The sequence below is a fragment of the Vicugna pacos genome, chromosome 2, assembly GCF_048564905.1.
Source record: "Vicugna pacos chromosome 2, VicPac4, whole genome shotgun sequence".
Classification (NCBI taxonomy): Eukaryota; Metazoa; Chordata; class Mammalia; order Artiodactyla; family Camelidae; genus Vicugna; species Vicugna pacos.
The window spans coordinates 36862676-37118729 of record NC_132988.1 but is presented as its reverse complement, the minus strand read 5'-3'; the positions used below and the strand labels follow the sequence as shown (position 1 = coordinate 37118729).

General features: G+C 35.8%; 2 long non-coding RNA genes across 4 annotated transcripts; one reads left to right on the top strand and one right to left on the bottom strand.

Moving 5' to 3' along the window:
- Positions 1-56217: 56217 nt before the first annotated feature.
- LOC140700098 (uncharacterized) lies at positions 56218-62007 on the bottom strand. Its single transcript, XR_012078308.1, has 3 exons — positions 61948-62007; positions 60377-60463; positions 56218-56307 (listed from the first exon to the last, which is right to left on the bottom strand). It is a non-coding gene; the product is annotated as an uncharacterized lncRNA (long non-coding RNA).
- An 84-nt stretch (positions 62008-62091) lies between these two features.
- Positions 62092-217513, top strand: LOC140700090 (uncharacterized). Of its 3 annotated transcripts, none has more exons than XR_012078291.1 (3): positions 62092-62395; positions 63649-63938; positions 217383-217513. It is a non-coding gene; the product is annotated as an uncharacterized lncRNA (long non-coding RNA). The 3 variants fall into 3 exon arrangements; XR_012078299.1 differs by lacking the exon at positions 217383-217513 and adding an exon at positions 206445-206497; XR_012078304.1 differs by lacking the exon at positions 217383-217513 and adding an exon at positions 187616-187704.
- The last annotated feature ends 38541 nt before the right edge of the window (positions 217514-256054 follow it).

The following is a 256054-nucleotide window of genomic DNA, read 5'->3' as shown; positions in this document are numbered from 1 at the left end:
TGTCCTGCAGTCTCAGACATCTCCAGCTGTTCAAACCACCCCAGCAGAGGCTCCAGGCATTGTGAAGCAAAAATAATCCATCTCTGCTGTGCCCTGCCAGAATCTGTGACCCACAAAATTGTGAGCACAATATGTGATTACTGTTTCACAGCAATAAATAAACACCTGGTAACTTCCCAGCTGGGTCAGCCCTGGTCGGCTGTGTCCCTCTGCCAAAGTCTCTTCGAGACAGCCCTCTCCATACAACTACTCTGCCTCACAGCCTAGGGGAGGTAATGGCTCCCTGCCATCACAAGCTGTACTATCCTTTGTTATTGGCTTCTCAAAATCTTGTCCACCTTTCAAAAACAGTCCCTTATTTGAACTCTCCTGAACTACACAGTTTGAGAATGTCATCTGTTCCCTGTCAGGATCTTGGCTTATATACCAGACCTGATATACATGTCTCAAGATTTATTAAAGAGCAAGGGGGAAAGCTACAGGCTACATAAGTTCAAATCTCGTGCTTAGAAAGCCACAGACAAATGAGCAAAACAGTATGTCCATATACTTATATCAGATAATTAGCACGTCACCCTTAATGAAACACTTCAGAATGCTTTAGAAGAGACAAGGTTTTAAAGACTATCCTTAAGGTTTTCTGGATTCAGTGAGTCTTACACATTTTTACCTTTGTTTGTAAGGAAAATGGTCATTTTCTGGCACACTGCATTATTTTATTTAAAAAAAAAACATTTAGTCACACTTTCTATATTCCAGGCACTCTTCTAAGACCTTTACAAAAAAAATGCATTTAATTCTCCTAATAACCCCATCAGTCACGTGCCATTATTGTCACTGTCTTGCAGATGAAGACACTAGAGCGTGAAGACTGTATTAGTGGAGCAAGGGCACACAGCTAGTAAGCGGCAGAGCTAAAAATTGAAGCCACACAGTTCGGCTAGAGGGTGTACACCCTTTACCACTGTGTTATGCTGTGAAGTCTTGCCAGGAAAGATTTAGAAAACAGGACAAATGAGTCACCCTGGTCTGCTGTGTGATTAGGCTCAGTGAGTGCTGGTGCCACCTCTTCTCACAGGAGTCAGAGGTGATGGAGAGTGAGGAAGAGAAAGAGGTTGGAAGCTCCTCAGAGGACAGATACCAGAGACGACAAGTGTCAAAGTTATCTGCTGCTGTGTACAAGTTACCTCAGAATGTAGTGGCTTAAAGCAACTATAATAAGTTTTTATCTCTCATGGTTTCTGGGGATCAGGAATTCAGAGGGTACAGCAGGGTTTCTAACCCACTATACCTGGAGTCTCAGGTGGAAGATGTGGAGGCTGGGGTTGGAAGCATCTGAAGGCTCATTCACTCCTATCTGGGCCTAGATGGGTCTGTAGCCTGGAATACCCTTCACAGCCTCCCACCCTCTATCTGGTCCAGGGGTGCTTAGAGGAAGTGCTACCCACAAAATGAAATGTGGTTTTATGTGTGGGAGTTACTAGTTTGGAGAACCTGGCTTGGGTGATTATTTAACTGTTTCAGTCAGAATTTCTGAAGAAAATAGAAGGTAAGTTCAAACTGAGTAAAAGGACTATCTTTAAAAGTGTGGGAGTGTTTAAAGAAACAAAAAAAATAAGGATTACGTAGAACTCGAGAACTAGCAACAGCAGAGAGCCATTTCAGCCTCTCCCCAACTGAAAGAAAGGAAGAAGTTACCAGAGCTCTGAGGGTAGTTATTTGTAGAGTGAGGCCGTTAGGGAGGGATGCAGATAACCAAGGATGACCCAGTGGAGTGGAGGAGGGTGAATTAACACTCTCATCTCATTGTCTGCCTGCCCACTTATCTTCTGCTTATCAAGCTACCTGAATGCCACATGGCCAGATCGGCCCATACGAGTCAGCCTCCCAGGACTCCAGAATAGGGTGGTAGTGAGAATGGTAGAGCTTAAGTCTAGACAGGCAAACAGAAGATATCCATCACACCAAAATATTACTGAGGGTCAGGCTGAGGTGGGGGGCAGTGAGGAGGGTGTTTTGGAGAGTCACCAATTGTACCACATAGAGCGTTAGGTGAGTACCGCTGGAGTTTGGAATACCACCATTTACAGACTTTATGTTATGGTGTGTCATCTGAAATTACCATTTTTGTAGATTAAAAAAACTGGAAAAATTGGCAATTTCATATCATTCAACCTAATAGTCTAGACTTTCCAACAAAGTTGCTAATAGATAAACTGCTCATATTAGATGACTAAAAATGTTGCTTCTCATTGTTTTATTGTTGAGTATTTTCAAAGTTAGGATTCCCTAAAATACTTAAGTGGAATGGGTTACTGGACTACATTAAACTTTTTTTTTTTTTGGTTGTTCAGGGATGAATCAACATAAAAAATCAGCAAAACTTTTAAAGCTGGCAAGTTTCTTGCTTCAGCACATGACAGCCTGAACCTGGGTGCCCAACTGAAATAGTTCAACCTACCTAACATTTTGTCTTTCAAAGGTGGACAGACTTGAACCCAAGCAGAGAATTGTAAGAGGTAGCATGATGCTTAGGTTTCAGGGAGGACCAGCAGCAAATAGAGGACTCAGGATAGACAATGAGAAGTTTTAAATTTCATGTTCAAATCATGCTGTTGACTATACTGCCCTCTAACCACATATTATTTAGTAACCTACTGGATAAAGAAATGCTGGGGTTTTGATGTGGTTTCTCACTCTACAATACAACTAAGAAGATGTAAGTCAAATGCTAGTTAATATGAATTTTAAAGGGAATGTCCACTGAGACTATATTTACAAATATTGCTACTTTCCACTAAGCATAGTGGAAGAGCCCCTGAAGCAGATCTCTGTTGTCTAAGCAATTACTTGAGTAATGTGGCAGACAGATAATGCGACCCCAAAGATATTCATGTTCTAATCCCCAAGAACTGTGAAAATGTTAACCTCACATGGTAAAAGGGACTTTACAGATGAGATTAAATTAAGCATTTTGAGATAAGGAGAGTATCTTGGATTATCCAGTTGGTTCCATTGTAATCACAAGGGTCCTTATAAGAGGAAAGCAAGAGAGTTAAAGTTAGGATAAGACCGTGTAACAACAGAGTAGAGATTGGAGCCATATGGCCACAAGTCAAGGAATACTAGCAGCATCGAAAAGTTGGAAGAGGCATGGATGGATTCTCTTCCAAAATGATATAGTCCTGCAGACAAATTGATTTTAGCCCCGTAAGACTTAAATCAGATCTCTGACCTCTTGAAGTGTAAAAAAAATATTCAATTTGTGTTATTTTAAGCCACTAAATTTGTGATAATTTGTTACAGCAGCCACAGGAAACTAATAAAAGTAGTTTTACTAGTTATGTGAATATAGTGGGGCATCTTTGAGGACAGATTTCTTTTGACACTCACTCCCCATTGTTACTCCTTAAAAACCCACATAAGAAATTTGCATAAAGAGCCTAGACATTTCAGAGAGATTGGGACCAAGACACACATCCAGAAATTTGGAGTTAGAGTGATCTGTCAGGATAGACTAGGGTGGTTCTGGCCAAGACACTCTAACAGAGAAGGATAAGGGTTGCCTGGGAAAAAAATTTCCTTAGGAAAGGAGGGGGTCTTGGCTGATCCAGTCTTGACATAAGATCCCAACTGTTGTTGCAGGGAGAGCTAGCCTGGCACAGCTTGTGATTTATGCTACAAGGCCCTTAAGAACCAGCTTCCCAGATGTGGTCTTGTGTTTTTCAGAGACAATGGCTGAGCAAGGCACTGTGGACAAACAATGAGAACTCCACCCACCAGATACAACAATGTGGAAGACTAGGACATGGGGTCACACTTATCTGTGTTCCTATGGAAACTATTTGAAGATTTGTTTTAGATGGATTTTTATTCACTTTTCAAACATGCTACTAAAGCATGCCCCTCAACTGCTGAGCAAGGGTTTGTAGCTTGTACATTGGGTGATAGTGCCAGCCACTTAGGGTTGTGACCTGTTTTAAAAAAAAATTGTGAAATTAAAATAAAAAAGTTGCATCTGTGGGGTGAAATTTAATACTTGGTTACCTTCTGGTAGCTTTTGTTTTGACTGACTGGATTAATTGGAACAAAATAAGAGATTTGCGTAAGTTTTTTCACTCTCGGTTTGTGGAGCAAGTCTTACTAAATACATACGTTTGTATTCTGTTAGAAAATTTTTAAAAGGTTTCTACCTTCCTCTTCATGTACTTTTGGGCATTTGAAATGAAACTATACCAATTTCTAAATTCTTTCCTTTTACCCCTCGTTAAAACAAACAAAGAATCTAGCAATACTATAAAATAAAAGGATTCGTACTTATATGCTTCATCTCCTTTAAATGATAACTTCTTTAATTAGGAGCATCCGTCAACAGGCATTTTCCAAAAGTTGCTTAATTTTACTGAGGGCCTACTTTATGTCAGACATTGCTTTATGATCTCACATAGTTCACCTCATTTAAATCATCCCACAATTCAGTGAGGTAGATTTCTTTCTATTTTATAAATGAGGAAATAGATTCATAAGGCTCAGGAATTTTCTTCTAGGTGGTTCTAAGAGATGGGTCTCTAACCATATTATTGCTTTTATAAGCATCAATTACCATCACACTTAAAATCAAATGGCAAGAAAAGCATGAATATTAGTAGGATATTTGACTGCAACCAGTCTAGAAACATAATCAAGATTTAATATAAATATAAGATGTAATATGAAAACGAATATATGTATGTGTATGCATGACTGGGACTTTGCGCTGTACACCAGAAATTGACACATTGTAACTGACTGTACTTAAATTAAAAAAATTGAATGTGGCATTTGGTAGGTTTTAATATAAATCAATAGAAGTAGTTAAAGTTAAAAAGAAGATGTAATATAACAACAGTTTGCACAGCTCTTGTTTTGTTCCAATTAACTCCTCACTCCAAATAAATCCTATTATCAAATAGCCCAGCATATGCTCCTTAAACTCTACCTCCTCCACCAAATTCCTGAACTATGTATGTGCCAATAATGTATGAAAGAGGAGTAAAAAGCACCTAGCACTGTATCATGATGTTAGTGCTTGCTAAAGTTTGGTTGAATAAAAGTTAACAAAAACATAATCTGAAATGCAAGTCTGATACCATTTCCAAAGTTACAGCCTGACTTAAAAAACATTAGCTACCGACTGACCAAGCTGGTATACAACTCCTTTTTGCAAAAAGGATGAAAACACATCATGAATTTGAAACACAAAACAGCAAAAAACTCCTGACTGAAAAATTTTAAAGCTACAGAATAAAAATTATTTATATATGGAAGAGTGTTGTGCTCTCAATTTTTTAATTTGCTTTTGATACTTGGAGGGCTATATTTTATATATGACCCCCAATCACCATTTGAAATAGACATTTCTGCTGCCTACGAGCAGTCATTTCTCCGTTTCTTCCAATAATACCCAGACTTTATTCAAGTATCTCCCACTTCCCTACACATCTCATGGGCCTCAGGAGAACCTGACCTCATCACTCCAGGTGAGCTCTGGTGGATGACTCGAGTGTATCTAAAGCTAACCCCATCTCTAGAGCAAATGATGGGTGCAGGAGATGACATGTGACCCAACTGATGTGAAAAGAGGTTTTCAAGGGGCATCTGAGAAAGACTTTATCAACACAATGAGACAGATTCTCAGAGTAACACTCTCTCTCTAGAGATGGTCATGATTCTTCTGCTATTATTTTGCTATTAACCTGAAAACGAAGCTTCTATTTAGAGAAGGTAAAAGAACTCTAGCAGGTGTCCGGATTGTCAACTTTTGGGCCTTTCCTCCTTCTCTTCTTCCAGCTAACTAGGCCAATACATATCTGCCTGTTTAAGCTAGTTTAAGTACAGTTTTCTGTTATTTGTTGTTAAAAGTATTCTAACCTATGCAATATCAACATATAATTCTAGTGTTGTGACAATAAAACAAGTAAAATATATAGTTCTTGCTCATAGTATGAAAATGGTAAGACTTATGCAAACCCAGAGTTCTATACTTAGGAGCCTGCCAAGGCAAATAAACACCTGCTAAAGACTACAATAGTTTAAAAACTTGCCAATTCAAATATACCTGTTCATCTGAAGTTATCAAGTTTCAGTTCCCTAACATTGTACATTGTGTGTTTTGTGAAATTACATTTCCTGTGATAGCAAGAAGCCCAAGAAATAGTCTACCTGGCAAAGGAAAATGAAAAGTGAAGATGGGTATATCAGACAATACTACAGAGCTACAGTAATCAAAACAGTATGGTACTGGCATAAAAACAGATATATGGATCAATGGAACAGAATAGAGAGCCCAGAAATAAATCCACAAACCTATGTTCAATTAATCTTTAACAAAGGAGGCAAAAAGTATACAATGGAGAAAAGACAGTCTCTTCAGCAAGTGGTGTTGGGAAAACTGGACAGCTGCATGTAAATCAGTGAAGTTAGAACACTCCCTCACCCCATACACAAAAATAAACTCAAAATGGCTTAAAGACTTAGATATAAGACAAGACATAATAAATTTCCTAGAATAAAACATAGGCCAATCTCTGACATAAATCTTAGCAATGTTCTCCTAGGGCAGTCTACCCAGGCAATAGAAATAAGAGCAAAAATAAACAAATATGATCTAATTAAACTTATAAGCTTCTGCACAGCAAAGGAAACCATAAGCAAAAAAAAAAAAAACCAACAACCAGAAAAACAAAAAACAGCAACCTATGGAATGGGAGAAAATATTTGTAAATGATGCAACTGACAAAGGCTTAATCTCCAGAACATATACAGCTCATATAACTTAATTAAAAAAAAAAACCAACACCCCAATCCAAAAATGGGCAGAGGACCTAAACAAGCAATTCTCCAATGAAGACATATGAAAGGCCAATAGGCACAAGAAAAAGTGCTCAATATCACTAATTATCAGAGAAATGCAAATAAAAACTACAATGAGATATCACTTCACACCAGTCAGAATGGCCATCATTCAAAAGTCTATGAACAATAAACATTGGAGAGAGTGTGGAGAGAAGGGAACCCTCCTACACTGCTGGTGGGGATTTGTTTGGTGTAGCCACTATGGAAAACAGTATGGAGTTTCCTCAAAAAACTAAAAATAGACCTACTGTATGATCCAGCAATCCCACTTCTGGGTATATATCTGGAGGGAACTCTAATTTGAAAAGACACTTGCACCCCAATATTCACAGCAGCACTATATACAATAGCCAAGACATGGAAAAAACCTAAATGTCCATCGACAGATGATTGGATAAAGAAGTTGTGGTATATTTATACAATAGAATACTATTTATCCTTAAAAAATAAAATAATGCCATTTGCAGCAATATGGATGGACCTAGAGATCATCATTCTAAGTAAAGTAAACCAGAAAGAGAAAGAAAAATACTATATGATATCACTCATATGTGGAATCTGAAAAAAAATAAAAGGACACTAATGAACTCATCTACAAAACAGAAACAGACTTGCATACATAGTAAACAATCTCATGGTTACCAGGGAAAGGGAGTGGGAAGAGATAAATCTGGGAATTTGAGATTTACAAATGTTAGCCACTATATATAAAAGCAGATTTTAAAAAAGTTTTTTTGGTATAGCACAGGGAACTATGTTCAGTATCTTGTAACAACCTTTAATGAAAAAGAACATGAAAATGCATATATGTATGTATATGCATGACTGCGACATTGTGCTGCACACTAGAAACAGACAAATTGTAACTGTACTTCAGTTAAAAAAAAGAGTGAAGATGGACATTTAATTTATGTATGAATTGCTGTAGAACCTTTGCATATTTTAACACCACATGAAATGATTAGAATAAAAAACAACTGACTTTTAAACTTCAACAAATTAAGAAAAGGCTATAAATTACTTTTTAGGCACAGTTAAAGAGAATCACTAAAATCAGGATCATTAAAATTTGTTTCAAGTTGTAATGATATTTTTTTACCTTAAAAAGAACATTTGACCCTTGAATAAATGACAGCAATACATATAATTTTTAGAAAGCATTCTAAATTTAAATGATCACAGAACTATCAATATGGGATTTAAAATTGAGACTATCTCAAGCAATTAATCTAAAATAATGTGTCCATTTTGTTTACAGATCTAGCAGGGAAGCTTAATTGGCATTTATGAAACACCACTTCACTTACACTCAAATCTAAAAGTATGCTCGTGACTTGAATAAATATACTCACAAGTATAAAACAGGACCCAAATTTATCTTTAAGATTTAAATGATTTTATTAAGTGACTATTTATGGCCCATAATCAAATTATTAACTATTTTAAAAAAACATTTGTTTTTTACATAAAAAATATTGTAAAGTTTGCTTATTTTCCTTCCCAACTAGCATTTATAGAACATTTATTTGGCATAAAGGAGTAAAAACGATCCAGCTCTTATGTAAACTGGAAGATTGACTGTGGAGTCCCAGCGAGTTCTTCATTTACTTTGTATTGATGTATTTTGCAAAAATCAATAATTCTACTGTTTTTTCAAAATTAACTAGCAAGATACTTGTTCTGTTGGTCAGAACTTGTTCATATATAATCACAGTATTGTCCCCATTTGATCTTATAGTAACTATTTTCCAATCTGTTCTTGGACTGGTGGTTTATTATGTTAAATATTTATTACTTTGTGTGAAATAGGTACAGTCTTTAAAAGAAATTAACAAATATTTATTGAATATAACTATGTGCAAAGTGTTATATTTAAATACTATTATTTTCCCTGTTGGACATAAAAATCCAGATTAAGTCATATCACCTCATAAAGTGAAGACAGTATTCCAATTGCCTTATTTACAGTAAAGAAACTCTAATCACTGACTGTAAAGAAACTCTAGCTGCAAAACAAGTTAGTTAAAACGTGAATGATGATAATCATATCCCACATTCACTGAATGTTGAATTTAGAAAATAAAATGTTTCCTAATGCCATTTGAAATCTCTATTACCCTGCCTGCTCAAGTCTTTTGCCATTATCTGATAAAAATGTCTCTAGTCAGACAAACACATCCCTTGTATTAGTTCTTCTACAAAAGCTAACTGATTTAGAGCTTATAAAACTTGTTTTGTTGTTGTTTTAGGACTTGGGTCCAGGCAATGTTCTATATGAGAAGGTAACTCATGTTTCAAAGAATAATTCTACTATTCATAGGCTCCAGAAAGCTCCTCAACATTTCTTCAAAATGTATTCATCCATCCATGTAATCATTAACAAAGGATTTTTTAATGCCCCCTATGTAAAATAAATTCTAATTATTTTAAAGTGCTTTGTGAAAATATACTACTGCTGGGAAGACAGCTATTAGGGCATTTATTTTCTGTTTATTTTTCAAGGAAATGCACCCTTTTGAGTTTGATTGGGATATGTATTCCTAAAGTAAATATTGCTATTGATGGCTTCCTGTTTAATGTCAGGCTAGTTAAGTGACCCTAGATATCTTACAGTTGTATTAAAATTTCTTTAACATGGATTCCAATGTAATTGTTGTCATATTATTTGATATATAAAACCCAGCTAACTTCTATATTCAAACTCTTACATTTTATTCTTACATTTATTAAGAAACAAATTACTTTACAAAAATAATAAAATTATTATTAAAAATAATATTATTTTAAATTAACAACAGTATGTCCATTTAGGACAACATTTAACAAAGGTCACAATTTTTAGACAAAAATTAAATTCACTATCCTGGCTTCCTGATTCTTGGGAAGTTATGTATTACTATTTTTTTTTCTTATCTACAAAATTAAATTCTACCAAATCTGTGGAATTTCCTACATCTGGACCCACATCCTCTGATTTTCCTGAAGAAGCATGGCTCCTATCACCCCCCCAACTGTGTACTGGATACTGTTCCTCCATAACTTCTATGAGGCTAGGCTGATCTCTCTTCTGCATCATCCTGTCTTTCTGCACTAAATTATTCCCATCAGCTAAAAGCATGGGGAATATCTCCTGTCTCATTAGAAAGAATCCCTCTCTTGACTCCACATCCCATGCTAGCTCTGCTAGTTTCTCTGCTCCCTTTTATAGTAGAATCCCATACCTGTTTCTATTTTCTTCACTTCCTCATTCTCTGCCTGGATCTTTTACTTGAACCCACATATCTGACTCCATCACGCACTCTTTCTTGAACCCGCTGCAGTTAGGCTTTCTCCCATTTCAGCTTAAGAGACCAGCACTTGTTGAGGTCACAGATGACCTCTGTTTTGCCACATTCAATATAAAATTCTCAGTCCTCATCTAATTTGACTTGTCAGCAGCATTTGGAGCAGTGACCACCCCTTCTCCACTTTTTTCACTTGGTTTCCAAGACACCACTCTGATCTCCCTTTATCTGCATCTCACTGGCTGCTTGTCTCTCTTAGTTGCTGGATCTGCCTCCTCTTCCTGCCTAGAATCCAGTCTTCAGCCCCCCTTTTTATTTCTTACTCATTTCCTCTGCAATCTTATCTCTGCACTGAAAACTTCCAAAATTATATGCCCAGCCAATGTAGAAGACTGAGTTTCATTTCTCATTGTGACCTACTGACAACTAGGAAAGATGATTCTGTGGCATCCCCCTTTTGTGATTCCACATTCATTGCCTCATCCTTTCTACTATCCTTGGGACCAACTATGATGTTCACTTGTCCATTTGTATTTGACAAATACTTATTGAGCAATATGTGCCAGGTTCTATGCTATCTCATCCATAATCCAGGCTTCTGATGGTTTCTGGTCTTTGCCCTCTTTTCTTTTTTGATCAGTTCTTCTTGCTCAATCATATCCATTCCCATTAGTTCAAGAATATTCTAATGATCCATCAAATATTTATCTCCAGCCCAGACATTCTCCCATATGCTGAAAACTCAAAATTCTACCAACTACATTTCTATACCTGGAACAAACACTTCAAATTCAACATTACAATTTAAATGCAATTTTGTTAGTAATGCAAACAACACAAACAAATGCCTTCCTGCCCAAATAAGAGATGAGTCATACTCAATTCCTCTTTTCCCCTCAGTTCACAGTGCCTTTCTAAGTATTTCTAAGGTCATCTTATCTCTATTCCTACTAATAGTGCTGCATTATTTACTTGCCTTAACCATTTATTCTTATAAGGGTCTCTTGACCTCTAGTCTTGTAGCCCTCCAATCCTTGACCCACATTACTGGAAGCGTGGTCTGCTTAAATTGAAATCTAAATATTTCACTTCTTTGAATAATATCTTTGATGGCTCTCCATCTCCTAAGGAATAAAGCTCATACCTTCATTCCTCATCAAGAACAGAACCTTTTGAGTCTCATCAGGTCTTCTTCTGTAAAAACTCTATAGTTCTGGCCCCACAGAATGACTTGCAGACCCATGAAGCCAACATGCTCTTTAAGACCTCTTGGTGGCTGCGTGTGTTCCCACATTTTGTGTGTCTGGGGAAGATGCACTCTTCCATCAAGATTCAGATCTATTTATACTATCTTTGAAGCTCCTTAAGCCTTAATGCCACTCAGAGATAGACCTTCCCTCTTTTGAGTTATATTATCTTGTATAGATCTCTTCATTTTTTGCCATGTACTTCATGTAGTATAGTTATTTGTCTGTCTGTCTATTCCACTGTACACAGAAGTCTATGCAGTTAGAGACCTTATATAATTAATCTTATAATTTCAGCCTTTTTATTACATGTTTTCTGAAGAAGAGGGAACAGCTGATGTGTACTATCCTTTTAATGAATATTTTTAAACTGCAAAAGTTTAGACAAGACATTTTTTCTAAAACATAATAGCTATTTCCCTAATATTAGTTACCCACTAAGGTTTTTTTAATTGAAATATAATTCATGTATCATAAAACTCACCCTTTTAAGGGGTATGATTCAGTGTTTTTTACTATATTCACAAAGTTGTGCAACCATCACCATCATATGATTCCAAAATATTTCTAATTCTAGAATATTTTCATTACCCCAAAAAGAAACTCTGATACCATTCCCTGTTACTCTCTAACCCCATCCCCTCTCCAGACTAACTAATCTATTTTCCACTTCTGTTCTGGCCATTTAATATAAATTGAATTATATAATATGTGGCCTTTTATGTCTGGCTTCTTTCACTTAGCACAATGTTTTCAAGTTTCATCCAGGTTATAGCATGTATCATTCCTTTTTTATGAGTGAATAATATTCCACCATATGTATACACCATATTTTGTTTACCCATTCTTCAATTGATGGACAGTTGGGTTTTTCTATTTTTGGCTAGTGCTTCTGTTAACACTAATGTACAAGTGTTTGTGTGGGTGTATGTTTTCAATTCTCTGAGGTATATATAAGAAATGGGAATTGTTGAGTCACATGATAACTCTGTTTAACTGTTTAAGGAACTGACAAATTGTCTTCCAAAGTGACTGCACAATTTTACATTCCCATTATCTATGTATGAGGGTTCCAATTTCCCTACATCCTCATTAATACTTGTTATTGTCCATCTCTTTTTATTATAGCCTTCTTTAATCAGTATGGAGTGGTAGTTCATTGTGGTTATAAGGGTTTGATATCATCCTCTTGTAAAAGAGTTATAAAGAGTTTTATTCTATCTCAAATCAGTAAACAAATATTTTGTTTTATACTACTCTGAAATAAATGTGAGGTAAGCTTCTCAGAAGACAGAGCTATCTTTTTCTTACCTAAACATCTTTAACATTTCACAGGACTTAGCATATTTTAAATTATTTATTATTCTTAAGATTCTTCCAAGATTTTCTCCTGTTTCCCAATTTTTACGGCAATATAAGGCCCCCAAGTAGAAAGCTCTTAATTAAGATTTGACATATGTTAATTTTGAGGGAAAAATACTTTCCATTTTCCTATTTATCTTACATGTAAACATTATATGACAGTGTAGGGCTAAGGACTGAGATAACATATTTAATCTGGTGTCCTTTGTGACTCTTTAGATTTTTTTTCCTTGTTAGTTCTTAACTAGTCTTTCAGTCTTTCCTGATAACTAGCTAGTACCTTGTTTTTGTCTGTAATTAACCCACCTATCTTAGTATTACTTGAAAACTTTCATAAACATACTATAAATTTCTTTCTGTTGCCTAACATGGTATTTAATATAGATGGTGGGTTTTAGAAATTGGATGCTTTATTTGAACATGTGGTAGGTGAAGTGACATTTGTTATAGTGGCTGTTTGTACTTTCACACACACATTCCCTTGTTTGAGTCTTTCAAATGAGGTGACTGTGACTGTGGTCAGGATTCCAGTCTATATTTGAGGAGAGGATTATTTTAGTTTACACAAAAAAGTGGTGACAATGATTTGCCCAGATGGATTCTCCAAGCTGATAAGATAGGGCCAGATGCTGCAGGCCATTTTCTGCAGTGTTAGGGCTTTTGAGAGACGTCTGTTGACATGTCCAAATACATTCTGATGGGGTAGTTGCTCTGTTTTTCCCGTGCTTATATAAATATTCATCCAATGATCTTATGTTCAGACACTAAGCATTTCTTAGTTTGTCTGTAGGCTTTTAGCTTAGTCACTGACTAAATGCTTCATTTGTTCATTCATTCACAATTTATTCACCCTGGATCCACAGTGGTGTGTCTATCATTTTCATTATTATTAAAACATATGTCCTCAAAGACCTCTCTGACCTTTCTTTCAAGCTACCATGTGTTTATGTAGTTGTACATGGCCTAATCCACCCATTCTATACAACTTTACCTTCTAAGCTTCTATCCTAGCTTAAATATTTTAACTTTACCCTCATCTGAGTGCACATTGGACATTCAGCTTAGTGTCACTTCACCTTTGCAAATATGCACAACTAAACATTAATCACCATGTTATTCATCTTACCAATTATACACAATTATTTTATTTTGTCCTTGAAGTCTAAAGTAATAAGCATTCATGTTTCTGTCTCTTAATATACAATGAGTAAAGAAAGGAAAGCAAATTATGCATGTAGAAGAATAATTTATACAACATGATAAATGCTTGGGAGTTACATTAGCTTAAATATATTTCATCAGTGATGGATAGTCAGGCTACATTTTTGTCCACTAATGCATTTCGATTATAAAACATTTTATTTTGTGTCCTGCAATTTCTTTGTTACAATGACTTTTCCTAAAAGGGTAATATTTTTAGTTGATTCTCAAGTTAAGATTGATATTGGCAAGCAGCCAGCTTCCCCAGTTCAAGTACATCTTTCTCACCAGTAAACTTTCTTGCTTTTGTTGTTTACATCTTTAAAGAAAATGCATTTAATTTGTGCCAGTGGGAGATCTGATGAGCCATAAAAATTTGTTCTCTCTCTCCCTCCTCCCCCAAGGATAGTATGCTTATCTAACTAAAAATTTGAGGCAGATTATCTTTCCTCAAATATATGAAAAGGAGAAACAGTGAATGCTATGTGTTCTAGCAAGTGGAACAAAAAGATGTGATGCCAGGCAGATATCCCTTTTATCATGCAGCTCATGTCATGAGGGGGTTTGTCACCACTGTAATTAGCATGTACCCTGTGGAGTCTGGAGCCTACAGGTATGTCTGTAAATGGACGGATAAGATAAAACCTTATCTAGAGTTCCCATAGATACTGCATCATTGGATGTGCAATCAATCACATGCTCACAGTCCATAAACTTGAGCAGAGTGTAGCACTGGGTTTGGATGAGATGGTTTTATGATTCCAGATGTTCTGTAATATTTCAAATTTGCTTTTTACTAAATGATTCACCAAATACCATATTTTTAGAAAACTTTTTCTTTCTGTACAAGTTGCATTTACTTTCTCTAAGGAAGAAGAGACATCTTCACTCCCAAGTAATAAATTTCAGTGCATTCCCAGATCTTAGTCTATGTCTTATATCATCATATGACTTTCAACAACTTCTGAATTCATAGATTTAAAGTTGTTCTGTCCTATTTTGTTGGCGTCATTGGTCAAATTCTTATTAGAATGGCCTTAGAATCCTAACTTTAGTAGCAGTACCGTGTAGGACAAGCCTGGATCTTGCAGACTGGATGCCTGGCTATGCTCTTACTCAGGCTATACAGCCATGTAAAGCTTCAGTTTTCCTGTATATAAAATGGATAATAATAAAATGGGAGAGTCTCCTTATCTGAGCAGGATTGATACTAAAAGAAAAACTTACTTAAAATGAATTGACTTCAAATATTCTATATCACTTATAGCAAATTGTAAGAAGTTTGAAAATTCATCTTTATAAATTTAAGCTAAACTATATGAAAATGAATTCATCTTAATTCATAGTTAATATTGCAAAGATAAGTTATTTCTTGGCATAATAACGAATCAGGTAGTAATTTCTGACATAATTTTTTGGGATAAAATTATATGATAGCATGATATTAATTCTTAACTTTAGATTTGGCTTTTATAACAGGATCATGATCTTTTGATAAATCATAGTTTTCTGAAGAACATAACCTGTTAAAAGTTTGCTGATTTTCTCATTTTCAGTTCACTCTTCTAAATTCTGCCAGATCCTCATTTGTTAATGTCTTTGCGATTTGAACAGTGTTCTAACATTTTTTTTATCAACTTCCTCTTTTCTAAAATCTATAATTATACAGTGTTGTTGGTTTTTACCATGGTGCTGGATGTTTGATACAATTAAGAAACCGAGGGACAAAAACTTTGGCTCCTGTACTGTACCGATGGTATTTAGAAGTGATGCTTGTCTGAGTGGGAATTCATTCTATAAGTGGTCAACTTATTAGTGAATATTTTGTATTATTGTGACTTACTTTCCTCTTACCTGGGACTCAGTAAATGAATACTGATATAAAATCTCCCCAACTCACCTGTATTATTGAGAAAACTAAATGTGGGACTGTATCTAAAACCCCTAGCAAAGTGTCTTGCATATATTAATCAAACCATACATATTAGTGATTGTTACTTTTATCATTACTTTACCAACAGTCTCTAACAAAGACAGTTAACCATAAGCAGTAAGTCTTCTGGGTCCCACTAGGAGAATGGATGTAACCATCCAGCAACTTATAAACTTTAGGTTCATAGACACTACAGTGATCTAGGCCACCCACTTCACTTTTTTAATTCACCAGTTTAATAACTTCTACAAACCAACTAACAGAAAATACTTTTTTAGAAACTCTGTAGCCCACTCCATTCATGTTGTTTTTCTCTTCAAAGAGAAGACATAGAAAATACAGATAAAGAGTTTAGGACTCTCAGTCAGAGACTGAAAAGGAGAACAGTATTGGCTGAATCAGGGACTGAATGAGAGACCAGGACAGTATGTCAGCTGCAATTTCTTTTAGAAAGTTTGCCTCCTTACTTTCCTCCATTTCTTTTTCCTTCAATTTGCCTGCAGTCCTTTTTAAGCTAAGATAGAAATCAAAAGTAAAAGTAAGATCCAATCATTATGATTTTTTTTGAGACTGTGGAGAAAAGAGCCAAAAATGAAGATAAATGGAGAGAGAACCCTGGTTGAGAGCACGCAGTGCCCAATTCCTGGGGCTTGCGGTCAAAATGACCTTGCTAACAAATTAACCTTATATAGGATAGTTACCGTTTCTTCAGCTCGGCCCCCACATCCTTTCAATCCATGCTTCCACTCCTAGTTTTATTTTTTAAATGTAGGTTATCAGATCGGTAGATGCTTTACTGTCTGGTCAGATGTTTCTCAAAATTAAAGTACTTAAAAATCCCCTGGGGATTTTGCTAAAATGCAGGTTCTGACTCAGGAGGTCTGGGGAAGGGGCCAGGAGTTCAAGATTAGCAGATACTAACTACTATATAAAAAACAGATAAACAACAAGTTCATACTGTATAGCACAGGGAACTATATTCAATATCTTGTAGAAATTTACAGTGAAAAAGAATATGAAAACAAGTATATGTATGCTCATGTGTGACTGAAGCATTATGCTGTACACCAGAAATTGACACATTATAAACTGACTATATTTCAATTAAAAAAATATATATATACAAGAAAAAATAGAAAACATATTAGAAAATGTTGCAAAAGACTTACATGGATGGGCACTTGACCAAAAAGAGTACCCAAAGTGCCAGTAATATATGAATTTGCCATCAGGGAAATACAAATTAAAACTATACTAAGCTATCACCCCACACCTTCCGAATGTCTAAAATTAAAAAGATTGACAATACCAAACTCAGGCAATGATTTGGAGCAACTGGAACTCTCATACATCGTTAGTAGGAGTGTAAATGGATATGGCAACTTTAGAAAAACTTTTGGTGATAAATATTAAAACTGAACAAATGTATAGCCAATGACTCAGCAATTCTACTTATAGATACATATGCAACAGACATGTGAATTACAGAAAGTCATGTACATGAATATGCACATTCTTAAGCATTCATAATAGCCACACCTGGGAACAATTCAAATATCTAATGGATAAATAAATTGCATTTTATTCATTCAATGACATACTATTTAGTGATGAACATGAATAATTGCTACATATAAAAATAAGGGTGGAATCTCATAAAATAGCATCCAGTAAAAGAAGCCAGACACAAAGAAGTACACATTGCTTGATTCTATTTTCATGAAGGTCAAAAACAGGTAAAACTGATCTATAGTGTTAGAAGTCAGGAGAGTTACTTTTGCAAGGGAGGGAGTAGCAACTGGCAGGGGCTTGGGGAAGACTTTTGGAGTCCTTTGGTGGTTACCTAGGTATGTTCCTCTTATGAAAATTCACTGAGATGTATACCTATGTAAATGTAGGCTAATGCATATACTTTCCTGTATCTATGTTACTTTTTTCACTAAAAATAAAATATATAGAGTTAAAGTGTTTTAAGTCTCTGTGTTTTTAATATCATCTGTTAATAGTTTTTTCCCCTCTATAAAAAAAAGAATTTTCTTCATTTCATTCTTTTGCCTTGCAAAACTGAAATCTATTTTATAAACAAACTTTTATGATACTTATAAAATACATTTCAATTACTGCTTTTTTGTCCCCAGGTTTTGCCTTTTCGACATCAAATTCATTCTGTGTGCTTTTTTTTTCCCCGGTCTGACCCAACCACCCTGTTTCTTGTCACTTTTCCATTTGCCTTTTATGTTTCAGTAGAGCTCCAGTAATAATCCTATTTGACCTTAAGACAAATACATTATCAAACATTAAACAAAGATCAGTTACCACGGACTTGATGTGTGATCTCATTCCATCTAACATTTAAGAAAATAACAGTCCTCTAAGAATGATGGGACAATTGCTTCCTGAGTATGTGAAGCTTATGACTGAATGGATGTTCTTTGGAAAAAAGCACAGATGATGGGACTATAAAGGGAATTCATCCTGTCAAAAATGAAGAACCACCTCCGTCATCATAGCTTTGCACATTTTCCACTGCCAACACCCAGGATAGGCCATACCAGCACATGGTGAGAATCGTTTGGAAAAGACTTGGGTTCTGGGGCCATCAGATAGAGATTCAAACTCTAGATTTTGCTAAGTGTGTTCTTGAGCACCTGTTCAATCTCTCTGAACTTCAATTGACTTCTCTATAAAAATGGGGATAAAAATAACTACATCACAAAACTGTTGCAGGGGTTTCAAGTACATAGACAAAAGTCATGACAAAATACATACACAAAAGTCTCTAACATAATATTTATTACATCTAGATGTTCAAAAGATGAAACTTTCTTCTCTTTTCTATCCTTTTCCTTTTTGAGGCAAAAATATGTCATTGCAATTGTGTGCAATCATATTTGAGTTTTTTAAACATCTTTATTGTGTTATAATTTCTATACAGTAAACTACACATATTTCAGATGTACAATTTGATGAATTCTGACAGATGTATGAAACCATCTATAAAACCACCCTCACAATCAAGATACCTAACATTTCCATCACTCCCCAAGAGGTGCAAATTTCGAATTGCTAATTTATCCTTTCCCACACCCTTTACCCCTGGTAACCCTAAGTTTGTTCTCTATGTTTGTGAGTATGTTTCTGTTTTGTAGATAAGTTCATGTGTGTCCTTTTTCACAGATTCCACATATAAGCCATATCATATGGTATTTTTCTTTCTTTTATTCTTTTTTAGGGCTAAGTGGTATTCCACTGTGTGTGTTTGTTGGGGGGGTGTTCTATATGGGTTTCCATACAAATTTTAACACTTTTTGTTCCAGCTCCATGAAAAATGTCATTGGTAATTTGATAAGGATTGCATTCAATCTATATATTGCCTTGGGTAGTATGGCCATTTTAACAATATTGATTCTTCCAATCCAAGAACACAGTATATCTTTCCATCTGTTTATGTCATCTTCAATTTCTTTCATCAGTGTCTTATAGTTTTTCCTAGTATACATCTTTTACCTCCTTAGGTTGGTTTATTCCTAGGTATTTTATTCTTTTTGATGTGATGGTAAACAGGATTATATTCTTAATTTCTCTTTCTGATATTTCATTGTTAGTGTGTAGAACAGCAACAGATTTCTGTATATTAATTTTGTATCCTGCAACTTTATTGAATTCATTGATGAACTCCAGTGGTTTTCTGGTAGCAACTTTAGGATTTTATATGTATCAGTATCACATCATCTGCAGTAACAGTTTTACTTCTTTTTTTCCAGTTCGGATTCCTTTTACTTCTTTTTCTTCTCTGACTGCTGTGGCTAGGACTTCCAAAACTATGTTGAATAAAAGTGGTAATGGACATCCTTGTCTTGTTCCTGATCTTAGAGGAAATGCTCTCAGCTTTTCATCATTGAGTATGATGTTAGCTGTGGGTTTGTCATATATGGCTTTTATTATGTTGAGGTATGTTCCACCTATGCCCACTTTCTGGAGAGTTTTTATTATAAATGGATGTTGAGTTTTATCAAAAGCTTTTTCTGCATCTACTGAGATGATTATACGGTTTTTATTCTTCAATTTGTTAATGTGATGTATCACATTAATTGACTGTGGATATTGAAAAATCCTTGCATCCCTGGAATAAATCCAACTTGATCCTTTTAATGTATTTTGGATTTAGTTTGCTAGTATTTTGTTAAAATCTTTTCAGCAACTGAAAATTATATATATATATAACTTCTATACTAAAACCTCATGGTAACCACAAACCAAAAATCTGTAATAGGTATACACACAAAAAAGAAAGGAATCCCAAACTACAATTAGGTATCACTTCACATCGGTCAGAACGGCCATCATTAAAAAGTCTACAAATGATAAATGTTGGAGAGGGTGTGGAGAAAAAGGAACCCTTCTACACTGTTTGTGGGAATGTAAATTGGTGCATTCACTATAGAGAATGATATGGAGGTTCCTTAAAAAACTAAAAATAGATTTACCATCTGATCTTGCAATCCCACTCCTGGGCATATTATCTGGAGGAAACTCTAATTCAAAAAGATACATACACCCAGTCAGTGTTCACAGCAGCACTATTTACAATAGCCAAGATATGGAAGCAACCTAAATGTCCATCAACAGATTAATGGATAAAGAGGATATAGTATATACATATACCATGTAACATTACTCAGCCATAAAAACAATGAAATAATGCCATTTGCAGCAACATGGATGGACCTAGAGATTATCATATTAAATGAAGTTAAGTAAGACAGAGAAAGACAAATATCGTACGATATCACTTATGTGTGGAATCTAAAAAAAATGATACAAATGAATTTATTTATAAACCAGAAATAGACTTACAGCCATAGAAAACAAACTACAGTTACTAAAGGGGAAAGGAGGGGAAAGGATAAATTAGGAGTTTGGGATTAACATATATACACTACGATATATAAAACAGATAAACAACAAGGACCTACTGTATAGCACAGGGAATTATATTCAATATCTTACAATTACCTATAATGGAAAAGAATCTGAGAAAAGAATGGAAAAGAATCTGTGTAACTAAATCACTTTGCTGTGCACCTGAAACTAATACAACATTGTAAATCAACTATACTTCAATTAAAAAAAATATGTAGTGAGGTGAAGCAACTTGCCTAAGGTGGCCATTGAAAGGTAGGAGTCAAAAAAAAAAAAGATTCCACATATAAGCGATCTCATATGGTATTTTTCTTTCTCTTTCTGGTTTACTTCACTTAGAATGACATTCTCCAGTAACATCCATATTGCTGCAAATGGTGTTATGTTGTCGGTTTTTATGGCTGAATAGTATTCCATTGTATAAATATACCACATCTTCTTTAAAAAGTTAGGCGTCAATGAATTATCTCTCCTCTACTCTGAGTTCCAAATGGTAGAAACAAATGTTGAGAAAAGGAGCAAAGACAGTGTATTAATGGCTGGTAAAGCTGAAATAGAAAATGTAGCTGAGATCTGAGTTTGAAATGGCAGCGTTCTATAACTTTGACTCAAAATGGAGACCTTAGAACTCTTCTGCAGGTGGAGCTGGCTTTGCAAAGCTGGCTCCACATACACTTACCACACCAGTCCCACAAAGGAGACCGGGTCTGCCTGGTAAGCATAGACACTGCAGAGTGCAGTGTAAGACAGAAAGATGAACCCTCATGATGTGTGTACAATAACCCTCCTCGGGCAATACTCCTCCATTAGAGAATGCCCTATAGACCAGCAGATGCTTTTAACGTGCTAGAAAACATTTATTTAAAATACTATTTGCTCTGTAATCTTACCTAGAGTATTATTTTGTTTAGTCTGCCTTTTCAAACTACTTAATCAGGGAAAATGACAACCTAGAACCTGCCCAAATGATCATTAATAACAGGTTATTATTATTACTATTATTATTTTGTTTATCACTTTTCTTATTGTTTGGTAGGTTTTTCCCCTTAGCATCAAACAACTTAGTATGATATCTTGTAAATAAAAGTCTTTGGAGAATATACAGAAAGTTGTCCCTTTGCTTATTCAAATTGAATAAGTCCTCCAAATTCTTGAGGAGCTCTTTTACAGTTTCAAACTGTAAAACTGATTCATAAAACTATAAACACTGAAGAAAAAGAAAGAAAAAAATCAGCCACATAAAGGTTATAGACTATTTGCCACATGGCAGTCAAGACAAAATTAAGTAAAAGAATAAGTTTCTGGGCACAAATAGCGGTTTGTTCCCTAAAGTTAAGAACCTCATAGTGAAATACAAGTAGAAAAATATAACTACCATTTTATTGTTACCTCATTAGCAAATCAGTTTGATATTAGTGCAGGAATAAATATGGGCAGCCTTTGAGAATGTATAATATTGATTTATTTCTTTATACTCCCACCATGCCACAAAGGATTTGAAGTATGTAAACCATTATTAAGAAAAGAACAATTTTTTTTCAGGAATTTGGCACCTAAAACAATTGCATTTAGCAGTGTGGATATGAATGGAATACATAAAAAAGCCCAATGAATAATTCACATCTATAGTCTCTGTAATTTGTTAAATCCTCTGTGCATCTGGAAACTCCAAGAACTAAAGTAACTGAGAGGGTTGGGAGGATTGGTATTAAAAGACAGCGCATCATATGTCTCCATGCAGAATCAACAACTCTCAGGCGAAACACAAATTATTTTTAATTTATTACTTGGTAATGCTTTACTTGCCTCTTTCACTTAATGTCTTTCTTATTCCTTTACTCTTGCTTCCTTTCTCCCAAATAAAGTCTTATTTTTGAGTACAGAGTAAATGAACTCAGTAAATTAACCTTCAGTCTCTGCTATCTCTTATCACAAATTAAAATGGTTAAAAATATTTCAGTTTTGACCATAAAACATACAGGTTAAAAAGGACATCCTTTTTCATGTAGTAAAAATGGAGTATGCAGCTGTATTTTTAGCTCAATGGGTGGCTAACTTACAGTGGTACTTCTTTCATTTCTATTAATGGAAAGTGTAACCTACATGTGCTGTAAAAGATGTATTGCTTGGCCTGCCTGCCTTTACCTCTGGACTTACACTTCTGTACTCTCTTGAATATAGAATCTAACTTTCTACAGCTACAAATGTGGTGTCTTTTGATGACAGCTTGGGACCTCTATGCATATGGCTTGACTTCTTTGGGTCATGCTTATTCTCATAACTGTTTTATCACTATGACACTGGACTCATTTTAATCATGCTTATATCCCAAAGATTTTGAAAGCCTGTTCAGAATATAGACTATCCCTTGAAAGTCCTTGCTGCTCTTTAGTTTATGAACTGAAATGGATGGTTCATCTATTTCAGTAGTTCTTAACATAGGGTGCAAGAATAGAGTCACCTGTAGGCATTTTAGAAAATATATATAATGATTTCTCAGTGGGTCCCAGATATCAAAATGTGTCTTAATCTTTTTTCCTCCCCGCTCCCCAGGATGATGTGGTTGAGCCTTCAGGGCTGAGAATCACACAGCTATTGACACAACTGTCTTCAGCTGTCTGGAGTGATGCTGCCTAATGGTGTAATAGACCCTGTGGCCAGTCTGCCTAGCTTCAAATCTTGGCTGCCACTTTTTACCAGTGTGACTTTAGGCGAGGTACTTAGCCATTCTGATCCTTAATTTCCTCATTTGTAAAATGCAGATGGTGGTAATAATAGAACATGCATCATCTATGTAAAACCACCAGATAGTATCTGGCAAATAGCATGTAGTATAAAAATGTATTAAAAAATATTTAATTCACACTTTCAGCATTTTTTATTTTAAAATTTTTCCCAAATGTTAAAGAGAGTCTTATGTGTATATGGTTTATGCATTTTAAGTGGTTAACAAGCTGGTGTTCCTATAAGATTTTCTACTGTTTCCTTGTTTCATCATCTCCATAGTCACCCAGCATGTGCTCAAGAAAATTCAACTAAATGATTATATTTTTTCATTAAAGTTTGATTATTTATATCCTTACTTTATTCCAAAAGGGTTTAGTCAGGTATCTTATAAAATACAAGCTAAAAGAGCTGAGCAGTAAAAATCATAGTAAAGGATAAACAAGGGTAGGAAGACAAATTAGCCTTTTAAGTTTGGATCCCAAGAAGGCACCCTATAAGGTCCTGTACTCTTTTAGCTCAGCCCTACATCATTCTTTCTGGACTAAACTCATACCAGAAGGGATATTTTACATTATCTGTGCAATAGCTTTCCTGGTAACAGAAGAAACTGAAAGGTGACTTTTATTATTGCTAGTTTCGTAAGTGGGGAAAATTAGGCTCTAAAAATGAAGCAAATTATTCCAGATGATTTTACAGGTTAGAGACAGTGAAATATCAATATTCAGATGCTATTTGTTTTATCAAAAATGGCCTAAGTTATGTAACAATGTTGAATAAAATATAAAGCCTTTAAAAATACCTGTTAGACATTACTATCCCCCAAAAAGCAATGGTTTACATTCAACTGTCCAAAGAAATGAGCCTAAAATGTGTGGCAGATATGGCATTTATTTCCATTTCTCTGATCCACTTTTATCAAAGCATGCAACTGCTTGTGGTCAGTTCTTAAGTCTATAAAAGGAAACTAATGAGAAGCTGAGAAGTTTGGCCTAGCAGTCACCCACAATCTCCTTTGGACATCCTTCCCCTATGCTGTCAAACAGCTGTCACAAATACACCGCACAGCCCGATCTGGAGGGCATCCATCCTGGACGGCTGCCTGTAGGCAGATAGGTTAGCGTGTATTTCCCTCAGCAGCCAGAAAATGTGCCATGCTCTTGTGGACTAATCCACCAAAACAAAGTAACTGTCAAGTCTAAATTTGTTAGAAAGCCACTTAGTGCTTCAGCATTGTTACCATCAGGCTTGATTGTGGCAGCATTTCATTCTCAGTGTCAGAGGAGGCAGGTTTGGCATGGTACACATTAGCCACTGACAACATTAAACTCTTTAGGACTGTTTGTTTGGTGAATCTATTCCAAGACTAAAAATTTCCAGGGATCTTAAAAGTTACAGTGCCTCCTGTACTGCCCAGGAGAACTTGAGTGTATTAGTGTATATATAACATCCCCCTTCCCATACAGCTAACACTTATCTTAATCTCACTGAAAGGCTGGCAGAAAAAGTGAGACTATGAGGTGAATGTCTCCTGGTTACTCTAATTTTAGTTTTGATCTTAAGTTCTGGTGTCTTATATTTCAGGCGATAGTTTTTTCTTCTCATATTCTTACCAATCCGTTCTAAATGGTGAAGGACATTACAGCATAGAAATGTAGAAACTCCACCTGTGTTTTGTATTCAAAACATAGACAATTATAGCTTTTAATTTCTGGTGGATTATACTTTAAGATATAATTACCCTTCTTTATATACCGCTTACTTCTTTAAAGGATGACTGTCATCGTCATAAGAATTGGTCATTCATGCACTGGTTACTTGAGTGAGTACTAGGTGCATGGTCCTGGGTAGGTATTTTGGAGAATATAGAGAACAACAACACAAATTAGGAGGTAGTGGGGAAAACATGGATTTTCATGTCTGACTTGGGTTTGAATCTCAGCTCCATCACTATCTTGGTGTAAAATTCTTCTCAGTTATTTTCCTTTAATCTATTTGTCTATGCTTACACTAGTTCCACACTTTAGCTTCATAGTATTGAAATATGGAAGTGTGAATTTTCTAGCTTTACTTAAAATTATTTTTGCTATTTTGGTTTCCATGAATCTCCATATGAATTTTAGAATCAGCCTGTCAAATTCTGGAAAAAGTGTCAACTGGTATTTTGATAGGGGTTGTGTTGAATCTGCAGATTAATTTGGCTGTAGTACTGCTGTCTTAACAACGTTGAGTCTTTCCATCTATAAACATGTATTTCCATTTATTTAGGTTTTCATTGGTTTCTTTTAATGATATTTTCTAGTTTTCAGTGTACTTATGTTGCACTTATTTTGTTAGATTTATCCCTAAGTATTCTTTTTGATACAACTATTAATGGAATTGTTTTCTTAAGTTCATTTCCAGTTTGTTCATTACTCGTATATAGTAACATAACTGAGTATTTTTGTATTTTTGTTTTGTATCCTGTAACCATGTGTGTTTGACATAAAAATCATGTAACCTGCAAATAGAGGTGGCTTTACTTCTTCCTTTCCAACCTGGACTTTTCTTTCTCTTGTCTGACATTCCTAACTAGTACTTCCAGTTTCATGTACGCAAAAGTGTTGAGTGGATATTCTTTTCTTATTCCTGATTATAGGGAGAAAACATTCAGTCTTTCACCAATCAGTATGACTTAAGCTGTGATTTTGTTTTTGTTTTTTGTAGATGCCCTTTATTAAGAAGAAGAAGTGAAACAGAGCAGGACCCTATGGGGTCTTCCCTGGTACAAATCCTTTCCATGTCCTCTGTTCTTATTTATAGGAAATAGGTTTCATTCAGCCTCCTTGTCCTTCCCTGAATTCTAAAGGCCAATTCAAACAGTAGCTAATGAGGGAAGGGAAAGAATGCAGAAACTACGGAGGAAGAGTCAAGAAACAATGATGCAGCCTTGGGGCAGGGTCCTGGTTCCACCTCAAGGAACATAGATAACAATATCTTTGAATTCCTAAGGTCTCCACCCAGGTGGAGGATGGCAACTTTAGGCTGAGCACAAGATTCCTGGAACACCACCCTGTTACATCTTCACCATCCAGTCACAAGATAGTCACAAATCTTACAGCCCTCACCCCAAATTTTGCCTATTAAAACTTCTCCCCCAAAACCATGGGGGAATTTGAGTTTTTCGAGAATGAGCCACCCATTCTCCTTGGTTGGCCCTGCAATAAACCTTTCTCTGCTCCAAACTTTGATGTTTCAGTTTGTTTGGCCTCACTGTGTTGGAGCAGGCAGATAGCCAGATATGAGCAGAGGAAGGAAGGGGTATCAGGTCAAATGCCAGGAATTGGGCAAAAAGGAGCGGCACAGGCCAAATGCAGGAAACTCTATATCATGTAAACAACAGGGGTCTCTGGGCAGAGAAAAAAAGCAGGAACCTCTGGGCTATAAGCAGTCAAACATTTTGGGTTTACAAGTGGCCTGGAGGACAACAAAGAAAGGTAGGAAAAGGCAGGAATCTCCAGTGTCCAAATGTAACAGTTTGCTCATTATGTCCTCATTTCAATAAAATTAGCCTTGCAGATTAGAAGTAAACATTATGTACCAATGCCACGACACTTCCTATCCAGACTAAATAAGGACAAAAATCCCTCCTCCCTTTGGGAAGGCGGAGTTTCGATAAAAACCAGTGAACACACCACCAAACCCTTCCCTCCCCAGTGAATATTCTGCCTATTCATTTTTACACACTACGTAACCAACTTGCCAAAGAAACACAGGGAAGCTGCTCGCCTGAGCCTGCCTGCTCTCTCCTTGAGAGTGTACTATCTATTCCTTAATAAATTCTCACTTTACTTTCTTAACCTCTGTGTCCCATTTCTGAATTCTTTCTAAGACGGCAAAGAACCTAGTCACCACCAGCAGCAAATGTGCATTACCCAAACTTTTGTTTGTTAACAGAAGTTCCCTTTTATTCCTTATTTGTTGAGAGTTTTTCATCATGAAAGAATTTTGGATTATGTCAAATGCTTTGTGTGCCTCTACTGAGATAATCATGTGGCTTTTATCTTTTATTTAGTTAATATACTGTATCATGATGATTGATTTTCATACATTGAGACCATCTTTCATTTCTGGGTTAAATCCCATCTGGATATTATTATTTTTAAACCACTGGTCTAGAAAAATATTTCCCCAGTGTAAGCTTCAGAGCAATAATTCTATTGGATGCTAATAGTTGCACCATAACAAAAGAGTTACATTAAGTAAACTTGAGAAATGCTCGATTACAGTTAAACAGGTTTCTTTACAGCAGACTATCTCAGAGACTATAATATACTGATAGAATTTGCAAATCCCCAAGAGGGAGGTACAGTATGCCATGTTTTAGAAACATATCTGACATGGGTATTTTGTGAAGTTAATTTTCCATCAAACACATCTTGAGAAATACTGTTTCCAAGAATTTTGATTAAACTTCTCTAGCATGTAATAGTGAACTAGAAAGGCTTAAAACTGATAGGATTATCAATTTTTAAATTATATTGCTGTCTAGAAAAATTCACTCAACATACAATAAATATTCATAGAGGGTCCGTTATATGCCATGTGCTCTTCCAGGCACTGGAAAGACAGCAATGGGAAAAAAAATGACAAGAGAAATCTCTGCTTTGTGGAGTTTACATTCTGGGAGAGAGGCAAACAATAAACATAAGAATCATGCAAGTTATAAAATATGTTAGAGAGTTATTACATAAAAAGGAAAATTCAAGGAAGCTCCTTGATGTCAGTTTTGATGATGACTTCTTGGATTTGACACCAAAAGCAAAGGCAAAAAAAGCAAAAATAAACAAGTGAGACTATATCAAGCTAAAAAGCTTCTACACAGCAAACAAAATCATCAGCAAAATGAAAAGACTGAATGAGAGAATATTTTTGCAAATCATATATCAGATAAAAGGTTAATAGCCAAATATATCTCACACAACAGCAAAAAAAAAATCTTATTTAAAAATGGGAGGAACTGAATAGACATTTTTCTGAGAAGACATACAGATGTCCAACAGGTAACTGAAAAGATGCTCAGCATTACAAATCATCAGAGAAATGCAAATCAAAACCACAATGGGATATCACTTTACACCTGTTAGGATAACTATTATTAAAAAGACAAGAATACATGAGCATATATCCAGAAGGAACCCTACTTCAAAATGACACCTGCACCCCAATGTTCATAGTAGCACTATTTACAATAGCCAAGACATGGAAACAGCCTAAATGTCCATCAACAGATGACTGGATAAAGAAGATGTGGTATATTTATACATTGGACTACCATTCAGCCATAAAAATGACAACATAATGCCACTTGCAGCAACATGGATGGCCCTGGACAATGTCATTCTAAGTGAAGTAAACCAGAAAGAGAAAGAAAAATACCATATGAGATCGCTCATATGTGGAATCTAAAAAAAATAGAACATAAATACAAAACAGAAACAGATTCATAGACATAGAATGCAAACTTGTGGTTGCCAAGGGGAAGAGGGATGGGAAGGGACACACTGGGAGTTCGAAATTTGTAGATACTGACAGGCATATGTAGAATAGATAAACAAGATTATGCTGTATAGCACAGGGAAATATATACAAGATCTTGTGGTAGCTCATAGCAAAAAAATGCGACAATGAATATATGTATCTTTACGTATAATTGAAAAATTGTGCTCTACACTGGAATTTGACATAACATTGTAAAATGACTATAACTCAATAAAAAATGTTTAAAAATTTTTAAAAAGACAAGAAATAATTGTTCTAGGTAATTTTGCTATGAGCATCTTTGTTACAAGCATTTCTGATGCATAACTAATTGGGTGTAAGGCAATTTTGCCATAAAAAATAAAACAAATGGTTGACAGTTTGGTTTGACATATACATACAAAAATCATGACAGATGATGACTGGTTGGTTTTTTATTTTGAAACACACTACATTGGAAAAGAAAGAGGCCAAATCCACATTTGCCATAGAACTTCGGAACGCCTATCAATAGACATGTGTGTGATACAATATTCCAAGAACAAACAACAGTGTGGAAGGCTTTTACAATGCAACACAAAGCTCAGTTATAAATATGCATCCTAGTATTTGGAAACTCTCTTAATGAAGAAAGAAATTTTGGTAAAAAAAGAAAAAGTGTGATGCTGAACAAGGAGAAGGATCAATAAACAAAAAAAAATTTTTTTTAATGTAAAATACTATGTAAAAAAGACTTGGAAGACAAGTGCTTATGCACAACCCATAAAGTAAAATAAATTATTTGTGCAGTATTGCCATAAATATACACATATTTTAAATGTATTCAAATATTTTGTATTTTGCAATGAAGTCTCTGTAATTTCATTATTAATTTCTCATGTTTCATGTTTATGTCTTTTTAATGTCCCTCTTTTATTTTTGTTACTTTATCTTTTATGGCAAAATTGCCTTATGGCTAAGTAGTTATGTGGCAAAAATATTTGCAGCAAAAAATTACTGTGGCAAAGATGTCTGTGGCAAAGATGCTTACAAAGGAGCTACCAGACATGGAAATTGTAAGCGTTGGCAAAGATGTGGAGAAAAGGCAACTGTTGTGCACTACTGATGGGAATGTAAGTTAATGCAGCAGTTACTATGGAAAACAGTATTGGAGGGGTCCTCAAAAACTTAAAAATAGAACTACCATATCATCTAGCAATTCCACTTTTTGGTATTTATCTGAAGAAAACAAAAACTCTAATTCAAAAAAAATATATGCACCCTCATGTTCACTGAATTATTTACAATGGTCAAAGACGTGGAAACAACCTAAATGTTAACTGAGAGATAAATAATGTGGTATATAGACATAACAGAATATTATTCAGTCATAAAAAATGAAATCTTGCCATTTGCCACAACATGGATGGAACTTGAGTGCATTCTGCAAAGTGAAATAAGTAAACCAGAGAAAGACAAACACTATATGATCATATTTATATGAGGAATCTTAAAAAAAACAAGCTCACAGATACAGAGAACAGGGGGAGAGTGGTGGACAAAATGGATAAAGGGGGTCAAAAGGCACAAGTACAAACTTTCAGTTATAAAATAAATATATCATAGGGATGTAATGTACAGCATGGTGACTATAGTTAAAAATTATGTGCTGCCTATTTGACAGTTGCTAAGAGAGTAGATCTTAAAAGTACTCTTCACAAGAAAAAAATTTTTTTGGTAGTTATATGTTGTAATAGATGTTACCAAATGTCTTGTAGTAATGATGCTGCAACATACACAAATATCAAATCACTATGCTGCACACTCGAAACTATATAATATAATGTTATATTATTTACATCTCAATTAAAAAAAGAAAAAGAAAAATCGGTTTAAAAAGTTTTGGAAATTCTGGGTAGGAGGATGGAAAACATTGAAATATTTAATAGGGCACTCAGGATAAGCCTTGTTGAGAAGGTGACATTAGAGAAAAAGGAGAGAGAATATCTAGTTTGTTCAAAAACAGCAATGAGGTCATTATGGCCGAAGTGGACTGACAGAGAGGGAAAGTGGTAGGAGCATTCATTGCCTCTTACCTAGATTATTGCAATAGATCCCTAACTGATTTCACTGCTTCAACTTTTGCTTCTTCCCCAACCCCGTAAGTTGAAAGTAGACTCTGTGTGTTGGAGGAGATGGGGAGCCGTGGTGGATGGAGGTGGTGCTTGGATAGGCAAAAGTAAAAGCAGTGAAATTAGTTAGGGGTCTGTTTCAGTAGTCCAAATGAGAGGATGGAGGCCCAATCCAGCAGTGAGGATCGGAGGAAGTGTTCATATTCTGGGTATTTTGAATATAGATCCAATAGGATTTTGTGGGTAAGAGAAGAGAGAGGCTTGGATAAGAGGTATGAGAGAAAGAGAGAAGTAAAAAATGACTCTAAAGTTTTGGTCTTGTGCAACTCTTACAATAGAGTTACATCAAGAGAGAAGGAAAAGAATGTAGGTAGAGCAAGTCTGTGAAAGAAAGTTAAGATTTTGGTTTTGCAACATGTTGCATTTAAGATTTCCACTTTTATACATGCTAACTCAGCATAGGAATTAAGACACATGGTCTCTGTTGTTGACTTGTTGAGGTACATCTTTTACTTAATACCAGTAGAGATAGCAATCTGCCCATAATTTACACTCTGAATAGCTAAAGACATGAGAAAAAAAGCCAGAATTGAATAATGCTATTTATACTCCCTATTCTTTAATTTGCATCCTCTCACCATTTGCCAAATAATTTATTGGTTTTTAGAATTTGCCTTTTTTTGTGGACTAAAGAGCTTGCTTAAAGTATTTTTCGATTCTGTTTTGTAAAACAAAAACAAAACCCCACAAAATAACAACAAAAACAAAACAAAGAAACAACAAAACTCCATTTGTCTTCTCATGGAGTGAGTAATCATTCTCCAGGTTTCTGCTTTTAAAATGCACACCCAGGGCTGACACATAACTGTGAATTAAATAAACTACTTTCCTCCAGAAATTGAAGAGGTGATGGAGGGAGCTGGGAGAGCACTAGCGATTGAGGAGAGGAACCTATATTCTGTAGGCTGTAGATTATCAAGAGGAGTGTAGCACTGTTGCCCATCATCCTGGGCATATCTTGGGCTATATCTTCCAGTTTCCTTTGCATTTTTTTTTTTTTTGGCGGGGGAAGAGGTAATTAGGTTTGTTTGTTTGTTTGTTTAAATGAAGGTCCTGAAGATTGAACCCAGGACCTCGTGCACACTAAGCACACATTCTACCTCTGAGTTATACCCTCCGAGCATCCAGCTCCCTTTGAAGTGAGGTGTGGCCGTGCAACTGAGTTCCAGCCAGTGGTATATGAGAGGAAGTGGCCTGGTCCACTTCCAGGCTTGGTCCAGGAAAACTTTCCACTTAATGATATTTATGCTTTCCCCTTTTGATTGGTAGAAGAGTAGCCTGTTATATTGGAAACCATATGCTGAAAATGATGGAGCCAAAACTGGAAGAAGCCTGGGTCTCTGAATTCTGCTCAGAAGAGACCATCCATCAACCAGGAATTCCCACTTTCGACTTAACATGAGTGGGAAATAAAAGTTTACTGCATTTGAGATATCATACTATAAATTTGTAAATTTATTCGTTATAGCAGCTAACGGTCTCAAAGCTAATACAAAGAGAGAAATAGGGATTCAAAAGCACACTTACTGCCCACATTTCCCTATTTAGCACTCCAATTTGGAGTCTGTTATTTCCTTCAAATCTCCTTATAAGCATATAGTTGAGGAGTGGAATTATAAGTACATATCTTTTAATGTAGGGTTTAAACAAAACTCATGGAACATTCCACACACTATAATACTGACTTAAGCATGAATTCAAAGATATAAATCTTTGCGGCTTGAGAAATTAGCAGCACTACTGAGATACTCAGTTTTCCCAATTTGATTTGCATTGCCAGCGAAATGTTTATGAGTGCATGGTGGCATTTAGACATCTAATTCAATACTCTACTTGAAAATTTCTGATCATGCCTTTGGATCATAGCTGTTCTCAAATACTACATCCTTTCTAGGGAAGTATTTAATATAAAAAAGTTTCCCATTTTTAATATATCCATTCCTTGGCTTTAGAGGGACACAGAGTAAAGCCTTTATTTTCAAATTTCATATACACATGTCCTTCAGAGGAAAATATATTTGTTTTCAACATGGGGGACATCTTCTGTAATGACTCCACATCAAATATATATTCTTTAAAATAAAGCACAAAATTACAAAACGGTGTGGATTTTCTAACCTTGTCCTGAGAGGAAAAAGATAAATAAATTTAACATTCTATAACGAAATAAAAATACCTGAAGATTTCATCTACAAATTTGGATACCAAGAGTAAAAATTTTCCAGTATTTAAAGTCCAGCTTAGTTTTTTGAAGATACCTGGTATACTATAATAATACATGAACATTGGCAAGCTCTGTCTCCTCAAATATCTCCTCTAAGTAGGTGATAAAGGGTCTGAAATGTATCTAGTTTACCCTGCAATATTCCCAATAGTAATGATAATAATAATTAATAATAATAATAATAATAATAATAATAATAATAATAATAATAATAATAATAATGTTTTATTGAGCACCACCATGTGTCAGGGACTATGTGAAGCACTTTTAATGATTATTTTAATGAAATTCTCATAATGATCCTATAAAGAGACAAATATTATTTTCTACTTTTCTAGTGAGGAAGTTGAAGCACAGATAAGTTTAATGATGAGGTTATATTTGGTATGTGAGAGAGCCAGGGGTTGAACAATTTGACAGTCTGGTTCTACAGCCCATGCTCAATATTCTTGGAAAGGCTAACATATTAAATCCCTTTCATTAAATGCAAATCAATTCATCATTTTTTATGATAGCAAATATTAGGTGTTAAAATAATAATGCAAGAAATTAAAAGAATAAATTAGTACTCTTTGTATACATATACTTATGGTTATTCTTACGGTTAAACTTACAGCACTTATAGCACTATGAGGAATATAGTACTTAGTACATTTGCACTATATACTATGTATAAATCTAAATCATGGTTTAAATGTTGGGAAAGTTTTAAACTTATTGTTACCTAAAAATGTAGCCCAAGCCTTAAATATTTGAGATAGATATATATATATATATAAAACACATATACACTATATACACCAATATATCATACTAAAGAAACTATAAATCATACAAATAATAATCAGTATAAAGCACAATTAAGTAAAATCTTAAAAACCATTATTTTATACTAATCTGGGAAAATTCACTATTATTTATGTGAAAAGTATGAAAACTGAAGTACATAAGATAAAATGCTGCTGACATCTTTAAAAATGAGCTTTTCTGGGGGACACTGTTTAATGTCCTTGCATGTCTTCAAGGTGTTAAGTATATTAATATTTATATTAATATTAAACTCGAATAATTCAAAGATACATATTTAATCTCTAGGACAAAAATGAGCTTCTTGAGGGCAAGTCTTTTAAAAAATCTCCAGCACTAGTCCAGTGTCTGGCACATAGTGCAAATAAATGAATAACTGCCTATTAAAGAGCTATATTAGGCAGGTTCTCCAGAAAAACGGAACCAATAGGATAGGACATATACAGATATACATATATGAGAGGAGATTTATTACTAGAATTAGCTTATATGGTTATGGAGAGACAGGAAAGCTGGTGGTATAATTCAGGATGAGTCCAAAGGCCTGAGAACTAGGGAAGCTGATAGTGTAAGTCTCAGAGTCACAAGGTCCAAGAACCAGGAGCTCTGATGTCCAAGGGCAGGAGAAAATGGACAGCCCAGCTCAGGAAGAGAGAGAGATGCCTTCCTTTTACTTTTAAGTTCTATTTAGGCCCTCAACTGATAGGATGATGCCCACCTGCATTGATGAGGGAGGATCTCTATTCTCAGTCTACTAATGCAAATGCTAACCTCTTTCAGAAACATCCTCATAGACACACCCAGAAATAATGTTTTACCAGCCATCTGGGCTTCCTTAGCCCAGTCAAGTTGACACATAAAATTAACCATCACAAGAGTGTTTCCAAGTAAAGGTCTATTTAGAACTTCTTCACATCAATAAATAATGAGTGATTTGTCATCTACAAATTTTATCTATCTATATTAATTTACAAATAGTTTTAATAGTTCTAAACTAGGTTTTGTAATGAGTTCCTGTCTCTATGAAAGTTAAACTTTTGATCTATAATTTTTTATTATTAATCTGATTATCAGCCATTTCCTTCATAGTTCAAAAAGTCAATGATAGAATAGCTCAATTCAAGTCAAATAATCATGGTTTCTAAATTGGTATGTTTGGCGTTAATGAAATGATTTTGTATAGCTGTGCATGATAACTAGAAAGGCATTTTTGAGAGCTCTGCTGATTAGTACAGTAACTATTAGCTACATGTGGCTATTTAAATTTAAAATGATTAAAATAAAATACAATAAAAATTCAGTTACTCAGTTGCACTAGTGGTAACTGCATTAAACAGCACACATACAGAACATTTCCATCATCACAGAAAGCTCTACCAGACAGTGGTATTCTAGAAAAAGAGAGAATTTGTAATATGAATCAATTATATTCATAGGTGATTTACAAACCTCACTTTTGCTAGTAATTTCTTATTTTTCCATACTTTTCTGAAAGTGTTCCTCTAATAACATAACTGGCTTGACTTTGAAGTGTTGCCTTCCCCTTGCTCTAGCTCTGGAGAAGGCACTACCCATGGAAAAAACATGCTTAAAGGAAGAAAGAAGGAAAGCAAAAGTAAGAAGCAGTATAATGTACAAATCATGCAATCAGCTTTTATGAGATCAAGAAACTTGTCTGTACTACACCATAGACAAGTCATTTAGTCTTATAGCTTTTGTGTGCAAAAATTTCTTTAAAGGAGGTATAACAGAATGATAGAGTGCTGACTCATCATTTGGGTGATTAGCCTAAAATCAAATAGTACAAATAGAAAAAGAAATTAGAAACAGCAAATATAAAAAGACATAGGTAAATTCCAAACCATTCAGTAACAATGTCATCCAACTGCTGCAGAGGATGGAATTATTCCTTGATATGTCCACACTTACAGGATTCCTGCTGCTTTCTTCCTTTCGGCAATCAGCCCTTTCAGTGGTCTCTTGACGTCTAGGTTTCCAAGCACAACCACTAGCTATTCTCTAGATACTACCCTCCTACTTTGAACTTTTCCACCTGGGATTCCTTTCTCAAACCTAATCTAAAAAATGACTGATTATATTCAAGGCAATGGCGCAGTACTAGCTATTTAAACGTTCCAGAAAAGTTCCTATTTCCATTACAAACAAATTCATTCCTAGCCTCTTGCTGACCCAATTATGGTGGGTCACTGTAATTAAATCTCTTACAGTTACCATCTTCTCTTTTTCAAGCTGCATTTTACCCTGTCTCTTTTTCAAACACAATATAATAAATATTAGATTTCAAATATTCACAAAGACAAGCCAAAAGAAAAAGGTGTTTGCACATGAGCGTGGATATAATTCACTGCAGTGTTTAATCTTTATCTTTTTAAAACAAACTCTAGCTTTGGGAGGAATACTGCAGGAAATAGAAAAAGGAAACAATGTCTCACATGCTTCTAAATGTAGTTGAGACACTAAATAAAATATTTAGCCAGTTAACCAAAACTTTCACTTTTCATCAGCAGGCAATCCTGAGTTTTATGACTTAATTATGAATTGTTCATACATTGCATTGTGTAAGATGCATCAATTTCATTTTGGGTAGAATTACTGGTGAATATTTATAGGAGTAATTTGGGAAGTCTTACTTTAGAGACTTTTTTTGAATCAAGTAAAAAATATTAAAAATTATAATTTCTAGTGTACTTTCTTAGGTTTCTGTATACAGTCACCTGCTGGTTATCCACCTGGCATAAGACATGTGCAAGCCTCACTGGGCATACTCTAAAGAACTCAGAGCCTCCTGGAGTTAATTTCTGGCACACTTTCCTCTAGCAGAAGAAAAGCTACAGCATTCTGTAGAGGTAAGACTGACCATGGTGTTAGGCTTGGGAGTATGATAATTTTTCCAGAAAGCCAAGAAGTTACAGATTTGACTCAGAGCTAGTACATCAATATTTTTACTAAAAATAGAGGAATGGATGAGATAATAAAATCACTGGATAAAGTGTAGTGGAAGTCCACATTTGGGGCTGAGCTATGCTTACTGCCAGAGTTCAGATATTTGCTGGAACATAGCTATAGATTGTCTGAAGTTTATTTATTATTTTCCCTGGCTGCTCAGCCCTCAGCCCTAGGCGGCTGGTAAACAGTCACTCGCACACCCCGCATCTGAAGTCTATCTGAATGAAGAGTTTAGAAATCTTCTTGGAAAGACATCATCTTTAAGGAAAGAGAAATTTAAGAATGACAAAAGTATCCCTATAATAAACTCTTCATTATTGGAGTTTCAATTTTGAGTACAGCCATGCTGGTCTGTCTCCAATTTGATTCCTGGGGGAATGAGGGATGTGCTCTCTGTACCTCCAGTATGCACTTTTTAAGAAATACTGAGAGTCTTTTTGAGGTACTTTGGTGCTTGATTAATTGAGGTACAAAGGGTCAGTGTTGTACATGATCAAAGGAGCAAAACAGACTGATATTTATATGTGGATAATCTTTCAGTTCCTTCTTTTTCATGCTAGATGACATCCTTCAATCAATTCAGACAACATTCAAAGTCCTTAATCTGTATATTAGGAACACAGTGGAGAGCATGACAGACACAGTCTCTTTCTTGAGAATAGTATGGTCTCATGGAGGAGGCAGATCTCAAAAATAAGTACAACACTAATTACACAATTACAAGAATGTGAGAATTTATGATGGGGGATCTAATCTAACAAGGAATACATAAGGAAAGCCTCTTACAGTGAGATTTATGTTTAAAGCTACAGAGGGGTCCAGTAAAGCAGGTCAGTGGAGTATGGTGAAAGCATTACAAATATAAAGAGAAGCACATGCAAAGACCTTGGGGCAAGAATGAATCCACTGTGTTTGAAGAAAAGAAAGATGCTAGTAGTGCAGCTGCTGCAAATAGATGGAAGAGAAAAAAGAAAGGTGAGGCTGCAGAGGCAGGCAGGGACCAGATCATAGAGGGCTCTGAGTAGGAAGTGACATGATTGGAATTGCTTCAGTACAAGTCCACTTTGGCTGTGTGTTGGTGAACGGATTACAAAATGGCCAGAATGAATGTGGGGAGCCTACTGCAATAACCAAACCAAGGGACATCTATGACTTTAGACTAGAGTGGTAGCTCCTAAAGTGTTGTCCATAGACCCGTAGGAGGCCCAGAGATGCTTTAAGGGGGGTTGCAAGGTAAAAATTATTCTCATAATAATGCTAAGATATTATGAGCCCTTTAAATTGTTTTGACATTTGCTCTGATGGTACAAAAGCAAGGGTGGGTCGGGTGGGTAAACTTCTGGAAATTTAGTTCTAATTAAGGCTTATAGTCATCGAACTCTTCGTCTTAACATATTCTCAGTGAAAACAGCAAGTTAGCAAGTTTTATTTAAGAATATCCTTGATGAAGCAGAAACATTTACTGATTTTATTAAATCTCATCCCTGAGTAGACATCTTTTTAATATTGTGTGAAAAAACGGTGAAACATGTTGCAGAAGTAGCTCAAAGTTATCGACAACTTCCCATATCAGAAGCTGTTTTTCTCTTTGTGGTAGCAGAGGTCAGTTGCTCAATGTAGCAGAAAGCTAAAGAAAGACAGCATATGAGAGTAGATGCTCTAAAAGAAGAGAGATAAAGACAATGCAGGAATATACAAATATATCCATCGGCAGTCATGAGCCACTCTACAAAGCTAATTAACCTCTCTCAGTTCTGCCTGTTACATAGTCATAATAGACAGGCTCTCAGGGTGACTCTGGCAAGCCATTGTCTGTTGGGTACTAATAATGATGTGTTAGAGTAAGCTCATAACGGATTAGGAGAACAGATTGTGTTTGTCTCTTTCCAACTCCACATTCAGTGATGTGATGTCAGGTTGGTAGACTGAAATTCAAACATGGTGGTGGTATATATACTACATTAATTAACAAACAGTACAAATGGGGCCTCTTTTTTTTCTTTAAACCTGGCAGAACCAGTTGTTAAACATTTGCTAGCACACCTCTAGTCCTAGCTAGGTCTCTAAACTCTTTCTCCCTCTCATGTTCCCAAGGCAAATAAATCATCAACGCTTTCCATTAATCCCCATTTATTTAATAATCTTTGTTTCAAAAGGGCATTTGAGGCAACAGTTGGCATTGTTAAAATGGAAACATCTAGCATACAATATGTGCTTAACAAATATTTGTTGAATGCTGATAATTGAATAAAATGTGTCAAATAAAATGGGTCAAAAAAGGCTAAGAATATATATATTAATTGCTATTCATATAATTTATTGTCTATCTTCCCATAGTACATATTTTGAATATAACACTTACATCATATTAGAATTATTTGTTTAAATATAAATGTCAAAAATCCAGCCACTGAGACAAGCAATTAAGTCTTTGAGTTCCTTTATTTCTAATTTACTTTGATGAAAATATATTTAGAGAAGAAATCAAATCTTGATTTCTTTTCTTAATGATATATGACTTATATAGTTGTAGTACTGACATCCATTTAGGGAAAAAAAATAAGAGACTTGAGCCTTTGAGATAGCTCTGTTCAATCACACTTTGCAGATGATGCTCTGCAAAGTCAGCCTTCTCTAGTCAATAACTGAAACAAAAAAACAGCTCAATAATAATCAATTCCCAGTCATTCAAAGATTAATGACATAGTTTGTGGAGTTGTTTGTTATCTCCCTCTTTGTTTTTCTTTATTCTCTCTTTGGCCTCCTGCCACTGAGTTTTTGCATTATTCATTAGACCTCATACTAGTGCATGATTGTGGAAATAAAGGCCTCTGAAATGCAAATCTTTCTTTTACTGTTTGTTAGCAGTTCTTCAGAATGTATTGTTGCAGGAGGAGAAGGTCAAAACCATTAAATGAAATTTGTTTGTATTTATAGGTTTCAAATATCCATTTAATATAAAAGTATATCTGCTTAACTTTATACATTAAAGAGGGGCTGGAAATAGTATTCAAAGTTAAGTTGTTTAAAATCTCTAAGAATCTTCCATCTTGTCCACTCCTACAAGGGATCAAAAATCTTAAAAAAATTAGATAATAACCGTTCTTCCTCAAAAAAAGCCTTTATGTCTCACAATTTTAAAATGTATTTCCACAGCAGGTACTTTGTCATGATGAGTACATTTGAGCATGTTCCTTGGAAGATAAACAGTGGAAGATAAACAAAATGTTGGGCTTCAGTTAAAGTAGAGCCTTCCAAAAGAAATAAAGTGACTAGTTAATCCTCAGAGTACTGGAATTTGCTGGACTCATAGCCAAATGAATATTTAGAAGATTGCTATGTGTTTCTGTGTACATATGCTCATATCTTGACACTCTGGTCTGAGGAAAGAGCAGAAGGAAGACAGATGTGGGAATGCTCACCTCAATACAGAAGGTGTTAAGGATTGCAGAGTAGTAGTTCCCATTCACGAATACATGTGTGGGTGTGATGGCAGGTGAGGGTGAGGCAGAAAGGAGGACAGCTAACTGTTGATTAAAATCACTATCCCTGTTGACATCTGGAGCTAAGCAGCCAAAGTATCTAAGAGACTTTCCCTGATTATCTCCAAGGCTGCCATGATGGAGACCTCAGGCCTAAGTGAGGATTCCGGTAGTCTGACTGTGAAGGTTTTATTGATGGTAATGCCTTCGTTCTACTTTGAAGATTAAACTAAGCTTTATTGCAGCTCAGTTGGTCTTTATGCCTCTCTACTAAGTGTGTGTGGATACATGTATGTGTATTTTTCAGCATTCTCCCAGGATATTGGAAAACACCTAGTCACATACAAACAAACACACAGTTATCATTAAATTTTCATTAAATTTAGCATGCAGCATCTAAGAGTGCAAAAATATATTTTTCTGGGCATAGAAGAAAACTCTATCTTCCCAAACCCTCTCACAAACCCAGTCCTGATTATCAGATTTTAATTGATCTCGATCTCTTACTTCTACAGTAGCCATATTGCTGGCTGTACTGGGACTAGTTTGCACTAGTTTGCAGGGCATAGAAAAATAGGAGCTTAAAGAAGCAAACCAAGTCATCATCAATTATATTATCGAGAGACTTATAAAAGATGTATGGTTCCCAGAAGAACTGGTCTCGCCAGGACAACTTTTGGGGGTGATGTTTGATTTCTTTTCCTGGGCCAACAAACAGTGAAGGTCAACCTCCTAATGTCGGGTGGAGGTCAGGAGATGAGAAGAGATGGATTTTCTACATTGGTATTAGTTGCAGGCATTTTAATTTTGCTTTTTAATCTATATACTTGTCTCTGGATAAAATGCTATTTCAAATATTTAATTCAAGGCACACATTGAAGCCAAACTGCAGTAAGTATAACTTTTGAACTTTTAGGCCCTTAGAAGTGGGAAGTCTTGAAATTTCCCTTGAGTCCTGAGCATATTTCTGTTCCTTTTGCCTGCTCTTCAGTTTCTTTTCTTACCAGTAGCTCCAGAGCTTGATTTGGTGAATCAAATAAATTCACAATAAGCCAATAGAGGTATGCATTTTGCAAACGTGCCTTTGAGCTGTTATTTTACCATGTTATTTTTCCTGCATCAACCAACATTCTCTAATGGAGAGTTATTTCCCTCAACCTCATTAGACACAAAAAATGTCTCAGAACGTTTTTCAGAAAAATATAAGTATTAGAGATCAAAACTAACATGAGGCAGAAACATCCTTTGTGAACACAAAAAGGAAGGATAATTAAGTAGTTTTTGTCAAAAAAGGACCCTATATGTACAATTAAAATCAGAACTGAGAATCCTGCAAATGGCTTTGCTGGAATTACATAATTACATAGGTTAAAAAAACCAAAAATTATATTGAGTTGCAGTAATTTTTTAACTCCTAAAAGGGCTAAGATAAGACTATTAAAGGAATCACCCCAAACTGCAACAAATCAGAAATTATTAATGCTTAATTAACAAATAATTTTGGTCTCTATCATATGTCAGTCAAAGTGCTCCATCCAAAGCTTTTACGAAACACTTTTATTCTTCTTATTGATTGGGATGAAGGTTTAAGCTTCATCGTCTCCAAAATCACCTATATGTAATTTTAATTGCAATTTAGTAGATATTTAATAATCATCCTGATATCTCTAGTTACTTATAAGTGTTAGTTTGAATAATATTTTAAGTCAATAAGAAGTCAGCAATTGTATCACTACTCCTACTAAAGCATTCTGAATAAAAAATCAAATCTACATATAGAATTTCATTTCGGTAGCTGTTACCATAATCACATAGTTAAGACTAACAAGACTTGATCTATTTTATCTGTCTTCCCTAACATGCACCTTTAAGTTCAACCTCCTATACATAAGTACCAGCTGACCCTTGAGGGCATACAACTCATACTCCAATTCCACACCCAGTAAGCCATGGACTTTGGATCCCATCCCATTCCAGCTGGATCTGTTTGCTGCCTCCTTGGATCAGCTTCTCATGTCAGCCTGGCTCCAGGCTGTGGTTCTATTATGCATACTTGGTTTTCCTAGCTATGAATCCTACTTCTTAAGAACAATGGTTTGCACCCTCCACGTCCTTTCTGGATTTTAGCTCCTTCTTGTTGAATTCCTATCCTGGCTTTAACACGTCAGCCTCAAGTTCCCAAGCTTTGTGTTGTCTGGCCAGTACCCTTATGGAACTTATTCACGTTATCATGTAGTTATATATTCAAAAGAGTGAACTAAATATGATAGATAGCAGTCATGGTATATACATTTTTATATTTAAATGAAAAACCATTTTTCTGACATATTTGTTCATAACCTATATGTATTTCTTCTGGTTAAATACTCTATTTGCTTATCAGTAAAATACTAATAAAAGTTATTTGAAATATAAATTTAGTTTTTTTCCTGCATTTTGACCAATCACAAAATTTTATTAAAGTCTGTAATTCTCTGTGATTAAATGATAAATGATAATGTATGTAAAAGCACTTTAAATAGTTTGAAGTGTTCTATAGGTGCTTATGGCTATTATTAACATTATGTACATCTGGTAGTCTCAAGATAAGCTGTGTCTTAGCATTAAATCTATAGTTGAGTCAGTTCTGCAGAAGGTAGCTTTTTCACTGTATGAATAGCTTATTTAGGAAATAATTTTATAAATGCTCTACAAAGAATTGTATCAAGATGAATTATAAGAATGAAAGTCACCTTCTACAGATTCAATGCAATCCCTATCAAATACCAATGGCATTTTTCATAGAGCTAGAAAAAATAATTTAAAATTTTATATGGAAACACAAAATACCCCAAATAGCCAAAACAATCTTGAGAAAGAAGAACAGAGCTGGAGGAATCATACTCCCTGACTTCAGACTATACTACAAAGCTACACTAATGAAAACAGTATAAACTGGCACAAAAACAGACACATAGATCAATGGAAAAAAGTAGAGAACCCAGAAATAAACCCACCCACTTATGATCAATTAATCTATGACAAAGGAGGCAAGAATATATGAAGAAGAAAAGATGATCCCTTCAATGAGTGGTATTCGGAAAACTGGACAGCTACGTGTAAAAGAATAAAATTAGAACATCCTCTAACACCATATACAAAAATAAACTCTAAATTGATTAAAGACCTAAATGTAAAACTGGATACTATAAAATTCCTAGAGGAAAACATTGGCAGAACACTCTCTGATATAAGTCACAGCAATATTTTTTTGGATCTGTCTCCTAAAGCAAAGGAAATAAATGTAAAAACAAACAACTGGTACATAATAACATTTAAAAGCTTTTGCAAAGCAAAGAAAACCATTGACAAAACGAAAAGACAATCTACTGAATAGGAGAAAATATTTGCAAATGATATAAATGATAAGGGATTAATATCAACCATATATAAACAGCTCTTACAACTCAGCATCAAAAAGCAACCCAATTAAAACATGGGCAGGACCTGAATAGACATTTTTCCAAAGAGGAAATACAGATGGCCAACAGGCACATGAAAAGATGCTCAACGTGGCTAACCACCAGGGAAATGCAAATCAAAACCACAATGAGATATCACCTCACATCTGTCAGAATGGCTATCATCAAAAGAACACAAATAACAAATTATGGTGAGGATGTAGAGAAAAGGGAACACTTGTACACTGTTAGTGGGAATGTAGATTGATGCAGCCACTGTGGAAAACAGTTGAAGATTTCTCAAAAAACTAAAAATAAAACTACCATATGAACCAGCAATTCTACTCCTGGGTATAAATGAAAAAACCGAAAACACTAATTCAAAACAATACCCATCCCAGTGTTCACAGAAGCATTATTTACAGTTGCCAAGGTGTGGAAGCAACCTAAGTTGCTCCATCAACAGATGACTGGATAAAGAAGAAGTGGTGTATATAAACAACATACTACTACTTAGCCATAAAAAAGAATGGAATTTTGCCATTTGCAGCAACATGGATGAACTTGGAGGGCATTATGCTAAGTGAAATAAGTCAGATAGAGAAAGACAAATACTGTATGGTATCACTTGCAGGTGGAATCCAAAAAATACAACAAACTAGTGAATAAAACAAAAAAGAAGCAGATTCATAGATATAGAGAACAAACTAGTGGTTATCAGTGGGGAGAGGAGTGGAGGGAAGGGCAATATAGGGGTAGGGAATTATAAAAAGGAGGTTATTTTGGGATTATATTAAATAATGTGTGTGAAACTTCTGAAGGCTGTAAAGCACTACAGAATTTAAAGAATCCTTCATTCAACTACAGAGATTAAATTAAAAAAAGGAATGAATGAATGTCAGTTTCAAATATGCTTACCTTGTATTTCGGTTTTCCTAATCTGCTGAAAAAACCTGATCAAATATTTAAAGATTTGGATAAGGATTTTGTATTTTCAGAACCCCCTCCCCCATACCTCATATTGAAACAACTTCTTTTCAAATAAAATTGTACCTTGGTGAGAATACAAGGTTAGCCAACTAAAGTAGTCACATAACAATTATCTTGAAGACTAACATGTAATTTACTTACCAAAGGAACCAGAGATTTTCTACATTTTAAAAGATAAAAATGTTAAGTAAATGTGGGCTTGTGTGTGATTCATATATTTCCTAGGGAGAAATTTGAATGCTCTTTAAAATATGGGTCAACTGAGTTCACTAAACATCTTGAAAATTATATAAATTTCTGACTTGCTTAGGATGTTAGGACCATGTCACTGTCTACAGAATTTAATTTATAGCCATGCAGGAATGTATTCAATCAATTTAGTTTTGTCCTAAACAGTATACTCTTAAAAGAAAATAGCTCACAATGGAAGAAAATTGCTCATAACTATGTATTTTCTAAACATAAGTGGACAAACATGCTGAAATCAAAGTCACATCAGAGAAACTGACCCAAAATAATTTGCTAGAGGGAAGTTCATGTACACTCAGAACTCATGGAACTCTAACTCTGGCTGAAGACTTTGTAAATAAATCTTGTACAGCATAGTGGTTTGGAGGTTAAAGGCTATTTAGTATAAATAAGCAAAAACAGAGCTTGTATTTGACATACTCTATTACAGAAGACTTTCCTCAAGGTTTTCAAGTATTGGAATTCATAATAGAAAGCCAAATATGTCCTTGGAAGTCTAATGGATGTCATCAATTATATGATATTTTTAAACATGTATACTGGGACCATGAGCTTTGAACTATTTGAAAAATCCTTATGATGTCCTGCAGATTTGCATGCAATTTTAATTTCCAAATTTGGGATATCATTGATCTTTATTAAGAGAAAAGATAACTGCCTACTCTGTGCCAAGCAGAGCATAAGGTTCTTCATTTATAACGCTCAGTTTCTTACAACAACCAACAATGTAGGCATTCTACCCACAATTTACATATGAAGACTCTGAGATTCAAGCTGTAAGAACCAACTTTGTGGGGAGCTCTCAAACTTCACTCATTCATTTATTTATTTATCTTAAGCAAATAAACTCATGCTTCATTCACTGAGAGAGATATGTTTATCTATTACAGATTGAAAAGGAAATGGTGTGATTCTCACGTCTGCGGAAATTCCAGGAAAGACTGAGTATGTGATGGGTCATTGATCCAAGGGGTCCCTTTCAAGAATAGGATGATGAAGGAGGAGTTTAGAATCTGGCAAAGAGGGTCAGGGAAAGAGCAGACCATAGACTTAGGTATTTTGAAGAATCTACTGTGTTGTATAGATAGATAGATAGATAGATAGATAGATAGATAGATAGATAGATAGATAGATTGATAGATAGATGGGTGTATGTTTCACATCTCCACGTTGAATCTCAAGGGCTGAGAAACACCATTTTTCTTCTATATTCTATATTTTTTATTCTCTATCCAGCTCCCTTGCCCGGTAGTTACTCCACACTTAGGAGTCAGCCCATTCACCAGCCACCATATACCTACAGGTTCAGAAGACATGAAATAGTTCTAGGAACCAGGGGAAATACTACAAATTTCTCACTCCCCAGTGTCTTGACCCTCAGATTCCTGTGGAGGAGATCCTGGGGTGGAGTGAAGTTGCGGGTTAAATTTAATTCAGTTCAATTCAATTCAATTAAAAAGCATAATCTTTCTCAGAAGACCACCTGCTATCCCTCTCTCTGACTGTTCCTTTCTCTCTTCTTCAGAGTTAACTTGAAAAATATGACCCATCACTTCTGGAAATTTGTTTCCCCTAACCCCTGCCCATCTGAGACAAAGATGAGATGAGTGGTGCCTCTATTAAATCCCTTATTTCAGTTTGTTTTAAGACTTGACTTATTTGAAGCTCTGACTCTACTCTTTTGACTCCCTAGCCTAAGCAATCCTGCAGCAACCTATGACCCAGAAGAAAGATGACAGAGCTGGAGCTGGCAAAGTGCAATATGTAGATAAGAGTGATTTTTATCATCTTTGACATAGCCTAGTATAAGTCATATCTGTGTCCATCTGGTTCAGTATTTTATTACCAATAGAAAAATCTCAAGAGTATAGCATCAAGTTTAAAATTTAGGTACACACCAGCTTCTTTTAATAACATACAATCATATGAATTTAGAGCTAGAGAGGACTTCTGTTTTTCTGTTTAGTCCAATGTCCTCAACTTACCTTTGAAATAAAAAAATAATAATAACTTCTGACATAGGCCAAGTCAAGTATAGGCTTTTTATATACATGTTATCTATACATATATTTTATATTCTCTCAAATTATTACAATAAACATCAGTGTAGAAATCATTATCCTCAATTTATAGTTGAAGACAGATATTTAGAGAATTTAGGAAGACTTAAAGATTTTTAATATAAAGGGAAGCAGACATTAAAAGAAATTATTCCAACTGTAACATAGAAAAATTTTCAGGCTACAAAAGTGGATGTGAGGAAGTCAGTTGTGGCTTATAGTATTAGTCTCATGATGTCAATCAAGTCTGGACTAAATGTGGTGAGGATGAAAAGAAGGTGACAACAGAATCAACAGATATTCAGAATATAGAACTAATGGAACTGGGTGATAGATTTGTTGTGGGAGGTTAGAGGAAGGAGCAGGAAGAGCCAGATTTGACAACTAGTTTTTAGCGTGAACAATTGACTGGATGGTGGAGACACTTGCAAAAATGAAAATTCCTGGCAAGAAGATTTGGGAAGTGGTAAGTGGGGCAGGAAACAGAGAAAGGGTGGTAGGGGATAGGAGAGCAGGAACTGATGACATGATATAGGCAAAGTTTTCTAATAGTTTTTAGGATTGGAGACCTGACAGTACATTTTCAACCCAATGCCCTCTCAACTCTTTCCTTTCCCCTTACCCATGGGGCAATCCAAAAGGCACTTGGGCCTTGGGTTTGAAAATGTGGATATTAACTACATTTTCTGGGTAAATACAGAGGTTGATGTTTAGCAACTCACTTGATCTAAATATGGTAGATTCATATGGTAGATCTCACAGACCTTGTGAACCCCTTGGACTTAGTTAGATTTTAGGTAACTTGAGACAAAGGGTATTGTCGTAGAAGAATTACTAGTATAATAGGGATCTCAGCTCAACCTAAACTCGGATTTGAAATTTTGGTGTGTGCTTGATGGAAAGGCACAGCTAAAGTTCAAAGAGGCTATTTGTGTGTAGTATACATAGTAGGAAAGTATCTTTAATGAGGATGGAGTCTGGAGACGGAAATGGTAAGGCATATGAGTGGACAGGAGGCTATCTCTTTTACTAATGGGTCCCATGCAGTTAGACTGAACTGATGGAGACATGGGCTGCAAGAAGAATCTGTTTCCATTGACACAGAAGTACCCATCTTGTGGCTTAAGGGCCAAGGAGATGAAGCAGAATATAGTTTAGGGAAGAACATCATTTTCTCTCAGCACCTTAAATATTTTGCTCCATGTTCTTTTTGCTTACATGGTTTCCAAGAAGTCAGATGTGATTCTTATCTTTGTTCCTCTGTAGATAAGGTGTTTTTTCCCTCCGACTTTTTCAGGATTTTTTTTCTTCTCCTATGGTTTTCCATAATTAGAAAATGACATGCCAGGGTATAGGGTTTTTGTGGGTTCTGGTTTTGGTTTTTGTTTATTTTTTTGCATTTATCCTGCTTAGTAGTCTCTGCTCTCCTGGATCTGTGGCTTGGCATATGACATTAATTTGGGGACATTCCCAGTCGCTACTATTTCAAATATTTCTTCTGTTCCTTTCTTTCTTTTTTTGGTACTCTCATTATGCATATGTTACACCTTTTGTAGTTGTTCCAGGTCCTTGGATTTTCTGTTCTGTTTCGTTCAGTCTTTGTTTTGGTTTTTGAGGATTGCTCGTCTGTTCTTGCACACTGCCTTCTTTAACCACTAAAGTCCTTAACATATTACTCATATGAGTTTTAAATTCCTGGTCTGATAATTCCAACATCCCTGTCATATCTGGCTCTAATGCTTGTTCTATATCTTCAAATTGTGTTTTTGCCTTTTTGTATGCCTTGTAATTTTTCATGATAGCCGAATATGATGTATTGCTAAAAGAAACTTCCATAAATAGGCCTTTACTAATGTGGTGGTAAGGTGTGCAGGGAGGGTAAGAGTTCTCTAGCCCTGTGATTAGACTGCAATCTCTTAGTGAGCCTGTGCCTCTGGACTGTGAAGGAGCATCCTTTTCACCATGTCTAGACATAACACAGCCTAGTTCTAAGATGACAAAGGCTGTTTGGGCTTGAGGGTTTTAATTTGGGAGAACCAGGATAGGAGCCAGCACTCTGAGCAGGGAGCCAGTGTCAAGTACCACTCTCAAGTGGCTCTGCTAGCCAGGACCTCAGCAAGGAATACCAAGAAGAAAAATCTGGGAGGAGTTCTCTCCAACTCTGTGCTATACATTTGGGGGCTATGGAAATGAGTGGATGAGACCTTGCAATTACATGTGGAGGGCCATGAGGTTTGAGACATTGCTGTTATTGTGACTTTGTTTGTAAGTACAGAGTGGTGAGGCTTGGGGTAAATGCAACTATGTGAGGAAAGTACTTCTTAAGCTGCAGTGTGCTTCAGAGTAACTGGTGGGACTTTTAAAAAGAGATCTCTGCCCATGTTCCGTTGCAGGGTTTCTGTTATAGAAAGGTTATGTCAGCATCTTGGCAACTGTGTTATGAAAAAGCTAAATAAGTAATTCTGATCCTTATGCCTGGTTAAAAATTACTGCCTTAAATTTATTAGAATTGAGTCATTTGACACTAGTCAACTAGCTTGCAAAAGAGAAAGAATTTACATATTTGGAGGTATTTCTCTTTTAGATTTCATTGTTTTATATTCTTATCCTCTTCTCCCCAGCTTTCCACATTCCCACTAAAACAGCTTCCTTTCCCTAATATTGGTTTTCTTAACTCCTCACTGAAGGCTTCTCTGAAAGAGAATTATTGGGAAACCCAGCCAGCCTTAGACTCTTAGATTCTCCATACTTGGACTTAGATGAAAAGAAAAATTAAGAATATAAACATCCTTTTTCTTCCTTAGGGAAAAAAAAGCTCACAATTTTGTTTGATCAGTTCAATGTTAAACAATTGTGTGAATATTTTTCTTGAAACATCCTCTCTCTTCCATAGCTCACTCTACTGTTATTTTTGCTTAAAAGTTATCAGTGGAATTTAGACATCAAAGCATCTTCACTTCATTTCTCCACTTTGGCTCCACAGGCACCAGAGTTGTGAGCCACAAATATGATCCCTCGCCATACATAATTTCATTCCTGTCTAAGCTGGAGGAGAATGGTTTTCTTTTTGTAGAATCTACCATATTTAAAATAAGCTAGAGAATACTATGAACAATTATATGGCAACAAATTGGACAACCCAGAAGAAACTGACAAGTTTCCAGAAACATATAGTTCACTAAAAGTGAATCTAGAAGAAATAGATAATTTGAATAGACTGATCACTAGGAGTGAGATAGAATAAGTAATAAAAAAAAGCCTCCCTACAAACAAAAGTCCAGGACCAGATGGCTTCACTGGGGAATTCTACCAAACATACAAAGAAGAACTCATACTGGTCCTTATCAAACTCTTCCAAAAGATTGAAGAGGAGGGAACACTCCCAAACTCATTCTATGAAGCCACCATCAACCTGATACCAAAAAACAGACAAAGACACCATCAAAAAGAAAATTATAGGCCAATATCTACGATAAATATAAGTGCAAAAATTCTCAGCAAAATATTAGCAAACAGAATTCAACACCATATATAAAAGATCATACACTATGATCAAGTTGGATTCATTCCACAGATACAAGGATGGTTCATCATATGCAAATCAATCAATGTGATACGCTATATCAACAAAAGAAAGGACAAAAATCACATGATCATCTCAACAGATGCAGAAAAGGCATTTGATAAAATTCAACACCCATTTATGACAAAAACTCTTACCAAACTGGGTAGGTTCCTTCTATAACATAATAAAAGTTACTTATGACAAACCCACAGCCAACATAATACTCAACGGTGAAAAGGTGAAAGCCTTCCCACTAAAATCTGGAACAAGACGAGGATGCTCACTCTAGCCACTTCTATTCGACATAGTATTGGAAGTTCTAGCCATAGCAACCAGACAAGAAAAAGAAATAAGAGGGATCTAAATTGGAAGAGAAGTAAAATTGTCACTACATGTGGATGACATGACACTATATACAGAAAACCTTAAAGACTCTACACAAAAACTACTAGATCTGATAAACGAATTTAACAAGATAGCAGGATAAAAGATTAACATATAGAACTCTGTTGCATTTCTTTACTCTAACAATGAAATATCAGAAAAGGAAAGTAAAAAAAAAAAATTCCTTTTAAAATCACATCAAAAAATAAAATACCTAGGAATAAACCTGACAAAGAAAGTGAAAAACTTATACATTGAGAACTATAAAACATTGATTAAGAAAATTAATGATTTAAAGAAATGGAAATATATCTCATGCTCCTGGATTGGAAAAATTTATATTGTTAAAATGGCCATACTACCCAAAGCAATCTGTATATTTAATGCAACCCCTATCAAATTACTCAGGACATTTTTCACAGAACTAGGACAAATAATCCTAAAATGTATATAAAATCACAAAAGACCCAGAAATGCCAAAGCAATACTAAAGAAAAAGAACAAATCTAGAGGAATAACCCTCCCAGACTTCAGATAATACTAGAGCTACAGTAATCAAACCAGCATGGTATTGGCACAAAAATAGACATACAGACCAATGGATCAGAACAGAACACACAGAAATAAACCCACACACATACAGTCAATTAATCTTTGACAAAGGAGAGAAGACTATGCAATGGAGAAAAGACAGTCTCTTTGGCAAACAGTGTTGGGGAATTGGACAATTGCATGTAAACCAACGAAGCTAGAACACTCCCTCACACCAAACACAAAAATAAACTTCAAATGGCTTAAAGACTTTAACATAAGATAAGACGCTATAAACCTCTTAGAAGAAAACATAGGCAAAACATTCTCTGACATTAATCTTAACAATGTTCTCCTAGGGTAGTCTACCCAAGAAATAGAAATAAAAGCAAAAATAAATAAATGGGATGTAATCAAACTTATAAGCTATTTCACAGCAAAGGAAACCATAAACAAAATGAATAGACAATCTAATGGAATGGGAGAAAATATTTGCAAAAAATGAGACTGACAAGGGCTTAATTTCTAGAATATACAAACAACTCACACAACTCAGTAACAAACCAAACAAACAAACAATCCAATCCAAAAATGGGCAGAAGACATAAACAAGCATTTCTCCAGTGGAGACATCAATTGGCCAATAGGCACAAGAAAAAAATGCTCAATATTGCTAATTATCAGAGAAATGCAAATCAAAACTACAATGAAGTATCACCTCACACCACTCAGAATGGCCATCATTCACAAGTCCACAAATGATAAATGCTGGAGAGGGTCTGGAGAAAACTCTCCTACACTGTAGGTGGGAATGTAGTTTGATGCAGCCATTATAGAAAACAGTATGGAGATTCCTGAAAAAGCTAAAAATAGACCTACCGTATGATCCCACAATCCCACTCCTGGGCATATATCCAGAGGGAACTCTAAACATATATTTGAAAAGATATATCCAGCCCAGTGCTCATAGTAGCACTATTTACAATAGCCAAGTCATGGAAGCAACCTAAATGTCCATTGACAGAGGACTGGCTAAAGCAGTTGTGGAATATATATACAATGGAATACTACTCAGCCATTAAAAAGTAATGCCATTTGTAGCAACATGGATGGACCTGGAGATTGTGACACTAAGTGAAGCAAGCCAGAAAGGCAAAGAAAAATACCATAGGATATCACTTATATGTGGAATCTGAAAAAAAAAAAAGACACAAATGAACTTATTTCAAAACAAACACACTCACAGACACAGAAAACAAACTTATGGTTACCAAGGGGGAAAGGGAGTGTGGAAGGATAAATTAGGAGTTTGGGATTTTCAGATAATAACTACTATATATAAAATAGATAAACAGCAAGGTCCTATTGTATAGCACAGGGAACAATGTTCAATATCTTGTAATAATCTATAATGAAAGAGAATATTAAAAGGAATATATATATATGTATAAGTGAAACACTATGCTGTACACCACAAATTAACACAACATTGTAAACCAACTATATGTCAATTAAAAAAAAACTAGATCACTGAACTAATTCCTGGTTAATGAATCCTTTTTTTCTCAGTTTTATCCATAATTCTTAACCCAACAGAACTTTAGTCTTCTTGACATAAAACTACAATATAAGTGTATGGCAATTTTTTTTTCAGTGCAAAAATTTCAAATGTCCATTCTATTAACTGAGAAAGTGGAGGTCAAAGTCACATCAGGAATTAAATATATTTTTCCATTTACTCTCCAGGAATTAAAGAAGAAAAAAAATAGATCAAGCTCCAGTTTTAAAGCGCCATAATTCAGCAGAATTTCTGCATTACTTTCTCAGAGGAAGAAGTCTGACTTTCTAAAGAGAGAAATGATGCATTAAGTGCAGGGGGGAAAAAAAGTACAGTCTTCAGTCTTGGGAATGTAATAACCTGTGGTCAGCTGAGTGCCCTGGGGCAGACTGACCCAATCAGCTGCTGGGAAAGTAACATCACTGTTTTGCTGTACAGAGAGACACATTCTAATAAGACGTGGTCCACCATGTGCAGAGCTCTTGGTATCATGAGAAAAGGAACCGCAGTTTCTTCAACTGAGAAACTGGAGAATGTCTTACCTATCCTTTTGTTTTTTTAAGGCTGTCTTCTCTTTTTAAATTAGCTTTGTGATAATATTTTAATTTAAAAGTTGATAATGTAAATTAGAAGTGCTTAATAATTTACTACTTGACATTGATAGATGACATTTCTCTCTTCACTTAAAAATTTTCAAAGAAAATATATCTAAATGAGAATTTAATGTTTATTGACCACAAGACAAAATGGAAACTGAAACTCTTTATCTCATTTTTTTCATTCTTTAATTTATTCACTTGATTTGGATTTACTATTCATAAGGTGAAAAGAAACTTCCGTTTTCCTCAAAACTTCTGTTCTTTACTGAGTGACTTTAGACAATTGATTTGCCCTATCCAAACCTCAGTGTTTTTACTTGGACATTAGGGAAAAAATGTGAGTACCTACGTTGCCTCCACAAATTTATTAATATTTTTACCAGCTAGACAATTGCCATTCTCTTAAACACATGAAAATCATCTTTAGAAAATGTTTTTATTTCCGTTGATTTGTCATTTTAATTTAAGCAAAAACATACAAATCTCCTATCTTTTTCCACCACCCCCACGTCCTGCTGCCCCTCAACCCCTTCATGTGAACATGCTGATTTCAGCGGATATGTAAGTGAATACGGATATATAGATTTGAGTGTTCATTGTCCTAGAACAGTGCTAGTATTCCATAAAGGCCCAAAGTGTCATGCAACTAAATTCCTTACTAACGGAAGATGGTTTTCTGGAAAACAGAAAGACTCAAATTAAGTGGCTATTAAGCACACGCTCCATGGATGACTGGGGTGAAGTCATATCATTTCAACAGCTTTTGTTATATAATTTTTATATAGGTGTGTTTTATAAGAAAGCTACCCTGAAAAATAGGGAAATGATAAGAGCTGTCTGTGGATTTCTTTATTTAATTCTTAAATTGACTTGGGCTTAATGTTTGAGGGTTTCTATCCACACTCCATGGCTACACATCTACACTGCATACACACAGAGGAAAAGAGGAATGCATTTTATAATTTCAGAGACCTGAGGATAGGAATAACTAAGTAGATACTTGCCTGGAGACACTTACTATAATGTTTAAAATGTTCTTTTACAGTTATTTTACAAGAACCCCAAGATTCCTCAGTTTTGGGGAACTCAAAGGAAGGAAAGGGCTGTAGCTGATTTTGAGTCTGATGTATGTGTAAAAATAAGGACACAATTGAGGTTGAAATGCCAGTCTGAGATTTCCCTTGAGGTATTGCTTTAACTTCTGTTTCATCAAAAACATATAAAGAAGTTTCTATGTGTAAAACACTGTGGTTTGGCAATGGATACAGAGGGGAATTAGACATGGTCCTTGCTTTCAAAGGAGATTTTAATCTGGTGAGAGTGACAGACTGGAGGGAGAACACAAAATAGATGTAGGGAGTGAACATGATGTAGGCTCGGAAAATGCTGAAGGTGAGCTGAGAAGAAAAGGCTACAGCCTTGTGTGTTTTGGGGAATGTCTTGAATCCCCATCCTGCAGAGTGACCAAAGTTACACAACCTAGGTTGGAAGGGGCACCTGTAAATCAATCTCACCTGACTCTGGATCTGATGGCACTCATTAGTCCACCCATAATATCTAGTATTTTAATAACACCTATAACCTCAGTAGTTCTTAAACTTTAGAAAAATGTGTATCTTAAGCTCTCTTGTTTCATTTTCGCAGGCTGTAAAAAGAGAATGACAAGGCCTACCCCACAAAGTAGTTGAGAGAATTAAATAAGATAATCATAAAAAGTACCTAGCATTGATCCCAAAGCAAAAACTCAATAAATGACAAGGATTGTGTTCTTCTTTCTGTCTTCCTTTTTCTAGGAGGCTGTGTTCTTTCTTTCATTGTGACTGATGAGGCAGTGACAAGGCTGGGGGATCAAATAAGGGACTGTTCACCAAGGAAGGTGGAGGTGATAAAGGGGGTAGATGAGTTTCATGCTCAGGCATAAAATATGACAGAATAAGGAAATCTAGGAACTTCACAGGCAGTTACCTGTGGGAGAATACTGGAAAAGGACTATGAAGATGCTGCTTTAGCTATAAATGTTGTGAATTTAATATAACAGAAATATTAACAGTATGAATTTCAATAACAGTGACAAACACACACTTACAGAGAACTTCTATGTTCCAGGCATTCTGCTTAACTTAGCTCACATAGATCACCTCATTTAATCCTCACAATACAAAGAACACATTCCATAGTACTTCATCTGAAGTCCTAAAATAAAAAACAAAATCTCTGAAAACTAAAATTTTGAAATCATTGATTTGACAGCAAAATCTGACATGAACTGACATGAGGCTATTTTTAGTTTTTATTTATCCCATTAAAAGTGAATATTTGTGTATTTTACTATAGAAGTCTTAATGTTCGGTCATGGGCTGTTTCCCAGATCCCACTAGGGTTCAGTTCCATATTGCCATTTTAAAAAATGTTTCCAAATTCCAAAATTTGCCTGGCTTCCAAGATTTCAGATAAGGTAAGGTGAGCCTTTAAAAAGAGCTAACATTTACTGAGAACTTGCTATGTGCCAGGCTTGGGTCCAAATATCTACTTATGTTAATTCATACTAGTCCTTAGAGGCAGATGTATTTTTCATTCTTTCTGTCTTATAGTTGGGGCAACTAAAGAACAGAAAGGTCAAGGAACCCAAGGGTACCAGCTGGTAACCCAGGGACACAGAATTTGAACCCAGGCAGTCTGGATCTGGGAAGCTTTTGCTTAACTGCTACACATCCTGCCTCATTTATATTATCACAATTGTTATTCTCATTCTACAGATGAAAATTTTGAAAATTAAAGGTTACATAATTTTATCCAAGATAAAGTGTCTATGTGATCTTGGGCAAGTTACTTAACCTCTTTGTGAATCAGCTTTCCTTTCTGTAAAACAGAGGTAATGATAATACACACCACATAGGATTGTTAAGAGGATTAGGTGAGGTTACAGCACCTAGCGAAGTGCCTGACAAACCATATGCAATAAATACATTTTAGCTCTTATTATTATTACAACTAGGCCATATGCATGCTGTAGGGAGGAGGAGGATATGATGAAAGTCAATCCTTATGCAAAGATTTACTATAAAGAAGTTAAAGGGATAATGTTTTTCACGTATTAAATCAGTGTTTTTCTTTATTTTTTCTTTCCTAGTCCCTAGGTGTTTAATGGTTGCCCCATCTGTTGAATTAATGGCATTTATTGCTTCAGAGAGTAGGTACAAAACAAAGAGGCCTTTCATTCCTCTTTGAGTCTACAAGCTGACATTTTTTAGTCCATTGAGAGACTTTAGTCATGAAGCCATGCTTTGTTAAAGAACAAGACTGTTTTATAAATCCCAAAGCTTCTCTTTACAATTAAAAGTCTGGGCTTCGTTCACTCAATTCCTATAGTATTGTATTCATAAGATGCCACAGCATAAAGAGAACAGTAACTGTATTTCAAGGAAAGTTCCCTTATAACAGGATGGGGAGTTCCTTTTCACTAAGAACAGGATTTGAAAACTAGTGAAAGAGAAGTGGGAGAGCTCAGAATGAGTGATGCGCTCACCTACCTGGGTGCAAATGCCCTGGGGAGAGGGAAGAGGGAATGTTGTAAACTCCTTGGCAAACCCTGCATTCAGCCTTGTGTTCATATTATAAAGTCTCTGGGCAGAAGAGCAACGTCTGAGGCAATGTTTGATGGCTGCCTCAAAGAATTCTGCATATTGTGGAATGGTAAGGAAAATCTACTGGGGGTTCTTCGGCCTCCCACAAAGGTCACAGATTTGAGACAATCAGAAAACAGAAAAGAGCCACTCTTGGGACCTTAAGACGAGGGAACATGATAAGATCCAGAGGCATCAATGGCAGATGACACCATGGAAAAACACCAGACCAGTCATACCCTAGCTGGCACTGTTTTGGTCTACACAGTGAAGAGAGAGGGAAATGGAAATTTTAGAAGATGACATGTGGACCAAGGATCCTTCCCTATACCACCATGTTGGCCTGGACCAACAAGCTAGCTGTAAAGGAAAGAGACTGAGAGAAATCTCCACGGAGGAAGAAACAGTTGTGACTAGCCTCTAATTGACCGATTTCCAACCCTCCCCCCAAATATTTTAGAATCAAAAGAAGCTGAGTTAATTTTACTCGTCCAATTTTATTTTATCTTTTCCTGCTTGCAAAAGGGACTGAACTCCAGAGGATGTATGAGATTAAATAATAAAGGCAGCTACCCTTTTCTTTTTTTAACAACCAAATGTATAATTTAATTCTACTATATTTCAAAGGTACTAAATCTCAGAATTTTCTAAAACCAAACCTCATTCTAAGTTACATCATGATTTGGCCATGAAAGATAAACTGGACAAATTTTAGGAAATAACTATTTTAAGATATTTGATGGTAGGCAACACAGGACAGTAATCCTGGATGAAAGAAAAACAAATGAGTTAGATGAGTCCTTCCTTTGCCCATGCTTTCTGCCTAGAAGTAATTTCCATTGAAGTACAGGAAGGAGGATACAGACAAAACCTGGGGATGTCAAGGAGTTAAAGAGACAGTACTTATCTTCTGGGAAAGCTGAAGCAACTAGAATTTGTGGAACACACGGCCTAAGAGGAAGGAGCTACACAGAGATGCCCCAGATACCATCCCAGGAGTCCCGCTGAATCTACAAATATATCACTGGAAATGAACAATATCAGAGGAAAGAACAATCACCAAGGAGCTGTAAGCCGAATAATTTCTGGAGCCCTTAAAGGTCTGAGAATCACTTAAGTTACATAATTCAAAGTAAAGAGACCTTCATGAATACATGATGTATTTAGTAGAGACTCCAGAAGAGCCTCATCTTAAAAGTGGGGCTAAATAAGCCCTACAGGTAATCTAGATCGATTGATCCTAAAAGATATAACAAAACGCAGCACTCAAAAATGCATAAAACCATGATGCCCAGCATCCAACCAAAATTACTGAGTATGTGAAGAGGCTGAAAAATGTGACCCATAGCTTAGGAAAAGTCAGTCAATAAAGTAGATCCAAAATGAGAAAGAGAGTAAAACTAATCAACAGACATGAACTTTAAAACAGCACAACTTCAACATACATATTGAATACTGATTAAAAAGTATTCAAAATGAAGCACAGAGTAAAACAGATTAAAAAAAGTTAGTTTCCAGTGACCCATGAGACAGTAACAAATGATTCAACATATACACAACTGAAATTCCAGAAGAGAAGGAAAGGAACAGAAAAATATTTGAAGAAATAATGGCCAAAAGTTTTCCAAATCTGATTTAAAGAAACTATAAACCCACAGATCCAAAAGGCAAAATGAAGCCCAAGTAAAATAAGCATAAATAAAACCTCTCCAAGTTTCATTATAATCAAACTGCTGAAAAAGTGTTAAAGCAAGAATCTTAAGAGCATCAAGAGAACAAAGACATGCATCTAGAGAAACAAAGACAAAAATAACAGCAGAGTTCTTGTCATAAATTATGCAATTCCAAAGATAATGGATTTAATTCTCTAAAATGCTGGCAGAAAAAGTGTCAACTTAAAATTCTCTATCTAGTAAGTATCTTTCATAAATTAGGGTAAGTAGAAATTGGTAAGCTTACTGTATAATTTATAGAGAAATTCAAACTAGCATTTCTAAACGATATTTTAAAATAAAGTTGACCCTCCACATCCATGGGTTCCACATCCACAGATTCAACCAACTGTGGATCGAAAATACAAAAAAAAAAAAAAAAATTCCAGAAAGTTTCAAAAAGTAAAACTTGAAATTGCCATGCACCAGCAACTATTTACATATTTACATTCCATTTATAATTATTTACATAATATTAGGTATTATAATTAATCTAGAAATTATTTAAAGTATACAGGAGTACTGCATAGGTTATATGCAAATACTATGCCATTTTATATAAGAGATTTGAGTTATACGTGAATTTTGGTATCTATGGAAGGGGTCCTGGAACCAGTTCCCTGTGGATACCTAGGTATGACAGTAATCTGACCTCCAGATTCAATAATTTATGTCAAAATAAAGTGTGAATAAATCTCATATCAAATGTCAAGCTTTTACATGTGAATGGTTTTCTCCAAAAACATTTAAAAGTCAGTAAAACTCCTCTTAATTTTCACACACACACACACCCACACAGGAGGATTTATATCATCTGATTTCAAGGTTTATAAAACTATTGTAATCAAGGCAATATAATAATGGTTAAGAATAGACACATGGATCAATGGAACAGAAATAACAATTCAGAAATAGATCAACACTTACAATCAACTGATTTTCAACAACGATGTCAAAAAATCAAGGGGGAAACGTATAGTCTTTTCAGTAAACTGTGCCAGAATAACTGGGTATCTGTATGGAAAAAAATGAATCTCAGCTCTTTCATTATGCCATACACAAAAAGTAATTCAAATTAGGTCACATGTGTAAATATAGGAGTTAAAACCGTAAGTCTTTTAGACTTGGACATAATAACCTTGGATGAGGCAAAGATTTCTTAGCTAAGATATAATCATAAGATGTAAATGAAAAATTTGATAAACTGGATTTCATCAAAATCAAAATTTTCACTTGTCAAAAGACAAATGTTTACAAAAAGGCAAGCTGCAAAATGAGAGAAAATATTTGCATATTTTTCTGACAAGGGGTGTATACACACATATACACACAGAATATATAAAGAACTCATAACTCAATAAGAAGACCACCCCAATTAAGAAAAAAACAAAACCAAAAGATTTGGACATTTCATGGCCAAAAAGCTCATGAAAACTACCCATATCATTAATCATCTGGAAAATGCAAATTAAAATCACCATTAAATATCACTATACACCCACTGAAATGGCTTACACTGAAAATACTAACATCTCCAAGTGTTGGCAGGGATGTAGAGAAACTGGAATCCTTGTTTGTGTCAGTCATTTTGGGTAACAGTTTGGCAATTTCTTAACAAGTTAAATATACAATTAACATAGGATCCACTGTGTCTTAATAAACAATAGCAAAACATTGTAGTGGTTTTTAGAACACACACGTAGATATAAATTGCACGAAAACTATGGCACAAAATGGAAGTATATTTTTAAAATTCGTATGTTATATTCGAATTAGTATAGGACTGTTTGAAAGAAGATTTAGAATTTTAAAACTACGGCTCCTAAGGGCCTGGGATAGAGGAAAGTATCCCAGGGCTTTTCCTTTCCAGCTCCAAAAGTAATCTGTTTTCTCGCCTCGCCTCTCTGGAAAAAGCTCTTCCTTTGCTGCTGCTAAGTCTCCTCCCTACACCCCAGGGCACTTCAGCAGCAACTCCAGCTGCGATGGAGTTACCGACATCTTCATCTCCCCCAGCCTGCAGGGCAGGACAGCACCGACTGTTTTCTGACCCCTGTCCTCCCAGGGCACGGGAGTTAGGGGGTACGAAGTTCTCCAGCCTCTTCCTCCTGTTCTCCCAAGGAGAGATTCCCATTTCCCCTCGGCCCTCGGCCCTGGCTGCGTTTCCGTGGACCACAGGTAGAGGGACTGAGGGTTAAGATTAAGAAGCTGCGCACGGAGGAGCGCAGGTGCTGTGAAAATCCTTCCCTCTGCTGGGCCCCACTGGGAGACGAGACTGGGTTTGGAACATGGGAAGCGCACAGTAAATTTTCTGTTCAGGGCACTGGCCTACACGCATGCTAATATATACATATTTATTCTATGAAGGTTCCAGTTTCTCTGCATCCCAGATAGGGCAGGGACGAGTCTGCCTCCAACTGTCCAGCCAGTTGCTCAAGTCAACGGGTAGAGAAGAAGAGGGTTTGAGGGTGAGGGGGGTCTGGCTCCTCCCTGACTCTCACCTGTGCCGAACCAGGCTCTGGTCCAACAGGCCCTGACGAGATCAGACTGGCGCAGGCCGGTTCTGGGGAGCAGACTGCACATGCGCAAGCCGAGAAGCTCCCAGAGGCTGCCGGGAGCCCCTGCGCGCCTCATGGCAGAGAGCCGGGCGGTAGGTCCTCACCTGTGCCTGCTGAGGAACAAGGTCTTGGCGACAGGAAGGCCACTGTTCCTTCCCAATATCAGTACATTTAAGGGTTGCGGGGCAGGAGGCCACCGGGATAGAGCCCTCCTGAAAATACCCGGCGCTGTCTGCTTTTACAGCCCTCTGGCTCCTGGCCCAGGTCACTGCTCTCCGTGTCCTTTTACCGCTTAACGGAGAACGGCTCCCTCCAAACACCACCCGTTCTTGTGCACTCGGAAACCACTGTCTCCGCCACCCTCACCTGCCCAGTGCCTCCCGTGGTCAAGGTAAGTCTGGTATTCTAGCCCTGCCTGCCCCGGAGCGGGGAGGTGGGAAGGTGGATATCAGATTTGTCTTGGGAGCAACGCACTGAGAAGATCGTAATAAAACTGGTGATGGAATCTTCTAGGGAAGGTGGTTAAGGATACAAGGATAGGGGATTGTAAATGCAAAAGACTGAAAAGTTCAAGCTAAAAGAATGAATTGAGATAAATTGTACATAATTTTTAGGAGTAAGTTTAGTAAGTTTTAAAGAAAATGTTAATGGTGTTTAGAATAGAAGGAAAAACTGAATTTATGGCAAAACACAAGTTGGCCATTACTGCTCAACTTTACCAACTATGCATTCTACTTCATTCTCACTTTCAGCGCCCCTAGACAGCCACAGGGACGGGGGTACTGTAACGCTGTCCATATTGCTGTCACTCTGTTGGAGTTCTGTCGTCTTCAAGGCCTTTCCCTTACATCTTTGAAGTCACTCATGAGGTGGGAAAGGGGCGTGGGGTGAGGAAGTCAGATTGGTATGGTTAAATACAAGGAAAATTCATAGAGACCAGGAGGATAAAAAGTACTGGGGCCCAGAGGTCATTTAAAAGAGCAGCAATCAGAGGAGTTTCAGGACTTGAAAGATGACTTGGTTGGGTGAAGGGTGGAGGGTAGTTGAAGGGACAGGCTCACTCTCAGGAACTAGGAGGATCACAGAGGGAACATAAGCCATACCTGGCCAAGCCAATGAGAAGAGTACCTGGGTCATTAGGAGCCTGCAGTCCTGGCTCAGCTCACTGTTACTTACATACCATATTGAGCTAGAGAACAAAGAAAGTGTCACTAAGGCAGAGTGCAATTGAGAAGTAATTGTAAGCTAGGGAAGATAAGGGGATATTTTAACAATGAATTTGGCCAAACTAGGACTTATGTGGACTAACTCTGGCTTGGTCCATAAATAAGTAAGCTGTTTATCAATAAACTATTATTTCCTATTATGCTTTCCATTCTTATCTGTTAGAAATCTTATCAGCAAACAAATGGGGATATGTTCTTATTGCTTTAGTGATGGCTTCATATTTGTGCTTTTCCCCCATCCACTGAGCTTAAAGTACCAGAATTAGATAGAATGGAAATAATTTCAGAAATATACATGAAGTAAGAGTATATGTTGATTTGTGTTTCACAATACAAATATTTGTTATTATTATTTTTCTCTACCACATGTTGATATTTAGAATAAAAAATAATACAGATTTTGTTTTCTCTCTTCTAGAACTCCACATGAATGGCTTACAGTGTTGGAAAAATTCTCTCTATAAACCACAAAATGTCTTAGTTTAGACCAACAAACTAAATGTTGATCAGTGAATTTGTTTCTTGGGTGACCTCTGTGGACAGGAGAGTCTGAGGCAGAATAACAAGGAGGACTTAAGAATGTTGGGATCTGTAAGGTGCTTTGTGAACACACAAGGCTGCTCATCTATAGCAGCATGACAGCGGTTGATATTGGTGAATGGGAAGTTTCACCTTTTCCTCAATCTAAGAAGAAAGATTTGAGTAAAGGTATGTGGAACCTTGGTTAGTAGTAATAGTAGACAGCAAATCTTAGAATGAGATCTTGGAAAATTTCATACCCTGCATTTTGTTTTGAGTAGAAGTCATATAGACTGCAAGAGTTACTATTTATCTGAAGGGCATTTTAATATGGGATAATTTGAATTTGCTGTGGTCAGGGTCTGTGCTAGTGTTCATGGAATCATGGACTCACAGGATTAGAAGGGCCTTCAAGAAGTAAGCTAGGTAAGATAGGGTCTGATATCCAGTAGGATCTGACCTTTCAAAAGTCAAAGTAGCAAAAGTAACAAATTAACACACACGTATGGAGTTTTGCCCCACTCTCCCTTCATTTTTGAAAGACCAAAATGATATTTCAGATTCCAAGGCCTCAATATTTTATATAAATGAAAATATACATACACCAACATCTTACCTGTCTGAAATAGGAAGTGCTGTTAAGTGCCTTTTAGAAAGGATAAAGGTCGATAGATACTTTCCCAATATCTAGTCTATCCCATCCAGGGAGAATCCAGAGCGATGTACTAAATCACGATGAGTAATTGATGGTTTTAAGCCAAACGGTAACTTGAAAGTTTAGAGTTTGACTCATATGGTTGTTGCGTATGTAAATGATGGGTTTTATGAACCTTGATGGTAGGTGATAAAGTCTCATAAACATCTATAGAAGCCCTCAAATCACCTTAGATTAGATAGTGAACTTTTAATTAAAAATTCCCCACATTTTCTCTTAGACTTCCTGGTTGATTTCTTGGAATCCTGGCAGGTTCTAAACAAGTTTTCACAAGGCTTTCAGGCAGTAGTTACACATTTAAGAATCCAATCAGTAATTTTATCCTTATTCTGAGTACGTTTCCTTTATAAACAGTTTATGCATGTACACGCAGAGGTCTATATATAAAAGACTCCATCCCTCATAAACTGTTTTTGTCTTATTCATAAACTGTTAAGGATCAGATAGTTCTTTAAAAAGCTATTAGGAAAAAACTTTGGATTTAAAGGGAAATAATTATTTGCTAAACCTTTAGAAAATTCTCAAGCTACAGTTCACCCTTAAGTTGATAGAAGGGCAAAATTTATTACCACCAATTATTATCTTATTTTTTCCTCTGTACTATGTTAAAAAAACAATAGAATTAATCTGGTATCATTTTGCTTATTCTAATACACTTACTTTAATAGCATCACTTGCATTCCTGTTCTCTACCACATTTCTGACTTGTTCATTTGTAATTATATCTATGTTTTGATTTCTCACAATTTCTTTAGGGAGTGTATTATTTTATTTCTAGATATCTGATCATATTTAAATACTTTAATCTTTTTTCAAGTAGTAACTTTTTTCCTTCAGTGTTCTGCAGAGGAAATAAGCAGATTCTTATAGGTTGAAATATTTAAATGTGTTTTCAAAATATTCATGAGAAAAAGAAAGAATAACCATGTCACATTTTTAGCAGCAAAATTCTTAAAATAAGTAGGTCAGTAATACTTGTGAAGTCCACTAAGAGATAAACCCATGCTAAATTAGTCAACATATAACTATATTCCTATTTTAAAAAAGCCAAAACATAACAGGAAGGTAAGGTAAATCTCTGAAACACATCAGGTCCTGATATATATTAACAAATATCAATTAGTTTCTAAATTAGACTTTTAAATTACAAGAGGAAATTTGTTTGAGAGCTTTCTATGTTATATTTGGAAATGGTAGTTTTACAATAGGTTATATTTAGAATAGGTTTTTGTTTCCTAGCTTGAGGAAACTGTTGGGAAAAATAAGTAGTAATTGTCTACATAGCTACCCCTTCACCAGCTGGGTCTCAGAAACAGTACTCTGTCCTCACCATGCTTTCTCTACTTCCTGCTGGTGGTAGACAGTAAGGGTGGGCTGTGAGAAACAGAAGGAAGAGAATGCATCAACTTCTCTTTGTCTCCGTCTTCTGTCACCCATCAGCCACTGAATGACCAAGCCTTCTTTTCTCCCACCTGCAGCACCCTGAAATGAAGCTGTAAGAAACAGCTCCGCCAATAGTCATGAACTGATAGCCTATAGATCACATTGGAATGTTTCCATTTTTATTTTATTAACTTAACTTTGCTTTATTTTGGCTTTTTGTTTCTGCTTATTTTAAAGTAAACTTTGTTTTCATGTTCATATTATACTTCAATACAGAATAATACAAATCAAAATGTACAGCTCAAGGAATTTTCACAAAATGAATACCTTTGTATAATATGTACCCAATAATTAATTGCCAACACTGGCAAATACATAAACATCTAGATTCCCAATTTCTCTTGAAAAATTGGAAAATCTCACCATATTGAGCCTGCATTTTCACTAGAATCAACTAAGCCAGATAAACTGAGAAGCAGCTGGTTCTCTAAGAGGAACGCATGCTCTCCATTTTTTCCACAGTCCCTAGCACTCCCTAATTTCCCCAATAACACTGTAAAAGCAAGTGTTGGTGTCTACTGACAAGTGCAAATAGTGAAAATTAGAATGACTGTACAGTTATGATCGAGAACCAACAAAAATATGAGAGGAATGCAGGAGCCAGTGGAATGTTAATAAAATGACAAGCATTTGATTGAGCTGGATGAAATGGGGTCTAAAAAGAATGCAGATTCTAACTGGTCAGTAATTATGTTAATTGGACTGATCATATCATGGAGAAAGTTGGCTGGAGCCAGAAAGGAGGTTCTAAATATCAACTGCCTGAATCATGGACATTGGTCTACTGAACAGTGTTAGGGTTAGGTTTTGCCAAACTCTGTAGCTATTCTCAGATTGTGGTATGTGCCATTAATTCTGTAATTACATTTTAGCTGCTTTAGATCTATATTACTCCAATATTCAGGTTGTGTAGTCACAGTCAGAATCTCCTAATAGTACCTGTTTCCTAAAAATTAATTAACTACCTGCAGTTTAGCTCCATCTATAATAATAGGATGCCCAACTTACTAAATACTAATTCTGGTTATATTATTGAGCATTGTTTGAGTACTCAATAATAATTCCTGCACCCCTCCTCCTTCCTCATTTCTAATACGGATTTTTATTCAGGTAATTTAATGTTTTTCACATGGCCATATGTTTTCCTAATCCAATTATGATAATTCCATTTTTCTTGGCTGTTAACATTTTAGTAATAGGCATGATGCATTTCTGGTCAGTCAGTGCAAGAAGTGAAATCTTCTGGGGAACTTAGGGAAAATTTTTGCCACAATTAAAAAGAGACACACGAAAGACCGTATTTTTACTGGATGTTACCCTGTCTGGTTATGATATAAGGTAGTTAGCCTAAGGGCAAGCCTACATCCTGAAGAGTGCAGTATGGAAAGATGGGAAGGATTGTTAGTCCTTGATGATGTTAGGGCATTGAATTGAGCAACCCTGAAGCTGCCTCACCTCAGAATTTCTTATATGAAATAATAAATTTCATAAGACTTCAGCTAGTTAGGCTGAGATTTTCTGTTTCTTGTGGAGGAAATCTTTCTGACTAATACACTGGAGAAATACTTCATTAGTGCATGATTTATAGTTAAGTAGAAAGGTCTTTATCTTAGTCTGTCCCACAAAACAAATTATCCTAGAAAGGAGAGAGAAACTGAATGATGATAGAAAGATAAAATAAAATCAAAAAGGTAAAAATAAAAGTATTTATAAATATGTGGAAGTAGCCTAGACCAGGAGTCAGAACCTATTCTAACAAATTCATTCAGGTTAAAAATTTTATATGTAAATGTTTCCTCTAAGATTGCTTAAATAGTTTGTGTAGATTGTGCTTCTGATGAACTTGAAGTAGTTTCATGTTTCTTAAATTGCTAAACCTAAATTATTAATGTTAATTCAACCAAGCCCTCTTACCTATCAGTCATTAGTGACAGATCTCTATCGAACTCAGCTTCAATAGAATTTGAACATTAATTAAAGGCTTCTATGGACTAAGTTCTTTTATGAAACTGATTTGTTTAAAATCTCAGTTTAGCATAAGGTTTGCATATCAAATAAAAAGACTTGAACCCTGACTGCATATTTAGAAATGTTTAACATGGTTGGCTCAGATTTAGGGCCAAAGAGTTCTTCATTGTGATCACTTTCTCAATCCTTCAGAGGCAGGTGTGTGTGTGTGTGTGCATATAATGTGTGTGTATATATATATATGTATAACCTATTGATAGGTACATAGATCTGTATATTTACCTACTTCAGCTTCTCTGTGCTACGTTCTATTCTGCTTATGAAAAAGGATGTAGTACACCATCACGTGATTTGACAGAAACTTCGTATTACAAGTTAGAAATTGTATAGGAGGAACAGAAATGTATTTTAGGATAAGTTAGATAAGTAAGGGGTAACTACTTTAAAGTTATATGTGCTAGAGAGATATAAATAGGTGTTTAGAGTCTTGGGGAGAGTTAGTAGGGAGGGGCAAAGTATCGGCTAAGCAGTGATGCCAGTAGCCTAGACCAAGACTGCAGAATGTGACTGGTTGGCCAGATCTAGCATGCTGCCTATTAATTTTCTATGGTCCATGAGCTAAGGTTTTAAATGTTTGAAAAAAATTACAAGGATATTTTGTGACATAAGAAAATTATGTGAAATTAAAATTTCAGTTTCCATAAATAGTTTTATTGGTATAGAATTGTGCCCATTTATTTCTGTATTATTTATGGGTGCACTCAAATTAGAAAGGCAGAGTTGAACAGGTGGAACAGAGATGTATGGCCACAAAGGTTAGCATATTTACTATTGGGCCCTTTGTGAAAGTTTCCTAACCCCTGGCCTAGACCAGTGCATCTCAGCCTTTAATGTGCATTGCATATGAATCACCTGGGGGCCTTGTAAACATGTGCAGATTATAGTTCAGTAGATCTGGGAAGGCTGAGTGTCTGCATTTCTAAGAAGCTGAGGGCCACACCTGAAGTAGCAAGGGCCTGTTGCTGGATCTGCAAATTTATTCTTTAAAGGGCCAAATAATAACTATTTTAGGATCTGTAGGCTATGCAGTATTTTACAGCTACTCAATCTTCAGGGGAAAGTAGACATAGACTAGATATAAAAGAACAGGAGTGACTGTGTTCTAATAAACGATTATTTACAGAAGCAGGCCCTGGACTGCATTTAGCCCACAGGCTTAGTTTGCCAGTCACTGGCCTAGAGTATTAGTATTGGGTAACCATTCAGAATAGGCATGTTTGTACCCTTAACTTGCTTACTAGTTCTAGTATCCACTCCAATAATAATGATGAAGATAACAACTAACTTTTATTGGGTGATTATTCTATGCCAGGCTCTATATTAAGCACTCTGAGCGTTGTCTCACTTAATCCTCACAACAAATCCCAGGAAGCAGATACTGTCTTTATCCTGGCTTACAAATGAAGAAACTGAGCTTCAGAGGAAAAATAACTTTCCTAAAGCTGCCATAGCAAACCAGTGGTGGGCCTGGGATAAAAACATAGCCCATGATTATTGTATGACTGTTGGATTATTGGATCACTGAACAGAACATGTACACTCACAGAAGTTTTACAAGCCAAAGAATTGGACTGTGACCATACTGGCTTCCTTCGTTGTGGGGGTCTTCTGCTCACAAACCTGAACTATAAAAATGAGATATCTATTTAGAGCTAACAGTAAATATAGGTGTCAGAAAACTGGATGTTTGGTTCAGGGAGGGCAGAGCTTTCTATTTTATGACAGATTTAGCACCTTCATACACGTTCTTGAAGTTAAGGCTCAGAGAGATTCAGAAAGCACACTTTCATAGTCTTGGATTTTCTATGCTCCAAGAATGAAATTGCTTTACTTTATAATAATGTGTTATTTTAGGCACCAAATAGTATGCCATTCTGCCTTCCTTGTATACTTTGGAATTTTCAATTATACAATGAATGTCCTTGGTAACCACAATGACTGAGATTACATTTCTCTTTCCAAATTCTTCTAGATTTTTTCCCTCTTTCTTAGCTGCAGTTTCTAAAGTAGAGAGTAGACCTTGATTCTGGCCTAGGGTATAAGATTAGCTTTATCTGTCTTTCCACTGCCATTTCTATGTAAATCAATATTTCTAAGTGTAAGGCACACATCACCATAACTACATTTTAATAGATTAATAGACCACTAAGAGCAAATATGCTGTAAATAAAAATGCTTTGAGAAAACTTTTCTAGGGTCTCAGACCCAATATCCTTAGACTACAGATAACATATGAAAATGAACAATTGTGTCATTTTTTAAATCATCTGTTGAAAAACTTGACATCACTGCCTTGATGGTTAATAATAATTTCTATTTTATGAAAAATCAATGTAGGTTATAGGGCAAGGAGGAATACAGCAAAGTTTTCTAAGGCCTAAGAATCTATCATCTTAAATTTTTAGGTGGAGAAGGAAGTTGAAATATGATATTAAAATATGAAATCATACAGAATTATAGATTCTTAGAGCCAGAACTTTTGCTGATCTAGTATAGCCATCTATATAAACCCCTGTATAAGTCCAAATTGATTAAGTGAAATTCTTAACACCATTTGCTTCTTCAACACAAATATTTTGGATTTTTTTCCCTGAATCTGGGAATATGTGTTAGTTTCCTAGGCCTGTTCTAACAAGTACCACAAACTAAGTGGCTTAAAACAATAGACATTTATTGTGTTATAGTTCTGGAGGCTGAAAGTATGAAATCAAGTTGTTGGCTAGAGGTCTGAGGCCCATAGGAAGAACATTTCCTTGCCTCTTCTTAACTTCTGGTGAAGGCTAGCAGTCCTTGGTATTCCTTAGCTTGTAGTTGTGTCATTCCAATCTATGCTTCCACCTTCACATGGTGTTTTCTCTCTTTGCGTCTTCACGTTGTTGTCTTCTTCTAAGGACACCAGTCACATTGGAGTGGGGCCAACACTACTCCAGTATGATCTCATCTTAACTAATTATACCTACAACAACCCTATTTCCAAATAAGGTCACATTTTGAGGTACTGGATATTAGGACTTCAGTATATCTTTTTGGGGGGACACAAATCAACCCATAATACAAGGATGCAAAGATATTATTGTTTCCCATGTAGATCTTACAGTATAGGGGAAAGGTGCATGTAGATCTTGGAAGATGCATGTTGTAATAGTGTAATATGCACAAAATTCTGTAAGATTACTCCAGTGGGGGCAACTGCCTTTTTCTAAGTGAAATGGTAGGGGGAGGCTTTCAAAGGGTATTGCCATTTGAGTCAGGCCTTGGGGGCTGATAGAAATTCATTGAGAATAGGTTGCCAGGTGGGAGGGACTCATCAAGCAAATAGCTTTGTGTAAAGGTGTAGAAGTAAGAGTGAATAAAGTGTTTATTTACTGTGGTTAATACTAACCACTCTTTCGTGAACATTAGTATGTGTCATTTAATATTAACAACAGTCCTTTGATACCCATTTTGCAGATGGTAAAACTGAAAATTTGAGAAATTAAGTACTTTGTTTCTAGCTCACACATCTAGACGATGGTACTACTGGGATTAGAACCGAGACAGTCTGATCATCAGTTTGTGTTTTAGCCATTGTGATAAAAATTACAGTTCAGGATATTTGGGAGTGCATAACGGATGGTTAAAGATAAGGCTAAAGAAATAGGTTAAAGATGAATTGTGAAGAAATTGGTTTATCACTTGGTTTACCTAATTGAAAAGGGATTTACTTAATAGAGTTTCAGCTTTAAGGACTATAGGTGATTGAATCATTGCCAAAGCTTTAAGAAAAGGTGTCAAATGTCCAGATTCCTGAAGAGAAGAGTGTAGATTGGGGAAGAGGAAGGTTGGAGACCCAGAGCCTAGAGAGGAGGCAATTGTTGCTGGCCATGTTAGAAATAATGAAGGTTGAAACTAGACAGAGATAGTGGGATGGGAACAGTGATGACTGAAAAGAGAGACTTGTCAATTAAAATCAGTCACGTGTTAATGCTGAAGTCAGTACACTCTCTGTTGCATCACCATTCTTGCTCCTTGGCCTCAAGTGCTGAAAGTAGAGCTGTCTCAACTCAAGTGATTAAAGCAATAATTTCAATCCATAACCGTAATGTTGGAAAGAGTTTAGTAAGTACAAATGCTGTTTGACTAATTATTAATGCTAATGCTATTTAAACAGTTATATTATAGGAGACATTAAAATATTTTTTAAAATTCCAAACTTAGAATGTTTTAAAACAAACCACATAAAAGTGGCAGAAAATATTCTGCCAAAATGCTTTGATGCAATCTCATATATCTTCATGAAGTTGTAACTCTTTTGGGTTAAATTCACCCATGTTACTGTAGATACAGCCACACTTTTACATCGCAGCTTATTGAACCTAAAGCCTGATTACTTAAAATCTATTATTTCTTAAAAATAGTTTTAATTTATTATCATGTTAATGTAGCAACACTTAGCATTAATTTGAAAGCAAAGTATTTATCAAAGGTCTCCGTTGCCTTTGTATGGGGCAAAGGAGACCAAGTCTGTGTTTCCTTGTGATTTATGGCCCTCATATGAGAAGCTGCCTAAACAATAATGAATATCCAGCAGGATATTTCTGGAATTTCAAAAGAAGATATTAGTTACCAAAGGAAAATTTATTAAAATAAGCTGCATTTCCCTTAAGTGAATTTCTTTTATTTTGAGGGATTATTTTATGCAGGTTTCTGGTGCCACCATAAACCATGCATTGTGACTTGCTTATCTTTAGTGACATTTGGTCTGTCTGTACTTGGCAGTCTTTGCCAAGCGTTGGCCAGGGCCGTGTGATACAACTGCCATTAGTCAGGTGAAAGCAAACATAAACAATATTTGTGAATTTTTTTTCTTAATCTTAGCCTGTAACTTGAAAGTATAACATCATGAATTTGGGGAAAATGAGACATTAGCTAACGTATTCATATACATAACATCTCATTAAATGAAAGTCTACTAAGTAATGAAAAGAATGCTAAATATCCTGTTTGAATTGGTTATATGTTGCACAGTGGAAACTGAAGTTACCTGAAAATGGGAAACATTGCTCTAGTGTTCTCCAGGTGCCTGAATGCAAAACAAAGCAAAACCTAAATTGTGTGGAAATTGTATGTCTTCTTGTGACTGACTCTCAACTTGAAATTTTGGGTCATTGCTAGGTAAAATAATTCTTAGAATGTTACTTTAGAGTACTGAACACTAGATTAGAATTCAGTGTTGTAAGATTTGAAGGAAACAGCAATTAAGGGGTTTAAAATTCTTGTACTTCATCACTTCTGAGAGACCATTCTTTTGTAAATTGGTGTTCTGTAAAACAGCAGCCCAAAGGACAAGGAGATGTAGAGGAAAATGAAAAAACTGGAAGAATTATCCTTCTTTGTTAGTTCAAAGGCATATTCAAAGACAAATATTAAGGATAAATAGTGATGAAAAATGTTGACAGTGCAAATTTATTGGCATTGACCAAGCAGCACAAACATATTAATATTGTGATTTTTAGATTACTAATAAATGAAATATGTACTACAACAGGAGGAAAAAACCCCAACCTTATTCTCAGTATCCAAACTTTTGTTGCCAATGTGAACAAAAACTCTGCATCATATAATGTTCTTATGGAATTACTGTAGCTTAGGTCTGTGGAGATATCTAGAACTAACGTGCCTGCATCAGAAGGTAAGACTGACTGTGAGGGGCTTCTTCCTTTGTGTAACAAAATTTCTGGAACCTGGCCAGGGACTGGACCTGGAATCAGTTGTATAAATAGAACCTGTGATGGCTTTTTCATAGTGAGGAATCCAAACACATGCAGAGAATGATCATATAAGTGTGTGGTCCCACATAAATATGCCATCTACCCGGAGCTTCCTAGCAGTTTAAGAATGAGTCTGTGAATGAGGGAGCCTAGAACTTTAGGGAAAGCTAGATCTAGAGTGATTTCTGAGACCCTCAGCTCTCAGATTCATGTAAAGGGGACACACAAGGTTTGTTTTGCTTGGCCCACTTGGAGGTTCACTTGTTTAGGCTTCTGTCTGGGCTAGACCTTCTGATACCTGGACACACTGGGGTTTTAGTATTATAAAACATGGCCTCAGATTATTTAGAATTAAGGGCACATGGGCAGGGAAGCTTTGCATTTCAATCCCCCTCTGGTCAATAGCCATTCACTCAGAGAGAATTCAGCAGTGATACTTGGCACTTGGCCACTGCCCTCACAGATGGTAAAAAGTGGTGGACACAGCCAGCTTCACACTAACCGGCTCATATTCTATCCTAATAGGTTCTTAAATGGTTATACATTGACCAAGTTCATAAACATCACTGGTGCACAGAAAGCAGCAATATTTCTGGTATTTTGTATGCTCTAAGAAAAAGCTGTTTGCCGTTTATAATTTTTCAGAGTTAAAGTCATTGAAGTAAGATTTTAACAAATAAAAGAAAATTAATAGCATTATAATGTCTACAGTTTTACAAAGATACTTGATTTATTTTAAAAGAAACCAATTTAGAGAAAAATCGTAAATAATGGTGATGATGCGAATCAGAGAAGAGAGAAGAGTTCACTGATCTGGAGGTCTTGCCCTGCCTGATCTGGGAAACTCTGTTCTTACATGTTATGTGGGATATAGATACCGGTGCTCTGGAGGGCTCAAGTCTGAATCTGCTGCCATAAATTTGGTTCTGAGCTTAGATCATTTGTGTAAAGCAGTTATCTAAAATGAGACATTTACAGATACTAGGACGGCTGGTTAAAGCTTCTGAGAAACCATGGAACAAGACAATTTATTGAGCAGAATAAATAGTGGGGATTTGGAATGATCCTTTTGAGTCTATAACAAGTAGCAGGAAAAAGAGAATGACCAATTTTCCAGCTGTTTGGGATGAAACAACACTTTCTGGGATTCACATTTCATATCAGAGTTGTTTAACCAGCGAAGTGCTGAAGTTATTAAATATGAAACCACAAAACTAAAGCCTGAGAAAACTGTTCGGTCAGAAATGCTTCTGGAATGAGGCGTTAGCTGTAGTAGTTATTTCTGTTCTGTTGGTCAGTGATGAAATGTGCTATAATCAGCCTGCTAAATTATCCAGAGGAAGATTTACTTTGCTGGTTTTAAGGTATCTTCTTTCAGAATTTTGATGTGGCAGCACATCCCTTAACAGCTCATTTCCTGAGGGATACTAAGCAAGAGCCAAACCCAGGAAAAAGAAAAGTTTAAGATCTCTCACCCCACTGTGAACCCTCTCCATGTTTAAACATAGAAGACACTCTTCTAATCTGGTTTATACAGAACACTGCAACAAAGGTGCTAAATATTTATTATGCAGAGACCCAGGGCCTATTTTTCACCAGAAAAATAAGAGAAGATGTCTTTACCAGCATTGTGCTTTCTCCAAATGTGAAACTGAAGCCAAAATGAATAAAACAACCTTATTTTTCCTATAAAAATTCAGTTGGAAAGAACGTTAGTAGGTTCACTTGCAAACGTATTGGTATCTATTATTGTCCATTAGGAATTTACAAGAGCTCATATCTCAGTCTCTATATTATAGTGTCTCTTCAGATCTCAATCTGGATTACTCCATCTAGGAAGTCCTCTGACCACAGCTGTCATCACGTAGTGTTGGGCCTGGGAAGCAGTCTCCTTCTCAGGGAATTTTACGTTTTACATTGACATTTACTCCAATTTCTATCGATTTGACTACAGTTGACCTTTAAACAATGCGGGTCCACTTATACCCAGATTTTTTCCCACTAATTATGTACTGCTGTACTACAAAATCTGCAGTTGGTTGAATCCTCGGTTGATTGAATCCAGGTGTGAAACCATAGATACAGAGGGCTGACTATGAAGTTATATATGGATTTTCAACTGCATGAGTGTTGGAGCCCCAAACCCTTGCTCAAGGATCAACTGTATTGTCTTCTGACATTTTTTTTTTTGGTCTTACTTCCACAGAATAATGCCAAGAGGCTAATAATGTAAATGCTGTTTTTTCACCTATAAAGTTACTCACAAGATAGAAGTATTCTGAGGACGTCAAATTGTTCAATCAATAGAGCTAAATCCTCAAAATAGAGGAGGGACAACTGGAGAGGACTGGAGTTTGTGAAAAGACTCACTAACTCAGTGTGTCAGTGTAAAGTGAATATATATCTCTGAAGGACATCATCGTCAACTTTAAAATAAATAAGATTATTTACAGATAAGTCTAATCTAATATGTGATTTGATTGGTCTATATACTTTAAATTTGATACCCATTCCTAAAATTCTGAAATTGTTGATATAAAAATAAACATAAAGTGTTTTAGACAGCTTTTTTTGTAAAAGCTGAGTAAAACCTTGGCATTTTATAAAAAAATCAAAGAATAACTCTGACCAATGGTGCACTGGTAGGTGCATATTAACCAGCTCTCGGGCTAGGGTTAAGGGAATCCTGATTCATAACATTTGACATTTAGCATGGTGTAAATACTCCCACATGGCCAATTTCAAACTACTAATGGGTTGCCAATTGACTCCAAAACCTCCTGAAAGTTTAATAATTGGCTCTTGAAGGTAGAATGAATTAGCTCCAACATACTGGCTAAGACTAAATTTGTGCTAACCATAAAACAATCCTCACAACTTGAGTGTGTCAAGTTAGTTACCAAATGTGGACATGGAATCTTAAACACTCTGCTTTATGACCCTCCATATACCTATAGAGGAAGGGAAAACATAGTAGGGATAAGTATGGGATAGTTTTATTATATTTGTTGTATCTAGAATTTTATATCAAATATTTTAAAAAGTATATTCCAACCAACATTGTAGGAGGATTCCCTTTTCTCTATACACTCTTCAGCATTTATCATATATGAACTTTTTAATAATGTTCATTCTGACTGGTGTGAAGTGGTAGCTCATTGTAGTTTTGATTTGCATGTCTCTGATAATTAATGATATTGAGCATTTTTTCATGTGTCTATTGGCCATTTGTATGTCTTCACCAGAGAATTGCTTATTTAGGTCTTCTGCCCATTTTTGGATTTAGATTTGTATTAGTTTGGTGCAGCCATTATGGAAAACAGTACTGAGATTCATCAAAAAACTAAAAATAGACTTACCATACGATCCAGCAATCCCACTCCTTGACATATATCCAGAGGGAACTGTAATTCAAAAAGTTACATGTACCCCAATGTTCATAGTATCATTGCTTACAATAGACAAGACATGGAAACAACCTAAATGTCCACTGACAGAGGACTGGATAAAGAAGTTGTGGTATAGTTCTACAGTGAAATATTATTCGGCCATGAAAAAGAATAAAATAATGCCATTTGCAGCAACATGGATGGACTTGGAGAGCATCATTCTAAGTGAGATAAACCAGAAAGAGAAAGAAAAATACCATATCAGATCACTCACATGCAGAATCTAAAAATAAAAGGATGCAAATGAACATATTCACAAAACAAGAACAGATTCACAGATATAGAAAACAAACTTGTTACCGGGGGGAAGGGATAAACTGAGAGTTCAAGATTTGCAGATACTAACTACTGTATATAAAATAGATAAAGAAAGAGTTTCTTCTGTAGAGCACAGGGAACTATAATCAATATCTGGTGGTAACTATACATATCTATATGAAAAATAATATGAAAAGGAATATATGTATGTATATGTATGACTGAAACATTATCCTGTACATCAGAAATTGATAAAACATTGTAAACTGACTATACTTCAATTTAAAAAAAAAACATTAAATTGGATAAACAGTTCCTTAAGACTTTGAGGAAAATATTAAATGTACCTCTAAAATATAAAGATTTTAGTATGACTTTTAGCATGTTGTTGGAAGTAGAATATCAATAAATGGCCATGACTAAACAATTTATTGCTAGTTACTAAACCTCTTCCTTTTATTACTTTAAAATTTATATTCCTCTATTGTTTCCTCTTTGGCATCCTTTCCCCTCAACTTAGTTTCTCTGCCAGTTTATTTCACCAAAACTAATATGCTTATGAAAGCTCTTTGTCAACTAGGCTGTTTACAATATATAACTAAAATGATTTTTCCCCCTTCAAAACCATTGTTTAAATGGAAGGAACATTATAGGGACATTGTCCAGAGCCTTGTGCCAGAGTTTTGGAAATTTTTGAAAAATAACCTCTGAATAATCCCACCCTACCTAGAAATGTTAATAATCTAGGGAAAAGAGATTTAGTTGTTTAATCTGCCAGAATTAAAAGTTACAAGTAAAAGTATCTTAACTTTATTTATTCCTTTCAGCAGCACAGGCCTGGGACTCAGAAGGTCTATGTTGACTAAATTCATTGCCTCCTGAGTTTTTTTTTCAATTGGCAGTTGATGAGGAGTGCTTTCACAATTAATATATTCTAACATGGTCCTTGGGTGTGATTTTTTTTTAATAGGTGTAGCCAAGAAATAGATTTACCAGAGAATACATAATAATACAAATAATTCTTAAATCTTCCTTTTTTTTTTTTCAAAGTGCTTGCTATTTTTAACTTGCCAAATCTTCTCTCATCTACTTTTGTTTGCTCTAACACAGGAGAGGCAAAATGGTGATAATCTAGAATAATGGAGAGGAAAGGTAATCCTAAAAAAATTATTGGATCAGAGAAAATGTAGAAAAATTGCACTTCTTTAGAAGGTCTTCAAAAGGTTCTCAGATAGGTAAAACAAGTTGAGTGCGCTGAATTTTTTAATTTTATTTTGTAAAGCACTGGGAACTCTCCCTTCCCCAAGGAACTTAATACTGGCACAAAGACTGCCTTTAAACAAGCATGAGTGATAATTTTCCTTTCAACCTACAAGGAAATTATTATCCATGTTCTTAATCCTTCTGTGTTGACTCTTTGTCAGCTGGAAATATTGACAGCTCTCATTAGTGAATGGGTGTTAAAATAGCACATTTGTTAAAAAGAAAAAACAAGCAGATATACATTTTACAGAGGTCAGCCAGTCACATAACACACTGTTGGGAAATTTCCATTCACTTATGTTTTTGTTTCTATGTATATTGAGATCACTCTGATTCTTCAGGGAACTGTTTTTCAAATTACTCTATTAAACAAAATAAAGCCCCTCCCTATCTGTAGCTACTTTGGTAAGAAAAGAAGAAAAACAAAACTCATTTCTTGGTATAACATAGACTTGTTTAAAAAGAGAGAAGTTAGGTGAGCTGGTACACTAAACTAGTGAGTACTACCCCCACCCAGAAACCTTTCATCCTGTGTTTTCTACAAGATACAAGCTTCCTGAAGTCTTTCTTGTCCTTAAAGTCACAAGGACAAGTGTTAAATGCTCAATGAGCTTTTCTTCTTTCCTTGAATTGAGTTATCTCAGGTTCTTAAAACTGAACCATCTCTACACTCTGACCCCTCCCCAATAAAACAACAGTAAACTAACTACCCATTTAGAGAGATTTTTAATCTGATTATGTATGTGATTTTGTTCCCCTTTAATTTTCTTCCAGATTTCCTTTAGTATCCCTCATTATTCTGTAAAGCCTTTTGAATTTCTGCTTCTCTCAGGAGTGTCATCAATTAGATAGATACTTTATCAGTTGACAATGATTTGATCCTTCTTACCCATATCTGCATTATGTGACAGGATTCCTGAAGATGAAAAGGCTCCTTCCTCCCCCTACCCACTGATAAAGTATATGAAACTAAAACTACCTGTGTCTTCCAATTCCCAACTCCCTGTTCACCATGAATGAGAGGAAAAAGACAAAAAAGGACACTTTCATTTCTAAGAGAGTGTTAGTTCTTGATCTAAACCTTTGCAGACTTTGAAAATAAAAAATATTATAATTGAGAATATTCTGTTACGGAAGAGGAATATCTGTTTTCCAGGTTTATCAATAATGGAAATTAAATAGTAGAGAAGAAAGGTAGTTCTAAGAGGAATGGTAGGATCATAGAAAATGAACAAAAGAAACACAAATAATTGCCTTCGTTCTCCTCTACATTTGCTTATTTTAAAATTCTGCACCTAGATTCATCTCTTTTGCTGTCAGGGCTATACAGTTACTTCAGATTCTCCTGAAGCCAAACCTCTAGGCAAATCAGCAGTTAAACTATATTGAAAAACCACAGAAAGTAACATTCAAAACCAATCCAAACCAAATTTACCCAAACAAAAGTGAAATTTTCTTGATTTCTGCTTTTCTGAGTAACTATGCCATTACTTAAACACCATGCTGCCTCGTATCATTAACGTGTCCTTGAATCGCTCCATGGACCTTAATCCTCAAATACGGTATTTCCTTTAATTTAAAAGGGTTTGAATATTCCTATCCCCTTATTTTCTAACAGACTTGCTGCTGGGAGAGATTAACTGTTGCCCTAGAAACATTCAAAACATCAATTTCCCTGGAGCAATATCTCACTAATCTCAGTATTTAAATCACAATGTTTAGTTAGAGCTAGTTCAATGAGTGCTTTAAGGTTGACTAAATGACCATTAAACATCCTAGAGCAACCAAAGTAAAAAGCTCAAAAGTAGCAGATCACCCATGTTGGAAGACACCTCCTTTTATTCAGAGAAGACCAATTTTGTCAAGACCACCTAGAAGACACACAGTTACCATTTAGTAACGGTAACTGCAGGCTTAGAATTATTCACAGTAATCCAATGCTTAACATGGATATAGCATATATAAATTTTTCTAATACTTCCTAAATGTGGCATTTGGTCAAAACATAGATAAACACCTGTGTATGTATGTATGTGTTTGTGTGCTCAGTGTGTAGACAATCTCCTTAATTTATTTCTCCTCTCACTTATTGAGGTCCCTTTCTTCTGTTCATTGTTTACCAGCTCTCCTGGGAGGGCTGGCAATTAAGTTTGTCTCCTGAGGAATGTGGAGAGAACAGATAATGGATTTGGGAGATATCTCCAAACTGTTTGATTCCACTAGGACAGAAATGAGATTGGGTACTTGTATTACAATTTGGATCAGGGGTTAGATAATCTGAGGGGAAGTGATACGAAAGATGCAGTTTCAAAACATGCTTACAGATTATCCCATTTGCTCTTAGAGTTCCTAGGGGAGGGAAAACCAAAACGAAAATAATACAAGAGAAATAATATCTTTGGAAGTTTGAGATTTGCAAATGTTAGCTACTATATATAAAAGTAGATTAAAAAAAACAAGTTTCTTCTGTATATCACAGGGAACTATATTCAATATCTTGTAATAACCTTTAATGAAAAAGAATATGAAAATGAATATATGTATGTATATGCATGACTGGGACATTGTGCTGTATGCCATAAATTTATGCATTGTAACTGACTTTACTTCAATTAGAATAATTAACTAATTAATTTAAAAAATCAACACAGCAACAAAAAACAAAAACTAGATTCATAAACTAGGAGTCAGAGATTTTGGAGGATGACAGTAAAATTCACATGAGTTGCCAAGGGAAATGCCTTTTCATCAGCTTTAAACTGACTTTCCACTAGCTGTTAGAAAGAACATTGATAAGCACTTCCAGTCCCTACTTCCAATCTACCTTGGTGGAATATACTACCCTTCTAGGAAGATTTTGGGAAATACAGTTTTACTGTATTCCCATTTTGTAGTAGAGAATAACCTTTGTTATGTTGGAGGTTTACAGGGACACCATGACCTGGCCCACGGGGATGGCTGCAAGAACAAAGAATGCCTGCAGCTAGAAAATTACAACAATCAGCCATACCCCCTCCCTTATTTTTTGTATAAAAGGAGCCTATATTCTGACTAGAGCAGGATAGTTCTCCAAGACATTAGTGTGCCATCCTCTCTGTTGCCGGCTTTCTGAATAATGTCATTATTCCTTGCCCCAACACCTAGTCTCCCAATTTATTGGCCTGTCGTGTGGCGAGCAGAATGAGTTTGGACTCGGCAACAATTTCATGTGTGAAACTGAGTCATAAAGGCTTTCTCTGGGCTTGTACTGCTCCCTGAGGCAAGAAATGAGTTACAGAAGTACAATTCTAGGAAGTCTAGTTTCAGAAATGCATAATGCTTAGTAATTCTCAGCCTATTTGCAGTGATTCAGATATATTAGTATTATACAAATACATATATAAATTCATTCAAAATTTTGGCTGTTATGAATTAAAATCCAACTTGAATGTTTGAAAGTAATTCATAGGAAGGCATTGCTTTCTATAATTGAAGTTTATATGTAAGATTAATTTTATTTACAATATACTGTGCTTTATTTTTTTACCTGATTACTAATCATGTACATTTAGAAATAATTATGATTTTTAATATGATAATCTTGAAAGTCCCATTTCTATGCCCAGGTAAATATTTGAATACTCTTCCTATGTTGCTTAATTTTGTCTTGACTCCAGATGCTAATTGCAGTCTATTTTCCTCCAGCCAGCGGCCATCAAGATGTCTTTCCATGAGGCCTTAAACCCATGTTTTATTTAAAGTGCTGCTCTCAAAGGTGCATCCACTTAAAAACTAAAACATACTAATAATACATAGAAGATACCAAGTCATTTATTCCATTGGCTATTAAAACTGGAAGGAACTTGTAGGGTCCTCCAGTCAGGCTCCCCTTCCTCTCATTTGTAAAGATAAGCCCAGAAGGTCGGTGGGGCTTGCCAAGGCCACACAGCTAGTTAAGGCAGAGCCAGCACTGGAGCCCACGTCTCTTGGCTCACAGTGGAGACCGTTCCCACTGTATTCCAAGGAGACCATATTTAGAAAAGATTAAAATGCTGAAATTTTCTCTCCACATCTGTATTTTTCAGTAAATCAATATCTGACATGAATTATACTCACCATTTCCAGTGTTTTTCTGAAAAGTCCTAGAGCTCTGAACATTTTGAGGTTTGCCCTTCATTAGCTACATCGAAAATAACGAAGGAACCAATTTGACCTCCTTTCCTGAACATACTGCTCACACTCTGATGTACTGGGTTTAAGGCTGCCCTGAGCCTCTGTCTTGAGAACACCATCCTCATCACCTTATTACAAAGTTATTGGGGATTTGGAAATCAGCTGAAACTTTTCTAAGTTTACAACAGTGCTATTTAAAGTTCACTGTTAAAAATCACAAACGTAAAATTACTCATGTGTAGTCCATTCTTCCTCTGGTTATTATAAATAATTTAGAAAGTATCATTATAGTAATGTTTCAAAGGGCATTTCAACTTTCAACATATCTGTCATTTATCATCCTAAAGCCTGGAAACGAATGCTTGACTCAAGAGGTATTTTGCTCTTTAACTGTAGGAAGTGCATTATCCTAAGTATGTGTACCTGTTTCAGCTCCCCTGAGGATCAGAATAATAGTAATCATATTGTTCTTTTTTAAAATTGAAGTATAATTGATGTACAATATTCAATACATTTCAGATGTACAACATAGTGATTCATAATTTTTAAGGTTATATTCTGTTTATAGTTATTATAAAATATTGGTTATATTCCCTGTATTGTACAGTGTATCCTTGGGTAGGTTATTTTACACATACTAGTTTGTACCTCTTAATTTCCTACCCCATCTTGCCCCTCCCCCTTCCCTCTCCCCACTGGTAGCCACCAGTTTGTTTTCTATATCTGTTAGTCTTTCTATTTTTGTTATATTCTCTAATTTAATTTTGAGATTCTGCATATATGTGATATCATACAGTATTTGTCTTTATCTGACTTATTTTACTTAGCATAATACTCTTCATGTCCATCGATGTTGTTGCAGTTGGCAAAATTTCATTCTTTTTGTGGCTGAGTAGTATTCTGTTGTGTTTATATACACCACTTTTTTTAACATTTTTTATTGATTTATAATCATTTTACAATGTTGTGTCAAATTCCAGTGTTCAGCACAATTTTTCAGTCATTCATGGACATATACACACTCATTGTCACATTTTTTTCTCTGTGAGTTATCATAACATTTTGTGTATATTTCCCTGTGCTATACAGTGTAATCTTTTTTTTTTGTTTATCTATTCTACAATTTTGAAATCCCAGTCTATCCCTTCCCACCCTCCACCCCCCTGGCAACCACAAGTCTGTATTCTCTGTCTATGAGTCTATTTCTGTCCTGTATTTACGCTTTGTTTTTGTTTGTTTGTTTTTTTGTTTTTTAGATTCCACATATGAGCGATCTCATATGGTATTTTTCTTTCTCTTTCTGTCTTACTTCACTTAGAATGACATTCTCCAGGAGCATCCATGTTGCTGCAAATGGCATTATGTTGTCGGTTTTTATGGCTGAGTAGTATTCCATTGTGTAAATATACCACTTCTTCTTTATCCAGTCACCTGTTGACGGACATTTAGGCTGTTTCCATGTTTTGGCTATTGTAAATAGTGCTGCTATGAACATTGGGGTACAGGTGATATCCTGAAGTAGGGTTCCTTCTGGATACAAGCCCAGGAGTGGGATTCCTGGGTCATATGGTAAGTCTATTCCTAGTCTTTTGAGGAATCTCCGCACTGTTTTCCATAGTGGCTGCACCAAACTGCATTCCCACCAGCAGTGTAGGAGGGTTCCCCTTTCTCCACAGCCTCTCCAGCATTTGTCATTTGTGGATTTTTGAATGATGGCCATTCTGACTGGTGTGAGGTGATACCTCATTGTAGTTTTGATTTGCATTTCTCTGATAATTAGTGATATTGAGCATTTTTTCATATGCCTTTTGATCATTTGTATGTCTTCCTTGGAGAATTGCTTGTTTAGGTCTTCTGCCCATTTTTGGATTGGGTTGTTTATTTTTTTCTTATTGAGTCGTATGAGCTGCTTATACATTCTGGAGATCAAGCCTTTGTCGGTTCCATTTGCAAAAATTTTGTCCCATTCCGTAGGTTGTCTTCTTGTTTTACTTCTGGTTTCCTTTGCTGTGCAGAAGCTTGTAAGTTTCATTAGGTCCCATTTGTTTATTCTTGCTTTTATTTCTTCTAGGAGGAAATTTTTGAAATGTATGTCAGATAATGTTTTGCCTATGTTTTCCTCTAGGAGGTTTATTGTATCTTGTCTTATGTTTAAGTCTTTGATCCATTTTGAGTTGATTTTTGTACATGGTGTAAGGGAGTGTTCTAGCTTCATTGTTTTACATGCTGCTGTCCAGTTTTCCCAACACCATTTGCTGAAGAGACTGTCTTTATTCCATTGTATATTCTTGCCTCCTTTGTCGAAGATTAGTTGACCAAAAGCTTGTGGGTTCATTTCTGGGCTCTCTATTCTGTTCCATTGGTCTATATGTCTGTTTTGGTACCAATACCATGCTGTGTTGATGACTGTAGCTCTATAGTATTGTCTGAAGTCTGGGAGAGTTATTCCTCCAGCTTCTTTCTCTCTCTTCAGTAATGCTTTGGCAATTCTAGGTCTTTGATGGTTCCATATAAATTTTATTATGATTTGTTCTAGTTCTGTGAAACATGTCCTGGGTAATTTTATAGGGATTGCATTAAATCTGTAGATTGCCTTGGGCAGTGTGACCATTTTAACAATATTGATTCTTCCAATCCAAGAGCATGGAATATCTTTCCATTTTTTAAAGTCTTCTTTAATTTCCTTCATCAATATGTACACCACTTCTTTATCCTTTCATCTGTTGATAGACACTTAGGTCGCTTCCATATCTCGGCATTGTAAATAATGCTGCTGTGAACATTGAGGTGCATGTATCTTTTTGAGTTAGTTTTTTTGTTTTTTTGGGATATATACCCAGGAGTGGAATTACTAGTAATTCTATTTTTAGTTTTTTCGAGAAACTGCTGTACTGTTTTCCACAGTGGCTGCATCAGTCTACATTCCCACCAACAAAGTAGGAGGGCTCCCTTTTCTCTACATCCTCACCAACATTTGTTATTTGTGTTCTCTTTGATATAGCCATTCTGGCAAATGTGAGGTGATATGTAATTGTGGTTTTAATTTTGCATTTCTCTTATGATTAATAATGTTGAGCACATTTTTTAAAACTTTTCTTTCTTTCTCTTTCTTTCTTTTTTTAACCTTTTTTTTAAATTGAGTTATAGTCAGTTTACAACGTTGTGTCAATTTCTGGTGTACAGAATAATGTTCCAGTCATACACACATGTACATATATTCCTTTTCATATTCTTTTTCATTATAGGTTACTACAAGGTATTGAATATAGTTCCCTTTGCTCTACAGAAGAAACTCTTTATCTATTTTATATATAGTAGTTAGTATCTGCAAATTCCAAACTCCTAATTTATCCCTTCACATCCCCTTCCCCACTCTGGTAGCCATAAATTTGTTTTCTATGTCTGTGAGTCTGTTTTGTTTTGCAAATAAGTCCATTTGTCTTTTTTTTTTTTAGATTCCACATATAAGTGATATTTTATGGTATTTTTCTTTCTCTTTCTGGCTTATTTCACTTAGAATGACAGTCTCCAAGTCCATCCATGTTGCTACAAATGGCATCATTGTATTCTTTTTTATGGCTGAGTAGTATTCTATTTTACACACACACACACATACACACACACACAGACATATATATATATATATACACACACACATGTATATATACCACAACTTCTTTATCTATTCCTCTGTCATTGGACATTTAGGTCGTTTCCATGTCTTGGCTATTGTAAATAGTGATACTATGAACATTGGTGTACATGTATCTTTTCAAATTAGAGTTCCCCCCAGACATGTCTAGGAGTGGGACTGCTGGATCAGATGGTTAGCCTATTTTTAGTTTTTTAAGGACTCTCCATACTGTTTTCTATATAGGCTGTAGCATACTATATTCCCACCAACATGTAGAAGGATTCCCTTTTCTCCACACCCTCTCCAGCAGTTATCATTTGTTGACTTTTGAATGATGGGCATTCTGACTGGTGTGAGGTGATACCTCATTATAGTTTTGATTCACATTTCTCTCATTATTAGTAATATTGAGCATTTTTTTCATGTGCCTATTAGCCTATCCTCTTCATTGGATAATTGCTTGTTTAAGTTTTCTGACCATTTTTGGATTGAGTTGTTTGTTTTTTTGTTATTAAGTTGTATGGGCTGTTTATATATTCTGGAAATTAAGCCCTTGACAGTCGCATCATTTGCAGATATTTTATCACATTCTGTATGTTGTCTTTTTGTTTTGTGTGTTGTTTCCTTTGCTGTACAGAGCTTATAAGTTTAATTAGGTTTCATTATTTTTTTTGCTTTTATTTCTTGCCTTGATAGACTGCCCTAGGAGAACACTGTTAAAATTAATGTTACAGAATGTTTTGCCTGTTTTCTTCTAGGAGGTTTATAGTGTTTTGTTTTATATTTAAGTCTTTAAGCCATTTTGAGTTTATTTATCTGTATGTTTTCTTTGGAAAAATGTCTATTTAGATCCTCTGCCCATTCTTTAATTGGGTTGTTTAAATTTTTTAAAATGCTGAATTGTATGAGCTGTTTATATATTTTGGATATTATCCCCTTATCAGTCATATCATTTGCAAATACTTTCTCCCGTCCAGTAGGTTGTCTTTTCATTTTGTTGATGGTTTCCTTTTCTGTGCAAAAGCTTTTAAGTTTAATTAGGGTTAGGGATAAGAGAGATCTCTTTCTACTTTGAATAGCTTAGATGTAATTAAGCCTTGCATGTAAGAAAATAAGTAGCCAGTAAGCAGGCATTTATGATATAATAAGAGAAACTAAAACAAGACAGACTATAAACTGGATGTGATCCTAGCTGTTGAGAAGCCAAGGAGCAGAGCTTCTCAATCATTACACAAATGCACTATTGGTGCTGAGGTGTGAGATTCTGGGTAGAGACTAAAAGGAAGTAGTTCAAGGTGGCATTCTGGAGATGATGAAACAGTTGTTATGTGAACCAGATAGGGAAGACCTATTGTGAGTTAAAGAAGATGTTCTCTGCACGGAGGATATTGTAAAATCTCTGATACAGGAGTTGCCGGGTACACAGAGCTTTCCTAACATAAGGGGAGGTTACTGGTGAAAGTATAGAGTGTGATGAGAGTGGTTGGATGGAGTAGAAGCATGGAGTGAATAATCTTAAAGTATATGGTTTAAGTATGGTTTGGAGGTTATTAGAAAATTACTGGAGACCTAATGAGAAGGATTTTTGTTGTCTGTGTTTCTCTCTCTCTCCCCCATACACACACACACTTCTTGGATTCTCTATCTGGAGTACCTCTTTATTCCTCCTTTTTCTGCTCCCCAACCCCCTTGCTTGACTAACCCTTGCAGAGTCTTCAGGTCTCAGTTTTCAGTCTTCTTTCAGAAAGTTGCCCCTGACCACAGGCTGAGTTAGGTCTTTTCCTATGTGTTCTAATATCCTCTGCTTACCCCTGTCAAATCTATTTTCTTTGTCTATTGCTATGTAATAAATTACCACAAACATAGTAGCTTGAAACAATAAAATTTATTTTCTCAGAGTTTCTGTGGGTCAAGATCTAGGACCAAGATCAAGATGTTGGCTGGCTATATCCTCATTTGGAGGCTTGACTAGGGAAAGTTAAGTTTCCAAGCTCCTTCATGTTGTTGGCAGAATTTATTTCCTTACAGCTGTAGAACTGAGGTCCCTGTTTTCTTAATAGCTATCGACTGGGCCCACTCTCAGCTCAAGTCGTTACCATGTGGTCCTGTCTACACACAGCAGTTTGCTTCTTCAGGACCAGCAGGAGAATCTTTCTTCTCAGTCTTCTAAGACTCAGTCTTATGTAACATTGTGTAATCACAGGATGACTACCCATCACCTCTGACGTATGTTGTAACCTAATCAATGGAATGACTACCCCCTTATATTCATAAATCATACTTAAGGGGAAGGAATTGTACATGGTGTGTACACCAGGGTTAGGGGATTGTAGGGAATCTTGAAATTCTGCCTACCAAAATATCCTTTATCATATTGCATTATAATTGCCAACTTACTGAGATTTCAGAGAGACTGTATCTTGGTGACCCTGTAGCTTCTTCTTTGCATACTGTTTGGCAGATGCTGGGCTCCCAATAGATACTTGCTCAGTTACTTAATAAATTTTGACAAGTCAGTTTGGATAGTTGACAGCATGGAGGCCCAAAGAGGTAAGATTTTAATAAGCTGCACATTTAGTGGAATCTAGGTGAAAAGATGCTATTGAATGGCAATAAAGAAAGAGAAACTGTGAACTAAATCCACAGTCTGCAGAATCAGTGAATGAAGATAGTATTGCTGTGGTGATGGAGAAATGGGATGCTGTGTTTTTGGAGCTGGTGATATGTGACACTCAGTTAGCAATGTTTGGTCAATTTTATTGCGTATGATGTTAAACAGGTAAGAATGAGCAGTTCCCAGTAATTGTGCTGCAGTTTGGAAGGCCATCATGATAGTCATTGCTTTTAAAAAATGAGCTTTTCCTCTGATTAAGGCACAAAGCTAAATACTACTAGAGAATGCATCAGGGCTGAATCAAGTAAATGTAGGGAATTTAAAGGAGATAATTGGTTTACTTAGATGATGGAGGAGCAGAGAAGCCAAAGGGGAGAGTAAAGCAAACCACAGATTAGCAACATCAGGAAACTACTACCATCTGGGTGTACACAGGGAAAGGGTGAGTGTAGAAGTTTGGGGGCTATGGTTTTAAAACTAGGATCATAGAGGAGAGTTAGCTGTCTCCAGAAACACTGGCTGACTCAAAAGGAGGAGGAATGCCCTGGCTTCCCCCTTCCTCCCATTCTTTAATCTCCACCTAGGAGATTAATTGAACCTATTAATTGAACCCAGCTGTATGCAATTGATAAGGGAGCAGGGAAATGCAAGCAAGCAGGCATTAGCCCTCTTCTCCCAGAGTCTCCTAGTCTGGGGATGGAGATGAGAAATGGACCTGAGGGCAAACAAGCTCAGAATCAGCACTGGGTCATAAAGATAAATGGCAAGAATCTGTCCTCAAGGGACTTACATTCCAGTAGAGGAAACAAGGCACACATAGAGATAACCATAATACAGGAGAGATCAACATTTTTCTGGCATAAAAATTGCTGACTTTGCCAATGGCAGTCTGAGGGGCATGATTAAAAAAGAAGTAAAACCAAACAAGTGAAAAATAAGATTTCTGGCACTCAAAATGGATAGTTTGTATAAAGAATTAAATCAGATGTTGACTGGACTTGTGTTTCACACTTTAATCAGCCAAAACCAAGAAGTAAATTTTAGAAGAAAATTTGGAATACATGTATGGCTAAGGTGAGATGATTTAAAGAAAGACAGGAAACCTAGAACCTATAAGGTGATAGAAATTGATTATGCAAAATATTTTTGAAGTGTGGCAAAACACCATAAACCATAAAGTAGGCATATGTATGATAAATCAAGAAAGAACGTTTGTAACACATGGCACAGAAAGAGTCAATACATACAGTGTGCCTTCGAAGTAAGAAAGAAGACAACCAAATAGAAAAGTTAGCAGAAATATTGGAAGTTCACACAGCAAAGTAAAATAATATGATTCAGTTTTTGTAAAGCAAGGCATTATAGAAAAGTCCTTCATGTGTGATTTGCGAAAATACAGATAAATTTGAAAGGTTGCATATCTAGCTGGCTTCTTATGTTAGTTACTAGAAGGAAGGAGCAGAGGGATATGGGCTAGAGATCAGGTAATGGGGGATAAACAGAAGAAAAATGAGTAAATAAGAAAAATTTGAACAACACCTAATGTATAAATATGGTCCCTTTTCTGTAAAATGATAGAAGTATGTGGCTATGCATGTTTATGTATACTATATGTATAATAAATACTATATAGTATATACTGCTACCACTGCCCCCACTGTAGTTCAAGCACCATCACCTCTCACCTTGATTCAGGCTGGTGTCTTCTGTTTTCCCTGTTCCACACTTGCCTTCTTACAGTCCATCCCCCAAGCAGCAGCTGGAGTGGGTCTTTGAAAAGTTAAGTCAGTTCTGATCAATACTGTCCCGAGGCTTTCCAATGAATGCACTCAGAGTAGAATCTAGGCCTGGTAGCTTTTCCAACATCATGTCATGCTACCCTCCCCATCCCTCAGGACACTCCAGCCACACTGATCCTCGCTGTTTTCTTAGACATCCTGAATGCCATCTCACTTCACACCTTTAATTCTTGCTGTCCACTCTGCCCAGATGTCCCCATCTTCTTATTCTCACCTCCACACCTCTGCTCAAATGTTACCACATCAGAAAGGATTTTCCTGATGACCCCCTCTAAAATAACATCTTTACTCTGTAACACTAGTAGTCTTTTAAAACTTTTCTTCAGAACTCCTACTGGTACCAGACATGTGCCTAGAATTAAAAAAAACTTGACGACATAGACTGTGAGTCATATGGCACACAGTAGGCACAAATGATTTGCGGAATGAAGGAATGAATGCAATGACTGGAGATGTTTGGGATAGAACAATCAGCAAAATATTGGTAATGATAGGTTTTATGTGCTATTTGCTGCTTCTTTATACTTTTCTAATTGCTTGAGTAAGTAACAATGTTTAAACATTTTTCCCTATTGACAAATCAGAATTTGGCTTACATTTTTCTAGGGAACTTCAAGATGTTACTTTAGCTTTGTCTCTGTATTTTCTAGACATGGGCAGAAAGTTGTATATCCAGGAATCTAGCTCTTACATCACATATATGTGCCCTGCATCTTACTGTTTACTGCAGTGGAGGGAGATAATGTGTCTTGTCCATGTCAGAAAACAAATCACTAATGTTTGCTGTAGTGCTAGAGAAGGTAGACCCATGTTTTGATTTACTTCAAAGTGATTAAAAAAAATAAGATAGATTAATGGGTGAATAGAGGGATGCATAGACATGTAATAAAACAAGATGGTAATATATTATTGATAGAATCTACATGGTAAGTATATGTCTTCACTGTAAAATTCCTTCAACTTAAAGTATTTGAAAAGTTTCACAAAATTTTTGAAAAAGTGAATAATTTAAGCACAATAGAATTTAAATAGTATAATACTTAAAACTACTTATTATTTTTTTTGATGAGAAAGGAAAAAGGAATTTAGCTAATTTGATGAAAGCACTAATAGTGTTCTTAGATATAGTAAAATATTTTAGCCTATTTAATGTTTTAGGATTTATGGTTGTTTAAACCACATTTGTTTGATAGGAAAAAAATCCATTTTGATCATTTGATAGTATGACTTCATCAAGCATCTTTTGTACTTTAAGCATTTATGAAAGAAGCAATTAGAGTCTGGTCTTTTTCGTTTAATTGGGGCTTTTGGAAGCTTACTGAAAAACACCCTTCTAAACATGACAAGCCATTAAGAGCTGTTGTGCTGTACTACAATTAGCTCTGTTAATAATAGCTTTTCCAGGAAAAGAATTTAATGACTGTGCAGAATCAAAAAATCTAAATAAAGTATCATTGTGTATATTACTTCAATGTTTTCTTTGTTTTTCATGTGATAAATAGGGAGAAAAATTTGTCTCAGTGTTAAATATCATTACCTTCTAAAACACTACTCTAAAAACACATTCCATTGTGCCTCACTGTTCATTACACAGAGGTTGTAGAGAGGAAGAGACAGAATTTTAACTCATGATATCTGTCTTTCTCCTCCTCCCACCTCCCTCCCTCCCTCTCATTATCTCACCCCTAACCTCCTTCTCTATCTTCTTGTAGTTCTTCATCCTCTTCCCTCTCTTTTCTTCTTTCTCTTCCTCCCTCCTTGTCCTCCTCCTCCTCCTCCTCCCCCTCCTATCTGTTTCTTTCTCTGTCCCTTCCCTCCCTTTTGCCTTAGGCTGCCAGAGAGAGGTGCCAGGTCATTTCTACATGGTCATTTCTCCTACTAATGAGATTATATTGAGGTTGAATGTAGAGGGATGTTAGATTCTCCATTTGAGTTGTATAAGGTATATATTTTCATTGTTGGTTATAATAATCAGTTTCTTTCCCTTTTTTTTTTGCTACTAGGTCTTTATCTGATTCAAAAAGAGATATATTAAAATTTTCTACTATGAATGTATTTTTAATCAAGTTCTCCTTCCATCATAATGGTTTTTGCTTTATGTAGTTAGCACCTTTGTGATTGGTGCATTCATACAATGCACGTTTTTCGTGCATTGTACCTTTTGTCATGGTATGACTTCCCTTCTTTCCTAGTTTAGTTTTTCCTCTGCTTATCAAGTTTAAGAGGATACCTTAAGTTCTGTATTGATATTAATATTGCTGTTCCTTTTTTTCTTTTTGCTTGCATTTGCCTGGTATTTTCTTGCCCATCTATTTTCAGTTTTTAAATTATTTTATTTTAAATAATTTTTACTTACACTTTCTTCTTTTTTAATTCAATATGACTAACTCTTTTAATAGAAGTATGTGGTCCATTGACATTGAACATACTAATTTTTTCTTATTTTTTCTCTTATTTTAAATTATTATTTGCAGTTTATTCTTATATCCCTGGTTTGTTCAAGTTACTATTCATTCTATTCCCCTTCACTCTGACTTTAAGCACCTGTCTTCTGATGCTCAACGTCAGATACATGTTTCTCTGCTACTGTTTAAAAACAAGATACCTAGGTTTGGGGGATTTTTTTCCCCAAACTTAAACACAGAGGAACTATATTGGCTCAAAGAACACAGAATTCCAAAAGGTAGAGCAAAATAAAGAAATTAATACTTCACTAGACTCTCATTTTCTTTCTCTCTCTCTCTCTTCTCTGCTTTCTCTCTTTTTTTCAGCTTTATTTATGTATAATTGACAAAGTTGTAATATATTTCAAGTGTACGATGTGTTGATTTGATATATGTACACATTGTGAAAAGAGATACCAACCTTTTCCCTACCAAAGCATTCTGCTCCTCCTCCTTATCTTTCCTCTCACTCCAATAAGATGAGCCTGTTAGCTTACTTTCACATGCTTATCTTTTCCTCTGTAGCCCATCAGATGAGAAGTTTGGAACATTTTTATTCCCCAGTCTCTTTGCCCCAATCCCACCTTGCCACTGTCCCTAACTTCTAGGTTAAAAGTTAAATACTTTTATTCTAAACTCATTAGACTTTCATCTCAAGAATTCTTATTTAGTACTTTTAAAGACAAATTCACAGTCTCCCATTATCTATTTAGATTTAAATATATATTTAGATCATACGTGTGTGTGCTGTATTAAAAACTCTTCAAGTTTTTTTTTTGTTCAGTTTGTCATAAGTCTCCCCAGAAGCTCTATTTAACCAAGTACCTACAGTCTTTGATCTTTCTCTTTCATGTTGTCATCGTAACAGGTTATATTTTTTTTTTGGTGTGGAGCTGGGTGCAGATCTTGGAGTGTCAGTGGTTTCGTTAGTAATACGCAAAGAATTCTGTGTCTAACTCCCTGGAGAATTGTGCATCAGGTAGACAGCCAGGCTCCATGTAAACAGCAGAGAGAATCTTCCTGCTCCTCTTTTCTTTTCACACTTCCCTGCCCTCTGAAATAGGGAAGCTTCAGCCTACTCCTTGGATTTCATAAATGTCAGTCATACTAAGAAACCCAACAAGAGACTAAATCAACCCTAGATGCTTGGGGTGCACAGAACTTTGAAGCTTTCCCCAGTATTCACCAAGCGTGAACTTCATCTTGAGGGTCTCAGAGTTTGGTTTGGGGCAAGACTCATGCTTGCCCCATGTTGGAAATGGTCCCACATTATTTCCTCTGCCAGGGCTTTTTCAGAACTCAGTATCTTACACTCAATGGCTCACCACCACCAACTGCTCCTTGGCTCAAAATAGGCAAATAGATTCAACATAGGAATAGATGGAAATAAGACATTCAGACTTGATCACTGTCTTCCCCAAATCCTCTCAGAACAGGATTCCAGTCTTTAAAAAAATCAGTTAATTTTGTAACCCTTTAGAATGTCTTTAAAATGGAGAAGTAAACAGAAATGAAGAAGAGCAGGATTTGGTCATGTCTAATATATAGATTGTGGTAGAAGTTATTTTCATTGTCCAAAAAGCTTCCAGTAATCACTGCCCTTCCCTTGACCCAGCTCATGTAATTTGATCCTTGATAAATTGCTCTGTTAGTTAGGAATATTTGTTCTGCAAGTAACAGAAAATCAAATATGGCTTATAAAAAAGTGGAATTTATTTGCTATTATAACTGTCTTCAGCCTTACAGACTTTGGGGAGGATAAGTAGAGGTACATTGAAAGTCAGATAACTAGTAGTTCAATTATGTCATTAGTGACTGGTTTTCTGCCTAACTTCTGTTCCTCTGTGGCAAAATGGTTTCCTCAAGATTGTAAGATGTCTGCCAATAATTTCCACTGATACTCATTTTCTCAGTCACATCTCTGTGGGAAAAATGTATCTCTCCATTAGCTTTCTGAGAAGAGCATGTAAACTTTGTTTCAAGAAACCCCGGCAAGCATCAACCACATTCCATTGTCCCTATTTGGATTCTATGCTGTAATAGACAGAAGTCTAGCCTAGTCAGTGACTTGCGCATAAGAGATCAAGGCCACACACATGTTAACCACACATGTTAATAAAGCACAGAAAGGTCCACCAACCCTCACTTGTTGAGGTCACCAAAGATTTTCACTTTGCTAAATCTAGTGATCAATTCTCAGTCCTCATTTTGACTTGTTAGTATCATTTGACTCAATTGATCATCCATCCATTCCTTGAAACAATTTCTTCCCTTTGCTTCCATGACTCTGCTCTCCTAGTTTTCCTCCTACTTCACTGGCTGCTCCAGTTTAGTCTCCTTTGCTGGTTCTTCTTCAAGATCCTAATATCTTATAGCCCTAGAGTAATCTTTAGACCTCTTCTTTTTTCTGCCTACACTCATTGCCTTCATAGTCTCATCCAGTTTTATGGCTTTAAATGAGATTGTAAAAACTGTGTATAATCAACATCATCATCATCTAGCAAAACATACCAAATCTACATCATTTTTATCACTTAAAGCCAGAGAAACGTTATCTCATTTACTCCTGGCAGAACTTTATTAAGTAGACAGAGTTATTGTCTCCACTTTACAGATGAGAAAACTGTGGCTGAAGACAATGTAATTGACTTGGGTAAGGTCACCAGTAACGGGCAAGGTCAGAGAGAGAAGGTGATAGAGCTAGGCTTTGAACCTGGGCAGATTATTCCAGAGCCATTCTTAACCACTGTGTTATTACCTCTACAGTATCAACAACTTCTTGATATGCAGCACCTCTGAAAGGCATTAATTTGCTGTTCATGCCAGTATGTGAAGTTTTCATGGTGCCCTGCTTTCATGTACCTGTTTTTCTGTTGCAGAGGATTTCCTAAAAAATTTTAGTTTCTGTCTCAGATGACTTCAAAATTTTCACCAGTGCGTTGTCCTACTACTAGGAAAACTTTAGAGGCCAATATGCCTGTGATTCTGTTTTCTTAAAAAAAAAAAAGAAAAAGACTGAACTGACATTAAAAACATTAAAAAGAAGCCTAAAACACTCTTTGAAACTTTTCTTTCCCTGCCTAATGCCTCTTTTATTTCTGACCTTCTTTACCATCTTACTGATAGAATGCCTTTATAGAATAAAACATTTAAGTTTGATAAAATGAATAAAATAATAAATAGATAAAATGAAATATTTTTGTTTCAGATGGCAAATTAAGGACAACCTTAATTTACTATCTGAATTTCAACTTCATTATTCTGCTGAGCTTACTACTGTATTACTTTTTACCTCATAATTGCCAAATCCAGTGTACATTTTTTTAGTCTCTATTTTACTCAGTTTTTCTCTGGCATTTGACAGTGTTGATTTGTCCCTCTTTGAAAGTATTTCCTCCCGTGAGTTCCATGACATCATGCTATTCTGTATTTTCTACTATTTCTGTAACATTTTTTTGGGAGCAGCCCTTACTTGAATTATGATTAAGTTTGATTTTCTCCAGGGTTATTAGTCCTCATCTCATTATTTTCTTTCCCTGGATATTGTTGTCCAGCTCTGAGCCTTAAATTATCATTAAAAAATGAATAACCCTAAATATGTATCTTCTGCTGGAGGTCTAATAAGTCCCTTAGTCAGCATATGTGGAACTGAGCAATGTGGCTCCCCTTTCTCCACTGTGAAACTATTCCACTTTTCTTTTCCCTGTCTGCATTAAGGATATGCCACTACCCCTATCCAAAGTCCAGGAAGCTCTAAGCTATCTGGTGCTTCCTCTATTCTCTACCTTCAGTACCCAAGTGGCCACTCATGTTGTATCTCAAGTCTGTCATCTCTACAGCATCACCAATGGCCTTATGTTAGTTCAAGCACTATTCATCTCTAGCCTGAACTGTAACAGTAGCTTGTTATTTGATCCTCCTAATTTTAGACATGCTCCTGCAATTGTTTTCCAATATTGTTACCAGAGTGAGCTTTCCAATTTTAGTCAGACCATATCATACCCCAGATGCTTGGAAGAGGCAGTTCAAGCTCAATAATGCCTTTTCTAATCTAGCCCCAGCTTGTTTCTCCAGCCTCATTTCCTGCTACTTCTTACTTCTTAACTTCTTCCTTTCCTCCTTCTCCTTTTTTTCATCCTCTTTTCTCTCCCCCTTTTTTCTTCTTTTTCTTTCCACACCCTCCTCTTCTTTCTCTTCCTTCAGTATTAAATGGTTGTTCTCTGAAAATGGCCTAGGCCATCTGAAACATCTTTCCCCACCTTATTCACCTGTTGAACTCCTGTTCATCCTAGTAAGGCCAATTCATGTACTATTCTTTCCAGTTTCTCCAGACGGAGCTCATTACTGCTTTCCTTGGACCACTTTGGTAATGTGGTCATTCTTTATTATGCGTAAGGCTATCTAGTTACAACTTGTTTGGATTCTGTGATTCTTACCAGATTGTGAGTTTCTTAAAGGTAGTAACTCTGTTTTTATCATCTTTTTCTCCCCTTTTACAATGTTCAGCATATAATAGAGGGTCAGTATTTGTTGAGCTGGGTTTAACTGAAACCATAAGTTAGACCATTTTCCTTGGGATATAATAATATTCCTAAAAATGATATCATACTTTTAATATCAGCTTACTGTGCAGTGTGCACTTCTGTGCATCTGTCTATTAAACCTAAGTAATTTTCACCAGAAGTTAAGCATATAAGGAATCACATTTACTATTCCATGTCGTTAAGATGGAATTACTAAATGGTAATTTAGTATTATTAACAAAATATGTATGTTATTTTGTGCTAAAAATCCTTAACATTTTCCATACGGAAAAATCATTTCTACTTTCTCATGAAAATGACAGCAAAGGCAGTGCCATCTGGGATAACATTAATAGCTGAATCTAAATAAATGTGGTTACATCATTCTCATAGAATCTTAAGTTTCATATTCTTGAGTCATCTATTTTTACAGTTTCAAGTTTATAGCATATATAGAGATAGATTATTTAATAATGACAAAAGAATTAATTCTGCTTGTTATCAGAAAGAGCTCAGCTATATTTAGCTTTTAAAAACAAATTTAAGAGCTGTGGAAAAATGAACCCTGCAAATTTGTCTAATCTGTTTTTATAGTCAGGGCATACCAAAAATTAATTGCTATCGACCTTTTCTCCCAATAGTTCTGTCTTTTCTGTCATCTCCCTCAAACTTTAAAACTTGAAAGAAGAAGAATATGCTCATGGAAATTTAGCTTTCCATTAGTGAATAAGACTTTTATCACATGTCAACTTCTCTCCCTTTGAATACTTGGTTTATGATGGGAAAGACTTATAAAATTAACTCTATGTAACTACTTCTGTCTTACTTCTAAGTCATAAGCAGGTGACATTTTTTTTTCACTGAAGTGAAAATTATGTAACAAAATTAACCTTGTTAAAATGAACAATTTAGTGGTATTTAGTACATGCACAATGTTGTGCAACCATGACCTCTGTCTAGTTCTAAAATAATTTTATCATGCATACTTTTTGTTTCCCTTCCTGCCCCATATTCTGGTGACTGCCAGTCTGCTTTCTGTTTTTATGGGTTTACCTATTTTAGATATTTCATTTAAATGGAGTAATACAATATGCGATATTCTGTATCTGGCTTCTTCCACTTAGAATAATATTTTGAGGTCCATCCAAGTTGTACCATGTATCAGTACTTCATTCCTTTTCATAGCTGAGTAACATTCCATTGTATGTACATACCACAATTTGTTTATCCATACATTCACATTTGGGTTTTGTCCACCTTTTGGCTATTGTGAATATGCTGCTATGAACATTCATGTACAAGTAATTGTTTGATTACCTGTTTTCAATGGGTTGGTGTATTTTTGACAAAGATATAAGAGCAAGTCTTTTGAATTTTGGAAAGCTGTTTGCAAGTTTAACTGAATATAGACAATTTTCTCATTTTGGGATGTAACTAAAAACTAAATTTCAGAGCTTTGAGCCCTTTTTTTTTTGTTTTATGAAACTGACCACTTCCATTCCTGGAACAAAGCACCAGGACTAACAGTCGTGGGGAGTTCAATTCAGTTGTTCATATTTGTTGAACTTCTAAAACAGAAAGGCAATTTCTATTATATGTCAGATACTGTATTTGATTGGGAGTGCAGAAATAAATTTCACTGTAAGAAGCTTATATGTAATGGGACAGATACTCAAGTAACATACTATAAAAATTTGTTGGGATACTGCTGTGCTCCAGAGTTTGTCCAGAATGCTGTGAAGTAGAAAGGAGGGGCACCTAACCCAGTCTGGGCAGGCCCAGTCAGACCTCCCAGAAGTGAATTGGGAACTCTCCCAAATATTCAGAAAGTGAAATAAAAATTCCCTGAACCAATCCTTCTTCTATCCCACTCCCCAGAGGTAGATAATGTACCCTTCTTGGATATGTGTGTATAAAAAGTATATGTTTGGATTAAACATACACAGAGACAAATGTATCTTGAGACAGAATTGAAGTATACATGCTGTTTGTGAAATGCCTTTTGCACTTGACTGTTGTGATGTCTTTCCTTAGACATACAATGAGCTGAGGCTGAAGATGTATGGGTTAAGCTGGTGAAGAAAAGTGTGAAGGTGATAGCAGCATGGGTAAAGTCATGGAGATGAGAGAGAGCATGACATGTGTTAAACCTCTGTTCAATTCAGTCTTTCTGTGCAGGGAGCCTGAAACTAGCATCAAAACTTTACAAAATTGAAATAGAAAAGATTAATGTGTCTGAACAATCTATAACTAGATTTGAATTATTTTAGAATTATCACACTTAACTTTGCTGCAACAATGCACGTAGTGTTGCACATAACATTGATTGTTTGGTGACTATAGCTGAAGCACTATGATAAGGTGCTGGGAATAGACAAAATTTTTTCTTTGTATAAGACAAAGTCCATGTGGGATTGTAGTCTAATGAAAGATCTATAGATACGGATATATAGATAAAGATACTGTACAGATACTATATGGAAGTATACATCAGGACCCTTAGCCTCCAGAATGAGTTCAGGGAAGGCTTCTTGGCATAGATGAATATGAATTATCTAAGATAAAAAGTGTGGGCTGAACAATTCAGGCAAAGGATCAAGCCAGGAAAGGACTGTATGCAGTTTCATCTTTTTGGAGCAAAATATGGCACATGTGTTGGAAGAGACAGAGGAGAGGGAATAGGAGTCCTGATGTGTGATGTTAAAGGGCTTATACTTGATCGTTTGCTGGATAAAAAGCCACTGAATAATATTTAGGGGAGATGGACACAGTCAGGGATTGTGAATTTGAGGAGGGCAGATTACAGTTGGGAGACCAGTTAACAAGCCATTACAAGTAGTCCAGTTGAGAGATTGTGGGGCCTGAAGAAGAGCAGTAGATGTGAAAGGAATGGGGAGGAGGAGGAGATTGAATTAAATTAAAATGTTTTAGAAGCAGTATGAGAAGGACTTAATGCTAAGAGGAAACAGTGCTGAGAGAAGAGGAGAAACAGTAGATGTATGCTTGATCTTTCCTTTTGGTGAGTGGAGACGCCTGTGTTACCAGCTAACGGAGTCAAGAGGAGTTAAGAAAATTCTGGGGGACAAAATGGTGAATGCATTTTGTCCATTAGGAGCATCCAGATCTACATCCTAGTGGATGTATGGTTCAGAGGTTTGAGGGCAAGTTAAAACTGGAAAAATAGACTTAGAAATGAGCCAAAGGAATTGTTGATACCTCACTTAGAATACACATGATAAGAAGAGTGATGAGCTGAGGATGGAAGAATGGGGTGATAGAATAGTTAGCTTATGAAAAAGAAAATATAATTATCTAAGAATTATATAATGATCAGGATTTTCAAAATAGAAACAGGAGTGAGTGTGATGGGAGTCAAGAAGGAGGACAGTCACGTGGCACAGAGAAGTCCACTTAAAGACAGAAGACTGAAAATGTTCTTTGGAAACTCCAGAGTTGCTAAGAATTCTTTGGTGAAGTCCAAATAGGCTAAGGCCACTGATAATGATGTAATAAAACATTAAATAAGGATGACTAGTATTTATGCGGATTTGCCTTATATCAGGCATGATTCTAAACACTTTTGTGATTTATCTCTATTTGGACTTGAGTTCATTTTAGACCTAGTTCTCCTATGTTATGTGGAACTCTTTATGGTCCTAAGTCCTCTATGTTTCCAAGTTACATTCTTACCTTCTAACACATTTTTGTCCTTTTTGGCTAGTCTGAAGCACACAGTGGTCAGTGCTGTTCTACTTCTTAAACTGTCTGCTTTCTCTTTTTGGGTGCAGGTTTAGAGGATATTTCTGATTCACTGAATAATAAACACACAATTTGGAAATACAGTGATGTACCGCAGTGGTCTTCAAACTTAATAAGCTCTTTTTTAACTGTTAGAATTTTTACATTGTTTCTTTTATCCTAAAATACATAGTTCTATTCCATTTACCCACATTATTTCATCCTAATGTAATACATGTTTTTGTTTGAGAATTTTTTATTGATCAGCCTATTATGCTTTACTTTAAAAAATATGCCTTTTAAATTGAAATTGAATTTAAAAATTTTCCATGGCCACAAGTCTTGAAACATTAATGTTTCCATTCTGGATTATGTTGCATTATAATCATTATTATTACACAATTGATTAGTGGAACATAATTATATTACAAATTTTGATAAATTATTTTTGAACATAGAAACATTTTATTGAGAATGTATATCTTAATAAATATTTAGGTCAGAAGTACTTTTTCAGTATAGATCAGAATTTGTCAAACTTGTTGAACTGAGGACATTTTTATACACTTAAAAATTATTGCGGCCTTATAGATGGGGACTGTGGAGGGCAATAGGAGGACCATCCAGTTACCTTCCATCTTTGAATGTCTTCCACAGCCCCTTCACCAGCCCCAGGGAACCAAGGTGGACCCTTCACTATGCTCAGTACTGCCCATTTTCCCAGCGACACCTTCCCCAAATGTGTGGCCCTCTGATTCTACCTCCCCACTTTCCCTATTTTTAAAGGCTACTTGAAATTTAAAAAATGAAGCAGCCCTAGCTAAGATTAGGGGGCCAGAAGGAACTTCTGATTTCCCAGAGGGCAGAGTAGGAATGAGGCTGGAGGTCATGTAATCTCCCTAACCCCACCTCACCCTGGGAATTCCTAAGAGTTTCCAGAACCCAAGTCAGAGGGATCCCTTCCACCCTTATCACCTCTGCATGAAAAATAAAGGAGGACAGAGGAATAAACGTGTTGCTTCATTGAAAAAATAAATGAGGATCCCAAAGAGCTTTTATGTCGGTTTTATTTATCAACATTTATTGCATTAGAAATTGAAATTGAGAAATTAAAACTATTTATTTATTCATTTATAAATAAAAGTAATAGACCCATTACATACAACCATAAATGATGTATTTTTAATGAAGAGTATCTATATTTTCAAAAAAACAGTGAATATCGGCATTGATTTATTTTTGCAGATCTCTTTAATGCCTGCCTTAAAAAAAAAAGCAACTGGATTCTCATATCTACTTATACATTTACTCTTTTATAATATGTTGTTTTGATTGAAATATATGAAGAAAATCTGGCTGCACACAAATGTGTAGCTGGAAAAAGGGGATTCGATGGATACCTAAAAGAGTCTCAGGGACCCCCAGGTGTTTTTGGACCACATTTTGAGAATGATTGATGTAGATGTAAGTGATAAAGAACAGCTTGTTCACATAAAAAGTCGGTGAGAATGGAAAGAATAATTACAACAATTATGTCCCTAAAATTTTTTTATATATGTTCCTCTTATCAAGTATTATTTTAAATTGTCTGTTAGCTAACAACCAAAGTCCTCATTCAATCTTGTTGAGAATAAATGATTTAAAATCATCTAAGTTACAAATGAAATTTATTACCTATTCTTAGACTTCATTTTCTCAATATTTGGGAAATACATCAAAAGTATCTTTTGAAGAGTTCACAAGTAAGAGTTATGATATGGCTACTACTCTTTCTCTTAGACACACCCTATTTTGATTTTTAACTCAGAAAGGGTTGGAAAAATTGAAATGTTGTCAATTTTTTTAAAATATTATTTTCAGTACAACTTTTTACAGTATAATGTTTTAATTTAAAATGTTTGTATGCATTTACAATACTGTGTATCTATGTGTATGTTCCTCCCTTGTAATAGTTGGAGTTCCAGTTCATTCAGTTCTTGGAAAATGTCAAGTCAATTCTATCAATCAGATTTACTCATTTAAAAAATAGTAATTCAAATAAATGTGTTAATATGCATTCTCATGATAAATATCTCATTTGGGAATTCTGATTCTTAACTAGGGAAATGAATAGTTGAGAGAGAGAGATAGGTCTTTGCAGGGGGCAGGATACATGAAAGGATGAGTTTATAACCTAGAAACAAGTTTGCCTTTAGTATTTCTCATCAAAGATCCTTTTGCTTCATTTTCACAAGACTTTCTTTTAAGAGTATGAATTCTTATAAAATAGTTAACAGATGGGTACAGCCTTTATGGAAAACAGTGTGGAGGTTCCTCCAAAAACTAAAAACAGAACTACCATTTGATCCAGCAATGCTACTTCTGGGCATATATCCAAAGGAAATGAAACCAGTACCTCTAAGAGATACCTGCACTCTCAAGTTCATTGCAGCATTACTCACAATAGCCAAGATAAGGAAACAACCTAAGTGGCCACCAGCAGATGCGTAGATAAAGAAAAAGTATACATACATACATGCATAGCTACATATATGTATATGAGTATATATATATGTGAATATTTTTCATCCACAAAATAAAGGAAAGCCTACTAACAATATGGATTAACCTGGGGGACATTATGCTGACTGAAATAAACTAGATATAGAAAGACAAATATTGTATGATTTCACTTATATGTGGCATCTCAGAAAGTTAAGCTCATAGAACCTGAGAATAGAACAGTGGTTGAGGAGGGCAGAGGTGGAGGTGGGAGACAAGGAGATGTTGGTCAATGACTACGAACTTTTGGTTATAACTGAAATAAGTTCTGGGGATCTAATGTACAGCACCATGAGTATAGTTAATAACACTGTATTGTCTACTAGAAACTTGCTAAGAGAGAGGCTCTGGTATTCTTACCACATATACACACACACACACATACACACATACACACACACACAATAACTCTGTGAGGTGATGGATGTGTTAATTGGCTTGATTGTGGTAATGCTTTTACGAAGTATATGTATGCCAAATCATCACATTGTATAGCCTAAATATATAAAATATTTGTTAGTCAATTATACCTCAATAAATGTGGGAAAAATAATTGGTGGATGGAATAAAAATGATCATTACAATGACTATGTCACTCCGGAATAAATTTGAATTCAGACTTATTGGCCAAATAGCATGAGTTCCCACCAACATTTTACATTAACAGAAATATCTAAAAGGGGGAAAACTCTTAAACTCCTACTGTGGGTTTAGGGTGACTCAAATCAAGGAGGCTATACAACACTAGTGTTTAATTTTGCTTTGAAGAGTTTGCCTTCCTGATGACTTTTGTATCCTGTGGAAATGCTCCATATTAAGATTTGGCATCTGTGAGAGGTAGGCTCTTCTTTAATAAATTGATAAAGGGTAATTTTGGGAAGGGAGGTGAGAAAGGAGGACTGACATTCATGCCCTAATCCTCGACAGGTCTTCAGGCAGGTCAGTATTGGTTAAGGAGTCATGTCGAAGTGAAAGGTTCAGTATCAGAGTCCCCTTTAAACTGTCTTTCCCATGTGCTTCTTAGAAACTTGTTGTATACGCCCAGGAATATACATCTGTCTGAGTTTGAAGAATGCTATCACACAGCACAGATACAGTCCTTGACCCCACTGAATTATAATGTTATGGGAAATGCAGAGAAATAAAACAGAGCAACCCAAACCTACAGTTACAACACTGTGTGTTATGGGGAAGTGTGAGAACCACAAGATCATCAGTGAAGGGCTCCCAAGCTGGGTTGGGGGTTCAAGAAAGTCTCCTGCGAGAAGATGACATTAAAACTTAGACTATGTGAGATGGAGAAGTTAGCCAGTTGAAGAGGGTGGAAAAGAGGGGTTCCAAACAGAAGGAAGAGTGTGCACAGCACAAAGGCTAGGGAGAACTGAGTACACTTGTGGAAAAGAGCTCAATGTGGCTGGAGTGGAGAGGGAGGGGACAGGAGCAGGTAGACAGAGAGGAGGAAGGCAAGGAGGAGGATGGAAGAGGAGGCAGAGGCCAGAGCCTGAGAGAGTCTGCAAGTCATCCGTAGAACTTGAAATTTTACCTTGGGTAAATGGGAGCCACTGGCAGCTTGGGCAGGTAAAGAAAGTCACCATATTTGTGTATTCTCACTTACTTGCTAAAAAGAGAGAGTGGCAGATCCTGAGACCAGCTCCTACTCAATACCTGCTTGTGTGACGTTTTCAGCTTTTCCCACTTCTTGAGAGTTTTCTTTAGCTCTCCCTAGCAGAATTTTTTTTTAATAGAAAGCATTTCAACCATAATAATTTCACAGTACCACACACTTTAAACACATAGCCCCCAGAAATCACCCATAGACTAAAAGTATCTACTGTGTGGGCTCTAGTTGGAATTTCCCTTTATTTTCCCTCCAAAAATCTTCCATTCTCTTTTGAAACATTGGTCTAGGGGAAAACTGAATATTCAATATATTTTACTGAACCTCAAGTCAGTCATAACATGGATTTAAATACTTTCAATTATGGATACTGGAGCTACAACACAATATGTGAAGCACCGTCCTAGGCACTGCAGTGACTTTTAATCCTGATATCACAGGAGTACTAACACTTTATACTGCCATCTAGACAACATTGATACTTTTACTAATGGCTCTTTAAAATTTATATTACTCTTACTTAAAATAATTTCCAGTAAAACTGTTTAAAAACTAAAACTGATAATGCTCTAGTCAATATTAGCTCATTTATGACATGCATATTGTAAAGGACTTTTAAAGATGGCCACTGAATATGCTAGAACAATTAAAGTGGGAAGTTTATGCTACTCCTTCCTAATTTACCCTCATGACCTCATTTAAAAAAGTACTTACTATTAGGCTTCAAAAATAAGGTCTGAGTCTTCTTATTGGGTGCAATGAAAAGAAGGAAAAATAAATGCACACCAAATCTCCTAATTTTGCACCTCTGGTCCTGGGGAGGATATTTTCATAAATTAAGCTTAATTTACCAGGATAGATGGAAATGGTAGTGGATGCAATATTAGTGATTGCAGCTGCATCCTTGCCAAGGATCTGTGTTCCAACAGAAGCCAAAAGGGTGAGATGAGTCTGCTGTGTCCTCTGAGTAAGCAGGACACACACTTGGGTAGGTCTTTGACCAGGCCTCAGTTCTCCTTCAGTGATTGCTTCTTTGCTTCTATAATCAGGAGTGGAGGCTTGCTCTTGGCTGGTCTGTCTTCTTCATGGCTGCTTCATTAAAAGAAGAAATTCCATTTCTCTCAAGACCTACCCTTCACAAGTTAGGTTTCTAATACTGTGGCTCAATTGGGAAATAAAGCTTAGAAACTGTTGGAACCAAAACATTCTTGGAGTCAGATCAGCTATCTTCAGCATAAAGTTGTTATTTTTTTATTATGAATTTATGAACACACTTGATATTTATTTCCCTATTCTTACTTCCAAAAGTGAGATAATTATAAAAGAAACCTTAAGTAGTTCTCTATACATTTGTTGTTTTTTTCTTAATTGCTTTTATCCTTGTAGCTGTGAGTTGAAACCACTTGAAATAGCATCAGTGACTATGTAGATCAAAACTTAGTAATCTCCATATCAAAGAGCAAATATGTAGGAATATTTTCCTTTGAATGGATACCAAAAAAGAGGGAACTTCCAAGCTTTTTAAGATGTCTAAAGGGTGTATGTGAAGAAATTGTAGCTGATGAGATAAAAATGGCTTTACCAAAGCCATCATTACAAGGATTTGGGGCCTGAAATAAATGCAGTAAATGGCCTTCTACTATCCTGCATGTACACACATGTGAAATCTGGATTAATAGCGAAATACAAGAAAAATGAAGAAGGATACTTTATAGGGTGGTAACAAATAGCTTGAAGGTATATCTAACCTGGTAGTCAGATCTAGTCCTGTCAGTGCTGATTTTGTTTATAGTATTTGTGTCTCAGGTCACTTTTGCCACCAGCTGGTTAAATCACCTCTTGTTAGTCCTCCCTATTGACTCCCTTAGTTTTTAATTCTTGGAGTCTACTTCCTTATAGTGGCAATGCATCCTTCAAAGTATGGGACAGAGCAATTACTCTCCTGCACCCTCTTGGAGATATGGCCCTGAGGTTTAGTTTGATGTTCCCCTAACTTGAGAGAAGGTATACAGTTTTGCTGTCTGTAATTGAATATGTGTCTCTCTATTCTGCAGTCTCATCTCTTACTTTGCTGATTATTAGATTGTCCCTATAGACTCCGGATCAGTTAGGGGCTTCTTTCCTGTATCCTGCTTTATATTGTAGATATTCAAATCAATACAGTTGCATAAATATTTACAGAGCTAAATTCAAGACACTATGTGGAGTGTCACAGAGATCCTAACTAAGATGGGTAAAACAAAATCATTTGACCTCAAAGATTTTGCAATTTGGTAAATGATTTTAATTTCAAGTAAAGTTAGAGGGTTGGAAGATGAAGAAAAGTTTAATGGAGTGAGAAAACAATGTGTGAAATTTGCCTACCTGAAGAAAGGAGGTAGGAACAGTAATATATACTGAGTTCCTCTGCTGGATTATCTCAGTTAAAGCTCAAACTATAACTTTGAGATAGTAATTATGTGCATTTTACAGACTGTGAAACAGAAGATTTGAAAAATTAAGTAATTTTTCAACAATTTCACAGCTGATGAGTAGGGATTTGAGTACAGTGTGTCCAAAGCTCATAGTTCTTTTACCATGTTGTGCTGCCTTTAAGTATCAGGAAGGAAAGAAAGCCTTAAAAGGGAGAAAGCTCAGATCTTCTTTGGAGAGATCAGCAAGTTTGGCTGGAACATGTAGAAGTGGAGGGAAAGTATAGGAAATAGGACTGAGAATGTGTGCCAGGCCTGCATATTTAGAAGGATCTCGAATACCAGCGAGAAAATGCTAAAGTGGTAGGCAGTGAGAACTTTTAAAACTCTTAGAGCCACAGAGTGAATTGAGAGCTGTGGATAAGGAACAATAATCTGACCGCAGTGCCAGGGTGGACAGGAGAAGAGAAGACGCTGTTCCTCTCTCTCTCCTGTTATGGAGCTTCAGTTAAAAATAAGAAGGGCATAAACAAGGCAGAGGAAGTGAGGATCAGAGGAAAGAGAAAGCAAGAAATATTTTGGAGGTAGAATCTGCATGGCTTGATGACTGCCAGAGTTTAAGGGATGAAGTACAAAGAAGACTTGAAAGTGACCCAGTTATTTTGAACATGAAGGTATGAAAAGAATTCCTACTACCTGCAAATCAGAAAAGGGTCTCCTCTGGAAGAGAAAGGTGTTAAATTTGTTTCAGACAAGCTGAATTTATGATTCAGATAGGTCACCTAGGAAATGACAGCTAATGAACACCTGAGAATGTAAGTCTGATGCTCCTAAAAGAGACCTGGGATAAGGATTCAGATTTAGGGTCATCTGCATGGAAAGGCTGGGAAGTGAATAGGGGAAGATGCTTAGAAGAAAGGAACCTGGAAACTGATGACGATTAGGAGACAATTGATTATTAACCTATCTCAAACAGTAGAGATGCTGCATCTGAATCAGTACTCTTCTCGATCCTGCAAAGGCAAAAATTTTCCTCCCATACTTGAGGTTGTCAGCCATTTTCTAAAATTATAGATTTCAAAGTGCACGTTTCAGTTGATATTTCTGCTTCATTATTTAGTCATCTTCTGAACCTCATCTTTTGCTGTCTCCTTTAATAAAAATTATTATGCCAAGCATAAAAATGAGTCCTTTTGAGAGTAAAGCATGTTTAATATATATTTAATATTGAAGTTCATCAGAGATAGTTAGACATTATGTTCTGATTTCTAGCTATTGACTTCAAAACATCTAAACTTGTTTCGGCTTCTTGTTAGATTAAAGACTTGAAAAAAGTATTTTTTACTCACTGACATTATGAGCAAAGTATGGGATAGAAGTGATAAAAGAACAGTAAGGAGCCATGGTAAAAACATCATAAGAATAATAAAAATATAGTCTACATAACCTTTTCTGTTTCTCCTTTTTATTTATTTTTTAAAACCTGCTTTTCTCCTAAATATTTGGAGTCAGTGGCATATGTTTTAAGAAATACAATTTTGTAAAAAGTTATCAGACATGTAATATAGAAGTGCTGATTTATATTTAAAGAGGAGTGTTTGATTTATAAATTTATTTAGCATTGCTGACTTGTGCATTTAAGCATTTATCAGCAGATTTTAAATTGTTTTATAGGGAGAGACAGGGTTCTAAGGCTTAAAACAGAAATACAGACCAGCTTTAATGGAAGATATTCTGGTTTACTGGTGCACAGCCTGATGGTTTTGAAGCTGTGCTAACTGTACCAAAGCTTCTGCCCTTTCCAGGTCTGTTCTCCAGCCTCTTCTCTCACCTTTGGCTTGCTTGGCTTGTCTGCTACATTCCTTTTAGCAACTCCTCCTATTTCCACAATGAACATCTTTCTGAATTGTAGCTTTCAAGTTTGGCTCTAGCTGTTGGAATCTAGGTTCTCTTTTAATTTAGGAATTTTATAGAATCCGAAAGTTGTAACCAGCTTTCTTCAGGGCTGGATCTTAGCTTTGGTTCAAGTTTTGCACCCCCATGTGGGGCTCATTCAGAATGACCCCGCAGAAGGAACTTAATTTCCTCATTCCGAATGTGGGGAAGGGAAAAAAATCTTTTTCCTCTACCAGTCTTGTGTTCTCTGACTTGGGCCCTAGACTAACAAAAGACAGGTTAACAAGAGAAAAGCAAATAGAAGTTTATTAACATGTGTGTTGTGCATATATACACAGGAGCACTCAGCAAAGAGTATCTTAAAGGGGTGGTTAGAACTTAGGCTGATAACAGCACCTTAAAAGAAGAATACGTCTTTAGAGAAGTGACAAGGCAAAGGAAGAGAACTTTGAGCTTCTAGGGGTAGCAAATTGTAGGAAGGGAAATATATGGGGAAACTAATGGTAGATAAGAGCCAATTTTAGCAAGATTTGTTAGGTGGATTCTTCTGGTGCCATCTCTAAGCTGATAAGGGTCGATAGTTGTCTCCAGTGATTAACTGCTCTCCCTTTTGGTAGAGAATTAATGTGCTGCTTTTAGACAAACAGTGGGAGGGCAGAGCTTCTCTTGCATTTGCTTTTTCTCAATTGCTTTCACCTCAAAATAATCCTATGCCAAAGTGGCATGTTTTGGGGGTGGCAGTCTGCTACCCTTCACGAACTTTCAGCTAGGACTTAAAAACTACTGCTAGTTGAACATACATCATAAAATAAAATGCATCAGAACTATCTGTGAGTTAATGGGAAGTTCAGATTTGATCACATTACTTTTATTCACATTCAGCTCCAAGAGTACAGTGATTCCTTGTCTTGAGAAGAATCACCTGTGGGTGTTTGGTCATGTAACCTAGGTCTCTCCTTGGAGATTCGAATTCAGTGGATTTGGAATGGGGCCTGTGATTTTATATTTTTAACTGGAACACCAGATCCTTGCTACTCAATATGTGGGCCATGTACCAACAATATTGGCATCATCTGAGAGCTTGTTAGAAATGCAGACTCTGGGAACCCACCCCAGACTTGCTAAATTAGAATTTGTATTTAATAAGAACCCCAGCTATTCATGAGTTTGAGAGGCACTGCTCTAAATCATTGGTTCTCAAAGGATAGTTCTAGACTAGCAGTAGTAACATCACCAGGGAACTTGTTGGAATTGCACATTCTCAGACCCTATCCCAGGTCTACTGAATGAGAAACTGTAAGGGTGGAGCCTAGGAATCTGTGAGCCCACCAGGTGATTCTAATGCATACTGAAGTTTGAGAACCATTGCTGAACATGATTCTTATCATTGGGGAATATGGGAACACGTGATCTAACCCCACAAGGGGTGTATGAATCAGGAGTCTCAACTTTGTACATTAGAATCACTTTTTAAAAATGGCAAACCATGTGACCACAAATTTAATTAGAATATCTAGGATGTGGATTTTAAAAATGTTTTTAAATGATTTTAATGTCCACCTTGGGGTGAAAGATGAGTGTTAATTCATTGACAAATCCACTGGCCAGTGCTAGAAATAAACAGGCTTCCAGCATCCTTTCACTTTGTATTGTCGTTAGTGCTAGGCTCTCGGTGGGATTGAGTCCAAAGATAAATATAACATGATTCCTACCCTCAGAAGAGACAGAAAAACACATGAACATTTAATTAAAACTAATTAATTAGAGTAGCATTTCTCAAAAAATTTTTGATATAAAGGCTTAACTCCTAAAAATTACCAAGGATCCCAAAGAATTGTATTTGTATAGCTAATATCTATTAGTATTTACCATATTAGAAATTAAAACTGAAAAAAATTAAAATACAAACATCCAATAATAATGCATTCCTTCAGCTTTCAGAATGATAATCTTATCCCATGTTCTCATATTGTGTAGCCTCTGGAAAACTCAGCTGTATGTACACTTGTTAGAAAATGAGAATGAAAAAAGCAAATAATGTCTTAGCATTATTTAAAAAACATTCTTGACTTTGTGAAGCCTCTGAAAGGGTCTTGAGGATACCCCAGAATGCCATGGAGATACAGAGAGGGAGAGCAATTTATATCAGCTAGTGCTAAAAATTATTAATTTTACCATACCACATTGTTAATATTAGTCTCCATTAGTTAATATTGAGTCTAGATTATAATAAAAAACAAATAAAAAAATAAATAGCAATACTAGTTTTTCCAGTCAGTTCAGTTCATGAAATGAAGGCATTCCCCTGCCACCTGGTGGCAATGTATTCTAATTAGTATTTGGAGAGGTTTTTGAATGGTGCACAATTACAGTATACCTTAATTGAGATTTAGAGTTTTTGAATGTGAAGTCTATCCTTCAAATGTTGTAAAATTATACTTGGAACCTCTGAAACCTGCCAACCTACACCAAACAGTTCCTCAATGCAATAAAAGCAACTAAGTTAAAATTCGACTATGTTTTAAAGAATCAGTAGTTATGCAGGATTTCACAGGGCTTTGAATATAGTTGGTGCTCAATATTTCAGGGTGACAAAAAGAGGAGCTTTCTTTGTTTTTCTCTAACACCTGCTCTCATTGCCTAGAAGAAAAGAGAGAGAGTAAGAAAGGTCAGTGACCCCAACACATTCAGGTTTTGTAGACTCAGTCTAGGAGAATAGGAATATACCTATAAAAGATCAATATAATGGGCTCACTGATTTACACTCCATTCAGGCAAGTTCCTGAGGAATGCATGTTGCTGTAGCAAGTGAATCATTTTGGCACATGGATGCCTGGGAGATAAGGGGGTGGTTGTTGGAAGGTCAAAAGAACTTCGATCCTGAGAAATAAGGTAGGTTGATAAGGATTTACCTAAGGCTACCCCCTTTTTTTTAGTTTAAAACATTATGTTCATTATATTTTATTTTTCAACAGGACAATAAGAATAGATTTTATCCTTTTATTGAGCAAAGTTTGAGCTTTTGTGAATCAGTAACTTAATAATTCATGATTTTCATAAGTTTTTAGCATCCCTCCCAATGCTTAGAAGTACAATATAGCATAGTACAACAGTTATCAACCTGGGAGTATTGGAAGACCTTCCAAGATACCTAAGCCTGGATAGCTTTAAAACAATAAATGTCCTGATACTTTCATGTGAAGTTTTCCACCAGAATTGATCCGTCAGAAAATGAACCTATGTTCACAGAAGCCCAAGTCTCATTTTAAAAAAGGATACACAAATTCCTCATCTTATTTCTTGCTAAGATGTATTGCCTGAAGAGTAAACCTTGTTGGGTATCCTACAAAGGGGTAGCCTCTGGCAGAGACTAATCATAGCACTATACACCTAGAGGGTTTTGAGTCTTTCCTGAATTTGCACATATTTCTGTTAGGATAGGGCCTAATGGTAGAAACTGGTATTTTTGCCACTTAAGAATGAGGTGAATTCAGATATGTGGTATAAAGCGTAAGGAAGTAATATCAATTTTTATTTATACAGAGGGGAGGGTATGGCTCAAGTGGTAGAGCACATGCTTAGCACACACAAGGTCCTGGGTTCAATCCCCAGTACCCCCTCTAAAAATAAATAAATAAGTAAACCCCTCCCCCCCAAAATAGACATTTAAAAAATTTATGTATACAACTTTGCTTCTTTCATTTCCTGACCATTTTCGAAGAATTCATGGCTTCCATGGAAGACTTCATTGAGGAAAGAACATTAGTAAAAAAAAATTAAATGCTTAAAAATGATCTTTTCTACATACTTAAATAATGGAAATCTTTTTCCACTCTTCTCAATATTATTCTCTGGTATCTGAAAGCACCTAACAACAGCCAAAAATATATAGAGAAGGAAAAGTTTTTAAACAATGTAATTAGATGTTTTCTGGAAATATTAAAAAAATTTTAAATATATTGGAAAAAAACTCCAAATAAAAATTTATAATGTTTCTTTCAGACAAAGTATATTATTAACTAAGGTAATTAAAATCTGTTTTTTCAAGTCATGTCATGTATGATTTATTCTAATTACCAGTAATCCTTATCTTGTTTGATAATAAAAACATTAGACATTTTCTATGTTCTGTAAACAAAAGATAAAACTGTAAACTAGCTGTTGGACCAATTTCCTCCTGAAAGAAGCCAACACTATGACAAAACCAGGGGGTGAGGGGCAGGGGAAAAATTATTCTGACCCCACTCCCCACCCTCAGACTAAACACAAATGAAGGTAAAAGGCCCTTGCAGGTCAACCTCCCAGGGTATAGAATAGAGTAAAAATTGGTAAAGTGGGGATGCAAACAGAAGAAGATTTGGGGAATATCCAGAAACTGAAAAAATGAATGACTCTAATGATTATATACCTTAGCATGGGTCCTTTAGAAAGTGAATCTGAAGGCAAAGAGTAAAAGACTTTGGGGGGGAGCAATTGTCCATGGTGTTTCTACACATCTGTGACAGCCTCTATCCCAGGTTATGTTTTGAAGGATGAAAGCTAGGAATACTGTCACAATAATAAAGATAATATTCCCCTGTGGGAGAGAAGGTTGGGCAGACTTGCTAGCAGCTCCTTCAAAATATTGAGGATTCCCAAGCTTGTAGTTTTTCAGCTGTAACACAAGTGTACTGTGTGCACAATACCCCTCTGTGATTTGCTTGGTAAGGGGAGACAGTATAACCATAAAGCTCACATTGCCTACTGTGCTGTAAGTAACAAATCCTTTGTGTCTGACCACAGAGCTCCTGTCTTCTCTCAGCATCTATGAAATTGCAGCAGGCTTACTTATTAGCTGGCAAGCAAGATAAACTCTCAGATATCTCACAGTTCTTGACAGGACTAACACTTTACTAGGGAGGTAGAAGCCTAAGACAGTGAAGATAAAAGAAAAGGAGAAATGGGGCAAAGAAATGTGTGTTGCTATACTGGTTACCATAAAGAACCACAAAGGAGACATTAGCAGTCACAGTTCACTCTGGAGTTTAGATTTTTCTGGAAAGAGTGAAAGAAGGAACTTCAACTCACAGTAGACCATAAGAAAAAGTGAAAGGTGGGGGACATTTTTTCCTTGACGTCCTCCCATATCCTCTTCCCCTTGATCAGGGTTTACTCACAGAATGATCTAACTTTTTGGCTGAATCTTGGCGGCTGCTCAGAAAACTGGGTCCCATGCCTTGAAGGGTAATATTTCATCCAAATATGAATGAGGATTAACTTTATGTAAGTAAAGTGCTGACATAGAAAGGAGAAGGTGGACAGAATTTGAGAAGGTATGTAAGATTTATATTTCAGTATAATAGGTAAAAATAAATTTGTGTATCAAACTTTATGCTTTCCATAAAACTGAATGGGAACCTAATTGAGTTTTTAGCTTATTACTTAAAAGAAAAGAGCCCATTACTTATAGATGATGTGATTTTTTAATTGAAGTATAGTCAGTTTACAATGTTGTGTCAATTTCTGGTGTACAGCATAATAGTTCAATCATACATATATATACATATATTTGTTTTCACATTCTCCCTCATTATAGGGTACTACAATACATTGAATATAGTTCCCTGTGCTGTACAGTATAAACTTATCTATTTTGTATATAGTAGTTAGTATCTCCAAATCTCAAACTCCCAATTTATCCCTTCCTACCCTTTTGCCCACCAGTAACCGTAAGTTTATTTTTTATGACTGTGAATGAGTCTGTTTCTGTTTTGTAAATAAGTTCATTTGTGTCCTTTTTTTTTTTTAAGGTTCCATATATAAGTGATATCATATGGTATTTTTTTTTCTCTTTCTGGCTTATTTAACTTAGAATGATGATCTATAGTTCCATCTGTGTTGTAGCAAATGGCACTATTTCATTCTTTTTTATTCTTGAGTATTATTCTGTTTTATACATATATAGTATATATATATAATATATATATAATCACAACTTCTTTATCCAGTCATCTGTCAATGAACATTTAATTGTTTCCGTGTCTTGACTATTGTAAATAGTGCTGCTGTGAACATTGGGGTGCATGTATCTTTTTTAATTAAGAGTTCTCTCCAGATATATGCCCAGGAGTGGGATTGCTGGATCATATGGTAAGTCTATTTTTAGTTTTTTGAGAAATCTCCATACTATTTTGCATAATGGCTGCACCAAACTACTTTCCCACCAGCAGTGTAGGAGGGTTCTCTGTTTTCCACTATGTGATTCTTTTTTCTTTTTTGATCGTGAAACTGGAAGGAGTTCAAAGAAATGTGAGTCAATGTTCTAACAAAAAACTTCCATTTCTATCTACTTATTTGTGTGAACTAAGTTATTTAGTACTTCCAATTATAAAAGGTATTTATGTATCCACCAGTAGTAGATGACTAGAAGGCATTTGTAAGAGTATGGAGAAGAGAAGCAACAAATGGGTTGAAGTCATTCACTTGGGAGTAATGTGATTCTTTTCTTAAAAATTATTTTGATAAGAACACTTATGAGATCTGCTTTACAAAATTTTAAGTGCATGATACAGCACTGTTAACTATAGCGCTATGTTGTACAGCAGCTCCCTAGAATTTAATCGTATTGAATAACTAAACTTTATATCCATTGAGTAACATCTCCCCATTTCCCTCTCCACCTAACCCCTGGCAACCACTATTCTACTCTCTGCTTCTTTAACTATTTTAGATCTCTCATTAAGTGGAATCATGATCTGTCCTTCTGGCTTATTTCACTTAGCATAATATTCTCGAGGTTTATCCATGTTGTTGCATCTGGCAGAATTTCTTTCTTTTTTAAGGCTGAAAAATAATTCATATATATATGTATATATACACCACTTTTCTTGATCTGTTGATCTGTTGATAAATATTTAGGTTGTTTCTATATCTTGGCTGTTATCTCTTCAGATTCTGATTTCAGTTCTTTTAAATATGTACCCAGGAGTGAGATTGCTGGATCATATGGTAGTTCTGTTTGTAATTTTTTTGAGCAGCCTCCATACTGTTTTCCATAGTGGCTGTACTATTTCATATTCCCACCAGTAGTGTACAAGGGTATCTATGTCTCCATATGCTCTCTGACACTTTTTGTTTGTTTGTTTTTGATAATAGCCATGGTAATAGGTGTGAAGTAGTATCTCACTGTGGTTTTGATTTGCATTTCCCTAATGATTAGTGATATTGAACATGTTTTCATATACCTGTTGGTCATTTGTATGTCTTTTTCTGAGAAATGTCTGTTCCAAGTACTTTGCCCATTCTTTGTTTAGATTATTTGTAATTTTGCTATCAAGTTGTAAGAGTGGTGTAATCTGATTCTGAGTAGTGGTTGAAGTTCCTTGGTGAAATCCCCAGGGAGTGCAAAAGAGAGGAGAGCCAAAGGCCGTATCCAAGAGGCACTCACATTTAAGGGGCAGATGAAGGAGGAAATCCAGTGAAGGACAGCGAGGCATTTCCCCTAATAGGGGAAAGTATTTTAATTTGAAATTTAGCAAGGAGACAATACCAGAATCAAGGAGTTGATATAAATTATTTTTTCGGTATTTCATATGTGTTGACCCCTTACAGGCAGTAGATAAAATATTCTTCAATTTCCTAATTCTAAAGTAAAAGATAATACTCATTTAAGATATCTTTAACTGTTTGTTTTGTGGAGGGTCTTTACTGTTTTTTTTTTCTTTAAGTCTTTAATTACTTCTCTGTTGAGAGCCAAATTGTGATTGTGATTTCCTCTCTTGCTTCTGGATCTGTATTTAATAACTGAATGTCTGTAAACAGTACCAGGCAGTATAGTAATTATGCAATTACTAAAGGTCATTGTTGGTATGAGCATATTTCATTTAGATGCAAACTTTTACTGCTGTGTTACAGACACTTCAGAAATATACTGATCCACACTAGAAATTACCGTAGATTTATCACATGTTGATACCAGTGATTTAAAACTTGTCTTAAAATGTTTCTCTGTCATTTGCTCCCAAGATGATAGTAATTACAGCATGTGGTGGATGCTTGATCTAGCTCTTCTGCCCCAACCTCTGTTTCAAGAAAGACTGTGCAGCCTAATCCTCTACTGCATAGACGTGTTTATTTTCAGATGTAACAGAGCATGGATACAGCCTCAGAAGACCTGAAGTTAAAGTCTTGCTTCTTCTGTTTCTTAAATTTATACTCGGGCAAGTTGATTTAGTTTATTTCAATAGATTCCTTACTGAATCTCTAGTATTACCAAGTACCAGAGGAATAAAGGTGAATGAAATATGGTCGCAGAGAAATACAGACATACATAGAACATTTCAAAATAATATGAGAGAAGCGGGGCACTGTGAGTTTGAAAGAGACTTTCCTTATTCAGCTTGAGGAACAAAGAGTGGGCACAATTTCTGGAGGAGGGGATGTCTGGGATGATTCTTAAGGGATGAACATGTGTGGCCATGTTTGGGGGTGAGAGAAGGTAGTGACTAAAAGTTGAGAAGATTGTTTCTGTCACAGAGAGCAGTGCTGAATGAACAACAGGATGAGTGGGGGGAACTCTGTGTAGTTTTGTATTAATAGAAAGCAAAATATGAGGTGTGGGTTTCTGGGAGGTCAGACAGGGCTGGCGAGGGAGGGCTACCTAGGCTGATGAAGGCTTGGCCTTTGGCATATATTTGAAGAGACCTGTTGAAGTATGCTAAGACCTGCATTCATAGTCAGATCTGCACTGCTGCTACTTACATAACTCTGGTGACAGTGTGGAGGGTGTATTTTAAGAAAGCAAATCCAGAGGTATTTTTAATGCTTCAGTGAGGCATGATAAGAACTTGAATTTGGCCAAAGATAAAGTCAGGGAGATGGAGGGCACAATTAAGAAAGAGTAAGGAGGCATCTTTTTAAGACAGCGCTAGTTGATCCGGAAAGAGCACAGCTTGAAGGGAGAGAGAGAGACCTGAACTTGAACCCCAGCTTCATCACTTAAGGGTTTGAGCCCTTTACAATTTTAAAATTTTTTATATCTCTGAAAGTGAGGGCAACACTTCTTTGTGTTACCATGAGAATTAGACATAACCTGAAGTGCCTGAAACAGTGCTTGAATGTAGTGTCAATAAATGGTTACTAGTATTACTATTAACATCTCTGAAACTCAGTCATCTTTCCTATATTATAGATTCATTGTGATGTTACAGCAAGACAGTGTGTGTTCATGGTCAGTAACCTTTTGGATAAAAAATCTTTTCAGAAAAACGTGTTTTATGCACTGCATTTTCCCCATTGGAAAAAAATAACTTTGAAACTCATTGAAAAATACTATTTTTATAACCAATGCAGTTTATTGTTTTATTGAATAAAAGCAAACTGGTGAGACTACTGGCCACTGAAGTGCTCATAATAAGCATTCTTGAGAAGTAGCTGAATGGAGTTACTACATTATAGTGATTAAGAGTATAGGAGCTGGGATCAGACTGGCGGTTGACTGTATGTCTCTGGGCAAGTTAGCTTACCTCTCTGTGCCTTAGTTTCTTTATTTCTAAATGGCGATACCTCCTAAGATATTCGTGAGAGTTATATGAGATAATCACTCATGTAAACTGTTCAGCTGTATGCTGGGTACATACTAAGAATTTATAAATAGTGACCATTATTTTTTGGAGAGCTTGTTCAAAAGAATGACTGTTCATGCATTAACTCATTTAATTAAAAAAGAAAAATAAAAGGAAAGGAAAAAAAAAACAGCCAAAGCTGGGTATTACTATCATGCCTTGCTTGCAGACATGAGAATGTAGACTGAGAGGTGAATTATGCTGTTAAAGATCACAGAGCAAGAAAGCAGTAGAGCTGAGGCTAGAATTAGTTCATTCTATTCAATGTTGCATTTCCCGAGTCTATTGTGTCTCCTACTATGTTAGTGACCCTCTCTCCCCACCCCATCCCAATTTAGGTCTTAGTCTCTCCGAGGTTGTAGGGTAATCTCTGCTTAAGCAAAATGCATCCACAAACTATAACGTGTTGTGGTTTCCTGGAAGGGCTGACCACTGCTCTACTGTGCACTGAGCTCTGGAGGGTGCAGTCTGCATAGGGTCTCAGCTCTAGTTTGGCTCCTCCTCCCATGAGTGAGGGATACTCCTGGCCAGTTCCCTGCCTCCCACTCACACCAAGACCTGCTGAATTTGAGTGTACATTTCCAGAGGCAAGAAACTTTAGTGATGCTCCTCTACGGAGGCCTAGATCGCTCCTTTCTTCCACTCCAACAGCCTCATTCTCTCTGTTTCGTGTGAGCCAATAGGCTATAGGCTTAACTACCACATGAGTAAGGTCATGGGTTTCTTAGTGATGGACACTGTGAAAACACTTTTCAGACCAAGCCATAGATAGATATATTATAAGCCATAATAGTAATAATAATAGTAAGCAGTGTAGAAGATAATGGCTAGAAGAAGCTCATCTGTCAGTGGACATGTTCACTTATAGGCAGGCTCTACTTATCATGTATCAACTATTCCCATTTTTGCATATAGGGACAGGTAGAGAAAAGCATGAAATTTGATTTGCTTTTCAGATAAATATATACACACCCACCTCATACTCAAAGATAAGACACCAGATAGCTGTTGAGGACTTCGATAGAAGTAGAAGTAGCAGTTTCCTGATCTCGACTTCTTCAGTGCATTTTGACCTCCTCCTCATGTTCCCACAATTATATAATAGGCCTTGTGCTCTGAAGTTTCTTAGCTTTGGCACACTCTTCTCTTTAGGTGAATCAACATTAAGATTTGCACAGTCACAATTGTCATTATGGTTTTATCTACATTCCCCTGCTTGTTTTTATGAAGACATTTTGATGAGACTATGAGTAAGTGTCTCTAATTGAAAAAGGAAAAAAGAAAAATTAAATTGACCCTGGAAGAAAATTGTTCTGTATATCCATTATCTACCTTCTCTTGTAGTGCCAAAGAGGTTGCTTATAGAGCACAGATGCCCCAGTAATGTTAATTATAGAAGTCACTCATCAGTTGAAATAAAAAGGGAAGTAGCTTTGAACTCCTTTAAATCTAGCCTAGAACTACACTAATTCATGAATAAATAATCTTTTTTGGAGAAACATCAACTATCATGTCCATATATGTTTGAAGGCTTTTATATGGTGGGTTTGATTTCTATCTCAGTGTCAGTTGCTGTGTTTCATCAAGTAACTGCCACAGGCTCCTGCCTAAGTATAGCATTTTTGGTGACTCTGTTACCAATAAGCAAGATTTTAAAGCATAACAAAACAAACACTAGCCATCAGTCAAAAGGTTGCCGTTTGTCTGCTTTTTGAAGGGGCAGCAAATGAGTTGCAGATGGACAACTATTTACAGTTCCCCATTGTGTCCTAAGGGCTTGGCGGATGTTGTCTGCAGTGTCACCACCACACAGTATTTAAAACTTCCACTTGAAAGGCGCTCTTGCTTAAGAGAGAGTAGGCAAAAGTGAATTATTCCTTCGTGGGCGGCCCATAGAATTGTAGGAGTGTGAGTGGACTATTACACTTTTCTCCAGGCCGGGATTGTTACTCTTGTTGTGAAGGATGGACTCAGAGAAAGAAAAAGGTCTGTGCATTTACATGTAGGAGTGATGCTGGGCAGACACACTGGCTTTCTTTTGGTTTCTCCTTTTCCTCCCCAGAGCACTGTCCTACTAGTGATACTCTGACAATGCGTCTTCAGGTGGCCACCATTCTCCCATTGCATAGGGCTTGGCCCAGATGTCACTTCCTTACAGACAGTTTTAAGTCCCCACAACTACTCTTTATTGTTGCACTCAGCTATTTTCTTCATATCATCTCCCACAAGTTTCATATATGTGTACTTAAAAAAAAAGATCATTTCTTTTGGACTATAACCTACAGAATTTACATCTCTTTCGCTCATCACTCTTTATCCACAATAAAATATTGAAGAGAGTAGGCACTCAGGAGAAGTTTAATTGAATAGATGTGGAATGAAGGGTTTTATAGAACGAACATATCCCCTAGGTTAGAACTAACATAACCCTTAGGTCTTTATCTGCCTTATTAATGTTGCTCATTATAACTTTTCAAAATTAATTACATTTAACAAAATTACTATGTTACTTTAGTGGGAAAAATGATTTTCTCAGCTTTTTTTTTTTTTTTTTTTTTTAGCAGCTAGCATAGAGCTCCTTTTGGAGAGAGAGCTTTTCCTCTAAAAAAATACCTATGTAGTTCACTTTGGAGCAAGGGAGACACTAAGGCATGGTTTATACTACTTAAGTGAAGAAAGTTGCTGAATAAAATGCTTTGTATAAGATGTTAATAGTAATCTGAAGTTGGAGAAGGGAGCCATGCAACGTGGTAGGACTCTGGAATCTTCAAAAAAAGTATGTAAGTTAAGCAGGTAAACAGTTTCTTGTGGCATGATAACCAAAGTCTTCAGAGTACACAACTCTCTAATTTCTGGTTTAAGACACTTGTTTTGACATTAATCACTTTTACAGCACTAAAATTTGGAAAAGTCTGCTACATACATACATTTTGGAGAGAAGTTTGGGAAAACCAATGAAAAGGGGCTATACCTACTTCTGGTTACTCTGTAACTTGAGCTGGAACAGCTGCAGCAGTGACTTGGTGGGTGTAACTTAAATGTCAGTGGCCTCATTCTATCATTTTAAGTTGTACCTTAAATGCACATCTTGAAAATACTTTTGGCTGGTTTCTTTTGGGCTTCCAGAAATATCTGACTGCATTGAATGATGCATGAAGTTTCAGAACCATGATATATACATAGAATATAATCAGTGGTTAAAAATAAAGTGTTTGGTATTTTTTTGTGGCATGTTAAAAAAAAAAAACAAACCCAAAGGTGTGAGTTACTAGTGATTTCTGTTTTAACGGTGGGAATTTGTGCTTTCTATTTCAATTCTCTGTAGAAATCTTTCATTATTACAACAGTTTCCCAGGGGAAGTCTGGGGAATCCTAGGCTGTGCACCCTGTGAGAGACATTTGCTTCCTGTCTTGGCTGGGAGAAGACGTTGAGGCCCTGAGAGGCTAGTAATTTCCCTCTTGCAGCCCAGCCCCTATCCAGGGGCTTCCTTCTGAAGAAGGAAGGCTCTTGGGTGATTCTGGGGCTCTTTTTTGATGCCTTAATCTCTGGAGTATTATTGGTTTTCCATTTTTGTTGTCATTGAGAGTGTGACTCATAGGTCTGCACCTTTTTCAAAACCAGCCAAGTCTCGGGAAACACCTGCTAAATACAAAATCCACATACTAGAAGACATTCACTTTCTCTCACTACACCAGACACACAGTTGAGGTGACGTTGTGTGATGGACATTTGAAAGAATTACTGATTTTCCTTTTTTGGGAATGAATAATAAAAACTCAATTTTTTTTTTACCTTTTTAGTTTAAAAATTATAGAATGTTAATACCTTGTTAAAATATATAAATCCATAAATTACCAGTTACTGCCAAGCCACAAGTAAAAGTATGCTTTTGTTTATACAAAATGAACCTGACTGTATTCTTACAGTTTTGTGCACTTCATGAGTTTCCCTCTTAAACCTCTGAGGAAAGAAAATTCCCCCCTGACTACTATTTTGCAGAAAGTCTCTTTCTTTGAGATGCCTTTAGTATATGGCTAAGGCATAGGTTCAGAGAGGCCTTTACAAATGGACTTAGAGCAGATTCTTATCTGATTCTTCAACTGAGTTTATATATTCTCATATCTTCTCTTAAATTACTCAGTGTTGCTTCAGTTGTACAGTGTCCTTAAATGCATTTCTGCACCAGGGTCATTTGTGTTCAGTTGAACTTCCAGGAAAAAAATGTACAGGAAGGTGGCAGTGCTTAGAGGTAAAAAACACAGGCTTTGTACTTTAGAATCAGATAGCGCTGGTTACCTTAGTCATGCCGCTTAATATCTATGATGAAAATCATTTTGCACAACTGTAGAATCATGCATTTAGGATGACTTCTGCTACATCAGGTGCTGTGGTTTAAATGGCAGTTATGGAGCCATATTGGAAGTTGAATAGCTACAATATGTAATTTAGCTTTTAGGGTATTAGCTTATTAATATTTGTTTATCTGCAGCTCTCTCTGCATAAAACATCTGTCTCTTCCTTGTTTATTTGCCTAGTTAATCTGTCATCTTTCAAGATGTATTTCAACATTGTGGCTTGCAAGGAGTCTTCCCTGACTTCTTGGTCTCTGTTATATGCCTGTTCTATCAGCTCCAGTTTCTTGCCCTAACATGTGGTGCTAAAATTGTTTCTTGATCTGCACATTTCCTTGACTTTTCTCTGAGCTTGTGAAAGCAGGAATCATCATCATCATCATTATTTTATTATATTGTATTTTTATTTTTATCATTGCATCCTCCTTGTGAATCACAGGTATCATTCTGGTACAGAGTCAGCTCGTGATAAGTATTGATTTAATGAATTACTCATTTATTGATCCTTCAGGTAATGTTTACATTTCCAAGGGGAATAATCACTTGTGTTAAAAAAAAAACTTAGCAGTGCAAATCACATGCTCTATTTCTAGCTTTATGGTATGCTTTTAGTAGAAGAATGATGAATGTTAGACAGGAAAGAGGACTTGAAATTCATGTAATTCAGTAAAAAATTTTACATGGGAAGAAACCAAGATCCAGAGAACTTAAGCACTTTATCTGACATCATAGAGCTTGTTAATGACAGAAGCAGTATTTCAGAGAGGGAGGCTCTGTTCAAAGGTGAATGTTTATGGGTTTGAGGTCACACCTGTGTTGAACTGCGGTTTAGCCCCTTGGCTCTGTTGCATTGGCTAAAACATTGACTTTTCTCACCCTTAGTTTCTTCACCTCTGATTTGAAGACGGTGTTCAGGAAAGAGAGTGAGGATAGAAAACTGTTCTTATGAGCATTTTAAGAGTTATTATGTGAGAAAGTGTTTCACAGTTGTATGGGCCCATATAATAACAGCCATGACTACTTAGTCTTTCATTCTTTTACAATCCTTGAGCCTGTCTCTGACCCCGAGGGAAAACACTTAACCAAGTCTCTGAATTACTATTTATTTCACAACAAATAAGTGTGGATAGTCTTTCTTGTTTTAATAAAGACCTTTGCTATTAAGTTATTAAGTGCTCCTCACAATCACCTAATAAGGAAACAGATATCAATTTGATTTGTATCTAGACTCTCTCTCCTTCCCATCAATTTAATTTTCTAAGACATGCTGTCTTGATTTTGCCCTGCAAATAATAAATTATTTATGAATTCCTTTCTAAATTAAAGATAATTAAAAGTATTCATTTTCTTGAGATTAATGTTTAGAAGTGAACTGGGACATAGAATATTTTTGGACTATTATTTTGCCGTACTAAAATAATGCTGACATTTGATCATCATGCTAAGCTATTCTGATCACTGCTTAGCCATCAGACCTCTAATGCCTGGGAGTTTGTGCTAATACATGAATATTTAGGACTGACACTCAGAGCTAAGGCTTCTACTTGCTCAGTGGTCAACATGATGATAAGGGGAAGGAAAAAGGAGGCATAAATGGAGTGGAAAGTCTGGCCTGAGGCAAAGTTGTGAGGCGAGTCAGTTTAATCTTTTTTCTCAGGTCTCTGTACCTTCTGTCCATGCTTTATTTTTGGACATCCTCTTTACAGAACTTTTCTCCTGGATCTCTAAAACCATGCTGCTACCCTTGTTATTGAGAGCTTGTTACAGCTGTGCCTTCCTCTTTCCTCTAGAAGGTCAAAGCAGCTGTTTCTTGTACCTGGCAAATGGAAGGCTGCCCTTCCATGCTGTGCTCACCTTCACTTTTCAGGTGAGATATTGACTGTAACAGTTTTCCATCTGTGTTCTTGCTGCTACTTCTGTTATCAAGTCCAAGGCAAAGCAGAGGCGTTAACAGTTCAATACACCTCTGACTGTTTACTCCCCAGAATGTCCAGTATTGTTTTTCAATTAATATATCTAATTTTAAGGAAACCCTAGAGAATATAAATTGGCTTCATTTTAGTTGACTCTTCAGTTTTAATTCTTTACTCCACAGGCAAAAATTTAGTCTAATCTTTCTGCTGTTTGATGAACTTTCACTTCTTTGCAGAGGGTTGTGGTTACTGTCCTTCATAAGGCCTTTTCAGCTCACATTTAAATATCAACTTGTCATTTTCCTTTAGCCAATATGGCCAGAAGTTCCTTAACTAGCCTGTTTGTTTCCTTTTGGAGTATTTTTCAGTTTTTCTAATAGTATGGTGTCTAGAGACACATTTTCTGACGCCCTTGACCGCAAACTATTTGTACAAGAAGTTAATGTTTCTCTTTCCCCTTTGCTGTCTATGGGTTCTTTTCTCTCTTGCCTTCTCCTTTGCTTTTCTTTCCTACAGAATCTTCTTTCAGTTTCTTCTTTTTGTCATTCTCATAGAACTGAGTAAAATTTTCATTAAATAGTTTTATTTGCATGTATTTTTTGTGCTTTGTGTTAATTGTTAATTATGCTTTTATAAAAATAATGCATATTTTTGAATAAATAATAAATTCCAAAAATATATGAACATTAAAGATAAACAACAAGTTTATATTTATAGCACAGGGAACTATATTCAATATCTTGTAGTAACTTACAGTGAAAAAGAATATGAAAATGAATATATGTGTGTTCCTATGTGACTGAAGCATTGTGCAGTACACCAGAAACTGACACAACATTGTAAACAGCCTATATTTCAATAAAAATATATTTCAAATAAATAAAATTAAAAAAACAAAAAGAAGAACTAATTAAAAAAATATATGAACATTACAAAAGTTTTTAAGGGAAAAGTTAAAGTTCGTGTTGTCCCTTATTGACTTCCTATTCTACTCCCTAATATAAACTCTGTTAACAGTTTCTTGTGTGTTCCTCCAGATCTTTTCTATGTAAATCAGGTAGATACATGCCAATTCTAAATTTCAAATAAGAGCCTCTGGTTGTGAAAATATCTCACTTTAATTTTTGTACCTGAACTTAGTTTATTTATGAAGCTCCCATTATCCAGATTAGCTCTGAGTTCTGGGAGACTGAATAGTGTTAAGAGGGCAGGAGCCTTTGATTTGGATCAGTCATCCTTCTGTACTAGTCCTTACCTTTTTATCCTTTTTTTTTCCTTTGGTTGTTATTATGGCCCTATTTGGTCATTTCTTCTCACAGATTTTTTGCCTTAAAATTGACCTTTTACTAGTATAAGTATTTGATTTAACAACCCTACCCTAAATGTCACTGTGTGAAGGTATTTGCTCAAAGTCAGTTTCTTTGAGAGGAGCCCTCTAATTATTTGCCAGGGGGCAGAAATCTGGCTCTTATATCTGTGTATATGGGCGAAGGGGGGTAGAGTTGGGAGTTAATTGTTCTGAATATGCAAATTTTCAGTGATTTGCTTATTTTCAGTGCCATGTCTCACTTCTGCCCTCTGTAGTACCTGACATTCCCAAGCTCTGTGTGGTTCTGTGACCTTGATAGGGTCCCATCTCAGCTAAGCCCCCCTCAATGCATCTTGTAGGCCCGAGCTTCTGAACCACTATGCCAGGTGGATTGCAAATAGTTAGCAAGACATTGATAATTACACACTTTTTATCGTGACAAGAATTTAAAAACATTTTTATTATCCTTTAAAAGATTTACAGCAGTTTTTAGTTAACATTTTTGACTTCTTGATTTTAGTAATTGTTATTTTAATGCACAGGACTCTGCTGAGCACCTCTTGTCAGAGAGCAACAGAGCATCCTGCTTTTTCTATTACTTCCGGAAGGATCTTTTTTAAACTCTTCAATGATATTCTTTGTTTTGAGTGTGAGTATGATATATTTAATGCTTCAGCAGACCACTCTGGTTACTATGGTGTATCATGCAGAACCTCCTGCAAACCAGGCTGCTTTTCCCTTCCTCAGTCAGCTGGCCCTGGGGAGCTCCCAAGGTGTCCATGAGTGGTATTCCTGAAAGGAGGAGTGACAGCACAGCAGCAGCAGGCGGGGGCCATATGTTCATCCAGTTTACTTGTGCCTTTAGATCCTGCTAGTCCAATCCTGTACATGCCACTTCCACATGGCAACTTTATGGCTTCCTAGAGCAGAAAACCCCCAGTTCATGATGAACAATCCTATTTCCTGTTACTTGGTACTCAGAGTTAAGTCTCAGTCTCCACCAAGGAGCCTGGTAGCAAGAGAACATCTGTTTTGTAAAAGAAGACTATTCACCCTCTAAAAGTGGGCCGGCATGTCTCCTAAATCCTAGAGGTCTGTCTGTAAATCTTCAGTCAGACCCAGATCCAGTTACTGTTGGGTCCTTACCACAGTCTGTTTGCTGCAGACCTTTTGATCAACAATAGTTCTTCTGGATCCCCACTTCAATTGCTGGATTACGAAGCTTCTTGTGCTGCAGACTGGGTTACCTAGAATATTGGCTTCTACTTAAGATTGGTAGCGTGCAAATTATTTATTTAATGAATTAGTGGAAGAAATATGTACAAATATTTTCTCCAAAGTTCAAAAAGCTCCCCCTAAAGTGTCATGCCTCTGTTTTTGTGATAAGGAAGCAAGGTCCAGCACCTTGCCTTTCACTTTGGAGGGGCTGTCCGTACCCTGATATGTCTTGGACTTGAGGACTTCCTAAAACTTCAGAGTTGGAAGGATACTGATTTTCCTAGGAGTCATCTCTCTCTGTGTGCAGAGTTCCTGTCACTACCTGCTCACCCTCTCGTGTTCCTGCTAACCAGATTCTATCAGAATTACATCATCAGTAGGGGGATCAGCACGGTGGCTTCTGGAATGATGAGATAATACAAGTATTTGCAGACCAAACTGTGACACAGCCAAGAGCTAAAGAAGAAGAATAATGATGACCCTAACCCTCTGACCCTGCTGGCTGAAGGAAAGTGTGTGTGTGTGTGTGTGTGTGTGTGTGTGACAGAGACAGAGAGAGAAAGAGAATTGGAGCATACAGTGTATCAGGGCCATGTTGCTTTGTTCTAGTAAAGAGCCTACGTATTGATCAGCACCTGACTAAGTTAATAGTAATCTGTTGATTTTTCTATGATCAGTCTGTTTTCTACATAGGCCAAACAGGCCAGTTAAGTGGAAATTGAATGGAATTTATAATCCCAGTATTTTTAAAGTATTCAGTAGATGTACTAGTATCTGAAATCCTCTTAGGAGTGCAGAATTGATTTTGACTCAGTATTTTGTGGGAGAGGATTTATCCCTGAGGCTCTCATTTTGCTATTTCTGCCATTATATCTTTTATTCTTAGTTCAGGGTTCCAGTGTTATGATTCTGTCAGTAGCTGAGTATGTCTATTCCAACTGAGCATTCAGAACTAAGGAAATAACCACAAACATGTTTTCAGATGTATGAGGCCTATACTGAGATGAAATTGAGCCAAAGCTCCAGTTATAAATCATCCCCTGAGTATACCCTTTCTGATTCTTAAAAAAAATGGCATTCTGGACTAGATCTTCAGGGGCTTATGTCATCTCAGTATCAGTATCCAATTATTACTGGAAGGTACGAGTAGTTCCTTTTCTCAGCGTATAGTTCCCCTGTGTATTAGTCAGGGTTCTCCAGAGAAACACAGCCAATTGGATATATATAGATATATATGAGAAGATTTATTTTGGGAATCAGCTCACATGATTATAGGGACTGAGATCTGCCATCTGCAAGCTGGAGAGCCTGGAAAACCAGGAGTATAACTCAGTCCATGTCCAGAGGCCGAAGAACTAGGGGAGATGTTAGTCTAACTTCTAGTTTAAGGCTGAAGGCTTAGGAACCAGGAGCTCCAATGTCTGAGAGCAGGAGAAGGTGGATGTCCCAGCTCAAGAAGAGAGAGGGAGAATTCACTCTTTCTCTGCTTTTTTCGTTCTATTTGGGCTTTCAATGGACTGGATGATACCAGCCCACAGTGGTGAGGGAAGATCTTTTTTACCTAGTGTGTGTGATTCAAATGCTAACCTCTTCCAGAAGCACCCTCACAGACACTCCCAGGTATAATATTTTACCAACTATCTGGTCATCTCTTAGCTCATTCATATTTACACATAAAATCAATCCTAACAAATGGCCCTAGTCTCTTTGGAATAGGCTTCTAGGAATATTCTAGGAAGATTTATACTTGTGGTATTATTGCAAAATCTCTCCTGAAATGTACCTGCTCTCACCCTCATTTAGGGATTTTGGGTATGTTTACTGACCCAGGCCTGGAAATTGATTGAGGAGCCTTAAATCTTTTATGGTGACTCAAGTCAGGCCTCTGTTGAACAGATGCACGTTTTTATTGATGTTATACAAATCAAGCTGAATCTTAGTAAAACTGCCCATTTTTCTCAGTCCTTCATGGACTAGCCCATACCAAAGATCCTTGCAGGTCAAATCATTTTGATAGTCACTCTGGCTCTACTGTCCATCATGGGCATCTTGCCCATTTTGCTTTTCCTGGTTAGGTAATGCTCTGTCTGCTCATTGAAATCAGGGAGGCCATTGAAATAGAAGCATCTTTCAATCTAGAAGGACAGCAACTCTGGAGCTATAGTGCTTTTCAGAGAAGGTGGTTTTCAATCTTCCTTGACTGACTAAAGCAATGTATTTCTCAGTGCTTTGGTGTGGGGGCAATATACTCTGAGCCCTCTCAGGGGATCTACTTGGGAGATCGTTATACCTGATTAATCTGTTCCAACACTTCTGTTCTTTTATCTTGGGATTGCTTCCTGAACAATATTCCAAGGAATTTTTTGGCATATCAAGTTCATTTAATTAAAGTGTAGCCATATCTATAAATTCATCCTGGTCTATAATTTTGTTCCTTTCTCCATAGTCTAATACTCTTAGAATCTATGTTCATGATATTCTCCAGATTAACCACAGTGTAAAAGTAAAAACAAAACATTTTATTTTGGGGTATAAGTTGTTCACTTTCTAAATTAGACTTTGTACCATCCTCACCATGAAATGTTTGGATTTGATTCTAGTTAACAATCTTGAGGCAATGAAAGATGGAAGGAATGGAACATAAGAAAACTTGTCATTAATTTCAAAAGTGTCCTGTTCAGATGAGGCCAGTAGAGGATCTTAGGTCTGGCAGGTCTCTGCTCATCAGACAGGGAAGGAGGAACTGCTTCTGCTGACCAGGGTGGCCCCCCAGGGACTTAGGGATCTGGGGAACTCAGAGCTATCTGAGTCTACTCAAATGCCTACATTCAAATTAATCAGGCTACCACTGTGTCCCAAACAATGTCCTGAATCTTCCAGAAACACTTGATGAGGTTGAGAATTGACGTATATTCACCATACCTTGAGCTGGAACTTAAAATCCTGCACTGGTTATTTCCTTTTTATTAGCCTCGATAATGTAGTTAGAAGACATTATTAACAACCCCGTGAACTTCACATTCTTTATTTTTACCATAATATTTTATGGTAGCAGCTACTTGGTCTGTCAAAACATTGACTCCCAAATGCACTTCATTCCAGGTTATTACAGGTGATAAACTATGTAACTGTTTTACCAATGGATACTGTGAATTTCCCTAAGTCCCACCATTCAGTTCTTGTAGGAGACTTTCTCTGTTGAAGCCTATCTAGATCAGATAGCAAATTCCAGATTTTCATTTCTTTGGTACTCTGTTGTGGAGATACACAGTTGCAGAGGGCAGAATGTAGCTTGCTTAATACAGGAATTTACTATAATGTATTATATGGGCTACAGAAATTTTAGAAGGGTTGAAGAAGCAAGTTTCAGGCTGAGCTTCCAGAAATGGTTCCCAGAGCTACAGAACAGAAGTGGTCACCAGTGCAGTTGGTATTCCTGCTGAAATGAGGATGCTGGGAAGCTGTCACTGTGGTTGCTAGCTGGAGAACCATGCTGCAGCTGGTATGACCCACACCAGTGGAAGATATGCTTCATTTTGTGATTGTTTTGTCACCTCCTCAGTTCTGAATTTGAGTCGTGTGTGCTCTCTCTCTCTGTCTCTCTCTCTCTCTCTCACACACACACGGAACCTAAATCATATTGGAACTTCATCTGCAAATTCATCTGGGAGATGTAGTTTTCATCTTTCCAGTATTTATAGTATACTAGGTGAATATCCCAATACAGGTTGAGAGAGAGGGTTAGTCTACTATGTTCTTCAGTGAATTTTTAATTGCTACATATTTTAATTTTTATTTCCCCCTTTTTTTTGTATCTATGTTTAGGTACTGTTCTGGTTTCTTTTGGCTATTACTTGGTTTGAATATATGAGCTATTTACTAAAATAGTGTGTGGAGAGAAACAGGGATCTAGGGCAGCTGCCAGTATCAATTTGTGAGCATTGTCTCAAAACATTTGTCACATACTCACTGTGTCTTCTTTTGGGGCACATTCTCCTTCACTTAGATACATAGACAGTGAAGTGCTATATATCAGTGGCTTTTCAAATGGTGGATTTGTCTTTCCGTAGTTCTTTTATTAACTGACTCTGGTATCTACCACAAATATGACTATACTTTTTGCCTCATCCCCATTTCAACTGCTGAGTTAGGAGGCTATGTCTCAGGAAGTAAAAGCGGCAATTATAAACAGTTTCTCCTTTGGTCCTTTTTATTCTCCAATCCTGTGTGGGCATAAAACCTATAAAACTCACTGATGCAAATAAACAGTAGTTGCTGAGGCTTCCTGGGCTCTGTCACTTAATTTTGTAGAACTCCATTCTCTGCAAGAACTCTGGAGAGGTATAAGTTAGCTTGAGGCATTGTCTCTGGATTTGGTAGGTAGCCTTCATAATTTGTGGTTTGGGATTATGACTATTCCTAGTTTATTAAAGTTTCTTTTCTACCTTTTGTTCTTTGTTATTTTGTAGGCTCAGCTAGTGTAGTGTAATAAACACAGCTTTATCATGATATATTTTGCTAGAAATATGGAAATAGGAAAGAAAGTGAAAGGAATATTTTAGATTTTTCTCTCTCTCAGAATAGTTAAAAGAAATGTCAAGTCCCTTTTTACACGTGTGGCTTTTAATCTCTTTTGCACATCAGTGGAGCTTCATAGCAACAACATGAAGAGAATGACTTTAATAAATTTAAATGGAGGATGAAAATGACAAATTAAACCTCCACATTGTTTATTAAACGTAATAAATATAGTTTTTCCCCTGTACAGTTCTTCTGAAGAAACTTCTTATCTGGGAACCCATTGAAAATTATGAAATTTTGCCTCTTCCTTAACCAATCTTTCCTTCAAAGAACGCTTGGATGCTTAATAGGCTCAGAAGTATATTAAGAATAAATGGCTTCCCTAGAGCTGTGGAGGGGAAATGAAAGTATTTACGGGTATTAGGACCAGAGTAAAACTAGTAATATTTAGGTCATAAGTGGAAATGTCACTGTGTTCTGGCATGGTTTGCTTTGCATATTTACAATGTTAGTTATTTATACCCTGCTTTGTTTTCAAAAGGATTTCAGGCAACTTACAAAAATACACAAAATAAAAACAAATAAGTGGGGAAACTGAGGTAAAGGGAAAATATTATGGAAAAATATGATGAAGCAAAGGGTAAAAGAATTAAACAAATGCTTGCTGTAGGATCTCTCTGCTTGCTTAAAGTGAGCTGGCTATTTGGCTCAGATTTCTAGCAGCCAATGTGAAGAGGAAAATGTAATTAGCTGTAAGATTCACAAACTCATTAAGATATAAATAAAGCCACTGCTCAGGAGACTTGTATAATATTTCTGGTACTAAAAAACCTGAGTAAAATGTAATGATTTGTTTTCTTAAGAAAATTTATTAGATAGATAAAGCAACAAATTTCCCAGAGAAAATTTTTTGTAACTTTGATAAAATTCAGCAGCCTAACACCTAAAAGTAATTCATGTAAAATTTACTCCACTGGGGATTGGGATGAAACAATAGTTAAGGTGCAGGATCCTGCTGGTTTGTAGAATTTGAGTATTCAGAGAAGTGCATTCATTGCAAAAATTATATTTCCTTCAATTTTAATCATTGTTTTAAATTTAAATATACAGATGTATATTTACATAAATTCAAGTAATATGAATAAATGAGTTAAAAAAAAAGCCCACTTCTGCTTTCCAAGAGTACTCATTGTTAAACATTTGGATTTTTCAAAAGTGTATAAACAAATGTATCACTGTACTTGTGTGTGCTCACATGAACACACTTACACACACATGAGTAGAGTTACATTCTGACGTCTACCACTCATAAATCAAGGGTCAGCATTTTTAAGTCATTTGCTTTGGTGAAGGATCCAGCTGCTGTTCCACATGGATTAATGGAATAATTTCATTTGGAGAAAGTGCTCATCATGCTGCCAGAAACAGAAGCCAAGAGCAGATGTTTCCTAAAGGACATCTGCCAGTACATTTACTCAGGGATGTGCAGTGGAGCAGTCATGCAGGCAAGCTTTGAGTCTCTGCCCCGCATCACCCATTCCTTCTAGTCAGGCAGCAGACATAATACACCTGCTTCCAGGCCAGAGAAGTGTGAGTGAAAACTCAAGTAGGAAAGAAAAGCTGTTGTCCTTGGTTGCTGCAAATGCACTGGTGACATAGAGACAGCCAGGTCCAAAAGACCACTGGCCACATGAAAGAGAGGTTACAAACTCAATGAAAGAAAATGGACTTAATAGAAATATCAGTTTAGGGAATTAAATATCACATATGTCCTGAGAGTTATAAACAAAGCTATCACAACCAAGGAAAATGATTAGGGATTTATGAAATAAGAGTAGATAGTAATAATAATGTTATATGTCAGTTACATCTAATAATGACAAAAAGTAGTAAATGTGACTATGAGGAATATGGTATAATTGTTAACACTAAAATCTCACTTTGGTTCCAGAAGAACACAAAAACAAGTAAAGAAGAAATTAATGCCCTGGAAATGTGAGAAATGACATAAAATGGTATACAGCAAAAAGAGTTAAAAAAGCAAAAATATGTAAGTTAAGACATAGATGATAGCATTAAATAATTCAGCATCCATCAAAATGAGTGCCAGATGGAGAAGATAGAGAGAGTAGAAATGATATTTAAGGAAGGAAAAGATAGAGAATTTCCAGACAGGAAGACATAACTATATCTCAGATAAAGAAAACCCCCAAATCCTGAGCAGAATGTATTTAAATCACACACACACACACTCTTAGCAACATGGTGGAGAGATTTTAGATTATGAAAGATGAAGAGAAAAGTCCTAAAACTTTCTATAAATAAAACAAATTATTTACAAAAGAATGAGAGTCTGATATGAATCTTCTTAACAGCAATATCAGGTTGTAGAGGTTGATAAAATCAAAGATTAAGAATGGAGACTGGAAAAAAAGTTGAAGGTAAAAATAAATAGATATCAAATTCTACAGGTAAAATATTTTCAAAGGAAGTGAGTAAGAAAATTAAGGTTAAACAGGTAAACTAACAGTTTAGTAGCAGGTTACTAAGGTAATAATAATAATATAACCCACAAGGAAAAATGATACAAAAACATCAGCTGAACAATCTTGAGTTATGGGAACCAAAACTGAATTTTTTTCCGGGATAGAAAAAAATCTTCAGGCAAGAAAGGAAAGCGGAAGAGGAAAGAGAAGACAGGCAGATAGGTAACTGTAGGTAGGCAACTCATGTCTTAATGAAATCTTGAGGTGGCTCTCCTGTTATCTCTTCACGGGGAGAAAACTAGATGGCCCACTCTAATATGATGGCCTTAAACTCTGGCCTTTTACTTTAAACCTACAGGAAATATGTCTGTATTTAAAATCTCAGTGGTAGTGTTTTTTTAATTTCGGACAGGTGGTAACTGGGTGTGGTGTTCTTGGGTGACCCATGCACCTGTTAACATCATCTGTAAACACTTTCCAAACAACATGAGTATTGGCATTTTACAGGAAGTTGAAGAAAATCACAAGTACCCATAGAATTTTGTCCATAATTCAGGACTAAAGGTGCCACTTCCTCACTGAGTGTAACTGTTTTAGTTGGAGTTGTCTCTAAAGCAAACACTAGGGCAACCTGCTTTGAATTTCTCATTGTAAAAATGGTTTATCTTTTTTTTTTCATGTATAAGAAAAAGAAGATAAAGGAAATGAAGAAGGGAAAGGGAGCATTGGGAAATACCTCATTAAGGCTTTGGTCAAACCTGTACATCTCTATAGATAGTAAATTCCATTCTTTCATCATTGATCTTTGTATTTGGAGACAACATTCTTGAAGGGATCATTGCAATAGTAAGCAACTGTTACTGCAAAATTCAGTAAGCAACTGAAACCCCTTTCTGTGCTTGCCTGTCTGAGACTGCTTCTTTTGTCTTAAGAACTGCACAAAATACCACATGATGTAATACTACACAAAAACCACTCCTTCTGAACTTGAATGCCATAAAACTAGATGGATAAACTGTTTTAGTGAAATTTGTCATAAGCTGGGCAAAGCTAATTAAATTACATCTCCAGTTCAAAAATGACACTTGATCATACATGTGTTTGGAGCTCCCACCTGGGTATGCTCATGTTTTATGGTCTTTTGTACTTTCAGCAGCAAATGTTATATCTTTCCCATAGCTTTCCCCTCCTGTTATTGGAGTGGGAAATAAAATGTGCTTTCTAAACTTTACTTAATGTCTTGGGCCCAAGGCTTTAAGTAAAGTTAGACCATGACTAGGCAACCAGCAATGGGAAACAATGACAAATGAATGGCAAATTCTTGCAAATCAAGTCTTTCCATAAGGTCAGCTATGAACATACATTGATCACACTGCAGCTAATAGTAATACAGAAGAAATAAACAAAGACTTGTAACCTTATTGCTCTTTATTCCTCTTTTGCTACTACACCTGGGAGATGGGTGGCTGTCAATATTAACTTTATTTAGTAGGTGAAAACATGAAAACTAACATCAGCATAAATTGTACTTAACTGTGAGCTCCTTAAGGACAGGGATTGCATCCTCTTGGTACTTTAAATCCCCAGAGAACAATACCTAGCTTATGTTAGTTGCCCAAGAACAACATACTGTCACTTCACATATATTTGTAGCACACCCACAAACAGTTCTGCCAACCCCTATCATGGAAAAGCTAAAAGTAGTGCCATGAACACAGAACTCTGGACCCTCCACAAAACATGTAACTCTGCTGGGATTGTCTCTTCTCTGGTTGTTCTAAGTTGATCTTTTATAGAGGGTAGATAAGCACTCACTTTATCACTGGGGGTGTTGAAACATCTTGATTTTCAAGTGGTGCAAGAAACCAGAAAGATTTGTATGAAAACAGTAATATGTAACTATTAAGTATCCAATTGGGACATTTTATTTTTATTATTTTATCTTTAACATTTTTTATTTTGGGAGTTAATGAACAGAACAGTGTTTTTCAATGCAATTAATGGTCCATGAGAGGCAATGTAGTGAGTGAAAAAAGCTGGGAGTCATCTAATCAACTATTATTGACTGAATTGTCTATTATATGTAAAATCATGGCTATCCAAAGTGAGTAAGAGAGATACGGTCCCTATTCTCATTGAGTTGACATTTTAGAGGAGGTGATAGGCAAAAAACTAACCAACTAAACAGACAACCAAGTAAATATGCTTCTTAGGAAAGAAAGAAGGTGCTGAGGTAGGATAAGATGGTGGAATATAGGGTACAGAGGGAACTGGCTTGGGAAAGGGCGCAGATTAGGTAACATAGGCCAAGGTCGGAAGGAGAGCCCAGACCCAGACCTGTGAGCAGAATATACCAGACCGATAACCACAGAAGCAAAAGCTTTGAGGGGGTAAAGAATTTGCGTGTTAAATCTAGGTTTGAATATAAACACGTTCCTCTATGAGCTTACTTGGGCAAATTCTTTTACTGAGGACTCTTAGTTTCCCATTTGTTAAATCAAAGTCATAATGCCTATGCTGAATATCAGTGTGAAAGTTAAAGCTCTCTGTGGCAAAGTGCCCAAGACTTTGTAGACCTTAAGAAAATGCTTCTTCCCTTTTCTGCCAACATTTTGTAGCTTTAGGTGAACTACTTAACAGAAGTCACAGCAATAATAGTAACAACAAAATGTTAACACTTCCCAAGGATAAATGTCATTTTGTTCCAAGTAGCACTTAGAGTTAAAAATCTCCTGGAAGCTTTAAACAGGATTCAGCTGTACCCTAACAACTGTGACGGTCACAGATTACCATACCTACTTCTTAATCCAAGTGTATTTAAGTGACTGCAAAAAAAAATCAAGATTGAAATGTAACAGATTGAAGCCCTTGGTGAGTTTTCAGTAATAGATTAGTGTGTATTTAATCGCTTTTTCAGCATAAATTAATTTAATCTCTTTTACATTAAACAGACTCTTAAGCAGGCCTTCTCAATGCTGCTGTATCACCACCAGGATTATTTTACTATCTATAGACATTTTCTATGCAAAAGTCCTGCAAAAGCATCTGTCTGTTTAGATGACCTTTCATAACTAATTCCAGTTGGGTTGGGTTTTGTCAGCCAATTGTAATGCTTATTTTCTTAACAGACAAATAACCTTCCCTTTCTTGAAGAACCCTTGATGTATTAAATGATTAGAGCAATTTAAGTCCTTAGCGAACTCTGTTCACTAAAGTGTTCCTCTGAGACCAAACCACAGCCATACATGAGCTACAGTAAAGTAATCCCTGGGATTAGTATCTGTATAACCTCTGCGTTCTGATGAACACAGTGGCTGTGCATAAACCATTTGTGGAACGCCACACACACATACACACAGCACACACACTCCTCTAAGGTAGAGTAAACCAGAACCTGTTTGGTGGCTGCATGATTGCATAAAGGCCTGAGGTTGGAAGCCAGGTCTGCATTCACAGTGGCCTAGGTCCCTTTGGCTTTTACCCTAGATTTCTGAGACGTGGGGAAAGCTATGCTTTTTCGCAGATATGGTCCACCTGCCCTGAATGTGAATAGCAGGTGACTTCATTTGCTCTGCTGCCACTGAGACCTCCAAGTAGCAAGGCTGAGGTTGCTAGGTAGAGCTAACAGGGGAAGATGTTTCTACTCCTTACAGGTTTTCAGAGAGGTGGAAGGAGCCATTTGGAACTTATGGTGATGCTGCTGAGGGAAAAAGAGAAAAACAAGTTTGCCTGAGTTAGGAGGGTGGTATGTGGCAGAAACTCAACAGAAAACAAAAGTTTGACATAAATGAAGTGGAGGAAAGTGAAATTACTCATTGTAGACAAAGCCAGTATGAGTCATTTGTGTTAAAAACTTAAAAGAATTCATCTTTTAAGACAATGGGAAAGGAGATTAATATATATATATATATATATTAATCTAAATCATTCCCAGGAATGTACATGTTATTTCTGAAAATAGGAGACAGTGAAAGGAGATTTCTGTGGGTTGAATAAAAGATGATTTCTTCTACTGGATATCTCTGAAGAATCATGAGTGAAATGACTCTTACCGTTGTCTTTGTTCAGCCAAATTCATCTCCCCATTTTCTCTTTACTAGCAGCCTAGAATGCCTTCCATTTTTCCATTTATTTAAATCCCACAGTTTCCTGTCAAAATCATATATTCTCTGTTAAGTTTGACCTTTTTCTCAGTCAGCTCTCCCTTCTCTGATTTTCCTAAGCTACACTTTTATTAAGCAGCTGGAAATCCTAGCTGAACCCAGAACGGGAAATAGAGGGAGGCTGTTTGTGGGATTGGTAGACTGATGATCCCTGTAGGGTCTACATGCAGGAATTGTTAATCATTTTGGGTGGAAGTAGGAGGCAAGTGTTTTTGTCAAAGTTAGGTGGCGAAGATATGATGCCATTATAGGGGATGAGATTGAATTTTTCCTCTCCTAACCTTTAGGGTAGATTTTGAGCTCCAGGGGAGAGAGAGGTGTGAAGGCTGGCGAAATTGTAGTTATGAAAGACTTGATGAAACGGATACAAGCAGTGCTGCTTTAGGGCCCATGAGAGCACTAGCATAGATTTGGTTAGAGGGCCGTCTCTAACCCTGTCTCTACCTTCTCCCCCAGCCACAAAGCCCAGTGTTGCATTATCACCTTAAGATTCCAGAGGCCACTGATGCGGGACTGTTGAACATACCAGATTGTGTTCCCACAGATGATACCAGGAGCAGAAGCAATGGAGGGTACCTAGATTAAGAAGTCAGAAGAGAGAGACACAAACAAAGTGGACACAAGAAAATGCAAGATCCCAAACAAGACTCTTAGAAATACATAGGGAAGATTCTGAGATGGAGAAGGTGTCTGGGGAGAGGCTTAATTTCTGCATGAGCAAATGTAGGTCAGGAATCCTAACAATTTGGCATAAATGTCAATATGATTTTACTTCTGCTCCTAGCCTCACATAATCCCTTCCAGCTATTTTATTTACAGTCGTCCTAGGTGATACATTTTTTTAAAAACCACTGGATATAACCAAAAGTTGCCAGTGTGCATTTCTTTAAAAACATTGTAATTACACCCAGGTTTTCACCAGAGGTTTATCCAAATTAATTAGTGTATTTGTTTGCTAGGGTTGCCATTACAGAATACCACAAATTGGGTCACTTAACAACAGAAATTTATTGTCTTATAGTTCTGTAGGCTAAAAGACCAAGATCAAGGTGTTGGCAGAGTTGGTTCCTCCTAAGTGCTGTAAGGGAGAATCTGTTCCATGTGTCTCTCTAGTTTCTGGTGTTTTGCTGGCAGTCCTTGACATTCCTTGGTTTGTAGATCTCTGCCCTCATCTTCACATGGTATTCTTCCTGTGTATGTGTCTCTGTCCAAATTTCTCCTTTTTATAAGTATACCAGTCATATTGGAGTAGGAACTCACTCTACTATATTGGGGTATATAGTCCCTACTCCAGTATGACCTCATTGTAATTAATTATGTATACAGTGACACTGTTTTCAGATAAGGCCACATTCTGAGGGACTGGCAATTAGGACTTCAGCGTAAGAACTTTGAGGGGACACAATTCAATCCATAATAGTTGGACTTCAGACTTACAGATGAATTAGAATTCTTGGTCTGAGAATCTGGTGCTACTGAGGAGGGTAGTGGAGGGCTGTCTTTGAAGACGAAGTGCTCTAGGGTTATTAAATTAATGGTTACTCTCTCTTCTGCTCTAGGTATTTTTTTAGATAGTAGTGAGGAGATAGAGTGATCATGAAGTAAACAGATAATCCCCAGTTATAGCCATCATATATTGTAAAAACCCAAATGAGAACACCTGGTATATAAAACACAAGATGATAATTGATAAAATATACAAAATTGGAGCCAATCTGGGCCTTATGACTATGACTATCAAATTTGAGGTAGGCTCTTCATAGGAAAGGATTGGTTGTGATCCATGGTATGGTAGGTGATCAGCACCCCAAAATGTCCACACTCTAATCCTTTGAATTTGTGAATATGTTATATTTCGTGGCAAAGGGATTTTTCTGATGTATTTAGGGTTAGGAACCTTAAAATAGGAGAATTATCCTGGATTATCCAGGTGGCCCAGCAGAGAACTTTCTCTGGCTGGAGGTAGTAGAGATGAACCAGAGGGTAAAGTCAGAGAAATTCAGATAATGAGAAGTGTTTAACCCACTATAGCTGACTTTGAAGATGAAGGGAACCAAGGAATGTAGGTGGCCTCTGAACACTGAGAGTGACCACTAGCTGACAGACAGCAAGGGCATGGGACCTCAGTCCTAAAACCACAAGGAACTGGATTCTGCTAATAATCTGAATGAACTTAAAAGGGAATTTTTCCTGGAGCAGTCTACAAACCAGCTAGTCAACATTTTGATTTTGACCTTGTGAAACCAGAACAGAAAGCAGTAGAGCAAACCCAGATTTCTGACCTAATATATTTGTGTTTGTTTTTTAAGCTCCTCAGTTCATGGTAATTTATTATAGCAGCAACAGAAGACTAATACACTAGATGTTAGCTGGGATTCTTTGTCTCTAAGGTCAAGATAAGATTGGCTTCATTCAGCACGTCTTCTTTGGAGAAATATCTATTACATCTGGTCATCTGCCTATCTTGGATTGGATTTTGTTTTTTTGATGTTAAACTGTATGAACTGTTTGTATACTTTGGAAATGAATCCCTTGCAGGTTGCATCATTTGCAAATATTTTTTCATTGAGTAGGTTATCTTTCTTGTTTCGTTTATGGCTTCCTTTGCGGTGCAAAAGCTCTTTAAGTTTAGTTAGGCCTCATTTGTTCATTTTGTTTTTATTTCCAGTAATCTAGGAGATCGATCCCCCCAAAATATTGCTGTGATTTATGTCAAAGAGTATTCTGCCTAAGTTTTCCTCTAGGAGTTTCAAAGTATTTGGTCTTACATTAAGGTCTTAATCCATTTTTTAGTTTACTTTTGTATATGGTGTAGGAGATGTTCTAATTTCATTCTTCTGCATTTAGCTGTCCAGTTTTCCTAGCACCACTTATTAAACAGACTCTCTTTTCTCCATTGTGTATTCTTAACTCCTTTGTAGTAAATTAATTGACCATAAGTGTATGGGTTTATTTTTGGGCTTTCTATCCTGTTCCATAGATCTTTATGTCTGCTTCTGTGCCAGTACTATACTATTTTGATTACTATAGCTTTGTAGTATAGTCTGAAGTCAGAGAGTGTGATTCCTCCAGCTCTCTTCTTTCTCAAGATTGTTTTGACTATTTGGGGTCTTTTGTGTTTACTTAGTAAAGAAATGCAAATTAAAACTACAATGAAGTATCAACTCACATCAGTCAGTATGCGTATCATTAAAAAGTCTACAAATAATAAATGCTGGAGAGGGTGTGGAGGAAAGAGAACCCTCCCACACTGTTGGTGGGAATGTAAATTGGTGCAGCCACTATAGAGAATAATTTGAAGATTCCTTAAAAAACTAAAAGTAGAGTTACCATATGCTCCAGCAATTCCACTCCTGGGTGTGTATCCAGAGAAAACTCTAATTTGAAAAAGTACATGCACTCCAATATTTATAGCAGCACTATTTACGATAGCCAAGACATGGAAGCAACCTAAATGTCCCTTGACAGATGACTGGATATATACATATATACATGTATATGTGTACACACACACACACACACACACACACACACACACACAATGGAATACTACTCAGTATAGAAAAGAATGAAATAATGCCATTTGCAGCAATATGGATGGACCTAGAGGTGATCATATTAAGAAGTAAGTCAGACAAAGACAAATATCATATGGTATCACTTGTATGGGATCTAAAACATGATGCAAATGAACTTATTTGCAAAACAGAAAGTGACTCACAGACATTGAAAACAAATTTACGGTTACCAAAGGGGAAAGGCAGGAGGGGAAGGGATAAATTAGGAGTTTGGGATTAACGTATAGACGCTACTATATATAAAATACATAAACAGCAATGACCTACTACTGTATAGCACAGGGAAGTATATTCAGTATCTTGTAATAACCTATAATGGAAAAGAATCTGAAAAGAATTATAATATGTACATATACATATATATACACATATATATGTATACATACATATATATATATATCACCTAGCTGTACACCTGAAGCTAACACGACATTGTAAATCAACTATACTTCAATTAAAAAAATTTTTTTTAAAAAGATTGGCTTCAGTATCCCAGTGTCCTCACCAAGATTCCTGCAAGACCTTAGGTCATGTAAGATAATGCATACTATCATGATCTTCTCTGGCTCTGACCTTCTGTTTCTGCTGGAGAGTCTTGTAAAACGCTTATGCAATTAGGTTTGCTCATCTTTGCCTTTCCTGTTGCCAGGAAAAGAACATGCTAGTCTGGCCTGCTGGAAAATGAGCAACATTAGTGCAATCCAAGTTGCCCCAGCTGAGTCATCCAAGGTCATTCTATGTCAGCTGACAGGCAGCCTATCCCCAGATAATTTGTGAGCAAGTCTAGGCAAGATTGAGAGAACTGCCTGATCACCCTATTTGTGCAAGCAGTAAACACTCATTATATGTCACTAAGTTTTTGTGATTATTTGTTACACATTATTGTGGTTTTATTAGATAACTCACATTGACCTGAAGGAAACTTTTGCTTCCTTAATAGTACATCCTTTTTCACTCTTCTTTCCTTCTCATGCCTGAGTGACACCATTTCTAGCCTTATTTTAGTATGTTTTATCTCTTTGTTTTTCTAGCTTCCATTTATTTCTATTGATATTAACTTCTTAGTTTTAAAATAATAGTTTCTTTCAATAGCCTGTTTATCAGTGGCAAATTCTTTGTATGGTAGTATTTTGAGGAGTCAGACAAGAGGACTCTTCAGTAAAGAGTGAATCATAGCAGGATGTTAATTCTAAAGATGTCATGAATTATGTGCTTGGGAGTCTGGGTGACCAGAGAATTGTCAGGGTAACTGAATAGTCTCTAAAAGGGAGGAGTAATGTCTCTGGTCATAGTATCTTAGATTAGAGAACACGATTCAATTTCAGGAATATTCAAGGGGCCCCACACCTATCCATCTGACATCTAGTTCCAAATTACCTTATATTGTTATATATATGTCACATATCCTCAACAAAATTGTAAACCTTTTGAATGTAGGCTTTGTTTTCTATATGTTTTTGAAATCATAATATGTTGTCCACTATACTCTGCATATAGTGGGCCATAAATTAGTGTTTATTAATAATGATGATAAAGAAAAATAAGACGCTAAAGGAAGAAGAAAGATTATGTGAGGGATATCTCTAATTAGTTTCACCCTCTCGTAATTTTTTTTGTTTATCTTAATCTGGGAAGATGCACTTTAAATTTAAAAAGGAATAAATTCAAATAAAATTTCTTTAAAAAAATCATTAGAAGAGAGAAACAAGTGTGGAATGTACAACTCAAAACTAATAATAGATTGGAAACTGGAGACTTTGAAACTTCCATAGTCAAGAAGTGCAGATCCAATAGCCATCTAGTGATTATTAAATTGGTAAAGATTATAACTCATTGAAATAAGCACTGGCTCCATATGCCTAGGACAGAAAGCTTGCTAGAAGGCAGCTGGTGATGTGAAAATCATTGCTTAATGTTAAATTTGCTTCTAGTAACTCCTTGGCAGAATCCTACTAGCAATTATAACACAAAGCAAAATGTGTTGCAACAACATGTGTGAAAATACCAAGTCTGAAATTTGTCTTATTTAGAAAACTCATCTTTTGCCTTATACTTGGAATTTCCACTGATTCCCATATTCATTTAGAATTTACATCATTTCCCCAAACTGTTAATAAAGATTAGCGATAGATTCAGAGAATCTTATTTTTTAAATCACTTAAAGAAATACAGCAGTAATACATATTTACAGTAGTAGTCCACGAAACCTGTTTTAAATTTCTGACACCTACATACACAAGTTTGATGTTTGCCATTTTTAGATGATTAGCATAACACCCTGACCTTAATGTAATGGCCATTGAAACAAAAACAAACAAACAAAAAAACCATTTGATTAAAGTCCAAATAGCTGTTGAGGAGTTTATCTCAACCTAAAGATAAAGAAGAGGGATGCACTTTTTCCTTTAAACTCTCAATCTTGTCATCTTAACTACTTGTGCTCTTGTATGGTTTTTGTGATACCAAGTATGGAAGATTCAACATGGCTGCAAATTGGTTGCTACTCTTCCCTTTGAGGGGTAGATTCCATTTCCTCTCTCTAGGAATTTGGATTGGCTTTAGTGACTTGCTTAACTGTTAGAACATGGTGGAGTACACTTTCCGGGACTTTTGAGGCTGGGTAGGTCCTAAGGAACCTTGCAACTTTCACACAGGCCTACCAGAACACTCTCTGAAAGCTCTGAGCAACCACTAATAAGTCTACCACCTGTAAGTTGAATCTGCCTAACCTGAGCCTGCCATGCCGGACAAGTGCTTCAACAGTCCCAGTAAGCCCCAGTTTCAAATCATAGCTTCCAGGATGCCAAACATGTTGAGTGATGCTGTCTTGGACTTTCCAAAGCAACCTATTGGCCAGCTGACTACCGCTGAGAAGCTTCAGGCAATGCTATGAGAAACAGAACCCTTACCCAGCCAAAGTGGACCTGAGATATTAGTGCATAAAATTGAGTTATATTAAAGTGGGTTTTTTTTTAAGTCACCAAGTTTGGGGAAGTTTGTCGTTTACCTATTTCTGAATAGCAAATCATCCCCTACTTAGTGACTTAAAATAGTAACAGCCATTATCTTTTAGTGTCTGCATGCATCAGGAAGTTGGACCCACAAGAGCACAGCAGGGCTGCCTTTTTTCTGCTCCATAATGTCTGAACTGGAAACACTTGAAAGCTGGGAGTGACTTGATGGCTGAGGTCTTGAGTTATGTGGAGACTTCCATGTCTGGTGGCTGTTAGCTAGGATCTCAGCTGTACTGTTGGCTGAAACACCGAGTAGCTTTGTGACCTTTCCATATGGTCTCTTCATATGGGCTAGGTTGAGCTTCCTCAGAGCTTGATGCCAGGTTCAAGGTGAATTGGGTGAGTGCTCTATTCCCTAAGACTTAGTCTTGGAAGTCACATACATTCTTTTTGATGTAGTCATAAGCCACCTAGATTAAGGCGAGGGAAGATAAATCTCAGGTGACCAAGTCCCAGGGTGTTTTGCCTGGGATTAAGAGGTGTCCTGGGACACAGGACTTTCAGTGATAAAACCAGAAGAGTTCCAGGCAACTCAGGGTGAGTTGGTCACCCTACTAAAGCCCCTGTTCTGGAGGAGTGTCAAAGTCACATTCTATTAAGAACATGTTGGGTAGGAGATAGTGCTGGAGCCATCTTTGAAAAATGAATTCCCCCACAGGTGTTTTATTTATTATGGGGTGTATAACTGGCACCACCAACTGATGTTGCCAGGGCAATGAATAATTCATAGGAGTGTAAATTCTTAGAGGACAGAGATTTTTATTTTTTGTTTATCATTGAGTCTCAGGGTTTAGGGCAGTGACTGGCACATAGTTAATATTAATATTTATAGAATGAGTGAGTGAATAAATGTTAAGTCCTATAACATTCCATTATGTAAAATCCAGCTAATGCCACATACCACATTTAATAATAACATACCACATTTTTCTTGCTTGCTAGCAACCAGAGGAGAAATTGTTTAAAATGAAATGGCCCTTCCAGGGCAGAAGAAAGTAGAAAAATAATCAAAACCAATAAACTTCAGAGACTATCACTTTACCCTACGAGACCAGCCTCTGAATTCTCTCCCTTAGGTGCACTTCACAGGCAGGGCCTTAGATGACTGCAGCAGGGACAAGAAGAAGGTGCTCAGAGGTCCTTATATTTATGTGACATCTAGGGTGTCCCTGTTATGACAGGGTTCTTTTGGTAATAAGTCATAACCCTCCTCTCATTTGCTTAAATTTGTGGTGGTTAAGAATACTGCTTCTGCTTCAGAATACACGTCTTTTTTCCCTTCTACATGTGGTAGCTATTATTTTTGTCTGCCCAGCACAAAACATGCCCTACCCTCACATGATAGAAGTGGAAAAATGATCTCAGCAATGCCAAAATGATTCTCTATTTTATAAATATGAGTATCTAGTAAATATACACAAGAGCAAAAAGCAGTTAAAACAGAGTAACTTATGACAACGTGACTCCGATAAAGAGTTCATGATCACTTTCTACTAAGGTCCCCTCTTCTTGAAGTTTGATTGTTGAGCTCTACATGAGGCGCAGTGAGATACTAAGGTTCTCTCTCTCTTTCTCTCTCTCTCTCTTTTTTTTTTTTGGTAGCACAATTTTTTTGTTTGTTTGTTGTTAACAACAACAACAAAAGATATAGAAAATCTTTTTTGGGATTGCTATAAATATTAGGCTCTTGAATACAAGAAAATATCATAATTGGAATAATTCTTGATTCTGCACTTGAAGAAACATCCTGTTCTTCTTTACCTCTGTTCCATTTCTTGTTCCTGACAGTGAACTTAAGCCAGTTGCTCAAAGACCATCATAGAAAAGGCTTTTTACTATCACTGTTCTAGAACAGAGAAAACCAAAAAAGAATGAGGACCAGAGAGAAATCAGTCTGGATATCAGGTGAAACTGGGAGCTTGGAAGAAAATGTTCAGGCATTTTGTCAGGAAGCCAAATGCTCATTGTAGGCCTTCTGTGAATAAATGCTCTGAAAACAGATGTGACTAAGCACATAATGTGTATTTCTGAAAGCGAAATGATTTGAGGAAAAATCTGATTGCTTCTGAAGAAATCAACATGTGGTTTCTTTTAATGACTTATCAAGCTATTTATAAGGTATTAATTATCCATTGTGTGAGGAAGAATGTTTCTATATAGATATTCTGCCCTTAACTTACAACATTCGAAGATCCCAAACAGCTTGTAATGCAAAGATCTGCTTCTCTCTTTTTCTGTCTTCACTATCCCCTACTACATTATTTGTGATATCTTCATTCATAGTTTATGTGCAAAATTAAGGCTATGGAGTCCCCTGAACTCATCTTTAATACATTGTCTTTACTGTTGAAAGTTTTTACACCTTCATAAGAGATGCTTAGTTGCTGGAGCCTCTCTGTATACTAATTGTTAGCTTCTCATAGAAGCTTAAGTAATGAGTCTTAGAAAAGCTTCCACTGCCAAAACCCTGGATGGGACTCTAAGCTTACAGACTGACATTGATGCAAACACTATTGAGACAGTTCAACTGTTAGGATCCTTTTGGAACACTGGTAGCTGTCAAAAAGTTTTCAGTGAAGTGCAGTTCAGCTATTTCCTCACAACCTTATAACTAAATTATAATGAATGCAATTTTTTAACTAAATTATTAAACAGATTACCAGGTATGAACTTAACTATTTGTATAGCTTCTTGTGAAAGTTTGATTATGTTCCAGCTCTCTTTTTTAGGTGCCCTTAAGACATCTTACATAAAACATTTTCTTGAAACAATTGCAACAATGTTCTTAAGGCAGGATTTGGTTGATTTTATTATATCTGGCTTCAGGAAAACAGAATTATTCACTCCAGTGTCTGGATCCCAGAGCAATTAAGATCCAAGCCTAAAAACATTCTCTGACATAAATCGTAGCAATGATATCCTAGATCAGTTTCCCAAGGCAATAGAAATAAAAGCAAAAATAAACTAATGGGACCTAACCAAACAATCAAGTTTTTGTACAACAAAGGAAATCATAAACATAATGAAAAGATAACCTATGGAGAAAATATTTGCAAACAAAGCAACTGACAAGGGTTTAACTTCCAGAATATACAAACAGCTCATACAACTCAATAACAAAAAAACCCCAAACAAGTCAATCAAAAATGGGAAGAAGATCTAACAGATATTTCTCCAATGAATACATACAGATATCCAATACACATGAAAAAAAGCTCAATATCGCTAATTATTAGAGAAATACAGATCAAAACTGCAATGGGGTATTACCTTACATCATTGAGTATGGCCATAATTAAAAAGTCCACAAATGATAAATGCTTGAGAGGGTGTGAAGAAAAAGGAACCCTCTTACATTGCTGGTAGGAATGTAAATTGGTGCAACCACTATGGAGACTGTATGAAGATTCCTTAAAAACCTAAAAATAGATTTACAATATGACCCAGAAATCCTACTCCTGGGTGTATATCTGGAAAAAACTCTAATTCAAATAAATAATACACCCCAATATTTATCGCAGCACTATTTACAATAGCCAAGACATGCAAGCAACCTAAATATCCATCAATAGATGACTAGATAAAGAAGTTATGGTATATATATATATGTATACACACACACACACTATGGAATATATACTTCAGACATAAAAAATAATGAAATAATGCCCTTTATAGCAACATGGATGGACTTAAAAATGATCATACTAAGTGAAGTAAGTCGGACAGAGAAAGACAAATATCATATGGTATCACTTATATGTGGAATCTTAAAAAAATGATACACATGAACTTACTTGCAAAATAGAAAGAAACTCACAGACAGAAAATAAACTTACGATTACCCAAGGGGAAAAAGGGGGAGGAATAAATGAGGAGTTCGGGATTAGCAGATACAAACTATTATATATAAATAAATAAACAAGGTCCTACTGTATAGTATAGGGAACTACATTCAATATTTTATACTAACCTATAAGGAAATAGAATATGAAAAATAATATATATTTTATATATAGTGTATATATATATATATATATATATATATATATATATATAAAGCTGAATTACGGTGTTGTTCACCAGAAACTAACACAGCATTGTAAATCAACTAAACTTCAATTTAAAAACAAGTAAACAAAACAAAAAACCCAACCCTCAAGCTCTGTGCCCAAAGATTCATGTAACAGGCCTTCCTAGATTGCTATATATTTCATGCAAGGACAAGAGTGTCTCTAACATTTTAGGCAATCCACATATCTGGAATACTACTAATGTGGCCATTGAGAGACCATTTTTAATATTTATCATTCTGACAAACAAGCATTAATTTTACAATTGAAACCTCATTTTATTACTCATTATCTTAATTATTAAAAATCTAATATTGATCAGAAATAAAACTGAAGCCTTTGGAGTAGCTGTTTCTGGAGTGTGGCCTTTCTGATATAATGCTAGGCGACCATCCCTGGAATGTGAATTTTCCATTAAGATAATTGATCAAATCTAGGGTATAACCTAAGCTAAATAACACATGTGTAATATACTATTTATGCTGAGGTATTTTAATGCAAATTTAAGATGTGTGTTTGTTATTCTGAAAATTTCTGAGATTATATAAATATTCATGGTTTTAAAAGTTTGGGTTCAGGGATTCTGATTCAAGACTATTATTAGTTAAATTTTAGCCATATCAATATTTAAGTTTAATTCCATATCATAGTTGGAAAGCAAAATTATTATGAAGTAGTAGCTCCGGAATTTCTGAATCTATTTGGGAGTAGAATCTAGTATTGAAGCTGTGTTTGCGTAGCAAGGTCACTCACTGTTTTTACTTGGATTTTATGTTTATTTGGATGGCTTTGAATGAAAGATTATTGAGGACCTTGACTTAATATTTTCACTGGGCAGATTTATGAAATATAACTCTTTAAAAAGTTGAGAGGGCATGTATTTTGTTTTTAATAATTCATCTGTAATGCATATTAAACATTTATGCTCAAATTTAAAAATTTTGAATGTATGATTATTCTGATCTATGAGACAGAATCATCTGGTGGATGGGAAGCCTTATTGTAGAGTTTGATTTGAGCTCCAAAAGAGACAGTAAGATAGTGCAAGTTCCTTTTTCATAACTTTAAGCATCAGTATATACTTCTAGGGTCAAAACATAATGACAGGTCTAATAAGAAATAGGTTTAGAGTCTAATAAAAAAAGTAGCATTTTATATTCATAGTATGTGTTTTTTCCTAAGAAATTGGTAGGGTATAACACAATAATGAAACTGTGTTGCCATCATGTATATAGTTTCATGGACCAATTACAGTTCTTTAATGTGATTTTTGAAAGTTATTCACAAGGCTGCTTTAACCATGATAAGACTTCAGGTTTTCATTTATAAAACTGTGATTCTCTCTTTGAAATCACATTACATTTGTAAGTCATCTGATGATGAAAGAATCTGTATAAAATTTGTAAGTTTTTCCTTACACTTTAAATTATGGTGAAATTTTTAAACATACAGTTTTCAATTAGTATGAGCTTTTTACTTCTGCCCTAAAATCTTACTTTTTTCAGTTTTTTAGAAACTAGTCATTGTTCTGTGTTCTTTAAAGTCTCTAATCTCAAAAGCTATCCTATGTTTCAGAAAGACTGAAAGCTATTATGTAGTCTCTCAGCTTAGGCAAAAAATGGAATTTGGGATCACTAACATATGGAAGAGAGTAAATAAGATCATGCTGAGGGAGAGAGCATAGTGAGAAAAGAATAAGGTAAAGGAAAGAGCCCTGAGGAGTACCTACATTTAGAAAAGTGAGGAAATAAGGGCGAAGGGAAATTTGAATATTTTGACATCCTAGATGCTAAGAAAACAGATGAAGGAGTAGCTAAGTGTATCAAACACTGGTATTTTTACACTCTTGGTGAAGTTGTAGAAGGCTGAAAAGACTGTTGATTCCACTGTTACTGTGAGAAGCCAATGGATAAACTAAAATATAGTGTTTGTTGACTTCCTTTGAGCATTTAAAAGATGTTATTCAATTGTCTCTGGCTTCCAAATATTTAGTCAGCCAACCATCTTTCCTATCTAAGGCTATTTTTAAGGTTTTTCTCTTTGTCTCTGGTTTTGAATAGCTTTGACTATGATATAACTAGGCAAGATTTTCTTCGTATTTATCCTGCCTGGTGTTCAGTAGGCTTCTTAATGTGTTTTGATACTTTAATCAAACTTTGAAAACTTCTTAGATATTCTCTCTTTAAAGTACTCATATATGGGATAACTAAATAACTCACCTGTAATGAATAATAATTCATTTTTAAGTGATAATAAAAAAGATAAATAGTGCAATTAAATATATAATGTAGGTGAACCTGCATTTCACAACAGAAAATAATTGAATGATCAAGTCAATAAAAGTACAAATGGTGCTTAGATCATTCAACATCAGGGAAATAAAAATTAAAACCATTATGAGGTATCTCTACATATTTAAAAGATAAAACTTTATTAAAAATAAAAATATGTTGCTGGGGTTGTGTAAAATAGTACAACCATATTGGATAATTTTTTGCAGTTTCTTGTCAAGTTAAACATACACAGACCTTTGACTCTGCAAGTCTACTCCTAGATATATACCCCCCAAAGTGAGTGCATATGTCACAAAAATGTTTGTACAAGAATGCCTATAGCAGTTTTGTTCATGAGTAAGACTGGAAACAACCCAAATATTCATCTGTAGGAAAAATATGTAAATAAATTGTAGCAATGGAAAACTACTAAGTAGTTAAAAGGAATATACTACAAATAGTCTCAAATGCATTAGTGAATCTTTAAAAGTATTAGTTGTATGAAAGAAGCTAGACATGAAAGAATACATACTGTATGACTCCATTTATATAAAATTCTAGAACAGACAAAACTAATTAAGGGGGAGAAATCAGACTTCTGGGAAAAGGGGTTATTTAGAAAAGGATGAGAGGGAGCATTCAGGTATGGCAGAAAGGTTGTAAATTTTGACTGAGATGATTGTGATTAAGTGAATACAATAAAAAATGCCATTGGTAGGGACTTGCATTTTATACATTTTATTCTCTTTTAGTTCTCCCTCAAAGGACTGGGAAGAACTCAAAATTTTGCGTAAGTTAAAATGAGATTATCATTGAAAAATATGCATTGGAGAGAGGCTGTTGCCTTTTTTAAGAATAATAAATGTAGAATCAGAGTGCACAGAGAAGAAGAAATGGAAACACTAAATATAGTCAATTATTTTAAGAATACTGGCTATGAAGAAAAGGAAGACAGATTTGGTGTAGTAGAAAGGAAATATGTATATTTATCATTTGGACATGGGAAAATAAAGATGCTTCATGTATCTGAAATTCTTTTATTTTATAGTTGTTACTAGAAAACTAAAAATGTGAGAAAATTTAAATCATTTATTTTTTTAGTACAGTTTCAGATTTTCAGAAAAATTGAGCAGATAGTACAGAGTACCATATACCCAACACCCTATGCTGCACTCAATTTCCCTTACTGTTACATCTTACATTAGTGTGGTACATTTTTTACAATTTATGAACCAATATCAATACATTATTACTAACTGAAATCCATAGTTTACATTAAGGTTCAGTCTGTGTTATACAGTTCTGTGGATTTTGAAAAATGCATAATGTCATGTATCCCCCACAACAGTTTCATGGGGAATTATTCCACTACTCTAAAATGCCCTGTGCTTCACCTATTTATCCCTCCTCCATCCCCCTGAATCCCTGGTAACCAGTGATCTTCTTATAGGCACCATATCTTTGCCTTTTCCAAAATGTCATGTAGTTGGAATCATATAGTATGTCACCTTTTTAGACTGTCCTTTTTCACCCTAAAAGTTCCCCTCTGTAATTTGCAGCCAATCCTTTCTTCTGTGCCTAGCCTCAGGCAACCGCTGATCTGTTTTCTTACTCCATGGTGTTGTCTCTTCTAAAAATTTTATATACATGTAATAATACAACATACAGACTTTTGTAAATGGCTTTGTTTAGCAGCATAATATTTTTCAACTTTATCTCTTTATTGCATGTATCAGTAATTTGTTCCATTTTTTACTGTTGAATAGTGTTCTGTTGTAGGAATATATCACATTTCTTTTGTCCTTTTACCTGTTAATGGACATTTGGATTGTATCTATTTTAAGCTATTATGAATAACAGTGATATGAACATCTACATAAAAGGCTTTATGTGAACATAAGGTCTTGTTATGTGAACAATTTTAAATTGTTCCTGGACTTCAGAAGAATATGTATTCTCCAATTGTTCTATGCAGTATTTTATATATAAATCAAACTTGTTAACTGTGATTATAATTTGTATGCTTGCTTTTTAAAAATCTTGTTGACATAGTAATTGCTAAGAAAGGTGTGTTAAAATCTCCACCATGATTATTCCTTTTAGTCCTATCAGTTTTTTTTGGTGTATTTTTGTGCTGTGTTATTACTTGCATGTATGTTTTGTATTTTATGGTGATCTACTTTGTTCATAGTAAGACTTTTTAGTATTAAGGTCTAATTTGTTGACATTGATACAGCTAAAACAGATTTATTTGGCTATTATTTGTTTGACATATCTTTTCTGATTTACTTTCAAACTTTCTGTATAGTCGTGTTTTCAATATGTTTCTTTTAAATAACATACAGCTGATTTTTTTTTCAAGTCTGAAAATCTTTGTCTTTTAACTGAATCATTTAGGCCATTTAGATTTGTTGTAATTACTACCATATTAGAATTTATTAATATTATTTTGTGTTTTACATGTGTGCTGCCTTTCTTCTGTTCCCATTTTTTCCCTCATATTCATTTGGATTGATTTAATATTTTCCTTTATCAATATATTTCTCTACTTATTAGTCTGGAAATGATACATAGTTTCTATTTTTCTGGTAATTGTCTTGCAGATTTTATCATTCATATATTATCAAAATCTGAAGTTAATTAATATCTATGCCCTCCTTCTACACAATATACAATGAAGGGCTTTAACTTTTTCAACAACAAACTTCACAATTCAAAAAATATTTTTTCACTAACAATTTTTATTATGACATATTGTCATATACTTCTGGTCTTTCTTTTATACACCAAAAGGTATTGTAATGTTTTTCTAAATACACAAAGTATTTAGATTTACTCTTATATTTATCATATTTTTTAAAAATTAGCATTTCTTTTTGTTTCTCAGAATTTCCATTTGGAATCAGTTTCCTTCTTTATTAAATATATTCTGTATAATTTTTCTGTATTTCTTAATGATCAACTTTCTCATTTTTGGTAGCTGAAAATATATTCACCCTAATTTTGAATTTTATTTCTAGAAATAAAATTAATTAATTAATTTCTTGAAATAAAATTTCAAGTTTACAGTTATTTCCAAACTCTTTTGACTTCTATAGTTGTTACTAAGTAGTCAGATATCAGTATTGTTTTCCTTTGATGATAATTTGTCATTTTCATTAGGGTCTTCTTAACATAATTTGTGTATTTTTTAATGTCTGTATTTTAATTTATTTATAATTAAATTATCCCACTTAGATAAATTGTGCATCCTGAATCTGACCTGCTATACTTCTCTAAAAATGCAATATCCTGAGATATTATCTATTTATATATTGCTTCAGTCTAATTAGTCTTCTGCTTTTCTTCTGGGATGCCAATCAGGTATTTTTTAAAACTACTCATTCTATCCTATTTGTCTCAAATGCTCTTTCATTTTTTTCGCTTGTCTCTTTGCTGGGCTAATCATAATTTCTTCTAATCTTTCAGTTAGATAACTCTAGTCAGCTATGTCTAACAAAATACATTAGTTCTCTCCTACAGTTCTTTCAACTGTTATGTTCCAATTTCTCTCTCAAGAAGCAATAGCTTTTAACTCTTCCTAAAACTGTCTTTTATTATTTATACATCTCTATTTTTCCAAATAAATGTGTTTTGCCCTTTAATTAATCAACTTTAAAGATTATTGATTTACTTTCTATTATAATGAATGATGTTTTAGGACTTCCATACACCATCTCCTCTTCTCCCTTCTTCTATCTTTTTAGTATAATTAAATTACGGTTTTGGTTAAATCAATATTCACTGTTTAGTTATGATGTCTGTGTAACTGTTGTTCATGGTATAAAATATAGTAGTTTGTTTCCTTTCTTACCTTTAGTTTTAACTAAGTTCAATGATTGAATTTTTTCCATTTCCTTATTTTTTGTATTTATATCTCTTTCCCCCCATGATTTCGAATAATATCTCTATATAATTTCTACAATGTTAATCACATAAGTAAATTTATAATTTTAGATGTTTTTGGAAACATCTCTATGATTGGCTTTCATTTTGCTTCCATCTTGGCTGGTTTCTCTTTAGCCTTTCTATACAGTAGTCATCCTGGAGCTTCTCTTTCTGATTATTTTGGGTATTTCCTTTGCCTTATTCCTAAGTTGGATTCCAAGTTTACTTTCTCGCCCATGTGCTCTTGCTTTTTCTCATTTCCCATATATTGTCTTGTTTTGAAGGAATAGATTCTTCAGTACTTTGTAAGTTTAGAAAGATGATACAATGGAAAAGGGCATTTTGATGACTGTCCTCAACATATATGTCTCTTTAGTCCTTCTACTGTAATTGGACTAGTTTTCCACTGCACTAAACGGTTGTTGTTTTGGCATTTCCCTTGAATGCAATCCTGTTAGATCTTTTGCTTTTCTCTTGTGTTCAATCTCTTCTTTTCTGTATCTTATTTCTTCCTCTTTCCTGATTCATTTCCTTTTTTGTTGGAAGACATCCTTCAGTTACTTTCTGAGCAAAGATGTGTGTGAGAGAGTTTTGAGAACTTAATGTACCTATAAAAGTCTTCGGATTATCTTTATCTTTGATTTATGGTTTGGGTAAAGTTGGAATTATTCTTTCCTCTGAATTTGATGGGATTTTCTCACTTGCCTTCAGTGTTATTGCTGAGTACTCTCAGACTGTTTGATTTCTTATTTATAAAGTAACTTGTTTCCCCTCATTCCTAGTGGTCTGAAATGTCATAATGATATACTTTGAGGAGGGTTAATTTTCATCCCTTGAAACTTTTCTAGGAATTTATGTCCTTCACTTTTAGGAAATTTTCTTAAATTATTTTATTAATGGCTTCTATACATCCATTTTCTCTGTTTTGTTTGTTTTATTTTGTGGGATTTGTGTGTGTGTGTGTGTATCATCTCTTTTTAGCCTTTATTATCCAGGTGCTGTTATTTTGGCCTGGTTCTCTTATTTTGTCTATTTTTCCTTGCTTTCTGTTTCTTTGTCATTTTCTTCCCTTTCTTGGAGATTTTCTTAACTACATTTTTTAACCCTTCTATTGAATTTTCCATTTCTAGATATCTATACTTATTTTGAGGACTTCTTTATTAATCTCTGAATTTTTTAATCCATCCTTTTAAAATTTTACCATTTCATGATTGTAATATGTATTCTTACTTATTAATGATAGATATTGAAATTTTTTCTTCTGTCATGTCAGTTTTTCAAAGTTACTTTGTCTGTTTGAAACCATGTTAAAGACTTTACCCAAATTTCTGGTGTCTTTGGTATTATCCTCATACTTACGAATGGGAGACTAAAATGGTAATTGGAAACTCTGAAAATATAGGTGGAAATTACTGATTTTAGCTTCTATAGAGTGATCTAAATGGGATTGTTGCTGGAGAACCCCAGTATCCCAATTCTTTAAATTTTCCTAAGACTGGTGTTCTAAGAGAGTTTTCTTTCACAAAAGACTCTTTGGAATGTGAAGATCATTGCTCTGGCAGTTGAGTGAGGAAAATAGATTGTGTCTCAGCTTTCAATATTTAATATGTATTCAGTTAATATGAGTTAGTTCTACATTTCACCAGAAAATAATTCACCAGTCTTCAGCAAGGATTTAGGAAGGGTAGATACCAGATTAATGAGAGGGAAGTGTGTCTAGGGAAATCCTAATTTATCACACATTTCTTACCCAATACTCCTTATTTTAACTTCCCCTTTAAACTATAAATTCCAGAAAAACCTCTTGTTACAATTCCTGAACCTTTAGAGGATTCTTCTGTGTAAACCTAAGTTCTTAGATTTTGCTACTGCTGATTTTAAATTAGGCATTCTCACTCCCACATATTTCTTAGGTTCCAGAAGTTTGTTACTTCTCTTGTTTTCCTCGTGAATTTCTGTCTTTAAAATATGCAGTTATACTGAGGTTTCTGAGGCAGTGAATTGAATGCGTTTGTAAAATCTACTCTTTTAACTCAGATTTTTTTCCTTGACTTCAGAGGGTGACAGATGAAGACTTGTCTTACCATTTATGAGAATACTATGACAATTTAAGTATATAAAATTAGAATATATCTAATGAACTTCACCTATCTCTTAATTTATTTTAAGCATTACTTATTTTTATGAATGTAGAATATTCCCATGACAACAAGCAAATTATCTTTGACAATAAAGTTTTAATGTTTTAATGACTACCAATTATTCTTGTGTGTTTGGCAATTAGCAATTATTTAGAATTTAGTCACAGTAAATTCACATAGTACATATTCCTTTTAAGCAGTTTCCAAACTTCTCTCCTAATTGATTATTGCCTTCATAAGAAAAATTTGTCTTTATCACAACTGTAAGCGCAGTAGAACCTACAGTAAGACTGTCCTTGCTCTGGATATTCCCCATATGTCTCAGAGCACTAATTTTATTTTGTGTGCATGTAAGAGAGGGAAAACCAACAGGACTGAAGGACATTATGCTCTACTTGGATGTCATAGTTTAACAGTAGGTAATCTAGAGAATTCATTTATATAACATTTTCAAAGCTAGTAAAATTTCATAAAACCCTTAAAGAATCTATTTTACTTTTCTTTTATGGAATTCTTATTAAAATAATCCATCTGATTATCATCTGCACTTAGGCAAAAGAAAAACTTACTGGCACTGTATATGATACAACCAGTTCTGAGCTTCAGTTTTTCCAATTGTTGTGCCAAAACTATTTTAAAATGGCACCTGAGCTTAGGATTGCTTAATATGTTCCTTGAACCTTACTTGGTAAAAGATAAGTTTATGTTTTCAAGGCTATCCTGTGATTTCTGTTTTCAGTTCAGTTTAATATGAATGTTTTAAGTTTGCATGATTCTAACAAGAATACAATGTTAAAACCTGAGGGCTTTTGGCTTTACAAATGAAATCAAAATAAATAAAGTGAGAAGACTGACTTTACATTATTCAAATAGCTTTTTTAATTTTTAGAAATTAAACTTGAGATTAGTCAATCCATGTTTGGAAAAATTTTTCAGTTAATGTTTGTGGAGACAATATTTTAAACCTCTTTTCAAATTAGAATAGATGAATGTTGTAACTGTTTGATGCAATCCAGTTTTGTAACTTTGCTTTTTTCTTCATTAGACCTAATTTGTGTTGTTTGAATAAATAATTCCCAAAAGAATTCCCCCACTCAAAGTGAGGTCTGAAAATATATTGCAAGTTACCTGCTTTTCTCACTATCTTGAAACAAGATTAGTTAGATTTATAAATGGCGGGTTAAGTGATTTTATTTAATGTTAGCTGTTCCCCTAAATAGTCTGTCCCTTCTAAAAGAGCAAGTTATTGATTTTTTTCCCCAAGAATTGCACCTATAAGAGGGAGATGAAAGTAGTGTTAATAATGAAAAGGATCTTCATTTGAAAACAACTAAAATGAGTGATAGCCTAGTCTAGGTTTCTTCTTTCATTGGCATATGAGAGTCAGAGAAAATAAGAGTAATAAACATTGTGAACATTTACTACATGTCAGACCCCATTTTATAAGTTTTATGTGCATTAACTTATCTTCACAACAGCCTTGTAAAGTAGATACAATTATTATCATCCCCATTTCATAGATGAAGAAACAGAGTCATGTGACTAATATATAGTAAAGCTGAACTTAGCATCCAGACAGTCTGACTCTGGAGTCCACAAGCTTAATCACCACTCTAAACTGCTGCTACTAAAAGAGAATTCTCCAGAAAAATAGGAGATTGCTACCAAACAAAAGAAAAATAAAGGGAGGTGGGGAAGAACACAAACCAAATGATTCAAGCTCATTGTGGCTCTGGTTTACCAAGCAGGACGCTAATCAGTATTATTGTGAGATTTTAACCTTATTCGGCTTATAGAGAGAGAAGAGCAACTAAAATAAAGATGGCTAAAGTAAATGTATCTCATGAAAATTTAGTAATTTTTTTCTCAATTATTTATTCTACTGACTTCATTGTGATGGCAAATGGAGGATGAAAGTGGAAGCAATTTGAGAGTCACATTAATTCTGAAGTGCTTATTAGACATCCAAATAGCAATGTCAAGTAAGCTGTTGGATGAATGTAACTTAAGTTCAGAAGGAAAGCCTGGGCTAGAGATATAAATTTTGGAATCATTATGAAATAATGGTATTTAAAGTCATGAAATTGACTGGTATTAGCTAGGAAGAGGATAGAGAAAGAGAAGGAAATCATACTAGGGTAAGAGGAGAAGACAATAAAGGAGATTGGGAAAGAGCAGTCAATAGAATAACAGGAAATGCAGGAATGTGTGGTGCAGGCAAAGCCAGGAAAGGAAAGTGAGAACAGTCAAACCTGCCAAGGCTGCTGAGGGTTAGACTATGTGAAAGGAAAATTTCACTGGGTTTGGCAACGTGGAACTCATGGATGAATTTAGCAAAACTAGTTTTAGTGGAATGTGGAGAAGGAAGCTAGATTGAAGTGGATTGAAAAATTAAGGGGGAGTGAGCATGAGTAGACTGATACAGAGAGAGCCTTGGTAGAGTAATTGTACCATACTACTTGTAATTGTTCTCATTAGACAAAGTCCGGCTATAATCACTGACCTCCTCAACTCTGTGGAACTGCCATTTCACGTGATGCTATCATGTTTTCTCTGTATTTGTTTACCTCTTATTTATCCTTCCACCTTATCTTTCCCTTTAAAATCCCATCACTGTGTCTTAGGGAATTAATTTTTATGGTTAAAAGTCCACAACCAAATCTTTGAATGTATTTCTACTTCCTTTATCTTAGCCTTGACTGCAGGGACATTGTTTCCCCTCACATGCCATACGGGCCTGGAGTGGGAGCATTATCCTTGTTCACTGTTGCCATTTTCAGGCAATACCCCTGCTCTTTTGAGTTTTCCCAAACAGTTGGATGAGGTTTTACTTATCTTTATAAAATAGCAGAACGCTCAGAGTCTTATGTATAGTGTTCACTGTACTGTGTATTTATTTTAGATAAGAGACGTGAACGTCCACGGATTTTGGTACCTACAGGAGCTCCTGTGGGATACTGAGGTACAACTGTGTTTTTTCTGTTGCTGATGACCTTCAAGGCTCTTGTATTTGTTTTTTCCCTATTAATATTATCTAATATTATACTATTATTTAGGGCCAGACTATAACTCAAAGAAGCATTGTTTCTTTTATATCAGAGAGTAAGGATTTTGATTATGCAATTTTCGTCTCTACTGTTTTTGGATATTATCTCTGAAAAACAAGAAACTAACACATTTTTTCTAAATATAAAACACCAAAAATAGTCATGTGTAGAAGAATAATGTGAAATAATGCTACCACTGAGAAAACTTGGGAGCTAATACAGTACACATAAAAGTAGGTAAAAACTGGTGTAACTTTTTGATTGTAAAAATATTTCACATGTTTATTTTCATTTTAATTTCTAGATTACAAAGTGTTTTGCCAAAGCAAAATTTTTCTCTGAATTTATAATCCAATTTATCTTCATGAAATGTTCATCTTTTTCTAATTCAACTTTTAACTCTAAGAAACATTTGAGTCCTAGGAAATTTATCTCTTTGGTGCAAGAATTTTTCAGTGTAAATGAATGACTATTCAGGTTTGATTAACTCAATTTGATTAAAAAGATTGAGTGCCCAAGTAGTTGTATAATCTGTGATTTCAGATAATCTTTTAATATTCAAACACTTTTTTTTCATATACCCATAATTAAACCCATGGTTACCATAATTTCTATGTCTGTTATTTATCACTCACCCAATCATCTCAATGTAGTTTCTTGGTAAGAATAAATGATGTATTGGGCCATGGCTACTTTTGTTATTTAGCATAACAACTTGGAAATGAACCTCCATTCATGATTGTTTTTTACCTAAGAATAAGCCCCAGTGTGGAAAATAAACCTCTGGATGCCAGAGAGATTAATTAGTGATACGAACTCTTGAGGCCCTCACTGTCAGTTCTCAGCCCTGTCTTCTAAGCTAAGACCTTTCTCTGATTTGTAAATGTAATGTGATTTTTCTTTTAGAAAATGATCACATATTTCAAGAGTCTAATATATTTGATTGTCAATTTGACTTTTCTTTTTAAATATAAGATAAGATAGTTCAAGGCAGAGACTCAGTTCTTTTGACTGAATCTCCTCAGGCTGATGACGCTACGATTAAAACAACAGTAACAAATGTGAAATCTATGGGTTAGGTAGACTGAATTTCTTGATCGCAAGTAGAAAATGATTTTGAAGGCAGATAGAAAATGATTGTGAAGGTAGATTATTTTCCAGGCTTTATAGTAATAGACAGTTTTTTGAATAACTTGCAGTTACTGATCCCCAGAAAAATAGCATTGATTCTATTGAAACCATTTTTTGGTATTAAATACACACACTTTGTAGATCTTTATTTTTCTCACATAAATATTGTGTATTTCCTACTTCCCTTTTCCGCCTGTGTAAAACAGAATCACACAGCTTTTCATACACTGAGTATGAATTATTTTTCTTTTTTGACTTAAGTTACTACCAAACAGTATAGATTTGGAAACAAATAAATCGATCTCAGTTGAAATTTTCTTCTTTAAATATGAAGAATTTGCAGGTCAGAGCTGTTTAAGTATTAATGTATTAGTTTATGAGTTTAGGCAAGTCATTAAACTTCTCAGGATTTCACTTACCTCATCAATGAAGTGAAAAACTTGGACTAAATTACAAATCCTCATAGTGCTAAAATTCAGTTATTATTTGATTGTCATGAATCGGTCTAAGATTAAAAATTAAAAGTTGAGCAATGGATGTTTAATAATCATGAAAGAATTATTAAGTGCTAAATGTATGCATGATGTTTATGACGTTTAATGTTATTCCATAAAATTTAAAGAATTAAGTCTCTACCTTGACCTGGCTTATCTTTAAAAAGGAAGAGCCAAATAGACAACCAGGTACATTAAAGAAGATATTCTACATATCTTGTTTTATTTCTTCATCCAATCTATAACATCTCATAGCTAGACCTCGTGCAGGGAACAGAGGATTCAGAGATGAATAAAACATGGATTCTAACCTCAAGGAGTTTGCAATATGTTTAAAAGCCACAGCAAATGTATGACCATGGAAAACCAAGTAGTAAATTTAGAAGTTGGGTTTTTGTGTACTCTTCAGAACTGACTAATATTCCTTTATTAAATTAGTCGCTTTCCATGTAAGTGCTCAACTCTTGGATGTTGTGCAATAGTATTTCACAATGCCATATTTTTCCTAGTTTGCAAGCTTGATGAAGGCAGGGACATGTCTTTCTTATTTAAAGTTGTAATGCTAGCACTTTTTTTTTTTTTTGAGTACAGTGATCAGAATGGAGAAGATGCTTTGATGTTTGTTGAAGTGAATTAAAGGCGTAAGCATATGTTGGTATTTCTCATTATATCATTTTACTTATTACTTCAGAGTATACACATACAGACTAGTGCACAAAATACTAATGTGTAGCTCACTGAGTTATGGTAAATAAGCACTTGTATAGCCACCACCAAGGTCAGTAAAAAGATCATTGCCCCCTGTCAACACTACTCCTTCTCTTCTTCCCAAAATTGCACCTTCTGACTTCTTGTACTATCCACTGTGGCGCGAGAGGCTGCCGAAAGCATTACTCAGGCTTTCATTACCTCTAGGGGGATTAGGAGGCACTAAGTGGGAAATTCCAGTCTCTACATGTCTTTCTTCTGACTCTTGGTCCTTGTAATTTAGTCTGTCATAACTGGAAGATCATAATTTTTTAAATTGAAGTATAGTCGATTTACAGTGTTGTTTTAGTCTCTGGTGTACATCAGAGAGATCATAATTTTTAAAATCAAGGCCCAGAGGTCATCCTGAAAATAATTACTAATTTTACAACTGAACTATAAACAGATATGTTGATTTATAGGTTTTCAAATTATTCTTACTATTTACCAATATTTGGTCTTCAGTTTTGATGCTTATAGTTAAATACATAAATATTGTCATATACTCAGAATTTGATACCCAGATTCACATGAAATAAATGAAGGAAAATAAGTTTTCAGGTGATAGTAATGCTTTTATAATAAATTTTATTATACATTTTAATCTAATCACACATTTGGTTAGCACAATATACTATATATTATCTTCTTCTAACAAATTAATTTGTCACAAAATTATTTAAGTATCAGTTCCTTCATAGAATTTTTAACATATGATTCATTTTGGGAAGAACATATATATACTTTCAGGACTATAAACCTAAGGAAAACATACTCATATTTTATAATTGGACACTAATTTTGAATATTATGCCCCTCACATTTCTGGGAATTAAAAATACGGGAAGAGAAACTGGAGTAAACAGTCACACTAAAACATGGGTTAGATTCTCTCAGCATCGCACAGTCCTGAATACGATTGTGTTACTTGCCATGTAGAACTATATTAATGACAACCTAACTTTTTTTCATTTAAATTAAAGAGATTAACTTTATTCAAGAATCAGCAGGCTACCCAAAAAGAAATATCAAAATACCTGTTTCTGTCTAGTCTTTTATCTGTCTTTAAGTAATTGGAGATACTTATCATTTGGTGTTTAAATTAATCTCAGATATTTCAAAGTGGTCAGTGATACAACCTTACCATTCTTTAAAAATAATAAGAATTACATGAGCTGAGGAGTTCGAGAGAGCTGAGTAATCAATGTCCTGACACGTGGAAAAAGGATTGGGGGGGGTGTGTGTGTATCTATACATCTATTTTGGTTGTTTTTAAAACATTAATAAACTTTATTTTTAGAGCAGTTTTAGGTTCACAGCAAAATTAAGAGGAGGGCTGAGAAACTCCTCTATACCCTCTACCACCACCCATGCACAGGCTCCCCCATTATCAACATCTCTCACCAGAGTATACTTATTATAACTGGTGAACCTACATTGACACATCTTTATCATCCAAAGTCCATAGTTGACATTAGGGTTCACTCTTAGTGTTAAACATTCTGTGGGTTTGGACAAATGTATAATGACATGTATCCATCATGTAGTATCACAGAGTATTTTCACTTCCCTGAAAATCCTCTGTGTTCTGCCTCCGCCCAACACTGGCAACTACTAACCTTTTTACTGTCTCTATAGTTTTGCCTTTTCTGGAATTCAAATAGTTGGAATCATGCAACATGTAAGTAGCCCTTTCAGATTGGCTTATTTCACTTATTAGTATGTGTTTAAGATTCCTCCATGTCTTTTTATGGATTGATAACTCATTTTTAGCACTGAATACTATTCCACTGTCTGTATATATCACAGTTTATTTATGCATTCACCTTGTAAAGGACATCTTGAATGCTTCCAAGTTTTGGCAGTTATGAATAAAGTTGCTGTGAGCTTTCATTTAAGGTTTTTGTGTGGACATAGACTTCAACATTTGTGTAAATACCAAGGATTGTGATTACTGGATTGTATGTTAAGAGTATGTTTAGTTTTTTACGAAAGTAATTGTATCATTTTGCATTCCTACCAGCAATATATGAATTTGTGTTGCTCTGCAACCTCTCCAGCACTTGCTGTTATTGTCAGTGTTTTGAATTTTGGCCATTCTAATAGGTGTATAGTGGCATCTCACTGTTTTAAATCTCAGTTCCATAATGACATATGATGTTGAACACCTCCTCATATGCTTGCTTGCCATCTGTGTATCTTCTTTAGTTAGGTGTCTGTTAAGACATTTTGCCCGTTAAAAAAATCAGATTATTTATTTTCTTATTGTTGAACTTTGTAAATGTTGGATAACAGTCCTTTATCAGATATACCTTTTGCAAATATTTTCTCCCGGTCTTGTCTTCTCCTACTCTTGACATTGTCTTTTGCAGACCAGAAGTTTTTAATTGTAGTGAAGTCCAGCATATCAGTTCTGTTTTTCATGGATTGTACCTTGGTGTTGTATTTAAAATGTCATCATGACACCTGTCACCTAGATTTTCTCCTCTGTTATGTTCCAGGACTTTTATAGTTTTGCATTTTACATTTAGGTCTGTGATCCATTTGAGTTAGTTTTGTGGGTGATGTAAGTAAGATCTGTGTCTAGATTCTTTTTTTTTTTTAAGAGGGTGGGTGTCCAATTGTTCCAACATCATTTGTTGAAAAGACTGTCTTTGTTCCTCTGTATTGCCTTTGCTCCTTTGTCAAAGGTGAATTAACTATATGTAGCTCCATTTCTAGGCTCTCTATGCTGTTCCCTAGATTTATTTGTTTATTCTTTTGCCAATATCACACTCTCTGGATCACTGCAGCTTTATAGTAAGTTTTGTAGTCAAGTAGTGTCAGTCCTCTGACTTGCTTTTATTTACTGAAAAGCTTCTTCCTGGTTGCTCCAGTACCTCTACAATTACTTTATTTTGGTGGCTTCATGCATGTATGTTTTCTTTAAATTGAAGTATAGTTGATTTATAGTGTTGTGTTAGTTTCTGGTGTACAGCACAAGCTTGTTCTATCACACTTTCCTGTACATTTCACAATACCTCATCTCTTGTCTCTGCATAGATAGAATGTTTTCCTTTCTGCCTGCCCTTGAATTGGCTGATTCCTTCTCTAAAAGTCTAAGTTCAGACCTAATTTCTCCTTCTACCTCCAAGCCGACTGAGGCACCCCTGTGCTATTCTCTAGCTTTATTCATTTTTATCATATTTCATTTACCATACTGACCTTTAATAGCTGTAATACATTTGTAGTTTTCTGAGGAAAAGGACAGTTTCTTACTAATTTTGATACCCACGAACAACTAGCCCAGTGGCTAATACATAACAGTTGCTGAATAATGTATGTATGTTGAATTCCTGATTAAAACTAGAGCTACTGGGAGTTGACTGCATGTGGGTGATCTCTGAGTGTCTGGTTGTCCCTCAGGTTACTTTGTGATACTAAAAAAGAGAGAAATAGCCTGAGCGTTCAGTGGTAAACCTGGAGGTTTGGCATAACCTGTCTTATATGTTCCAAGTAAGCACAAGTAAGGTGGGACATTTCCTTGTTTCTTTTTCTTATATGTTTATATCTTATCAGGTCATTTGAATTGCTGAGTAGCATAGTTTTCTATTTATTTTTATGTACTTTTCACTACATTTTAACTAAAGAGATTTTTCTGGCATTGAAATAATTATACAATACAGTAGAGAGCAAAGTACAGCAGTGTTTATTTTGACCACCTACTATGTCGTAGGCTCTGAACTAGGCACTCTGGTTTCATTATCTCATTCAATTCTTATGATAGGCCTAAGAGAGAGGTATGATTATCGCTGTTTTAAGATTTAAAACAAAAGAAATACCTAAAGCACAACTGTGATACTCTTATTGTGAGTGCTTTCTCACTTCTTAAAGGGATGTGACCAATGGCAGTCATATATTTTGCAAATATGAAATTATTTTAGAACACTTCAGTGATCTCTCTATTGCCTGATTGGAATGACTATGAAATGAGATTTCTCACAAAGTCATTTTATTTTGAGTTTTAGTCATTTATGAGAATGGAATTCATTAAAATTTAAACAATGTAGAAATTAGCATCAGTCTCCTCATTTGTAAATTCAGTGGTTTCAATAGATCCCCTCTGAGGTCTTTTTTATTCAAATATTTTGTGACTTAAGAAATTTTCAACTTTGTTTATATTTTGATACAGTTAATCAACAGAGCTATGACTAGTTAGTAAAAAAAATCAGGAGAAGAATCTACTAATTACCATAATCTACAAACTGGAAAATCAGTCCTTTAATAGACAATGAACTGTGTAATTTCTTATGAAGTTATTTCTGTTCCTTTGATATTTAGATATATTTTAATGGCTCTTTGTTTTTATATTTCTGAGCAGGTTTCAATTGTTTAAAACTTTGGAGAAATTTTTTCACAGAAGTATTGCAAATTCTTTGAATAAGTTCCATGAAAAACTGCATTCAAAGCTGGAATTATTAGAATTAATATTAAATCTCCAAAGATATATTTCTCAGCAGATGGGAGAATACTTATGCTATTAAACCTAATTCATAAATCACAATCTAGGGTAATGAGACTTTAATGTTCTTTTCAATTTTTCCATTAACTTAAAGTGTCCAGGGCTTTCAGATAAGTTATTTTGGTACAGTCACTGTGGGAGAAATATGACTCTGTTGCTATGGAAAACTTACTCCTTAAATGTGTGTTTTCCCTTCTGTATTGAGATCTCTAATTCCTTTTCCATACTGCCATAATCTAACATATGAAAGAATATAAGTATTCTGAAAAAAATTTATTATGATTATTGATATATGAAAATGTGTATCAGAGATTATGGTAATATTAAAAATGGAAAAGAAATAACAGTTTAGCTTTTTTTTAAGGTAACTTAATATTGTAGCTACCAAGAATCAGAGCTCATCATTAATTCCATAAACTACTGAATCATTTACATGTCATGATCCAGATATGATAATGGCCTCATTTATATAGCATGATGGAAAAATTGGAAATTTGAATTTTAAATGTAGAAGTCAAATTTTCCAGAAGTAGTTAGTCTGAATATTGAGTACCACATAATGCTCCAAGAAAATAGATTTGAGAAATGCATTCGTAGAGATTTAGCTTATACATATGTCTTGCCATTATGAAAGCTGTTTAATCTAGTTTAATATAGTACTTTACTAACTTGATCTTGAAACAGTTATTTTAATAATTAACATATTAGTTTATTTTGAAAATTGTTCTATCAAACTCGCTCTGAGAAATATTGCAAGATGTCAGTAATCCAAACTATTATCATGACGTAATTTCCAATTTACTCCCGTAAGGATCTGTAAATATTTTTGTTGTATATATATATATGTGTATATATATATATATATATATACACATATATATATATAATTTTTTTTATTGAAGTATAGTCAGTTTACAATGTTGTGTCAATTTCTGGTGTATAGCATAATGCTTCAGTCATACATGAACATACATATATTCGTTTTTATATTCTTTTTCACCATAAGTTACTGTAAGATATTGAATATAGTTCCCTGTGTTACACAGTATGAAGTTGTTGTTTACCTATTTTATATGTATCAGTTAGTATCTGCAAATCTCGAACTCCCAGTTTATCCCTTCCCACTCCCTTCCCACCCCAGTAACCATAAGTTCGTTTTCTATGTATGTGAGTCTGTTTCTGTTTTGTAAATAAGTTCATTTGTCTTTTTTTTCAGATTTGATACATAAGTTATATCATATGGTATTTTTTTCTCTTTCTGGCTTACTTCACTTAGAATGATGACTTCCAGGTGTATCCATGTTGCAGCAAATGGTATTATTTTATTCTTTTTTATGGCTGAGTAGTATTCCATTATATAAATATACCACAACTTCTTTATCAGATCATCTGTCAATGGACATTTAGGTTGTTTCCATGTCTTGGCTATTGTAAATAGTGCTGCTGTGAACATTGGGGTGCATGTATCTTTTTGAATTAAAGTTTCCTCTGGATATATGCCCAGGGTGGGATTGCTGGATCATATGGTAAATATTTTGATCAAACAGTTGAACATACCTTTAAAAGGTGAACAAGTAGAGTCATATCTAGATTTTTTTTTATTTTACAACCACATAGTATGATTAGTTTCTAAAAATAGAGCCAGAAGATTATACATACTTTTTTGGAGGATAATTTAACAATTGATGGGTTAGGTAACCTGAAAATCCTTCCAATCAAAATACCAAAATATAAAGTAAAATAAGATAAATATATTCTAAAAGCATAGCTGAAATTGCAATAAAGTAATGAAAATCCTCTTGGGCAGAGATACAGATTATAGATTAAGGGGCGTGTGAAGCAGGGGTTGAGGTTGGGTTGAGGTTGTGGGTAGGTGAACCCTCGGAGAAAATCTGAGCTGATTTGTTGTAGCACTGGAAAAGTAGGGCTAAGGAAGAAGTAGGGGGATAGTTTGCGTTTTAATGATGATCCAGGTATAGGGTCTTCTGATGATGGGCATATGGAATCATACTCTTTGTGTATTTGGAGCCATTGGAGATCTATACCTCAGTGAAATGGTAGTTGAGAAAAATCTGCTCACTTGGACAATGAGATGATAGGAAGCTTGTTGGGATAGGCATAAGCACTGTATAGAAATAATCTGGTTCCCTGAGAATTTGTTAACATAAATCAGCCCTCACACAAGTTTGGGTTTTGAATATGAAGCACCTGTGAGGTCCAGGAAACCCCAATGTAACAAATTAACATAATGATTAACTTTACCTACCAGTATGGCTATGATCAGTAAAAATAACAAGTGTTAGCCAGAATGTGGAGAAATTGGAAGCCTCTTGCATTGTGGTGGGAATGAAAAATGGTGCAACTGCTGAGAGAAACAGTTTGGTAGTTCCTCAAAAAGTTAAACACAGAACTACCATATGACCCAGCAGTTTCAATCCTAGGTACATGTCCAAAAGAACTGAAAACAGGGACTTGAGCAAATGTTTGTACACCAGTTTTTGTAATGGCATTATCCAAAACAGCTGAAAGGTAGAAACAACCTAAATGTCTAGCAGCAGATCAATGGATAAAGAAAATGTGATAGATGCATATGATGGAGTATTATTCAGCCATGAGAAAAGGAATGAAATCTTGATATATGCTACAACATGAGTGGACCTTGAAAACATTATTTTAAGTGAAATAAGTCAGACAGAGAAGGACAAATATATATGATTCCACTTATATAAACTACCTAGAGTAGGCAAATTCATAGAGACAGAAAGTAGAATAGAGGTTTCCAGGGGTTAGGGGAAGGGGGATATAAAGAGTTACTGTTTAATGGGTACAGAGTTTATGCTGGAGATAATGAAAAAGTTTTGGTCATAGGGAGTGGTGATGGTTATACAACACTGAATGTATTTAATGCCACTGAACTGTATATTTACAGGTGGTTTAATTGATAAATATTTTGTTATGTATACTTTACGAAAATTAAAAAAAAATGGTCTGAGACTGTTGGCCACCTTGAATCATCTGAAGGGAGCATACACAAAACATCTTCAGAGGGACCTGCTGTATCATTCTGAGTTGTGCACTTACTTATTAAGTCCCAATGAAGATAAACCCACAGTTTAAATTGCAGAACATATGAAGAAACATTTACTTCATGAGCTAGACATGAAAACATAAATCGACAGACAAGAAAACATCAAGATTATATCCCCAAGAATTTCAGCCAACACAACCACTTATCAAATGTAATAAAATAATAAGAAGACAATGGAATAATACCTTCAGAATGCTGAGAGAATATAACTTTAATCTGCAAATCTACCTCAGTTAAATTTTTACAAAAAGGTCAAGATAAAATGAAGTTGCTATTATCAATGCATTCTAAGGCCTTCAAATTGTTAAAGGGAATGGTAAATGTACTGCTTTAATAAAGTCTAAAATTAGTCAAGGGTGCCTTTTAAAAATTTAGGGCTATGAAGTAAGCCAGAAAGAGAAAGAAAAATACCATATGATACCATTTATACGTAGAAACTAAAAAAAAAAGATACAAATGAACTTACCTACAAAACAGAAACAGACTGACAGATACCGAGAATAGACTTATGGTTACCGGGGTGACTTATGGTTACCAGGGGAAGGATAAATTGGGAATTCGAAATTTGCACCTCTTGGGGAGTGATGGAAATGTTGTCTATCTTTGGTGGTGATTTCATTGGTGTATACATCTGTCAAAATTAATCAACTTGTACCTGTGTAGTTTACTTTACAGGAATCATACCACAATAAAGGTGGTAAAATTTTTTTGAGGCTATGGTTCTCAAATTTTTTGTCTCAGGATTCTTTACAAACTTTTAAAGTTATTAGGGACCTAAAATAGATTTTATTTATAGGGGATTGCACCTATCAATATTCACCATATTAGAAAATAAAACTGAGAAAAAATTAAAATATTTATTAGTTTATTTAAAATAACAGCATTAAACCTATCACATGTTAACATAAATAATTTTTATGAAAACAACTGTATTTTCCAAGACAAAAAATATTCATCGAGGAAAGTGGCATCAGTTTTGCATTTTTACAAATCTTTTTATTATCTTGCTTTACTGACTGGATTTACATATCTGCTCTGCATTCATTCAGTCTCTTGCAATATGACACACTATCTAGCTTCTGGAAAACCATTGTACACTAATGAAAGAATGAGAGTGACAAAAACAAATAATGCTTTAGCATTAATTAATAGGAGTTTCTCAGTATGGCACTGGTAAAAAGAAAAAAAAGACACATAGATGAATGGAACAGAATTGAGAGCCCTAGAAATAAACCACACATATAGTGTCAAATAATCTTTAACAAGGAAGCCAAAGATACTCAATGAGGAAAAAATAGTCTCTTCAATAAATGGTGTTGGAAAAACTGGATATTCACATGCCAGAGAATGAAATTAAACTGCTATCTTATTCCATTAACAAAAATCAACTCAAAGTGGATTAAAGACTTACATGTAAGACTTAAACTAGTAAAACTCCTAGAGGGAAACATGGGAAAAAAACTCCTTGACATTGGTGTTGATAATGAATTTTTTTTTGGATATAATACCAAAAGCACAAGCAACAAAAGTAAAAATCAACAATTGGGACCACATCAAACTAAAAAACTTCGCACTGCAAAAGAAACAGTCAAGAAAATGAAAAGGCAACCTGCAGAAAGGGGGAAATATTTGCAAACCATGCATCTGATAGGGTTTAATATCCAGAATATATAAGGAAATCATACAGCTTAATAGCAAAAACCAAGACAAAACAAAAAAATTATCTGGTTGAAAAATGGGCAGAGGACCTGAATAGATGATTTTCCAAAGAAGACATGCAAATGGCCAAGTATATGCAAAAATGCTCAACATCATTAATCATCAAGGAAATGCAAATCGAAACCACAATGAGACATCACACACACCTATTAGAATGACTGTTATCACAAAGACAAGAGATACTACATGCTGGTGAGAATATAGAGAAAAGGGAACCCTCATGTGCTGTTGGTGGAAATATAAATTGATACAGCCATTATAGAAAGCCTTCACTATGGAGGTTCCTTAAAATTAAAAAAAGGACTACCACATGAGCCAGAAATTTCACCTTTGGGTATTTAGTCAAAAGAAATGAAAGTGCTATCTCACAGATATCTGAATTCCCTATTCCCAACAGCCAAGATGTGGAAACAATGTAACTGTCCATAGATGGACAAATGGATAAATAGAAATGGTGTATATATATGATGGAATATTATTCACCCATAAGAAAAGGTATCTTGCCATTTGTGACAATGTGGATGAACCTTGAGGGCATTATACTAAGTGAAATAATTCAGACAAAGACAAATACTGTATGAAATCATTTATATGTGGCATCTAAAAACACTGAGCTCATAGAAGCAGAGAGTAGAATGTTGTTACCAAGGGCTGGGAGTTGGGGAAAATGAGAAAATGCTGGTTAAAGGATATGAACTTCCTGTTATAAGGTGAATGCTTTCTGGGATTTTAATGTACAGCATGGTGACTATGGTTGACAATACTGTATTATATAGGTGAAAGTTGCTAAGAGAGCAGATTTTAAATGTTCTTACCACCATCACTACAGTAATAAAAAAATAATTATGTGAGGTGAAGGATGTATTAACTAACCTTATTGTGATAAACGTTTTGCAACATATATGTGTATCTAATCATAACATTGTACACCTTAAACTTACCCGATGTATGTCAATCATGTCTCAATAATTAAGTTGGGAAAAATAATTTTAAAGAATTTTGATTTCACCTACCCCACTGTTAGGGACTGAATGTTCATTTCTCCCCCAAATTTATATGTTGAAACCCCAACCCAATGTGATGGTATTAGGAGTTTGTACCTTTGGGAGGTGATTAGATCATGAGCATAGAGCCTTGTGAATTGGAGTAGTGCTCTTAAAAGGAGACCCTAGAAAGCTCCATACCATGTGAGGACACAGCAAGAAAATACCTGGCTATAAACAAGGAAGTGGACTCTCACCAGACACCAGGTCTGTTAGCACCTTTATCTTAGACTTCCCAGCCTCTACAACTGCTAGAAATAAACGTTTTTTGTTTAAGTTATCCAGTCTATGATATTTTTGCTATAGCAGCCCAAATACCCACCACTATCAAAAGTTCTTGAGGACCCTCAAGGGTTCAGATGACAATTTGAAAATCATACTTTGAGAATGAAATTATATGATTAGATTAAAAATACAGCTATGTGCCATTCATAGGAAAAATAAAAACATGCGTGTGTATTAGAATCAGACTTGGTAGGCTTTCAGGCAAAAATTGTTACTGAAGATAAAAGGATAACAATATTATGATAGAAACATCCAACAATCCTAAACTTATAATGTACATAATAGCCACGAAATACATAAAGACAAATTTGACAAATCCATATTCATAGTGGAATATGTTAACCACGTAGTGGATATGTTAACATGTAGCTCTGTGTAATTGCTAGATTCTCAGACAAGTAAACAGCAGAATAAAAAGTTTGTTCTAATTGACCTAGGGATGTGCTGACACTCCTACCAGTGCCAGATACTTCATAAAGTGTGTGAATTTAACCTCTGTAATGCTGAAGGTTGAAACTGTGGCTCTCACACCTTATGTTCCCACTGAGAGGCTTTCTAATAAAGATTGAGTTAATTTGGAGGGAAGTAATTTGGGCACTCTAGGACTCTTAATTAACTCTGCTGAGTTATTGGAACACTTTAGTGCACTATTTAGGAAGTATTTCTTGGGCAACTGCTGTAATGCTGCCGTACTTATTCAAAATAAGCATAGCTTGATAGCTCACAGCGAAAAAAATGTGACAATGAATATATGTATGTTCATGTATAACTGAAAAAGTGTGCTGTACACTGGAATTTGACACAACAGTGTAAAATGACTGTAACTCAATAAAAAAAAGTTGAAAAAAAAAAGTAAGTATAGCTTGCTCCTAATGAGGAATAGTGAGGAAACTTACTTATGTCCAAGAACATGGAAGTGAAGAAATAAGATTGCCTCTCAGAACCAGCTTATTAAATCAGTTCATACTGGATCAGAAAAAATATTCAGGTCACTTTAAATGAATCAGATAATTATTTATTTGGCATTATTTTAAGTGGTTTACTCACATATTCCCCAGTTAGGCTTACCCATAACCTTTTTGAAAACTTTAACATGTTGAAGAAAACACTATTATACAAGAGAATATTATGCCCCTTTTAGGAAAGGAAAGTTCATAAGTAATTTTTCCAAGTGTGTCCCTAGCATTAACCAGGAAAAGCTTGCCTTGGCCAACAGATTTGATGATATGGCCCTTGCTACATACCTAGTGGGATAGCTTGGTAACTCTGGCCATCCAGAGGAGACAATTAATTTACTTTGCTCTGATTCTTTGCTTTTTCAAGTGATGTTGCATATGATTTGGCTTCCTGCATTTTTTTTGCCTATAGGTATATTCTCCTATAATTTACTAATTAGTGAACGCAAGTCATAATTGTTCTCTGTAAAATCAGTGGCATCCTTTTTAAAATGTATCAGTTGCTTCTGGATTTGGTTACTGTTAAGTCATCTCTCCAGAGTCTGATTTCCCCCTGGATGTACCAGAAATCAGAATCTCAGACATCCAAAGCTGAACTGGAATGAGATGATGATCCCAAGGTCCTCCTGACTGTGTGGCCTATTGGGAAGCCAACAGATCTCTCCCAAGAGACAGTTGACCTCATCGCCATATGTTCCACTCGCACTGCAACACTTACTGCCCCAAGTATGGGCATGCTTGGGCTCATCCTATGTTCAGTCATTAGAGGAGAATAAATCAGTACCTTTTCCCCTATTGTTTTGCATAGATTTGACAGCAAATACATTGGACCCCTAGTACACTGTTAGGATGGCAGAGTATTAAGGTGAAATAAGAATTTACAGACGTTCAAACATTTTATAGTGTAGAGATGATTAAACAAGCGAGCAATAGTACAAGACAACTGTAAATAAGAGTTCTGCCAGGGATACAGAAAATGGCTGTCATGTTCAGAGGAAATAGAAATTACCACCGCTTCAGAAGAAAGGCTTAATGGAGGAGGTATTACGTAAAACAACTTTGAAGAATTGTGGCGATATTTTCAAAACCCAATTCTGTTTAAAAATTCTTTCTTTACACCAACACATATGCCTAAACCCGTTTGGTGGCTTCCTACTGTTGAGAAACAAAGGCTAAAGTATTCAGCATGCCTGCTTCTCCAGCATATCTGGTCCTGTGCCCTCTGCTCTCCAGTACTCTGGCCTTCTTTTGGCTCCTCTGTAATACCATCTCTCTCCTGCTGTAACAACTTTGGACATGCCACTCCCTCTGCCTGAAACTCATCCACCCACCATTTCGTCTGTATTTCCTAGTCTGCTCTTACAAAAATCTCTTGATTACAGTTCAGAATTTATCTCATCAGACAAAATCTGCTTGTTATGTTATAAATGAGATCCGCTTGTTAAATGCTCTCAGATACCACTTAACGTTTATTCCCAATGCGTATATTGTGCTGTTTCACAGTTCTAATTGTACACATTCATGTGTGATTATTTGATTACAGTCTGAACCCAGATACTCCAGACTATAAACTCAAAGAGGGATGAAATCTCATTTAAAAATTTTGTTTGTTTTTAGCATTGGCTGCTTACCACCCTGCACACAGGTGGTAACCTGACACATGGTAGCTGTGCAATAAATATTTGTTGAATGAATGAGAAATGTAGAAAAGGAGAAATTGTTTCAGATTGTGGGCAAAGTGCAAACCAAAATACAGAGGTGAAAAGAGCTATCCAAGCTCAAGGACATGGGAAATTGTGTTTTAATGGCAGAGAGTATTACTGAGCTGCAGGATATTACTGAGCTGAGGAGTTAATGCCTCAGGAAAGGACTAATCCTCACTAAAAAACACCCCTTGCTACTGACCAGACCCTTGACAAGAATGGTTCATTGTTTATCAGGTTGGCAGATAAATGTGACAAAAGTTTGATCACTTACAGAAACAATTAGCAATGTTTAAAAAATATGTTAATTGAATGTATGAAATATGGTCAAGATCAGGTACCAGTGTAAAAGCTTGACAGAAGCAAACAAAGCACCTTGTCTCAGCGTGCAGTGACAGTGTTAGTTTTTCAGAAAGAATTCTGGCCTTAGAACAAACCACATGTAGATATAATTTCCTTTTTTAAAACTTGTATTAATGTGAAATTTATATATAGTGAAATGCATATATCCTAAGTGTATAATTTGAAGAGTTTTGGCAAAGTCACATAAATCTAACCCACATTGCATTTCAAGATAATGGAATTTTTTCCTTCATCCCAGAATGTTCCTTCTTGCCCTTTTCCAGTCAACTCCCTTTCCCACAGGAAACTACTGTTCTGAAATCTAAACCCATAAAGTAGTAGTTCTGCCTGTCTGGATCATCATGTAAGTGAAAATATACAGTAAGCATAATTTTGTGTCTGCATATTTTGCTCAGTGTATTTTGGAGATTGACCCATGTTGTTGCATACAGGAGTAGTTCATTCCTTCATGTCACTTAATAATATTCCGTTGTCTGAATATACCACAACTTGTTTACTCATTTTCCTTTTGGCATACATTTGGATTGTTTCCATTTAGGGTTTTTTTGAATAAATAATGTGAATTATAACTATTAACTTTTTATCAACTTATGAATAAATTTGCTGTGAACATTCTTGTACAGATATTTGTGGACATATATTTACTTTAATCTCAGGTATATACCTAGGGAATTGATGGGGCATAGGTAGGAGCTTTATTAATTTTATGGGAACCTCACAGCTGTTTTCCAAAGCTTGTACATTTTACCCTCCCGCTAGTGACATGTGAGAGCTCTGGTTGTTCTCACCAGCACTTGGTATTGTCATTGTTTTTGAGTCATCCTAGTGTGTAGTAGTATTGCATTTTGGTTTTAATTTTAATTTCCCTGATGATGAATGATGTTAAGCACTTTTCATGTCTTACTGGTTATTTGTATATTTTCCTTTGTGAAATATCTGTTTGATCTTTTGCCAACTTTTTTTAGCGTAGGTTGTCTCATTATAAGTGATTTAGACTTTATATATTTTGGAAAAAAGTCCTATATTTTGCAAAGATTTTCTCCTGGTCTATCCCTTGCTTATTCTTAATAGTGTCTCTGATGAGCATAAGTTTTTAATTTGAATAAAATCTAGTTTGTCATTTTTTAATGGTTAGTGCTTTCTGTGTCCTAAGAAGTGTTTGCCTTACTTAAGTTGGCAAAAAATTATAAATTTTTTCCTAGATGTGTTAACATTTTAACTTTTGCCTTTAGGTTTATGATTTTAAATAAGTTTGGGTTTATTTATGCGATTCTATGGTTTTTCTTTGATCAACTTGTCTGTCCTTATGCCAGTACTACACTAGCTTGATTACTATGAATTTACAGTATTTCTTGAAATCAAGTAGTGTAAATTCTCCAGTCTATTTCTCCTTTTTCAAAATTAGTTTTTCTAGATATTTTGTATTTTCATATACATCATTGCATTTTCATATGGAATCAATTTTCTGGTTTCTAAAAGCAAAACAACTTGAAAAAGCCTACTGGTATTGTGATTGGGGTTGCATTCAATCTACAGATCAATTTGGGAAAAAATAACACTTTAACAATACTAAGTTTTCTAATTCATAGATGTGTGTTTCTCTTTTAGGTCAAGTGTTCTTTAAATTTTTTTCTCAGCAATGATTTGTAGTTTCTAGTGAGGAGCTCTTGCACTTATTTTATTTATCTCCAAGTATCTTATTTTTTATGCTATTGTAGTTGATGGTTTTAACTTTTGTTTTCTAAGTGCTCATTGCTGAAATCTAGAAAAACAATTTGTTTTTGTATTTGACATGTATTAGTATCCTGTAACCCTGCTACATTTACTTAATAGTTCTAGGAGTTGTGTTGTAGATTCTTTGGTATTTTCTGTTTAAACAATTATCTGTAAATAATGGAGAGTTTTAGTTTTTTTGTTTCCAGTATTTATACTTTATTTTTCACACTGTTTCATTGGCTAGGAACTCGAAAAAAATGTTGAAAAGAAGTGGTGAGAGAGTAGACATCCTTAAGAAAGCATTCAGTCTTTTACCATCAAATATAATTTTAGCTGTAGGTTTTCTACAAATACTTGTTATCAGAGTCTATTCCTAATGTGTTAAAATTTTTTTATCATGAAGAGATTGATTTTTTTCAAATTTTTTCTGAACCTATTGAGATGATCATATAATTTTCCTTTTCCATGTTTTTGTGGTTAACTGTATTAATTGATTTTCTGATGTTGAACCAGCCTCACCTTCCTGTGAAAAATTTCACTTGGTAATGATATATAGTCTTTTTTTATACATTGCTAGATTTAAATTACTAATATTTTGGTAGGGATTTTTTGTGTCTATGTTCATGATAGATATTGATCTGTAATGTCCTTGTCTAGTTATGGTATCACGCTTATCCTAACCTCATAAAATGAATTGGAAAGCATTTCTTCTCCACCTTCCTCTATTTTCTGGAAAAAAATTGTGTAGAATTAGTATTATTTCTTCCTTACATGCTAATAGAATTCATCAGAGACTCCACATTGGCCTGGAATTTTCTTTGAAGGAAAGCTTCTAATTACAAATTCAAAGAGATACTGTGATACTCAGATTTCTAACTTCTTGTATCTGTTTTGGCAGTGTGTGCCCCTCACCCCAAATTGGTTTTTTGCATTTCACCTGAGTTGTTCAGTTTTTCAGCATAAAAAATTTTAATATTACCTTTTTGATATTTAATATCTGCAGTTTCCCTAGTGATGCCTTCTTTCATTCCTTTGCGGGAGGAGTTACTGCATAGGTTACTTTGAGTCCTTTTTTTTTTTTTCTTGTATTGGAGTATAGTCAGTTACAATGTGTCAATTTCTGGTGTACAGCCTAATGTCCAAGTCATGCATATACATACATATATTCGTTTTCATATTCTTTTTCATTAAAGGTTATTATAAGATATTGAATATAGTTCCCTGTGCTATAGCTTTCATTCTTGATACGAGTATTTTTGCCCTTTTTTATTCTTGATCAGTCTAGTTATGTGTTTATCAATTTTATTAGTCTATTCAAAGAATCAACTTTTGACCTTCATTATTGTGTTTGTTTATATTCTGTTTTATTGACTCCTGCTTTTATATTTATTGTGTTCTCCCTTTCATTTATTTGCATTTAGTGTTCTTTTTATAGTTAAATTTTAAGCTTAGATCCACTTCTCTTCTAATATAGAGCTATAAATTTCGTTTTAAGCACCACTTTAGCAGTATCACCCAAATTTGGACATGTTGTGCTTTCATTATCATTTAGTTAAAAACGTTTTCTGATTATGCTGTGTTTTCTTTTTGGAATTATGGATTATTTAGAAATGCATTGCTTATTTTGAAATAGTTTGATATTTTCACAATTGCCTTGTGTTCATTTATTTTAAATTTAATTTTATTATGGTTGGAGAGCATACTTTGCATGATTTTAATTCTATTACACTTTGGGGGGACTTTTTTTTTTTTTTGCTAAGTACATGATCTGTCTTGAATATTACATGTGCACTTCAAAAGAATTCTCTAGGTGCTGGGTATAGTATTCCATAAATATAATCAGTTGGATTAAATTGGTTGATAATATTCTTCAAGTCTTCTCTATTCTTCCTGATTTTTCAGTTTTCTTATTCTGTCAGTTACTGAGAAGGGAGTGTGAAAATATCTGACTATAATTGTGGCTTTGTCTGTGCTTCTTTTAATTTTTTCAGTTTTTTCTGTATGTAGTTTGAAACCCTATTATTAGGTGTATTGGAAGAGGATTATGACTTCTTGATAACTGACTGTTTAGCATCTTGAAATGTACATTTTATCCCTTCATCTATTTACAATGGCTGTTTTAAGGACCTTACTTTCCAATTCCAACATCTGTGTCATCTCTGAGATTGTTTCTTTTGTCTATTGTTTTTCATGATTACATGTTATATTTTCTTGTGTCTTCACATTCATTTTTGATAGTCTGAAGGGAATTATAGATGCTATGTTACTGAGAATCTAGGTTTTGTTTTCCTATAAAGATTATTGAGTTTTGTAGTGATGGGCAGTTAATTCACTAGAGGATCAGCTTGATCCTATTGAGGCTTGGTTTAAGACTTTATTTGGTTATGCTTACTGTGCCCTTAGTGTAACCCTCCTGAAGTCTCTCCTTTTTAGGCTCTCAACTGAACACCCAGAATGTTCGGCAAGTTCTCGTTACTGTGAATGGTTGGAACACCAGGTTTTCCTAGCACTATATTATCTTCAGAATCATTATTCAACTCACAGTCACCCAGTAACTATTCTGCTTGAGTCCTTGTAAAATTTTGCCCTGTACATAGTATAAAGTAGTATTTGGCTCAAACTTAGTGGAATCCTGTGAAGATTTCTGTTTTTCCTTCTTTGAACATTATCTTCCTCTCTGGTACCTTTCCAGCAAATTCCAGTTACTCCAGCAGCCCTGAACACTGATTTTAGTTTCCTCCAATCAGCATGATTACTGCTTTCTTTTGAACTCAATTTGCCTCCACTTCATTTTGGAAAGGGGACTCTCCGGGAGAAAATCAGAGTGAATGTGTAGCTTACTTCATGCATTTCTCTTCTCTGAAGGATTACATTCAGTGCTTTCTGTTGTCCGATGCTTGGAAACAATTGTTTTACATAGTGTTTCCAGTTCTGTAGTTGTTTATGGCTGTGTTCTATCATGACCAGAACTTAAAGCCCACACTGGCTTTAAAAAATTGTCCCCAGTACATCTTAAGTCTTTTATGAAAAATGCGGAGGGACTATTACAGTAAAACTGTTGGAAGTGGTTTATCAAAATAATATATATCTAACAACTTTCCTATAAACGTATCACCTGTGAAATGTTCTAGTTTAAAAAGAAAGTGGCAAATAACAACAAAAATCTCTCTAACATACGTGTAATTTATATTTTTCTCAACTCCTTGTCCTCCTCCTCCTCCTCCTCATCTTTCTCTCTCTCCCATAATTTTTAACTTGTTTATCATTCTTCCACATCTCAAATTATTTTCTCAGGGCTTGTCTTATTTATTTATGTCCAAAACTCACTCAGGGACATTAATCCTCTAGGGATTTGTGTCATTAGGAGCTCTTTGCTACTCTTTGCAAATAGTCTAACTTGCTTTTAAATTATCCTGGCCTAAACAGTTTCTACAATCTTCCAGACAACAGGTTTGAGGACTTTTCTGTCATCCCTCCCTTCTCTCTGTATTTTTTCCTTGATATGAAGGAAGAATTCCCTTATAAAAGGAGGCTGTTGGTATCAACTAGGTGTCCTCCAACTGCTTCTAATATATTGATTGAGCTCTCTACTCCTCTTGAATGACTCCTTTAAGTTTACTTAAAGTAATACACAAATAAAATGTAGATTATCTTTGTCAGTGGTTTTTTTCACAAATGCATCAATAGACTGGAGGTATGGAAATCAGCATTAAGAAACCCAGAATGCTTATTTAAAGACTTGCAGAATGTTGAGATGACATGGTATTTCCAGACTGATGTCTAATATTATAAATATACACAATGCACCTTGCTTTAGAAAACTACTGGTTTCTGTAATCCTTTACATCTCAAGAATAGAATCTGCCTATTAATTAACTTGTAGATATTTATTTAGCTCCTATTCTGTGTCTGGCATGGTCTGGGACAGAGTAATTTCTTTTGGATGATTGACTAGAAGGAAGATAGTCAGAGTAAGTTGCAAAAAGGTGATTCCTTAAGTATTTGATAAATATTTTAGTTGGCTGATGTGAACTTGAGCGGGGTATAAGGGACACAATGAGAGAGGGAACAAAACCTCTCCTAGCTGCTTAGCAGAAGCCGTAGAGAATGGGGATAAGGACACATGCCAGTTTATACCTGGTGATTTGATCTTGAATGCACTTTGCACTGGTGTTTTTGATCTTCATTTGCTCAGCAGGAATAAGTTTGTACGTTATATTCAAAGAGAACATAAGCATTTGGAAAATTAAATTACTCTTTCATTGACTCTAAAAGAGTCAATCTAAGACATAAAAATATCTTATATCATATGAAAAAAAGTTTCTTAAAAGTTTATATTAGAATTTGTAGGTTATATTAAATAGTATTATAGTAGGTTTGTCCTGGACAGATATAGAAATCCTCAATTATATGAGAGGATTCATGGTAGATACGTATAGTCAAAATAAACAACACAAATTTAAATTGACAATAAAACTACACACAACAAAGTAAATTTGAATGAAGAAATTTGGATTTGATATCATGGCAGCAAAAGAACACTCAAAAAGGCAAAAGCTATAAAGGGTAAAAGTAGATATGAAAAACAGACTGAATAATCAGAGAAAAACTTACTGTAAATGTTTATAGAAAGTAATTGATACCCGATGAATTTTTCAAACAAAATTCCAATGTAGACAAAATTCTTATTTTAATTATTTATGTTTATAAACAAAATGTCAAAGCAGCCTCAGGGTTAAAATAGTAGAATAAAAATGGGGACAGACATGTGCAAAACATGTCTAAAACAAATTGCATTGTTTATAGGATAGTAATGATCTTTCTAACATGTGTATTACAATATTTGCTCAGTCTTCTCGGTAATAGTCAAAACCATAACTATTGAGATAGATGCTGTTACATCTGGAAAGGCTGAAACCCAATTTACAAATATTCCAATGGTTATATCAAAGTGTACTGCATCCCTTGCTTTAAAACTTCTTCCGTATCTAGTGCAACTCTACATCTTATGGAATCATTCACATTTGCAAATATTCACTTGAAAAATGTATTTGAATTCAAATCAAACATACCTGACAGGTCAACAGAGACGTTCTAGGTCCCTTCAATGCAAGTAGAACTTGGCAAGTTTCCAGGGTGCTTTGGTCTGTTCCAAGATGTGAGCTGAGGTTGAATCCATTTTGGACAAGATTATTTTTCACATCTCCTGTTCCCTCCCCTACTTCACCAGAGATAATGTTAAATAATCTAATTTTCTACAAAATTAAATGGCTACAAAGTACCAACATTCTCAAGTTCCGGGTAAAAATTAACCTCATTTAAGCTGTTTAGTGAGAGGTTTGACATCAGTATAAAGGTGATGACAAAAAAAATGTGTAAGTACATGCATCTTTTAGATTTAAGCTAAGAAGAGAAACAATACCTTGCACATTTTTAATGACATGGCCATGAAACTGGAAAGACTCCGGAGGCTATGGTGTACAATTACTTCTTAATCCATACATTGAAAATGGAATGCAGTTCTCTGCCTTCAATTTACTCCCTCACCCGCAGACCTAAGCACTAATGAGATGTTCATTTAAAAATGCATTTGTCATTGTACCATCCACAGGATCACCTCATCTGAGGGTTCAAATGGCTCCTTCCGGCATGTAACAGAAGAGAAATAAAACCACATCAGTACATCAAATAAAGTATATATGTAATCTTTCTAAAGTTCTTCTGCTAACTCCCTCAAAAAGAAATGAAATAAAAATTTTATTTAAAAGTTCTTTCTGAAAGTAGCAGACTTTTTTAAAAGATCAGATCATTCTGTTGTCACACTGACTTGAAACTATTGACAGAGGAAGAATAAGCAAAATCTATATATGAAACTTCCTGCCTATTAACAAAAGGGGAAAAAAGGACACGAAAAAGTATGCAGAGGTCTCTTTTACAAAGGGAAACATGTAAAATAGCCAAACATTTTTATACAATATTAACTTTGACAAGTGTGTATAAGAGAAAATGGAACATACCATTTTATTTAGTCTATTTACCATTTCACAGTATGGGCTAACCCATTTGTTCATATATGCTGTTAGTATTTTTAATTTCTGTACTTAATTATTGTTTGTGCTTTTTATATGTTTGTTTTTCCTATCACTTACAATTATTTCTCCAAGTGTGAAATTTTTTTATGTTTAGTTTCGTTTCTATCACTGCTTCCATCGATAAAGAGCCCGATTTTCATTATCTAGTTTTTTCCTCTCCATGTAGGAAGAAAATTACCCCATATATTAAGAGCTCTGTAGACTTAGTAAGAAGAGTGTTCCTGGCAACTCTTGAGAAATAGCAGCTGAGAAATCCTGAAAGTAAATCGAGTGAAATTGAAGCACCTGTGGGTTATCTGGCATAGGTTTGCAACTGTCACATTAGCTTTTACTTTGTAAGGTAATGGAATGGGTTACATAATGCTTTATAATTCCAAGTGGAGTACTGTTTGGTCTCTTGAAATCTAAACTTCTAAGATTGAAGACAGTGATGAAAGGCAAATGGTAGCTTGGCTGACTTCTTAGTTGTTTAGTGTAGAATATGGTGTTTTCTGATGAGAACACACTAGTAAGAAACTTTTATCAAGATTGGCTCTGACTGTCGGTACACTTGGAGGATGTGAGATGAGAGATGAGAGTCCAAGCGTCACGTTCAATGATACTCGGGATCCTTCAGCGTACGTGGGATTAGAACGTTCTGGGAAGAGCAAAGTACTATTTATTTTGCTTTCAGAATTTATATACAAGCAACTCTATTTGGTCTCCAGTTTTATAAATCATAGAAAACTTCAACAATTGCTATTAAATATGATAAAATAAAACTTAAAGCAAATAATCAGTTTTCTGAACCAGGAAATTATTATTGTTATGGCTGTTACTACTAAAATCTGAAACAGTGGAGAGTCAGTCGCTTGTGGAGGCTGAATATCTTTTCACATGGCCCATCATTAGAGTAGGAGTGGGGGTAATTATAAAACATAGTGTTATGCAGGCCTAAAGACCTGCACCCTCCAAAGCAAGCATTCATTTTGGGCTGTACCTAGCCCATTTCCCAGACTCTTGAGCAGAGTCTGGCCCACAGGTCTAAAGGAAATAAATAAACACTCATTTGAAATAAATATTCATTTCAGCAGAAGCAGTGCATAACTAGGGACACATATTGTCTTATAAAAGTCCATGCAACGGCAACTTCTGCAAAGTTTTTTTAAAAACAATTAGATGAAAAGCTATAACTTTTTGCATTTAATTCATGCCAAGTTCATACAATCTTGGGCGGCAAACATTTACATGTGTGTCACTATCCCCATCTCTCACAAACATGGCAGATATTGCTACTCAATCTTTTTCCAAACAGCTTTTCAGACAGCCAATTCTAATAAACAAGAGTGTCCTGCAAATGTAAATCTGATTATTTCTGATCTACTGCAGTGAATTTAATGCTAAAATTGGATGGTCCTAGGATCAACTTAACATAAATTTACTTAGTATTTAATTATCGAAATATTTTGTATGGTTACATGAAATCATACTGAGCCATAAAGCATGGCGTATACCCTTGGCTTTGAACTCTGTAGGAGAGACAAGACACAGACTGTCATCTTGAGGTATTAAGTGACAATTGAGCAAATGGTCAAGAGTGTCCTATAGGAAATTTAAATGAGAGGAGAGAGCTAGAAGATGTGAAAATTTTAAGGAAACAAAGAGCAATGGTCAGGAAACTTGGCTAAAGTAGGGAGGAATAGAGAAGTAAGAGGGAAAGATCCAGAGTGAAGAGAATTGCTAGGAAGGGGTTCCAGGGTTAGTGATCACTGATCCTGAAGAGCAGGTGTTGCTCTCTGCTCCACTCTGCACTTTCTACTGCATCCAAGTGCCTCAGTTAGGGAGCAGGATTGTTGCAGCCACAGATGTGGCAGTGTTTCTGTAATACCTAATAGTATAAGGGACGTATTTGGATTATTAAAGCTATCTGACTTTTTTTACAAATGGAGAACAAACCCATTCTTCAATATTAAGTTGTATAAGATTGAGGACCACTAAGGACATAAAAATGTACCCTTGTAAAATATACTGTAAAATTAATTAAGTATTTAATGGGTAGCCTTTGTGTGAGTGTGTCTTTTACAACTTAAACCAAATAAATATTTTCATTGTACATTTATGAGAGGAAACTAACAGTTCTCTCTGTCGTTTGTAGAAATGACTTTTGCCATGGAACTCTTCATGAAGCTATCGTCTGATTTTTTTTCCCTAGCCCATTCTACTTATGCTAGCTATACATTATACATGCTCCATCTAAAAATGTTGGATAAACGCCTTATTTCAGTTCTGGTGATTAAATTTACTGAAAGTAACTGTGTTAACTTTTGTTAATTCTAAAGAACTAAAATTCTCTAGTATTATATTCAAAAAGACATTGATTCTGTGAGTATACCAAAGTCAGTGTCTGTCTTTGTTGAACATAACTTTTCACAAACCCTGTTTATTGAGTGATATCTCCAACCAATCATATTTTTCCAGAAATGCACAGTGTCTAATTATATGCAACTGGATATAATCTTCTGAAGTGCTTATTTGGATAATTCTCTGTTTGAAAATAAAATTTCTCCCAATATAACCAAGGTTTCCCTTTTATTTAATTTGAAAATAGTTGAAAACATAAAGCACTGGATGTCGCATATTTGAACAGATTTCCTACTGGGATCTCAGAGCTTAAATACTGTTACCAGGATTACAGATGGTCAGTCTATATGACAAAGCCGATCAAATTACTGATTTCTTAATGGACATATGGCAAAGGGGCCTGACAGAAGCTCAGTTTTCAAGTTGTGTGTGTGTGTGTATATGTGTAACTGCTGAAGAACAAAGGTCTTTTACTCTGGAAGGCAAAAATAATTGTGTTGTTGCCTAGGCCATATTTATCAGTATAATACTGAAGAATAACTCTTAAGTTTTGGAATTATGCATGAAAATAATACTTTATCAAACCAAAACAAAACAAAAACATTGTAAGGGTCTTGTTTTATACCTAAAGTGTGGTCTAAGTTTTCTATAAAAAACAAAAATAAAGCAATGGTGAGCACTTGAAATAGCTGAAGGATCATTCTATTGGTAAGAAAATTTGGAATTTAATATTAATGTTTATGCTTTGAAAATGGAAAAATTGTATTCTTTATTAATGATAGCTAATTTGAAATAAAAATAATAATTTTAATTTATAAGAATACTCTGTTTTATAATCTCCTGTTTCCTATTTGTCTTTTTAAAAACATACAATTCTTTATTCAACTTGAACTCATCTCTTCTGAGAAATGAATGAAAGAGTTTCAAAGAATTGTTAGTTGCAGAGCAGCCCTTGAATTAGTTGTGCTCCTTTGCTGTATCTGCGCAGGACTCAATTGTTTCATTAGCTCCCGGAGCCAGTTGAGCTTCTAGAAAGCCTCAACTGTTTTCTGTTAAAACTATTTTGAAAATAAAAGTACTTTGTTAGCTGACAAATCTCAATCATTTATCATGAGAACAGTGAGAGATAAGGGACCTTTTTCCCTCTGTTCCTTCTGACCTAAGGTACAGTAAGTAAGCAAAACAAATTTCCAGTCTAATTTTTGGTGGAACTTGTCCCAGCATACAAGATATTTTGAGAAGGAAATGAGTTGGCTCTTGCCTGGAGGCTGGATGTGGGTAAACCATCTATCTCCTCTGGAGATGGAAGACAGCCACGCACTTGGCAGGGAGAGCTCAGTCAACTGACAGAGCAGGCAACTGACAGAGCAGGAGAAGTGCATCTGGTGTATTATTAAGTATCGAGATGACAAACGGAGGTCATAATTAAGCTTGTACTTAACAGCTCATTGCTTTGAGTAATAAAAACTATGACTTTCTGAAAGCACCCTCCTATCTTTTTTCTCATGTCCTCACAGAGAAATTTAATGATGTCAGAGTTGTCATCACCAGGAAAATTTATCAGCCCTCTCCTTAATTAAAACCTTCCCTCTAGTCTTCACATTAACATTTTTATGTTTTCCATCTTTAAAAATTACTTCAGTTGCTCTTTGGAGACAAATCACTATCTAAATCCCCGAATACAAATAAATAAGTGAGCCTAATTACATATTGTAAGGCAGTTACTTCATTTATATATAGCTGTTCACAAGGAGCAAGAAAATTATTAGAGAAACTGCATATGAATACTGCATTTTGATAGATAAAAACACTAAAATGAGTTATGCAGTGAAATGACATAGTATGCTGTAAAATCTGTATTACATGTGTCATCAAATATCTTTGCATAAAGATTGAGTTGTTTCTGTTAGAGGTGAAAGAAGAAAAAGGAGCGTACTTAGATAATTAGAAATAATATTTTCACAAAGCTAATGTGTCCTAATTTATTTTAAAAAAGTGAGATTTGCATCAAGGTTAAATAATGAAGATTCGAATTCCTCATTCAAGGAAAATAAGTTGTATAACTTTGATTAAGTAAGAAATCAACACACATTAAAAAAAAATAGTAGCTGTCAGAGGGTGATTTTAATATGGCAATTAGTCCCTGACCAAGTGCACAGTCAAAAACTGTGAGTTCTGTGAATTTACTGTATGTAAATTTCTCATGAGTTTTCAGGGAAGCGTTTTTGATCTATGTATACTATAGATGACCAGGCATTGGACAACAGATATATCAGGGCTGTGGACCTCACATTTCTGAACAATCCAGTAGGCAAACAAATCCAGTGTTTAATATGGTTATTTTTGCTATTATTGTTACTGTCTTGTTGTTGTTATTACTGTCTAGTTGAAGTCCAGTAAAGCTGCTCTTTCTGTAGTCAGGTAATTAATTTGCTGTGGAACAGTGCCAATTGAGTGAGCATGTGTTGCAGAAGACTGAATAGAGTCTTCTCCCCTGCTTATTTCTAGTCCTCAAACATGGAGAGCAGGTGTTGGGAAGAGCACTAGTTTCACTTGCTGAGTGTCTGTATCTTCTACCAAGAGTCAAAAGAGCTGTAAGAGAAATGCATTTGCCTGGACATGGAGGTGAAAATATTCTCTATCATTTACACTTCTCATTTTTCCCTTCCTTTTTATTTTTTAAAAATAATCCCCACCGTTGTTGAAAAGTTTCCTGGTAGGTAAAGAATACCCAAAAGACCCCTACAAATCTGTAAGGGGGGATTTTCTTAATTTAAGTATAATGGACTTGTATGAACATGTGAGTGAGAAGGTGGAATCTAGACTATTCTCCCATCTCACATGGATTATATCCGCTCCCTCTTGCTTTCCACTGCATATGTTTTGCTTATGGATATGAATCAGTTTAAGAGCAAAGATTTTGGAAAAGTTCTGGGTTTAAATACTGGCTTCTATCCTTATAGGTCATGTGACTCTGGACAGGTCAGTTATACTTTCTGGGCTTTAGTTACCTCATGTGTAAAAATATAGGGTCATGATAATGCCTACTTCAGAGGCATATTGAGATGAGTAAATGAGATAATGCAGGTAAGGAATTTAGAGTGTCAGGCATATATTAACTCTTAATAAGTGATATTTATAGTGCTTGGACAGCATGAAAAGAATTTCCCATTACCAAGGAAAGGAAAATTATTTTTTACAAAGTCATTCATTCTGCCAATTAACTGTTTATGAAAAAGATAAAATATAATAATGGATCCTCAAGGATGGTAGGAAATGAACTTCTTTGGGGGCACTCATATTTTGTGTCAGAAGAGAACAGAATTGTCAGCAACCTGGTCAAATACATAGCTAAAGGAACAGCTTTGGGGGCACACTGTGGCCACCCCTGATATTTTAGAAATTTAACTCCCATTAAGCTTGTGGCATGGTCTTTGATCTACCATAAAAGTTTAAGGCTGTCCTGTGAGCCAGGTTAAGAGATCTGAGCTCAAGCTTCTTCTTCATTGGGATTGAGCTCTTGATGGCTTGGCTTTTAGGGCTAGGATGGACCACTTGAGTTTTTCAGAGATGCCCTGGGGCACCTCGCTGAAGGGTATTATTTGGTAGCTGTCTCCATTAGCATAACAAATCCCAAAGTGAGTCATTTTATTCCACTATTTTTCCAAAGCCAAATCTAGCTAATTGCTAATTGACTAAAATTGACTGCCTCTTCAAGCCTGCCAAATTTGCCTGCTTTGTTCTCTCTTTCATCCCTGACCTCCTTTTGTCCCACCTCTTCTACCTTTCTGCTCCTGGCCTGTAAGACTGCACTAGGTCTCCTGGCCTGAGCATTTAGGTTTGATCCTCTCTGTCGTAGCTTTTGCCTAAACTTGTAAAGATTCTGACATAAAGTTCAAGTGCCACAAAAGGTAGCTCATTTCCTGCTCACCTGCCCTAATGATGATCCAATATTATACTTCATCTCTCTCTCTCTCTCTCTCATACCTTGACAATCTTCCTCCTCTAGTACCTGGCACAGGTTTAACCTTTCTTAAACTGCCACCTTACCAATTGCGCACCTAGAACAGACTTGCTCGATGAGGCTGGGACAAATACACAATCACAACTGTCTATTCATGATACACAATTTATAATTACAAGGCAAAGACATTAAATTTGTGACAACAAATCTCAAAGGAACACTGAAACCCAGCAATCCAGTAACATTTTCTTTGTCAAATATCATCCTTCTCCCCAAACATCCAAATCCTATCCGCTTTTCTTACTCTTATCTGTTTACTCTTATTTATTTCATAAATAAAATAGAAGAAAACATAAGAAGACCACCTTATGTTTCCACTGCCAAATTACCAACTTACCTAATATACATAGTCCACTATTTCTTCTGGTCTTCACAGAGGACAGAGGCCAGCCTTTAAATTTGTGCAGCTTATCATCTCACATTCCACCATTCAAGAATTTTTCTCCTGTAGCTATTTTCTCTTCTGCATCATCAGTTTTTCTTTATTATATCATTTCCACCAGCATACAAATATCTCCCATATTTTAGTAGAAGTCCTTCTCAACACTACATTCCCTCCCAGCTATCACTGAAATGGGTTGCCTCCTTATAATGATATTTCTCATAACAGTTTTCTATGCTCACTGTCCTCACTTTTTCAATTCCATTCTCTTCTAATCCACCTCCAGTGAGTTTTGACTCATCTCTGCACTGAATCTGACCTTGTCAAAGATTTCCATATAGCCAGCCCAGTTCTCAGTCCTCATCTAACGTGATTTCTCAGGAGCTCTTGATGCATTTGCCCACTCCTTTTCTTACTTCACACCCAGGGCAGCAGAATTTTCTGGGTTTTCTCCCCTTTTCCATGGATGGTCTGTTTCAATTTCTTCTTCATCTTGTCAGTTTCCACTTTTTGGAATGCTTCAGGATGCTGTCCTCAACTGTCTGCTCTTCTCTATGCTTTCTTCCAAGGTCGTTCTAATTTTTTTTAGATGGTAGGTGTACAAGTTTTATTGTATATTTTTCTTTTTCTTTTTTTTTGTAGAATTATTACAGTTCGACTGCACATATGCATTCTATTGCATGTAAATACATATATACAGTATACTGCACAATTTTTTAGTTTACATATATGTACTAATTATTATTTCTAAGAACAGATTAGATCTTTAGCTTTTTAAACTTACATAGTTATCAAAGGAATTTTTTGACTCACAACTGGATGTTTTTCTTTTTGGTCTCTGAACTCCAAACTCAACTGCCTCAACATATCTATTTGACTGCATAATTATATAAAATTAATAATCCCCCCCAAAAGCTTTTACTTTTGTCTCCTCTCATATAAACTTTTACCGCAAGTTTTTACAGCCTCTGAATATCATCTTCATTTTTTTCTGGTTGCTCAAGTAAAGTACCTTGAGTTTTCCTTATTTCTCTCTTTCTCATACCCCACATTGAGTTAATTAGAAAATCCTGGTAACTTGATATTCAACATGTCTTGTGTATGATTACGTCTCATCATCTACTCAGCTACTTCACTGGTTCAATTCATAATTATTTCTTACCTGGACTGTCTATTTCCCCACTTCTACTCTTGGCCTTTTTGTACCCTGTTCTCCACATAACAGTCAGGGTGATCTTATTGAAAAATAAATTGCCTCATGTCACTCTCCTGCTTAAGTTTTATCTTATAAAATAAGAATACAATTCTAATTTTTTACCATGGTAAATGGGGCCCTCCCTACATGATCTAGTCATTATTTCTTTAATAAATTTACTTTCTACTCCCTTCTCTTCTTGTTTCTTTGCTTTATCCATATCAAATTTCTTGCTTCCCCCCCCATCAAAAAGAAAAAAAATCTTGTTTCTACTTTAGAGATTTGCATTTGCTATTCTTTCTGCTTAGGATTTACTTTGCCTAGATCTTCACATGGAATACCATCAGTAGCATCTTCTCATTCTTTAAATCTGTATTTAAATGTTGTAGTCATTTTTAAAAGTAGAAGTATGTGATCTGTTTAGGGTCAGTATGTTTCATCTCCCTCAAATATATTTTTAAAATTCATTGCCATTTTAAAAGAGACTCTTCATGCGATGATAAAGTGTCAACACTTCCACATAAAGGATCTTTCCACTGTGAAGTTCTGAATTTAAGACTATGTCATTTCCCAGTTTTCAAAAAAATAAGCAAGAATATCTTAAACATTTCAGGCAATTGATTGGGTTCAAGATGGTAGTGTAGGAAGATCTTGAACTCATCTCCTCCCACAGATACAGCAAATCTACAGTTGCATATGAAACAGCTCCCTCTGAAAAGAACTTGAGAACTAGCTGAACAGCTACTTCATAACAAAGGATAAAAAAGTCACATCAACATAGGTTAGAAGAAGAGATGCAGTCTCACCAAAAATCCTACCCCTGGCATGGAGATCCACAAATAGGAGGAATCTCACAATTGCAAAATTCTTCTGGAAGAGTGAGAGATTGTTCTCCACATGAGGCACCCCAGCCCTCCACACCTGTACCACAGAGACAAACCTTCAAAACATCTGGCTTTGAAAACCAACGAGGCTTACATCCTGAGGAACCATAGGGCTGTAGGGACTAGAGATTCTGCTCCTAAGGGACTCACAGGCAGATTCACTTACCTGGGATTCAGTTTAAGAGCAGCAGTTTTTAAAGAGCCTAGACCATATGTGGAGGAGATTCATTTGCTAATCTTAAAACATCTACTAGAAGAACAAAAGCTTGTTGGAACTCTCTCTAGGGATGGAGGCACTAGCTGGTGCCATTTTTGTACTCTCACTTTAACTTGCTAGCACCCATAGCTTTATGCTGCTGCCACAGCCTGCCAAAGGCAGTGGGCAAACATCCCACCCCACCTACACCACTGCCACAGCCCTGTCAGAGGTGGTGGGTGAGCACCCCATCCCCTGTGTTGCTGCCACAACCTTATTGGAGATGGTAGGCAAGTGCCCCACCCTTCTGTGTATGTTCCTGTTGCTTCACTGGAGGTGGCAGGTGGATATTCTGCTTCCCCCACAGACCCCAAAGCCACTGGGCAAACACAGCATACACAAGGGATGCCCCTTGAGTGCCAGGCTCTGGTGGCTGGGGGGATTGCATTTCTGATCCATGGGTCTGAAACAGAGAGACACTTTGAGAGACAAACAAGAATGTGGGCAAGGTTAAACAATAAGGCTCATTGCCTACATGGAGCCACACCTTCAAGACTGGGAGAGGTAGTGGTTTTATCTAACACATAGAGAGAAACACAAAGAGTCAGACAAAATGAGAAGTATAGAAGAATGTGTTCCAAATGACAGAACAAGATCAATCCCCAGGGGAAAAAAAACTTAATGAAATAGGGAGATATCTTTACCTGATAAATAATTCTAAGTAACAATCATAAAGATGCTCACTGAACTTAGGAGGAAATTGGATGAACAAGAACTTCAACAAAGAGATAGAAAATATAAGTACCAAACAGAAGTCACAAAACTGAAGAATACAATAACTGAACTGAAAAATACACTAGAGGGGTTCAACAGTGGGCTTAGGTAAAGTAGAAGGAAAAAAAAGTAGTGATCTGGAAGACAGTGCAGTGGAATTTACTTAAACAGAGCAACAAAAAGAAAAAAAGAATTTAAGAAAGTAAAAATTGCTTAAGGGCCCTATGGGACAACATCAAGGAAGATAATATTCATATGGGGTTCCACAATAAGAAGAGACAAGGAGCAGGGCAGAAAACTTACTTGAAGCGATAACAGCCGAAAACTTCCCTAACCTGGGTAAGGAGACAGATATCCACATATAGGAAGCCCAGAGAATTCCAGACAGGAGGGATCAAAAACAAAACAAGACAAAACAAATCAAAAAAACCCCACACCAAGTCACATATAATTAAAATGCCAAAAGTTAAAAAGAGAATCTTAAATGCAGCAAGAGAAAACTTGTTATGTATAAGGGAACCTCCATAAGACTAACAGCAGATTTCTCAGTTGAAATCTTGCAGATTAGAAGTGAGTGGCATGATATATGCAAAATGGTTAAAGGGAAAATCTTCCAACTAAAAATACTTTACATGTTACCATTTAGAATTAAAGGAGAGAGCAAGAGTTTTCTAGCTCAGCAAAAGCTAAGGGAATTAATCTACAGTAAACTGACCCTGCAAGAAATGTTAAAGGATCTTCTTTAAGCTGAAAAGAAAGGGCACTAATTAGTAACTAGAAAACATATGACAGTAAAAATTTTCACTAGTAAAGGTAGATATGTAGTACAGGAAGTGGATTAATCACTTAGAAAGCAAATATAAAGATTAAAAGACAAAAATAGTGAAAATAATTATAACTGTGATAATTAGTTAATTTAGCTAGGATACACAGAATTTTTTTTTAAATGTCAAATGTGACATCAAAAATGTAAATGGGGGGTTGTGAAAAATGCATACTTGTAGAATATGTTCAAATTTGCTATCAACTTAAAATAAATTGTTATATATATAGACTGTTGTATCTGAGCCTCATGGTAGCTATAGAGCAAAAACCTAGAATAGATACACAAAAGAAAGAGAAACTACAAAACAGCCAGAAAAAAAAAATGGCAATAAGTACATACCTACCAATAATTATTTTAGATATAAATGGACTAAATTCTCTAATCAAAAGACTGAGTGGCTGAATGGATAAAAAACAAGACCCATCTATATGCTGCCTTATTTGGTAAGAAAAAGAATCTCATCTATCTGGGCAGATTATGCAGAAGATAACAAACAACTACCTTCTCCTGAGAGCAGACTGAATATTCCTACACCAATTTGTCATTTTAATAGAGAGAAAACAACAGTGCTGTGTTAATGTAATATTTAGCAGTAAAGAATTCATAAAGTTTTTCTTTTTATCTTACAAATAAACTCATAAAAGCTAAGCCTACTCTGCAAACATCTCTTCAGACTCATTATTTGCAGTTATTATAAACTAAGACAAAGTTAATTTTCTGCAAACCTAAACATTCTGTCCTTCCTTCCATCCATCCTTCCTTACCCCCTCCCTCCCTCCTTTTCTTCCTTCCTTCCTTTCTTCTTTTCCACAGCCTTCCCCCATTTCTCCAGCCATACTACCCCCACACTTTGGCAACCACCAATCTGTTTTCTGTACCTATGAACTTGGTTTTTATTTTTAAATTTTTATTATACTTTTTAGATTCTACATGTAAGAGAGGTCATATGATATTTGTTTGTCTTTCTCTGCCTTATTTTGCTCAGCACAATGGCTTCAGGCTTCATCTGTGTATCAAAAATGGCATGGTTTTATTCTTTTCATGACTGAATAATATTCCATTATATATGTATCATATCTTCTTTAGCCATGTATCCATCTGTAGACACTTAGATTGCTTCTTTATCTTAGCTGTTGTAAATAATGCTGCAGTGAACATGGGGATGCAGATAATGTTTTTGAATTAGTGTTTCTGTTTCCTTCAAGTAAATACCCAGAAATAGAATTGGTGGATTATATGATAGTTCTACTTTCAATTTTTGAGGAATGTCCATACTGTTCTCCATAGTGGCTGCACCAATTTACATTCCCCCAACAGTGCACAAGGGTTCTCTTTTCCCCACATTTCTGACAACACTTGTTATTTCTTGTACTTTTGAAAATAGCTGTTCTGGCAGGTGTGAGGTGATACCTCGTTGCAGTTTTGATTTTCATTTTCCATTTGATTTACATTGATGATTAGTGATGTTGAGCACCTTTTCACATACCTGTTGGCCATCTGTCTTTTTCTGGGGATGGGGAATGTCTGTTCAGTTCTTCTGCCCATTTTTTAACTGGATTGCTTGTTTTTTCTTGCTATTGGATTATATGAATTATATATATATGTTTTATATATATGTGTATATATACATATATATATTTGATATTAACCCTTTATCAGATATATGGTTTGAAAATATTTCCTCCCATTGTGTAGATTGCCTTTTCATTTTTTTCATGATTTTCTTTGCTGTGCAGAATTTTTTAATTTGCTGTAGTCCTACTTGTGTATTTTCGCTTTTGATACCTTTGCTTTTGGTGTCAAATCCAAAAAATCATCACAGAAACCGATGTCAAGGAGCTTACTGTCTATTTTTCCTTCTAGGAGTTTTGAGGTCAGGTCATGATGTTCAAGTCTTTAATCTATTTTGTGTTAGTTTTTGTGTATGGTGTAAGATAGTGCTTGTGGCTGTCCAGTTTTCTCAGCACCATTTATTGAAGAGACTGTGCCTTCCCCATTGTATATTCTTGGCTCCTTTGTCATAAATGAACTGACCATATATGTGGGGTTTATTTCTGGGCTCTCTATTCTGTTCCATTGATCTGTGTGTCTGTTTTCATGCCAATACTGTATTGTCTTGATTACTACAGCTTTGTAATTGAGTTTGAAATCAGGGAGCATGATGCCTCCAGCTTTATTCTTTCTCAAGATTATTTTGGCTCTTTGGGGTCTTTTGTGTTTCCACACAAATTTTAGAATTTTTTGTTCCAATTCTGTGAAGAATGCCATTGTTATTTTTGATAGAGACTGCACTGAATCTGTAGAATGCTTTGGGTAGTATGGATACTTTAGCACTACTTATTGTTGAATTCCATGAGCATGGACTATCTTTCCATTTATTTGTGTCTACTTCAGTTTTTTCCTTACTGTCATATGGTTTTCAGTGTACAGATCTTCCACCTCCTTAGTTAAATTTATTTCTAGGTATTAGTTAAATACAATTTTATATTTTTCCTATCAGATCAGTTAAGATTGTATGAAAACTTTAGGAGATTCAGGTTAATTGGTCTCTTCATGAGAAAGCACATCTAAGTTTTATTTAAAAGTTACATCTATGCTTTCTACTCCACATTCAAGGCTTAACAGAAACATGGAAGCATTCTTAAACCAAAATTATGAAAGCAATCTGATTTATCAAAAATTTTACCTTGATTACATAAACATTTTTTATAGAAAAATGTTGGTAAGGAAGGATTTTTACAAAATAGATTAGTAGAACTAAAGAATTAGAAGTTAGTTCCTTTATATGTAGGAATTCTAGGAATATTATATTTATGTAAACACTTGAAATTTTCTATTAACAAATCATAATCTTTATTTTTAAGACCTTATATTAATTAATTTATAGAAATTAATTAATTAATGCCCATGGAGGTAGAAAACTATTTCATGCTGATGAGAGATAAATAAAGAATGTTCTCAATTATAGATACAAAGGAGCTTATACCTGTAGTTCTATACTTTTAGAAACAGGTCAGAGGTTAGCACAGAAACACAATAGTGGTTAATATCTCAAAGTGGTTTTTTTTTTCCCCAATACAATTGAGACATATCCCTGTACTAAAAGACAAACAAAAAAAGTGAGGAAAAAGCACCACTTCGTTATCTTTCAGTGGCAGAGCTCATCACATGTTCGGACCATAAAACCGGATCTTCGATCTTTGTTGCCACCCATGGGGAATATTATTGATTGTTCACAAATTAGAATCAAAACTAAACTCTGCCAAAAATCAAAAACAAAAGTAAAATCTTGAACCCAATAATAGCAGCAGCTCTACTCTTAATCACCTCTGCTGAGAGATTCCTGTTGACTATCAGGATTACTAGATAGTACGCCCAGAATATCATGCCTACCAGGTAGGGCATCCCATATTTTGGGATGGGGCCTGACTAATTTATATACCTTTGGATATTGTGATTTATATTAATGACCATCCTCTTGAAATCTAGCAATATAGAAAAAAGGATGTGTAAATTTAAAGCAGGAAAGGGGGAAAAAAATTAATAAACTTGCTCAATCTAATACAATGTGATAGTGGGGTGGAAGGAACAGAGCAAAAACTATCATCCATAGAACTTACAAAATAAGATATAGAAACAAATCTTAATATATCAATATTTTAAATAACTTTAAATAGAATAAACTTTCCAATTAAAAGATGAAGACTATCAAAGTCTTTGCAATTGGATTTTAGGAATATTGTTATATTCTGTTTATAAAGAATACCTAGAATATAAATATACCTAAAACATAATAACAGAGAAGAACTGAAAGAGAAAATAGTGGTATCAGGCTATTACCAATGAAAAGGGAGCTTATGTGGCTATGTTAATATTGGGTAAAATACATATTAAGGTAGAATTTTTTTTAATAAAGCAGTGTAAGATGTAATGATATGTATCTCTATATTGGATTTATATATTTGAAATAGATACATCTAATATATATTATATTTTATACTTATATATAATATAATATATATTTATATATTAGATGTTTTATCTTAAACTTCTTTCTTCAGAAAAAATGTTTTCCTAAAGATATATTTTATCTGGTGTTAATATAGCCAATATTAATATCAATATAAAATATATATTTAATATAGTAAAAAGTAGATGTTAATAGATATTACATACACAGTATTGATAATACTATTAATAATATAACAGTATTAGTACTATTAGTATGATAGTAATATTAATAAGATATTACTATGCTATGTATATTAGATATATCTAATTATCCCTAACATATAAATGTATATATACATACATACACATGTATGCATTAGAGTATGAAACTTGTATGAACCTAAGTATCCAGTATAAGACACTGGAAAAAAGCAAGAATGTACCAAAGAAAATAGAATGAAGGAAATGATCAAATTAAGGACAGAAATTAATATAGGCCAATTTCACTTAAACGTTAGAAACAAAAATGCTTAATGTCAAACCAAATAAAGCAGTGTAAAAATACATTGTACATTGTGTGTCTGTGTATAAATATATAAACATAATGTGAAAATGCTAAATGTTGGTAAGGTATGGAACAACTGGAACCCTCACATGCTGTTGCTTGGAATAGAAATTAGTAAAACCACTTTGAAAAACTCTTATCAAACTTTAACAAATTCATAAATTGAAAATATATATCCAAATCATACGAAGTCTCAATACTATATTTAAGAACATTCTAATAATTTTCAAAGTCATCATTCAGACCACCTCAAATTTTCCTCAGATTTTCCTGAACTGAAAGATTCACATGAGGACTTGCTGGAAAGACAAAAATATGAACAAGACATAGTCCTTGCCGTAAAGGGATTCACGGATAATATCAGATGATAGACCTGATATTACTAATGGAGAAGTTCATCAAAGTCCTCAAGGCATTTACAAAATGATACGGTGAATAATAAATTAGAAGTAAAAATTGCTTCTGCTCAAAGAGTTATGGATGGAAAGTGCATGGAGAATATGTCCTAGAGGTGGTGATATTTACATAGGGCCTTGCAGGATGAATATGAGTTTTCCTGGAAAGTTAGCTTGGGGGAGAGGTGAAGATAGAATTTTAAATAGCATCAACAACTATAAACGTGTGGAGATAAGAAAGTGTATGTTGGAAGGGTACGCGTAGTAGTCAAAGAAGAAAGTGAGAAAGTATAGTGGGGCCAAATTTCATAATATGTATGTTGTAAAGAGAAATAAGACAGTTATGGTGACTAGTACATCAAATTACTTAAAATCTGTTGCTAAAAGAAATGATGCCTCTTTGCAAAAATACATCGTATCACTATTCCAAGTTTTATAGTTAACATATACTACTACTGCTTGAATATCGCAAGAAACTCCTATTATTTTAATTTAAAAGATTTAGGTCATTTTAATAAGAAGATAATTTTGAAGAGGGTGAAATGATGAAATCTGAAGTGCTATGTGCATTAAAAAATATGCTTCATTACTTTGAGAAATTCACTAAACAAGAGTGATTCTCTTTACTGACATTTTTATAGGTAGTTAACTCTGCCTATTGGCTGTTGAAAGAAGTGGCTTGGGTTTTATAGTGAAAAAAAATGTACTATCTTCCTCATCCTGCATTTAATATGTTTAGAGACACACAAAAGCACAGTACATTGCTGACAAGCTTAATATCGTTAACATTTTAAAAACTTCAATCATAAACTAGGATTCCTTAGGTTATATGCAACAGATATTCACTTGTGCTTGCTTAAGCTGAAAGAGGAAATTTTACAATGAGGAAATTCAGATACTTCGAGAAAACAAGAAGATTTGAACAGTCAGGCCTCAGGAAAAGTAAAAACCAAAGTAACTCCATGGACCTCAGACTTAAGAGTTCTGTGGTTTCTTAGTTCTATTCGGCTCTCAGGAATCCAGTTGGCTCTTGGATCTATCAGCTATGGTCATCCTGGCAGGGTATAGAACAGAGCACTGGGGGCTCACTTCACAATCAGTATACATCGGTGAAAGTATAAAACTTGGGAATGATTCTTCCTTCAAATAGGTATTCCAAAGACTTAAAACATTTTGTTTTATACACAGTTGAATGAGTCTAAGGGTCTTACACTCTTCTTTATCTCACTGAACTTATGCATCCTCCTTATCCTAGCACTGGGCTATAAAGAAAAAGGTATGCAAAAATAGCACAGTCTGAGTTCAATATTTTCTTTATATTTTGTTTGGGAAAATGTCTGACATAATGTTTGTCAGAGGCAAAAGTTTCCAGAGAGCTAGTTAGTGGCTATAAAAATACTAAGAGAAGCATTGTATTAAATGTTACCCTTAGCCAGTAGATCCAGCTGAAAGAAAAATGACAAAAGAGAGGGATGTTCCAAACTAAAAGGACACGGTGAAAAGTCACTGCTCACAGTTTGGAGAAATCAAAAAGTCCCTGTTTGAGTTTTAACACAGCTTTTCTGTTTGGTTGTACTAGCAGAGGGAAGGGGATCTGAGTTACAGAGGCGGGTGTGTGCCTAGGGTTTCACTGGGCTGGTTGTGAAAGAGGGAGGTGTGTGTCAGGTGTGTGGAGCTGGCCTGAAGCACTAGAGTAGGTACCAGTCCCATGTGACAATGAATATATGTATGTTCATGTATAACTGAAAAATTGTGCTCTACACTGGAATTTGGCACAACGTTGTAAAATGATTGTAAATCAATTAAATAATGTTAAAAAAAAAAATCATGTCACCTGAGGTCTCTGGAAAAGCCCAGAGGGAACATGGTGATTCATAACACAGGCTAATAGCAGCTGATGGTAACTGCGGGCTTATTGTGTGCCAGATACCTCACATTCTCCTCCTTTATTTCACTTAATCTTCAAAATAACTCAATGAGATAATCACTATTCTTTACTCTCGTTTACTGAAGTGGCCTCACAGAAAGTTCAAATTCTTGGGCCATGTGAAATTCTTCTAATACTCCCTGTAAACAGATGTCAGCATAAAGAATTTAGGAGGAAAACCAGTCCCTTCACTGTTAAAAGTTTACCCTAAAGTATGCTAAGTGATGACAGTTTTTTTAGGCAGCTCTAGCCCTTAGTGAAGCCCTAACTTTGTGCCATATTAAAGGTGTGTAAGCTTTACTGGGGCTATGAATTTGATTATTTTTAAATGGCAATTTAGCAGGTCTTGTTTGCCAAACCCCTCGAGGGTTTTCTTGCAATTATAGAAAAGGGTGTCTCACACTTCAGCAAGTGTGAATATGTCTCATTTGTATGCCTGCCCAAAACAGGGTATACAACTACATGTTCTCATTTCTATTTCTATATGTTAGAATCAAAGAGGATATTTATTATTATCCTGAGCATGCATGACAAAATTAATTATGAAATTATAATTAAGTTAATGAATTTATATTTCTTTAATTTATACATTGTAACTTAAAATATGTAATTACTATAATTAATTATTAATTATAGGGAACAACTTTAGTGATCACGGGAAGTAAGTAACACTTCGTAGAACTATGAACTATTTCCTTTGGGCATATTTTATTTCCTTACTTGTACTCTGATTATTTGAATATCTCCCCAACTATGTTTTAGGCATCATTAGCTGGGGACTATAATTTAATGGTAGTTTCAGCATTTGTGTCACAGTGGCATTTTCCTCAGTTATGCCAAGAGTTAGTAGTCTTTAAGTTTTGTACCCGAAGTACACCATTTTTACAGCAGTTTGGGGATAATTATTTTCCATATCTGAGTTTCCCTATCACAGCAATGCCTTCTATTGCTCGTCTCTATTCCAAGGCCTATGAATTTCTCCACAGCAGAGTTTTCTAAACTAGACGTTGTATAGCACCTCCACAGTTTTGCCAACTATGTCGTCTGTACTGTTATATAATTAATATTTTATTTAAATAAATTCACATATTTTACCCAAAATTTATTTATGAAGGAACTATATAACTATTGCAAATGGAAAATCAGAATAAGGCAAGTGATTAATTAGTTCCTTCATAAATAAATTATATATACTTACACATTTTATAGATATAATTATGTATGTAGTCATTAAATAGGCACAAATGATACACTGGAAAGAAAACTTTGGCTTTATTTTCTTACCTGCCCTTAACTGAAATAAAGAGAGAGTAGCAGTTGTTTGAGAAGCATCAAATACACAATGGCACTAATCTGAGACTTTGACATAATAAAGTTAATCAGAAAGAAGTTTTTAATGGAGTATCTTTCTTATGATCTAATGCTATGTTAATTAATGACACTTCTTTTAAAATACTCATAATCACCTGTTTACAGCCATGGTCCACTTTGGGAAACATGCTTTATAACATGGCCCCCAAACAGAATGCACATCAGACCTAATTTCAAATCCCCTCTCCTTAATCATGTTTGGTTTTTGACAAGTCACTTAATTCCTTTAAACCTTGATTTCTTACTGAAAAAGAGGGGTAATAATGTTCACATTTCAAGATTGCTTTGAGAATTTGTGATGTAATGTTCACAGTATGTCTAGCCTTGTGCCTGGAATTTATTATTAACACCTACTATGTACCAAGCACACTCCTTTGGTGCTTCAGGATCTAGAAGAGTACATGACAGAACTTAATTCTAGGAAGGGAAAATCAACCATTAGCAACTCTAAGAAAGGGGAAGGTCATTTCAGGCAGTGATTAAATCTCTGAAGTAAATAAAATGAGGCAACATGAAAGAAATTAGCATTCAAGGAGTGCTAATTTCCTTCCTCACTCTCACTTCTGTATGGCTGGTATTTAATACATATGGAAAAAGATGAAAACTATTGAGAATATGCTTGTTAACTGAGGTAAACAAAGGGCAAAAAAACAGAGTGAGTAACAGTTGTGGTTTAAAATACGATTAGATACATAGGGACAAATTTTAAGTTTCCGTACTGCTCTAAGATCTGCCTTGTTACTTTTTATAGAACACATGATCTTTTAGAAACAGAGAACATTTAATCATTAATGTCATACAAATAAAATGCAGTTGGGGCTTTGTCACCTACTTTTGTCATGATTGTGTTAATAAAATAAGTTCTGGAGATTTTTTTTAAATGGTTTATGAGTTTGATTTCAAGAAAGTTGAGAACATTTTTCCACAAAATTCAAGCCCCTAAATATACTTTGGGGAAAATTTTAGAAATTTTTGTTTGAATTATCTATATTCTATTTCTACATAGATTACTTTCATTAGATCATCTCTTAAGAGAAATTTTTTTGCAAAAATTTCTGAAAACTTACAGTATAAAAAATAGTAAACTACCATCTTAAACTGAACTGAATGAACCTTTTTTAGACTATGCAGAAGTTGGAACTTACTGCTGAAGTCAACAATCAGCAGATTCTCTGAGTGGAACAGGGCTCTAGGTCAGGATGCTGACGATGACAGAATGGAAAACCAAGATGGAATAATTAGATTATGTATGTAAAACACAGCATGGATTTATACAGATAAAGAGAAACAAGTTCTGAGATTTCAAAGATCTATTGTTCATCCTGTGAAAGATAGACTTGAGGCATTGCAGATTAACTTTGGAGGGCCAGGGGGAAAATGTTTCTTCTCTCTTCCAATTCCTTGATCACTTTTCCAGTTTAGTCATTTGCAATGGTTTTGAGTTCTGTTGCTCTTACTGAACTCTGTTAACATCTTTCCAATGTCTAACTGGCTTAATAATTGGAATTAAGATTTTTAAGAAACAATTAAAAGAGTAACGAGTTGAGAGAGGATACCCAGTTAGGAAATATTGAAAAGGCAACAGCCCTGCTCTTAGTGTCTTTCATTTCGGCCATTAGTGAATCCTGCTTTTCTTTCCTAAGTAACTAACTCTTTTGATCTCTGTGAAAGAAGGAAAGATCAAGCTGATCCTCAGAATCCACAAATGAATCTCTTCCCCTGCTCCACTTCTTCAAAGAGCCAGCTAAATTTGACTTGCAGTTATGTTGTCAATGTAATTACCAGGCACAAAAGAAAATTGCTTCCTTTATTATCATAACTGAAAAACACTATTTCTTTCTTCTTCCATTTTTTTAGTGTTACATTTTAAATCAGTGAGATCCATGCTGATTTTATTTTTTTCTCTGGCAACTTACAATAAGAGACTTTCAAAGTAATGCTGCATTTTTTTTTCTGTCAGAACCCCTACCTCTACAACAAGTAGTTCAGTGCTGTTTGTCTATAATTTATTTTAGAAACATAATGGTTTTTATTTCCCAGAACAGTAAGTATGAATGTTTAACAGACTCAATGATGTAGTGGAAAAAGCTGGGATCTAGTTCTGACCCCAAATATTTGCTGTTTGTCCTTCAGCAACTGATAACCTGAATTCTGAACCTCCTGAATCTGAATTTCTGCCTGAAAACAGTTTCATATCTGTAGAACAACAACATTTTGTCCATAGTGTTATTTGGAAGGAGGATCAAATGTGGAAATGCATATGTGCTTCTTTTTAAATAGACATGAACTAAAGGTAAGTTTTATTGTTACCATGGCTCTAGAAGAAAATCTCCAACAGCATGCAAGGGCTCATAAAGCATTATGATGGTTAACCTCATCTTGTAGTGCTCATTTTATACAACCACTTGCATTCATTTGGACAGATGTCATTTTGAGAGCTTGAATTATGGTGTTGAGTACCTGTTCTGCTCTGAACAAATCCATGGAGATGAGCGCTGATATTCCAAACATAGGATGAAAGAGCAGTTCAAATCCACCCTTCTCACACTCTGTCAGGCTTGACATATATACCCTGCCAATGGACTGCCTCAAAGACTTCGTGAAAATTCACTCATAGCAATAATGACACAAATGACATACCATCCATAATAACATTGATTCAGTGACAAATCTGTATTAATATTTTGGGATCAACCTGCCTCATTTAATCCACTTCTCTCTCCGTTTCCTCTTCCACCAAACCTACCAGGCAGGAAAGCCTCTGACACACAAGGCTGCAGGGATTTGGACTGTGTGGCTGTATCATCCAGAATCTCTCTGAAATCCAGAGTAGCTTAGGGATTTCAGGTCTGTAGCAAATTGGAGACCCTTAAAAGGCTGAAGTAAAGTTGCATTTTATTTTGTGGAGTAAGATGGAACTGAGTAGAGCTGACTGAGGAAAAGATCTCTGAACACAGAGCCTAACAGGTAACAAGACTCTGTGATGGTTAATTTTATATGTCAATTTGACTAGGCTATGGTGCACAGTAGTTTGGTCAAACACCAGCCTAGATTCTAAAGAAGAAGGAATTCATCTACAAGACTCCAACAGAGATACCCTGCCTAAGTTTCTCACCTCTCTGACCAGCTTGCATAATTTCGACTCAGTCCTGCAACAGTAACTCTCATGTGACGTTTTAGACTATCAGCTTGCCGTGCAGATTTCAGACTCACCAGCCCTCATAAATAAGAAAGCTAGTTTCTTACAATGAAGTGCTCATGCACTCTCCCTCTGCCTGAAATAAACAAACAAGTAAATAAACAAATTTTATTTATTTATTGTTTATATAAATAAACAAAATTTATTTATTATTACAACAGAATAAAGATAGGAAAGTGGACAACAGTTGAAGGTGTAAATTCACTCAATACATAATCCTTTTAAATTTCACCTATTTCTAGTTTCCAACCTTTACTTCTTACATCCCAACCAAGTGTCTAACTTGAAAGTCTGCTGCAGTAAAATTCTATGTTCAAGATGCCAAGTTTCTAAATAAAAGTTGTGTTTTTTTCCTGCCAAATTCTAATCTTATCTCAAGGATAATACCCTCTGATCTTAAATTATAGCCATCTACAGATCTCCTTAAAATCCATTTGTGTGCTTTGGAAAGAAACCTAAAACTTGCTATCTATAAAGACATAATGGAGCTATAATTCATGGTCATTCTGGGAGGCCTAAGACACCATTTTTTTAAGAAAATGAGAGAACACAGAAAGGAACTAACATTTAGGAGACTGGCATAGAGTTGTTTGAAAAGATTAAGAGAGATGATCACTGTGAATGTAGTCTGCATGTTTGTACACAAGCCAGCCAGGAACAAGCTGACCCAATTATCTAGCCATAACTGTGCCAGGCCCTTTGGGCGCGGAAGCCTGGGATCTAATGAGAGAGACAGAGTTAAACATACTAAGCATTTACATAAATATTTTCAGGTTCACAAAACCTTTTGTTCAGATGCATGAATAAAATAATAAAGAAAAAATTACAAAGAAAAATAAAAAAGAGTAAGTCGAGCTGTTTCCTTAAGTTCGTAGGCATGACCAGAGCAGAGCTCCACTGGTTGACCTCAGTTTCTCACAGCTTCAGCCCTGCTCCTGGAGGCTCCAGGAGGTGCCATGGAGGGCCACTTGAGAACCACTGAGAGGTCAAGATTTCCTACTTCCTCAGTTTCTAGAACCCATAGATTATATGTGTGCTACTCATATAGACATAATTGGTTGGGGGCAGAGAATCACTGAAAAAAAATACATGTATATGCAAATAGAGAGGTACTTCAATTTCAGAAATTTTTCAATTAAAAAAAAGTACATGCCTTAGAGTAAAGACTACATTTCACAAAATGTAAAAAACAATTACAAGGCTATAGAAATTCAGAAGAGGAAATGGCAGTGTGACTGAACAAATCACGACAGATATGTCGGATTTGGACAAGGGAAGAGGACAAAAAGGGAACCCATCTAGGAGTGAGTACAGGTACTGGAGCAGGAGTGACTGGAATTAATATTGGGAAACTGGCCAGTGTGGAGTGAAAAGCCTGGGTTATGAGTGGTGGAAAGACATTTGCATAGATTGAGAACCATTGTTGTGGGCAGGGCACCTGAAATATTAGATCATTTCTGAACATCCAGCATTTACAACTTTGCCCAACACATATTGGGTGTTTAAGTGTAAATGATAAAGTTTTATTTGGTCCAAGAGGTAATGGTGTTAGAGGAGGCAGGTGGCTAGATATGAGTAGAGAAAGGGGGACGCAGCCCAAATGGCAGGAATTGGACAAAAAAAGAGAGGAGCAAGGACCAAATAGAAAAGTACCTTTCAAAATTGTAGAACAGATAAACAAGATTACACTGTATAGCACAGGGAAATATACACAAAATGTTATGATAAATCACAGAGAAAAAAATGTGACAATGAGTGTGTATATGTCCATGTATGACTGAAAAATTGTACTGAACACTGGAATTTGACACAACACTGTAAAAGATTATGAATCAATAAAAATGTAAAAAAAAAAAAAGAAAAGTACCTTGTGCTATTTTTCTCCTATGGGCCTTGTATTTAAATTATGTAGTATTAATGCAATTATATTTTAAAAGTAATAATCCAGTATTGATTCAAACTATTGGGTTCACAATATTATAAAAGCATACATTACCAAAACCTCAACTTTACAATTATGGTGTTAAATGGACTAGAGTTAACTAAAGGACAGCGATACGTGTTTTCCACTACCAGAAGTTACTTTATTTTTCTATCATTAGAGTAGTACATCATAGTTTTAATGGAACTTGGGATTTATTTTAATCAGGTATGGTAAGACCTGCAGAGTTGGAAATGGGTGTTAATGAAGCAGGATCTCTCACAGACCCCTGGGAACAGAAGGCACAGCACAGCATGCAGTGGGGCCACATGCAGTGGGGTCACATCCACCAAGGCTGGTCAGGAGACACAGGGAGTTGGGTAGATCATGGGCAAGAGCCTTACTTTGCTTCCCATGTGCCTACAGGTGAGGCAGTGCAAGCAAGTTTAGGATTGGCTAATTTGAATAATTTCAGCAGTCTCTGGGGGCATAAGGTTTAATTGTCTAGTACCTAGCTATTGTGATGGGGCGAGGGGATAAGGTCTGGAGTGTAAGAGCTCAGTAAAGGAGGTGGTTGGGAATATGGGCTCTAGATCATTTGGTTTACATTTGAAAGGCACACATAAAGGAGCATTGATTATCATCTCTAAGAATTGGCTGACACTGGGAGGGGCGGTTGTTTCAATCTAGCAAGTTCTCAGATGTCAAAGCATCAGAATACGAAAAATAAGACAGGATAAATACAATCATATAGTGATGCAAGTGTGCAGTTCAGGAACTGTGACTACCTAGTGTATAGCCCTGGTCTACTAACAAGAGACCAGAAAATCCTAAGATATTATAAATAAACATGAAAGAAAGCCAAACACACCAAAAAAAAACTGCCCGGGGAGGGAACCATTTATAAAGCAGGAAGTAGATTTAGCCTTGAAGCATTGGACTGACTCTGATATTCCCAATATTCATGCTGATGAAGCTCTGCGCTATTGATATAAAAATCTTTTTTTTAAACAAGTAGCTTCAGTGGACTAGATAGGGGCAGCTGAAAAACATTAAATGAGAATGGCAAGGGCAGAGAGAGAACTTTAAAAAGATCTATTCAAGATGAACCATCAAACTAAAATAAAATATATTAGAGATATGAAGACAGTAAAAAAACATGACCAATCAGGAGATGAATTTGTTTCAGATAAAAATGAAAAAAAATCGAGCAGTCTTAAAATGATTTTAAGTCTGTTTAAAATCCTGTTTTAGTCTGCTTGGGCTGCCATAATATAATACTGTAGACTGGGTGGCTTAACAACAGAAATTTATTTTCTCACAGTTCTGGAGGCTGGGAGTCCAAGATCAAGGTGCTGTCAGGGTCTCCTGGTGAGGGCTCTCTTCCTAGCTTGCAGAGGGCTATCTTCTCAGTTTGTCCTCACACGTCAGAGAAAGAGGTATCTCTGATGTCTCTTCCTCTTTTATAGGGACACCAGTTCTAAGAGATCAGGTTACCACTCTTCTGACCTCATTTAACCTTAATTATTTTCTTAAAGACTTCATTGCCAATAGAATCGCATGGGGGATTAGGGCTTCAACATATAAGTTTGGGGAGGGGGACACAATTCATTTCAAAGCAATATGCCTCTAGCTACCGTAAATGCATATCCTTATTATATGCAAAATACATTCATTCTATCCCAACAGCCCCAAAAGTCTTACCTCATTCTAGCATTAACTCTTAAGTCAAAAGTCTAAATATTATCTAAATCAGATATGAATGAGGTTCAAGGTACAACTTGTTCTGAAACCAAATTTTTCTTCAGCTGTGAACCTGTGAAACCATACAATTTGTGTGCTTCTGAAATTCAGTGATGGGACAGGCATTGACATTCTATTCTAAAAGAAAGGAATAGGAAGGAAGGATGGGGTGACAGGTACCAAGTAAGTCCAGAACCTAGCGAGGCAGATCCCCTTAGATCTTAAGGCTTGGGACTAATCCCCTTTGGCCCCATGCCCCACCTTCTGGACCTACTCAGGTGGCAATCCTGTGGCTCTGCCAGGTGGGGGGCTCTTCTCCAAGGCTTCAGTTGGAGGCCCCACCCCCTTGAAGCTGAAGAGGAAGCCCTTATGCTCTCTGAATGGACTTAGGAGTCATTCTTCCTCTTCCTTAAAGAATAGTGTACATTTGCTCTGTGGTCCCATCCTGTAGAGTCTAAGAAGTTTGACAGCCTTCTTTCATTTCATCCTGTCTCAATCTGCTTGACTTGCAGTATTTCTGCTAGTATAATCCCATCTATATTCCTGGCTTTTGCTGATGTGGCTGAATAAATTTGTGGTTTGAATCCCTGTTAGTCTTCTCTTCAAATGTTTGTTCAGCCACACCCTCAGTGTTTTCTTCAAAACGAGCATTTTTTTGTAAAATGGGTAGACTGAGAATTTTCTAAATCTTCAAGTTCTGCTTCCTTTTTGCTAAATAGTTTCTTCTTCAATTCATCTCTCTGTTCTTGTATTTTCTAAGTAGTCAGGAGGAATCACACTGCTCTTTTAACACTTTGCTGAGCAGTCTTCTCAGCTAAATATTTCTTTAATTTTATTTTTCAATTAAAGTATAGTTGATATACAATATTATATAAGTTACAGGTGTATGATATAGTGATTCACAATTTCTAAAGGTTATATTCCGTTTATAGTTACTATGAAAAATTTGCTATATTCCTTATGTTGTACAGTATATCCTAGTAGCTTATTTCATACCTAATAGCTTGTACCTTGCAATCCTCTATGTCTATATTGCCACTCCTCCCTTGTAACCACTAGTTTATTTTCTGTATTTGTGAACCTGCTTCTTTTTTGTTATATTCACTAGTTTGTTGTATTTTTTAGATTCCATATATAAGTGATATCATATAGTATTTGTCTTCTTATTTCATTTAGCATAATACCCTCCAAGTCATCCATGTAGCTGCAAATGGCAAAATTTCACTCTTTTTTATGGCTGAGTAGTATTCCTGTGTGTGTGTGTGTGTGTGTGTGTGTGTGTGTGTGTCTGTGTGTGTATACCACATCTTCTTTATGTGTTCATTTGTTGGTGGACAGTTAGGTTGCTTCCATATCTTGGCAATTGTAAATAATGCTGCTATGAACATTGGGGTGCATGTATCTTTTTGAATTAGTGTTTCTGTTTTTTTCTGATATATACCCAGGAGTGGAATTCCTGGGTCATGTGGTAGTTCTATTTTTAGTTTTTTGAGACACATCCATTTTATTTTGAGACTAAATCCATTTTCCACAGTGGATGAATGGATACACAGAAAGAGAAGGTAGAAGTTTTTAACAAAGAGTTAGAAAATATAAAGAACAAGCGAACAGAGATGAAGAATACAATAACTGAAATGAAAAATACACTAGAAGGAAGCAACCGTAGACTTAATGATACAGAGGAACAGATCAGTGAGCTGGAAGACAGAGTAGTGGAAATTCCTGCCACTGAATTAAATACTCATTTTTATTCCTTGTGAATTGTTTCACAAAACACTAGAACACCAGTAGTGCCAAGTTCATCGCCATTTATAACATGGTTTTTTTTTCTTCTAGTTTTCAGTAACATGTTTTTCATTTCCATGTGAGACTTTACCAGAATGATGTTTAAATCCATATGTTTACTAACATTTTGTTTATGATTATTTATTCTCTAAGAAGATAGAGACTCTCTCTCAAGCTCTCCTCTTTTCTTTCTGAGCCCTTACCAGAATCACCTCTAACATCTATAGTTCTACAACTAGTGCCTTCACAGTAATCCAGGCTTTCCTAGCATGCATCTCAAAAATTCCTCCAGCCTCTACTCATTACCCAGTTGGAAAATCCCTTCCACATTTTTAGGTACTTGTTATAGCAGCACCCCACTTCTTGGTACCAACATCAGAGAGGAAACAGAAGGAATGAGCTAAATTAAAACCATATAAAATTATATGAATAAGAAGAAGGATTCATCCTAGAAAAAATATTGGCATTCAAAAGTCTTAAAACTGAAAGTATACACTCTAGAATGAACAAAGTTAAAGACTTAATAAACTGGAAGAGATAGCTAAGAATTATACCCAGGATGCAGCGTAAAGAAGCAAAAAACAAAAAGCTATTAAGAAAGATGGTGTTCTTCAAGAATCCTTGTTTAATAGAATTTTAATGGGATTCTAGCAAAAGATTATAGAGATTCCTATATGTAATACATACATAATATAGGGCAGCATATTCAAAGAATAATGGCTGAGAAATTTTAGTATATATATACTATATATATAAATTGATAGGGGAAACACTAATCCATAGTTTACCAATCCAACAGTTAGGGAAGAAGGAGAAATGAAGCCATGAGAAATCTCTGATGAAACTAAAACATAAAATAAAATGGTCAGTGTAACTACAAATACATTATAGTGACAATAAATTTAAATGGATTACATGACTCTGATTCAATTAAAAATCAAATGATCAGCTTGGGTATAAAAACATCAGTTATATGCTGTTTATAGGAGACACTGCCACAAACACACACATATACCCACCCTAAAACAGAAAATTTAAAGAGAAAAAAAGAAAAAGAGGTAAGCCAGGCATATATGGACCGAAAAAGAGCAGGTGTGACAGTATCATTCAAAATAGAATCTGAAGCAGAAGCATTAACCTGAAGAAAGCATATGAGCCGCAGTCTATGAAGAGAGTATAACAGTTATAAATTTGTGTATACTTAGCAATAAGTATTGGTATAAAACACCAAAAAACAACTACAAAAATTCAGAATTATAAAATAAAATTGACAAACTCATAATCATAATGGCAGAATTTAACATCCCTCTTAGAAGCTACTTATTTGAAGAATACATAGAAAGGATTTGAGTAACACATACAACATTTCCTTACTTCCATCCACAGAAGTAACCATTTTCCTGAAGTCAGTGTTGTATTATTCTACTTTCTGAACTAGTTTTATGCCTTTACATTTTGGAAGAACTCCCACTGTCACAAAGTAGTTTCTTTTTCCATTTTAGGAAATTATAAGTCTCCTTTAACAATTTTGTGTTCTAGTAGTTTCTCTTACGTGACAAAGGAATGAATTCATTCTTTGGAAAGACTAAGCTGACCAAATGAATACTGACATTTAGGCCCATGGCCAAAAAGAAATCAGTTTCTTCCTAGCTCCACTTATGCTGTGGACATGTAAAACATAAAAGTGGAAGACAGAGTCAACATTCACTACAGCTCTTTAGAGTACTTACTGGCTCATTTGGCTAGCATGGAAGGAATTACAGAGAAATGTGAAACACATCACCCAGTGCTTTCTGGGAAAAGATGGCTTTTTGTACAGATATATACTCTATCCCCCAAATTCTTACATGTTGCTTTTATGGAATAAAAAAATTGAATGTGTGTGTATCTTTATCTATATATATATCCCATTTAATATATCATAGTAATTAATGCCCATGAAGAGAATTCGTTTTCTCATAAAGATACCCTGTGAATAGCTTTCCTTTTGGAATAAAATAACATTTGCATCCTCAGTATCTTTACTTTACTTTTGAAAGTGTTTAATCTTAATTACATCACTAAGTGCAGGTTGATTGATGATTACACACATCTTACCAACAGTGATAAAGAGCAATATCAGAAAGTCTAATTGCCTTTTATTCATTTTAGCTTAGACAGTCAGGCCTTTTATACTTTATCAGTTCCTAGGATCTTTTCTAAAAATTAATAAATTGACTTTCTCAATGATGTATTATGCTTGAGTATCCTGAGGGTAAAATTAACATTTGTTAACCATTTTCCCATGGCAAGAATATCCAGTATGAGTTTCATGTGACAAATTAGTTGAATTTCAGCTTTTCTTTATCTACTATTATTTCTCTCTCCTTTTCAGAGTTGAGGGACTTTTACGTATACTTTCTTGGCTCAAAAACTCACAGATGCACTGTCCAGCCATGTTTTTGTCTCTTTTATTATGGAATTTTTTTCTATTTAAAAGAAATTTCACACAAGCATGCAATTATGCCCAAATATATCACACCAGTATCTCATTTTTTTTACATGATGAAAAAAATTATATATCCCAGACTTGTGAATAGTAAATAGTGTGAAGTTATAGCTAAAAAACATAGTCAAACTGATGTCTTATTGCCACCCACTGAAATTCCGTTTGTGCTGTGTTCTACCTCTTCAGTTTCGAAATTTGTAGTCGTTACCAATCTATGTAAAGTTTCTACACGCTTAGAAAAGTACACATATTCATTCATTTTGGGAGTAGACATTTAGCCAAGCATTTAAAGTAATATAAAACTAACACAAGATCACAGGAATTTGGATTTGTTGAATGATGTATAAACAGACCAGCGTAATTCCTGATGGTGCAAAACAGCATATAATCCAATGTCTAACAGGGTCAAATGCTTGTGCATTATAAAAGAACAAATAATTTGAGCCAAAATGGTCAGGGGAAGCTTTGTGACATTTCTGGGAGAGTAGAACCCAAATGGCACTTAGTTGGTGGGTATGTAGAGACAAGGGGAGTTGAGTATTATACTTAGGAACAGTGAAGTGTCTGATCTAGCTAAAGAAAAGGATCTACACTGGGAAATAGTGAAAACTAATTAGTTGTGCAGGTTGCATTGCAGAGGCTCTTAAAAAGGAAATTTTCCTGAAAGAAATCTCAAGATTCTTTGAAACTTATTGAAGGTTTTTTGAGCAGATGAAAGGAATAGTAAAATCTATGGCTTAAGAAGATAAATTTAGAGCAATGTTTATTCATATATGTTCCTAGGATCATTCATTAACAAGATTCCTCCAAAAGAATCTGCCAGGTCAAATAAATGGAGAAAATACTGAGTTTCTTTACTATGGGTCTTCTCTAAGACGTTAATATGTTAGTGGGCATTTTGATTTCCAAAAGGAAAATACAGCATTTCCCAAACCTATTTGACCATGGAACCTTTCCTAGGAAAACAACCCATGGATCAAGTATTCCATGTGTATTGGTACCAATCTCAGTCTACAAACGGATATATGTAAGATAGGTACTGTTCCATGTTTTTAAATAACTCACTTGATTTATAATTTAATCCTCTGTTCCCAAATTGGTAGAAATTCAAGCACTCTCTATTTTCTCCATGAGTGTGTCTGTGTTCTGGAGTCTTCTAGTGCCAAGGAGTTAGGAGGTTATGGAATGTGGAATGACATTTAACTGGTCCTCTGTGTCATCTGTGTATGCCAGGCATCTGCTGAGATGTACTAATTGCTATGTGGTCCTGGGGAATTGGTTTGTACAACTGTTGCTGAGACACGTCTCATTCAAATCCAGTGGCTCTCTTTGTTCCTTCCATACCATTCTCAGATTGATGGGAATAATTTCACTTATCTGTTCCATGTTGAGTTACAAGAAATTCTGTATGAATGTATAATGCCCTATCTTTCTTAGACATGTCATTTAGCTGTTTCATGAAGGCTTCCTGATTCCTCTTGTTTTCTACTCAGAAAATGGTGCACATGCCCCATACACCTAATTGTTTTGGGGTTTTTCCCATGAGATTTCCACCTAAATCTTTACTCTGTGCCATGAATTTTTTGTATCCTAGGAAACTAAATTTTTAAAACTCATAAGCAACAAACAGCTCTATTTTCTTCATTCTTCTGTAGCTTCTTGTTTCTGAGAAAATGATCTAGCTGTCTCTTAAGACAGCTTAAGACAGGGAGAAAGGTAGAGGCAAGAAATATCTGAGGGAAAAAATCAATTATTTCAAAGGTATTCCTTATGACACTTCCTAATACCCTTTGGGAAATGCTGATCTAAAGAATGGAGGGTTAAAAACTGATGAATAAAAGTATCTGTGTGATAGAAATGCTGTCTTGTGTATCATGTGTAGTTGATGACAGTAATAGCCCTCAGTAAATAATGAATAACTCATTATCTTTGTAGTTCTTTATGCAGTCCTCTCCTGCATGGACTCTTGAAAAGCCTCTCTTGCTGTTGGGAACTCCTCTTCCACCATATGAAGAAGACTGGGCTAGCTTGTTGAAGACATGGAGATCAACCCAGAGCCAGCACCAACCGACAGACACGTAAGTTAGCCCCAAGCTGCCCAGGTGAGCCTCCATCAAAGTATTAATATGAATCATAAGCAAATAAAATGACTAACCCATTTTTATTGTACCAATAATAAAATGTACAATACAAAGAGTGTAATACGATATGGTAAGAATCAAAGATAGAAGAGATATTTTGTAGGAAGACTTCCTCTAATACAGGTATATGGGATCAAGAAAAACAGAAAACTCAAATGGGATGAGCTGGGACCTTGGAAGGTCTTATTTTTCATTCAGTGTTCAAAAGTGGTTTTCTTAGTTTAGGGTGCCTCATATTCATTCTTCTGCCAGGAAATTCAATTATTTCTGGATGGGATCTGAGAATTTAATCCAAACTCAACAAAATCATGCAAATGTTTTGGAAAAAGAGTTTTCAGTGAGATACTTGAAGAAATAAAGAAAGAGAAAGGATCAAGTGTGATTTTGGAGATTCTAATCTTCAGTGATTTAGAAAATTGCGATAGGCAGCCAGGCAGACCCATGCTATATGGGGTCTTGACATCATCCTTGTGCCTTTTGTAAATCACTATCACTCTCACTACTTAGATTCAAGAGGTTGTTTTGTTGTCACTGATGAAATGAAAAACTAATCGTTGTCTTAGTAAAGCACATTCTCAGATACTAGACACATCTAAATTCCTGATTAAATGGATTTTCCTAACGATTTCCTCAAAAAGCAATGAGGTAAATGTTGTAAAACTAAGAAATGTCAAAAATACGAAGGGACAGTGGGGAGGATATAGCTCAGTGGTACAGCGCGAGCTTAGTATACGTGAGGTCCTGGGTTCAATCCCCAGTACCTCCATTAAAAGTAAATAAATAAAAATAGATAAACCTAGTTACCCCACTCCAAAAAAAAATATGAAGGGACTCATGATACACATCCCCAGGCTCTGAATCTAAACTCTGCCTTATAAAATGGACTGCTGCAAGTTAGCTGTGATTAGCTAGGCTCAAAAAATACTAGCTCTAGTCTCAGAGGAACTTCTACTAGCCCTATTAGTTAGTTGCTTTTTTACAAATTTATTTTACATACATTATTATCTTTACAATACTCCTAAAATTTTGATGTTATTTTTTATTCACATTTTAGAGATGAAGAAACTGAAACTGAGCTAAAATAATTGGCCAGAATGAACACAACTGATAAATAGTGGCACAGGAGTTTATAGTCTGGAAAGGTTGTTTAACATCATCAAGTCCCTTTTTCTCAGTGATGCTGGTTCTTTTCAACCTGTTTCAAAGGCACTGGAAACCAGCGGTGCCTCAGGGACCACTGAGCAGAAAAGCAGGGGGCAGGAAAGAAACCAGGCATTGCTCTGGGCCCCTCACTCTAGTTTCAGCAGAACACATCTGGTACATATGAGTTCCATTTAAAGTTTTGTTTGAAAAAATTCCCAAATGCTGTATTATGCCGTGATGTTCCCTAATGGCTGTACTAACAACTTCTTGAAGTCAGACCTGTGTTATCCTTTCCTTTGGCCCCAAAAAGTGTGAAACCTCCCCTGACCAGGAGCAGATGGAAATCATTGCCCTTGGGATGTGCTTTGGGCTCCAGAATGGCACTGTCTAAGGATCTCCCATGACCCTTGGCAGCCTTGCTGTCTTTCTCACCAAAGCCAATTAAATCATCCTGAGTACCTGTAGCCTTCTCACTGTTACTAGTAACATCACCATTATCACAACTTGCTGACCTCTCTCCCAAGAGGAGAGTGATCTCTTCCCCAAATATCTTGAGGCAGTTTTCAATGAAAAATTTTACAAAAGAAATCTATAACACAAAAGGGCAAAGTGGGCTGTTCTTTTACATATGGCATAATTATAAATCACATTTCATATATGAATCTTGGATCTAAAAATATGTAAGAGAATTCTGAGAAAAATTCAGAGTTGATTATATATATGTATATATACACACACACACACAAACCAGTTTTCTCTAAGAAATAACTGATACTTTCAGGAGTACTTTGGGTACAGATTTTAAAATTATTTTAATCAGTGGGCTAAAGTTATAATTTATGGCATAGTTCACTAGCTAACATTTTTATAACAATGGTTACATCTTTAAACCTGGGATAATTTTCAAGTAACCCACAAAGGATACTTGGGGTGAAGATGTATATTCTCTTATTAAATTTTATTTGTTTTTTATTTAAAATTTTTCCAGTTTTATTGAGATATAATTGACATACAGTGTCTTATTACAATTTGTAAAGCATCCAATAGACAAAAACTTGTGAAATTCACTTCTTAAATGAAGAAATATCTGAAGCTTAGGAAGCAGAGATTTCTGTGTTTTTCTTGTGAAGGGAGGAAGCAGCTGGAGAGAAAATGTCTGTTAGTCTAACTGCATTGCCTTGTCTCATGCTTGCTGTCTGGGTGAGCTTGGGGAAGAGCTGTGATCTTATTAGGCATGCTGTGGCTCTATTAGGATGTTCTGAAATCTTTTACTAGTTTCCTCATCCTGAATTGGAGGCAAAATAGTAGCCAAGTACCTTCTGAATGACCACAACTGGCAGAGGAAGGCCAGTGCGTGGGGAGCCATGAGTGCTCACATTGTCCAAGCCACCAAGATGTGCCAGCAGTGACCAGAAGAGCTGTGTGCTGTCGTCATTATGTACTGATGAAACCATGGCTTGGAAATGGCCCTAGTTCACACTCCTTCAGTGATGAAGCTGAGAGTTCAACTTTGGCTGTCAGACTCTGAAGCTCAGGTTCTTTTCTATCACATCATCCTACTCTTATCTGTCTATAGTTTAGCCTCCTGGATGAGAAAGGAGAAGTGATTCAACTACTTTCAATTTCCCACTTAACAACCCACCTTCCCATACCCCTCCAGAGTAGCGTAAATGACTCTGCCACTCCAAGGGAGCTTAATTTAAATGTGCCCTTTAAAAAACTGGTCCATCAGAGTTAATACCACAAACTTCAGGTTCAAAATGGGGACTGTGCCCCAGAAGGCATAACAATGAGAGATTTCATTACCTTTTTTGTAAAGTCCTTTTCTAATTCTGAGCTGTTGGCGTTAGGTGCACAAAGAATGCTTGGGGCTATGCACACTGATAAATTATAAGCTGTCATCTGATTGGATGAGAAATATTGCTCCATGTTGCATAACACTCCAAAAAGATATCGCAAGAGAACAACCTTGGCTCTTGGCAGCTGGTCTAAAAGCTTAAACAGAAAAAAACGCACTTCTAAATAAAGCAAGTCATTTTGCTTGGGAAGTGGAAACACAGAGACAGAGAACAGAGTACTTCTTTGTATACCATGTACACAATCCAGTCTCGCAGAGTTCCAAGTGTGAATGCACACAAAAATGTCTCATTGAATTCAGTTCCTGAACCAGATAAGAACCTCTAGTTGGTTGTTTGACGAAGTTAAGAGCATATCATTGGCAGATTGGTCCTCTAGCATCTCTTTTTAGAGCAATGGATTTAATCTCCAACAGTTTTATGTATTCAGAAGGTATAAAATGGTCACAAATTCCATATTAATAAGATTAGGAGAAAAACAAGAATTCAGTAACAGCAGTAAGGCACGCACCTGTTTCTAAACTGACCTCCATGGGTATAAGCAAATAAAACCCTTTGATATTGGTCATTATTTTAGTGGACAAAGTGTAAACTATATAACCTAATATTTTCCTAAGAGAATGCTGGTTGTATTTTTGAGGTGTGACCAGAGTAGAGTAACTACTGCATCATTACCTCTGGGTTGCAGTTATTTTCTCCTCCTCGTTCCCTTGATCAAGAACACTGAGCCATTTATCATAGAGACTGGCTGAAAATGCACTTCCATGGATATTTCGAAGAAAATCCTTACATAGATAAAATATATATTAAGATGATGATAAATGTATATTGGAGAAATTAGATAGAAAATATTTAGTGGAAAAATTCAGTTCAGTCTCCACTTCCTTCACAACTCCCAGACAGTGACCCACGCAGAGCTTGGCTCTGACCCTCTACAGACTTGCACACCCAGAAGCAGGTGCTCAGATTTTCTCCAACTAAAATTAGAAGCATAAAAGTAGAGTCTGGGCTGTAGTGAGAGTGAAGATAAAGCCCCTTCTATCACCTGGCACTTACTCTTCGTGTGCATTTTAGCACACTAGTACAAACTGACAAGGTCTGGTGATAACTCATCCTAAATCCTATTAGTTTCTTGAAAAGAAATGCTCATACCCACTTTGTTTACTTTGGACACAGTTCTTGCTCTTAATTCAAGCAAGAGAAGTTCTGAAACAAAACACACACCTCCACACACTCTTGCACACATATTGAGAGAACTGGGCTTCCTGACTTGAGGTATGTATGCTCCTTGGGAAAAAACCATAATAGCTTCAGTCTTCCTTTTTAAATAACTGTATAAAAGTTCAGTTCTGCAGACTTTTAGGCAGCAGGTGTTAGAAATATATCACAATCCCCAATGAGTACCTACACATTGCCCCTTACAACTCCTTGAATGGAACATATTCTCCCAAAAAAAGGAAACAAAATTTAGATATAACTTCAGGCCTCTGAATATCAGAGATAGAAGTATGCAAATGTAAGCTTCCTAAGTGGAGGCCTGGAAAATCTGTCACTTTAGAGGGCTGATCATCAAGTCTTAGTATCATAGAATTGGACCTATTAAAATGTGTGAAGTTGTAATGTTTTGTGCAAGACTGAGGGGAAATTTTTACATCACCTTGCTAGTTTCAAAAGAGCACCTTGCTTCCACTGGTCTCACTACATAGCCTAGGACTTCTCTGAATAGTAACTTGTTCAGGAAATGCCTTCACACAACGATCATGATTATAATCCAGTAAGTATCCACTTGTTCCAATACTTACTGAGCCGCTTTTTGTGCCAGGCACTCTTCTGAGTACTGGGGGTAGAGCAATGAAGTCAATAGACAAAGTCTCTGTCATCTCATACCTTTACTGTGTTATTGGTACACAGTCCCCACTCTTGGTCATTAGGATTTTTCACTATGTTTCCTGTGGTGCGACCTCGGCATATTTGGGAGTTTTTGTTCTGGGAGTCTGGGAGGGGACAGCAGGGCCCTTTGCCTGATGTGTACTGAACTGCTTGCATTTAGAGCATGTGTCTCCTCTTTCCTGGGCCCTGTGCTGTAGAGTCCATTGCTGAGGCTGAGTGTGGTTCAGCCAGAACATGACCCAAGCAGAATATGCCAAGGATATTTGCTGTTAGACCTCTGTTTATAGATAGTTTAATGGCAAACTCAATGTGGTATTGATGATATATTCATTTCTGGTTTAGAACAACTCTCTGATTAGTTGACATGTGGTAATATCAAGGCCAAGGGTGCATAGTCTGATTCCCCATCAAGATCAGTCAACTTTAGGAATGTCTAAGAACTGTACCCATGAGTAGCCAGCCTCTTGCAAGTCTGTGCTTACAATGTGGAAATAAGCAAGAGCGTAACTCTTACTAGAAAATCAAATCAACCAGTTTCATGTGTGTACCTTATAAAGGGCAACACTTGTCCTGCTTTTTGCATACCTAGTGTGTATTATTATTTGCTAGTATGGTAGGAGTCAACTCTAAGTCATTTCTGAACTGTTGCTGTTTATCACACAATCAAATTATGATTGAACATTAATTAATAGGGAACAAGGAATGTAACCAAATTTCTAAGATAATTTTAATAACCTGTTTGTAGTCACTACTACATTAACATATTTTTGTTCAGAGCTGCTAATAAGTACCAAGATGGATTGATTAAATTCATTCTCTGTTTGGGGAGGATATAGCTCAAGTGGTAGAGCACATGCTTAGCATGCAGGAGGTCCTGGGTTCAATCCCCAGTGTCTCCTCTAAGAATAAATTAAGAATAAATAAGTAAACCTAATTACCTCCCCCTACCAAAAAAAAAGTGATAACAATTCTATCTTGGTTCCATTACTCCCCTTGTACAAATGTAACTGGATACTTGTGATTTAGCTGTATCATTTGAAAATCAATCCATTTCTTATATACATCAATTGAATTTTCAGAATTCCAAACTCATTTTGACTGCTGCACCCACTTTAAAAGACAGATTTATAAGAAGAGACATGTGGTGGTAGGAGCTGATCACTATGTAACTATAACCATGGGTGGTAGGTTAAACATAACAAATGTTAACAAAGGATGCCAAAGGTGGTGAAAGGAGGTTAAAGGAGGCACAAATGGTGTAGTCATCCCTATACTAATTTCAAAGTAAAAGGCATTAAGAGACAAGGGAAGGGAGGTCGAAGAAGTCATCAGAGATTTTGGTGGCCTTAGTGAGCATTTTTTGATTTGTCATAAAGCTAATGTTTACTTTCTTTGGTAAACTTCTATAACTATTTCCAAAAGCTTAATATGAATTTTCTTTTGGAAACTTTGTCTTCATTAGGAACGTGGTGAGGAAGTCATCAAAAGCAGAAAGCTCGTTTTTGTACATCATATATGGGTGTGTGTTTGCAATTTATTATCATTACTATTTTTCTTCATGGAGGGTTCATGAATGAAGATGGAGAGGGTGTTGTGTGATGAAAAAGGAAAGCACACCTAACATACGGGACTCTTAACCTCTAAAGAAGCTTCCTTTCATTCTGAGTCTGTGAAGTGTCTTTCAGCTTTTCAGATCCTTCGTCTGTTATTCCTGTTGTTCTTGGGCAGTTATGATGTAGGGCCAGTCATACAGCTTCAGAGTTACTCTGTGTGTGGATAATGCTAGAACTTTTCCCACCTTTAAGACGGATGCCACCACAAGAATGGACTGATCATCCAAGTTTGCTTTGTCCCCAGAATTCAGTTTCTCCTTTAGGGCTCTGCATGATTTTATACTGGCTGATTTTCTGAAGATGCCTTCTGTGAGCAAATCTTTTACATTGATAAAATAGAGCACATCCTATAGGGAAGAAAATACGAGAAAAGTATATGGTATTTGATATCTACAAGCCCAGAGCGCAAGCTTGCCCTCTTTTTGAGAGAGCTGGGGTGTGTGAGTTTGCAGTGCTAGAGCTGGAGGGACTAAAGCCAATTTGGAATTTTTTCTCAGTGTCTCTAAATGTATTTTCTACCAACGATCCATTTTACATTCACACAATGAAACGTTTTAAATGCTTGTTTAATCAGATTTTCCTTTTCAGTGAATTTACACTGTTAAACTTCTCTGCTTTGAGGCCTTTGTAGAATCACCCTCTCCTCCTTCACCGGTCCTGTCTCATTATTCCCTGATATAGATGCTCTTCCCGAAGTGTGAGAATCTTTGCCGTGCTCATTTTCTGTTTGTTATTCCCCTTTCAGTGACTGTATACCCCAGTTCCTTTATTTCCTCCCGTCTTTTAAAATCGGGCTCAAAACCCCTCACCTTCTCCTCTGATGACATTCCCTTCTTGTCAGTCTTCCCTTTGGTCTGTGGCTTACAGAGTAGGCAGATAACAGGTTTTGGAGTCAGGTAATCCAAGGAATCTGGAATCTGTTATGCTACCTGTCTGCTGTGTGACCTTGGACACAGCACATACTTACTGAGGCTTTTTTATTTTTCATTTTTGGGGATGATGATAATCACAGCTACCCCCTAAACTTGCTATGAAAGATGCAAGGACTGGGTTAGTAGCTAGCGTGTAACTAGTATAAGTTTCTTCATATCTGGCATAAAATTCCTTACATCTAGTATAGTGCTTGGAGAGATAGTGGACGATGAATAAGCGTTAACACTGACAATTCAATATAGTAATTTGAGGTAACACAGGCCAAATTCTGTGACTTTCATTTGACACATTCTGTCAAGATTAAACAATTCATATTTGCCAGAGGATGAGAATTATATGCTTAAATCCTTGGATTGCAAAACAAATCCATGTGAGATTTTGAGCTGTGTAAGACTGAGTAGACTCAGCTGAAGGAGACTTGAGGCTAGGAAGGAGGTGAAGAGGGAATATAAGGATGCGGTGGACTCCCGGAGATTCATGCACACAGAGCCCATTTTAATTGATCTAAGCAAGTATATGTGGGTCTTTGCTGAAACCAGTGGAATGGACAAGAGTATCTTTTCCCATGTATACGCCTTATGGCTCTGCAGTATCTAAATCAGATGTTATTCTTTGAAGCCATATTAACAAAACTTCTCAGCCAAAGCCAGGGGCTGTCTAAATGACTTGCCCACCTGGGGATAAGTTTGGATGAGTACACATGACTTCTCAGAGCTCTCCTCCTCAGGAGGGCTACAGAAGACCAAAATGAATCTACCAGAACTAGGGTGGGCAGGTTGTCATTGTTGCACACATCCATCAGAGGAACTCCAAAGAGTTGTCCCAGCTTTGTGGTTGGTGGAGCTGGGCACTGGTTGTCCTGGCGAGTGCTGGAGCACTGCCAAAAGGCCCAGTTTTTGTCAGAACTTTTCTTAACTGCCTTCTGACCTGGATCTAATGGAGAAGAGAGATTATTACTAGTAGTAGTTTAATTCATTTAACCTTACTTCCACTATTTCCATTTTATAGCATGTTCCTTGTAATGGTTAAAAGAAAGAGAAACTGAGTCACTTGTTGTATAGAATTTCCCACATTCTGAAATTGGCTAATTGCATCCTTGTGGTGTTACTGTAGTCTTCCTCCTCATGCCCTGCAAATGGGGAGTTAAAGCTAGAGGCTTGATCAGACTCAGAGTTGATTCTCCCAGTGACAGTACTTCCCAGACAGTGCTGTCTACTGCCTCTGCACTGCATCATGAAGGCACTTAACCAGTAGTTACACAAGTTTCTTGACAAGTACTGTCAGTGGATTCAGATGTCAGATCTCCTTTTAAAAGCTAAAATTATTTGGTCTTCAAATCAAGCAGAGTTTGGTAATCATCTGATTTCACAGTAAGTTTCCTCCCACTCTTGAATTTTCTGTTTGGTTTTCTGAGTGGCCAACCATGGTCAGCCTCCTCCCAGCAAAAGGATCTGCCTTTCATGACACAACCTTCCCGACCCTACTTCTCAGCCAGCCTCTGGACGCTCTCCTTTGAGAGGCTACCACCCTCGGGCAGCTCCGTGGATGAATTTCTGCAGTCAGGGTCCTCGGGAAGTAGTCATTAAATGTTGCTCTTTGATAAGATACCAGGTTGCCGTGTTCCTGTAACACCCTACCAATTGAACCAGAGATGATTTTTACCCAATAGCCCCTGTCAAAGGAATGCTGACACAGGGCTTTTCAAAGAAAAAGTGATCAGCAGTGAAAAGCTGAGTTCAAAATTTATACTGCTCAGCTATGAATGTTTTACTGATATTTGCTTAATAACCTGTTTAACATTTGCTCAAATAACCTGCTTAAATAACCAACTAAAAAAGTCAACAGAAGAGCCAAGTGGTAGAAAAATAAACAGATGAGCAATATTTTACTAAATACCCTTAAATGTCCATCCACTTGGCTTTTCTGAGATGTGGTGAGTGCATCACCATGTTCACCCACGTGGGCGAAACACTTGCAGTGCTGGGTGAGAGAACCAGAAGGCTCCGGGTTCTGCCATTTAGTTGGATAAGTTACTCAAAACTCTTTGAACTTTGGTTTGCTCAGATTTAACATAAATGATGCTACCTACACCTCACTGGACTAAATAGTATAATGTGCTACTCAGCACAAGACATGGCTCACAGCAGCCTTCATCAAAGTGATTTCCCTCACTCACAGAGCCTAAGGCAGCCTAGACATCAGTATCCTTCCCCTAGAGCAGACCCCACCCCCATTCTCCATTTGATTTTGCAGCCTTGAGAAGATATACAGTCATGAAGGGGTGCCACCACTCTCCCTAACTAAGGCTCTTCCTGCTCTGACAGTCATACCTCTGTCATTTTAAAAGGAGAGAAGAAAGAAAGCAAATATAGTCTTAAAACCAGGAGGAGATTCTCTACATTAACATGTACAAATGTTTGTTTAAGACACATGTTTATATAGGTTGAGTTGTTTTATGCAACCTGGTTTCCCTACTCTTAACCTGATTTTATTATTTCTAAAACTCTCCAAATGTGTTCAATTGCTCAGCTTTCATAAGAGGGGTGCTCTTAAGAAGAGTGCTCTATCCCTTGCTACAAAGCTGTATGTCCAGCTACTGTATGAGCATAAACAGAAAGCAGAGTAGACACTGAGTCCTGTACTTTTTTCAGGCTTAGTTGGACCTTTTGTAATGTACATTGTTTGGTGTTAGAGTTCATGTGGCCTCTGTGACCAATAAAAATATATGCAATAGCTATGAAAAATAGGGGGACTATTAAACAAGCTAAATTTATAACCTTGCCTTTCCTGGCAAGATTTAAATTAATGTTTCCTCATGCTCAAATTAGGATTTGAGTAGTAAAAAATAAAACTTTTGAAACATTGTGCTTATAAAATAACAATCATAACAATAAAAATGCTTTTTTAGTGGAAAGTAGAAATTCTATTCTGGCCCAAATATTTCCCAAATAAATAATACATTTTCTTCAAAGAAAGAAATATCAATGGGACAATATTGGAATGGTGGGGGAAAAATTGCAGGAGAGAAAAAGAAAAACAACACAACCATAAACATTCAGTCTGGTTCCAGTTGCAACCTAGGTCTAAAGCAGACTTGGAGAGTGAGCTTGCTATAGGGGTAGAAATGAGAATTCATTTCTAACTGGAACCCTCAAGACCGGTTCAACCTAAGCCCAGAATAGAATCCAGTTCAATTCCATAACCCTGCTCCACTGGAGTTCTTCCATTCCAGATGTGCCTAAGTCATACAGTCATCTAACCACTTCCTGTGGGGGCCTGAGATGCTGACAAAACCCTGGGACAGGGAAGATGTGTTCCCAGGCTGTAAAAAGCTTGTGTTCTCATAAAACACACAGATATAGACACACATAATTTTATGTAGGAAGTGCTCTGGGGATACAGAGAAGGGAGCTGTCTATCTAGAGGAATTGAAAAAACAAAAACAAAAACTAAACCTTCCTAGAAGTGAGTCTCTGAGCTTGTTCCTGGGTGGGTATTGGGTGTCCACCTATGCTATCTCCCCCACCCCACATGGACAATTGGCTCTGTGTCAGGAGTTTGGTTTCAGGAGTGGAGATGTGAGCCAAGAGAAGACACTTGCAGGAAGAGAAGGGGCTCACTGCTCCCTTGCTGGCTCCTGGCTGGGTGCCTGGGCTTCAGGATGAACTGGCCTTGAATCTCTGGGGACTCCTCCTGTAAGAGGAAGGCCTCCTGGAGGGTGGAAGGAGAGGTGGAGGCCTCTGGTCCCTGTGGCAGGAGCGCAGAAGCTGGAAGATGGCTCATTTTAATTCAATAGGGATGTTCATGCCCTGTATGGAGAAAAATCTAAATACAGATTCAGGCTGCTGGTGATGGGTGTGATCAAACCTACCTTACTGTGAGTGAGGGCACCACACTGATGTGGCTTTGGTTCTTCTGGGGCCTCTGGATAAAAAATATGTGTCTTCCGAGTGAGCATGATGTGTGCTCTCATGAGGGACACCCTACAAAAAGCAGGTGCCCAAGCAAAAGAGTTTGAAAAGTAAAGAGAAAATGTTTTTAGACATGTTGCTTGGTTTAGAATGTATAGACCTGTCGGTGCATTGCACAGTGTTGACTTTTGTTGTGTTTCCATCTGAGGGTTTTAAAGGCCGTCTAGTTTCTGCCTTGACAAATTCACTAGATCTGTACATCTTAGGCAAATCACTTGTCTTACATTCCTCCTTTTAAACACTTACTCTCACATAGCCTGATAAGGACCAGTGTAAATATATTAATAAACATCGATGCTTACTTTTTTTTAAATAATTGGACTATGTATGTTAATAATGGCAATGATCACTATTCTCTTACACATATCAGTTCAACCAACAGATTTTTCATTTCCTTTTGTGAGTTCAATAGCCAGAGCTATTCAAGAGCAGTGGGGTGGTTTGGCTATGTTTCCCTCCCACTGCTGCCTTCCCTTTGAGGGGGTCCTGCCAGAGAATGATCAGAGGCAAGGCTGCATGGTGTCTGAAACCCAGAAGCAAAGTGCAAAACAGTGTTTACGGAGTGGAAAACCACACCAGAAATCACCGGAAATTGCCTGCTAAGTGATTTGTTTTCTCTTTCATGCCTTAAATTGCTTCCTCCCCACAGGATTCTCAAAGACCTTGTGCAGTGACATGGCTTTCATTTTTTAAGGATAGTATGAAAGGTCTTTTTCTTTCATTTCTGATTTATTACTGAATGTAACTTGGGGAGCTCTTGGTTTTGCTTTTCACCTGGTGTAAATGCAATGTCAGTGTTCTGTTCAGAACAAGAATCACAATTCCTTCCTTCTTTCAAGACAAAGGAAGCTTCCATGACAGCAATAAAATACAACCAAACTGCCAGGATAACCAGAAGCTAGTCCACAATTGAGAATTGAGAGGATGTAAAAAATGCCCTCAGAATGACTGCTAATGCAATCATCATGAATGACATGCTTTTAGGATTCCTTAGGACCTTAGCCATGGTGTGTGAAGCTGTTCTAAGCCTGAAAGTAGTCATCTACATGGTTTTATCTAAATTAATGCATTTTTTAAAAATAAATATATTTAAATATTCATTTTTTTCACTTTACTGCTGACTAACTTTTACAAAGATGTCAACATTAAAAAAAAAAAGTGGGTGAGGGGATTGTGTCCTCACCTATGTACTTAGTGACTTAATGTGTTCTAAGACTGGGAATATACATTTCTTAGAAAAAAATTGATTGTTTAGGTTTACCAGATCACTTGAAGACAGTCTTCAGATCACTTGAAAAAGAATAATAGCTTTGTAGGATGGTTGAATGGATTAGAAAAAAAAAAAAGATAATGCATGTAAGAGGGAATGCTCCAAGATTTCTAGCAGAAATCATTGTTGCCATTACTATACTGCAAGTTCTGCTACAGATCCTGTCTTTTCTCTTATTTTAATCCCTCTATTTTCACCAACCACAATGAACAGATTTGCTCATCCAAGAATATTAGCTTACTTCCTCTAATAACTGTTTTAGGAGAAGTGAAGTGTAATCTATTTATCAAAAACCTCAAGAGCAATGCTGGTAAACTCAGTCGGAGAAACAGCTAAGTACAGATGGTTTAGTCAATGAAGACTTGAAGAGTCTGACCTATGGTCAATCAATCTTCAACAAAGGAGATGAGAATATACAATGGAGAAGAGACAGTTTCTTCAGCAAGTGGTGTTGGAAAAACTGGTCAGCAGCATGTAAATCAGTGAAGTTAGGACACTCCCTCACACCATACACAAAAATAAACTTAAAACGGCTTAAAGACTTAAACATAAGACAAGACACTATAAACCTCCTAGAAGAAAACATAGGCAAAACATTCTCTGACATTAATCTTAACAATGTTATCCCAGGGCAATCTACCCAGGCAATAGAAATAAAAGCAAAATAAACAAATGGGACCTAGTTAAACTTACAAACTTTTGCACAGCAAAGGAAACCATAAGCAAAACAAAACAACAACCTACAGAATGGGAGAAAATATTTGCAAATGATGTGACTGACAAAGGTTTAATTTCCAGAATATATTAACAGCTCATACAACTTAATGATAAAACAGATAACCCAATCCAAAAATAGGCAAAATACTTAAATAAGCAATTCTCCAATGAAAACATACAAATGGTCAATAGGCACATGAAAAAATGCTCAGTATTACTAATTATCAGAGAAATGCAAATCAAAACTATAATGAGGTATCACCTCACACCAGTCAGAATGGCCATCATTCAAAAATCCACAAACGATTAATGCTGGAGAGGGTGTGGAGAAAAGGGAACCCTCCTACACTGTTGGTGGAAATGCAGTTTGGTGCAGCCATTTTGGAAAACAGTATGGAGATTCCTCAAAAAACTAAAAATAGACTTACCATACGATCCCACAATCCCACTCCTGGGCATGTATCTAGAGGGAGCTCTAATTTGAAAGGATATATCCACCCCAGTATTCACAGTAGCACTATATACAACAGCCAAGACATGGAAACAACCTAAATGTCCATTGACAGAGGACTGAATAAAGGAGATGTGGTATATCTATACAATGGAATACTACTCAATGATAAAAAAGAATAAAATAATGCCATTTGCAGCAACATGAATGGACCTAGAGATCATCATTCTAAGTGAAGTAAGCCAGAAAGAGAAAGAAAAATACCACATGATATCACTCATATATGGAATCTTAAAAAAAAAGAAAAAAAGGAGGACGCTAATGAACTCATCTACAAAACAAACAGACTTGTAGACATAGTTAACAATCTTATGGTTACCAGGGGAAAGGGGGTGGGAAGGGATAAATCTGGGAGTTTGAGATTTGCAAATGTTACCACTATACATAAAAATAGATAAAAAATAAATTTCTGTATAGCACAGGGAACTATATTTAATATCTTCTAATAACTTTTAATGAAAAAGAATATGAAAATGAATATATACACACATACATGATTGGGATATTATGTTATACACCAGAAATTGACAAATCATAACTGTACTTCAATTAAAAAAAAAGACCTAAAGAGTCTGAATGTGATTTTCTCATTTTCTTTATGATGCTGAGAGAAGTTTTGGACATAGAGCAGCTGTTAAATAAATATTTGTACTTGGATTCAGCAGCATGGCTAGATTTTAGAAGATTCTCATAAAATAGAGACTACTTACTAGTTAGGAAATGGAACAGAAGACTTGAAGACTGGAATATGAAAAATAATGTATGAGTAAAAGAAATTCCAATTTTTGTTGTTTTCACACCCAAGTAGGTAAGTAAATGAGTAAATAAGCATATAAATAACATTTTTCAATATAGCTGTTTGTCAAGTAAAAAAAAGAGAAGAAAAATCCACATTTCTCTCCCTAACTAGACCATAAACTGCTGAATGAAGAGATGTTATCCGCACCTGGAATAGAGTAAGTGCCTGGAATTATTGAATAAATGTATGAATGACTGTTGCACAAGATTTTCACTTTTAAGGACTGATTAACCATTACTTAGAGACTTTAGAGTTACAATTTTAACCCCATCAGCCTCATCTTAGGTTTTCTCTGACACTTAACCACTGAATGGGTATAAGGCCTCTTTCTTGCCAGAACTGACCTACAGCTGGTAATCTTTCTCAGAGCAATTGGAGACAAAAAACAAACAAAGAAAAAACCTGTGTGTCACTGCAAATATTTCACAGTAGGTACTTTAAGAGCACAGTTCCTTAGCATTTCTGTATTTCCAAAAAGAAAGAATCTGGGCCCATATAAATGCTATTTGATCCAGGGAGTGGCTACAATTTTTGAGTTAACAATGCTGATATCAGCAACCCCCCTTGCAGCCTCCAAAGGACCATCCAAGATTCTTGCCCCTTTTGATAAAGGCTGAGAATCTGTAGAATCACAGTGCAATCAGTCCCTCTGTGGGTGGCCCATGGCATAAAAAAATCATGGTAATGCCTCTTCACTATGGAGAAGAAGTCTAATCTTGAGTTCTTTCTGCTGTCTCCAAACTCCTTGGAGAACACTGGCTTTTCCTTCAGATGTCCCTGCCCAGACAAGCATGTTGTCCAGAGAGCCACATACTCTGCCAAGACTATTCTTGACCAAGTAAAGCTTGAAAGGCTCATGCTCAGCAGCCATGAGCAAAAGGAGACTCATGCCCCAAAGTCCTTGAGGAGATGGCAGAGTAAAGTCATTTCACTGGCTTTGGTGCAGACAAGTCCCATGTGAGGGAGAGAGGGGACAAGGACTGTAACCTAGAGAATAAGTCAGGTGTACAAACAGTCTCTCGCAGCAGAATCGCTGCCTAGGATACTGGAAGTCCCACTTGAAACAAGTGTAAATTATAAAGACTGCTGCGTTATTTAAGAGTCTTCCAGGAGAGGATAAAACAAAAATGTTTGAAATAGAATTGTTTGTGATAGGTGCAATGCTTGCCCTTGACTCCTGATTCCATGGAGGAGGCAGGATCCCAGGTATGGAATCAGACATACAGACACACACACACACAGCTAAAACTGCTCAAAATTATATTGCGGATAAGGAGTGAGAGCTAATAAAAGTCTTTTCTTTTAAGGTGATGATTGGAAACACTATGTTGGAATCCCTTAAATCAGTCATACATATATAGGTAAATAATCCCAGTTCTTCATTAAAATAGAACATTTTTCTTATCTAGTGAGATTGATCACTTCAAGCAAAGGAACAGTATAAAAATAAAATAAATGAGCTCTATCATTAATCAATCTCCCCATCCTTATCCCTAAAACCATTTACTCTCTCTGAGATTTAATTTTTATTCAGGGCATATATATCATGTAGGTTAGAAATCAGTGCAGAGGTATGCTTTACTTAGTGCATATAAACTCAATTTTATTTTAAATGTTTTATTAAATTTTATTTGTACAGAAATCATTCATTTCTTATACCAAATTCTGGTTCCCCTGAGTTTTTAAAGGACTTTATTATACCATTGAGTCAGACAAAACTTAAATACAAATATTGTAATTATGTCATGTCACAACAGTAAGACATTTGCACATTCACAGAGAGTTTTATGTAAGGAGCTGTACTTCCTTCAGTTCTGTCCATCTGAATGTCAGTCTTCCTCACTTTTCCCTTATGCAACCTTATCCTCAAATATAGCCATCTCTTTCACCAAATAATTTCCCAACAACTCAGAACAACCCTAACAAAACATAAAGGAGCTGACACTTGAAAGCAAAACAGAATGAAAGTGATGGGTACACAAATGTCCCCAGATCCACAGTCTTATTCAGAACTTGTCTCCTTTACCAGTTCACAAAAGGCATTGGCCATCTCATTCTCATGACCTGCATCAAGGGGATGTAGCTTCTAGCCAAGTGGTCTTTATGTCAAAATTTACAACAAAACATATCATTTAAGATTTATTCATACTGAGATGGAGTCCTCAGATGACAATCAGGATTAATGAGGATGGGATCAGAGGTATCAGGAAAGAAGTTACAGAAAAACAGTTCAATAGAGGAGGAAGTATTTAGAATCTTATATTTTATTGTATATGTATATAATGTATACAATAAAAAGTCATGTTATTAGCACTCTAAAATTATAGCCTGAATTCATTATGCTATGACTTTCAATTCGCACAAAATTTAAAATGGTAATACAAGAATAACACTATTGTATAGACTAATAATAGAGCTTTACTGTCTTTAATTTCTAAATTTCGGGAGACAAAATGTGATTCACCAGTCTGTAGTAATCAGCTGTCTTATGATGGGAGGTACATTATACACACGCACACAAACACACACACACACACAAATCTGAAAAATCATAGTTGGGTTTTAACTAAAAATAACTTGCAGTTAACTTAGTCATTCCTAGCATTGGGAGTGACATGTTTATAACATCATTCACTGTGTCTGAATATGTGACTGTTATAGTTACAGACTGTAAAAAGTAAACAAGAAAAATTGCCAAAATTAAAACAGGTGAATAAATAATTATTATCAAATTATTATCTGTATTCTAAAGGCAAAGCTTGTATTCAGGCAGTGACAAAGTAAAGTGCATGTAGAGCACAACCCCCAACTGCAATTTATTTTCATTCCTTTATATAACGTTAAGCTAGCAGTAAGCATTTCAGTAAAACAGGTATTTCTCTCAAAGCATTTGTGGCACACAGAATATAACAACTTAAGCAAGAAAGAGAAAGGCTGAGAATTCCAAGAGGGCCCATGGGCTGGTCCTCAGCACCTCAAGGCTATTTCTATTAATGGAGGAAGGATAGTTTAAAAAGCAGGAGCTGGACCCTGTTCTCTCTTCCTGAGTTGCATTTTTGTAGTATGGCTTTATTTCCTTGTAATAATGTACTCAGTAAAGTTAGAAGAAGAACTGGCTATAAATAGACATTTTTTGAAAAAACTGCTATTTAGTGAGTACTTTTTTTTTTCAGGTATCATGGTTACTAAGATTTACATTATTGAAATCTGTTGAATCAAGTAAATAAAACCAATGAATCTAGGAAATGAGATTGAAAATTTTACAAATTTAAGTTCCATTCTCAACTCTGCCAGTGAATAGGGTATTTATAATAGCTCTTTACCACACTTCACATTGAGAAACTGCTCCATAAAAATAGGAAGACAATTTACAGAAAATTACCTGAAAGAGGTTAACAGAATTGAGATAATACTTACCAAACTATCTGAATTATAAAAGACATTTTAAAATGAGGTGATATACAGCCAAGAACATTTACTATGCACACAGGTTTTGTGGTATTATCAGACAGTGAGGCCAGTGTACACTGATAAACAGTGCTTAAAGAAGACAAACAGTGTAAGTGGACACTCACAGGCTTTAAAAATGATATTAAAAACAAAGTTAAAGGAGACCCTTTCATAATTCATTACTTGTCCTTCAATTGTGTTTTTCTTATGAATTCAGTTCAATTGCTTGATATATCAGATGGCCCTGAAAGTTGTTTCATAATCAGACTTTTAAACAAAAGTGTTTATTGATTTTAAACTACTGTAACACTGAGGATTATGAAAAGGTGTTTTGGAAGCCAGCAGTATGGCTCCCAGCACCAAAACGCAGGGACTTTGGGGGCTTCCTATGCTAAATTGCCCAGGAGACTTCAAACACCGAGTTTTAGCTTGGGATATAATTAAAAGTAATGGTTCTCCTATTTTTTAATGTCTGAAAACACTTCAGTACAATTTAAAAACTCTCCCATCAAATGTTTTGTTTAAAAAAGTCTTTTGAAATACTAGTTATCACTCCCTAACTTATCTGGTCTGTAAGATAATGTTTTCCCCTGGCATTAGGAACATATTATGTTCAAAATAGTAATTTCAGTGATATATGTATTTATTCTTGCATCTTACCAGTTCTAAAAGACAGATAAGTTCCAGTAGATAGAGGTTTTTTTTTAATAAATAAATAACTTTCAAAAAATATTTTCTCAAATAATTTGAAGAAATGAAAATGTGATCTTTCCCCCCATCTGAACTGACTTGATATATGAAGAAGCAGAAAAATGTGATCTATTCTCAAAAGTTTAGGTTAACCCCAAGATGATCTAGATGTTCAAATTATTAGCCAAAAACATCACAATTATGATCAATAACATAAATGAAAATATGCTTGTAATAATAATACAGGAATCTCATCATAGAAATTGAAAATATGTAAAAATAGAATTTTGTTAATCTGAAAAATGTCTGAAAGGAAAATTTTACTGGATGAGCTAAATTGCATAATGGAGATGGCAAATGGAAGATTTGGTGATTTGGAAATAGATAATAGGAATTACCTAGTCTGAAGAAGAAAGAGGAGGAAAAAAGATAGAAAAAAAGTAACAGAGCCTGAGTGAACCTGTGGACAATACCAGATGGTCCAATGTATGTGTAACTGGAATCTGAGGAGAGATGAAAGAAAATAGGGAAGAAAAAATATTTGAGGTGATAATGACTAAAATTTCCCAGACTCGGTGAAAACATAAATTTACAAATTCAAGAAGTTAAGAAAATACAAAACAGGATAGATTCAAAGAAGACCACACTTTGGCACTTCATAGCCATACTGCTAAAAACCAAAAATAAAGAGAAAATCTTGAAAGCAACTGAAGAAAAATGACAAATAACATACAGAAGATTAATGTTTCAGCACAGAATACTCAGAAAACATAGAGTCTAAAACACAGTGGAATATCTTTGAAGTGCCGAAAGGAAATATTTGCAAACAAAATTCTGTATCTAGCAAAGATATCCTTTTGAGAGTGAAAATGAAATAGACATTTTCAGATTAAAAAAACTAAGAAAATCTGTTGGTACCAGATCTGCACAAGAAAAGCCAAGGAAAGTTTCTCCAGAATGAAATGAAGTAGTGCTAGAGGAAACTTGGATCTTCAGAAATGAAGAACATCAGAAATATTTATTTTGTATAAATTATACATAAATAAAATTAATTTAAAAAATCAAGGTGATTTTCCTTGAAAAATTCTGAATGTAACCCACTGCCACAAATCAAAGCTGGCAGAGTCAAGAGTGTATTTTGCTACAAGAGGACTGTCTAGTCTCATCTCCCTCAAGCACTGTTTATCTGGTGCTCAGAAACAGACCAGAATATTTGCATGGCTTTTACTGTTGGCCAGGAAAGAACTGTCTTAAACTATTTCTTTTTCTACCTTCAAAATACTATTTTGTGTGATTTAGAGCCACTGTCAACTATAGCAGACAAAATTTCATTAAGAATACCCAGAAAATCATCCCTGTAAATATTTTGGCTACTGCACTACACTTTTGGAAATCAAATTATATACAAATAACTTACAGTGTGAGTTCCCTCCCCAAAAGCATGAGCAAAATGAGTAAGGTATAAGCTGATCCTTTCAAAGTGTCATCCCTCTCAGCTCGATTTTATTTTGACATTCCTCAGAATGAAAGACCTTTCATAATTCTTCTGCATTTGACATAACTGGAAGCAATACCTATCCATTGTGTGGATCCTGTACAAGAATGGGGACATCATTGAGGTCAGCTGACAGAATGGGAACATGAATGGTAAATTAAAGTATTACACCAAAGTTAAATTTACTAAAGGTCATATCTGTCTGTCAGTTATATGAGAGAATATCCTTATTCTTAAGACATACCTTAAGTGTTTCAGGATAAAAGGCCATGGTGTATATATGACCCTCAAAAATAGACATTCACATATATAGAGAAAGAGAGGGAGACAGAGAAAGAAATAAGGCAAAATGTTACTAAATAGGTAAATCTAGATAAAGGGTATATGGGGTGTTTTGTGATTTTTCTGTAAGTTTGTAATTACTCCAAATAAAACATTACAGGGGAAAAAAAAATAAAAAACAACCCTATGGAAACAACCCAAACCACAATGTATGTAAGTAGCAACACTTAGGGGGAAAAAAAGTTTAATCCCAAGAGGAAATACCTGCTTGTAACAATCACTTTGTTACAACAAGCAACTATAATTACTATTAGAGGGATCCAGAGAAATACTATGGACACCTAACTGGCACTGTTCTTTCCATGCTTAAGCACTGTAGCTGTGGTGGATTCTTCTTGATTTATGTTGCATGGGATTCACTTTTTATATATAGAAAGACACACATTTTTACAGCAAAATACATGTTCCCACAAAGTGCTTTCTAAATTCTCCTGTTCTTCTGTCTTTCTCCCTTCTACTCTCCCTGTCTCTCTCTTTCTCTGTCTCTATCGATCGATCGAGCTATCCATGCATCCATCTATCCCTACCTCTGTCACTTTCATTTTTCTAAGTCAGGAACTTGGAATTTAATTTTTGGTCCTAAAAGCACTCACCCAGGCACAGTTCTTGATGTCCTCAGGGAAGGTTTTGAGGGGGATGAGTTTTGACTGGTCCTTCTCTTTGGCTAGATTGATATGCCTAATCAAATTCAATAAAAACCCAAAATTGAGCAGACGGATTAGCTATTAGCTTATTTTCTAATCAATCTATATTGCTAATATTTTAAATATACTTTGTTATTTTCAAAAGTATATAGATAGACTCAGCAAAATCAAATTAGGGGTTGGGAGAAAATATGCAATAATATTTCAGGAAAATAAGATATGACCCAGAAAATAACAGTTTGCCTTTGTCATGCAATATTTGGGGAGCAGATCCAGGTCCTCAGAGCTTGTCCTACCTAGATTGGAGGGCCCAGTGCCTTCCTGGCTTCAAGGGTAGGAAGTAGCAGTTGCTTTGAGAATCACTCAGTAGAGTAAGTAACCTGCACTTATGGAAATTAAATATATATTTTGAGAATAATGTTAGCTCCAATCATTAGGATGGAGAGAAGGGGAAGATGAGAGTGATAACCAGAACAAGGAAAAATAAGCAGAACATGCATGTAAATGAGAGAACATTATTTGCAGTAGCAACCAGGGTAAATCTAAAGAAGTTATTTAAGGGTAGTCTAACAGTTCCTACCAATGAGAGGGAGGAAAGCTTGGGGGCACTGCCTTGCAGAGATTTGCCCTCTTTTATCATGGATTAAAGATTTAAAATATGTGTTATACTAACAAAATACCTTTGAAAGAAAGAGTGCCATTTTTCCTTTAGTTTTGAAGAACTGCAACATTAAAAAATGGGAGAAAAATTAAACTACATAAAATACTTATATTAACATATTAAGCACCATTCCTGGTAAAAATATCAGCATCCAGTTGTTACTGATGTGGATGCATGTGTAGATTGTACCATCGTCATAACTGGGCTTTTGATGGGCCCTGCTCTTTTACAAGCAGTATTACAACAATGGAAAGTAAATATTAAAGTGGAAGAGAAGTTCATTTGGAAGCTAAACACTTAATTGCAACTGTGTGATGCAAACTGTGTAATCATGGGCAGGTCACTTAACCACTCTGAGCTTCAGTTTCTAGAACTGAAAGAGTTAATTATACCTCAGAGTGTTCCTGTACCCGGAAGTGCTATTTAAACATAAAGAACATTACTATTCAAATTAACACATACTTAGGAATTGGCATTTGAATGGAACTATCTGTCCTAGAAACAAGAATATCTATTTAGGAAAAAAACCCTGCAATACTTCATTTCTTTATGCATATAGCATATAGCAGATTGTAATACATTGAATTAGTTCTTAGAAAACTTTTTTCGTTAGTATGATCCTCTGATCAAGATCAATCCACCTACTGCTGAATTATCAAAGATTGGTATCTTTTCTGCTAAAGTTTCTTCAGCATTTAATATCCAAAGCTGAAAATGTTTTAAGGCTCATTCATACATTGACTTATCACTTACTAGGCTTTTATTTATTGTGGTAAATTACACATAGCATAAAATTGGCTATTAGTGACCTTCAGTACATTAACTGTATTGTGCAACCATCACCATTATCACCATTATCGATGTTTTCATCACCCAAAAGCAAAATACCCTGTGTCACTCCCATTAAGCAGTCGCTCCCTTTCCTCTATCCTCAGCCCCATACCACATTTTTCAAAAACCTTCCTTAGTTGATAAACACTTAGTTTTACTTTTCTTTTGGGGGGAGCTATCATGAATAATGCTGCTATGAACGTTAGTGTATAAATTTTTAGGTGGACATATGATTTAATGTCTCTTGCATGTTTGGCAGTGGCTGCCACATTTTATATTCCTACCAGCAGTGCTGCTCCTGACCCCTCCATCACCATTTCAGGACCCATTTCATCAGGAAAGTAGAATGCCCACTTAGCTCCCCAACCTGCATATGTACATGGACACAGCTTCTAATTACTCATGCCAGTCTGCAGAAGAGTAAAACAGCAAATAGCAAAAGCACTGGGTGCCAGATGTTGTTATAAATGCCTGTATGTATTTGCACAGCCTTTTAACCAATGTAACATGTGTAAACATGGCTTCCACATTTCCCCTCTCACTAGAAAAAAAGTCTCTTGGGCACTCTCTTATCAAAACCTTTGTATATTCCCAATTAAAACTGCTTCCTTTCACCTGCAACATGGAAAAGATGTTAAGCCATAGCAACTGTTAATCTTTAGAGAAGTAATTCATGCCAAAAAGATATGTAGAGAACGATACAAATACATGGTTCTTCCCAAAAATCTTTGAAAATTTTCCTTAAATCAACAGCCACATTCCAGAATTGTGTAAATTAGCAACTTGACAACATTTTACTTGTCTTCTCTTCATAATGATACATGAGATTTTGGTAGCATGCAGTGAGGAGGGCAAGAAAGAAGAGTTAAGTGCATGAGATGAACACTTGATGTGCATGAAAAGCATGAGACTTGGGGTGTGGTTGTTCCAGGTGGCAGATGTGAGTGTTGCATGAGCACTGTGGACCCAGGAGTGTCAACTCAGGATGCCCACATACCCCATCCTCACTCCAACCTAAGACTGTGCCTTGGAAAACTGATCAGCATTCCATGGATTCATACCTTTGTTTTAGATTGTCACCTCTCTATAGATACCAAATAAGGTAATCTGAACACAGCAATTCAGGCAACCTAATATTTGATGATACAATTCTTTTATTTGTATAATTAAATCCTGTTTTTAAAGGAATTATTGTGGGAATATAAAGGCATTTTTTTCAAACGTAATTGAACTATTTAATAGTGCTTGCTCAAGAAAGATACTCCAGTGATTTTAAAACACAGGGCATTAGAGGGCAGGTTGTTAGAGAGGGGCCCTAGAGATCTGCTCTCGTGATCCTCCTTCCGCATGCACGAACACCATGAACACATGAAGATCCACCTCCCCAAGTAGCTCCTACAGCCCATCTGAAAAACCACTGATCAAAACCAAAGGGAATGACTCCAGTAATTCCCACTATTTATTATCAATATGCAGGCATTTGCATATAAAAACCTTTTTTTTTGGAAAGTAGAAGGCATACAGGTATCATTATGGGAGGTCAAAAAGTGAGTCACTGGCTTAATATACAATCAGATTTAAATGTTTTCCTTTTTAACTCCTGTAAATACAGGACCAAGCTGTAGGTCTTACCTGAAGGTGGCCGTGAAGTTCTCGGTGGGCCAATGCAAGAAAAAAGACTTCCTGGCATTGATGCTGGCTTCTCCTGCTTTGTCTATACAGTTGGCAGTCCACATGGTGCTCAGTGGTATTTAATTTTTACCTTAAAGATCTTTTCATACCTGGAAAGATAACCAGAAAAGACCTCTGTTAGTTTCTTAAATGTAATGGGAGCACCTGTGTTCATGATAAAATGCTAGTTCTCACCACTCCTGGGCAGAGCATGCCTCCTTCATCTCTCCTACTCTCTGTGCACAGCACAGGGAATGGTTAGGTATGCCTTTTCAAAGTGCATGTTGAGCAGAGGCTGGTCCAGGAAGGCCCTGAAAACACTACCTTGGGGGTAGCAAATAGGCGATGCTGAGAATTGAGTATGGACCGTGCTTTATATTTTAGAGCTTTTTTAGAGAACCATTAACTCACTTATTCTATGTTTGTTATTATATATTATATATGTGAGTTTTGTAATTATTATAATTAATTTCTTATTCATGTCTTGCTTCAAAAAGTATTAGAGGGACTGAACAAAGATCCATGATATATGATTTATAAAAATAGTTATACAATTTTTTCTTAACAGAGACAGACAAAAAAGAGATTTAAAATACATTTTCAACCTTAATTTTTAAGATTTTCTAGCTTTTAAAGCATGAAATTCCTTTCTTAAGATTTTTGTTCATACCATTTTCTCTTAGATTCTAGCCAAAAACCTGTTAGTGTACAGACTGAACCCAACTTAAAAATCAATTAATCAGTCAGTCAATCAGTCAATCAATCGCATACCAGTGGCCAGGATGTCATATATGTAAATGATGGACATAGTTCCTTCCCATTTATCTCTGGAAAGTCAGGTGATTGTCACCAGTCAAATTGCTTTTTAGCAATTTCTGCCTATTCTCTTTTGTCTTCTGACATGGAAACCACCATGTCTCTTGGTTAATTCACAAATTTAATGTTCAGGTGGGTCTGGGATTTAATCATAGCTATAAGCCCTGTGAAGGATGCTTAGGGAACTTGGGCACACTGCACTGGGACACCCTGCTGTTCAGAACTATTCAGAAGCACATGTAGAAACACTCAAGGTTGAATTAGATCAGAGACACCTTATGTACAGAAATCCCATGACTCCACTGAGTCATGAAACAGTTCAGCTACAACTCTTCAATGGGTTTATGAAATGAAAATAATTTTTCAGGAAGCCCACCTGAAGGGTAATCTAAATTTAAAGCTTAGGGCACCATGAATATAAATAGGATGGAAACACGCCTTGTGATACAAGATGGCCTTTTGCTACATTCTGTTTCAACATTTTTACCCTATGTCTGTGTATTTGAAGATTTTATAAAACACAGCCAATCATCAGATACAATTATTTTTCTAGTTTGTAACACTAAAGGCATTATCAAGCTAAAAATATATGGCCAGTGGGAAAGATAGATACATATCTGCTGGATTTTACAGATTTTTTTTTGAGTGTATAGACAGTGTGCTGTGTGGAAACTTCCAAATATACTGACTTGGAAAAACCCTTTTCAGTAATTCCCTTTTTAGTTCAATAAAGTGCCAAGATTATGCACTCCCTCGAAACTAAACCAAGAAGTTATCCAAAAACCTAGAGCATGGTTTTCATTCTCCTGTAACACGGAGCACTTAACCACATGCCAAGAACTGTTCTAAATATTTTATAAACATTGGTTTCATTTAATTGCCAAACAACTACACCAGGTAGTCATTATTAGCTCCATTTTATAGATGGGCAAACTCACAGAGAGGTTAAGTAAATTGCCAAAAGCAACAAAAAGTGGGATTTGAACCCAGACAGCCTGACTTGTGAGCCTATGCTCGCAACCACTTGGCATCGATGGCTGTTGACCTATAGTTCTCTGAAGTACCTTCCTCCTCATTCCTCATCTTCCCCCAGAGCCACCAGGCTTTCTGACGGGATTGTTCTTTTATTTGGGGTGGGAATGAAGTGACAAGTCTCATGACAAAGCCAGATGTTAGCTTGGAACTGTTTAAAACATATCACAACAAAGCTTTATACTCCAGAGGATTCTCCTAGGCATCCCACTGTATCTTCACACTCAGTCACTGACTCAGTGAGATTTTTTTCAGAAGAAATTGGCTCAAGGAGGAGCAGGGAGAGGAGGACTGCAGTTTCTATTTCTGTTGTGTATGCCTTATTATGATCTATTAACAAGACAAGATACCACTTGCTTTCCTCTACCTGAGCCTTGATACCAGAGGGTGAGCCAGAGTGAGCCGTGCTGTAGGATTCTAGGGAAATTTCCCCTATTCTGAGACAAGGGTGTTCCCTTAGAAGCTTGGGAGTAGGGGTTGTGGTGTATTCTGTAAGTATCTGTCATTTCGCTAAGTTAACAGTAATCTTCGTCTTTCCACATAAGTAAAATTTGTCTTTTATTGTCTCTATATTCTTTAATAACTAAATTTGAGGATATTGATGTCCAAAGATGGTGTGAGCTATGTACAGTCCCTTTCTATTTGTAAATTCTTCATGGGCCTCTACTGGTATTAATATCTTAATATTTATAAAGCAGATCATGTTCTTAAAAATGATTTTATTTGAAAAATAACTTATTAAGCATTCTAATGAATATCAAAAGTGATACTGAAGGTTATGTCTAACTTTAATTCTTTATAATATATGTAGTGTGAAAAAAATGACAAAAACCTCAAAACAGTTTTCACTGAATATTAATATCTCATACAACTGGAGAAATATAATTTCCTTGTGAATAAACAAACATTTAAATCCCTTTATTATTACACCAAAACTGAAATTTACTTATTTCGACCAAATACAGAGGTGGCAGTTAGTCAACTATTTATTCCATTTGTGTTGGTTTCTGAAGTATCAGCCTGAAGGTGAGTGAGTTTCCAGCTGAAGTCAAGGTGAGCTGAGATAGAACTGAACCTCAGTCCCCTGCCCTTCTTATGACTAAGTGGAAAAACTCAGTGCTAAACTCAGATTATTAATCTGAATAGGTTGATTCAGGGCATAACACAACCCCCCATCTATGAGTGAGACAGGACAGGGAAGAAATAAGTTTATCATCACAGGAGGCTATTTCTGTTTAGTTGTTGTTTCTGGAAAAAATATAATTTTTTCATATTAACAATGATCATGAATATACCCAAAAGTTATTATGGGAATGATATTGTAGGTAACTTTCTAAAAATCATGGTAAGAACTTGTACATTTGGTCCTGCTGGTTATTGCTGTGGATGGGATTGTGTCTCCCCTGTCCACCCTAACACCCCACATTGAAGCCCTCACTGCCAGTATGGCTATATTTGGAGACAGAGCTTTTAGGATGTGATTAAGGTTAAATTACGTCATAAAAGTCAGATTCTAATCCAAAGGATTGGTGGGCTTATAAGAGGAGGGGGAGAGATTTCTCTCTCCCCTCCACATGCGGAAAATTTTGCTAATACAAACCAAGTATGTTCACTGTCCTAGTTAAAAACCCTTCAGCATAGTATTTCAGCCCCTTACTATGGCCTGTGGAGACCCTGTGTAACTGGATTCCCTGACCATAGTATCATATCTAATATCATGATGCACACTTTTGGCCTTCCCAGAACTCCTCCCTCCAAGGGGCCAAGCTGCACCCACTCAGGCCTGCTGTCCCTCGACCTAGAAGGTGCAGCCACCCTGTCTGGTAAGGTCCAGTGTAAAGGCTGCCACCTGAGTGATCCTGGTAGATAACCCCTCTCTGATATGGTCCCATCACCTTCTCTGCATAGCATCCTGTCTACCTTGTATCAGAATCACCAATAACAGTCTGTAGTTCTCCCCCTCTTACTTTTATCATCTGTAAGCCCCAGGCAAGAGAGACCTTGCCTGTAATATTTTCTTACAGTAAGGGTTAGTGAACGTGCAACTTTGTGATAATCAGGAGAGCACGTAGTGCATGTGTACTTGGTATCAGACATAAGCAACAAATCACTAAACGAGAAGAAGTGCTGATTCTGCCTCCTGCAGCCTCTTTTGAGTTCTGCGGGGCTGTGGATCAGATCAGCAGGGTATTATGGCGCCCTCAGATGATGTAGTATTTTCACTGTGAGTGTGCACCTCAACAGAAGGGCTTTTCCTGCAAAACATCAAACACCACAGAACAGCTAGTCACTGGTCAAGTATATGATGGGGTTTATGTTAAATGTCAAGGCTGACACTAAAAATTAGCCTCAGTCTCCTAAACAGGGCTTCACAGCTCAAATTCAGGAGCCAGCAAGTTATAGAAAACTATTGAAAGAAATGAGGTCACTTAGGGAGTTGATGTGGATGGAGAACAGTTTAGGGGATAAAGCCCTGAGGCAGCCGACTCTTAGAGGTGGGCGAAAGGAGAAAGCAGCAAAGCTGATCACAAACTTTGAGAAGGGGAGAACCAAGAACCAAGAGGTCAAAGATAGAGTGTATTACAAGAAGGTTAAAAAAAAAATTGTGGCCTAACATAGATAAAATAAAATGATATGGAGATTTGCAGAGAAGTAATTGCAATTTGGTTTCAGTTAACATAAAAATTTAGATAACTGAGGATTCTGCTAAATTGACTCCAATCTCATCTAAATCAATATTCAGATTTGGGGGAAAATTTCTCAAAGATCAGCAAATAATACTGGAAACATCAAATGGTTTCTGAATACAAGGAAGTGCTTACCTGTTATTTGGCTGAGCTATGACTAAGCTCTAACAGAACTCTCTGGTCATAATAGGTTAAAAAACTAAATTGAACAGAACATAAAAACTCTTTGATAAACAGAGCAAATATTTTCATAGATCTAAAGAAAATTCTTTCCCATGGAGTCAAGAAGGTGACACCCCCCAGCTCCAAGAATGTAAAACCTGCTTGCTTGCGCTCAGCAGCACTGAATCTTAGGAACATGAGTAGCTTTTCATGAAATCAGTCCTGAAGTTAAAAATTAGTTCATATGTTTTAGAGGAAACAAAACAAAACACCTCCTATGGCCACTAGTCTGCTTTGATGATCAAAAATAATATATTAAAATTATACCTTATGTGGTAAAGCCTTGAATGACCGCCTAAAATCTCAGAATGATTGACGTGAACATCCTTTTTTCTTCAGTTCTTGGCACTGAAGACCGAGTGTGTCTACAGCACTTGGCAGAGTACTGTGAACAAATGCTGGAAGCATGAGGGTTCTGTAGAAGTCAAGATCACCGGCCATTATGACATCAAGGTTCTGAGGCTCATGTCACAATGACAAACTGACATACGTGTTTCCCTGATTTTGCTTCCATCTTTTGATTTTTTTAAGGTTAATCCTTTTATTTTGAGATAACTGTAGATTCATTTGCAGCCACCAGAAGTAATAAAGAGAGAATCTATAACCTTTTATTCAGTTCCTCGCAATGGTACTATCTCTTTGAACTACACTACAGTATCATAACTAGGATATTAACATCGATAAAGTCAAGACACAGAACATTTTCATCACCTCAAGGATCTTTATGTTACCCTTTTATAGCCGCACAGACTTCCCTCCCACTTTTGCCATCTTTAATCCCTGGCAACCACTAATCTGTTTTCCATTTCTTTAATTTTGACATTTCAAGGATGTTATATCGATGGGATCATACAGTATCCTCTGGGATTTGCTCTTTTCTACTCAGCGTAACTGGAGATTCATTGATTGTTGCAGGCATTAATAATAGTTTGTTTCTTTGTAACTTTTAGTAATAGCCCATGATAATGATGTATCACAGTTTGCTGAACCAACTGTTGGGGGACACCTGAGTCATCTTCAGTTCTGGGCTGTTATAAAGCTGCAGCAAACATTTGTGTATAGATTTTTGTGTTAACATAAATATCCATTTCTCTGGGCAGATATTGGGTTGTGTGGTCATTGTGTCTTTTGTTTTTTAAGAAACTGTCAAATTGTTTTCCAGAGTGGCTGTACAATTTCACATTCTTACCAGCACTGTATGATTCAGTTTCCCCACATCCACATAAACATTTGGTGGTGTCATTTTTTATTTTAGTCATTCTGATAGCTTTGTAGTGCCATCTCATTGTGGATTTAATTTGCATTTCCCTAACAGTTAATGATGCTGAATATCTTTTCATGTGCTTATTTGCCATCTGTATATCTTCTTCCGTGTTATGAAACTTAGAGTAATCTGCTAAATACATTTCATGTAAAGACAGCACTCTATTTCCACTGGAAAACTGACCATCATACAGATGAGGAGGCTGATGCACAGATAATTTAGATACTGTGAAGCCAGGCCGCCATAATGTAACCGAAGGATTCAAATCCAGCCGACTCAAGAGGTCCCACAGCCTCCGGGCACTGGAGCCCCCTCACCTCTTCTTACAGGGACAGCCTCTTTCCTTTGACAGCTGTGGGGGACTGAAATTCGATCATAACAACAAAGTGTGTGGTTTCCCTTGTAAGCTCCTGTAATAGTTATCTGAATCCATGTCTCTTATTCCCCGTTAGACTCTAGGGACCTCAAGGAAAGAGTCTATATCTGATTTATCATTTAATTCTCCCAGGCATTAGCACATTTGAGGAATTCAAAACAATTTTATTGAATAAATGAATGAATAGCTTTCTACCATGGATGAAGAAAAAAAAGAGATAATCTGAAATAGTCTTGTCTTTCTTTTATTTCATTCATTCAACAGAGAGTGTCTGAGCCTGTACTAAAAGACAGGCACTTGGTTAGGTCTTGGAGCAGCAGGGAGCAAAAGGCACTCAGATTCAAGTCTCACAAAACCTAGATTTGAATGGGGGAGACAGAAGTTAAACAGAGTTTCACCGGTAAGTATGTTAACACCAGTCTCTTTTAGGTACTACAAAAAAAAAAAAAAAGAGTGACATGAGCAATTAAAAGGACACCTGACTTTGATTGTGGCGAGGACAGGCAAGGAAGGCTTCTTTACAGAGCTCATTTGAAATGAACTTTAAAAGATAATTTGGAATTGACTGGGGCAGGGGAGGAGGCAGGGTGGGAGAGAGAAAGAAAGAAAGACGAAAAGAGTGTATGTTGGGAAAGGATGTTTCATATTTTCATGCTGAAGGGATAAAATTTGAGTATATGAAATTTCAGAGAAAGGAAAGAGTTTGCTAAATTGGAGACACTAACAGAAGACACAAAAAAGGGACTTAATTCTGAAAAGGTGGGTGGAGGCCAGAAGCACAGATCTTTCTAGGCCTTTTGACCTTGTTAAGGGCCCTCATTTTAAAACCAAACTAGCACAGATGCGGCATCTGAGATAGTGGCGCCCGGAGACTTCGCCCCCCCTTTTGAAGGGTCAGTGCTAGCCTGGACATGCTTCACTGTATTTAGAACCACAGAGGCTCACTGGGCAGCACTTTCTGGCCTCTTATCAAGCATCTGTCAGAATCTATTTAAGGCAAGAAATGCAGGCAGGCATATCTCTGCACCTTCCCCACTTCCCAGATTATCTCCACTCTCTGCCTCTCTTATTTCATTGAATACTGAACTTTCACCCTACATGTCAAATAGAAGAGGTGATCCTATGCCTCCAGTACTAACATCTAAGCACACTGCAAAGACAAGGCTGTTTTCTTAATTCTGTTTTTCCCTCAGATTTTTAAATGTTTGTATTGGAAAACAGATTGTGTAGTGTCAAGAATGTGAGTTCTGGAATCCAGTTACCTAGATTTGAATCTCCCTTTATTATTTATGACCTACATGAGAAGACTAGGAAAACCAGTTGTACTTTAAAGCCTCAATGTCCTTATTTGTAAAATAGAGATGATGATAAAAGTACCTTCTTCATAGGCTTGTTATGAGAATTGAATGAGGTAATAATACTTCAGAAAACTTACTATGGTATATAACAGCAATCCATCAGTTAATGTTGGCTATGTCCTAAAGGTGAAAGTGGGGCTTTATACTCAGAAACAGCAGGTGATACCATGGGTGCTCTTCCCTGACCAAGAGGGGGAGATAGAACAGGGAGTGGTGTTGACAGAGTAAGTACAAGTTGCCAAGCTGTTTGCCAGGCAGTTGAAGTACCTCATCTCATTTCTGTGCAGCAGATTTCTGAGTTAAGAATCATTATTTCTAGTTTTACCTGTGGAGAAACTGAGGTTTGATAAAGTAACTGAGAGCCATATACCTATTCATAGAGTCATGTTTGTCTAATTTCAAAGCCATATGGTGTTTCTACAACTAAACAATGTTTCCCCTCTGAAGGAGAGAAGAAATGTTTCCCTTCTGAAGGAGAGAAGAAAAAATATTTAAGCCACATCATGTTTAGGTTGGCTCCAAAATTATTTAATTGGCATGTGTTTGAGTGTTTCTGTTAACTGTCAGTGTTTGCATTTGGTGCCCATACCCCTCAAGATGGCTGGTTGTGGAACCCTTAGCCACTGCTGGTTGCACGGACCAACTCTCAGACAGGAAGTTTTTATCAGCTCCCAAAGTGAATAGTAGATGCCTGTTGCTTTAAGGAGCGAGACCTCGGGCTTTGGGCAGGCTGGAAGTAGCAGTCAGACTGAAGTGCTCTGACTGATGCTTCACCTCCTGATGTCTAATTGTTCACATCTCTACACAGATACCAGTCTGTGAATTGAGGCTAAACATTTCTACTGCCTCTTCAGCATAATCTTCATTCTGGGTCCATGTCCCTGGGAATAACTTCTCTCCTGACTGTGGCACTCTGGTAGTCTCCTACCTCCTAGTTGATTTTTACCTCCACAAAGACTGAAAAGAGAGGGACGCCCAGGCCTTCGCAGTGAGCACTTGCTCCACTGCCCTTTGCTGCCCTCTGCTGTCTATACCTGGAAATTATGTTGAACTTTCAGGCCCTTGGTCCAAAGCAGATACGTAATAGTGAGTGAGTGAATCCTGACACACAAAATTTGAGGGTGTGCCAAAAAACCAAGAAAATAAAATAAATTATATTTTAGTGCAATATTTTTAAAAGTCCAATTTAAAAAAATACATTCAAAAATGTATTTCAAATTTCAAAAAAAATACATGGTGAATAAAATATCTAAATGTACCCTAAAATAATACAGTCGTTCTTCAGTATTTGTGGGGAATTGATTCCAGGACCCCCTGTGGATACTAAAGTCCATGGATGCTCGAGTCCCATATGTAAAATGGCACTATATTTGTGTATAACCCATGTACCTCCTCCCGTACACTTTACATTATCTATAGGTTACTTATAATACCTAATACAATGTAAATGCTATGTACATAATTGCTGGTTCTCAGCAAATTCAAGCTTTGCTTTTTGGAACTTTCTGGAATTTTTTTTAGGGGGGCAATACTTTTGATCTTCAGTTGGTTGACTCTGTGGATGTGGAACTTGTGGATATGGATAGAGGGACGACTGTGCTAGCTTATATGTATATAGACTATTCATCCTTCCATTCAAAGGAGAGGTCTCATACCACAGTAGAAAATCATGCTACTGGTAATTGATCAGTCTTTTTCATCATGCATATGCATGAAAAAAAACCCAAGAAAATTTAGAAGAAACCAACAGCAAAAATGAGAAGGTTCAGGTGGAAAAGATGTAACTGTTGACTACTAAAGAAAACAGTTAAAAGGAAAAAAGCTGATTAAAAAATAAAAACCCTAACACCTTCAGAGTTAAGAAGCTAAGTAAAGAATAGGTGGCTATGAAACAAGAGCAAACAAAGAAGAAAGATTTCTTGGAAATTACAAGTATCATTAGTTAAATGAATAATTTAATAGAAAGTCTTGAAGATTGAGTTTAAGGAATCCCATTTGACCTTGACACTTGGAACATCCATCTTTCCATTTTAATGACATAGATTACCTTCCCCCCCCCCCCAATAGGTAGAGCTATTCAGTGCTTCAATAAGGAGTAATTTAATAATTGGGATAATGTAAATTCTATTTCAGTTTATAGAATAAACATACAAACAAAACTTGGAAGACAATAATAACTGTAAAAGAATCTGATTAATATTAACATTGATAATGTGAAAAATAAAAGTCTGAATGTTAAGACAGCAGAGATGTGGAAGGTAATGTTGGACAAATTTTTCTTACCTTATCTAGTAAGGAATCAAGATATAGTTTATAAAATTGATATAACAAAATATGGAGGTTAATCATGTTCTTTAAAATTATGGATAACCTCCAGAAGAACCAAAATACTAAAACTGGGAAAACTTAGGAGAGGATGGATAAAGAAATATGAATTAAGTTCACCATATTTCAATATATACTATCTGAAGTCAATAACAAGAAATGGAAGGATTAACATATGTTTTAGAGGTATGGTAATAACTAGCAGCACAATAAAAAATGTTTAAAAATAGGGAGCTGGGTTAGAAATGGGGAGTGGGGTAATGAGGTCAGGTAGAGAGATTACTTTTCATTTAGTACCACTCTGTACTGTTTGATTTTTTTAAAACTTGTGTATGTATTACTTTCACACTTTAAAAGTTAAAAATGTAAAAGATAGAACACCCCCCCCCCAAATTTCTGCAGCTGCAGCTCTTGGCACATTTCGCTCCCCAGCTGCAGTCTCTCTCCTTACACTAAGGAGAGATAAGATCCTGCTGAGCCAGAAAGGAGGAAAAGAAAACAGAAAAGTTTCTGCCCTGAAGCTGAAGTTTGGGGGATATTTTGTTTGTTTGTGCCTGTTCTTTCTCATCAGTGGCCCAGCTTTTTGGAATACTCACCTTTGACTACTTTAGTCTGTGATAGCTAGAATCTCCTTAAAGTCTTGCTAAACTTTATTTTTAATTGAGGTGAAATTGGTATATAACATTTCTATAAACATTATAAATCAGTATTTGTATACACTGCAGAGTGATCACCATTGTAAGTCTAGTTACCGTCCACCACCATACAGTTGAGCCCCTCTACCTAAAATGAGCCCCATTTTACCCTTCCTCCAGCCCCTTTCTCCTTGCTAACCACCGATCTGTTCTCTGAATCAGTGAGTTTGTTTCTGTTTTATTTGTTTTGTTTTCCAGATTCCACTTAAAGCAAAATTATATGATATTTGTCTTTCTTCATCTGACCTATTTCACTTAGCAGAATACCCTCACAGTCTATCCAGGTTGTCACAAATGGCAAGATTTCCTTCTTTTATGGCTATATATTATTCTGTTGTGTGTGTATGTGTACCTGTATGTGTGTGTGTGTGTATATACACATACAGACCTACACACCACATTTCCTTATCCTAACATTCATCACTGTTCATTTAGGTTGTTTCTGTATCTTGTCTGTATATCTTGGCTGTGGTAATAATGCTGCGATGAATGGAGGGGTGTGTACATCTTTTCAAATTAGTGTTTTTATTTTCTTTGGATAAATACCCAGAAGTAGAATTGCTGGATCATTTAGCAGTTTAAGTATTTTGAGGAATCTCTATACTGTTTTCCATTGTTTCCAAAGGAACCAGTTTACATTCCCACCAACAGTGTACAAGAGTTGTCTTGACTCTTTGGTATTTACTGTGATCCTAGTGTTTAAAAAAAATTTAAAAAAAAATTTTTTTTTAATTTGGACTCTGCTCACCTACTGCCTAGCTGGGTCCAACTCAACCTGCCTAGGTAGGGAGGAAGAGTTTATAGAAGAGTGATGACAATTACTATTATCAGAATAATAAAACACTGCATATTATTAAGTTAGAACATAGTGCTGAGAGAGTAGAGTGATGGTCATTACTCCATTCCTTATGCTTTCCTGGAGAAGAGTCTACTTCACCCCTAGGAGAACTTGGAGGAATTTGAGAGTAGAGGTTTTCTGTAGATCACAATCTTATAGGAGACAACAGACATGAGAAAATGAAGAAACCAGAATATCTAAATTTTCTAAGGCAATAATGTCACAAATGTCGCTCTCTGAGAGAAAGTAGGCAATATATATGGGAAGGTCTCCACAAGCATCAGTCAAACAAAACAAAACAAGAAAAAATACAAAGAAATACACATACATAATAAACATGTAGAAGCACAACTGTTGGGCAGTTTCTGCTCAGTGAGTACAGTTCCCAGGCTGTGGACTCGATGCTGGTGTGGCTGGCTGGCCTGCCCTGGGATTGAAACCTGGCTGTTCTCAGGCCTTCACTGTCTCCAACACCAGTACCATCAAATTATCTGCCGTGCTCTTTGGCTGACAGTAGCAGTGATGAACGACACTATACCATTCACTTAATTTGGGCACCATGATTTTGCTTGATAACTTCTGTAGTAGAGCTGCAGTTTCTTTTTTGGCTGCTGACCTCTTGGAGAGTGGAGCTAACTAGAGATTTGAATTAACTTTGGAGAGGCTGGAGAAACTCCATCCATTCTTGTGAAAGACAGCCTGAAACAGCTGCCGATCTAAGGGCCTAGACACCTGAGTAACACCCTCTGGCTGAGACTGAGCCAATGGTATAAAATTGGAAATGAAGGCATTTGGACTCTAATTTCTGTGGGCTTTTTTTTTTTTTGTATGGGGATTTAGTTGTGAGGAAGTTGAATAATAAGAAGAGTTTCCTAATGTTCAAATTTGGGACATTTTTATGTTGTTGATCCAGTCTTTGGATTCATTTCATAAAGTCTGGTGAACCATGTTGGATAACATGACTGGACGTAATTAGTGGTAGAAAATAGGACAGGGAGTGAATTTTGGGCTTAGGCTGCTGCGTGGAATCCTGCCCGACTCATGTTGCTGGAGTCTTTTGTGGGCAAAAAGTGAAGTGCCTACCAGCAGTTCCAGAGGGACACTGTGCAGAAGGCAGCAGAGTGCAGGGTGGTGAGGGCACGGCCGCGCCATGCGCAGGCAGCCTGCCCTGCCGAGGGCCGGCCCACCCTGGCTTACTCTGACTCTCTTAAGCGCAGTGGTGTGACATCGTTTCCTAACCTCCCTTCACATGCGTGCTGCCTTCCTGATTCTTCTTTATGTGCATATCACTCGTACTAATACTGATTTATTTTTATTTAAGTATTGTGTATACTTTAAAAATCTTTAGCTCATGATGTGCTAAAATGTGTTATATAGAGGAACCCTTCCTGAGGCTTACAGGAGCTCAGGTATAGTGCTTTCTGGTTCTGTCCTGGGTGTTCAGGGTGCAGGGCTTCTTACTCCCACGCTGGAGCTGGGCTTGAGTGAGGAAGACTGAAGTTGTCTGTTCCACCATTCATTTGTGGAGAAGTAGTAATGAACCTATTTCTGCTTTAGGTGTAAGCCTCATTCTCCTACCCAGCTTTACTAGGGAACCCTGTAATTTGGTTGATAATATATACATTTCAGCCTCTTTCTGTCTTCTGTGTCTATTTCTCAAACTGGTTAAAATCCGTGAAGTTTCTACTTCATTCCAACAGCCCAAATTCCAACACAGCATTTAGTTAGAGAAACAAGTGAAAGAATGAGAAAAGAAAATGCTAATAGAAGAAAATGAATGCTTCTGTTATATAGCAAAATACTCTTTGTTTATAAACATTTGTAATAGCTTATTAAGAAAAAATGTCTTTTAAAAAGTTGACTTAACTTGATATTCAAATACCGTGGCTACGAGTTCTCACTTCCCTAGCTTGGGTCTTGATTCATGTGGTATTGTAGTCTCCTAGGCTGAGTCTGCACCCTGGAGTGGGGGGCCCTCCCTGTTCCCTAGTCTCTGAGACACGATGAGATATAGTAGAAAGAATATTGGCTTCTGAGTCGGGCCTGGAAATGTACTCTGGATGCTTGAAGTTGGGCAAGTTACTTAACCTTCCTGAATCTCAGTTTTTACAAGTGGAAAATAGGGATGGTAACACTCATAGGGTTGTTGTGAGGCTTGAGACAATGCATGTGACATACTAATTTGATCCCTGATAACCCCGCCCACCCTGCCGCCCACAAATTGAGCTAAAGATAATCTATGAAGGATTCTTTCTCCCTACTCAGTGTTTCTTTTTGGTTATCCTCTGTGACTCTGGGCATCAGCATTGTTTTTCATTTTTTCATCTTGGATCCGGTCCTTCTTTTTCCACACTCTTCTCCCTTCA